This window comes from Amblyomma maculatum, chromosome 6, assembly GCF_055883805.1.
Source record: "Amblyomma maculatum isolate TAMU_Amacu chromosome 6, ASM5588380v1, whole genome shotgun sequence".
In the NCBI taxonomy this organism is placed as follows: domain Eukaryota; kingdom Metazoa; phylum Arthropoda; class Arachnida; order Ixodida; family Ixodidae; genus Amblyomma; species Amblyomma maculatum.
This window is the reverse complement of record NC_139349.1, coordinates 137,014,017-137,296,313: the sequence shown is the minus strand read 5'-3', so window position 1 is coordinate 137,296,313 and position 282,297 is coordinate 137,014,017. Positions and strand designations below refer to the sequence as shown.

At 47.3% G+C, this 282,297-nt stretch overlaps 3 protein-coding genes and 2 pseudogenes across 5 annotated transcripts; 3 read left to right on the top strand and 2 right to left on the bottom strand.

Moving 5' to 3' along the window:
* The first annotated feature begins 68,619 nt into the window (after positions 1–68,619).
* Positions 68,620–69,728, top strand: LOC146186851 (protein roadkill pseudogene; annotated as a pseudogene).
* A 26,937-nt stretch (positions 69,729–96,665) lies between these two features.
* LOC146186850 (uncharacterized) lies at positions 96,666–97,735 on the bottom strand (annotated as a pseudogene).
* A 41,695-nt stretch (positions 97,736–139,430) lies between these two features.
* Positions 139,431–171,502, bottom strand: mr (anaphase promoting complex subunit morula). 2 transcript variants are annotated; one of them, XM_084607472.1, is made up of 14 exons: positions 171,262–171,502; positions 171,010–171,195; positions 170,676–170,922; positions 170,223–170,331; positions 169,983–170,115; positions 169,704–169,793; positions 169,416–169,608; positions 167,619–167,736; positions 166,216–166,391; positions 164,572–164,666; positions 159,866–160,060; positions 158,939–159,197; positions 143,953–144,203; positions 139,431–139,671 (listed from the first exon to the last, which is right to left on the bottom strand). In XM_084607472.1, the coding sequence occupies exons 1-14, from the start codon at positions 171,322–171,324 to the stop codon at positions 139,456–139,458; spliced, it is 2,331 nt and encodes a 776-aa protein (XP_084463598.1). In that variant the 5' UTR covers positions 171,325–171,502; the 3' UTR covers positions 139,431–139,455. The 2 variants fall into 2 exon arrangements, with proteins under 2 accessions (XP_084463598.1, XP_084463600.1); XM_084607474.1 differs by having other exon boundaries at positions 164,572–164,663.
* Positions 171,503–171,697: 195 nt separating this feature from the next.
* On the top strand, positions 171,698–179,122 carry SNRPG (small nuclear ribonucleoprotein G). Its single transcript, XM_084607475.1, has 4 exons — positions 171,698–171,867; positions 172,107–172,129; positions 178,774–178,898; positions 178,964–179,122. Exons 1-4 carry the CDS (start codon positions 171,836–171,838, stop codon positions 179,015–179,017), a joined length of 234 nt encoding a protein of 77 aa, XP_084463601.1. The 5' UTR covers positions 171,698–171,835; the 3' UTR covers positions 179,018–179,122.
* Positions 179,123–181,648: 2,526 nt separating this feature from the next.
* On the top strand, positions 181,649–258,688 carry LOC146186847 (uncharacterized). Of its 2 annotated transcripts, XM_084607471.1 has the most exons (22): positions 181,649–181,848; positions 182,270–182,374; positions 182,515–182,661; positions 185,396–185,523; positions 187,724–187,833; positions 188,438–188,593; positions 193,556–193,650; positions 195,531–195,692; positions 204,484–204,637; positions 212,513–212,600; positions 215,010–215,099; positions 223,301–223,439; positions 230,297–230,378; positions 230,942–232,081; positions 232,915–233,127; positions 234,159–234,314; positions 238,406–238,508; positions 240,193–240,324; positions 240,873–240,959; positions 246,207–246,305; positions 246,917–246,972; positions 249,214–258,688. In XM_084607471.1, exons 1-21 carry the CDS (start codon positions 181,813–181,815, stop codon positions 246,945–246,947), a joined length of 3,453 nt encoding a protein of 1,150 aa, XP_084463597.1. In that variant the 5' UTR covers positions 181,649–181,812; the 3' UTR covers positions 246,948–246,972; positions 249,214–258,688. The 2 variants fall into 2 exon arrangements, with proteins under 2 accessions (XP_084463597.1, XP_084463596.1); XM_084607470.1 differs by lacking the exon at positions 246,917–246,972 and having other exon boundaries at positions 249,214–258,687.
* Positions 258,689–282,297: the final 23,609 nt, after the last annotated feature.

Genomic DNA, 282,297 nt, shown 5'->3' with positions numbered 1-282,297 from the left:
GCGACTGAGCCTCCGGCATGTATCAAACGGCACAGGATGTGCCATAATACAACATTTTGGGCGAGTTGGTTACATACATTCATTATTACAGCGCAAGGACGGCACAGAACAAGAGGAGGACACAACAGCGCTGACTGTCAAATAAATTTTATTCGAGACTAGTAGAGTTTTATACCGCCTGGCAATCAGAAACGGAAAAAAAACGAAACAAAAACAGGAAAACATGCAAGAATAGCAACAGGAATGTTCAAGGGTACAAGGATGAAGGTTGGCCGACACGTATAAGATTTCACATTCTAGATATTTGACCTCTTTCTGGGACAATGCCACTGATGATGCGCTTATGCAATCGTCCTGCAATCTTATAATCATACAAGTTTCTATAATCGCTATTGTTAATGCTTCTTGGTGTTTCCCTATGACAATGCAGTGCAGTGCAGTCCCTATGACAAGACAGGCAATGCAATTATAGAAGCTGGTATGATTATAAAATTGCAGGACGAATGCATAAGCGCCCTATTAGTGGCATTGTCCCAGAAAGAGGTCAAATATCTAGAATTTGAAATCTGATACGTGTCGGCCAAATTTCGTTCTTGTACCCTTGCACATTCCTGTTGCTATTCATGCATGTGTAATGTTTTTTGTTTTCGTTTTTTTTTTCGTTTCTGATCGCCAGGCGGTATAAAAACCCTACTGGTCTTGAATAAAATTTAGTTGACAGTCAGCGCTGTTGTGTCCTCCTCTTCTTCTGTGCCGTCCTTGCGCTGTAATAATGAAGAGGATGTGCACCTAACTATGCGGACCACATCGTCACGAGAACTTATCAGAAACTGAAATGCCGCTGCCAGATTTCACTCATTGATCGCCTGCGTTGCAAATTCGGTACGCTATGCATAGGTGCATTTATTTATTTATTCATGCATATATTTATGTTGGGCTATAAATATTTTGCATCAATATGCCATAGTTTCCCGCTCGTAGTTGCCGCATAAAGGTCTTCGTTACAAACAAATACTAACTATTTTTCCTTTCTCACACCTTAAGAGCGAATCCCGCTGAACTATCTATGACTCCTCATCAACTGTACTGTCTCAGAGAGCACATCCTCAAACTTGGTTCGTTTCGTGCAGAGGGAAAAAAGAGCATCGTAAAAATGGGGACCAAACTGCTGCCTTCATAGTTGAAAACCAGATGCTAATCTATTGCGCCACAGAGGCAACGTTTCGACTCGCTAAAGAATGTGTTCGCAAACATTTCTAGAAACTCCATTTTCCTTTGGTTGCACGTGTGATCACTCACACTCTGCTCGCGACGGTTTCTAATTTGGCTTACGTGACTGCGGCGGAACAAAAATTTTTATCTCACGGCATTCCGTAAACGTTTGCTTTTGACGATGCAGTCCACTCATAACGACAAATGAGCATCGATCTTAAAGGCTTCACATGAAACCACAATTTTATTTCGCTAGCCACCGATGACTGCGAAGCATGTAAAACATCTGTATTATACTTAACCTCTCCCAAACCATCGTAGCCCAGAAATTTACACAACCTCTTTATTGCTCATAGGAAAATCGCTGTTTTAAGGGTAAAGCATTTCACCGTCTCTCTTCAATGTCGCGGTGTTGCGTTTTGAGTGTGCGTTTAACCTCCCTGTCGCCCAAACCACAACGTCAAGCATGCAGTGCAAAAGCTCCGTTCTAAGCGAGCCTGAATGTGACAGCGTGAAGCACCAGTGCCTCGAATCCCAAAGCGACACTTCTAGGCTGCGCGTTGATTGCTTTAGCTGACGTCTTCCCAGCTATCATCCAGGATTCTGGGTGTGAAGCTTCGTCTTGCACAGCATACAAATTTCCGCAGGATCAAGAATATTGTTCAGGCTCTCTACTTTATTTCAAATATTTCAATTTTCCGACACTATAGAGGTTCTGCGGGTATCGAGGAGTAAATGCTCTGCAATACTTTTACTTCGCATCTGTCTCAGTGCGAATCGTGGAAGAGCCTGCTGAGTGGACACTGCTTGACTACGCCTTCGAATGAGAAATCTCTAGGGCGACCTGGAACTCAGCAAGGTAACATGATCGACGACATGGAACTAAGCAAGGTAACATCGTCACCATCGTCGTATGGAACCCTTGAAAAATTTCGATGTCGTCTCGGAACTCGGCATCGCTGGTGATAAATGAAAAGCTTGGTGCCAAAGCGGCTAAATACCTAGGCGCTTCGAGTATTATTGTTAGCGAATTTATTTGAACAATACTAATGTTGGGTGTCTAAGTGCAGGGTACATATAAAACCTAGAGAAACGCATTGGTAAAGTTAAAAGGGGCAGACTAGCTTTGCTCGAAGGCAAACGCATATACAATGCATCAAGTATATTCTTGCTGGGTCGTTACCAGAAGCTGGCTATGGTACAGAGCTCTGATTGGGATTGACGTCCATGCCCTGGTATATATTGCGGAACGGGGACATTCATGCGCATGTACCCCTAGCGGATCAGATAACTCGGTAGAAGAGTTCGGTTTTCATACTATGGGTAATCCTGCTGCTTGAAATCGACACGAGGTAATATCCGCCTTAGAGTAGCGACTCACTCATCTATTTTTATTGCCTGCTATAGAGCAAGATAATTACTACAACTGTGCCCAATAAAAAGGCCCGGTACTTAGTGACGTGTCTGTGAGGGGTATTTTAAAATAAAGCGAAACGCTGAGGTGAAGATATCTGCCAACAGTCACTGCGATCCACAATACTTGTAATCAGTGCGTATCTTCGGCTTCGCTTTTGACCGCTCGCATCTACCGGAGGGCTTGTTTTTTGGCTTACAGCTTCAGACTTCTGGCCCGCTCTCTGCCTACCACATCCGCGCACAACCCTCAGGGGAAGATGCCCCTTTTCCGCCGCCATGTCACGCATCGTTTTGGCCGATTGCAACCTCGTTGTTTATGGCAGCGCCAAAGTCTTCAGCACAAAGAGCAACAGCGTCGCTGAAATGGCATGCCACACACCAATCCTGTTCGCCGAGGGGATGTGCCTGAGGAATGGTGTCACGAAGTTGCCCATGTGACCGCAGGTACCGCAGAAGGAAACCCCGCTTCATGGACCACCATCTGATGCATCTCTGCCGGCAGGATGGACAGGGTTCTGCGGCATGCTTCGAATGTCAGCTTCAAAAGCCCCACGGTAGCCGCCATAACGGTGCTAGGAGTGTGGACCACGTGTGCAGTGGCCACTGCACCAACGACCACAGCCAATGCGACCATGCTTAAGGTGAGCATCTTGCGCCGACCTGCATGCGTGATAATGAGAACATGCAAGCAAATTCCGGCAAACTTGAGCAGGATAAGAACAGTGCTTGCCCCGTGGACAGAGTTGACGAGATGGCCCACGGCGAGATCGCCGCAGAAATCGAGCATGATGAAGTGGCACCCGAAGAGAACCAGGAACTGCTGGCGCAGAGCCTGGTTTCCGATCAGCACCGTCACGTTTTCGTCTGCGATGAACAAACATGCCGAAGAGGCGTCAGAGTAAAGTGTAGAAAACAGTTTTAGTCCATTGAAAAGAACTATTGACGGTGCTTGGCAAGCGTTTCCGGCGATATCTTCGAAGTTGTATAAATCCTGTATAACTGCGGCTCTGACTCATTAAACATGAATTTAAAAATATATCCTTCGATAGATATGCCATGCATAATAACACTTGTATGGGGATCATTGATCTCCACATTTTACATACAACAAACCATCAAAAAGACTGGAGATTGCAACTTCTAAATATTTCTTTGAATGCAATTAAAGACTATAAGAGCAACGAATCTCAGATAAACCGGCAAACAAACTTTTGGCTGCAGATGGGCATATGCGTTCTGGCAAAGTTGTCATGCACAGAAATATTCTGTGATATCCAGTATTCTGTACTAAAATTACTTTGTTTTTGCGTGTGCACCAGTGGAATTTGTGAGCACACAAATGAATGGAGGATGTGACGCCCGTAATGAGATGCATACACAGAGAAAAGCACAGGAGAATTACTTTCGCTGCATTTGAAATATGGAAATCATTATGTAATTATAGAGAGGATGGATTAACAATCGAAGATTGGTGGGAATCAAACCTGTGAAATTCGGAGGTCGTGGCTTCAGTTCCCACTGGCGGCATGTGGCTGTGCTTTCATCTTGATGGGCCTAAAGCCTATCGAGCTAATTTAATGCAGATACAGGAATTGAAGATACTACGAACATTATGTAAGATTTTACCCTACTATGTCCACCACGCATGTTTCTACAAGTTTCCTAACGTGCGAACAATGGAATTATGGGTAACTGAAAGGTGAGAATGTTTACTGTTATGCCATATGCTATTACTTAGCATTCCTGCGGTAAAATAGAAGTAATACTGGTATTCAGGCAAAAAGTAGTAATTCTTCATTAGGGACATAAAACGACTCCGCACTTTGTCTCCTGAAAGCACACTATTCAAGAGGTTCACAAATTTGGGAATATTGTACTTCTTTGTGATATACTTTTGATTTTGGGAGGGGACATTCAGGAAGCAAAGGAACGAATATTTCGAGCAGTTCTTTTCTGTGCGATACTTCATAGTGAAGACCACACATACATTTGTTAGAAATCCTGGATAACACATAATATCCTTATTGACAGGCTTCTTCTTTGCGAGCATCTGTATGAAAAATTTGGAGTAGGACCATCTAGAAATCCCTAACCTTTATTTTGAAGAATGAACCATGTCACAAGCACGAATAAAACCAATCGTGTAGGAACACTCAATGTGTTGGGCATTTGTACAACTTTAGAGACGATGGCAATGCGTCATGCAAATGAAGAGAAGTGTTTTGGGTTCAGTGGTCTCCCACGGCCGCAGTCAATGCGGGCTAGGACTGCCTTTTTCGGATCTGATCTTGTTTCTCGTAACTTAGTTGTGTTGAACAAAAGTAACCCGTTCCAACCTTTTTCAAAATAGAATAAACTACTCGTCAAAGCAAAGCGTCGGGTGTTCTTACTACTATAGTATAACACAACGGTAACATTCTTGAAAATCAGTACAATGAAATTTCTGTATTGTGCTGACGCTTCTTATAATCACACTGCTTCCAAATGATATTTTCAATAATGATATTTCACTCTGTTGTTTTTGTTTCCTCTGTACGTGGAGTCTCTCTCGAGGCGATCTTAGTTTGGAGTAACGCACCTCGAGGCGTACGACGAATCCTGGTGCGCCACCTCGCTTCCAGGATGACCCGCGTGTGCGGGGACCCACAAAATTTTGATCGAACGTTCATTTTTAGAGTGGTCAAATGCCTTCAAAATTCCAGGTGCTGGCTGATAAATTCTACCTTTCGAAAATTTCGTATCGCTGTTTGCGTGTCACTAAAATTATTTTGAAGTTCGTCGTGACAATCGCAAGAGCCACAGCCGCCTCCTGTGCCTCCTCTGAGGTTCATGCTTTATTTATTGTTCTTGATTTTTTAAGCGATAGGTATGATCGACTAGTGCCAGGGCGTAGGCTCTCTTGTCCCCGTATTCTGCCGCTTCGTGACATGCTGAGCACGTAACGAAGTTTTATTTTGTATCACCCGCGTCCTCCTGATGCTACTGGTTCTTCCGCCGAATGGTGAGCCAGTGGCTAATGCATTCGGCTACTGAACCGGAGAACCCGGATTGAAATTATTCCGGAGCTCTCCACTGCAGCACTTCTTTGACTTTCTTCTTCGACTCCCACTTCCATTCTTCCCTCAACAGCGCGCTTCAGGCGTCTACTGAGAATTGTGACAGATATAAGCGATTCTGTATGCAATAACATAAAAAACCATTACCACCTGTCCGTACCCCTGACCTTAGAAAGGAAGTCATCTTGGATTGCTAAGGTGGCGCACAATCATGAACGCTGCTTAATTTTAATAATAATGTTACGGGGATCTATTTAGTGTAAGTTGCGCTCCAACGGACGGCACTCGGCGCAAAGTCTTCAGGGGTCGTGCAGCATCCACTCTGTCAGCATCGTCGTCTTCAAGCAAACTTCGTCGTCCACACGTTCCGCGGTCATCGTCGTCGTCTGTGAACAAACCATTTCTCGGTCACAAGTTTCTCGGTAACACTATCCCCCTCGTAAAAAGGCAACCTCCCCGGTGCGTATTAGGCGTGCGATGTAGAGGGGGAATAGTATGGCTGGGCCACAAGCACTATTTCGAAAGTGAGTGTAGCGGACGGTGACTTTGGGTGGAGGGGCGTAATCTCATATGTTACGTCAGTCACTGGGCGTAATACACGATAACGACCGGTGTAGTGGGGTAAACGTTTTTCGCACAACCCCACGCGGCAGGATGTGAGCCAGACCAATACCAGAAACACGGGAGGATAACGAACATCACGGTGGTGAGCGTTGTTACGGCGTTTTTGTGCTTCTTAGGAGACTGAGAGCTCGTGACGAGCAATCTGCGGGGCGGCATCGGCTCGGCCGATGGTATCGCGAACATAAGTTGCGACGGGGCCAGTGGTGGGAAGGAAAGTGTCGAAAGGCAGTAAGGGGTTTATCGCAAAAGAATATAGAATGGAGAGTACCCAGCAGTGTCATGGCGCGAAGAGTTATATGCGAATGTGACAAATGGCAGTTTAATGTCTCATCCGCGGTGACTGTCGGATACATACACGGCGAGCATATCGGTGAGTGTGCGGTTAAGACGTTCCGTAAGGCCGTTCGTCTGAGGGTGATACGCCGTGGTGAACCTGTGCCGAACGGAGTAAGAACGAAGTATTTCTTCAACAACTCGGGAAAGGAAACAGCGGCCACGGTCAGTAAGTAGTTGACGGGGAGCCCCATGGTGAAGTATGACGTCGTGCAAAAGGAAGTCCGCAACGTTAGTGGCGCAGCTAGTTGGAATGGCGCGAGTGATCGCGTACCGCGTGGCATAATCAGTGGCCACATCGATCCATTTGTTTCCTGACGAGGACTCCGGGAAGAGGCCTAGGAGGTCAATGCCAACACGAGAAAATGGCTCAGTCGGGATAGCAATCGGCTGCAGGTATCCAGGAGGCAGAACAGCGGGTTTTTTCCGGCATTGACAGAGGTCGCAAGCGGCTCCATAACGTTAGACAGAGCGGTAGAGTCCAGGCCAGACGAACCGGTGGCGCTCGAGGTCGTATGTGCGTGAGAGACCAAGATGACCAGCTGTAGAGGCATCATGCATTTGTTCGAGACCTGCAGAGTGTAGGTGCTGGGGAACGCCCAGCAAGTGCACAGTGCCATCAGGTCGCATGTTGCGGCGGTACAGTGTGTTTGCATGCAGGAAGAACAGGGCGAGGGAAGAGTCACGGCTGTCTGTGCGGCGGCGGTCGATGAGAGAACTGAGGGTTGGGTCCAAGCGCTGTTCATTGGCGATGTGGGAAAAGGCGGATATAGAGAAGACACAGAGGTCCAATTCATAGTCTTTAGGGGAAGAGGGATCGACGGGATAACGGGACAGACAGTCTGCATCGTGGTGGAGAAGACCGGATTTGTGTACAAAGGAAAAGGTAAAGCGCAGTGCCCAGCGTCCGAGGCGGTCAGCAGGATCCTTGATAGAAGACAGCTAACATAAGGTGTAATGTTCGGTAATAACAGTGAAGGATCGGCCAAACAAGTAGGGTCGGAATTTTCTAATATCCCACAGGAGAGCCAAGCACTCCCGTCCCGTAATAGAATAGTTCTGTTCTGTTGAAGACAGGAGACGACTGGCGTACGCGATCACGCAGTGCTGGCCGCGTTGTCGCTGTGCAAGAATTCCACCAATCCCGTGGCCACTGGCGTCGGTACGGAGTTGCGTCGCGGCAGACAGGTTGAAATGGGCCAACACAGGAGGAATGGTGAGAACAGCGATGAAGGTGCAGAATGCGTTAGCCTGCTGTGGTCTCCAAACGAAACGAACACCTTTCTTCAGAAGATTGGTGACAGGGCGAGCAATGGCGGCGAAGTTTGGGACGAACCGGCGAAAATAAGAGCAGAGTCCTATAAAACTGCGGATATCACGGTGTGATATCCGCAGCCATTATTCATCAACTGATTCACCATTATTCACTAAATGGCCAAGCACTTTAAGCTCACGGCAACCAAAACTGCCCTTCTTTGAGTTCAGTTGGCGTCCGGCAAGGCGGAAAAGTGCCAAGATGGAAGAAAGGCGACGGAGGTGGCTTTCAAATGAGGACGAGAAGACAATCACGTCATCAAGATAACATAGACAAGTCGTCCATTTGAAGCCGCGGACTAAGGAGTCCATCATCCTTTCAAATGTGGTAGGGGCGCTACGAAGTCCAAAAGACATAACCTTAAATTGGTAAAGTCCATCAGGTGTGACGAAAGCTGTCTTCTCATGGTCTTGTTCATCAACAGATATTTGGCAGCAGCCGCTACGAAGGTCGATGGAGGAGAAGTAGCGCACTCCGTGTAAACAATCCAAGGCATCTTCTATACGCGGAAGCGGATAGTCATCCTTCTTTATAATATTGTTCATATGAGAATAGTGGACGCAAAAGCGCCAACTGTTGTCCTCCTTCCTAACGAGCATGACAGATGCCCAGGGACTGTTCGAAGGTTCGATAATATTATTGGCCAACATCTTGTCGACCTCCTGCTGGATGACTTGGCGCTCAGAAAGGGACACACGATAAGGCCTCCTATGTACAGATCTTGCATGGCCGGTGTCAATGCGGTGAGTCACAACAAAAGAACAGGCGGCAAAGTTAAAAATGTCAGCGAAGGACAATAAAAGGTTGTGAAGGTCCTCAGTATGTTAAGGCGGAGGCAATCATCGCGGAAATAGGGTCGGTAATTGTGGTTGGGAATACAGGTGCTTGAAGGACACTTGAAGAGGGGCCAGGTGTTAGCGCACTAATGGTGCAGTCTGAGAGGGGAGAAAATAGCAAGGGATATTCCCTCTGGGAGAATTTGGGGCAACAGACTGAAGTTCAGGACAGGACGGTAGTTGCTATTCTGGGTAACGTGGGCGATGAAGTGAGGTAGAACGACGTTGCTGTCGAGAAAGACCTCAGTGATGGGTCAAGCAGCATAGTCACCATCAGGTAGAGCCGGGAAAGGTGACAGAGATATGTAAACAGCAAAGTCTGGGGGCAGGCGAGCGAACTCAGTGGAGCGAAGGCGGGGTGTAGATTGAGGATGTTCGAAGCAGACAGATAGGTCCGAACGAAGAATGCTGCGGGAGCAGTCGATAAGGGCAGAGTGGGCCGTTAAAAAGTCTAGACCAAGTTTTAAGTTGCTGGGCCGTTGTGGAGGAGGGGAGCACTCCAAAACAGCTGGCTCGCTTCTTCTGTTTGTCTTTTCTTTCTGGTTAACTTTGTTGTCAGGCTTTTTTTTATGAGTACGCGTCCGGGCGCCCGTTGAACTTGAAATACGCTAGGAAAGGTTATTTGACCGGGAGTTCGGGGCTGAGACCTTGTGAGGTTTTGGTCGGACCGTGAGACAGAATAGGCATCTCGGCGCCAGACGCGAGAATTATGACTCTCGGGGAAAACAACCTGCGCCGCATCTGCCGCTCGTAGCACTTAAGGGGCCTGCAAATGTGCACGCTGCAGTGACCTTTGGCCTGTGCGACCGGAGGAGTGTGCTGGTTGCTGTTGAAGCCGCGTGGGAAACCCAGGGTCGTCTTACGGGTAGCACACGTTGTTTCAGTTTCAAAGACAGATCCGTACAAGTCAGGCGTGCCGGCGACGCGGAGACTGCGGAGAGCGAACCGCGTCGTCGTTTAACCTGTCAGCTCAGACCAATAACGGGCGAAGGTTTATGACTTCCCTGCTCAGCGCATTACCGATGGCGCGGCACCGACGCAACCGTAAGCTGTGAAAACAAAACACGAAAACGGACGGTCGCTCGAGAAGCGAGCGTGATGTTTACACACAAGCGGTCTCGTGTTTCTGGCTTCGCAAGCCGGGGATGCCGTTTCTAATGTGATGCCTTCGTAGAATTCGAGCGGAAAGGCGCGCACCGCGCCGTCGAGCTGTCAACTCTCGCGCGAACATAAATATCCCCGCGGCGCTCTCGCCCAGCCGGCCAAGACGCGGGAGAACAGGAGGGCACATCCGGTGCTTTCGGTTCTAAAGTGGACGGAAACATCGCCGCAGCACACGGCGCCCGTGTTGATGAGGTGGTAGCAATAAATTCTCTTATTTTTCCCGCTCTTCTTACGGCCAGCGGGGTCCGGACACTACCCTCGTATTTCTTGCTGCCCCGTGTGCCCTTGCACGTGTATGCATGGCTTGTGAAAGTGAAAGTGGCGTTCACGTGCCTTTGCTAATTTGTTTTGCCTCGCCCCTGATTTTGAGAATCAGTGTGTCGTCTCCACAAGAGGAAAGGGCGAAGCCCTGTGTGCCCTCTCACGTGTATGCATTGCTGGTGAAAGTGAAAGTGGCGTTCACGTGTCTCCGCTAATTTGTTTGGTCCCGCCCCTGATTTTGAGAGTATCTGTGTGTCGTCTCCACAGGGGGAAAGGGCGAAGCCCTGTGTGCCCTCTCACGTGTATGCATTGCTGGTGAAAGTGAAAGGGTGTTCATGTGTCTTTGCTAATGTGTTTTGTCTCGCCCCTGATTTTGAGAGAGTATCTGTGCGTCGTCTCCACAGGGGGAAAGGGCGAACGATTGGTGGGAGGCACGCGGGGCTCGCGAAGGACCAATCTCGGAGGTGCCGATGTTGCATTGGCTATTTAAAATGTGGCTTTGTCATTCTGATTGGCTCGAGGAGGCTCTTTTCCTCCGATTGGCCACGAAGTCAGTAACCAGGATGTTGAAAATGTTATTTAAGACGGGTGTTTGGGGAGAAGAGGGACAACGGGGAAGACGGGTAGACAGACTGACTGCCGACTTACGACTGGTGGCAGGAGGTCGCGAACTGTGTTCGCAAAAGGAAAATGTGTTTTTGACCCGTTCAATAAAGTGCCCGTAGCGCTCGAAAAGTTGTCGCGTCCGTTTTCTGCAACGTGTCCCCGGATCCACGGACCATCTGGAACACCACATCATCCATATATATATGAAAGAGACAGTTAACTGGCGCAGTCGAGCAGGACGATCCGGCGGCTTTCTGCGGAGCGGACAAGGACATCTGCGCTACGGGGCACGAGCTGAGGAGGACAACACCCTGAAGAGAGGTCCTGCAGTCAGGGTTCGGACGGCGGCGACATCCTGGTGAGCGGCCTCGCAGCTACAGCTGAACACCACAGCGACTGGGCGTTCGGTGGAAACAAGGAACATCTTCGAGAAGGCTTCCGTAGATCGAAGAAGCGAAGAGGTGGAGCTTGGAAGGAGACCACCAGATCCCAGCGGAGCAATTACCTGGCAGAAGACTGAAGTTGAGGTGCTCGGATCGATGACACCGACCGCAAAGAATCGGCGAAAGTCGAGGCCTCAGAAGCCAAGGCTTCATGACAGCGCCAACAACTGAGTGAGTTTCTCCGCTCTCCCTTCATTTGCCTCAGCATATGCGCGTGAGCCGCAGGGTCGATGTAAAGAATCTCGGAATGGCTGCATTTTGTTGGTGGGCGGAATATGACGGTGCACACGACGCTTGGTATGCGCCAATTTCAGAGACAGAGCGAGGTAAGGAAAAAGGGGAAAAGCGAAGCTGAAATCTGGATCTGCTGCGGCAGTTAGCCGTAGCCGAGGAAGAGCTCAGGCAGGAAAGGATACGGTTTGAAGAAGAGCGCTCACGGAGAGCAGCGCGTGAGCTACCGGAGCCGGTGCAGATTCAGGCGCACATTAGCGTAAATTGCCCTGATCAAACGTTGATCGAGGCAGTTGGTGAGGTTAGCAGCAGCAGGGGCATTAAGTTCGTTCGTGCAGAGAACGTTAAAATGGAATGCCAGACTCCTGCAGAAAGTGCTGTTATTTCCAGTGATCCGGAGAGCGCAGTTGAAGTTCGCGTCGAGGAGCCTCGGGGTGTTGAGAGAGACAGGCAGTCTCCTATCTCTGAGGTAGAGGTATGCTCTACGGAGGCGCCTGCAAAGGTGACCGCCATTGATCGAAATGTGCAGGCCGAGTCTTGCGATATAGCCGAATGTGCTCACGATGCTAATGACGCGAATGAGAGCAAAGACGTAAAATGCTTGGTTGGCGCGAGCGCTGAACTTGTTTTCCCAACCGGAGCGGCAGTGTGCCAAGCAGGATGTGCCGAGACCGGCACAGTAAAGACAGTGATCGCGACATCAGTAGTAACATCCGAGAAGCCAGCAGCCGAACAGCTGGATAGACGGGACGATCCTGACCCAGAAAACACGGATTCATGCGAAGATGTAAATGGGCGGAGTCCGAGGCATGCTCTGAGCGATGGCGACGGAAGTTGCGTCCCACGCTTTGAAAACAGCAAACTAAAGTTGCCGCAGCTAGCGATAAAACACGACCAGTGTTGGGACCTCGTTACGCATCTGCTCAAAGGACGGATCGCTAAGGCGGAGCCTCCGGAGAGTGAGCTCTTTGAGCCAGGCAAGATAGCCCCGGAGACAAATTTTGGCTGCATTCTTGTTCGCGCTTTCGCGGAAGCATGTGGGCCGAGTAAACAATCAGCTAGCGTTTTCTGCGATGCAGGAGAACAGCACAGCCAGAAAGTAGGGCGCGTGCGAGTATTTTGCATGCTGCGGCTCGTCTGTGCCGTGCGAGCAGTCAAGGCATTTGATCCCGGTGGCAAGCGCTGTGCGCAGAATGTCCGCAGCCTTAACCCACTCTGCCACTGCCAGTTTATGACAAGCATAAAGGCCTCCTGTGGCTCGACCACGCGCTGAGGCAGTGACTGAGAGGGGAGGAACGTTGACTATTGATAAGACTTGGAAGAGGGAGTGGACAGGCATTCCTGAGCAGCACATGTGTATTGTATGAACTTCTGCTCTTTGTGATTGATCATGCTGTGTTTATTGCTTGGTGTGGTGTTGTGTATGCCAAGCTGTGTCGTATTGTATGCTGTAAATTTATTTACCGTTTGCGAACGCACACGGAATATTTTCGTTCAGGGCGCGCACGTCTCTACACGGAGTGTTGCACTGTATTGCGTATGCGTCGCGGTGACCAGTGTCAGATATTATTGAGGTTCGGCCTTGTTTTGTTGTTGTTCTTTCATTAGAGCTGTGATGGTGAATTGTGCTGTACCACTGTAAGCGACGATGTAATGTGTCTGCCGGTACAGTGAGGCGCGGAGTTGTGTGGCGCTTCAGTGGCAAAGTTCCTAGATTTTCTAGATTTGTAAATCAGACCCCATGGTCACGTCGATGGGAGCAGCTTTGTTTACGCTTTTGCTCTGTATGCCCAAGATGTTTCCCCACGTAGCGCGGGACAAGTGTTGTGCGGACAGCAAGTGTACGCACAACATTCTTAGTGGGAAGGTGTTAAGTTGCTGGGCCGTTGTGGAGGAGGGGAGCACTCCAAAACAGCCGGCTCGCTTCTTCTGTTTGTCTTTTCTTTCTGGTTAACTTTGTTGTCAGGCTTTTTTTATGAGTACGCGTCCGGGCGCCCGTTGAACTTGAAATACGCTAGGAAAGGTTATTTGACCGGGAGTTCGGGGCTGAGACCTTGGGAGGTTTTGGTCGGACCGTGAGACAGAATAGGCATCTTGGCGCCAGACGCGAGAATTATGACTCTCGGGGAAAGCAACCTGCGCCGCATCTGCCGCTCGTACCACTTAAGGGGCCTGCAAACGTGCACACTGCAGTGACATTTGGCCTGTGCGACCGGAGGAGTGTGCTGGTTGCTGCTGCAGCCGCGTGGGAAACTCAGGGTCGTCTTACGGGTAGCACACGTTGTTTCAGTTTCAAAGACAGATCCGTACAAGTCAGGCGTGCCGGCGACGCGGAGACTGGGGAGAGCGAACCGCGTCGTCGTTTAACCTGTCAGCTCAGACCAATAACGGGCGAAGGTTTATGACTTCCCTGCTCAGAGCATTACCGATGGCACGGCACCGAAGCAACCGTAATCTGTGAAAACAAAACACGAAAACGGACGGTCGCTCGAGAAGCGAGCGTGATGTTTACACACAAGCGGTCTCGTTTTTCTAGCTGCGCAAGCCAGGGATGCCGTTTCTAATGTGATGCCTTCGTATAATTCGAGCGGAAAAGCGCGCACCGCGCCGTCGAGCTGTCAACTCTCGCGCGAACATAAATATCCCCGCGGCGCTCGCGCCCAGCCGGCCAAGACGCGGGAGAACAGGAGGGCACATTCGGTGCTTTCGGTTCTAAAGTTGACGGAAACGTCGCCGCAGCACACGGCGCCCGTGTTGATGAGGTGGTAGCAATAAATTCTCTTATTTTTCCCGCTCTTCTTGCGGCCAGCGGGGTCCGGACACTACCCTCGTATTTCTTGCTGCCCCGTGTGCCCTTGCACGTGTATGCGTGGCTGGTGAAAGTGAATGTGGCGTTCACGTGTCTTTGCTAATTTGTTTTGCCTCGCCCCCGATTTTGAGAATCAGTGTGTCGTCTCCACAGGGGGAAAGGGCGAAGCCCTGTGTGCCCTCTCACGCGTATGCATTGCTGGTGAAAGTGAAAGTGGCGTTCACGTGTCTCCGCTAATTTGTTTGGTCCCGCCCCTGATTTTGAGAGTATGTGTGCGTCGTCTCCACAGGGGGAAAGGGCGAAGCCCTGTGTGCCCTCTCACGTGTATGCATTGCTGGTGAAAGTGAAATGGTGTTCATGTGTCTTTGCTAATGTGTTTTGTCTCGCCTTTGATTTTGAGAGAGTATCTGTGCGTCGTCTCCACAGGGGGAAAGGGCGAACGATTGGTGGGAGGCACGCGGGGCTCGCGAAGGACCAACTTTGGAGGTGCCGCTGTTGCATTGGCTATTTAAAATGCGGCTTTGTCCTTCTGATTGGCTCGAGGAGGCTCTTTTCCTCCGATTGGCCACGAAGTCGGTAACCAGGATGTTGAAAATGTATAAAGTTGCCGCAGCTAGCGATGAAACACGACCAGTGTTGGGACCTCGTTACGCATCTGCTCAAAGGACGGATCGCTAAGGCGGAGCCTCCGGAGAGTGAGCTCTTTGAGCCAGGCACGATAGCCCCGGAGACATATTTTGGGTGCATTCTTGTTCGCGCTTTCGCAGAAGCATGTGGGCCGAGTAAACAATCAGCTAGCGTTTTCTGCGATGCAGGAGAACAGCACAGCCAGAAAGCAGGGCGCGTGCGAGTATTTTGCATGCTGCGGCTCGTCTGTGCCGTGCGAGCAGTCAAGGCATTTGATCCCGGTGGCAAGCGCTGTGCGCAGAATGTCCACAGCCTTAACCCACTCTGCCACTGCCAGTTTATGACAAGCATAAAGGTCTCCTGTGGCTCGACCACACGCTGAGGCAGTGACTGAGAGGGGAGGAACGTTGACTATTTGATAAGACTTGGAACAGGGAGTGGACAGGCATTGGACAGGGCTTGGACAGGGAGCAGCACATGTGTATTGTATGAACTTCTGCTCTTTGTGATTGATCATGCTGTGTTTATTGCTTGGTGTGGTGTTGTGTATGTCAAGCTGTGTCGTATTGTATGCTGTATAATTTATTTACCTTTTGCGAACGCGCACGGAATATTTTCGTTCAGGGCGCGCACGTCTCTACACGGAGTGTTGCACTGTATTGCGTATGCGTCGCGGTGACCAGTGTCAGATATTATTGAGGTTCGGCCTTGTTTTGTTGTTGTTCTTTCATTAGAGCTGTGATGGTGAATTGTGCTGTACCACTGTAAGCGACGATGTAATGTGTCTGCCGGTACAGTGAGGCGCGGAGTTTTGTGGCGCTTCAGTGGCAAAGTTCCTAGATTTTCTAGATTTGTAAATCAGACCCCATGGTCACGTCGATGGGAGCAGCTTTGTTTACGCTTTTGCTCTGTATGCCCAAGATGTTTCCCCACGTAGCGCGGGACAAGTGTTGTGCGGACAGCAAGTGTACGCACAACATTCTCAGTGGGAAGGTGTTAAGTTGCTGGGCCGTTGTGGAGGAGGGGAGCACTCCAAAACAGCCGGCTCGCTTCTTCTGTTTGTCTTTTCTTTCTGGCTAACTTTGTTGTCAGGCTTTTTTTATGAGTACGCGTCCGGGCGCCCGTTGAACTTAAAATACGCTAGGAAAGGTTATTTGACCGGGAGTTCGGGGCTGAGACCTTGGGAGGTTTTGGTCGGACCGTGAGACAGAATAGGCATCTCGGCGCCAGACGCGAGAATTATGACTCTCGGGGAAAACAACCTGCGCCGCATCTGCCGCTCGTACCACTTAAGGGGCCTGCAAACGTGCACGCTGCAGTGACCTTCGGCCTGTGCGACCGGAGGAGTGTGCTGGTTGCTGCTGCAGCCGCGTGGGAAACTCAGGGTCGTCTTACGGGTAGCACACGTTGTTTCAGTTTCAAAGACAGATCCGTACAAGTCAGGCGTGCCGGCGACGCGGAGACTGCGGAGAGCGAACCGCGTCGTCGTTTAACCTGTCAGCTCAGACCAATAACGGGCGAAGGTATATGACTTCCCTGCTCAGCGCATTACCGATGGCACGGCACCGACGCAACCGTAAGCTGTGAAAACAAAACACGAAAACGGACGGTCGCTCGAGAAGCGAGCGTGATGTTTACACACAAGCGGTCTCGTGTTTCTAGCTGCGCAAGCCAGGGATGCCGTTTCTAATGTGATGCCTTCGTAGAATTCGAGCGGAGGGGCGCGCCGCGCCGTCGAGCTGTCAACTCTCGCGCGAACATAAATATCCCCGCGGCGCTCTCGCCCAGCCGGCCAAGACGCGGGAGAACAGGAGGGTACATCCGGTGCTTTCGGTTCTAAAGTTGACGGAAACGTCGCCGCAGCACACGGCGCCCGTGTTGATGAGGTGGTAGCAATAAATTCTCTTATTTTTCCCGCTCTTCTTGCGGCCAGCGGGGTCCGGACTCTACCCTCGTATTTCTTGCTGCCCCGTGTGCCCTTGCACGTGTATGCGTGGCTGGTGAAAGTGAAAGTGGCGTTCACGTGTCTTTGCTAATTTGTTTTGCCTCGCCCCTGATTTTGAGAATCAGTGTGTCGTCTCCACAGGGGGAAAGGGCGAAGCCCTGTGTGCCCTCTCACGTGCATGCATTGCTGGTGAAAGTGAAAGTGGCGTTCACGTGTCTCCGCTAATTTGTTTGGTCCCGCCCCTGATTTTGAGAGTATCTGTGCGTCGTCTCCACAGGGGGAAAGGGCGAAGCCCTGTGTGCCCTCTCACGTGTATGCATTGCTGGTGAAAGTGAAATGGTGTTCATGTGTCTGTGCTAATGTGTTTTGTCTCGCCCCTGATTTTGAGAGAGTATCTGTGCGTCGTCTCCACAGGGGGAAAGGGCGAACGATTGGTGGGAGGCACGCGGGGCTCGCGAAGGACCAATCTCGGAGGTGCCGATGTTGCATTGGCTATTTAAAATGCGGCTTTGTCATTCTGATTGGCTCGAGGAGGCTCTTTTCCTCCGATTGGCCACGAAGTCGGTAACCAGGATGTTGAAAATGTATATTTAAGACGGGTGTTTGGGGAGAAGATTGACAACGGGGAAGACGGGTAGACAGACTGACTGCCGACTTACGACTGGTGGCAGTAGGTCGCGAACTGTGTTCGCAAAAGGAAAATGTGTTTTGACTCGTTCAATAAAGTGTCCGTAGCGCTCGAAAAGCTGTCGCGTCCGTTTTCTGCAACGTGTCCCCGGATCAATGGACCATCTGGAACACCACATCATCCATATATATATAAAGAGAAAGTTAACTCCAAGTATCACATTCTGAGGGCACTGGTTGAGGATGGTGAGCCTTCCCCATGGGCCCCAACCATCACCGTACTCCTTGACAACGCTCCGATTCCCAAAGTACCACGGCTCCGACTGCTGGGTCTCCACATTCAACAGGACACTAGAGCCACCTACACCATACACCTCTTGCAGCGCCAAATCAACCACATAACACATCTCATTCGTCGCATTTCAAGCCGCAATCATGGGCTCAAGGAAAAAGACACTTTAAGACTTGTAGATGCCCTTATCGTTAGTCGATTAGCTGACCACCTCTCCTACCATCACATCCCCAAAACCCAACTTATAAACTTAACGTCATCCACTGCTCAGCCGTTAAAGGTGCCATCCATTTACCTCGTCATACCAGTAAGATTCGGCTCCTTCAATTAGGCATTCATAACAATGTTGAGGAGATCATAGAGGCGCATCTCTCCAGCCAACAACGTCGACTCCGCACAACATCTACAGGCACCTATATCTTGTGCTCAATGGGCTACAATACCGCTGATCCCTCACCTCTTACTCATATAGTCATCCCTCCGCATCTGCGGAGCCTCCTCGAGCTCAAACCCCTCCCACAAAATATGGATCCCGAACACCACAAAGGCCAACGCGCAGCCCGTGCATCATATTTTTTCAAACAGTATTCTACACGGCAGGACATCATCTACAAGAATGCTTCACACAATCCGGACATTCCTCACATCTGCACAGCTGCATTTACGGACATTCGCCGCTCAACATTCAATGCCGTCTCCATCCACTGCACTAGCATCGCCGAGGCCGAATGCTTGGCCATTACACTCGCAATTGCACAAATCAGTCAGTTGCAGACTCAGCACACCACAATATGCACAGACTCCCAAACAGCATACAGATATCTACTGCGAGGAACCCTCCCACACTCATCTGCTAAAATATTATCTGCTCTACCTACCCCTCCCGATCCCATCACCATAACATGGGTTCCTGGGCACGAGGACATTCTCGGAAATAAGCGCGCTCATGCGTTTCCCTAGAACTAAGCTTCCGGGGGCCGTTGGATGTCCTCTCCAAACCTTCATTATACACCCCCATCGAACCTCTTGACTACAATAGAATTGGTCACTACTATCGTCGTTGCCATGCCACGTACCCGCTACCACATCACATGCTTTCTCACATCGACAGCACGTACTGGCGACAACTCCAGACACATTCGTTTTCATCTCCTCAATTCGCCCCCATGTTTCACCCCACGGACTTCCCACCATGCTGCAACACATGCAGCGCAACCCCACCCATCCTCTACCATTACTTATGGGAATGCCCACATCCCATCCGCGTTCCCCCCGTCAAACACCCCATCCCCTCCTTCGGGGAGGCTGCCCTTCTAGCCACGCAACCTGCAGATAGGTTGCGGCTGGTGAAGCGGACTAAGCTAGAAGGAACAGCCAGAGGGCTCCTGGACTAAGAGGTCCTCCTGGGAGTGTTTTAGATTTTTTTAAATAATTTTTTTTCCTCCTCCTCCTCCTCCTGAGGACGGTGAACAAAACAGGGGTGTGATGACTAGCAAGGGTGACTTGTGCAGTGCACAGGCCAGTGACCGCATCAGTACTGCCATTGGCAACAAGAACGGTGGGCGAAGCGGCGGGGGTCTGTACATTTTTGAGGCGGAGGCAAAAAGATGAGCTCATGATCGAGACTTGGGCGCCAGGAGAGAGGAGGTTGCAGGGCGAAGAAATTTGTAGTAGAGGATTTCCAGGTCGAGGTACCAATGCAGCGTCACCTCCGGGAGCTGCATTAGCTAGTTTCCCATGAAGCGGCAGGCGGAAGACGGTGAGGAACTGCAGCGAGGAAGAGGTGAACGGGAACGGCGGGCTAGTGGTGAAGGAGAGCGGCTGGACGCAGGAGGAGACGGAGTGGTCTCGGTGCGGGGCGGCTCATAACGAGGCGAGAAACGGCAGGGACCGTAGTCGGAGTAGCGGTCAATGTAAGGGAAAGGTCGAGGTGGTGAATACCAGCGGCTGCGACATTGGCGAGAGATATTTCTAATACGCGAGCGCGTGAAATAGATCGGCCGATCGTCAGCAGGGCGCCACTCATCAGGATTGCGGTATCGGTAACCTGGCATGTAGGTGTTGCGGGGCTCAGCAGAAGTTACCATAGGAGAGACGGCGAGGCTGGAACTATGGTGTTCCACGGTACGGCTACAGGGGATACCCAAGTTGGCAACCTCTTGACGGATGACGGCTTGAATAAGAGGTATAGTCGATAGTTTGCTACCCGAGAACGGCGAGTTGGATGCAGCAAGTGCGAGCGCTTCCAGTTTATGACGCACGATGCATAATGCGCCGGTGTTTGGCCTGCTTGAAGCGTCGACAAACCTGTAGAACGGAGTCAACCGTAGAACAGTCTCGACAGAGCAGAAGAATAAAGGCATCGTCGGCTATGCCTTTGAGGAAGTGCCCCACCTTATCAGCTTCTTACGTGTCTTTATCAACCATTGGGTACAGGGCCGAAACATCTTGGATGTAGATGACATAAGGCTCGGTAGATGTCTGGGCCCGAGTAGCGAGGTCGCTTTTGGCGGCGATCTGACGGCCAACAGGCTTTCCGAACAGGTCAAGGAGTTTTTCTTTGCAAACATCCCAGAAACAAATGTCTGCTTCGTGCGTTTCAAACCACTCGCGTGCCGTTCCAGTGAGGTAGAAGATGACATTGGCCAGCATCAGCATGGCGTCCCACCTGTAGTGCTGGTCAACACGCTCATAAAGCGAGAGCCAGTCCTCGACATCCACCTAATCTGTACCGCAGAATGGGCCACGGTCTCGGGGGTGGGCCACGACGACAGTTGGAGTTGCAGAGGTAGAAGGAGTTGTGTCGGTTGTCATCGTGGTGGTTCCTAGGTGACGCCACAGCGGAGATCCAGCGTCAGATCGTGTCCAACCCGCTATATCCAACAAGATGTTAAGGGGATGTATTTAGTGTAAAGTGAGCTGCAACGGGCAGAACTCGGCGCAAAGTATTCAGGGGCCGTGCAGCATCCACTCAGTCTTAGTCGTCGTTTTTGGTGTGCCCTCAAATAATGGGACATCCACGCGTTCCCAGGTCGTCGTCGTCATCGTCTGTGAGCAAACCATTTCTCGGTCACGCGTTTCCCGGTAACAATAATAATAATATTAGTAATAGTTGTAATAATAATAATAATAAGCAAAATAGTAATAACACGGCAGCAGACTTGGAGAAATTGCGAGCCCCGGACAAGCTGACAGACAGAGAGAGAAACAACTTTTATTGCCAAAAGAGTGTGATCATTTAGGCATGTCGGCCTGGCTTGGCACCCAGGGGGGAGGCGACGCTCTGGGCCCACTAGATAAATGTCAGCTGCGTCTTCTTGTCTCAGCAGATAAGAAGTTGGCCCCAGCTCTCCTTGGAGGAAGCTGGCAGTAAGGTACCAGGGGATGATCTTCCCTATATCTCCAAAGAATGTGTGCCAATGTGGCCGTTACTGCACAGTCGCAATTGGGGCATATAGGGTCGTAGTCTCCGTCCATAATCAGTGCCATCTCCGCAGCATGGTGGCCTGCGCTCCGCCAAGGCCAGAATGGGGAGGCGGTAAGCGTATTCTCGTCTTTCTGTGTAGGTTAATGGATTCGACAAACGTCAAGGGGGCCTCGGCGAAGGCCTCTGGATCCGCGGAGCCGCCCGCCTGGTTTGTTAGACCTCGGCCTAGTAGGTCGAGCCCTTCGACCCCAAAGTTCCCAGCGTGGGCGGGTACCCAGCCTAAGTGGATTTTGTGATCGGAAATGCGGCCGCGGAGTTTACGCGCGGCAGTTGAGCAGATAGGGCCTTTCGAATAATTTTGAATCGCAAGTTTAGAGTCATTAAGGACTGTGTGCGTATGCGGGTCGGCGATGGCCAACGCGATCGCAGTTTCCTCCGCCGCGGTGGGAGAGGGAGCGCTAACCGTGGCAGCAGTAACAAGTTTGAAGTGTGGCGTGGCTTTGTAACTTTGTCTTTCTACATCCACGTAAATCACCAAACGTGAGAGGAACTTACATTCTGAAAATGGAGCCGAATATCGCGCCTTGGGGAATTTAACACACGCTAGTCGTTTACATGCCCTTTTGTATTATTTCAAGGCGAGAGCCTTTACTGGCTCATACTCGCGGCCATCACCTTGTCCGTCCGGTCACGAGAAGTGTCACACCATGACGCACAGTGACTAGTACTAAAAATAATTATGGTTAATGACTAAAAAGTCACTAACTAGTACTAATGACTAAGTGATCAATTTCTAGTACTAGTTGAAAACTAACTGGCACTAATTAATTATTAGGGTAATGACACAAATAACTGACTATGACGTCACGGCCAGGTGTTACGCCATCATGATGTCACATCCAGCCATGTGTCTAATAACCGAAACTGAAACATAATGACGCCACATCCGGTCAAGATGTCACGGCTGGTAATGACACCCCCAGACAACTCACACATATGCGAAGTTGATCACGCTGGGCGTCACAGAAAATAACGCATTACAGTAGGCATCAGTGGCGTTGTTGTTGTAGTGGTTATTTATTATATGTACAAATGGAAAGAAAAGATGTTTGCCAGCCCCGGTATCTGCTATCTGATACTTGAAGCACCTGAACTGGGGCGGCGGAAATGAGATAGCGAGGAAGGGGTAGAGGAAATCAAAGAAGTGAGCGATAGGGAGAAAGAAAATGGTAGGTAAAAATAAAAAGAAATATATAGCGCACCTTCCGGCGACGCGGCACACCCGGCTCCTGCACCGACGTTACCTTCCCGTCCAGCGGCATCGAGGCGACCTGGAATCGTGCACCATCACTCTGGAGCTCTGATCACTCCTCCATCCTCATTGAGGCCACTGCCAAGGAAGCGCGCTACGCGCACTTACTCCATCATCAACTGGACCCGCTTCCGCAGCGAAGTAGAAGCCGCCGCTACGTCCGGCGCGGATTTCTTCTCCAGTCTCGTCCGTAGCGCGCTCGCAGCCACTCGCCGCGTAGAGGTTCGGGCAGGGCAACCAACCCCCGACGACAAACTATCGACCTGACACAAAAACGCGACAAAGCTGAGCGGCGAGCGCGTCAGGTGGACCGGCCATCTGACTGGGCAGTATACAACCGGCTGGACGCGGCAGCGAGGTGGCACTCCAAAACCGCTGTCCGTGGGCATCGCTCTACAAGAAGATGGAGGAGGAAAGTAGCTCGCGGTGGCTCTTTACCCCCCTGCGATGCATCACAACGCCACAAGCGAACCCGCAGCCGCTGGCCGCTCTCGCCATCTCGAGCGGCCTTACCTACGAGGAGCTAGCTGAGCGATTTGCAGACCGCTTTGCGCCGCAAAGCCCCTCGAACGCAAGCAGCCAAACCTCACCTGTGAGCCCAGGAGACAACACCAGCCCCCTACCCCTGTTGGCCCTTGTGATGATCCCTTCACAGTGGCAGAGCTCAACACCGCGCTTCAGCGCTGCCACCGTCGCTCGGCGCCAGGGCCGGATTGGGTGACTTACCAGATGGGCTGGTTCTCCTGCAGCAGATCAACCTGGTTTGGGAACGCGGGATCCTCCTGGATGACTGGCACACGGCAGTCGTCTGCCCCACCCTCAAGCCTGGATGCCCACCAACCCAGCTCACAGGATACCGTCCAGTGGCGCTAACATCTGTGGCTGGTATGCTCATGGAACACATGGCCTTATAGCGCCTTATCGAGCGGGCTGCGGCGGTGGATTTGTTTGATGAGCGGCAGACGGGCTTTCGCGGAATGCGTTGCACGGCGGATTCCATCTCCGCCATTCTCAGAGCGCTCGAGCACGCGAAGGCGGTGACGCAGGTTGCACTGCTTCTACTGCTGGACGTGTCGGGCGCGTTTGATAACGTCTGCCGCGCTCCCATTTTTGCGACGCTTGAGAAGGCTGACATGGGCGGACGCTTGCTGCAATACGTTCGGAGCTTTTTTCAGGCGCGCTCCATGCGCGTTCGGGTAGGGGGTGCTCTCTCGGCGTCTCACCCGGTCGGGGTGGGCGTGCCGCAGGGCTCTGTCTTGTCACCTTTTCTGTTCAATGTGGCGATGTCGGTGGTGCCGGGCTCCCTGCCCGCAGGCACCCGGCATCATGTGCACATTTCCATTTATGCAGATGAAATTGCTCTGTGGTGCCTGGGACCGCCGGGTGAGGCCGCGCGGGTACGCGCGTGCCTGCAGGGAGCTCTGACGGCGGTGAGTGAATGTTTTCGCGGCCTAAGTCTCTCGCTCAGCGCGGACAAGTCCGTCGCAATGGCCTCCGTTCCGAGCTCGCGCAAGCCACCACTGCCGCTCACTCTGGACGGGATCCTCCTGCCGTGGCGACGTTCTGTGTGACACCTGGGGGTAGCGCCTTTCCTTCAGAGCCGCGGCCATCAAGGCCTACCTGCAGACGAAGAGAACCACTGCCGCCGTACAGAGGCTCACTGCTCGAGACAAGGGCATCTCCCAGGAAGCTGCGTTACGGCTGTACAACTCCGCGGCTGGAGGGGCAATTCTCTACGCGCTACCGCTCGTCACGCTGCGCAAACCATGCTGGAAGAAACTGGAGGTCGAGCATCGCAAGGCACTCCACATTTCTCTCGAACTTCGTCAGAACTCTCAATGCGCAGCTACTTTGGCCAGGGCAGGCTCATGGCTATTGCAACTTCAGGCCACGCGGCGGGCGCTCCGACACATAGACCGCGTACAGCGCGTAGCGGACGGCGGCCTGCTATTACATCGGCTGCGAGATCACCACTCACGCATGGGAGCGGCGCTGCCCGAGTACGAGCAGCTCACCAATGCAACGCCACCCTACGACCTGTGCTCACCCTAGCCCGCTGCTACGGAGGTTCAGCGAGAGATCGTCCGCATCGCGGGGAAACGCACCACAGCGCTTTGTGCAGTGCAGCAGCTGACCGGAGCCGTAATCTACGAGGAACTCCAAAACCACCTCCTCGTTTACACTAACGGCTCCGTGGCCGGAGATAGTTGCTCGCTAGCAGCGGCGGCTACCATCCCCGCCCTGCAACTGCACAGACAGCGGCACCTCTCATACCTGGGTTCTTCCACCACGGCGGAGCTGCTGTGTCCTCGTCTAGGGCTGGATCTACTGCTTGAACTGACTCCGCCGCCACCCAGGAGTGCCGTGCTATGCGACTGCCGCGCCGCCCTCAGCCGCCTTCGAACCACCATCCGGGGAACTCCGCTGCTGTGTCAGATTCGCGCGGGTTTCGAGCACTTGGTGGAGCGCGGCTGCGCTATACGGGCACAGTGGATCACCGGGCACTGCGGCATTTGAGGGCAACGAACGTGCCGACGAGCTCGCTATCGCAGCACATGAACTCCCTCCCAGCGACGAGCAACTCGCTTTGGAGGACCTGCGTGCGGTAATCGATGACTACCTCCGGACACAGCACCCCGATCTGCGCATCGCGAGAGCAGCCGCTCGCTGACTCGGCTGCAACGCGCAATGATCCTCCGTGCGCGCATTGAATGTGTGTGGCCTGGGGAACGCCGGATGCGCCACGGACTTGCCACCAGTGACGTGTGTGACGGCTGTGGTGCAGTAGAAACTCTCGAACATCTTCTACTGCATTGCGCCGCGTTAGCCGAACCACGACGTGAGTTGCTGGCGGCTTACAGAGCGCAGGCGGTAATCCCGGACAGCATAGCTGTGCTCGTGTGGCCGCCTGGCAGTGCGCGCGTCCGCGAACAAAACCACGTGAGCCTGCGTGAATATATCGAAGAGGCGGGCTTGATGACCCGCCTATTTCACCTCGCCAGATAGTGTGCGCTGTGACCGTACGCTCCACGTGTGCTATTCTGGACGATAACGGTCGATCGCCCCCACGTCGGCCGTCATTGCTTTCTGAAGTTTGCACTTTCGGGCGTCTTAAACACTTACATGGACGCAGAGCTAGTGCGGAGGCCCGCCCGATTTGCCGAGTGCTCAGTGACCTAAAACATTTGCGGGTGGGCCTGAAGTAAACTACTGTATGTTGTTCTATAATGTATATATTTCTTTTTTTTTATTTTTACCTGCCCTTTCCTTTCTCCCTATCGCTCACCGCTTTGCTTTTCTTCTGCCCCTTCCTCGCTATCCCTTTATTTCCGCCACCTCAGTTCAGGTGCTTCAGATATCAGATAGCAGGTACCGGGGCTGGCAAACATCATTTCCTTTCTGTTGTATATAAATAAAACAACCACTACCTCCACCCACTATGACACAGTATACAGTGGATCGCTTCAAATCGGTTTAAAGGGAAAATGGCGCTATATCTGCCACAATTCTTCATGGACACCTGAACTGAATCCTAACCAAAAAAAAAACATTTATTTATAGGAAGGGAAAGGCGCGGTAACAGTCTCACTTGTTTTTGTGGACACCTCAACCACGCCGTGAGGGAAGGAAGGCAGGTGGAGTGAAAGTGGAAAGAGAGAAAGAGGAGCCTTAGTGGAGGGCTACGGAATAATTCGACCACCTGTGGATCTTTACCGTGCGCTGACATAGCACAGCACACAGACGCCTCTTCGTTTCGCCTCCTTCGAAGAGCAGCCGCCAAGGTCGGGTTCGAACCCGGGTACTCCGGCACAGTATTCGGGCGTTTTACCGCTGCACCACCCCTTTTTCTTCTTTATTGCCTGGTCTTGACACATTGCTTTTCACGAGAACAGGATCGACAAAAATCACTCAAATGCTATTTACATACGCTATTTACATATGACATATCAAAATTCACGCATACAGAACAAAAGTACTAACATTGTGAGCCACAAGGGAGGTTCTGCTGTAGCTTTCTGGAATGCCGAAAACCTGTCCACGCTTTGCCGAAAATAAATTCTGGCAGGCCGTGAATCTTTATCGCAATGGTAACCCGCCATTCTTGAGCACCATATACAGTGGAGGACCATGAGCATAATTAAATCAAATGGTACCCTATCCTCACTTTCTAAGCATAAGTACCGAATGCCATGCGGGTCTAGCGGAATATCTTTCATTAGCGTTCTTTGCAATACATCGCAAAACTATACTCCCTCCCAATAACGTAAAAAAACATCCTCTATGGTTTCTGCCTTCCTGCATATAAAACAGAGTGATCCCCAGGATATGAGTAATCCCTTTTTCTCCAGAAATGTTCTTTCCGGCAAGGTTCCGGTGTGCAATTTAAAAAAGAAGGTTTTTGCTCCTGGCGTCACCTGCATTCTTTTTACCCTTTTTAAATCATCGGCACCTGGGCCTCCATCGTACAAGACCCTGTATAAAGGCACAGAGAACATAGTGTCACACAATGCACGATACAATTTCTTTCGTTTTACTGTATACAAATAATCACTTGAAAACCACGCTGAAAGGAACCGAACTACGACTTCTCTATAAAAGCATTTAATCCCTGTGGAAAAATCTTCAGTTGAAACAACGTACTCCGGTAGCAGCCGCCTCAGTCTGACTTGCATACGGTGCGTAAGAAAGGGTCGGTCGTGTCTAAAAAACGAAACACGACTGACCAGCTGTCGCAAAAACAGGTGGCCCAATCCTAGCCCACCATCTTTTACTCGTCTGAATAAGTTAGTCCGGCTGCAGCGCTCTCATTGAGACGCCCAGACAAATGCAGCGAAATTCCTATGCAACTTCTGAATATTTAACCGTGAAAAGTGCCACATCTGCATAACATACCACAGCTTACTGATAAAGAACAAATTGCAAACTGTGGCCCTTGGAAAAATAGGTTGGTCCCTCTCCACTTTTCAGCTTTGTCCTTATTCTCTTTAGCCTGCCCTCTCCAATACTGTTCACTGTCACGGTAAGCCATAAGTGGAACTCGAAAGTACCTATCTGGTATCGTCGTCCAAGGCACCGTTCAAGCGTAGATGGCCACCTTTCATGCCAAAGTCCGAGGCACGACAAGGCAAAGAAAATGCGCGGGCCTGCTAATGGTTCTGTAGCCGAGTTTAAAATTGGTTCACAGGAAGGGAAAGGCGCAGTAACTGTCACACTTGCTCTGTGGACACCCGACCGCGCCGTAAGGGAAGGGAGGAAGGTGGGAGTGAAAGTGGAAAGAGTAAGCGCTACGGAGTAATTTCGACCACCTGGGGATTTTTAACGTGTGCTGACATCGCACAGCACACGGACGCCACTTCGTTTCGCCTCCATCGAAACGCAGCCGCCGTGGTCGAGTTCGAACCCGGGAACTCCGGCACAGTAGTCGGGCGTCTTACCACTGCACCACCCCGGCGGGGCCTGTAGCTGAGTTACATCCGCTGCCTCGTGTGGAGAGAAGAGAGAGAGAGCAGAACTTTTTATTTATTCCAGCGGATGAAGAGGCTCCGGCCCTCCGTCGCTTGGGATGGATGGCGGGTGCCCCGCCTCAGACGCAGTCTGGCAGACGTTGTTGGCCGGCGGCGTCCCAGGCCAGCTGGATGGCGGCTAGCTGGAGGCCAGGGTCCGAGCAGCGCAGCATGGTCTCCCAAAGTTGCGGCGTCAGACTTAAACCCCTCCCGGGAGAAAAGGGGCAGTCAAAGAGGATGTGTTCGAGGGTCCCTCTCGACTCACAGTTTGCACAGAATTCAGATCTTTCTCCTGGGAGCATATGGCTCACCAGGAGCGGGTGTGGGAATGTCCCAGTCTGAAGACGACGCCACCCGACGGCCTGCCTGCAATTTAGGGTAGGGGCTGGGGCAGCAGCCACCCGTCTACTGAGTCTATAATGCTGCAGAATTTCTGGGTAAGATTTGGCACACTCTATGCTCCCCGCTCCAAGCTCCCCCTCTCTGCCGCCGGCTCGGTGGTAGAGCCCTCGAGCCATGGCATGGGCGGATTCGTTGCCGGGAACGCCATTGTGCGCTGGAGTCCAAATAATCTGTATAGTTCGCGAGATTGGTGACTGCTGTAATATTCGAATTGCCTGGGGAGCAATCAACCCACGACTGTAATTTCGTATGGCAGTTTTGCTGTCGCAGATCACGAAGAAAATAGAAGCGAAAGAGATGAAGAGGGAGAGAAAGACGCTTGTCGCAACGGCCATCATCCACCACCGAAGCGGTGGCGGGTGCAATGGCGGCCTACAACAGGTACAACCTGCGCTGACAGGCTAGCCCCCACCGCATACAGCGATGCCCATCAGTCCTAGCCACGTAGGGCTAGGAGCAGCCACCCTCTTGCCGGCGTTCGCTTTATCGCACTTTAGTGGTCCAAAGCTCTCCGTGGAAACTTTAGTGTCTATTTTTAATAATACACATATTAATCCAACTTGTCCCTGCTCAGCCGAGGCATCCCTCACAATTCTTGCTGGCTAAGCACAGTATGCTTTGCATATTGTTGCAACAACTCAATGCCCGTGCCAGGAAGGTTTTATGAGCAGGCTGCTGTAGACAGTGATGACAAAATTAAAGATGGCTGAGATCTGCTATGCCTGATATACGTAGCGTAAAGCAGTGACTACCTCGGGATGAGAAGTAAATTTCTCCACTCTTCTGCGCCATTCGCCAGCAGCTAAACTCTCCTTGGCTTCCATGTCTAGCGAGACTAATTTCACCGGCGTTTTGAGTCGCTTAAAGCAAAGGAAATGCGCAGCATCTGTCACTCGCGGAAAGCAAGAAGCGCCGCCCGGCGGCATTGGAGCACACTCGCTCCCGCTTGGACCTCATAGCTGAAAGCAGATGGGTGACGTCACGTCCTTGACGTCACCCTAATTGAGTACCTTAACTATTTTAGTCTTTGGTGCTTTGAAATTGCGCGCCAATCGGAGTATCTGTCTCTCGCTGAGTCCCGCTATCATCCTCACGGTTCTGGGTTGTGTTGTTGTGGCTGTAGGAAGAATGAAAAGAAAATGCACGGGCCTGCTACTGGTTCTGTAGCTGAACCATCTCGTGCGGACAGGAGAGAGCATCTGATTTATTCTAATTTCTAATTGATTTATAGGAAGAAAAAGGCGCGGTAACTGTCTCACGTGTTTCGGTGGACACCTTAACCGCACCGTAAGGGAAGGGAGGAAGTTGGGGGTGAAAGTGGAAGAAGAGAAAGAGGATCCGTAGTGGAGGGCTTCGGAGTAATTTGGACCACCTGGGGATCTTTAACGTGCGCTGACATCGCACAGCACACGGACGCCTCTTCGTTTCGCCTCCATCGAAACGCAGCCGCCGAGGTCGGATTCGAACCTGGGTATTCCGGCACAGTAGTCGGCGATCTGTTTATTTATACGAAGGGAAAGGCGCCGTAGAGCAGAAAGAAAAAGAAGAGAGAGATAGAGAGAAAGACGCGCGCCGCAACAGCCGTCGCCCACCACCTAAACGGTGGCGGGTGTAATGACGGTCTACAAGAGATAAAAATCCAGGTCCAAAGGTCAGGGCCAGCCACCCTTCCAGTTTTGGTTGTTAAAACTTTATTTATAGTCCTGCAGAGCTTCTGCCGACGGGGCCTTGTATTAGCGTGGCCGACTTTGCATATATTTGTAAGGTATGTGCTGGCACGGCCTCTCGATGGAAGCGCACTACCATCGAACGGCCGTGGTGCTGGGGTAGACAATGCGGTATTGTTCAGAGTTGGGGTACGTGAGCGTCTTCAGTAAACCAGCGGAATTATGAAGAGCGTTTCATGACCCGGGGCGTGGCTAAACTCTCCTTAACATCCATGTCGAGCGCGTCTAACTTCACCGGCGTTCTATAATTAGTTTACAGGAAAGGAAAGGCGCAGCATCTCTCACTCGCGGAAGGCTAGAGGCACCACCCGGCGGCGTTGGAGCGCACAAGTTCCCGCTTTGTGCTCATAGCTGACGGCAGATGGGTGACGTCATATCCTTGACGGCACTCTAATTGAGTGACTTCACTATTTTACTCCTTGGTACTTTCAAATTGCGCGCCAATTGCAGTATATGTCACTCGCGGAATCCCGCTATCATCCTCATGGTAGACAATCGGAATTATGAAAAGCGCTTCACGGCCCGGCAGAGATAGCACCGTATGTTCGCCATTTTTGTGTGGGGAAGTACTTGGAAGGGAACCAGCCGAACCAGCTTGCTTCATCGCCCGCTGTGGAGGAGATGGCTCGGCGCATTTGTATTTGCACCAAGTGGTTAACCATTTTATGTTCTTACAGGATACGAAGGACCCATTTTTACGAACTTTGTGTCAGGCTAGATTGAACAAGTGCTACCAAATTTAGTTGTAAGTTCGGCGAGCATGCATTGCAGAATTTTCAGAATCCTTTAAGAAGTTTACATGTCATATCTTGTATTGCAAGCCCGTTTTTGTTTGAATATTTATCAATTGTGCCGAAAGAAACTTTATAAGGACTTGCGCGATTTCTTTCGATCCCACTGTACAGATCGTTGTACTGTGCAGGTCCATGGACGTCAGTCTTCAAACGAGTAACAAATATGGCTGTACCAGGGGGATGAAAAACTTTCTTTTTCAAGCTCCATACCATTACACTAGACGTTAAGACTTATTTAGAAATGAAGGGGTTATTTTGTACCTTGTGGAAATCACGGTTTCATATGCCACAAACGGGAAACTATCGAACACGTTTTCTTAAACTCTTGGGAAGCCGTTTTCTTCTGGGACATTCTACAACAAACAATACGCAGCTGGCCTCGCCTTTGAGCAGAATGTCTTTTGCAGCATACTGCCCAGGCGAAGCTTGGCTCCGACCCTCGCAGTGAAGCTTTTCGCTTCAAATATAATGGATCATGTTATCCTCAATCGCCTCGACACCGAAGTCGAGGTTTGCCATCTCCTACCACCCACAATGTTGGATTTCCGTTCCAAACTCTCAGCACAAGATGTCATGCTGAAACTGTCCCACCGCATAATACAACAATCATTGGCTATAACACCAAAGCTATTCTAGGTCTAGACTTGCCCAAGGCATTCGATAATTTAGCACATGCAACTATACTACGCAATAAACCTCTCTCCGAGAACCTTAAACTACGGGAGGAATTTTCTCACAGGTCGAGCAGCCGAACTATATTTTGGAACTCTCAAATCTGACACTATATCACTTGGCAGCCGCGGCACCCCAGGGATCCGTGCTGTCTCCTTTCCTCTTTAACTTGACCCTCTTATCACTTGACTTCACCCTCTTATCACTCCCAGACGAACTCAACCGTATAACCAATCTATCCCATACGTTATACACCGAGGACATAACGCTGTGGGTCACATCAGAAAATGACGCCGAAATAGAAGAAACCCTACAACTAGCAGTGCATACCGTTACCGAATGCGTAGAGAGGGCAGATCTATCCTGTTCCCCAACAAAATCAGAACTTGTGCTCATGCGCGGTAAACCAGGCACATGGGGTCATACCCAAATCCGGGTGCACATTAAAGGACAACTTATACCGGAGGTGTCCTTCATACGGGTTGTTGGAATTTACATCCAGAACAACGGCCGAAACACAGAGTCCCGCAATCGCCTCAAGGCTACTGTCTCTCAGACAGTGAGTCTCATACGTGGAATCGCTAACCGGTATTCGGGTATGAAAGAAACCGATCTCGTCCGCCTGGTCCAGGCATTCAACTTTAGTAGAATTACCTACACGCCACCCTACCTCAAACTTGACGTAATAGAAACACAACGTGTTGACTCCCTGATCAGATGGGTGTTCAGTTCTTCACTTGGTCTCCCCATAAGCACCTCCACGGAGTGCTTTAGTGCCATTGGAGTCCACAGCACTCTTAACGAGCTGGTAGAGGCCCACCTCACCTCTCAATACGAACGGCTAACCCACACACGACCGGACGCTTTATCCTTGATGCTCTCTTAGACGGTCACCCCGCAACAAGGCAGGACAAACTGACATTTCCAATGAGCATGCGAACTCAATTGAAAATCCTACGTCTTTCGAAGAATATACTCCCTGAATTTCATTCAGACACACGATTATAAAGAGCCAAAGCCCTACACAAGTAACACCAACAGAAACACGACGTGATCTATGACGATGCAGCCGAACACGCGGACCGTAATGCATTCATGATTGTGACTGCAAATTGTCAAGGTCAACAACTCACGGCCGGTTCGGTCATTACCAACGACCCGGAGGAAGCGGAGGAGCCTGCGATCGCCCTCGTGATAAGCTCAACCTCAGCCCTTCATATAATTAGCGACTCGACGACCACAATAAGAAATTACAGCAAAGGCAGGATATCCCCTATAGCACTCAAATTGCGATACCAGCACATTCCTCCTTTTCTGGTAATGAGGCTGCCCATAATTTCGCCCGAGGACTCGTCAGCCGGGCAACGGGACAACCCCTCATGAGGTCGGCGAGAGACCGTATGGTTTCCTATCAAGAAATTACACTACACTTCCGTCAAACATGTACCCTATACACTCCGGGAGACAAATCTCTTACAAAGGCACAGGAGGTCACCTGGTGAAAATTAGACGCATTCCTTTCCAAATCCAGTCACCTACGCTCATACATACTCTGCATTATACACCCCTGACTCTAATTTATGCCACCAGAGGGCCACCTTAAACCACATACTATGGGAATGCCCGCCAGACCCCTCTCTTGCGGGATCTGCCGCTCTGCACCTGCAAGCAGTGGGAGGCTGCTATGCTCAGCTCAGACCCGGTAATCCAACTGCGGTCCATCGAGCGTGCAACCCAGGTCACCAGAGCTCAAGCGTTCCTGGCCATCTAGCACGGAAGCTCCTCCCTGCCTGGTTTCCTCAAATAAATGTTTATCCTCCTCCTCCTCGCTTCAAAAGTAAAATCTTAACGTGACGTTCTGCACGAGTAGATTCCGTAGACGATAGCCTCGTCTCCTGACAGGAAGCTGCCACACCAGTACGCGGCCACCTGCAGTTTCGGGAGAGGAGCAGTAAGTTTTATTCCATCGCCACGAAGGCCGCAACTAGTATGCTATCTACCAGTATGCAAATACGTTTTGAAGTATTAATGTTGCCCTCACTAACTTAGACAGCCTCCCTAAAATGTACTCAGTGGATCAAATCTAGCAACAGGCAGTCTAAAGTTGACGCTACCAAAGGCCGGGGTGCTTATCGACAAAGTTTATGACCGCACATAGGAAGACAGGTCGAAGCTATCCCGACAGCCCATTTCGACAGCCGAGTGCGCCACATGATCACGTAAAATACAAGGTGTGAACCTACTGCATTAAGACACGATGCCGCAGAAAAATGGTACTCAAAAGGATTTGTTGCTTTTTGCGGTAAGGTGGCACTGTTTTTATTTGCAAGCGTATGCTGGTGGTTTTGGTTTAAACAGGTATTACGTAGCGAATTTCTTCCAAGTATCTTCATCGAACATACGCGACTCGTAGTTGTACGCATAGGATAGTATATCGCCGTGTATAATACTGAGCGTCCACTTTTCTTTAAAAACACTTACAAATATACAATTCTTCTGCGGGGTGGGATGTTCGTGGGCCTATTGTTTATTCAGAAAAAAACTTGGAATAAAGTTCTGAGCACGCCTAAGGGCGTGCATTTTCTTTTTTTATTTCATGAACTATTTTGGCTCCACAACCACTGAAGGGAGCGTTTGAATCCGATAGCTATGGCTTTGGATAGATCCTACTCGGCTGAAAATCTGAGCAATTAACAGTCATTGCTGAAGAGGCCCTCATGATTTAAGCATTCCATTGCGCCGCAGTGGCCTGGATTACACTCGTTCTTTTTCATGGCGGCATAGTACCTACATAGTGTAAGTGTTGAGTTCCTCGACGTCCCCGATAGGAGAGAGCGCAGGTCGCGGGATACGAGGCGCAGCGCCTCTTCCTCAACGTAGAAGGTCTGCCAGAGAACCAGGCAGCCGTTCACGGGACATCGACAGCGCTTTGGTGCACCGACCAGCGAAGCACGAGCGCCGACGAGTTCACCAGGGACACGCGAACATCCCGTGGGGCGCTCGAGCCTGGTTGATAGGCGCACGTGGCTGAAGTGACGCGGAAAGTTGCGGAAAGGCTGATGACACAAATAATGAATTCCTGCAGATCGAATCCGAATTTGTGTCACTGGTGGAAAGGAAGGAATGCGAAATCGTGCATTTAAGGGTGGCTGCGATGTATATTACGGCTCAAATGTTCCATCCCATTCATTGGGAGATTGCTTGCCGCCACTCAAAGCGGAGTTTCTTAGGCTATTTTACTGCGTACTGCGCTCGTTATACTGAAACACCGTCGTCTAAACCTTCCCTCATCTTTACCTTCCTTTCAATACACTTAGAACAGATTACTAGGCCTAGACGTCCACAACTTCCTCGGAGAGCTCGTGTAGGCACTGACGGGCCCAGTACATCAGACTCACACAAACCTCCTCTGTACGCCATTTCGTAGACTCTCTTGGAATCAGGATACTGGGTAATGAATTACCCCTTCCCCCATCCCTCGACACTTCCACCGATAAGTGCTCATCAAGCCACTACGGAAAAATATATACCTATCCTACCATAACCAGCGCTGCAGAGCCCGTGAAAAAGCACTACACCGATATTAGAAAGCGTGCTAAATGTCATTTTCTACCTTTCGTCCCATATTCTGTGCTGATATATCTCTTTTTAAATTAATATGATGATAGGCTGCAAGCCATTGTGCGGACACTGTATGCACTGGTTATGAAGCGAGTGCAGTATGGGTGGATTCCTCCTCATCTCCTCTAATCACATTACCTTTCCATCCCAAACACAATTCCAAAAGCTGCAGAGGAAGCTGTCATTACTCTAGCCATAAACCACACGGAGGCCCAGTAAAATTTTACATAATTCAAAACTGTTCTGTATTTTTCACGAGGTGGAGTCTATCCCAATGTTTTAAGCATACTGGGTGTAAGGCCGCAGTGAAAAGCGACTCGCACGTGGAGTCGAGCTGGCGGTCGAATCCCTCACGCGCCGAGGCCAAGGAGCGTGCGCTGTTGTTTTTTTCTCCTTCTCTCCCCTTTTCTTGGGCGCTGACTGCGCCCCGCGAGGGACGCGGGAAGCTTGGTTTGTTTCGTCCCGTTCGCCCCGAGGCGTCGCCAGGAAGCGAACGGCAAACGCACCCTTATCAACCGGAAACAACAGTGGCACGCTTCTGCGAACCACTTTACGGCCGGCTCGCCCAGCGATTTCCCGCCGTGGCGCCAAGCATGTGTGCAGGGAGACGCCGTTAATGAAGCTTTTTGCACTGCCACAAGCGCTCACTAAATGTCCTGCAGAAGGCCACAATAGGCGCGACCCTTGGCCCTCCCAGTAGGCAATCAGCCCAGCCGCCTCCCGCTGTGTCGCGAGACATTGCGGCGACTGTACACTGCTCTGGGACAGTGCCCCCCCCCCTTTCCTCAAACGGGATGGCTGGGTGGCCTAGTCTCCAGATCCCCCGCGGCGTTTCTTTCACAAAGGCGCCAGCTGCAAGGTCGCGTCGCAAACACGCTGAGGAGGGGAGGCAAAGACAGGCGCCGTGTGAGAGGGTTTGGGTACCAGCGAGTGGAGAGAGTGTGTGTTTTGAATGTTGTATTTTAATTTGGCACAATTAAGGACCTGGGTCCAAGGTTATCCCCAACCCACTGGGGTTGTAGCACGTTTTTCAATAATTTGACTGGCTGCTTTATTTTCGGGGCGGATCACCTAAGGTGACAGCCCTCGGGTCTTTGTTGATGTTTGTCATCAAAAAGCGGTCCTCGGACCATGTTGGGCTGTCAAGATTGAGTCTCCGTGCTCAGCACGTATTTACAGTCCCTAGGCTTTAACCGAAACGCTCGGTAGAAAGGTAAGGGCTTATAGAGTGACTTCTCTGTGTGAGAGTTTATTTTCTTTTAAGTTACAGTTGTTTGTGTGACTTTTGTTGCTGTAACTTACTGTTTGCCAATGTATACAATTTTTCTTCTGTAAATATAATTCTCCTCTTGACCATCATCTGATAATCGTCTACTGCTTCTTCACTACCGAATGACCATGTTTGGAGAGGCTTCAGCCCCTCCGAAGATTGGCAACGAACGAGCATAAAATTACTGGCGCAGTCAACTGGATTCGGCAACCTACGACCCCGAGCGGACATCGCCCTCATCTAGCGATTTCCAGACATCACGAGACGCTCAGATGGTAGCAGTCGTCCGGAAGGCCTAGAGGGAGCCAACCCCAGAGTACCAGCAAGGGAACAACGAACCCTGGCGCCCCGACCCTGAGGCGTCTTCTATCCCGAAGCCCCGGTCAAGGCGGCAACGGAGAAGCAACGTCAGACGCTACCGACAGACACCAGCACGAGTGAGCGGGATACCTTACGTATCATTGAGGTGGTTATGGCTCAAGTGTAGAACGGGCGTATTGTGTTGACAAGAAGCATGATGGCGAGCTCAGCTGGCAGACAGGCAGAAAATAATGTGTTACCGGAACATAGTTCAGAGGGCAATGGTCAGCCGGCTGAGGCATCACAACAGGATGCGACGGCTGGACCAGCGGAGGAAGCGGCGATTACTGAGCCGGTGGCAGGCGCGCTACAAAAAGTAACGACGCTGACCGAGACCGAGGCTATGGCAATTCGCCGCATGGAACTCGATTTTCAATTGGAAAAGCTAAAAATTGAGTCGCGAGAACGCCTCGAGTTGAAAAAGCTCGAATTGGGTGCGACAGGTGACGGGCAGACCCCCGTGATGTCGGAATCCGACGAGCAACGGAGATCGGGCTTTGACCCGGTCTCCCAGTCTGCCAAGGTCCTAAAGGGACTCAAGCTACCGTGTGACGCTGACGTACCCTTGTGATTCGATGAAGTGGAGAGGGTATTCACAACGTACGATGTACCTGAATACAGTCGCGTACACTTGATCATGTCAGCGCATACCGAGCGTGTTCGGTACCAGCTTCGCGGTCTTAGTGACGATGAGTGCAGCGACTACGAGTCAGTAAAAGCTGCTGTGTTAAACGAGCTAAACCTCACCCCTGCCGAGTACTTAGACCGGTTCGAACGCGCCATTAAACGCAGGGAGGAAACATGGGCACAGTTCGCCTCCCGCGTAAAAACCTACTTTCGCTACTATCTCCGTTCGAGGGAAGCAGACACTAAGGATGATGTGATAGCCCTCATCGTTGCTGATAGGATGAAAGCTAGCCTAAGTGCAGAGGGCTTGGAATATGTGCGCCTCCGCGAGGGAGAAAAATGGGTGAAACCGGATGAAATGTCACAGATACTGCAGACATTCGAGCAGGCAAAGGGAAAGGGAAGCGCGGTGCGACAGGCGGCTGCTCACGGCGAGAAAGGAAAAACCGAATCCCTCCCGAAAAGTATCGACAAGCGAAACGCGCAGTGTTACGTGTGCCGCGCAGTGTGCCATCGAGCCAAGGACTGCCCCCGAGCTGTTCAGAATGCGCAGAAACCAGACAGGCCCGTCCGAGCACAAAACGTAACAGTCGCCAACACGGGAACGGCCGAGACATTAGCGCCAGTTCACCTAGACAGGACGCTGATTGCCGAAATGATAGCGCCCCGATCGTCCGAAGAAGTGCATACATCGAAACTACAGCAAGTAAATATAGAATGCGCTGAAGTGCTGACAACGGCGATCATAGACACCGGTAGCAAAATTACGGTAGTCAGCGAACGTCTCGCGCCTGGAGAGTTTCAAGAGCTTTGAGAGAGAGAGAGAACAACTTTTATTTAAAATGCCTGCAGAATCGGTTAGGCTCCCTCCAAGCAGGGAGGACAAGCTTTTACTGCGACGCGGCCACTACGTCAGTCTCGTGCGTTGTGCTCCTTGAGGTCTTTTTACGTCCCTCGCTACTTCCGCGGGTTCGAGAGGGCCGCCGCCCCCTTCTTGGGGGTGCTGCCCTCCCGCTCCTCGGTTTCGCTCGGTCGCTGCCTCTCTAGAGCTGCCGAGACCTGCTGGACGGCCTTGAGTTGTGTCTCTTGATCACAGCTCCTCGTTGCAGCCTCTAGCTGCGGCGGGATCGTCGTCTTCTCGCTGGCTTCGCGCGGATTTACGCTACAGTCCCAAAGGATGTGAGCCGCGGTGGCTCTCTCCTTCGTGCACAGTCTACACATGTCGCTCGCGTGCACACTCGGACACATGTGCTTAGCTAGCACCGGGGTGAGCAGGGACCCCGTCTGTAACTGTCTGTATAACACTGCCTCCTTCCGGGTAAGCCCCGGGTGAGGTGGCGGCAATGTCTGTCTGTTCAGTCTGTACCATTTCTCTATTTCGTTGAAGGTGGTCATCTTGTCCTTGGCACTGCGCCGCGACCAAGACTCCGAGTCGGCCGTGCTTGCAGCCGCGCGGTTGGTTAGTCCTCGCGCGGCCGAGTTGGCCGTCTCGTTGTGGTTCACGTTTCCGCGTTCCGATACGTCACTGCCCATGTGGGCCGGAAACCACTTGATCACCACAGGACTTTTGCGTCCGATGTCTTCGGCCTTGCGCAGTATGCGCGCGGCCTCACTACATACCCTACCCTTGGCGTAGTTCTTCACTGCCGTTCTAGAGTCACACAACACTGTAGTGCATCTGGCGTCGGAAACGGCCAAGGCGATGGCCACCTCCTCCGCCCGGTGCGCTTCTCGAGTCCGGACGCTCATCGCGGTCTTCGTTGCCCCCGTCGATGCCCCGACAACCACCTCCGCGTATGCGTTGGTGTTCCCTCGCATTTGGAGAAACTGTAGAGGCTAAACTAGTAACCCTCGCGGTCGGTGTGCGGAGGCGACCGTCAGTTATAGCACAGCCGGAGGCTGTAAACCTCGTATCCGCACTTACCAGGAAGCTCGCGGAGGGAGTAGACTGCCTGCTTTCACGTGAGTTGGGAGCTGCTAGTGCATTCCGGTGGCAGTGACGGATTGTTTGTTCCGAATGGAGCTCATGTGACTGCCGACTCAGCTAGTGCATGCTTCACGGCGGGCGAGCAAACCTCCGATTCATCCCTAACGAGCGATGGAGCTCACGCGAGAGAGTATCAGACAGGCGAAGAGCCGAACAATGACTCGACTGTGACATCAGGCGAGAAATACGAAGCGGGCCAGGACGGGCAGTCCGCTAATGACGAGTGTTTGACGCATGATAACGAGGACACGGCCTCAAAGCAGCGCGACGAGTTCCGATCGGCCCAGCGGTCTGATGAAAGCCTTAGGAAAGCTTGAGCAGACGCTGAAACAGGCAAAGGGGGCATGTTCATCTCAGAAGAGTTGCTATATCACCGGGATTCGATCGCAGGCACTAGAGTAAAGCAGCTCGCGCTACCCCTGAGTAGACGTGCAGAAGTCCTTGCTCTGGCTCACGAATCGCTTTGGGGAAGCCATTTAGGACCAAGGAAGACGAGGGCAAGAATTAAATACAGCTTCTTCTGGCCCTGTTTAAAGGCGGATGTGGCGTTATGCTGCAAGACGTGTCACGTGTGTCAGGTCCGGTCAGACAGACAGCTTAGAGATAGGATACCTATCACGCCCCTCACCAGACCGGACCACCCTTTCCAGGCAGTGAACGTGGACATTATCGGCCCAATCGATGTACCTCAGGCCGGGGTCATCGGTATGCTCTTTGTCTGGTTGATTTGTGCACGCGGTGGCCCCAGGTAGTCTGTCTGCGTTTACTGATTGCAAGAGAAACATGCGACGCCCTACTCACCATATTTAGCCAGCCGCACTGGCATCCCGGAAGTGGTGTGTTCAGACCAGGATACTAACTTCACGGCACAGCTTACGCAAGAAATGTTAGCGAGGTTGGGGTGCGCCCCCGGTTTTCGACTCCCGAACACCCAGAGAGCAATGAGACCGTGGAAAGGTGGAACCGTGTCCTGAAAAACATGCTTTTCCACGTCATAAAAAAGGACCCGAAAAACAGGCGCAAGCTGATACCATTCGTTCTCTGGGCATATAGGGAAGTTCCCCATGACACGACGGGGGTGGCTGCTTTCCGACTTCTTTATGGCAGGAACCCCATGGGGCCGCTGGCCAAATTGCAGCATGCCTGGACAGGTGAGTAGCCGCTTTCAACCACCCTAAGAGAAGAGCCCGCAAAATATTTGACAGATACGTGAGCAGCTAGAGGTAGCCGCGGAGGTGGCGGGACTGACGGCGAGCGCACGCCAGGGGAGCTATGCTCAAGCGTACAATAGACAAGCCCGCAACAAAGTTTTATTGTGGGAGAGCAGGTTCTCGTTTTTGACACCGACCGCGGCAGCAAACTGGCCCCGAAATGGCTCGGCCCCTACGTGATAACAGCGCGCGAAAGGCAGAATTCTTACCGAGTCGATACCGGTGCGCGAGCCGCGCAGCTTCTGCAAGCCAACAGGCTTTGGCCTTATTACGCTCGGGTTAGTCACGTCGGGATAGTCCTTGACGAAGACACAGATTTCGAAGAGATCGAGTGCACGCCTCGCCTATCGTCCGCCAGGTGGTCAAAATTTCCGCAGTCCTCCACACGGCGTCTCTCATAGCCTGAGTCGCTTTGGAACGTTAAACCCCACAAACCAAACCAAACCAAACCTCGTCCGCGCACCCAGGTTTCCTTTCGGTCGAACGCAGGAAACTGGCACATTTGGGCTCCCAGCAGCGCACTGAAATCGCGAAATCGCTCAATTCGGCGGTTATTCTGATCTATTCACCGAGACCCCTGGAGCCGCGGAGGTAGGACTGCACAAAATCGAGCTTCATGACGGGTATCAGCCAAAACGCGCTTTCCCTTACCGAGTGCCTGAACTTCTTAGGGAAGAGGTAGGCCAGCATGGTAAATGAGTTGTTAGACCTGGGCCTCATATATCCGGTCGAAAGCGACTATGCTCATCCCGTGGTCTGCGTAGGGAAAAAAGGACGGTTCAGTGCGTATGTGTATCGATTACCGCGCGCTAAACGCGGCCACGCGCACTGATGCATTCCCGATGACACCCCCGCAGGAGTTAATCATGAGGGTCGGCCGCGCCAAATATATTGCATTGGTAGATTTGCGTCGAGGCTATCGGCAAGTACCGGTGGCCGCCGGAAGCCCACACTTGACGGCCTTTGGAACCCCCGAAGGGCAGTATGCTTGGCGCGTCATGCCATTTGGTTTGAAAAACGCAGCAGCAGCTTTCCAGCGAATGATGAATACGCTGCTATCGAGGCATCAGGCCTATGCTGCGGCATACCTTGATGACATTGCTATTTTTTCGGCTTCTTGGCAGGAACACCTGAAGCATTTAAAGATTGTATTTGGCTTACTCCGCGAGGCTAAGCTCAAGGTTAGCCCCGATAAATGCCAAGTCCCACAGGCACGGATAAAGTACTTGGGACATATAGTGGGCGGTGGTACTCACGCGCCGGATCCCGAAAAGCTAGCTGCTATTCAGAACCTCGTGCCACTACCACGAAAAAGCAGCTGCGGAGCCTACTGGGGCTATGTGGATACTACCGCGAGTATGTACAGAACTACGCTGAAGTCGCTGCCCCACTCACGTCGTTAACGAAGCCAGGAGTACCAAACGCGATCCCTTGGACTCGAGAAGCGCAGCGAGCTTTCGAGAAACTTAAGACTTCGCTTTGCGAAGCAACAGCGTTAAACACTCCTGATATCTGCAAGCCATATTGGCTCTTCACTGACGCGTCCGATGTGCTGGCCGGTGCTTGTTTGGCGCAAATTGGAGATTCTGGTAGAGAGGAACCGATTGCATTTGCCAGCCACCGGTTCACGCCAACTCAAACCCGCTGGTCAACAATCGAGCGTGAGGCTTTCGCCATCATCTGGTCGCTCAAAAAAAATTGATCAGTGGGTGTTTGGAGCTCAGGTTAACGTGGTTTCTGACCACAATCCCCTGTCCTATCTGACGACGAGCACGCCTCATGGGGCAAAACTGGCAAGATGGGAGCTGGCAATACAGCGCTACAATGTGGTAGTTACACACCGTAAAGGCGCCTGCCATGGTAATGCAGACGCGCTGTCTTGCATCCCCAACTCCGGGTGGGGAAAAGAGCAACAAGATGATTGAGCCATGGCCCCTCAGTGGCGTGAATGTTCCCGCCACTCGCCGTGTTTTGTGATGTGAACGGTGGCGCGTGCTACAACTGTGCGCCGCGGATGGTTGCTTTTGTGTTGAAACTCGGACTATGGTGAACTCTGCGTAGCCTACACGCGCTCTTGTAGCGCAATTTTTTTTTTTATGTCTTTACATGTGCCTCATATATAGCAAATTTTAGGGCACACTGCTGTGCGCAATGCAAGATTTGGCATGCTGTCATGAAGAAATTTCGTGTTTTCAGTGCCGTTGTTTTGTGCTGGTTTTATTTCCTGACTTCGAGTGTACGGTTTTCCTCAATGGGGACGGTATTAGGTGCGGTGTAGCCTGGCGAAATGGTCGCCTGAAGAGGTATGTGGCGGCTTGTGTTTTTTTTTTGTGTGTGTGAAGCTCATTTACCCTCTTAGGAGAGACGTGTAACACAATTGTGAAAAGCGACTCGCACGTGGAGTGGAGCTGGCGGTCGAACCCCTCACGCGCCGAGGACAAGGAGCGAGCGCTGTTGTTCTTTTTTTTTTCTCCTTTTCTCCCCTCTTCTTGGGTGCTGACTGCGCCACGCGGGGCGCGCGGGAGGCTCGGTTTGTTTCGTCCCTTCGCCCCGAGGCATCGCCAGGAAGCGAGACGCACCCTTATCAACCGGGAACAACAGCGGCACGCTTCTGCGAACCACTTTACGGCCGGCTCGCCCAGCGATCTCCCACCGTGGCGCCAACCATGGGTGCAGGGAGACGCCGTTAATGAAGCCTTTTGCACTGCCACAAGCGCTCACTAAATGTCCTGCAGAAGGCGACAATATATGCCATGCCGGCGCCGGTGGTGTACCTGCGTGCCCGCTGCTGCAGGTAACTTGACAGCTGGATTTAAAATGTTATTATATGAACAATGGGCACTTACCGTATGCGTTCGAGCGACCCGCAGTTCGAAAAATGGCGTAACGTGGAGGCTGTCGACTACGTCGGCATGTGAGAGCGATGTCAGCACATTTGAACGAGTAGGAAATTGGCCCCCGAGTGCGGAAAGTGCACGAGCTGGCACGCTTTAACAACTGCCGTGTGCACATTAAATCACGCTTAAAAAGCAACAAATTGAATAGGCATTGTATAGGATGCAATCCTAGTCCACGCGCGTTTATAAAACCTTCGACTATCACCCAATGGCGCAACGGCGAACGCACGGGTACTGCGTCTGCTGCCCGTCCCGTCTTTGGAGATTAGCTTGAGCGATTCTCGGATCAACGTAACACCGAAAATGGTCCGGCTTCAGCGGCATCATGAAATAAGACAATTACGCAGCACCTGCAGCGCCAAATGAACCGAGCTTACCGGAACAGTGCCGGCAGCGAGCGCGGCGTACGGGCGGCGCACTCCCTGGTCGTCGATAAGCCTATATTATTTCGTATCGGTGGTGGTGGTACAAACTTTATTCAGTGAAGGCCAAAGAAAATAAGATAAAATTATGTTGCCGCCGTTCCGTGGGTGGCCTTCCGGCTGCTGGTCGTTGCCTCCAGGTCACGCCTGGCGGCTACTTCCGCTGCCCAGGTCGTAAGCCGCTGTTGAATATGCGGCTCCGAGCTGGCCAAAGCAGCCTCCCACAGCTGCGGGCTGTTTATTTGCTAGGAGACGGGGGGAAAGTGCGCCGGACAAGAGTTATTAATGTGAGCATAGTCTGCTCGGGGAGAGCTGCAAAGCGTGCATTGGGGCGAGAAGGCACTGGGGTGAGTAAGGGCAAGGCGTGCAGGGGAGAGGAAAGTGTTGGCCTGCAAATGGCGCCACGTATTCTGTTCGATTTTAGATAGGGACTTGTGAGGGGGATGGAGGGTTAATCGAGAGTTACGGTAGTGGAGGGTGATGTCATGGAAGGTGAGGAGAGAGTCACGCGTGTCCATCCCGGGGTGGAGGGGGCAGCTCGGTCGCTCATCTCGCGAGCAATAGAATTTGCCGCCTCATTTCCAGGGAGCCCCGCGTGAGCGTGACGTCACACGGTTACATGAAAGGTCATGTATGGAGGCGCCACGACATGCCAAGGGCTCGAAGTGCTAGAAGTATTGCTTTCGCAATAAAATTCCCAACTACAGTAGTCGATCTCAGTTGGCGTATACCGGCAAGCCAAGGGCCGCTTTGTATGCTGCTCTAATTATGCTATTAAGTGCACCTTCGTCCCTACAACACAGATGATAGTACGACCAGGCGTACATGATTCTGCTTACCATGAGGGCTTGAATGATCCTGCGCAGGTCGACTTCTCTCATACCCCTTGAACGGTGGCTAGCTGTGTAAGAACAGTGAGCCGCTAATCGCGTTTCAAGTTCTCTATCCTCGGTTAAGCGTAACAACGGTGAATCCAGCCGTGCAACAACTGTATTAACCTAATTAGGTGCAGGAACAATGACAGAATGCAGCGGACTTCAGTTGCACTCATTTAATTGGTATGATGTTGTTGCGAATGTAGGAAGAAGGAAATGAAAATGCACGGGCCTGCTACTGGTTCTATAGCTGCCCTCCACTGCCTCGTGCAGACAGAAGAGAAAATGAGAAGAAAGAAAGAAAACAATTAGAGGGTCTCTCATGTTAAATTCCAATGGCAGATCGCGAGCGCTCGACCGGAGCACCAACGGAGCGCCTCGCTCGCGCTGAGATCCCTTCCTCCATGTTTGCCATTGGAACGCGTTCGCTCCCGGGGGAGCACTTAAGGCGCGTTCACACTACACCAAATTTCCGGCGAGCGAAGCGGATTCGGCCGCTTTTGACGCCGACGAGGGCGGAAAGCGACGCGGCGGGGGTGATCGGTCCGAGACCGATTTTTCCGCTTTCGCGGAAAATCCAAAATCCAGTATGGCGGCAAGCACTGCAGCGGAGTGGGCCGGCGCTGTTTCTGCGGAGGTGCTGCCTGATGCCATAAAGGAGGCCCCAGTCCAAGCGACATTTAAATTTCAAGGTCCTGATTTACAGCGAGGAGCTATAGGAACATATACTGGCAAAGGACTGGGAGTGAGAGGTAAGCACAATTGCTTTTATATCTTGCATCACGCCGATGCCCGCGCGAACTTTTCGGATGCCGGTACAAGTACGTTTCGCTCTGTTCTCGCGCTACTGCTAGCTTTATCCTATGCATGCGTACCTCGCGCGATCGTGTACGACGCATGTATTACGTACTTTGAAACCAACGCATTGATGACCATTTGGCTCATGCCGATGTTTGAGAATTGTTTTTTTTTTTTTCGAGTGCCAGTGCGGTATGCTTCTCGTATCCAGCCTTGGTTGTATTCACGCTGCTGCTAACTTTCTTTTGTCCCATGCAAGCGGACCTCGCGCGATCGTGTACGACACATGTGCGCTGCGAAGCGATAACACTGATCATTTCGCTCATTCCCGCTATTTGCACCTATCGCATGCATGCAGCTAGAGCGAGCATGCACTACGTACTTCTTATACTTTACTTGTGCCTTTGCGGGTTCCTGTGCCGTGAATATTCAGCTCGTACGAATATGTTGGAGCGTATATCATCACGGTAGCGGCGCTGTGTGCTCCATAACAAGCTCTAGGGCGGCCGGCGAGCGTGATGTGTTTTTAGACTTATTTCGTGTGGCGAAAGGCTAATCCCGAGTTTTTCACCTCTTACAATAGTGGCCTTCAGATTTCGTGCATTTAAAAACTAATATTGGAGTGGTCGTGCTGTGCTGGAGTGCTGTGCAGTTCAGATTAAATAATTTACAGTGGCAACGCTGAAGAGACCGATAGAACATGTGAACAGAAAATAAACAAATGCCAATTCTTGTTTACTGTGCTTGATAACCAGTCTTTTTTTTTTCCTGTAGGGGCCATCTGCCAGAAAAATATTTTAAGAACCTAAAAGACACTTTTTTTTTTTTTTCAAAATTGAAAATCAAATTAGGTCCAGTATGAGGGGTGAAGCTGGAGCTGTCAACGTTCCTACTGTGAAGGGGAAACACTCAAGCAAATGCAGCCCATAATGGAGCATGTGTCAAGAGAACCAATTTAAGTTGCATATTTTCTCATTATGCATTCATCATCATCATCATTTATTAACCCTTAAAAGTCCCGTTCGGGACATTACATAAGGGGGGGGGGGGGTACAAGGTTGTTCAGCAGTCATACATGATCATAAATATAAAAGTAATATAGAAGTATAGAAAAATATATATATAGAAAATAACAAGATAAGATAAAAACACAAAATAGAAACAGCAGGTAAAACAAGGTGAAAACAGACAAGAGTAACAAATTCAGATAAGTCATGGCAGAGTGGCAAAAATATAAAACAAATTCAAATAACAGCTATGGAAGTAAAACCGGCTGGTCAGTTTGCAGGGCTTGGTAGCTGACATAAGGTACAGGAAGATTATTTTTCATTAAGATAGTCGATTAGGAGCTGTCTGAATCTAGAAAGATTAGCCTCAATGACAATGTATTCGTGCACTCTGAGTGTGCACTCTCAGGGTGCTCATTTCATGATTGTAGTATCAAGCACAATATACAAATTTAGGTGTACTATTATAAATGTGATATAGTGTTGTGTTTGTTATATGTGGCTGAATATTTTGCAGACTGTTTAAGCGTTCATTTCACCCAGTCTCAAGAGTAAGTTTTAAAACAGTGTGCAACTTTTCATTCTTCACAGGTTGTAACTTCATTGCCCATGACCCATGCCTAGAAATCCTGTTCAAAGGATTCATGTGCGGATTGAGTTAAAATGATAAAAAATTATGTTCAATTCATGGTATTGATTATTTATTGATTGGAAATAGATCTGAAGAGAAGCCAGATGCCACCACTCAAGTCGTCGCTCCAGAGCCTCCAGTGCCAGCAATATCTGGCTTGTCCTTTTGAGTCAGATGGGCCATCCACTCCACACACAGCTACAATTGAAAGATAACCATCTGAGAAAGTAAGGTGTGCACTTGAAGTCACTGAAATTTAGTGCACGTCATCTGCCCTAATATTTGCAGCCAACTGGAAAGCAGATAAGAGGACTGCGATTCAGATGTGTAAAGATAAATCTGCAATATGACATCCAGTCGTTCATCTCTCTTGTAATGCATGCTTACTTGAACCTAACTAGTGACTGCAGTGCTTGCTTTCGAAGTGAATTTAATTTTTTCTTCACAAGCATTCCATTTTATAGATGGCCAAGGCCAAAGAAGAGCTCCTACAAATTGACGACATTGTCATGTATTTTCAAATTACTGACAGGAAATACCTAAGGCATATACTAATGACATATATCATGCCTATTTCTTTTTATTTCTTCTCTGCATACAGGACAGCAAGCACGTTTTCAGGACAATATTAACTGTGAACTACAAAGTATGCTGTAAGTACAAAGCAAAAATAAATGTTACCATTGTCTTCATTTGGCTGCCTCTGATCATTTTCTCCTGCCGCGAAACTTTACCTGGCTGCTTCTGATGAAGTATTCGCACAGCTTTTCCCTGATAGCATGTGCAAGCCTGAAAGGAGAGAACATAGAACATTAGAGAGAAAGGGCTCTCTTTCCAAATCATCAAACTGACGTAAGATGAGCCATGTTGGGTGAGAATCCAAAGACGTTTTCTACGGCACGCCTCACTCAACTCATCGGTGACTCAATACTCGTTTTGCATGTATTTGAGAGAATTGGCTGGAGTTTCCTGCAGCTGACTGGTCATCTAAACCCTCAGGACTAGAAAACTAGGAAGGGAGACTTGCAGAACAACAAATTAAGTTTAATTTGAAAATAAAAATCAAATGCAGTTTATTCATACATTAGTTTTGGCATACTCAGTATTCAGTGTATATTGTTTTGTTCTGTGACAATCCCAGGCTGAATGTTTAATTCCAATCAGACGAGTGAGACAGATACTGCCTTTCATTTGCAACCAATACCCGTATAGTGGTTGGGTTGGCTGAAGTAAAAGATCTTTAAGCTTTTGACATGATGCCTCATTTTACCTTCATAACTTTGGCTGATGAACATTCAACAGCTTGTCATATCAAATGGCGCTGAAGGTGGTGTGACACCAGTTAATCTCAGTTCTAACAAATTGACTTATTGAAGAATACAACAAATTGAATTATTGACTTCTCTTGCGTACGGTCACATGAAGATTTCCACGAGGAAGGCCTTATCTCCCACAAAGAAAGAAGGCATTCTGCTATTATCATTCTAAGGTGCGTCTTTTGAGATGCCTACCTGGCCTAGCTACATTTTTGAAAAATGTGCTTCGGCCATAATTTCCACCATCACACTCGCTCCAATTTTGGCCCATCTCCACAAACAAGAACCTACAATGAGCAAAATAAAATTCACTTGTATCTTCTGGTTAATATTAGCCTGAAGGGCGCACATTTGCATAAACATTTCACCTGCATGCATAAACATTTCGCCTCATTTATTCTTAGGCATGGGTAGCTTTGTCGTAATTTAGTTTACACGAGGATATTAAATGGCATTACCATTACATTAGACAACCGAGGACTAACCATAGAAAAAAAAAGCGCTTGACAGGAAATCAAATTTAAAGGTGTTCAGAGGATAGAAAGATTATAAGAATCAATTAACAAAGCAAATATACTTGAATACCTGTATCAAGCATCAATGACTGCCAGCATAGACTTGCTAAACGCATTCTTGTAATTTCGGTCAACACTTCCGGAGTTGGCTGGACACAATGTTGACATGTTTGCCAGACTCTATGCAGTGAGGTATCTGCCAGATTTATTGAAATTCTTTGACAACCTTAGTTTGGAGAAGAATAAGACAAATACTATTTGTTGTTCTTTACATTATAATTATTATGCTTAAATCAAGCTTGTCAGATAACCACATCCAAAATGTTCTATTTAAAATGAACAAACAGCCTATTTATTGTTGATATGGTAATGACTGGTATGGTAACAAAGACATTTTTGACAGTTTTGTATTCTGTATATGTTGCCCTTCATATTTACGGCACTGGTGTAGGACATTCTTTCCTGAATAATTTTTTTATTAACACTGTCACTAAGCATGCTGTGTAAAACGTGTGCAAGAAGTCAAGGACTTCGCACGAGGGCTTTACATTACGCTACCGCGGGACTGGGGCAACGCCAACTGTAGACAACTCAGCTCAAAAAATAAAAGAGCTCACAAGTGGGCGGACAGACCCAAAAAAAAACGACTTAAACTGCGCAAAATTGGTTTATAATATTAGCACTCCACAATTTATATACACGTTACTATAACTGCTCAGGCATGACAATCGAATACTCGACAATCTCAATAAAAATGGCACTCCAAACCAAAGTATCACGTACCAGAGTCGCTTTGGGACGCTAAAAACCCCATAAATCCAATAAAAATAAAAATTGAAACAAAAAATACAGAAACTTCACCTTACCTGATAACCTGCGCCTGGCGTTGATCTGAAAGTATCGCCTTACAAAATCGCATGTCTTTTTTCTGGATACGAGGACGAAGGAGCTCTACAAGGGCGCAGAAGCTGCTGGGTGACATATGCAGGCAGCTGCCGAGAAGAGAACAAGCCAGTGAGGTGATAGCGCTTGGCATAATAAAGTCAGTCACTACCAAGAAGGTTATATAGTACTGCTGGAGCGGAGGTCCCGCATACCCGCCTATGCGACCGGTGAAGCCTGGCGGCGCGGTTGGCGGCCATCTTGCTCAGGGCAAAAGGCGCTTGCGCGGCTAAGCGCTGCGTGGAGAGATCAGGTGGCTGAGGCTTGGAAGCGTTCGCTACCACAACGATCAAAGTATTTTTCGCATTATGGGGACACTTAAGGTTTTCTTTTTCTCGGATACTTTGCACCGCGGCACGTTTCTGGGCGGCTGCGTGCGGCAGATTCCTTGAGGGAAATCTTTGCTCACGTGCCGCCACCAACTCCGCTGCGGTCCATTCAAATCGGCAGGCTATTTTTATCATAGAGAATAAAAACCAGCCAAGGGACGAGAACGAAGGAAGACGATGTACACACGGAAGCTGGAACTAACAACTGTGCTTTATTGAAATAATACCTCGCCCTCGTCCCTTGGCTGGTTTTTATTCTCTAAGACTATGTACCAACTGACCCAGATTTCAACCCTCCTTAAATATTTTTATCAGCTGGTAGAGTACAAAATATGTTTTCTGTAAACAAGAACACTCACGATGACTCAGAACGACAAAAACAAAATAACACTTTATTTTGTTTCTCTTGATCGCAGTTGAGTTTTCTGATTTTACTCGTTGTCTGCGAGAAGCTTTAGTATTCGAATAAAAACTGAACAACATAACTGACGCAGCTGTTATCTCTGTAAGCTTCTGTCAAGAACAAAAATGATCTGAAGAATGGGCCACAGCCAGAGGAGGCATATACTAAACATAGTCATATATTTAGCGGGCTGCAAGAGATGGCGAGCTTTTTCATGCGTCTGAACCGTCTGAACAATGAAAAGACACTGATGACTACAGGTAAAAAAGCGTGGATATGCTTCCCTGGTGCTTGAATATTATCTCTCTGGTGAGCAATTGTCTCACCTTGTTTTTGCAGTTCTTTTCATTAATCATCTTTGCGATGTGATGGACCTTGATTTTCAGGTACATGTTAGCGACCTTTTTGGACAGGACGCAAATGTCATTATCGAGGGGGTCGCAGTCCAAAAGGTGAGGTTCAAGCTCGCGAAACAGCGCCTGCTCAAACACAGTTGTCACCACTTCTGCCAAGATACTTTGACATCTTATATGCAGGGTTTTGACATTTTTGCACTGACGTTGAAGAAGTCGTATGCCCTTTTCCACAATGTTACATATCTTTACGACATCCTTGGATGGCGCAACGAGACAGCCTCGGCTTTTTGCGGCTACCAAAGCCGGGCACTCGGTCGACTGTAATGCCATGCAGCACTCCTCACGTGAAGTCGCATCGCGCACTCTACGGGCCACACACCCTGCTATGTAGGGAACTACTGCTCGAGCGAACTCCGACAGGCTCATTGGGAGATCCACGCGTTCTGTATAGTCGGGATCGTCATCCCAGGCTTCAAGCACAGACGATCTCCTTTGCGTTGTAATCTCTGTCGACGATTCGGCATCTAGTGACGTTAAGCACGGTCACTAGATCTTTAGAGCAGTTACCGGCTTCAGATGAGGTGACCTCTGTCTGTATCAGAAGCCTTTTGTATGCAGCTCTGAACTGACAGGCAGTGGGGTTGGTATTATACCCACCCCTTCATCTTACGCAACCAAAAAATGTTTCCAAATGGTCCTGTGACATCTTATGTGTCAGCAAGTACCTGAGTTTGCCAGTAGCCACCAGAGTGTCGAAAATAGTTGTCACGCTTTGAATGCAAATGAGCATGTCTGAAAATCCAGTTTTCTTTAGTCCTTCGATCATCGGTCGTCCCGCAGCATCTTTGAGCCCTCTTATATAGGCCTCTGCTGTGTGACAGAATGCCTTCCAAGTGGCTGCGTTCTCTTTGCAAAGGGGGGCTTTATGTGACCGTGCTAGAGGATTCCTAGAGTTGAGAATGTCAAAAAGATGGTCAAAAATGTGAAAGAAGTTGCTGAATGTCAGGGGAAAAGGTAGCTTCAAAAACCTCAAGGCCTTTCTCTGATAACAGTTTTTGTTTCTTCAGTTCATCGATAAAATTCTTAGAATCGTCACAGCGCTCTGATAACCTTCGTTTGGACTGCTGCAGTATTTTCACTTTTTTCTTGAACTGTTGAACCTCATCAGCTGACTGCTGTGCCTTCTGCTTGTACCATTCTTTCGTCGGAGAAGATGGATCTGAGATGACTTCTGTTGCTTCTTCGTAAACTGCAGGCAGAGGTGAAGGAGTCGGTGCCCGGGACCTTCGTTTTTGCTGTCAGGAAAAAAGTACGTTCGACGACGTTACATCTTTTGCTCTGTCCATATTTACAGCCGTGTAAAGTAATTAAGGAACCAGTAATGAGACAGCTGTGAGGCTGATGTATTAACACTTTCTGAGCTAAGAACTGGAAGTAATTCAAACCATTATTCGTACTTACTGGCTGCCGCAGATAGGCTGGGAACTCCGGAAATATTGTGGGAATGCTGCCTGCTCGCAGCCTCGTTGTTTGTCCTGTTCTATCGAAACAGCTAGCTTCTAAATAAACAGAACACAGAACATCAGTTTTCTTGGGTGTCCAGCCAACTCGGCGCACTGCGCGCTCCCAGGCTGTACGCTGGGCGGCATCTTTGGGAAACCTGTGACTCACCAACAAAGGTCCACGTACAGTATAAATCCTCAGGCATATGTCTTTAACAATGCCATCTAGTGCTCCTACGGATTCGCGCTATAGATAAAGGGTATGATGCAATAGCGTTAATAGCTCCCATCTTAAGCTCCCCTCGTGGTTCCTCTTTGTAAGCAAGTTGTAAGTCGTGTTCGGCGTACTTACACATGAAAAGTTACACATGCGCCAATCGCGTCTGCTTCACGCGATTGGCGCAGCCGAATGCAACGCACGAGCCCACCATCACCTTCCAGTAGGCTAGAACAAAAGCGCATGCAAAACTCGACCTGTACTGGCGCGCAATGCTGTGCGTGCGCTATGCCGTGCGCGCGCTTTCCGCCCTGAGCAAAATGGCGTCGTCTCAGCTTCAGCGTTTGGGCGCCACTTCCACTCCAGCAGTATTATATAACCTCCTTGGTCACTACGAAGTTCACATTAACTTACTCTCTGTAATACTCCCCGTCCTAGTCATGAAGCAGCAGCAAGAGGTTGTAGCCTTGGCCCAACCGGGCGCGTTCCTGCAAAGATGGATGCACCCACCACCGCCTCCGCCGCGAACCTGATTTTTCATCTGCTTTCGCAACTCTTCCACGTTGATGCGTCTTCTCACATCGCGTGGGACCTCTTCCCTTTGGTCAATTGTATAGGGCTGATTAACATGGATCTTCTCGAGCAGTTCTCTGCCGGGTGTTGTAAGTGCGAGCCTATTGAGTTGTGAGAGCCATTGTGCTTCCCACATCTCTTCGAGGGTATTATGTACTCCTAGAGCCATGAGCTTGGCCGTTGGCGTGGAGTTCGGTAGCCCCAGGGCCGTCTTGTAGGCTTTCCTGATGAGTGTCTCCAACTTTTCAATTTCCGACCTGGAGAGGTTAAGGAATGCCGTCCCGTACATTATCCGCGAGATCACGAAAGCTTGCACCAAGCGGATGGTGTCCCTTTCCTTCATGCCATGGTGTTTATTTCGGATACGATGTATCATCCGGAGGATTTGCTCGGTGGATGTTGTAAGCTTCTTCATTGTGGTGGTGTTCTGTCGCCCCTGCGGGATATACTGCCCTAGGATCTTGATCTCCGTGGGTTTCTGTACTGGGTGGCTCTCTATATACACCGAGATGTTCTGTGCTAGGGGTGTCCTCGGGTTCTTCAGAATTAGCAACTCGGACTTTTCCGGCGCACACTGGAGGCCTCTCTCCCTGGCGTACCGGGCCACCGTGTCCGCTGCTGCTTGAAGACGCTCCTCGATCTCGGCGTCACTCCCCGAGTTGCACCATTCCGCGGAATATGCATCCCGCATATAACATCGAGAGGAGGATAGCAAGAGGGGAAGCCCTGCAGAAGAAATGGGACAAGCAGACTAACACCCTTTACGTGGACGCAGCAGGACCACACAATGGAGTCATGACTATCGTAGTCTCAACGCCTGCGGGGTCGATGGTGAACTGCGCCTCGGTGAAAACATCTAACCCCACTCACGCAGAGGAGGCAGCTATTGCATTAGCTGTAGCATCTAACCCCAACGCCGTTGTGCTCACTGATTCTCAAAACGCCTGTCGCAACTTCAATTACGGATTAATTCATAAGTCAGGGTTGTCATTGCTAACTAAGCACCCACCCAACCAACCATCAATCATCTGGTTTCCCGGTCACCTGGAACTACCAGGAGGAAACGAAGCCGCTCACAGGCATGCCCGAGCTCTTCTATACCGGGCGTCTCCCCCTGATGACCATAAAGGGTGCCGTGACCTGATAGGTTTAGCAGTGTATGCTGACAATCTCGCGCCATACAGAACAGCCAGAAAGGAGTACCCAACACCACACAAATCCCTCAATAAGTTAGAAGAGAACATCCTTAGGAGACTACAAACCAACACATACCCAACACCAGCTAAATTACACCTGTGGTACCCTACACTATACTCTCCGCAGTGCCCACACTGTGGAGAGGTAGCTAACCTCTACCATATGGTGTGGGCATGCCAATTTAATCCCTTAGTTGACCCCATTCCCAACCCCTCGGAGGAGCAGTGGGAGGCTATTCTGCTCAGCGATGATCCTGACCGTCAGCACTGGCTGGTGGGGAGGGCCAGCGCAGCAGCAGCAGCCAATGGACTACCGGACTAGGCGGCCCACCCACATGTTCTGAGAATACTGAATAAATAAAGATGTTTTCAATCAATCGCAACTCTTCCAGCATGACCATTACATAGTTGCAGAGGAGAATCAAAACGATCTCTCTGAAAGGGTCGTCATTACTTATCTGCTACAAGCGCGCAGCTGGAAAATAAACGAGAACTGCAATATAACAACGTAAGACAGTATGCAGCCACGCAACAGACGACAGAAAAGCGCGCGAACTGTCTCCGGGGCTCACGCGCGCTCTCGCTTCATTCGCGAACTGCGCCTTTCCTCCAGAAGTAATCCCACACTTGAACGCGCACCACGCTCACTATCTGTTTCGGATGAGTCATGACTCCGAACTTGCATCGTCTGTGTTGGAGCTGTCACTTCCAAAGAACAAAATTAGCGCCGCACGGCGAGACGTAGCTTCCATGTTGTCCATCGCTTTGCGAAGCACGGCGACGATGTGAAGCGGACCGGGTACAACGTCACGCTGGCTTCCGGTCAAACCTGCCGATTTCGGCAGAGCAAATATCGTCACTAAACGGAGCGATCCGGGATCGACGCGAGATCCCGATCTGCCATTGAAACAGACAACTCGCGCTTTCGTTCTGCCATTGGAATAGAATTTCCCTGGCCAGAGCAGGAAAACCTGCTCCGGATCTGCTGTTGGAGTTCAACATTAAATGTCTCTTAAGAGGAAAATGCCGAAAGCCTATACACTTCCTATCCTATAATTTTGCTCCCATCGTTAGTGTCGGCGTTCATTACAGTGCCACATATAATAATAATTGGTTTGCAGGAAAGGAAAGGCGCAGTATCTATAACACTTTCTCCGGCAAGTGTTTTTGGACAGTACGCCATCGCTCCTGTCGCGTGGCATTCCTTGGCGCGCCTTCAAGTGTGGCATTGCAGATGGCAGGGATGCGTATTGCCGTTCTCCGAAAACTGCAGCAACGGAAGTGCCGGGTGCGGCACTCGAAAATGAAACACAACTTTACGTTTTGTTCGAGCATGAAGCGCAGTACGGGAACTGAAATGAAATAATAATAAAATATTTATTGGTATAAAATTAATGTATACAGCGTAATACATCGGTGGCGTCCGTCGCGCCATCTTTGCGACGTTGAATAAGTTAAGTTTAAAAATCAGCATGGCGTAAATCCGTAAAAAGGACTTTAAAGCATGTTAAAAGGCGATTGTTGCTGAGAGCTCTCCCTGAACGCAACCTAAAGGTAACATATACTCACTGAAGACAGGAATCGATTATGGGGAAGGTAATTGAATAGTTTAACCGTTGTCATACCGTCACATCCTTGCAGCGTTCGCGGCTGGTTTTGCTGTGTGCTAAGAATTAAAAAAAATAGTGTTATACAAACTAAAGGGGAACATACCCCAGGAAATATGGTCGTAATTTATTCGAATGTTGTGAATTTAAAAAAAAAATACAAAATTGTACCTACAGTCACATTCTTGCAGCGTTCGCGGCTGGTTTTGCTGCTGCTAAGAATTTAAAAAAAAATAGTATAATGCAACCTAAAGGGGAACATACCCCAGGAAATAAGGTCGCAATTATTCGAATGTTGTGAATTTTTAAAATATTGGAAAATTGTACCTACAGGAATCGAACACATGTCTTACAATCAGGTACGCGGTGTCAATCTATTGCGCCACAGAAGCTTTCATTCGACATAGCCGCAGCGAAAAAAACACAATCACAGAAGGAAGACACGTACACAAGGACCAACGCTGCACTCACAACTGGTTTATTTCCGAGAAGAACGCGAAATATATTGCTTAGTACGCGCATGCGCGCAACAGGAATAACGAGAGAGATAGAAGAAGAAAATATATATGAAAAAACACATGTGCCAATGCCAAACGAAAACGAAGCTTGCACAGGAGAATACATTTCATCTGGCGCAGAAAAGCTCGTATTCAGACTTGTGCAAAACGATAGAAGCCACACTTATACAGTTGCCCCCCTTTTTTCTTATATAATACGACTCTAGCAGCTCACGTGCTGTTTGATTACTGCTTTTGCCTAGAATCTTTGCACTATCGAAAAGCGGCTTACAATGCATGCATGCCCTGCAGTGCTCAACCAGGTGCACATTCTCATTATTCTTTAAATTTAGGGCATGCTCCCTCAGCCGGTCATTGACACAACGCCCAGTCTGGCCGACATAGGCTTTTCCACACGAGAGCGGGATCTCGTAAACCACTCCAGAATTACAGTGCACGTATGGCCTGGCATGCTTTTTCTCGCAGCCATTTCTTCTGGTTTCAGTGCCCGAGATACGAGGGCATAAGCGGGCCAGCTTCACCGGAGCTGAGAATACCAGAGGCACTCCGAACCTGCTCGCAACTTTCTTCAGATTGTGCGACACTTTATGCAAGTAGGGGGCAACTTCCGGTCGCATGGCCCTTTTGTCCTCTCTTGGCTTCAGGTTCGTAGTGCGGGTGTTGATCTTCTTGAGGAGGGTTTCGGAAACAGCTGCCACGACCGACGAAGGGTAGCCTGACGCCACAAATCTTGCCAATTGGTTATGAAAGCTGGCCTGCATCTCATGTTCGCACGATTTCTCTAGCGCTGATTCTAGGCACAAATTCACAATACTTCTTTTTATTATCTTCGAATGGGCCGAATCATAGGGCAGGAGTTGCTTCATCACACGGGGGGCGTATGCCCAGCACAAATGGTCACCGCGAAACTTAATCCGGACATCTAAAAACTGCAGTTCATTCTTAACAGGTGTTTCATATGTGAACGTCAGTCCCTTGCCATGCTTTTTAAAAGCATCTAAAATTCTACTAACTATAGCGCTAAAGTGTAAAGGGCTCCGCTTGTCCAAAAGGATTAAAAAATCATCAACGTATCTGTACACTTTCGTGACTTCGTCCGGGTTAAAAACAGAGGCTAAAATCTGGTCAATGCTAGCTAAAAAAAATATCGCTTAAAATGGGCGCTACACATGACCCAATGCATATTCCATTAGTTTGCAAGAAGTGCTGGTTGTTAAAAGTGATAAAAGTACCTTTAAGGTAAAACTCTAAAAGGGTTAAAAAATTATCAACAGACATGCCAGCGCAATTCTGAAAAGGGACGACACCACTCTTATCAATGCACTGCTTCAGTGATGTGAACAGTTCCTGGTGTGGAATCGAATAAAACAAATCTTCTACGTCAACAGAAAATGCGAAGCCAGTGTTACAGTTAGTCTTTAAAAAATCAATCACCTCCTTAGAATTCTTGATAAGGAATGGGTCACTAACGTTCAGTTGTTTCAAAGACCTTTGTAGGAAGCGACTAACAAGTAACTGCCAGGAGCCTTTTTCACTTACAATAGTTCTAAATGGCACCTCTGGTTTGTGCGTTTTTGCACTAAAAAACACTTTCAAGGCGTTCACTTTACAATTCACAATCTGCTTTGACAGCGTATCATTTCCAACGTCTTTGAAAAACTTGGCCACTCTTTGTTTTGCCACAGTGACACGAGTTTTTATAAGGCCAAAGTTTTATAAGTTTTTATAAGGCCAAATGGGCCCTATGATTCGGCCCATTCGAAGATAATAAAAAGAAGTATTGTGAATTTGTGCCTAGAATCAGCGCTAGAGAAATCGTGCGAACATGAGATGCAGGCCAGCTTTGATAACCAATTGGCAAGATTTGTGGCGTCAGGCTACCCTTCGTCGGTCGTGGCAGCTGTTTCCGAAACCCTCCTCAAGAAGATCAACACCCGCACTACGAACCTGAAGCCAAGAGAGGACAAAAGGGCCATGCGACCGGAAGTTGCCCCCTACTTGCATAAAGTGTCGCACAATCTGAAGAAAGTTGCGAGCAGGTTCGGAGTGCCTCTGGTATTCTCAGCTCCGGTGAAGCTGGCCCGCTTATGCCCTCGTATCTCGGGCACTGAAACCAGAAGAAATGGCTGCGAGAAAAAGCATGCCAGGCCATACGTGCACTGTAATTCTGGAGTGGTTTACGAGATCCCGCTCTCGTGTGGAAAAGCCTATGTCGGCCAGACTGGGCGTTGTGTCAATGACCGGCTGAGGGAGCATGCCCTAAATTTAAAGAATAATGAGAATGTGCACCTGGTTGAGCACTGCAGGGCATGCATGCATTGTAAGCCGCTTTTCGATAGTGCAAAGATTCTAGGCAAAAGCAGTAATCAAACAGCACGTGAGCTGCTAGAGTCGTATTATATAAGAAAAAAGGGGGGCAACTGTATAAGTGTGGCTTCTATCGTTTTGCACAAGTCTGAATACGAGCTTTTCTGCGCCAGATGAAATGTATTCTCCTGTGCAAGCTTCGTTTTCGTTTGGCATTGGCACATGTGTTTTTTCATATATATTTTCTTCTTCTATCTCTCTCGTTATTCCTGTTGCGCGCATGCGCGTACTAAGCAATATATTTCGCGTTCTTCTCGGAAATAAACCAGTTGTGAGTGCAGCGTTGGTCCTTGTGTACGTGTCTTCCTTCTGTGATAGTGTTTTTTTCGCTGCGGCTATGTCGAATGTAAACTACCAACTCGCCCAAAAGCTTGTTTTACTGAGCCACAGAAGCTGTTTTTTTCTTTATTGCCGACTTGGACATTCAAATTGTACACGATTGTATGCGGTCCTAGTGGACACAGTGCTTCCTGTACCGATATACCGTTTGTCGCACTGTCCAGGCCCAGGAATGATGTACTCAAGAGAGTTAAGAAGATGCCAATATCACCACCTGTCAAATCATTTTTCTTTAAACTCCACACTAGCACATTATCAGTCAAAACATGGATGCACGCTAAAGGCCTGTTCGTCCCTTGGTCAACAAACTGTTTATTGCGCCACAGAAGCGACGGGTAATCCGCTTTTTTAAATGCGCTCTTATTCGTTTTGATTCAACTGCACTAAAATGGCGCGACGGACGAAACTGGCCTGCTCATAGGATTACTGCATGCAGTTTTAATCCAGCAAAGTAGTTTATTGCGTATGCATTTTAGTTTATGCACTTCAATATATACTCAAAAATATATATATAGCTTTATTGACTTCCTTTTTGTTGTGTTTTATTTTTTAGTGACGCCACCCGGCACTTCCGTTGCTGCAGTTTTCAGATTTATTTGATTTATTTATAGGAAGGGAAAGGCGCGGTAACTGTCTCAATTGTTTTCTGTGGACACCGCAACCGCGCCGTAAGGAAAGGGAGGAAGATGGAAGTGAAAGTGGAAAGAGAGAAAGAGGAGCCGTAGTGGAGGGCTACGGAGTAATTTCGACCACCTGGGGAACTTTAACGTGCGCTGACATCGCACAGCACACGGACGCCTCTTCGTTTCAGCAGAATGGCAATAAGCGGGAGGGACGCATCCGCCTCAGCCAATCAGAACGCCGCAAAAGAGGGACACACTTTGTCCGCTGATTGATTTATAGGAAGAGAAAGCCGCGGTAATAGTCTCACTTGTTTTCTGTGGACACCTCAACCGCACCGTAAGAGAAGGGAGGAAGGTGGGAGTGAAAGTGGAAAGAGAGAAAGAGGAGCCGTAGTGGAGGGCTTCGGAGTAATTTTGACCACCTAGGGATCTTTAACGTGCGCTGACATCGCACAGCACACGGACGCCTACAGCCACAACAACAATAGCTCATGCTGTTGTGGACAAAGTAACGTGCGCTGACATCGCACAACACACTTTGTCTACAACAGCATGAGCCATTGTTGTTGTGGCTGTAGGAAGAAGGAAAATAAAAATTGGAGGACGCTTAAGCTTCAAGAGTGGAACGCGATAGCGTTATTGCACCTCGTTCGCACCGCCCACTCATTCGCTCGGTATGCTCTTGAGCCACACAAAGACAGTTTTCATACTCAACACTTCTAAGTGCACTGTACAACTTTTTTCTAATTATTTGTTTAAACAAGTGCTTCTCATAATCTACATTATCGCACTGTGTTGTGCACACTACAACGTTTCTTGCTCCCGTGTTCCTTTAGCGTTCACACGCACTGAGTATGTCGGTCAGTCACACATCGCAGGGGACGCTTTCCCAGCAGAAGCGCTACGGCGCAGCGATCACGTAAGAGGTGTCCAGCATCAGACGCTGCACCTAGCAATCGCGCTGTGAGCGGAAAGAGGAGCGAGTGACGCACGCTGGATGTTGGAAGGGGAGAGAGCGAGAAAACTTATTAAACGCTAGGGTATTGGGGCATCCTCGCACCGGTACCCGCGCGGCCCGAAGGGGAGAAGCGGGTGAGCGAAGATAGTGATCTAAAGAAAGGAAAGACGCTTGATTCTACAACCCGTGAGGGTGCGCGGCGAAACCTCAGGGGCGAGTGGTGCGCCATATGTCGGGGAAGCGCCGCACAATGCGAGGAGGGGTTCTTCTGTGTTTGCCGCAAGATGGCTCTGCATGTGCGCAGAGCGCAGAAGAAATGTAGCGGAAACGTACTTCGCTACTCGTGTAACTGCGACTTCTGTAAGTAACATGCTCATAATTACCGATATACACCGCAGTATAACGTTCTACGGCACGTTTCTAAGGCAACACCGCATTCACTAGAAGCGCTTTTGTACCGCTTTCAAGCATCGAACTCGTGGCTGAGTGGTAGCGTCTCCGCCTCACACTCCGGAGACCCTGGTTCGATTCCCACCCAGCCCATCTTGGAAGTTGGTTTTTATTTACGAAGTGCATGCCGGGATTTATCGCTCACGGCCAACGCCGCCGACGACACCGGCTTTCCTGCGACACGAGCTCCTTAACGCTACCGCGTTAAAATGCACGGGCCTGCTACTGGCTCTGTAGCTGAGCAACCACCGCTGCCTCGCGCAGACAGAAGGGAGAAAGTAGAGGAAAAAGAAAAAGAAGAGGGAGAGAAAGACGCGCGCTGCAACTGCCGTCGTCCCCCATCTAAGCGGTGGCGGGTGCAATGACGGCCTACAACAGATAAAAATATGGTGGCTGGCTTGCCGCCGCCGCAAGCGGCGTTGGCCTACCGTCCCAAACCCGTAGCGCCAGGAGCAGCCACCCTTCACCACCTCCGGCATGAGCCATTAAAGGCTTTCGCCTAAAAAGAAGAGGAAGAGAACGCGTGTCGCCACAGCCGTCGTCCACCACCGAAGCGGTGGCGGGGTGCAATGACGGCCTTCAACGGATATGACTCCGCATGACGGCTAGCTGACGCCGCCAGCGGTGGTGACCTACCTGTCCCAGTCCCGTCGGGCCAGCAACAACCCCCCTCCCCCCCCCCCTACAGAAATTGGAATACCAAGTGGCCGCAATCGTTGCCAAGATTGGATTATTGTTATCGGCACAAAAATCATCACTAAAAAACACATCAAATTCAAAAGCCAATATTTTCTTCGTTTTCATGACACAGACCCATGCGCCGAAAGTTTCTTAACCTCTGGGAAACTATAAAGCGCCATGTCGCCTGGACCATCGTTGTTCGCACAACGTAACGCCACGCACTCACAAGAATGTTTGTTTTCAAACGACACCGGGGAAAATAAGTTTGGAACATCGAATGACGTTCATTATACAACTGGGAAAAAGAGGCTCACTGGACAGAGAGCGTCGAAGAGCGCGGCGCGCCAATATAGTGAACACACTATAGCGCCACTCCGCAACAGCTGCGTATCTGCTGGTCGACCTCGTGCAACCTTTGAACACGCGGAATCTTCAGCACAGAATGATAGAACAGGAGAAAACAAAAGGCACCAGCAGCAGATTGCGCTGATCCGTCGATCACCAAAACGCGGGATGAGGCAATGCTAGTGTGAAAACGCGCAGCCGGCCTCGTCGGCCGGCCGGATTTCTGTTATTGATGCCACCCATCCAAAAAACAGCGCGGCCAAACGGGGACGAAAGGAAGAAACCACAGGAACAAGCGCTGTTTTTTTTAGTGTACGGAACAGAGCCCGTAGTACTAGAAATGAAACTCAACAAGATAGTTAAGCGGGCGAGTTGGTGATACATCATCCAAAAACAAAACAGCGCGAACAAACGAGGACGAAAGGAAGAAACCACAGGAACAGCGCATGTTCCTGTGGTTTCCTCCTTTCACAGCGCTTGTTCCTGTGGTTTCTTCCTTTGGTCCCCGTTTGTTCGAGCTGTTTTTTGGATGATGTATCACCAAATCGCCCGCTTAACTATTCTATTGATGTCACATCCGCCTGTTCTCCAGTTTTGGTGCCCCGTCCCCGCCGCTTCCCGCAACGACGAGGACGTTGTTATTGTTTTTGTTGTTGTTGTGGCTGTAGGAAAAAAGAAAAGAAAAATTTGGAGGATGCTTAAGCTTCGCCTTTAAGAATGGAAGGCGATGGCGTTATCGCGCCCCGTTCGCACCGTCTACTCATTTGCTTGTCGCGCTTCTGAGTGACACAAAGACGTAGTTCACATGATAACACTCGTTAACTTGTCCAAAGCATGACTGTTTGGTAATTACTTGTTCTGAAACATGATTCTGGGACGTAGAAGCGCTGCCAGCCACCTTGCCGAAACGCGCGGGCCTCAAGTTGCAGTCGTAGTTCGTCGGCAACATCGTTGCCGATCCGAACCGGCGCGATGAAGATCTCAGAGGCCATGCCCTGTCTATCTTATTCCGTGCGCCACACGCATAATGGCGTTACGTGCACGCCAACCGAAGAGGAAGTACATCGGAAAAGTAATTTGCCACTCACTTAAATGCGTGTTCTGTAATTCTGTAATTTGAATGTTCGTAATTATTATTATACGCCACAATACACTTCTCTAAAGGACATTTTTGATACAACACCGCAATCAATAGGCGCGCCTTTGCCCATTTCAAACTATGTAGCTGGCGTGGCCGAGTGGTTAGCGTGCACGTCTCGCACCCCGGAGGCCCACGTTTGATTCCTCAGGTCGGCGAATTTTCCTACTCGTTTTTATTTATTAATGCTTCTGGGAATTTTCGCTCACGGCCAACGCCGGACGTCGCGGGACGGCGGCCGCCGACGACGACACCGACTTTCCTGTGACACGGGACCCTTAACGCTACCGCGTTAAAATGCACGGACCTGCTACTGGCTTTGTAGCTGAGACACCTCCGCTGCCTCGTGCAGACAGAAGCGAACATAGACAAGAAAGAAAAAAGAAGAGGGAGAGAAAGACGCGCGCAGCAACAGCCGTCGTCCACCACCGAAGCGGTGGGGGGTGCAATAATGGCCTGCAACAGAAAACATTCAGTGGCAGGCCAGCCCCAGCCGCAAGCGGCGGTGACCCACCTGTCCCAGCCCCATCAGGGGAAGGACGGAACCGCGGCGCGTTTTTAAAGCGAAAACCTTTAAGCTCTCATTGTCGTCAGCAGGTGTTTTCGGCAGAGGCTGTCGGCAGAGGGTGTCACACTTTCGAGAGCGAGAATTAAACAATTAATTAAAGAACCTTGTCTCCACTTGGGATTCAACCTCTATCCTTTGGATCCCCAGCCGAGTGTTTTACCAACTTCGCCTAGCCCCGGTATTTTTTCTTTATTGCCTGGCTTTGGCAGACGGCATAACACGACAGAAAATTCCCATCAGAACATTAAAACCCACACACAAGGCAATAAGCATGAGTGAATGTCATGATCAGGCAGCGTTAGACTGGCCTCGTCGCATGAAACCTCCCGCAGCGACAACCCTTGAGAGCCATTCGGGAGGTTCAGCAGTTTTTGAATCGTGAAAGTCTCTTCATCATTCGTCTTGTATACCGTGACGATGATAGCGGGATTCCGCGAGTGACAAATACAGCGCCTTTCTTTTCCTGTAAACGAATTATACAACGCCGGGGAACTTTGATGCGTTCAACAAAATACTTGATTTTGTTCGACAAGGGGGGCACGATGTACCGTCACGACAGGTAACGACGTTACCAGGCGATTCATGTATATACGAAGCTGACATAGCTGGTCATCCGATCCAGGCATCCGTGCAGTGCCTTTCATTTACCGCTTCCTCGAACGCCCCACCACACCGCAAACATAATCAGACCCAGGTGTCTAGGCGGTGTTAGTACAGCAGACATCAGCGACGTTTGAAATTGATTTAAAGGACAAAAACGGCGCGGTATCTGTCACAATTCTCTGCGGAGACATGCACCACACCGTAAAAGAAGGGAGGAAAATGGGAGCGAAAGAAGAGAAGGAGATGAAGGTGCCGCAGTGGAAGGGCTACATCTACCGCGCTATAATGGCTTTCACATCATCGCACTATAGTGATTCAAGCGACTTTTGTCTTAAACATAGAATTCAGAAACAATTGACACACATGACTGACGAAACCCCTTTTTCTTAACCACCGAAATTCATGCAATTTGAAAACCGTTTCAGTTTTCTTTTAAGGCCCAATGACAACACTGCGCTATCAAATTCAACACGAAGACCAGGAGTACTTGCCCATATGCCAAAAGGTTCTTTACCGCGGTGAAGAGACTTCTGAATTCCTCATTGTGATTGACGTTCTTTACCACTGTACGCCATCCAAGCTGCACGCCACTGTAGTACCCTGTAAGCTGCACCAGTCAGTTCTAGAAACAAAATCACCGGCCATATTCACATAAAGCGTGTGCTTAAAAAGCTTAAAGACCGTTTCTAGTAGCCACATATGAACCCTACTGTGAACCAATATGCTCAGGGCTGTCAGATATGCCAACCTTACAACCACCCCACAACACAAAATGTAGTAAATATGTGTTTTATGCCAACGACGGAAGTCTCGTTTACCGCTATTGCAATGTATTACATAACAATGCCTTTTGCCGACAGCAACTAGTATATCCTGAATGTGATAGACTTCGCCACACAACACCTGCTGCTGTGTTCACACCGAGCACAAAGCACGCAATTCCGCACTTGCATTCAGTATTCTCGAACCCGACCTCGGCGGCTGCGTTTCGATGGAGGAGAAACGAAGTGGCGTCCGTGTTCTGTGCGATGTCAGCGCACGTTAAAGATCCCCAGGTGGTCGAAATTACTCCGTAGCCCTCCACTACGGCTCCCCTTTCTCTTTCCACTTTCACTCCCACCTTCCTCCCTTCCCTTACGGCGCGGTTCAGGTGTCCACAGAGCAAGTGTGACAGATACTGCGTCTTTCCCTTCCTGTGAATCAACCTAAAAAAACCTAAAATTCAGTATTCTATTGCTACTGTGAGCCTGACGACTGTTTGTCGGATCACGGGCATGCTTTGGACTGAATTGAAGCGTTCCTGAGGCCACAGAATTTGACAACACTTCAATGTTCCCTGCCGTATGTCAAGCAATGGCTTTGTAGAGCAAAGCATTGCAACTCTTGTTTCGGTGCTCAAGAAAATGTGTACTGCAAGACCTTCCCTTTGTGAAAGGAAACTCATCACAACCACCTTTGGTGTCAACATTACGGACAACACGAGATTAGGATTTGCGCTCTTCGAACTACAACATGGCTACGTTTCTAAATTGCCCATAGATAAATTATGCCGTCCAGTGACCCCTAGCTTTAAGGCAAGGTTATTGGATTTCACTGAACATCATGAGAAGCCCAAGACAACTCCCTACAAGCTCAGCAATAACGAAAACATCCATGCGATGAGTGGCATCGTAATGTCAAGTATCAAGCTGACAAGTATGTTTCAGCATCAGGTGCCCATCACAGATGGCTCATCCAAGCTCCGCCCAACGTTCAAGGGCCTGTATAGGGTTGTCAGTCAAAAGACTCCCGTCACATTCACGGTTTGCTGTACCACCACCCACCCTGCCAGTGCATCTGCCAGGGACGAAAAAATTGTTCACATGAGCCAAATCAAGCCCTTTCGTACGCTATACATCGACCAAGCCCGTGTGAACGCGGAAGCAGTGCCGCTTACTGCGCCATGTGGATATGCAGAGTAAGCTTGTCGATTCAGAACTGTCCGCTACACCATCTACTGGGCCTGTACAAGACAGATGTGACCAACAACCTTCTTCAGACGCACTAGAACGGGTCGCGGACTGGGCTGACGGCATTGCCCAAGCAGACTTCGTCGTCATATTCATCCCCCGCGGTGGCTCGACGACTATGGGCAGTAATTTGAGAATCGATAATAATTTAAGAGGGGTGGGATGGTCATGATTGCAAACCTTGACCCATGTCGATCAGGTTGAGCCATTAGTTTTATCGGTAGCCATCTAGGCCTGCAGTAGCAGTTTCTATTAGTAGATTTCCTGCGTGTGCAAGCAGTGGAGGAAAAGTGATTCATTTGCTTTAGCGAGCGTTTTGGTGTGTGTTCTCACCGCCGCTTGGCGAAATATACACCTAAGTAAAATGCCTTTTCATCACCTCTCGGATTCGCTGGTATGCCTCGCATCCTCCGCACTTCACAGCAGGTAAAAATGTAGTTGAAGAACAAGGCAACGAAGTCGCGTGACGGGAACCTAAAATTTGTGAGACTGCCAGGCTTTATTTCCCCAAGGGAATAGAAGTTGATGGAAATCATCCGGGGAAGGACAGCTCGTAGTTTGTAGGACCGGAAAGCTTCTCGTCTTTCTCTCCTTCGATCATTGCATTGTTCAACTTCATTGCAAACTGGTCCCCAAGAAAAAGAGAGAGACACCCTGGCGACTGAAAGATACGAAAGGACGATATCACGTACGCGGCGGTGAAGGTTGCTGGAAGGGGCGAATGGTTGAGCGGGGCAATTTACAAAAGTGTTTTATGGCATGATAGTGTCCGTGGTACTTCGGGACGAGCTTGCCGGACATGCACGGTGGAGTCAGAGGGACCCAGAGCCATACTTGAGCACTTAGATAGAAGGTGCATGTGAGCAGAGTTACTTGTAGCCGAGGGATTCCTTCTGACACTGTTCTTCCGAAAGTTGCAAACAAGCCAGCTGGCGGTATTCTTCCTGGTTTTTGGCAGTCTGCTAATGCGAGGTATACTTTGAAAGCTGAGGACGGTAAGGGATAAATTTGTCGAATGGAGTCGAAAAATCACGACCACACAGAAGACAGAATGGTGAGAATATTTGAATACGCGGTACAGATGACGGCAGCTTGAGCAGCGCTAGTCGGCGACGGGACGTTTGGCCCAGCTGGTCAACCAGCGCAAAAGCAACGAAGATGTCAGATGGTGCAGATCGTGCTCTTTTTCTCTTTTGCGCGTTCGCTACCTCACGTGTGCGCGCGGCGAGCTTGAGCTGCCTAGGGCGGTATTTGCGTTGGGCTGTTGGACTGTGTGGCCATCTGACTGGTTTACGCCTCACGGAAACTGCATCTCCCGTGCCAATGCGCCGCTCATGAGTTGACGAAGGAACCGCGGCGGCTGAAGATCGTGTCGAAGGAGAGTGCGGCACCTGTGCCTTTACCCGTTTCTGCAGCGTCTGTCTGCAGTGTTCGGCGTTTCGAAGAAATCCTTCGGAGGTAGGCCCGTCCTGCTAGCGTCGCCGGCTTTGATCCCGTGAAAATGTGGCCCGCGTCCCCGCGTGCCGGTGGTGACTGCAGCCCCAGCAGAGTTGTTAAGAGCCGCCACGCGTCCAGTTCTGAGGCGCTCGTGCCGCTGCCGGCGTCGCCATCCGGCACCATGGATGCTCTATGCAGGCCGCTGCCGGCCGCAGATACGAACGGAGAAGGAGAGGGTCGACTCCTCTCGGAGCACGTTGCCGCTGCGCAAGGCGAGTTGCTGCCGGAGGAGTCGAGCAGCATGGCAAATCCTCGCCCGTTCAATGGGCGTCCTTTGAGCGAGGTCAACACGCCCGTCACCGAGAGCTGGTGCTACACACAGGTAAAAGTCATCAAGTTTTCTTACGCGTGGACTATCAAAAATTTCAGCATCCGCCAGGAAAAGATTGGGGAAGTGCTAAAAAGCTCGACATTTCCTGCGGGAGGCAACGATAAGCTGAAGTGGTGCCTCAAGCTAAGCCCCAAGGGACTGGACGAGGAGAGCAAGAACTACCTGTCTCTATACCTGCTGCTGGTGTCCTGCAAAAAGAGTGAAGTCCGTGCCATTTTCACGGTTTCCATCATCAATGCCAAGCGGGAAGCAACCATGACCCTGAGGAGTAAGAGGACGTACAGCTTTTTTCAAGGCAAGGATTGGGGCTTCAAGAAGTTCATTCGAAGAGACTTCTTGCTCGACAACGCCAGAGAACTCCTCCCCGACGACAATCTCACAATCTACTGTGAAGTAAGCGTCCTCACAGGCATTGCAAACATCTTGAGGAAGATCATCCCGATCGAGTTCAAGGAGCCCGAGCGTCGGCTGTCAGATGACTTTGGGCATTTATTTAAAAGCCAGAAATTCAGCGATGTCATCCTGAGTGTCAATGGCCGGGATTTCTACGCCCACAAAGCTGTCCTCGCTACTCGGTCTCCTGTATTTGCGGACATGTTCGAGCATATGGAACAAGGGCAGAATCGAGTGGAGATTACTGACATGAACCACCAGGTGTTGCGTGAAATGCTGTGGTACATTTACACGGGCCGAGCACCCAACCTCGAGCAAATGGCTGGCGATCTGCTGGCCGCTGCCAACAAGTATGACCTGCAGGGTTTGAAAGTCATGTCCGAAGAGATCCAGTGTTCAAACCGCTCCGTCAAGAACGTTGCAGGCGCGCTGATTTTGGCAGACATGGATGGTGCAGACCACCTGAAGGCACGCACTCGCGACTTCATCAACATCAGAAATGCTCAGACGTAATGGAGACTGCGGGCTAGAAGGCCATGATTGACTGCCAGCCGCACCTGGTTGCTGAGCTCTTCTGGGCACTCGTTACCCAAGAACGCACCAAAAACTAAGGCTAGATTTAGGTAACTAGTAGCGCCAGGATCAGGACGACGCTGGAACTTGTTTGTAAGCAGCTCGTAGTCTGCCGGACCGAAACGGGTTTTTCTGCTTAGATCACCACATTACTCAGCCTCTTCATTAAACCAACAATAAAAATGGTGGTGTTTCAAGCGTGGCTTCAGCCTAGTTATTGAAGCGAAATCTGTTAACTCTCCTTATGGGTTTATGACGGTTGGACATCACTGGAAGGCTTGAATTCCGTGTACGACCAAGCTTCGCAACTTATGAGTAGAAGAGATAGTGCCTTCAATACAGGCTTATCATTCAACGATAACTGATTATCTATTTATTATTTAAATTGCATTTCGGGAAAAGGAAAGCGATGTATTTGTCTCCCTTTACGGTGTGGACATGTACGTAATTAGCTTTGTTACATCGCCCTTTTATTCAGCGAGTGTAAGAATCTTGTTTTTATTTAGGTTGGTGTTCAAAGAAAGAGAAGATTTATCCTTCACGGAACGTCATTCGGACCTAGTGAGGCGAAATCCGAATTTGCACACCAAATAGTTCACGCCAAAGAGAACCTCAGGGAATAAGATTTTATTTTCGCGGAATGAGGTGCTGTTTGATAGGCATGCGTAAGGTTTTTCGCAGCACGAGGGACTTTTCCATTTTCCAGCCGAAAGTAGTTTTCCTCGTGTTAGGCTTTTACGGTATTCGATAAGACAATTGACTATGCAGTTGTTGTTGTTGGGTTGGGTTTGATGGCGCATAAGCAGCTCAGGCTATCATGCGCCAAGCACAAGCTTGTAAGTGGTGTATAATATTTATTCTACAGTTTCTTTAAAGCATTTGCTTCCTTTAAAAAGCTAAAAACACCTGATAGATCAACAAGTCCACACCTAAAATCAAATCTGGATGGAAAGGAACATGTTCATCTTTAACTCGGGTAAAATACTTTTTTCTTTGCATTTCAAATCTTCGGCATGAAAATAAAATGTGGTTTATGGTGAGTTGCTCTCCGCATTCTTCACACAGGGGTTTGTTTTCTTTTCTCAACAAAACGTTGTGTGTCATGTGTGTGGCCAATGCGCAGACGACGTAATATCACTTTCATGAAGCGTTCCTGATGATGACATGATTTCCATTCCCCTAAAACTGGCTTCACCAGCTGTAGTTTATTACTTACCTCCCAACTCCATGATGACTGCCATTCTTCCTTTAATCCGTTGTGCACTAGCATCATGCAGTCTCTGTACGGCATATGTATGTTCTTTATTTGTTTTTCATGGGCTTGGGCAGCGCAGAAGTCTGCTCTCTCGTTGCCTCGAATGCCAACATGACCCGGGACCCAACAAAATGTTGTGTTATGTCCTTGAGCAGAGGCTGTTGATATGTTGTGTATGATGTCCCCAAGTAGTGGTGTAACTGCGTTTTTGTGGTGAAGGGCTGTGAGGACACTTAAGGAGTCTGTGTAAACAATACAGTTTGTAATGGTCTCGTTCAGTATTTTTTCTCACAGCCACAGCAAGCGCGTAACAATCAGCAGTGAAAGCAATTGCACACTGAAGTAGTCTAATCGTTCTTTCCCCTTTTTCTTGTACTACTGCACTACCCTCGTATTTTGTTGTCTTGGAGCCATCCGTGTAAAATTGTGTGCAATAGTCATATTTTTTTTCTTTAGGAGCTAGCAATTCTTGCAAGATGTGCTCATGTGGTGTTTTCTGAGTTAGCGTGAAATGGCAAACAACAGGAAGGCTGTACCAGGGTGGCAGTGAATCATGTCTCGATGCAATATCAGGGAGGGCATGCAATATTCCTAGTTCTTTGCATTTATCTTCAAAACGAAGTAACAAAGGTTTGATAGCCTGGGGCCTGTTGATGAACAATACTCTGGAGGCGCACTTTGTGACAATGGGGTAGCATATATGTTTTGGTAGGGAGTGTATTTTCATGATGTATGAAAATGTAAGCATGAATCGTCTATATTCTAGGGATGGTTCGTTTTATATTAAAACCCAATCGCAGCACGAATAAAACAACGACAGGAAGAAAACACACACGACAGGACGAATACGAACTGGCCCAAACATCGGTGTTATTGCATGGTTCGTTTGTGTCTGCGTAAAGACAGGTGATTGGTGACGTCCCATAAGCACCAGTAGAAAGACGCAAACCTGATTTATGTACAGGGTCTAATCGTTTCAGATATGAAGCTCTTGCTGACTCGTATACTATGGAGCCATAATCTAGGCAAGAGCGAACGACAGAGTTGTAGATGTGCGAAAGGCAGGACTGGTCAGAGCCCCAGTGTTTGCGTGACAGGACTGTGAGTATATTGTTCTGAACTTACCACCACTAGCCCAAGCTCGCCAACAGCCCAGCGCTCATTCACTACTCGTGTCTCCACGTGGGTCCTGCCGATCTGGATCGGGACACGATTCCTCTCCTTTTAGTTATCTGAGTTCAATATCGGACTCGCACCGTCATTACTTCTCTAGAGGGGCTAAGGAAACCAGGCGAAAGAATATTTCTTAGACTGCATACTAACACTCTACTTTGCCCAGTGGTACTCAAATATTTCTTCTGCGGCCATCCAACTTCTTCATAGTCAGAGATTTTGAGCACCTGGCAACTTTGGGTGCTCAGCTGGATTTCTCTGTGCTGAGTTAAAGGATTGGATCACAGGGAGCGGACAGAGCACAGGGCCGAACGGGCTGCTGAAAGAGAAAACCGATTAGACTCTGAGCGAGATAAGGATAGCCGCTGAAAACGAGATAGATCCTTGAGTTGAGGCTTAAACTTCAGGAATGCGGTAGACATAACACGACAGACGACACTTGCACCTCATCGGTATCACCAGAAATACAGCCTGCCAGACCACAAAATCTGCTACATCTGTTCGATGAACGACGCGATAACCTGCATGCCTATTTGCAGCCTCTTAAGACTTTAGCGTGTGGCAAAGCGGATAGCCGTGGCTCTAAGATAAATGGGCGGTGGCCTTAAGCATGTGCTGTTACGATCGGGCTCCTAACCGTGGTTCACACCGCTCTTACAGAAGTCGGCTACTGGAGCCAAGCGGGTACCGGCGAGCGCTCGACGCCCATTTACGAGCCCCGCTGCTGCTCCGCGTGACATCGGCGTGCTGATGAGAAGCCTCGGCGTAGGGCGGATACACTCTTTCTCTGACTCGCAGAGAACCCTCTCTTCGCTGTACCAGAGCAGCGTCGCCGCTTCTGATTCGGTTGGCTAACCTTCAGCCGCTGGCGATTCTTTTGGCACATTACGTAGGCGCGTTTGCTCTGGTCCTAGGTGGCTGATCAACCACTGGCGGTCACTCGCTATCCGCATCCGTACGACCCGACGGTTAAAGGGTTACTGTCCAGGGAAGGACCTTGTAAGCAAAGGAGCCCAGTGTTTCGATCAGGTTCCGGAGATAGTCTGTGTAAAGTGCTACAGTGACACGCGCGCCGCAAAGCAAAGAAAATACAAATCAAAGCTCTCTCATGTTCTCCTTCGAGAAGCCAGCTTCCTTTCCTGCGCTGGCCCGTTGAGCGGAAGCTATGACGTATTTGTCGAAAACGACGTCCATTGGTCCGTCTCGCTATCTGAGGGAGAAGGATGGGTGTCTATCGCTCGCTGCGCGCTTTTCTCTCGCCACAGCCGGACTGAATCCAACGACCCGCGCTCCCTCGCCCGTTTTTTTTTTCCGCACAGGCGGAGTGCCACGTCCCATCTCCCGCCAAACGCGGAAGAGGAAGGGGAATTTGTCTTGCGGAGGTAGAAAACAGGGCAGGAGAGTGAAAAACCTTTACGAGGGAACGAAACGAGAGAAACACGACAGAATCGAGTGATTGCGGTGGCTGTAACTGCGTTATTAGATACTCTTTTCAAAAACATTTTTGGGCAGTGGCAAGATTGTTATCCTGGTACTCCCCTGATGGGGCTGGGGCATGTAGGTTACCGCCGCTTTCGGGGGGGGGGGGGGGGGGGGGGGCTAGCCTGCCACCGAATTTTTATCAGTTGTAGGCCGTCATTGCACCCGCCACCGCTTCGGTGGTGGACGATGGCTGTTGTTGCGGCGCGCGTCTTTCTTTCCTTCTTCCTTTTCTTTATTCTCTATTTTCTCTTCTGTCTGCACGAGACAGCGGAGGTGGGCCCCACCGGGGTGGTGCAGTATTAAGACGCCCGACTACTGTGCCGGAGTACCCTGGTTTGAGCCCGACCTTGGCGGCTGCGTATCGATGGAGGCGAAATAAAGAGGCCTCCGTGTGCTATGCGATGTCAGCGCACGTTAAAGATCCCCAGGTGATCGAAATTACGCCGTAGCCCTCCACCACGGCTCCTCTTTCTCTCTTTCCACTTTCACTCCCACCTTCCTCCCGTCTCTTACGGCGCGGTTGAGGCGCCCACAGAAAACAAGTGAGACAGTTACCGCGCCTTTCCCGTCCTATAAATCAATCAGCGGAGGTGGCTCAGCTACAGAGCCCGTGCATTTTCTTTTGAAGTATCGCTTCTTTTGGTATCGCTTCAAAAATTGCTGGTGATTTACTTACGGTTAAACCTGTTTAAGCATAAGTAAATCACCAGCAATTTTTGAAGCGATACCTTCAGTTCAGCTCAGTTTATTACCTTAAAGGTCCCCCATAGGAGCATTGCATAAAGGTTGGGTTCTTATACAAACAGTAAGGACCATGGTAAATAATTGCTGAAGAAAATGGTCAGATGCAAGTTGCAAAAGCGAAGACGGGCAAGTAGTAGCAGCGATATCGTGGGGAAGGCAGTTCCAGTCTGCGGCGGTTCGGAAGAATGGAGTGAAGGTGGTGGTCCGGGCGCGACGGCGCGCAACTTGAAGTGGATGGCTGGTTTCGATAAGATATGCGTGCTGCTGCTGTGATGTAGAATGCTTGATGAAGGGATGAAAAAAGAACTTATGACACACTGAAAGACTGAAAATGCGACGTCGACATACAAACCTAATTCTGCTTTTAGAAATGAAACGCTGATTTTATACGAGTTAAACCTAGTACGTAAGCAATATCATCGAACCCGACCGTGGCGGCTGCGTTTTGATGGAGGCGATACGGAGTGGCGTCCGTGTGCTGTGCGATGTCAGCGCATCGTTGTTGTTGTTGTGGCTATAGGAATAAGGAAAAGAACATGCACGGGCCCGCTACTGGCTCTGTAGCTGAGCCACCTCCGCTGCGTCGTGCAGACAGAAGAGAAAATAGAGAAGAAAAAAAAAGGAAGACGGAGAGAAAGACGCGCGCCGCAACAACAGCCGTCGTCCGCCACCGAAGCGGTGGCGGGCGCAATGACGGCCTACAACAGATAGAAATTCGGTGGCAGGCTAGCCCCCGCCGCAAGCGGCGGTAACCTACCTGTCCCAGCCTCATCAGGGGAGTACCACACACCACGTTAAAAATCCCCAGGTGATCGAAATTACTCCGTAGCCCTCCACTTCGGCTCCTCTTTCTCCCTTTCCACTTTCATTCCCACCTTTCTCCCTTCCCTTACGGCGCGGTTCAGGTGTCCACAGATCAAGTGTGAGAGATACTGCGTCTTTCCCTTCCTGTGAACCAATTATTATTACTATTATTATTAAACGATAGCTTATGGCTGTGGTAAAGCTCTGTACTGTGCTGAAAGGTTTTCCTTGGCTGTGGATATGAAGAGGATGCAATGATCCGTATAGAAGTTTGTCTTGGTTTCAGCTTGGCGCACCTGCAGTGAGGACTGCACGAGCCCTCTCTGGAAGATCAAATCTATGCACAATCCCCACTGCGTATTAAACTTGGGTCGGCACTAGTACCCGGTTTCTAACCCGACCGCTGGCGGCTGCGTTTTGATAGAGGCGAAACGACGGGGCGTCCGTGTGCTGTGCGATGTCAGTGTATTGTTGTTGTGGCTCCAGGAAGAAGGAAAAAAATGCACGGGCCTGCTACTGGCTCTGTAGCTGAGCCACCTCCGCTGCATCGTGCGGACAGATTAATTGACTGATTTATAGCAAGGGAAAGGCGCAGTAACTGTCTCACTTGTTTTTTCTGGACACCTCAACCGCGCCGTAAGGGAAGGGAGTAAGGTTGGAGTGAAAGTGGAAAGAAAGAGGAGCAGTAATGGAGGGCTTCGGAATAATTTCGACCACCTGGGGAACATGCGCTGGCAAGCATTTAGGCAAAGCTGCACATATATAAGAGCAATAAAAACCCAAGCAATGCACCCCTGAATGAGCAGTCGCACTAATAATTTCCTTTTGTCTTGCAGCCCACCCCTCCTGTACTGTAAGCAAGTCTGCTCATGTTTTCTGAACTCATTAGCATATGTAAAAACAAACAGAATGTTCTCTAAAAATTACAAAATTTGAACAAGTACTTCATGGTAATCTCCTTTCTCTAAATGTATTGCTCTAGGGTTACAGAATAAATTCATTACAGCTGCGAATAAAGCGAGTTGGGAGCATGGCGAATCTGAATGGTTTGGGAGAGAACTATTTATAATTGTCGCTTTGAGCAAAGTTAATATAGCATGGTTTAGGTCAAAGTAATATTACATCTACATGGCTGAAGCCGGTGTAAGCAACCAGCAATGTACAAGCAATCAGTAACTGCATATCTGTATGAACAAATACATACAGTGCAGGTAGCAGTAATGAAGGGAGAGTGGAAGGCAAATAACCTGAGCAATACTGAATGGCTTTCTTCTCTGTAACCTCAATACATGCTTCCAGCGAATTCTTGTAATGCAAACATAATCAAGTACGCTAAATATTTCATCGCTTAAAAGCGCCCACACCTCCTAAGCCGAGTGTTAGGCAAATGACAACTACTTCGGCATTTCAATAAGCTATGTCTGTTATTGTGCTATTACACCACAGGTCAACTCAATCTTGCCTCAACTTGAAATAGTCACATACTGTTGAAATAAAGCAGCGAAATATAGCACCAGCTATTAAAGCACTGCCAAGGACACGAAGGATATTATTTTCTGCAGACTATGGGCAAGACTCCTAAACAAGTAAGTATTGAGCTAAAAAGCCAGAAAAAGTCATATAGCACGCAATCATATAGCAAAACGCCAGAAGAGCATTTAAAGCCAATTATGAATGCAAAACAAAGGCAATGTGTCATACCTACCGAGGCAATGTTTCTTTACACACAGCATGTTTCATGGCAAGGCTCCCACAGTTGTTGACAGGTTATGCAGCACCAAAATGTTGATGATGTTGTCTGCCTCACATTTAAGCAGCACCCCTTTGATGGCAGATGATTGCTGGTGCAAAAGCAGTGCGATGATACAAGTGGAGCCGCTGGACTGCGGGCGTTATAGAGCAAAGAGCCCTAAATGCAAGGAAAGAAATTTCATTAAATCGATGCCTCTAAAACATGGTAACAGCATACCACGGCTCTTCTGTGTTTAGTTAACTTATAATTGCCACTGAAAACTGTCACAAAAATGGACTACTCGCCACTCTATGTTACACATGGAATAACATAGCTGTGCCAGGGCGATGGGTCCATGCAGTCTTGACGCTGGAGCAAAGTGTCATGGTGCGAACAAAAATAAAAGCAGGCACGGGAGCCAAACGTGCGCCACACAACCGACGCGACTAGAGGTGTGCACGGGCATAAACTTTCAGCCCGACCCAGGCCTATTTGCTACGAACCCGAGCCCGGCCTGGCACTGAAATTTCCTGAGCCCACCCGGCGCTCACACTTAAGGCTCCGGCCCTGCTCAACATGCTATAATAGACCAGCTGCAAAACCTACAAGTCGGCTTCCCTGTAAAGCAGGAAGTCTTGCACAATGGCGACCGAACCTGGTTCAGGGATAATAGTTAGGTGCAGTACATGCATCGCCTACAGTCCACGCTGCTTCGGATGCAGTTCCCCTCGCACAGGCCATTGTCAGTGAAAGGTTTTCGGGAATTCTTAACGCGGGAATAAAGGGGGGGGGGGGGGAGCACTGTCACCCTAGCTGGGAAGAAAGAAGGTTTAGAAAAGGGACAATAACTGGAGAGAGTAATAGTGGGGCGACAATGCGCACGCGAAGAATGCTGTGACGAATGGTCAAGAGGTGCGGGAATCACACTACCCGCCAGGCGATGTGCTAGCACTGTACCCAACTATTACCCCAAAACCTATGCCGCCATTGTGCAGGAATTGCTGCCGCGCAGGGAAGCTGACTTGTAGGTTTTTCAACTGGTCTATTGCAGCTGAAGCAACGATAGAGAAAGAAAAAAATAGGCGACAATCACTGGCAATTCGTTGCGCGACGACGACGCCTGTCGCTGCTGCTGGTGCACATCACACGGAGCGAAGGACCTCAGTTAGCGACAGAGACGCGTTTTAAGTCTTGCTTTGTTAGCGCCGCCTCTTCGTTTGGTAAAGGAGTACAGTTACGCTTTATCCAGTTTCTCGCACTAAACAGCAACACTGATGAAATTTCTAGAAACGCGTCGCGTCCAAAAAAAAAGGCCCCAGCGCAGCGGCGCGCTACTATACTGCGATGCAGACATGATTGCAAGCAGTGACTTTCTCCTGCAACTTTCGAAATTCAGCACTATCTAACCACACTAGCTTTTTTTTTTTTGCGTAACTACCCTACCAAGCTTTTACTAAACAGTCTTGGTGCGCTCATATATGCACGGATCAGACGAGATGAGCGTCTGCAGGTTCTTCGCTCATACCGGACTAGGGAAACAAACCTTGCATGCAAAAAATAGAAACAAAAACGAAGGTGAGCACCCCAAAGCCTTTTGCGATTGGCTGCCTCGCGAGCTGGTTCCGGCCACATGAAAAATTTTCTTAAAACCCAGAATCTGGGCGACAGCGACGAGCGGCAATGCTTTGGCGGTCCTTAGCCCACCGCGCATCATGCTGCCGCTCGACTCGTGCGGTTAGCGCTTTATCGTACCAGGGCCACATCCGCGCCTTGGAAAAGTTACATGATCTCGGAATCGCGGTACCCGGCCCAGCCCAACCGACGCAAGAAAGAAAATATGCTTTTGCCCGGACTCCACCGACTCCGCCCGAGGGAACCCGAGCGGCCGAGCCACGCGACAGCTCTACTCCGTGAATATCCGAAGTTGGCTTTTAGGGCTCCGATGCCATGCAGTTGTTTACTTTAGAAAATTAGTACTCACCAAAACAGTAACGGTTTAACTTGAATAAAGCTGAAAATGACCGAAATCAAGTCGCGGACACTTGAAAAACACTTCTGAAAAGTTAACAACGTAATAAAGATGCTAAAAGAAAGCAAATCTCCCTAGCACATGGCTTGCGCAGCCTGCAGGAACAATGAAATGTAAGACAAAGCTTGTAATTTAAAAAATGCTCAATCTAAGAGGCTAATATTTTGCTCCAATATACACAAAGGCTTTACCACTTTAATGGCAGAAAGTGAAGTGGAACTCAAGAGACTTCTGATGCGCGCACAAAAACAGAGTGAGAAGTTTGGGCTTAAACTGAACATTAAAAAGACAAAGATCATGGCGTCTTGCCCTATCAAGTCCTGGAGCATCAATGGACAAGAAGTGGAAGCTGTGACATATTTTCTCTTCTTGGGCTCCAAGATTACCTCGTAAGGAGACTGCAGCTATGAAATTAGGAGACGCCTGCTTCTGGGAAAGAGAGCAATGGTTAGCCTTGACCGCCTAGTAAAGAGCAGAGACATTAGTCTGCCAAACAAGATCCGTATAACTCGTGCTATGGTCTTTCCAGTTGTGATGTATGGATGCGAGTGTTGGACTGTGAAAAAGGCTGACCGCCGAAGAATTGACACGTTTGAATTGTGGTGCGGGCGAAGACTCTTGTGAGTTCCTTGGACCGCCAGACGATCAAATCAGTCGATATTGTCTACCATAAACCCTGACTGCTCATTGGAGGGTCAAATTCTAAAGTTAAAGCTCAGCTATTTTGGTCATCTGATGAGAAGGGAGGAGTCGCTGGAGAAAGATTTGATGTTGGGAAAGGTTGAGGGTCGCCGGAGAAGGGGTAGGCAGCGAACGCGATGGTTAGATGGCATCTTCGAGGCACTGCAGATGAAGTTATGTGATGTTAGAAAGATAGTGAGAGACCGGAAAGCGTGGCTTGACATGGTCCATAGGGTCATGAAGAGTCGGACGCGACTGAACGACTGAACTGAACTGACACAAAGGCTTTATAAAATCATAATGAAAAAATCTGAAAACTTACATAGAATATTTCTTGAAGACCGAACGTCGAGCCGAGCGGCCGATGTATGTATATGTGGATGTATGTATGTATGTATGTATGTATGTATGTATGTATGTATGGATGGATGGATGTATCTATGGATGTATGTATGTATCGATGTATGTATGTATGTATGTATGTATGTATGTATGTATGTATGTATGTATGTATGTATGTATGTATGTATGTATGTATGTATGTATGTATGTATGGATGGATGGATGGATGGATGGATGGATGGATGGATGGATGGATGGATGGATGGATGGATGGATGGATGGATGGATGGATGGATGGATGGACGGACGGACGGACGGACGGACGGATGATGTATGTATGTATGTATGTATGTATGTATGTATGTATGTATGTATGTATGTATGTATGGATGGATGGATGGATGGATGGATGGATGGATGGATGGATGGATGGATGGATGGATGGATGGATGGATGGATGGATGGATGGATGGATGGATGTACGTATGTATGTATGTATGTATGTATGTATGTATGTATGTATGTATGTATGTATGTATGTATGTATGTATGTATGTATGTATGTATGTATGTATGTATGTATGAATGTATGTATGTATGTATGTATGTATGTATGTATGTATGTATGTATGTATGTATGTATGTATGTATGTATGTATGTATGTATGTATGTATGTATGTATGTATGTATGTATGTATGTATGTATGTATGTATGTATGTATGTATGTATGTATGTATGTATGTATGTATGTATTGATGGATGGATGGATGGATGGATGGATGGATGGATGGATGGATGGATGGATGGATGGATGGATGGATGGATGGATGGATGGATGGATGGATGGATGGATGGATGGATGGATGGATGGATGGATGGATGGATGGATGGATGGATGGACGGACGGACGGACGGACGGACGGACGGACGGGTGGATGGATGGATGGACGGACGGACGGACGGACGGACGGATGTGCTTCATGCAACTCTTCAATGGTGTTATGAATGCCAAGTTGGAGTAAGCGGTCAGTAGACATGCATTGGTAAAGCCCCAGGGCTGTCTTGACCGCTTTTCTGACAAGTGTTCAACCGATTGAGCTCCTGCTTACGAAGCGGAAGGTATGGCGTGCCATAGGTAATGCGATAATGAATGCGTTGACCAGCTGCAGTGCGACTCGCTCGCTAATGCCGTATTTTCGATGGTTAACTCGTTGAAGCATTCGTATAATTTGATCGGTAGTGTTGACTAAATGATTGAGAGTAGAGGAATGGGAGCGGCCGTTAGGGAAAACGAGGCCGAGGGTCTTGATCTCCGGCTTCACTTCTATCACTTGGCCGTCCAGGATGACCTCAATTGGCGAGGTGGCACTGTAAGGGGGATGTCGCCGGCGGTCAATAATAAGAATTTCCGATTTCTCAGTGTAATGTCAAACGGATAAGGTGATCTACCCACCCCTCGACACGCAGGTCAGGGTGCGGGTGCCGCCGCCTCAGATGCAGTCTGGGAGGTCTTGAGTCCCAGCAGCCTCTTCAGCCAGTGAGAGTGAGCCCGCGGATAGACCAAAGTTTTCTGGGTGAGCCTGAGTGAGTATACGTCATTTTGCCGACCTATGCCTTCTTCCCTTCCATTACAGCGCGGGTCAGGTGTCCACAGAGCACGTGTGACTGATACAGCACCTTTCCTTTCCCCGTTAACCATGACCGTGACATTAAGCGGTTGCTAGGCAACGGCTCAAAATCACGGTGCGGCCGCGATGCGGCCACGATGAAGCAGGTACCACGGCGAAACGACGAGACTTGCGCGTAATGTAGCTTTACCTATAAAATTGGCAGTCTAATTCGAGCTGCGCTTAGATTACTCCACTGCATTAATGCATGCAGACTGGCTCATATCCTGTAGGCATAAACAAAGTACAGACTGCGATGTAACTTAGTTTTTATGCGAAGCATATTAATGTAGGTTTCGTAAAGTCCCTTGATGATTTGAAAGTAGCGACTTTCTGTGAACTATGCCGCCGCGCCGCGCACCCTCGCCGATCCTCCTCTCTCATCTCTCCCAACGGATGGTGATTGGCTCCGCGGGCGGTCTCCGAGAAAAGTGCGCGAAAAGTTCGCTATTTTTGTGTTTTCGTTTTTTGTCGGCGCCATGTTTTGGGCAGTGGCCGCTGCTACGACCGAGCTCCGTGACATTGCGCGCTTGCTCTTCGAGTTTTTCGCGCTCCTTTAGTGCAGCACTATGCCCAGTTGCTGCGCATTTCAGTGCACAAGCCGGTGTGAAAAAGGCTTTGTTCTTTTCGCGAATCCGAGCGGCAAGAAAGACACCGTTAGAAGTAAAAAGTGGCTGCACAACATTGGCCGCAAGAACTTTACGCCGACGCAGACTGCCCATCTCTGCGGGGTACAAGCGACTGTGTATAGTGAAACTGCATGCAAGCGCATCACTAATCTGGCAATCTCACTTAATTCACTGATCCTTTTCCTTCGTTATGCGTGTTATTGTTTTCACTTCATGGTTCCGCTCAACGTGATATAATAGCGACGGCTGATGCATACAATGCGCATACATTCGCATATAATATCCTCGTGTACTTCTTCCTCTTCACACCCGCTTTAATTTCTGAACCTAGGTATGTCTTTTCAACAATAGCGCGTGCAATGAGGGAGATTATTAAGCATTAATGTGCTTATGTCGAAGGAAAGCGTGTAGAGAACTCGTCCACAGAACGTGTCCGCAAAACTATATATCCGCACATCAAAAATTTCTCTTTAAGCCCTTAAAATTTGACCTTGTCCGAATCTGGCGAAAATTGGTGTCTAACCTAACTTGAATATGACGAATTCAGTAGTTACGTCCAAATTTCGGGACTTCCCGCAAAATGCAGCCCCATGAACCCTCTGAATTTGACCTCATCCGAATGTGGCCAAAGTCGATGTCTGACCTATAATTTGGGTATGGCGAATTCAGTGAAGTCGAATCCAAATTTCGGTGGTCGAGATGGCTTTGGGGTGCGGACGCTTTCCTTGGATGACGGGAAATCGGTGCGCGGATCTTAGGCTCTCGATTTCGGCTCGACATCACCTCAAGGTCGCCGACAGCGGGACCTACAAGCGTTTCATGCTTAATAGAAAAAAGTTCATATTTGTTTTCAAGCCGCCGCGAAAATTCTCAACTACAAAAACGATTAAGCCGTTGCATGTGCTCTGCGCGGTGCCAAACTCAGACTGAACCTTAATGCAAAATCTTAGGACGGCCATCAAAGCAAATGTCCCAACTTGTTCCCAGCAAACATCCCGCTACTAAAACTCCACTCGTGAGCAACTTCATAAACTGTACTTCCACGAAAATTAGTTCGAGGTGAATCTAAATTTAACTAACAATTGATATGCTGAAAAAATTCTGGAATGTTCAAATATATTGTAAATATTAAGCTTCATATACTATGCCGTGTTGAGACAGACGGTAAGGAAAAGTCAAAAGGAATGTGAGATGTATGCAGTAAGTGGTTTTGTTCGTGCCGCAAGCGCTCTTAATGGCACTTTCATTGCGCGTACGAGACGCTAACTTATGTGGCTCGTGGTAGTCACGCGTGTCGCATGTCTTACTCGTGATTTTATTCAATCACAGAGTGTGGAAAAAGCGCGAACCTAATAGCGCGCGCATGTTCCAGCCAACTGCCCGGACGGCGAGAGAGCGCTGCCCAAAAAAGCGTGCCGTGTGCAGCGCGCGCAGCCGGCGGGAGAGAATATTCGAGAAGGAAAACGCCGAAGTGGAGGAGAGTGTCGCTACTTTCAAATTATTGAGGGGCTTTAAGGTTTCGGGCCTTCGCGCGACGCCCGGCGGTGGCCACCATTGACCCTAAAGTGGGGTCACGTGACATGTCACGTGATGACGTCACAGCGGCTGCAGATGTGCCTCATATCGCGCCGTCGGTCGCCTCCCGGCAGTGGCCACCATTGACCTTGAAGTGAGATCACATGGTGTGACGTGGTGACATCACACCGGCTGCAGATGGGGCCTCATATCGCGCCGTCGGACGTCGCCCAGTGGAGGCCTCCACGCTTCGGTTCGCGCCGTCGCGCGAGACACGGCGGCGGCGCCACCATCGCTGCATCACGTGATATGTGACGTCACGCCAGGGATGAAGCGGCGCGCGCCCGCCGTCGCGTCAGTCTGTGCCCGCAACCGCGCCAGCGTCTTTGCGCCGGGCGTGTATGCCGTCAAGATGCCTACGACGATTAACCTAAAACCACGTCTCCGTTACTTAGCCCCATCCACACTAAGGCAGCTGCTTAACATGCTTCGCATCCACTGGGCTTAACCTTGATAAGCCTCCAATTTTAATTACGTGCGTTCTTTCGGCTGTCGAGCAGGACGGGCGAGTACCAGCCTGTGACAACTAAAATAATATACACAGTTCCAGCTGGCTACATCGGCTTTTGCATACATATAATCAATATAAGACACACTTCAGGTAGTGGCTTGAAGCGGGTTATTAACAGTTGTGACCCCAAGTAGTTCGCACATGAACACTGGCATTAACTGCAATTTCTTAGCGTCCACATTAAAGACGTCGCAGACGATGAGAGGAGCTTCCGTTCTTCCATGGGTAGCGTTTTCCCTTGCCGCATCCGAAGGCGGTCCCGTTCACGTCGAAGGCGTTTTCAGCGAGCGGCAACATCACTTGTGGAAAGCTCGGGCGATGAAGACGCCATTTATGCGAGGTCATAGTCTTAGTAACACAGGTGACTGGCTACGAATGGGTTATGCAAAAAAATTGTGGGGATTTAGGCATGGCTTTAATCTATTTTAGAGCGAAAACTGCGAGTAATGCAACAAATGCTTAACACCGCCTTTTCAATCCGTGGCTTTTAATACTGTCACCCTCTGGGTTTTAACAGACAAAGATGCCGAATTTGAATCCACACTTCAGCAATCGGTTGTCATTGAACGTCACGTACATACCTGCAGCAGATCTCTCATGCTCTCCTCAGAAGTCTGAGCTGCCCCTTATCAGAGGTTCATTCAACTTTCTGCGATAATCTTCCCATCTGCATTACTGCTAGCGGCCAGCCTGTACGAGAAGCATCTACATTAGTACATTGGAGCTTCTTATTCAGAGGAATCGGAAGAACATCGACACCCTAGCTAAACTCACAGCCGCTGTCTCGCAGACCATTCGTCTCATTCGGCGCATTGCTAACAAACAGAGGTGTGCAGGAGGCTTACAACGTCTGGTCTAGGCATTTGTTATCAGTCGCCTACCATATACCCTCCCTAACCTCTCAGCTGCCAGGAACGGAACCGTGTTGACTGTAATATTAGACAGCATACACGATGGTTCCATACCTCCCTCACTGGACCTCCTCTACCAATTCCTGGCATTAGGGGTCTAAACTGTAATGGCGTTCGTGAAAGATCATCTCATCTCTCAGTACGAGCGCCTCACCCCCCCCCCCCAGTACATTACAAACTCGACAAGGTAGGAATAGGCTTCGAAGTGACCGTCGCTGATAACGCCCAGCTTCCGCTTCGCATCCACATTAACCTCATCGTTACCCCACTTCCTAAAAATATGCACCCAGTGTATCATATCGCTCGCCGCAAAGACAGGGCAAAGTCCCTGCCCAAAAAAATATTTAGATCGGACAGGAGTCTATGTCAACGCAGCCAAATACACCGACCGCAATGCTTTTTCGCTCGCGACAGTAAACCACTGTGAACGGCCGTTGGTTGTGTGCTCCATCCCTGTCAGACCACCTGCAGAGGCCGAGGAAGCGGTCATAGCCTTGGCGATAGCCTCCACCTCTGCAGAAACCATCTTCAGTAATTCCAGGTCTGCAATTCATAACTTCGCCAAAGGCCGGGTGTCCCCTGCAATCCTATCCCTCCTCCATTCCACCAACCTCCAACTCCGCCAGATCCACTTGATCTGGGTCCTCGTGCACTTTCCATCCAGGGAACGAGACGGCCTACAATTACACCCGAGGATTTGTCGACCGGGCTATGGCATCACCCGTTCTGCGGACGGTAAGAGATCGCATGGTTCCGTTTCATGACATCATCATGCACTACCCCTTAGGTAGACTTATCTAACCCCCAGCCATATTTCCCTTACGAAACCCCAAGACGTTGCGTGAAGGTAACTCCGAACGAATGCTTTCCCGAACCCTGAGATATATGGTCACATATATCCTGGGGTATACTTCTCATCCTGTGTGTTGTGTGGCCAAAACGCCACTCTCTCACACATACTCTGGGCTTGCCCTCGGGACCCCTTCCTACAGGTTTTTAGATCTCGAATCAAGGCCAATGGGAGGCCGAGTTGCTCAGCTCCGACTCCGACACATAGGTCCGGGCCGTGGCAAGAGCTGCGAAGTCACCGAGAGCCCCGATCTCATGGCGACTTGATGGGGCTATAATCCCAAAATATTTTACTACTTACTGTCGACGAAAATAAAGTTTATCTTCCTCCTCGCAATACAAATAAAATATTTTACAGGAAAGGAAAGGTGAGGTATCTCACACATTTTTCTGCGCACACCTGAAGGCGTCTCCATGTTTTGTTGTGCTTTAGCTAAGGAGGCGTGTGGTGGAGCGTAAAGACGTCTTTCAGACCGGTAGTGCAGTGTAATGTCGTACGTGATCAGCCGATTTCTGACGCTGCCTAGATCTTCAATATTTGTTGCTCGTGGAGACACCTTTAAGCCCGAACCTTTCCCTCCCCAGCACTGCTGGCACTCTTCTCCCCGTCTAGTCATCAATCCGAATGTTCTCTTTGCGGGGCCCCGAGAGCTACATTCGAACAAATTATGTTTATATGCCCAGCCTTTCAACCACCGGCCGAATGGGGCCTCGCAGACAACAAGGCTTGGGAGATCACGGTCTCCAGCTCAGTACCTGCTTCACAAAGGAGTCTGGTCTACTGGGCTGAAGTGGTCGCCGTCAGACACGACCTGCCGGCCACCACCCGTGATCAGGAGCCGGCCCAGCCCGTGTAACAAGTATTTCGCGGCTCTACCAAATAGTTTTTCACCACCACCATCTTCGCCCATAGCTTTACTTGAAAAGAAGCTTGCTGAAAATTTTGAATCTATGACCGCCAGCACGAACGCGTGGGCAGCCGGAGTAGACGAGCGGACAGCGGTGCTCGAGCAGCAGATGCAGCAGCAACGGATTCAGATTCAAACAGCTCTGGAAAAGCTACTCTCCATCACAGTCTCTCAACTGATCCCACCCGCATCCCAGCCCCAAGATGACAGGACGTCGACAGGACATTAAGGTGTGGCAGTAGAACTGCAGAGGCTTTCGCTCCAAGCGTAATAATCTGCAGCTCTACATTCAATCCCTACCGGCCGATGAAACACCAACGGTTATCGCAGTGCAGGAAACAAACTCCCCAATAAAACTGCTCAATTACACCCCTCATACACTAACAAACTGTCCTCAGTACAGAGTGGCGACAGTGGCTCACCTCAACTACACAGCAACTGATCACAACATGGATGTTGCAGATATCGACTTCCATTTGATAAAGCTGCTTCCCAAAGAGCGGAAAGGAACAAATTTATTTGTTCTGAATTACTACAGCCCCCAAAAAGAAAACCTGCTTCTCTAATGGCGACCATGAAAAAAGCCCTTCAAATCAGCGCTAACCAACTGTTGATAGTTGGAGCAGTCTTTAATGCCCGCCATATCACATGGGGATACAGAATAACTGCACTAAAGGCGCCCGACTCTGGGCACCTCTCCAAAACAAGAGCATAACCCTCGTCAATGATACACATTACACACGCATCGGCAACAGTGAACAGAGTAACACTACCCTCGATCTCACACTCACGAAAAACATCACACAATACTATGGACAAACGCACAAACCTCTCTCAGTAGCGATCACTATATAATTGAGACGTCTCTCTCACTAACCTTCATTACGCCCTGTGTAAAGCGGAAACTCAAAATCACCAACTGGGATCGCTTTCGCGAACTTCGTACCGCGGCCCCAACGCAAATGGACCACCTTAAAAATTGACTGGATAACCTCAACAAGCACGTAAAAATGGCCACATCAGAAATGCCGCGCACGCAAAACTCAGAGGTGATTGACAGCCGCTTTCTCCAAATGTGGGAAGCCCACCCAAGCTTACAGAAGCGATAGCTTAAAAACAAACACACTCGCACTTTGAAGCTATGCATCTCTGCTCTCATAAGAGAAATGGAGACGCACGCGGCACAGCTCAGCCACCAGCAATGGGGTCAAGTATGCGACCCATTTGCTGGAAACCTAGGACTTAAGGACACGTGGCGGTTTCTACGATGCCATCTTCAGCTCGCGTAATTCCGTCTCCTCAACGATAGGGTCCCGCAACTATTTTCTCCTCATTAGTTGTCTCTCAGCCGGTTAAAGTGCGATTGCTATCGAGAGGTGTCTCTGAATGCAACCTAAAGGTAACATACACTCACTGAAGGCAGGAAATGATTATGGTGAAACTAATTAAATAGTGTTACCATTGTCAGAATGTCACCTTGTGGCTCTGTTCACGGCTGGTTTTGTGGCTATTAAGAATTAAAAACATCACATGGTGCAACCTAAAGCGGTACACCTCCCAGAAAAGATATTGGTAGCTTAGCTTAATGTTTTGAAAAAATTTCAGAAAAAAAAGCTGCACTTACAGGATTCGAACATATGTTTTATTCGCAAAGTACTCAGGTAAGTAGTGTTAATCCAATGCGCCACTGAGGCTTTTTTTTTCTTTAATGCACGGAAGTATTTTGAGCAATTTAACCAGGTCGCATTCCGCAACCTGTCAATACACAGTTACACCAGCATCTAGCTCTCACTTTAATCACACATCAAAATTCCGGGAGACATATACATGCATCTAGTAAATGTAACTAGGCAGGAGGTCGATCCTGCGCAGCATATACCCCCCGCACCGTAGCATATTGTTCTCTGAACAGAGACTTCGATGAACGTGGTGGCTCTGCGTGGCGATCGGTCATGCGGCTCTTCCAGGCTAAAAAGTCACACGAGCACAAAAAGGTCACATGGCGCCTCAGAAGCTTCTTTTTGTAGACAAAAACCTTATAGTATATGGCGTAATATCAATGTCCTTTTTTGAGAGTCCGTTGAAGAATGTCCCCCCCCCCCCCAAAAAAAAAAAAAAACACTGCATCACGGCAATACACAAAGCAATGATCTATAGTTTCTGGCTGCTGACACAGGCGACAGTCTACTGACCATGGCACAAAAGCCCCTTTTGCAAGAAGCCACGTTTTCACAGGTAAGGTTGATGTGTGAAGTTTAAAAAAGGAATTCTTTGCGGCTGATTGTACATGCATTCGCTGAACCCGGTTTATTACTCTATTGTCTAGAGAGGGGAGGTAAGGCTGCCAATAGATCGGTAGAGGAAATAATGTCTCTCGTTAAGAACTTTTGTCATCTATCTTCTGGATAGACTGTATAGGTATTCCGAGGAAAACCGTTCAGTGATGAAATGGAATGTTTCGGCAACTTCCTTAAAAAAAACCCACAAAGGACCCTCACTTTTAAGACCAGTGGGCGCAAAGAAATTACGCAAATGGGCACTTAATCGTCTAATAAACACATCTAGGAGGAAGGGGTGGCTTGCTTTGTTAAAAAGGAAAAACCTTGAAGCAAGTTGATGAACAAACAAGTGCTGACGACCAACTCCACAAGCCTTCAGAGAGAGAAACAAATTATCTCGACGCATAGGCTCCCATTCAGAGCGCCACACAAAAGTAGCAAAAATTCTATGCATGGACTGCACTTTGTTTCTTGCACAATGCAACACCTGCAATACATAGATAAGCTTAGAAATCAGGAAGACATTGGAAACTTGCGCTCGTGCAAATAAAGACAGCTTATTCCTACCCATCCATGTCTGGGTTTGTCTCCTAACTGATGAGGTCTGAGAATCCCAGTGAGGCCCACTATTGCGATATTGATGCAAAGGAACCCCCAAATACTGTCAGTTTTCAGAGTCCCACCTGATGCCGGCAAAAATTTAGGCTTTGTAGCCCAGTGACCTAACCAGAACCCCTTTGATTTATCTAGGTTAAGAGACGCACCCGAACTATCACAAAAACGCTGTTACATGCAAAACCTCGGTCACACTCTTTTTATTAGTACAGAAAAGGTCAATGTCATCAGCATAAGCCAAAACCTTAATTTCACATTGCTATAGTGAGAAGCCACGAACTCCTTTGCTTTTTATGATACTACGACATAGGGGCTCAAGATATAACGCGAATAACAAAGGCGATATAAGGCAGCCCTGTCGAACAGATGATTTGAGAGTGGTCGCTTTGGTTAAGTTTTAATTAGCAATCAGTCTTGTCGTGACCGCTTTATAACATAGTTCAATGCCTTTATGCAAGACATCACCAATGTTTGCACTCTCCTATACAGCAAACAAAAAATCATGAAGCACCTTATCAAAAGCTTTTGCCAGATCAATCTGAATTAGGGCCACTTGACTGACCTTATCTGAGACTGTTTCTATCACAGAACGTGCAATATGGGTATGATTTTGAATAATACGGCCTTTGATTCCAAACACTTGGTGTGGCCCTTATAAATCTAATGCCACAAGCTTCAGACGAGAAGAAAGAACCTTAGCAAATATTTTATAATCCATGTTGCACAAGGATATCGAACGGTACCCTTCAACAGTTTTCAACTGACATGCGTCTGTGGTTTTCGGGATTAGTATGGTGTGACCAGTATAAAACGTTGGAGGCAAAAAGCCTTTGTCATAAGCTGCACTAAAAACTTCTAATAAGGCAGGTGCTAAGGTAGGCATAAACCCTTTATAGAATTCGCTATTTAGACCATCTGGGCCAGGAGACTTTTGACCCTGTAGTGAACAAATGGCCGACTTGACCTCAGCTAAAGTAATGGATCCCTCAATGGTTGTCTGCTGCTTATCCACAAGACGAGGAAAATCTTCTTTTAAATGACTGAAATCAGACCCACTGTTCGAGTTATTACTACCACTAAATAGCCACGCATAATAGTTAAAAAAGGTATTCAGAATATCAGGCGTGTCTGTGTACGTATCACTTCCGCAACAAATTTCTAAAACCTGCTTATAAAGAGCAGCTTGCCTTTCATCACTAAACGCACGGCGAGATGGTTGTGTATTTATCTATTTATTTATTTATTTATTTATTTATTTATTTATTTATTTATTTATTTATTTATTTATTTATTTATTTATTTATTTATTTATTTATTTATTTATTTATTTATTCATTTACTTATTTACACATACTGCAGCCCCTGCTGGGGCTATTGCAGGAGTGGGGTTAAGAAGAATACATACAGAAATGGCAAGGTGCACAACAAACTTAACATGTTAACACAAGCAGTGGATAAGATATGTACAGACGCTGTGAAATGTAAAAGAAAATGAAGCCACAGTGAATAAACAAAGAAATTAAAAAAAAATCATGTGGCATCAATGGTTGTTAAAAATGTGCGCAATGAAAGAGATCGCGTTGTGGCAGGAAATGAGTTCCAGCGTTCAATTGTCCGGGGTAAAAAGCTGTGTTTGAAATTATCAGTACGGGTGCAGTATGGCATTATATTTAGGCTATGATGACTCCTGGTTGGTCGGGGAATATCTGGGGTGAGGTACACATTTGGTGCTACTTGATAAACTGAATTAACGATGCAATGCAATAACTTCAATGAATTCATGTGACGGCGCTCGGACAAGGGGATGAGTTTCGAAGTGGACGCGGCACAAGTAGGTGAGAAATGGTGATCGTATCGACGATATATGAATCTGCTTTTTTTTTAATGCTCTCGATGGTGTCAGTTTCACAATGTTTATGAGGATTCCAGACTGGATATGCGCATTCAAGTACCGGACGAATTCATGATGTGTACATTAGTAGCTTAGTTTCTTTTGGGGCATTAGACAATGTTGTTCTCAAATACCCAAGCGTTTTTAGTGCTTTAGAACAAACGAAATTAATGTGTTTTGACCAGGGCATGTTAGCAGTAAATATAACACCGAGATACTTGTATTGGGAAGTTCTGAGCAATGGTGAGTTGTTTAATGCATAATTAAATAGCGAAGGGGGCGTGCTGTTAGTGAAAGTTTTAGTAAACTACAGTTTTAGTGAAATTTATTTTCATTTCCCAGGTAGTACACCAGGTACAGAAACTAGCAAATGAGGCGTTTAGTTGCAAATTATCATCTTGTGTATTAATTACCTGATATAAAAAACAGTCGTCATCATATAGGCGTATTCGTGACATGGTATGGCGAGGTAAGTCATCAATGTATATAAGGAATAATAAAGGGACGAGCACCGAGCCTGAGGAACGCCGGATAATACATCTACAGAACAGGAATTAGTCGAATTGTAAGAAACGAACTGTGAGCGATGCGAAAGAAAATTAGCCATCCAGCTAACCAAGCGAGGATTTTTTTTTTAAAATGGCATTCAATTTGCATAGGAGATTACAATGTAGAACAGTGTCAAAAGCTTTAGAAAAGTCTACAAATATAACGTCTACCTGTGCTCCAATATCCAGGGTAGAAAAAAGGTCGTGTGAAAATTCAATTAGTTGTGTTACGGTGCTGAAACCTCCTCTAAAACCGTGTTAAAAGTGAGACATGTTATTGCATTCCAAAAATTTTGTTATGTGTTTGTGGATTATATCCTCCAACATTTTGCATGAGTACGACGTTAATGATATAGGTCTGTAATTAGATAAAAGCTGCTTTTTACCGGATTTGAACAATGGAAGCACCTTCGCTAGCTTCCGGGACGCTGGTACGACGCCACAGGTTAGCGACTCACAGAAGATGACGGTTAGATATCGAGCCGTCCATATGAGTATCGAACTAGAAATGAGTTGGGAATACCATCAGGCCCAGTTGATTTTTTCGTGTCCAGCTTCAGTATTGAGTTAAGCACACCCTCTTCGCTAATTGTGATATCGCCAATCGAGGAGTATCAAAAGAAGGAGTATCGTTGGTGTCAGATAGAAAAGATTGAAAATAGGCATTGAATGCATTAGCTATTTTTCCTTTAATCATTAGAGGCTTCGTTATTAACGATGAAATATGAAGACGCAGGCTGTTTTGGCAGAACTTATTGCCAGAACTTGCGGGGATTGGATTTCATAAGATCACCAAGATGGCAGTTGAAAAAGCGGTGTTACGCCAGATTAGTTAGCATTCGAAGCTCCTCCTTTGTTCTGTTAAATTTGACACAGCTTGCAGGATCACTGAGGCGTTTTGTGCGCCTCAGGCGTCGAACACGGCGTGATGTATGCAAAATATCCCGATTCATCCAAGGAGCCTTAGTGTTTTTCTTCTGTTTTGAAGGGAACAAAACACTGTACGCAGTTTTTAACGATGTTTACAAAGAATGAGACTAAAGTGTTAATGTCGCCCCTATGGCTAAGCGTGATAAACTGTTCGAAGGCATCTTCAAGGAAGTCGGTGATAGCAACGTCATCAGCTTGTATAAAGTCAGGGAATGTAGTGAAAGTGTAACGCGGAACAGGAACAAATATATCGAACAATGCAACTGCCGCCTTACGGTCAGATATGCCATCGACCACGTCAAATTCGTAACTCTTTCCACAAACATTGCATCCCGCAAAAATCAGGTCAAGAAGTGAGTCACCCCTTGTAGCTTCGTAAACTATTTGTTTGAGGTTGAAGAATAGGGAAAGGTTTATAAATTCACGGCATACGCTGCCTTCCCCAGCAGAGAAGGAAAGTGTAGGCCAATGGATGCCTGGAGCATTAAAATCACCCATCAAAATTAGATTAGACAGCTTGAAGTTCTCTTCGTTCAAATAATCATTGAGGGTGTGCAAAAATTCGACAGAAAAACCAGGAGGACGGTAAATGACACTAATGAAAAACGACTGCTTGTTAAGAAACAGTTTACGCCAAATGAATTCAACTTCGGAAGGGGCAGGCAGGACTGTGAATTTGAGAGCGAAAGAGGAGCGCAAGCCTTTGCCATGCTGCCCGTCCGCTCGCACCGCCACGTAACCAGGGGGCGTAAATTCGGAATCATGCATGCCCTCGTTCAGCCAAGTTTCCGTTATGCCCACCACATGAGGAGAGTAAGGAACAGCTTTGGACAGGAAATCAGCATATTTATTTGTTATTCTTGTAGCATTAATGTTCAAAACATAAATTTTCATGAGCATGTTTGGGCAGTCAGGGAGTAGTAGGCGGCGATGACAGTGGTGGTGGCGGTGACGAGGCGACAGACGGCGAGCCAGTGTGTCCAGGAGAGTAGCGGCGGTCCTTTTCAAGTTAATTCGAAGAAGTGTTCCCGACATAACGAACTTTGTCGATGAAAGCATGATCGAAACGCAGCTTTAAAGTACAACCGCTGTCACGAAGTTGCTGTGATGCCTCCCAAAGTTTTTTTGTTTGTTTTTTTTGTGAAGAACACGAACTTTAAAAAAGTAATCTTCAGTTACATGATAGTCAGAGTTTTTGAACTGATAAGCATTTTTTAGTAACGTTATTTTCTCAAAATAATATAAAAGATTTTTAGGATGGCAGGACGCGGACGAGCATTGCGTAGCCTACCGATCCTATGGCACCGTTCAATTTTCGGGCATTCAATCTTCAATTTCTCAGAAATCAGATTAGAAACTTTGCTCAATAAACACTCTGCACCTTCATTTGGTTCTTCAGGAAGGCCGTGAAGGATGATGTTATTTCGACGAGATCGGTTTTCGAGGTATTCATTTTTTTTAGACAGCTGCGCCACAGCATAACTTAAAGAATCAATCTCTGAACGTAGTTGGTCGCACTGTTCGACTGGTGAGGACTCAAGCGCTGTCACACGAGATTCAAGACCCTCGAACTGATCATCTACAGATTTCTGAAAAGATTTTATGTCTGCAATATCACGGGCCAACTATTTCTGACCCTCTAGTAATTAGGAAATCATTACCGCAATTCTAACATTGTCAGAAATATCAGCTGCAGGAGCACGCGTCTGAGCGCGTGTCGGCATATTACCCGGGCTCTGAGATTTATTAGACGTATGAGCAGGATTAATTTTGGGAGGACCGGGGTCGAGTTCAACGTCCCCGCTCAAAAGAAGCCGATATAAGCAATGCACCATACGCGACGACAAAGAAACAGAAACATGTGGGCAGAAGAGCAGCAATAAAAATCGATCGTCTGATCTAATACAGCGAGCACCTTTCCGGTAACATACCTGCACAAAGAAGAGCGCACAGGCAAGCATTTTGCCGGCACTGCTGCCTTCAAGCCCGCTCTTCATTAGCGAACCTCCGTGTCCGCGACCTAATCAAGGCAGCCTGCTATTTTTCTGCACTAAACTGTGGTAAGTGTGCTTTAATACTGTTGACGTCATCAAGATACGACCCTGGAGAAATTCTTTTCACCTCATATAGTTCGTCCAAGGTGTGCTTCAATTCACGAATGTGAAGGCGCCTCAAGAATGTGATCCTTGATGATGCTTCAATTGCAAGACTCTTAACATCCTGCTTAAAAAAATCCCACTTTTGAAAGACTGATAGATGCGTTCTCTGAAGCACGCAACTACAGACAGCTGAAAAATTTCATCAGGAAGACGGGAATTATTTAGCTTCTATAGCTCCCACTGCGGTTGGAGTAGACATCTAGTATGCTTTCCTATCTGAACAGATACCATGCAGTGATCGCTAAAAAATATCGGTCTCACCCAGTATCCATGCACAGTAGGTAATGTGGCAGCTGAAACGTAGATTCTGTAAAGTAGGGCATTCGAAGACGATTGGAAGTGCGTGAAATGTATACTATCGCTTTTTAGTACGCCAATGTCAGCAAGGTTATGCTCACAAACAAATTCAGTGAGAACAGGAGCACTGGGGTTATAACGTCCACGGTATACTGATCGATCCTCATTGCTACATACACAATTGAAATCTCCCAGCAATAAAATTTCCCGATCTGTGCGCAGGAGATTTGCCAACGACAAGAAAAACACTTTCCTTTCTTGCTGCTTAACAGGCACATAGACACAAACAATTCGCCACTGCTGACCCGAAATGGCGAAGTCACTACATATATCAGCCGCCCCTCATCATCAATACAATATGACAAGTCAGTCATGACTAGTGTATTGCTCAGAAGCAGCATGCACCCTCGGGGCAATCCTTTCGAATGGCTGACGATAATATTATCATGAGATAAAAACATCTCAAGATCAGTTTCAATATCCTCATCCGTAGCCAATTTAGTTTTCTGAATTGCAGCTACACTCACACGACTACTTTCAAACAGTTACTTTAACTGGCATGGCGCCGTCGATTCCGCAAGCCTCTAACGTTAAAGATAGCGATATCAAAAGCTGTGATCCCTGCCATGTTCTCCTACGTGCATTATTCAACTCCATCCGCCGAATAGGGGAGAGTCGCCGGCAAATTGGCGACCTTTTGAGCTGTAACTGCCCCTTTTTTGAAGCCAATCGTCATCTTGCCTCCTCCTATGATACTTGCTTGAATCTTCGCTGACACCAAGCTCCTCCTCCGCGGGACGCTTCAAAGACGCGATGCTGTCCATGGAGACCTCTGATGTTGCTGAGGCTTCCACCAATGATATCGGAAGCATTGCGTCACTTGCAGCTTGAAGATCAGTCGGCAGCTCCTTGCAGACGCCGATAGTTGACTCCAGACGCGGCGCACTGCACTCCAACGACTCTCAACCGTCAGAGCAGCGTGGACGCACATCCGCTGGCTTCTCGGCAACCCCCAGTGGCAGATCTCGAGATGCATCTGCAGCAGAACGCGGCTTTTTAAACAGCTCAAGATCAGATGCACCATGCTCAAACTGGGCAGAGTCCGGAGGCTTGGGGTCGGGAGGTTCACTAGGTGGCGGCTTGATGTCCTGTGGATTATTAATGGCCATTGATTCATGCGGAACCGCGGTGTTGAACTCTCCAGAAGCGTCCACAACATCCGAAATGTCCATGATGTGCTCTGACGCTCAATCATCTTCTTTAGAAAAAGAGCCCTGACGCAACCTATCGGCATAGGTCAAGACACAAGCATCCACTGTGTGACCGAAACGACGACACTGGATGCATCGATGCGTTCGGCACTGCCGCCGGACATGTCCAACTCTGCTGCACCGAAGACACAGTGGAGGCCTGCCGGGAATGATTACCAACGCCTGAATTACAAACACACTCAGGGTATGAGGAATGCTTGAAGATGAAACACTATATTTCAATGTGATAGACATTTCCCGGTTTGCTGTCTCTATGTGTTCTATAACTGGACAGCGCCACTTTTCTCGCTCCATGGTCTGGACAGTACCATACGGCTCTAAATCTTTCACAATCCGGCGATGTTCCACGTGGCGCGGGAGCCAAAGCAGCTTCAACTTAATATTTCTTGTTTCCGGGTCAAATATGCACTTCAGCTCTTTTATGCATAGTTCCGCCAAGTCCACAAGTTTCTGTTTTGAAACGCTATTCTCACAAGTAACCATCCAAACATGGCTCATTTGATATTGTCCAAAGCAGATGATATTCCGAAGGTCCATGACACGGGCGAGGGCATCCCTGAAGTCTGGCGCTCGATATGGACGGCCATTTAAGTCACTATGCAAAAATACAGTATTGAGTACTACATTACCGGACGTATAGTGCTCTAGAGCACTATACCGGACGGCAGACGAGGCAGCACAGTCTTGTAGGTGTCCATGATGTCTTCAGAAGACGCAAAACCTCGGCCAATGGCCGATGCACTGTTTCCAGCAGAGAGCATTGTGAAACGGCCGTCCCGAACAAACGCCACCAGCAGCCCCGCGTCCTGAAACGCAACTGAGGCAACGAGCACGGCAGGCTTCAAATGCGACCTTATTAACGCTGCTCAAAGGACCCTACCGTTGGGAGAACGGAATCACGCCTTCAGGAGAGAATGGAATCACGCCTTCAGCTCGATCATGCCAAGACTGTACAGTCGACAAATGTGACTTGTCTTATCCATGGCATAAACATAGACAATGACAAAATTATTCAATCTCTAAAAGAAACATACCTCACAACCACGCCAAAAACACCCTTACAACAGTACCTTGGAACCCAAAATCATGAACCAGACGAAAACATCACAAAGAGTGAAGTCAAAGCAGCCATGTTCCAACTCCGCACTACGTCTCCTCCAGGAGCCGATCAGGTCACGAACAAAACACTCAGAAACCTTGATGAAAACTCAATCCAGGCAATAATGGAACTCTTTAACAAACACTGACAAGAGGAAACGCTTCCTTCAGAGTGGACACACGCTCGGGTTACTTTTATTTCTAAACCCGGCAAACCACTCAATCTATCAAGCCTTAAACCCATCTCGCTAACTTCATGCCTTAGTAAACTTTTTGAACGCGTTGTCTTGAATCGGCTGCATACACACATGCAAACCCGCGACCTTTTTTCTCACACAATGCAGGGTTTCTACAGCCACCCATGCACCCAAGATGTGATGATACAGATATCAGAAGACATCCTCCATCCCTGACATTGCAAACGCACAAGAGCATTGCTAGCTCTAGACTTGCAAAAAGGTATTTGACAATGTCTATCTCTCCTCTATGTTGTATGCATTATCCAATCTGAATGTCGGAAACAGAACACATTCTTACATTTCAGCATTTCTCCAGGATTGCACAGCAGAAATACGATTCGGTTCTCTAAAATCCCCCACTTTTACCCTCGTTAATAGGGGCACCCCGCAGGGATTAGTCCTGTCTCTTTTTTTTATTTAACATCACACTCATCCCCATGACTAAAACGCTGTCACAGATTCCAAACCTCTCCCATTTTCTATATGCAGACCATATCATCCTGTGGACCACTACTGAGAATATCGGTAGCATGGAAGAAACTCTTCATGAGGGGGCGGACACGGTGTCAAGATGCGCAGCTTCAATAGGCCTTGCATGTTCTTCCACCATATACGAGCTCCTGATACTCCATCCAAGCCCACGGGAGCACCACCATCCAACTATGCTCATCACCATAGATGGTCAGCCAGCATCACAAGTTCACAACTTCGAATACTAGGTATTCCATGCAAGATAATGATGGCCTTAACACGGATACAATCTCCAGACTCACTAAAACAACACATCAATCATCCACCTTATCAACTGTATAGCCAACAAGCACCATGGAATGCGCGAGCCTGACCTCAGATGTTTAGTACAGGCATTTATTATAAGCCGAATTCTCTACTCGCTTCCATACTTTTATCTAGCAAAAACAGAGGCAGACAAGGTGGATGCTCTCATCAGATATTCTTATAAGGTAGCCTTCGGCTTACTTAAATGCACCCCCACCTATTGACTCTTAAGCATTGGCGTTCACAACACCTTCAGCGAACTGGTGGAAGCCCACCACATCACCCAACTAGGACGGCTCTCCCCTACCCCAACTGGTCGCCACATTATTTCCTATCTCCAATTTAGGCCGTTAGGTGCCCCTCCAGTAGAAACTTATTCAGTTCCGAAGACAGTCCGCAATCACCTCACTGCCCGCCCACTTCCAAAAAACATGCATCCCCTTCATAACCAGGTCAAACGGAAGGCGAGAGCACGTACCCTATATAGAGCGCATGCAAACGAACCTGACACGGTTTACCTGGACGCTGCAAAATATCCACATTGCTCAGCTTATGCCATATGCGCGGTATCCAGCCGCTTCGAATACATCACATCAGCCTCTATTATGCCCGAACGTCCGTCGAAGCGGAAGAATCCGCGATAGCCATCACGATCGTCTCTTCCACTGTCACCCTTCTGTCCAGAAAGATACTTCCAGACGACGAGGCGCTGCCTCTACAAGACTGGGTACATTGCTCGGGCGGGAGTGCGGCGAGCCTCAGAGAGAAACCTGCGACGCCACAACACAAACAGAACCACTGTGAACACAAGGTGTTCAAAAGGGTTGCGCCGGCGCCTGACGCTGGTGTTCATGCGGACGTTAAACATCCTATATGCGAGCCGCCACATTGTTCTCGCAACTACACATTCGAAAAAAAAAAACATGCGAGAGGCTCTTGGGAGCACCGCAGTTGGCACACTGGTCATTGGATACAATACACAAAGTACAGACAAGGGCATTCAACTATGGGCCTTCCAGCAGGACCGGGGTGCGCTCGAAAAGCACAAGCCTCACAACCCACCACAAACGGGCCAAATGAAGTGGTGCAGAGAAGGGCATAACACCGGGTCGATGCTTGGCCAGCGTCACGACGCTTTACCTGTCATTTGCCGGCTCCTTAATAAAGTTATACATACATACATACATACATACATACATACATACATACATACATACATACATACATACATACATACATACATACATACATACATACATACATACATACATACATACATACGTACATACATACGTACATACATACATACATACATACATACATACATACATACATACATACATACATACATACATACATACATACATACATACATACATACATACATACATACATACATACATACATACATACATACATACATACATACATACATACATACATACATACATACATACATACATACATACATACATACATACATACATACATACATACATACATACATACATACATACATACATACATACGTACGTACGTACGTACGTACGTACATACATACGTACGTACGTACATACATACATACATACATACATACATACATACATACATACATACATACATACATACATACATACATACATACATACATACCCCGCCGGGGTGGCGCAGTGGTTACGGCGCTCGACTACTGTTCCCAAGGACGCGGGATCGAATCCCGGCCTCGGCGGCCGCTTTTCGATGGAGGCGAAAAGCAAGGTGCCCGTGTGCTGTGCGATGTCAGTGCACGTTAAAGAACCCCAGGTGGTCGAAATTTCCGGAGTCCTCCACTACGGCGTCTCTCATAGCCTGAGTTGCTTTAGGACGTTAAACCCCACAAACCAACCAACCAACATACATACATACATACATACATACATACATACATACATACATACATACATACATACATACATACATACATACATACATACATACATACATACATACATACATACATACATACATACATACATACATACATACATACATACATACATACATACATACATACATATTTGGTAAGGCGCTGTTTCGTGGGAAGGACGCCCCAGCGCCTAAGCTAGTCAAAATCTGGCACTTCGTTTGGCACCCGACAAGCTGTCCACGCTAGCCATTTAGCGGTCTCTCGTTGCTCATCAGCTGAATGCCGGTGAATGGCAACTAGTTCACTGATGCGTATAGCTTGTAGGCCGCCTACATTAACATCCGACAGGTCAGCATCGAGAGCCGACTTTGTCTCGGCAACCTCGCGGTAAAAAGGCAGAGATCTAGCTGTCCTCCTATGGACCGAGGTAATGTTCGGGTGTAAGCACACGAGTGTCTTCAAGACAAAAGCGCGCGCTTTCACCAATTATGTGGCGCGTATCGCGACAATCTCGCGCTGTGTGGCGAATCGACTCGCGTTCCTTATATGGACTTTTGTTTGGGACGGCAGGACAGCGCTAGTCGTGCCTCATATCCTACATCTTCCAAGTAGCAGGGGAGAACTTAGCCTGCCGTGCATTCCGACAGTGGCTCGAGTACTCGCATTAAGGCTGGTGGAACGGCTATTAGCTTCCTAGACTTACCCTGGTCGCTCGCTCGTCCTGTACTGAATGAGCACGGCGCGTCGCATCTTCCAGTGCAGGACGAGCACTTCTTCACGAGCAGTTACTTCATGAGGCTCGGAACGCTGCTGTTGTATGCGGCCGCGCAGCGTGCCAGCCATACTTGGTACGCGCACTCCACGAGCAGGAGGACGAATTGGTTAACGGCTACGACTGGCAACGGATTCAGGTATCGCACAGTCTGGTACGATATACCCGGAAGCTGGAAGAGATTAGCTACACGACGGAAAAGCGCTTCAGGAAGAAGACACTGCGAGAATATGTGCACAGTTTCCCCTCTACCACCACAAATCGGACAGGTTGGTTGCAAGCTCGCAAGTGTAAACACTGGAGCCTTAATGGGAAGGACTCCCCTGGTAAAGTGGTACAAAAGGACGCTCTGTTTGCTTCCAAAAAGTCCGCTATGATATACCGCCAGCTTGGCCTAACATTGACAAGATCATACTGGCGGAGGTGAGGAGAGAGACTTGGAGTCAGAAGTATAATCAATTTCTTAATGGGAACCGAAACCATGTCAATGTCCGCCTCCACCTTGTGCAGACGCTCAAGGCTAGTAGCTGACTGAGCATAAAAAGAGGATGGAGAGCCCGACCGTGGCACGCAATGAGAATACGTGCTCTGGGAGAAAAGGTGGAGTCTAGTACTCAGAAAAAAAACGAAGTCAGGCTTCGAGTTAGAGACGTGTCCGAGTTCAGTGCCACTTGGGTCCACCTGATATACAAGGCTGAGGCTACAATTCCCAGGTCGGAGATGCCAAGGCCTCCCCTTTCTCTAGGCAGCTTCACCACAAGTATTTACCTTGTCCGGAGCTCCACTCCACAAGAAACGGAAAAGGATCCGCTCCAGGCGGAGCTTCATCACTGCCAAAAGAGGTGTTACGCCGGCAACATAGGTCAGCACCGAGAACAGGAGGGACCGCGTGATAGTGGCCCGAGCCGTGAGCAAACACAAGAGCTTCTCGTACTCTCTTGCCCTCGATTAAATTTTCTCTTGAGCAGAGGACCAATTCCTGTCTGAAAGACCTTCCGAATTAAAGTGAGGACCAAGGAGGCAGACTTCAGCCTCACGGGAAGACCATGAACAGGCTGAGGACTGGATGGTGCACAACAAAAATAGAGGCTGGCACTCTTCGCCTATTAGCCTTAGCCCCACTCGCCTTACAGTACACCTCCATGACATCCAGAACAAAGCAGATAGAAGCCTCATCCGGGACGACAATGATTCGGTCATCTGTATAGGCATAATTGGAGCTGGTGGAGAACCTGATGGCAACGGAAAACGAGCTATTCGATCACGAAAGAGCCTTTGTAGGAGGGGTTCAAATGCGAGCACGTAGAGAGCAGGAGATAGAGGGCATCCCTGGCGAACTCCACGGCTCACGTCGAAAGCTTCTGAGATGCGACCTAGCACATTAACGGTTGACACTGGCCTGGAATACAGAACTCTGATCATGCCTTGGAAACAAGAGTGTATACCAGCTTCCTCCATGACTTGGAATAAGTATGGATGACTGACATCATCAAATGCCTTTTCTGATCAAAAGAACAAAGAATACCCTGAAAATTTATGTGTTGAGCCCAAAGGAAAAGTTCCCAGAGGGCAAAACCGTGAGGTTGGACTGCAAGCCTGATAGGAACCTATGATATCTGGGAGGAAGGAAGTTAAACGAGAGGACAGGCACTTGGCTATGAGCTTGTGGCCGACGTTCAGGAGCGTGATGGGACGCCAGGCTCGCAGGTCAGTGCGTCTCGACTCATCCTTACAAAGGTAAGTGATCCGTCCTTCCCTTTGAGTATCTGAAAGACTCCCCTCACCCAGGAGCCTAATGACAAGGGCGGTAAAAGGCTTCCTGAGCTGCCCCCAGAACATGACGTAAAACTCAATAGTCAGGCCGTCCGAATCTGGGCTACGGTTTCTATGAAACGACTTGAGCGCCGCTTCTAGTTCTATCTCATCCAATGGAGCACCTGATAGATGAACTGGGTTGGAGGGGTTTCGAATAGAAAAGTAGCTGTGCTTGGAGCTGGAGCCTGATAAAGAACGAAATAAAACTGCAGTGCTGCTTTAAGAACAGTGTCCGGCGTGTTGGAGATGGAACCCGTAACTGGGTCTACCAATTCTGTGAAGGAAGACTCCGTGCGCGCTAAGCGGCATCGGAGGAGGTGCCTGCTTAACCAATGTTCCCTCTCTCACTGCTCAGCGCGCGCCATAACCCTGAGGCCATCCCAGCGATGCTGCAGCAATTTCCGGAGCCCAATACGCTGCGAGGCGAGTGGTTCCTTGACCCCCTGGCCAGCAGAAAGAGGCTTAGAAAGCAGGAGTGTGACATCAGAGACGATGGTAATCTCCTGTCGCTCCTCACGTGCCCGCCTCATTCCTGCCGCCTTGAAACAGTCACGCACGTCAGCCTTAATGCTGTCCCATCCAGCACCGTCTAAACCTGGGTTGTACTGGAGAGAATTTCTAAGAATACCGGAGACTTCTTTAACGATCTTCTGGTCCTCTAGGCGCCGCGAGTTGAGGCGCCAAGTCCCCTTCCCGCGAGGGACCAGGATCCCATCACTGAAGCGAAGGATGACACACCTGTGATCACTCAACGCGGAGGAGACCGACCACATGGAGTGCATGCCAGGAGCCAGTGTTGGAGAAACATAGAAACCCGTCTAGCTTACTCTGAAGGCGCCTCCCAATCCAAGTCATCCCTGACTGTCCTGAGCGGAGCACCCTCCGGGTATCAACCAGATCTAGCTCCTCGACCAGCTCCCTAAGTGCCCGCGCTCCCTGCCTATCCCGCTCCTTGAACGGAGTGCCACGAGAAGAGAGGCGATCTGCCCTGTTGAGGACACATTTGAAATCACCAACCAGAACTACCTTTGATGGACCTATTAACTGGGAGTCAAGGTGCCTGTAGAAGACACCCTGAGCACGACCATTATTCGGAGCGCAGACGTTAACTATGCGAATGCCGGAATTTATATCCACAGACAGGACGCGGCCCTCAGCCTCCCTGGAGTGGCGCAAAACCTAGCCGCGAAAGCTTGGCATAAGAATAATACCAACCCCACGGGAACCCGACGCGCCATAGCTCCAGTAAGACCTGGTGCCAAATGTTCTGTCGAAGCGCTTGATCTGGCCAAGACGATAGATGTAGGTCTCTTTCAAAACCAAAATATTTATGTTTAGGGCGAGCAAGCTGAACGATCTCAGCTTGCATGGGATGACGGGGCATGTCACGACAGTTAAAAATAGCTATTAATGCGAAAGCGTTACTTCGCTATGTTCATAGATTTCAGTCCGCAGACCATGTCTTCAAATCGTGTCCGTAGACCGCGTCCGCAAAATTGTGTCCGCAGCAGTTGCGGGTAATTAAGAAGCGGTAGAGGTTAATGAGTGGTGTCAATCGATAGAGGCTGACGTAATGTTGGTGCAGAAAAAAAAATTAGGCCAATAAGTTAATTAGGTAAATAATTAGAATAACTGGTTCACAAAAAGGAAAGGCGCAGTATCTGCCACACTTGTTCTGTGGACACCTGACCCCGCCGTAAGTGAAGAGGGGAAAGTGGGAGTGAAAGCGGAAAAAGAGAAACAGATGCCATAGTGGATATGATGTCAAGGATGTGACGTCATTCAATCGGAAGTAGAGCCGAAAAAAGGGGCATAGGAAGGGATAGGCTCGCAATTTTAAAGTACCAAACACTAAAAGGGGTAAAAAAGAAGTGAATTAATGTGAGGTAGATGATTTGACGCCACGCAACCGGAGAGAGCCGAAAAAGGGTGTAGGAACGGACTGGCGCGCAATTGTAAAGTACCAAAGACTAAAATGGGTAACCAAGAAGGGAAGTAAGCAACTAGAAGCAACTAGAAGCAACCAAAAGCAACCAACAGCAGCATCCGTGCTTTCGCATTACTCCAATGCATATTCTGCAGTGCTCTTTAATTTTTTCTAAGCGGTGTCATGGTGAATGGAAAGAAAGAAGCTACCTGGAAAACCAATAAACAGGAAAGAAAGCCCGCGAAAGGCGGAACGATCGGAGCAAGAAACCTGAAAATATAAAACCTTATTGAGAATCTGAAGCTGCCCCAACCGCGCGGTCGGGGGACTCCTCTTTAGTAGGAGGAACAGGACGAGGATGAACTGGAATGCTGAGAGCATTCGTAGTCAGCCACGTTACAGAAGGAGCAAGCCGACCGTGTGGACGAAGAGGATGGTGAGGCAGAGGGGGGGGGGGGGGGGGGGGGGGGGGGGCTCTGCCTTATCGGCCTCAGCAAACCAATCACATTCCTGGCCCTTACATAACAAACAGCATTCATGGGCAGTATTGAAGATACATGTATCTTCGATACTACTATCTTTAGATAAATTTTGAGTATCGGTATTAGGTATCGTTTTAGGAAAATGAAAGTATCGGAGTATCGGTATCGAAAATACATTTTTAAAGTATCGTGCATTTTGAAGATACTCGATCATAGCCTCCTTTATGCTATGACTCGATACTAAAGAAAACTAAATAATGAAACCGCTGTGAGACTTTGGGTTGACGACGCTCACTCACATGGTAGTACAGGCCACGGGACAACTCGGCTTGTAGTACCCCCTCAGTTCCTTACAAATGCCTTGGCCCCTCAGCGTCAAATACATTTCCAGACTCCCTATCTTTAAAACTGAAGGAGGCAATTGTAAGTAGGTGCTAACGAGGTGCTTTACTTCAGAGCACCGAGTGCGTACCACGAAGCTGCTAAGCCTTTAATAGACACACCGAGAGATATGAACAAGGCTGAAACGCAAGGCGAACACGCAGTAGGGATCCCGCACACTGCTGTACCCGCTCTTCCCACCATTTTCCATCCGCCTCCTTCTCTGCGGCGTTCGATTTTCGTCAAGCAGTGCTCTCAGTATGCTGTCGCACGCACTAACTTATGCACAACCCAACCCACTGGGCTCCACGTGCCGGCTCTGCTTGGCGGCAAGAACGCAAGCTTCTAAAGCCTCAGTCCACCACGATGCAGTCGGCTAACCACGTTCTTGTAGTTACGGCGTTTGACAGAAAACGAATCAATTCTTTCAAATTGCACAGGGAAGAGGCTTCCACTATACATTTTTTTCTTTCTGGAAAAAATATTACGTCCAAAATTTTATGAAATGCATGGCATGAAAGCTATGAAAGCAATTTTCCAACATATTTCGAATAACAATTTATACGTTGTGAAACAACTGTTTTGCGAAAAATAGAAAAATATTTAAGAAAACTTGTAAAAATATCTCTATGTTAAAACAAAAAAGCCTTACGTTTTAAAATATGCAAATTGATTGACACCGTATTAGCCACTTTCTGTTTAAAAAACAAAAAACTTCTATCTTTTATTTACAACCAGCCGTAGTTCTCCAGCGATGCTAGTGAACCTCGAGTTTCCTAACTACCTCCGGGATGCTTGAGTCAACGTGGCTATGGTTCACGCTTACACACTGATTAAAAGGCATCTTCATCTAATACAACGGTGTGCTCGTGTGCGTATGTAGAGAGGCTCTTCTCATTTGCGTCGCTTTTAGCACGACCACATCGCGCTTTTTCCAGGCTAAATAACGTTCAGCCATTTATTTTTTCTTGTTTTCCTTTTAGCTTTTAACAAATGCAGAGCTTCAAAAGATTACTATCGCACTAATGGCAATATAACTGCTCAGTTCTCCAAACGCATGCAGATTGAACCTTTGTATTTATATGTATAGCCAAATTCTCAAAGGTCGGTTTGCATAAAGAGCATTAGTTCAAAGAAATATTTCGCTAGACTGATTGTGGTAGCAATCGCTTAACTGTAACCACGGCTTCAATTCAATGGGAAGTTCTAACAAGGACAGCTGCCCAAACAATAACTTCGTGCTGGCGAATTCGTTAACCCCGTTTAGAAAAACTACGCCACAGGAATGCTCTTAAGGTTCCAGGAAGCACAGTAAGATTTCCTAATGCCGCTAATCGTATTACAAGCTTTATTATGTCAAGATTTCAGTGATGTATCGAAGTATCGACAATAGAGTACCGAGTATCTGTATGGAAACTTGATTTTGATCCTCTATCTTGTATTGGCATCGGAAATACAATTTTCACAGTATCGAGTATCGGTATCGAAGATACTTTTTCGAAGTATCTTGCCCATGCAGCCCTTACAAACAGGGAGCTATAGCTCAATGGGAAGAGAAGAAAGATGTTGACTCTCACCAATGTCGACTTCCTGTTCTATGTCCGAACTATCTTCCTGATTGGAAGAGGCCGCGCTAGGTTCCTCGTCCCCTTTGGAGGGGTTCCGTGCCACCGCCAAGACCACCCGCTAGGCAGCAGGCCGCCCGGTCTTTGCCTGGGAGGAGGCGCCCTCGGAGTCGGTGTCAACCTTTGCTCCGTCCTGCTTTTGCACACGCTTCCTGCGCCGCTTCGTCTTTGCCACCACCCCAAATCCCGCGTCAATAGCGGCGCTTTGGGGCAGCTCGGCAGCCGGGACTGCCACAGCTGCCCCCTGCAAGGCTGCGTCCTCAGGCTCCTTTTCAGCCAGTGCGGCGTCGGCCGCGACCGCTGGCGCTCGCACACCTCAGGTGAAGCCTGCGCAGCGGAGAGCTTCCCCGCAGCAGCGGGCGCGGCGATAACGGCCCCCTTCACCCTCGCCACTGGCAAGCTCCTCCTCTCTTCTATTCTCCTCGGCAGGTGACTCAGCGGTAGGTAGGTAGGTAGCAACTTTAATGATTAAAAAAAGAACCAGGGGGGGGGGGGGGGGGGGTAAAGGAAAGTGAGGGAGCAGGACGACGATGGGCCCTCAGGCCGCTCTAGATGGCCGGGCACTTTTGAGCTTCGGCGACCCCTCGGGCCCAGTTCACTGTCAGAAGCTGTACCTCCGGCAGCGAGCTGCGCAGAGCAGCCTCCCATCGCTCCTGATGTCTTGGCCCCTGCCACGAGGGCTTGGGTTTGTTCGGGCAGTTCAGGAAGACGTGAGTAAAGTCGGCTCTGGTGCTAGGACACAAGTGGCAGTGAGGAGAGGTTTCGCCACGGTTTATAATAGAGAGAAGGAAAGGGGTCATGACTGTGGCCGTCTGAAGTCTGCGCCAGAAAGCCTGGTTGCTTTTGGGCTTACTCAGCGCAGGTTACTCAGCGGTAACCTGCGTCAGGGTAGGGGGCCGCAGCGGCGGCTGCCCCGCTGTGGCTACCAGCTCGCTCGGAGCGGCGGCAACAGTCACCAAAGCAAACGAAAGCTTCGTGCATGCGGAAATGGCGTGATCACCTCCGCAGCGCGCAATCTGCCTCACAATCCTGATGGCCGTACTGCGCGCAACGCTTGCACTTAGGAGTTGGGCACGCTGCTGCAAGATGCCCCACGCGCCTGCACAAACGGCACAGACGCATCACTCCGCCGTACTCGCACTGCACGACCCTCTCTCCGGCTTTAAAAAGGTTAGGAACAGGCCTAGCCATCTTCATCTTAATCCTAAGATTACCACTCTCTACGTCCGATAACCCCGGAACGTTTTCCAACTGCTTCGACTGCACCTATCCGTACGCCTCAAGCTTAGAGACAAGCGAAGTGGCAGGCAAGTCCGACGGATAACCAAACACTCTCACGAACCGGGAGCGGACTCCGCGATACTCAAACCTAATCTCGACATCCTTCACGCGCACGACAGGATCAGCTAAGAAGCGGTCAACCGCCTGCTTAAAAGTGACCTCAAATAGTCCAGCACCGAAGTCCTGGACACACTTCAGCTCAGTCTTATTGAACCTCTTAGCGAGGTCCTCACACAAGTGGACATTGGTGATGCCTTTCGGCACACGAGAGAAAAACACATACGGCCGAAGCCGCGACAAGGAGGAAGGCGATACCATAGCGGCGGTGCCACCAGGCACCACGCGCACGTGCGTGCACGTCGCGCAGGTGAAACGAGCACTACCCGCCTGCCTCTACAATCTCAAAAACACAGCAACAGCTCACCGAAGCCGCGAGGGCGTCCCCAGCTCAACGGCGATAATCCAGACAGTACGAGCGATGTTAATCCGAGCTGCGCATGGACGATATCTACCGCAGAGAGCGATCCGAGAGCCGGCGCACAGGAGCTAGCCCTAACCATGACCACGTCCAGACATTGTTGCTCAGGGGAGATCGACAAGGGGCAGCAGCGACAACGATCACTACCTTGCCTTGTCGGATGGAAGAAAGTATGCACTAGGTGCGAGCCTCCTGTTGCCGTTGCCAGATAGGAAGGGACTTGGCACCCGAAGGTGCCGCGTCCCACGATCGCACATAATTCATCAACCTATCATCATTCATCCGACGCCCCCGGCAAGGCCCCGTCCCCCTCCAAAAATGGGGGGGGGAGAGTTTTTTGTTTTGGGGCGAAGGTTATACCCGGACAAGGGCACAAGGGCCGCAACGCGCCACGAAGGCGGTCACGGAGCTTACGCCCCCTTCCCTGACGAGGAGTTCAGTTCCACAGTCACACCGGCCAGGGAAGCCCCCCCCCCCCCCCCCCCACACACACACACACACACACAACACGCAGGGCGCCGCGCCAACACCTTGGCTCTCGGACAATGGTGTCATCCTGCTGTCTCTGCGCTGCCCGCGGAAGCGGTGCGGTGGCGAATTCGTGGCTGGGACCTGCCTCGCTTCCTCCGGGGGACGGGAGTGAACTCCTCGTCCTCGGATTGGTCGAGGCTGCCGCTTGTCTGCCTCTCCGATTGGTCGGTTGCGTAGGCGCCGCGCAGTGCTGCCAACCTCAAAAGCCACCTCTCCCCCAAAATGTAACTAAAAATTCCCTAGATTTCCCTAGATAGGGATAAAATTTTCTGGCGTGGAAAAAAAGATGCGTAGTTAAATCGCAAGCTCTGTTATTTCCCAGAGACCCTTTTGCCGCACGTTGTAGCAACTTTGAAAGCTGTAAATTTGAAACGATTCATTTTTCAAGAGATCTCTTTATTATACACTAGGTATGATGGTCACCAAATAATAATTTAATATTGCAACAAAACATTACATACAAACAGAAAGAAGAGGTTTTAAATCACGATACAAGATAAAGCGTAGACTGTGTCTTTACCTAATAATTTAAAGAATACATTTACTGGGGCGCTCAGACAACTGTGTGACAGAAGGACACGGTTTGGTTGAAAAAAATGCTCATAGTAAAAGGCTGAAGCGGCTGTCGGCGTGGCCTAGGAGCATTAAAAAAGCCGCGTGATAAATTCATGAAACTATTATACGCAAGTAAGAGAAATAAATGCGCAATTAAAAGCCCAAGGTGCTCGTTGATCATTCTGTCTACATTGCACTGGTGCGTTTGCATGCTATCGTAGACAGTGACCCATTTGGCAAATATAGGCCACAGCACAGGTTAAATAAAGGTTATGCAATAATCAACTGTGTCCACGAGCACGCGCACGCCGCTTTCCCTCTGTAGGGCATGCTATTTCGCACCAGATAATACAGGGGCATTATATAAATGAATCCCCCCCCCTCACACACTTTTTTTTTCTCACGTGTTGAGAGAGAGAGAGAGAGAGAAAACTTTTAATGAGCATATAATCAGTAAATATTCGCAGGAGCTGGGTGGTCGGTGCCCCTAGTCCAGGGCTCCGCTGGCAGCAGCTGACTTGCGGACTAGCTGGATAATCCAGGCTTGCTGGTCCAGGTTGTCGCTGGTCAGGGCCGCCTCCCACTGCTCGTGTGTCGGGCATGACACTATTAACGTCGGGTCAGGTTTGTCCTGGCATTCCCAAGAGATGTGAAAGAGTGTGGGGCTTGCACCGCACCAAGGACAGTAACTCGTGTATTTTGTTGGGCTTATCTTATTTAAAATTTGAAGATTAGGGAATGTGTTTGTTTGTATTTTTCTCCAGTCTATAGCGTCCGAGGAAGGAAGGTGTTTGTGTGGTTGTGAGAAAATTCTTCTTTCTAACCGTAGGTGTTCCAGCCTGTCGCCGTAGGGTCCTAGGAGAGGGGTGAGGTAGGGATGGGGATCCGCCCGGTTTGTGAGAGCTCGGGCTAGATCATTCGCTACCTCATTTCCTTCTAGGCCTTCGTGTCCAGGTGTCCATGTAATTGTGTGCGTCTGGGAGATGGAACGTAATATTGCACACGCTCTTTTGTGAGGTTTTCCGACCAGGTAGTCCCTGCAGGCTGGTTGGGAGTCCGTCACTACGTGTGATGACTTATTTTGGTTGTCTTGTGTTTTTATGGTGATGGCTATTGCCAGTGATTCCGCTTCCGCAGGATCCTTGGCATAGATCGAAGCCTGAATAATTGGCCTCTTCATGTGGTCAACTGCAGCTATTGTGAACTTGCCAGGTTCGCCGTAAGCCCCTATGTCCACGTAGACAACTTCCGCGTCTTTAGACAATTGTTTTTCCAATGATTTGACTCTGGCTTTCCTTCGACCCTTTTGTAACTCATGGTACATGTGCTTGGGTATAGGGTTCACATAGATGTTGTTTCTTGTGGATGTCGGAATTTGTGATTTGATCTCAGAAGTTCTTAGTGCTTGCCATAGCCCTAGTTTTGACAGGATTTCCCTACCCGCCTGCGTTGTTGTTAGGCGTTGTTTCTGACTCTCTAGAACCGCCTCCTTGAGCTCCTCAAAGTTGTTGTGCACTCCGAGTGCCCAAAGACGTTCCGTTGATGTTGTTGGCGGGAGGTTTAGGGCCGTTTTATAGGCTCCTCTTATGATAGTGTCAATGGCCCTTTTATCAGTGAATGTAATTTCGTGATATGGGAGCCCGCAAGTAATCCTGCTAACGACTAGGGCCTGTACAAGGCGTAGGGTGTCCTCCTCCCTCATCCCTTTCCGGTGCCAGGTCACCCTTCTAATCATTCTGGAAATTTGGTTGACTGTGGTTTTGAGTGTTTTGATTGTATAATCCACTCTCAAATTGCTTTGCAACCACAGCCCCAAAACTCTGATCTTGTCCTTCTCTTGAATTATCTGGTCTCCTAGAGAGAGCTGAATTTCTCCTGGGGACTTGTAATTTCTTCTGTGTAGCCTGATAAGTTCGGATTTTTCTGGGGAGCATTGAAGACCACTCTCCCCGGCAAATTCCTCGACTAGGTCTATAGCGGCTTGCAGAGCTTCTTCTTTTTGCGCCAAGGATCCCTGAGTAGCCCAGATGGTGATGTCGTCCGCGTATAAAGTGAAGCCAATATCAGTGCGGGTCAACAGTTTTTTTGCTAAATTTATCATTGCTATGTTAAATAGCATTGGAGAGATTATAGAACCCTGCGGTGTACCTTTGTTCGGCATGGGTACTTTTGGTGATCGGATCTCTCCAATTCCTCTGGTGGCTGTGCGATCTGAGAGGAAAGCCTTCACGTATTTGAAAATTTTCTCCCCGCAGTTGATATTGTTTAATTCTTGCAATATGGTTTGGTGGCCAATGTTGTCGAATGCTTCTTTGAGATCTAGTGCCAGAATGAAATTTTCGCCTTTTCGGGGTATGGCGTTGATGACTTCTTCCCTAATCCGGAGGAAAGCATCTTGCGTGCCGAGTCCCTTGCGGAAGCCCAGCATGCAAGAAGGAAAGATGTTGTTTTCGTCGATATAATTTTGGAGCCTTAGGTGGACTACTTTTTCATAGTTTTCCCAGGCAAGAAGTGAGGGAGATAGGACGGAGACTCTCCACAGCCGGTGGCTTTCCAGCCTTTGGTATGGTGATGATATCCGCGTGTCTCCAAGCTGATGGGACCTGTCCCTTCTCCCACAGTTCTTCATTGATGTACTTCGTTAGGTCTTGCAGATGTTCGGTGCTTAAGTTCATAATCATAGCGTAGGTGACTTTGTCTCCTCCAGGGGCAGTGTTTCTTGTTAATGTACGGGCGGCTGAGTAGACCTCCGCCAGTGTTATGGGGGAGTCAAGGGAGGGGTTTGGTTGACCCGCATATGAAGTTTGGCAAGCCGGAGTAGGGTCTCCTATGTATTTCTTGTGCATGGCGGTGATCAACTCTGCATCTGTGCCCGGGTATTTAGGGGCTATGGTGTGGAGGGTTCTTCTTGTGGCCGTTTTGGTTTTTGATGTGTCTAGCATGCTTCTTAATATTGACCATGCTTTAGCCGTGCTTAGGGTACCTTTCAGCGAATTGCAGAAATCTGCCCAGTTTTGCTTGGCGAGCTTTATAGCATACTCTTGTGCTTCAGCCGTAACCTGTGCTATCTTCATTCTAAGTTTTCTATTTAATTTTTGCATTTTCCACCGTTTTAATAGACTTTTTCGGGCTTCCCATAAATGTAGGAGATGTCTGTCTACTTCTGGGGTTTTTGTCGTTGTGTTGATAGTCTTGGTCGTTTTTGCATGAGCATCCTTCAGGCTTTGAACCCAATCTTCAATTGTTTTGATGCCGTCGTGTGGCCGTCTAATTTGTCTGAACTTATCCCAGTCTGTTATTTTAGTAGAGCCAATGTTACTTTTCATACGGGTTGTCATTAGGGATAAGCTAAGGATTTTGTGATCGCTGCCAAGTGTTTCTTCTAGGTTGGTCCAGGTGCAATGTCCTATGTTTTTGGTGAAAGCTAGGTCTGGGCAGGTGTCTCTGCTTACACTGTTTCCTATTCTAGTGGGGGACATGGTGTCCGTCATAAGACAGAGGTCCAGCTGCTCAGCCGCTTCCAACAACTTGGTTCCCTTCGGGGTGTCCTTGTGGTAGCCCCATGCCGTATGTACAGCGTTTAGGTCCCCCATAATAATAAGGGGGTTCGTTCCCGCTATGCGTGTGCATTCCAGTAAAAGTGGCTTGAAATTTTCCTGCGTGTTGCTTGGAGGACTGTAAAGGTTTAGAACAAACACACTCTGCTTTCTTATTTTTTGAGAGATGATCTCGATGAGAACTTGATTAATTTCACTGAAGGGAAGGTCGTGCGGTATGACTGTTAGTGTGGGGGCCACTAGTGTAGCTATTTTAGGTGCCGTGTCATGGGTGTATGTGAGGTATCCTTTGAGGTATGTTGTGCATCCTGTTTCTTGGAGACAGATGACGTCCGGAGGTATCGGTTGATTTTGAATAATCATCTGCAGGGAGCTGCGTTTCCTCTTGAAGGAGCGACAGTTTCACTGCCAGAGCTCTAGGTGGTTTGGTTGCGGTTAGGGGAGGCAGCCATCAACGTTACTCGCCACTGACTCGCAGTCGCTGAGATCTGTCATGCCAGCGGACCTTCGGTGGGTTTTTAGTCGAGGGTCATCGGGGATTCCCGTGCGTTTTCGCACCCCCTGAGTTATTATTTGGATTTTCGAATTGAATTCTTCTTGAACTGCCGCAAATTGAGTTTGCGTGGCAATTTGTTGGTCTTGGAGTTGTTTGGTTAGTTGTGTCATGGTCTGCTGCATTTGAATAATCATTTGTTGCATTTGAGTAAGAATGCTAGGTGCGTTTTCTTGAGTGTGAAGTCCGAGAGTTTGCGTAAGCGTTTTCTGCCGTTGCGTTTGGAGTACACTCGCCTGTTGAGGTTGAGATGCGGAGGTGTTTACAGCATTTTGTACCGGTTGTGGCTGTATCGATACTATTGATGAGGGTTGGGGGGCAGTTTGCTTCTGACCCATTTGTAGCAGTTGTTGTAGTTGTTGTTCCACCTTATTAAGGCGTTTCTGTTGTTCTGATAGTTTTATTTTCAGTTGTCTATTTTGTTCCTCGAGCCTAGTGCAATCCTGGCATGGACCATACCCGTTTAGAGCAGTGGGAGAGGCAACCTGAGCCCAGCTTACCCTTTTGCTGTCGTGCTCTAGCTTGTCTGGCGTCGCCCCTATCGCTTCTGGTGGTCCCTGCTGGTTGGGCCTGATCTGTTGTGTCTTCTGTTGGGAATAGTAGGCTGTCAAGTCCCGTCCCTTGGATCTCGATCGGGACTGGGGTCTCTGTTTCTCTGCCAGCTGCTGTTCCTCCTCCTCCGACGAAAACCAGCGGTGCTCCATCGGCTTGATCTGCTGATCTCTCCGGCTGACGTGCTGCTTGGGGGGCTTCTGTTGCTGATTGTTATTGCTTTGTTTAGCTTTGTTGTTGTAACGTCCGATATGTGCCCTGAGGCGCTGCTTGCAGGCCTTGTCTCCCGTTGGGTAGTTTCCCTGGCAGGCCACGCACTTGGCTTCACAGGTGTGGTTTTCCTCTGGTTCATGAAGGCCGCAGTTCCGACATACGTTGGCGTTGGGTGTTGGGCAGACATCCGCTCTGTGGCCTGCCTTGAGGCAGTCTTGGCAGATCTGTTGGGTTGGTCGATATGGGTAACATGCCGTCTCTCCCCCGTAATAGATGACGTAGCGGGGGAGAATGGGGCCTATGAATGTCAGCACTGCCGTGCGAGATTTCCCAACATTCGTGCTTGAACGAGTTCGACCCCTTGTGTGCGTAGTCGGATGTTTGATAGAAGCTCCTCTGATGGTGTGTTTGGATCCACTCCATGAATAACTCCTCTGATGACGTCCTCAGGCGCCGCCAGGTAGACGTTGACTTCGTAAGCCTTGTTTTCCAAGGTCAGACTCTTGATGTGCCGTATGGCGTCCGCAGTCTCGTCGTAAGGAGTGCTGACTATGATGATGTTCGATCCTGTGCGGGGTCTCACAATAAATTTGGAGAAGTCGCACAATTCCGGGTTGTTGCAGGCAGCCACGATGGCTCTTGAGAACTGGGTAGGAACGAATTTTCTGACTTCCATGCCCTTCTTGGGTCTTATTATCACCTTATAGTCAGTTTTAGGAAGGGGTGGTAATTTCCTCCTCTCCTGAGACGTTGTTTGATCCACAGCCGGCTGTACTGGCGATGCTATCGTCTTCTTCGGTTTCACGACGGTCTGCAGCAAGTGTGTCGGGGGAGCATAGATCTTTCCTGCGATCACGACTTGTTCGCCTCTTGCTAACCTTTGGCGATTCTTCTTGCATATGTTTACGTGCCAGTTGGAGTAAAGGTCATCCGGCGTCCAGGCATGACCCTCTTCCATGTCCTTAGAAGTTTGGATTTGGACGTCTAATTCCATTCCCTGGTGTTTAGCAGAGTGAGCTGGGTTAGCGGTTGTTGAACACAGACCACTAGATCCCGCTTCGCCTTGAGAAAAACTACGAATGCAGGGAATCGTAGTCTGCTGTCTTTTAGGAGGCGAATACGGACAGGACTGCTCGTAGGAACCGGGTCACCTGGACCGGCGGGGCGACAGCGATCCAATGTTTGTATCGCTTTGCTTCGTAGAGCTTGTTTGGGGACGTTAAAGACATCGTACCTGGCGAGTGAAACCGCGTGCTATAGCAGACTGCAACGCACCAATCTATGTGTGACTACTGGGACCAGAGAATGCCGCGAATACAAAGAACGGAGGAAGAATGCGACCCACGCGCGAGCTTTGCAGCCATGTATGAATGCAGCGTCTGCGCGGCGTGGCCGGGCTGGGCGCGCGTATCCAGGCAAAGCCACCTATCCAGGACTGTCTGCCCTTTCCGCCGATGAGGGGTGCGCGCATCGCGGCCCGAGTAAAGCCCGGACTTTAGGCCCGAGTAAGGCTTCTCTATTTTTTTTTATTTCTTTTTTTAGTAGAGACTGTGCCTTGCCAGTAAACCTGCCAGCGGTGATGAGCGCCCAACACGGCTTGCGTACTGGCCGTAGTAACGCCAATACATCGCATCAAGCGTGGTGAAGAACCGGCGAGCAACGAGCCCTGCTGCACAACGAGAAATAAAAATTACCCATCGAGAAAACGCAATTTCCCTAGATTATATCAAAAATCCCTTTTCCCCTAAACAATGTTTAATTTCTCTAGATCTAGGGGAAAATCCCTAAGGTTGGCAGCGCTGGCGCCGCGTGCTGCGCGGTCTCGGCCATGGTGGTGCTTGCTTAGCCCGTTCCTTTTGCCTTAATATAGTTGATAAAACCTACCAGGAAATGCACGCTGCCTAAATGTAACGTTCGCGGACTCGCGAAAAAACGTAAGCAAAGTTCAGGATATAACATTAGTTTATGATGTGCTCCGCCTGAGCATCGTTTAGACGAATATCTGAAGATCAGTTTTCTAACGAAGCGCATGGTTGCTTTCTTCAACGCTATATTTGAATAGCCTTAATACCAAATTAAATTATCAGAAGGGTTCAACACTACCGAATCGAATGTGGAGCTAAGGCTTTGGCTGTGTGCGACCGAGCGTTCTGTTGTACGCGTCAGTTACCGGCGTCCTATGCAGAACCCCTTTTATGTCCTGCGCGTGGTTGCCAGCAGACACTTTCTCGCTCCACTAACTCTCCGCGCCAGTGCGCTAATCTGCTGGAAGGCCGCTAACCTCCTCTGTGTGGCGAGCACCACTTACCTGATAAGGTACTGAGTGGCCCACGTAACACAACTGGCAAGAGCATGCGGTTGCAGTGGCGGTCGGTGCTGTATACTCGGGGACAACTTTCTGTGGCAATGGAGCCAAAGCTACGGGGGCGGAGCTTTATTAACTGTGTTACTACTCCATGTAGTTCCAAGTACCTTGCCTCGGCATGTCGACAACGCGCACGACGTAAGCTGTCAAAAACAGACGTACATTGCGAACGCGCGCAGAAATGGGCGGAGAAAAGCGGCAGACGCATCCCACCAGACGGCCATCGACATGAAAGTTGCGTATTAAACTCTCGCTGTACTGAATTGTACTGCAGTATAAGCCTGATACAATAACAAGGTTAATTGTTCCGTAATAGCCAGAGCATCACCTGCGAAATTTCTGGAGGCACTATATTCTTGCGTGGAGCGAGCTGGTGCGTTTCGGCTCCGTAGCTTCCACCACACTGCCACAGAAAGTTGTCCCCGAGTATAGCGGAGGTGAATTCGAAGCGCACATCTGTGGCGGCAACACGCCTCCCAAGGAGTTAGGTCCTTTCCAAGCCTGATTTGACATTCAACTCTGCATGCGAGCCTCGTTCCACAAAAATTCAAGAGCACTGCGGAATCTGCATTGGAGTAATGCGAAAGCACGGATCCAGTTGCTTAATTGACTTCTTGTTTGAGTGAGTGAGAAGACTTTAGTTACGTCCACGTGGACCTCGGGGTAGGGGCTCAGCCAGGGGGAGGGTCTCCTTGCCGGCTCTCCTGCGCCGTGGCCGCAGAGAAGGTATTGAAGTAAGCCTCCTCCGCCAGGCGTAGGACGATATTTTGTTCATCCGCATTTGGGCTGCGGATGTAGGACTTTCAGGTAATTTGGTTGATTGATTGATTGATTGATTGATTGATTGATTGATTGATTGATTGATTGATTGATTGATTGATTGATTGATTGATTGATTGATTCACAAAAAGGGAAAGGCGCAGTATCTGTCGCACTTGTAGCTGTGGACACCTGAACCGCGCCGTAAGGGAAGGGAGGAAGGTGGGAGAGAAAGTGGATAGAGAGAAAGAGGAACCGTAGTGGAGGGCTACGGAATAATTTGGACCACCTGGGGATCTTTAGCGTGCGCTGACATCGCACAGCACACGGACGCCTCTTCGTTTCGCCTCCATCAAAACGCAGCCGCCGAGGTCGGGATCGAACCCGGGTTCTCAAAGGGATCAGTTTCTTTAGCTCCCGGAGAATCGGGGCATTGCCAGATTAGATGATTTTGACTCAGAGGTGCGGTGCAGAGATTCCAAACCTCTGGGTCCCTTGTCAATTCATTATGCAGATTAACAAAAGGAAAGAAACGATTGGCCTGAAGTTTTCGCCAGGCCCTGCAATTTGAGGGTATTAGGGACCTATCTAGATGGTGGTGGATAGATCCTTCTGTTTAGTCTGGAAGTCTCAGAGAGCTCCTTGTAGGTGATGAGGGGGTCTTTATCTCCGGGTAGCGGGTTTCTATGGCCGCCCATTTTAGTGTTTGGTACTTCCTACGCCCTTTTTCGGCTCTACTTCCGGTTGCGTGACGTCCCATCATCTACCTCACATTACTTTACTTCTTGTTTACCCATTTTAATCTTTGGTACTTTCCAATTGCGCGCCAATCCCTTACTATGCCATTTTTTCGGCTCTAATTCTGGTTGCGCGACGTCGCATTCTTGACATCATATCCACTACGGTACCCCTTTCTCTATTTCCTTTTCACTCTTACCTTCCTCTCTTCCCTTACGCGCGGTTCAGGAGTCCACAAAGCAAGTGTGGCAGATACTGCACCTTTCCTTTCCTGTGAACCAGTTATTCTAATTAATTACCTAAGTAACTTATTGGCCTAATTATGTTTCACCAAGAATTACGCCACCCTCTATCGATTGACACCACTTATTAACCTAAGTTAAGTTAAAGTTAAGTTAAATTGGTTCACAGGAAGGGAAAGGCGCAGTAACTGTCACACTTGCTCTGTGGACACCCAAACCGCGCCGTAAGGAAAGGGAGGAAGGTGGGAATGAAAGTGGAAAGAGAGAAAGAGGAGCCGTAGTGGAGGGCTACGGAGTAATTTCGACCACCTGGGGATCTTTAACGTGCGCTGACATCGCACAGCACACGGACGACACTTCGTTTCGCCTCCATCGAAACGCAGCCGCCGCGGTCGGGTTCGAACCCGGGAACTCCGGCACAGTAGTCGGGCGTCTTACCACTGCACCACCCCGGCGGGGCTCACTAACCTTAACCAATTCTCAATTCCTCACAACTGCTTTGACCTTCCCCAATTCTCAATTCCTCACAACTGCAGCGGACACGATTTTGCGGACAGGTTCTGCGGACACGGCCTGCGGACACGATCTGCGGACACGCTCTGCGGACAGAAATTTGTGAACACAGCGAAATAATGCTTTCGCATTAAAATTACGAGACACTTTGGCGAATAAAGTGGTGAAAGGCGAAAGCCTGAATGTCGCATTCTGCTACGCATTTGTTGCGAATGTGACGGTGAATGATGGTTCGAGTAAAGAGGGTGACTACTGTTTTACATTCCTCCCTTCTTTTATGGCATGGTACATGTGTACGGTATTTCTGGGGGGTGCACGGGCCTACTACTGGCTCTGTAGCTCAGCCACCTCCGCTGCCTGATTAAACTGATTGATTTACAGGAACTATCTCACTTGTTTCCTGTGGACACCTCAACCACGCCGTAAGGGAAGGGAGGAAGGTGGGAGTGAAAGCGGAAAGAGAAAGAGGAGCCGTAGTGGAGGGCTTCGGAGTAATTTGCATAATACTATATTTTTTTAATTCTTAGCAGCAGAAAAACCAGCCGCGAACGCTGCAAGGATGTGACGGTATGACAACGGTTAAACTATTCAATTACCTTCACCATAATCGATTCCTGTCTTCAGTGAGTACATGTTACCTTTAGGTTGCGTTCAGAGAGAGCTCTCAGCAACAATCGCCTTTTACCATGCTTTAAAGTCCTTTTTACGGATTTACGCTGGTTGGTTCACAGGAAGGGAAAGGCGCAGTATCTGTCACACTTGCTCTGTGGACACCTGAACCGCGCCGTAAGGGAAGGGAGGAAGGTGGGAGTGAAAGTGGAAAGAGAGAAAGAGGAGCCATAGTGGAGGGCTACGGAGCAATTTCGACCACTTGGGGATAACGTGCGGGGTGGCAGTTCCTGGCCCTACGGGGGTGGGACGGTAGGTCCACGCCGCTAGCGGCGGGGGCTAGCCAGCTACCGAATTTTATCTGTTGTAGGCCGTCATTGCAACCGCCACTGCTTCGGTGGTGGACGACGGCTGTTGTTGCGGCGCGCGTCTTTCTCTCCCTCTTCTTTTTCCTTTCTTCTCTAGTACACCCCTGAAGTGCAAAGAATATAGACTTGCGCCCCGCCGGGGTGGTGCAGTGGTAAGACGCCCGACTACTGTGCCGGAGTTCCCGGGTTCGAACCCAACCTCGGCGGCTGCGTTTTGATGGAGGCGAAACGAAGAGGCGTCGTGTGCTTTGCGATGTCAGCGCACGTTAAAGATCCCCAGGTGGTCGAAATTACTCCGGAGCCCTCCACTACGGCTCCTTTTTCTCTCTCTCCACTTTCACTCCCACCTTCCTCCCTTCCCTTACAGCGCAGTTGCGGTGTCCACAGAAAACAAGTGAGATAGTTACTGCGCCTTTCCCTTTCTACAAATAAAATCAGTTTTTTTTTTAATATAGACTTGCCTTAGCTGCTGCCGCGCGTTTGAAAAAGTCGAGCCTGTCATCCGAATCCTCGTTAGACCGTCCTTCGAAGGTGAGGGGCTCGCGGTGCTGGTTGAAATATACCGTGGGCGGTTTCTGTTCGGCCATCTTCGGGGTGCTACGTCACGTTAATGGGATTCAACACCTCCACCAGATGTCACGTGCGCCGTTGCACAAATGAGCAGGCAGGCGTAGTAGCGCTGAAATCAACTCATTATCGGGCTGACTTGCGCCAGGAAAAGAAGTAAGCAGTTCAGCGGTGACGATACCAGCAAACGATGAATCAAGAATTCCCGTTGCACTCACAATCGCTCAATTTAAACTTCGCGAAGAAGCGTCTTGATTAGATATATAAGAAGCGAATGTGACTAGCGCTATCTCACACATTGTAGAAACAGACGCGTGTGGACACAGTCATTCAAAATCCACCTCGGTGCATCATGTGCGGCAAAGAAAATGATAAACTACATAACGGTGACGTTCTGAGTAAATAAAAAAGAACGAAAGATCATTATTTGCAGGTCACGCACAGTGACAAGGCTGCACGCCAGCGGCTGCAGCCTTGAGGAATGCCAGGAACTACTGGTTATCTCCAAGACTTTCTCGCAGATATGAAAAATTAGCAACAAGGCTCTGATACCATAACGATCCAGTGTTGTAAGCAAAACAGTGATTATCAGCAATTAAAATAACGATACTGATTCACGCTAATGAATTCTAAAAATTCTAAGGAATACAAAGAAGTCGGCAGAACTACTAGCAGGTGCACCGATAGCATACACAAGAAATCCGCGTACCACGCTTTACAGTTAGCACCTCATAATTAGCTGATATATTACGTAGTAGCGTAAGGGCCCATTTAACAGAAAAGCCAGTGTTGGCATTGCTGTTGTCTTTGTCCGTTGTAACGCGAAATTCCACAATGAATTAAATAAATAAAAGTAGTCTTAACATACAAGGATTCGGTCTACTGGCATTCTGATTGCTAGACGGGCAAGCTACCGATACAGCGTATATTGACGTGTGAAGCGGGATTCTCTCAGTTCCTCCAACGAGTTCGTCATACCGAGACCTTCGGTTCGACTTGGTTATGAGGAGGTCGAGGGCCTTTTCCGCTATTTTGCACGTGATCACCTCGAGGGTGTTCTCGTCATGCTCCTTGAGGTGGCGATAGGGGCTCGAGTACAGGATTCTGCTTGTTACAAAGGAAAGAATTTCTATTGTCAGACAGAAGTGGCACCTCTCCCCCCCCCCCTCTACACTACGCCGGGGGAGGCAGCAGGTACCGCTTTAGGTGCTGGCCGGGAGATCTTGTGTCTCGGCGGCCACTTCAGCCAGTCGAACGAGGCAGCGCTTGAACTCAGGGTCCGAACTACGCAGCATGGTCTCCCCGGAATCTTGAAAATCGATATTAAGTGCCCTCCCAGAAGAATTCGGGCATTCCCAGATTATATGGTCAAAGTACCCTTAACCCGCAGTGCACACTCATCTGTTCTTACATTCGGGAACATGGCTTACAGTCACCAGGATCGGGCGTGAGTATGTGTATGTTTGGAGTCTTCACCACACGGCTGCCCCTGTCTTGGTTGTGGCCAGTCGCATTACCTGTCTTTTAAGATGGGCGCTAATCATTTCATCAGACGTATTGTGTACCTCTAGTTGTACCAGGCGCTCCGTAGATGCTTTCATGGGTAGCCCAAGTGCTTTGTTTTTCGAATAATAACGTCCCGGTGGTTTAGATTGGTCTTCCTCATACGAAGGTACGGGGCCACGTACACTATCCTGCAGATAATAAAGGCCTGTATTAACCTAATGGTATCCTCTTCTTGCATACCATTCTTCTTGGTTATGATAACTTGCTCACACTCCGTTAGGAGCTTGATAATCGCTGCTGCGTTCACGCCCTTGTTGTTAATAAGCAGCCCCAAAACCCGTATTTGTCTCCACCTCGGGAACAGGTGTATCGTGAACCGATATGTCCAGCGGTGCAGTATCCCCCTTCCCGCTCAGGACGAGGAGCTCTAACTTCTCCAGGGAACAGCGTATAGTCCGCATTCTTCTGCATAGTTTTGGACCGTAGTGGCAGCCTCTTGGAGGACCTCCTCCATCTGTCCCAAGTTACCCTCCGTTGTCTATATGGTTATGTCATCCGCGTAAAGGGCATGACGGATTCCCCTTATGGCGTTAAGCTGTTCAGGCAAGTGCATAAGGGCAACGTTGAAGAGCAGTGAAGAAATCACCGCTCCCTGAGGCGTCTCCCTGGTGCCCATGGGCTCGGGCCTCTTGTCGTCAACCTTGATGTGCGCCTGCCTATCTTGCAAGAAAGCCTTCATGTAATTATAGGTACGCTTTTCGCAGTGACTATCCTGTAGATTTTCCAGAATCTTGGAGTGTTTCACATTATGGCCCTACTGTTGCGTTTCCACAGGGAATCGATAACCTCCTTTTCAAGCTGCAGTAACACGTCCTGGGTTGAGTGTGCCCAAAACCCAAACATTGTGTGGGGAAATATATCTTGGTCTTTGTCACGAAATCGGCGCCCATTTTCATCAAGCCGGCACGGCGCGAGGCCCGCGCGGCGTCGCGTGGAAAGCATGTAGAGAAAGCCCCCTTCCCCGCGCGGGAGAGCGCGTAGCTTTGTACGCGTTGCCGTCACCCTCTTTCCCATTGCCCGGGGAGGACGGTGATTCATCGGACTGGGATCAGCCAGAAAATTCTAGCATCTTCTATGGGACCTAGCCAATGACGACGCGCGGCTAGACGGGAGGAGAAGAAGGAGCTATAACCAGCGAAGCTATGTGTGTGTGCGCGCTAGCTTTGGCGCATGTTAACAAACAGACGCGGCGCGCCCTATTTAAAGCGACCGCGCCGCTTGTTGAGTCAGTCAGTCAGTCAGTCGGTCAGTTCGTCCGTGTTTTGCGACGTATTCGCCTGTGCTTCGGCTGGACTCCCGGGGATCACCCTCTGCTGGCAAGCCCACGGACTTTCAACGGAGCGGCGCTCGTCTCGTATGGCGGCCACATCGTGACTCTTGAGGCGTCGGACTGCAACAGTGCCCGGTGAACAATTTGGTGTTTGTTTATGTACTCTCTCGTGTTTCATCTGTTGTAAAGCCTCTACGTTATTGGATACCTGTGTAATTGCATGCTTAGCGTTTGTATTCTGTGAACCTCTCGTCTATGTATTTCAAGTGATCTGGTGTATTCCTTTGTATCGTCTCTTGCTGTGCATAAATTGTGTTTTGTTTGTTACTTCTGACTCCGATCCTTTCTCTGGTTTGAACCGGCGACCGCTGGGCACCAAACGACCACCCCCTTCTGTCACCACAAGGTAGTTGAATTCCGGCTGAGTTTGCCACGCAGGTCGAGGGCATCTCCTTTGCGACCGGAACAGCTACCCCCACTCGCTCAAAGGGTGTCTGGGAGTGTGCGCACCGTTAAGGGCGCATCGTTAATAATATCCCCCTAATTATTAACGGGTGACAGTCTTCTACGTACGTTGAAAGCCGCATTTGTACCGCCTTCTCCACCAGCTTGCTTGTGCACGACGTAAGCGAAATTGGCCTCAGATTATTGATGTTTCCTCCTTTCCAGCTTTAGGAATAAAGGTGACATCAGCCGTCTTCCACGGCCCTGGTAACTGTCCGCTTCAACACTCGTTGATACAATGCGTGAAATGCTCAAGCGCTTGCCGATTAAGATTGATAAGCAAACCCACCGTCACCCTGTCGTTCCCTGGTGCCGTGCCCCACGCGCCTCATGGCCATAAGCGCCGCCTGTATTTCCTTGACTTCGAACTTTCGAGCCAGGTCCGGATTCTCCATACCTTCATATTCCTGTACTGGCTCGTTGTCTTTCGCTGCACAGAGACTTGCTGGTGAAGGCTGCAACCAGCTGCTCGTCCGTGCCCATAAAGCTGTCTTGAGGTTACGTTGCTGATACCCACGTAATTTGGAAGGCTCTATCAAACATCGAAGAAGACTCCACGCTACCTTGGTGCTAAGTCTGCCTTTCATGGAGTCGTATTTGGCCAACCAGTTGTTTTTGGCCAAAGTCTGTGCATACTCTTTTGCTTGTAATGTTAATGATGCGATCTTGGCATTGAGCTTGTGGTTATGTTTCTGTCTTTTCCACCTACGTGTGAGACTTCTTGCCTCCCATAGATGCAGCAGGTGGTTGTCAATAGCCGGACCTTCTTCTAAGGTCTGAAGTGTACGTGTAAAGCGACCCAGAGACTCAGCACACACACCTCGTACTTTTCAATGGGCGCGTTAAACGCAGCAAAGTTTTCCACCTTGTGGAACAACGAACAGTCCGTGAGCCGAGCCTGCCCTCTCGGTTTGCGATGCTTATTGTAGTCAAGGCAGGTCTTGAGAATGCAGTGGTCGCTTCCCATGGTCTCCTGCGTGCTGTGCCATAGTTTCTCGCTCCTTTAATCAACGAGAGATCTGGACACGTATCTCTCGAGACACTGTTGCCAATCCACGTAGGATGCTGCGGGTCAGTACCAATCGGCAGTGCTAGGTCCGATATGGCGATGCTTGATCGAAGTATTTCACGCTCCTTGAAAAGAGCAGCTCACATTCGCCCCAGCAATCGCGAAAGCCATATGGTCCTCCGGCCTCCAGCTCGGACGTGGGTCGGCAGAGCAAGAGCTTGATGGCCATCGTGCGCGGTGCTCACGCCTGCTTGTATCTAAAGCCGCGCACAGGCTAGCGGCGTGTGCGCCCACTGGGAAAAATGTACGTTATATTCGGAGTTTTTGAGATCAACACCCGAGACATGCTATGTCTGCCAAGAGTCATCTTTCAGTAGAAGCTCTTTTGTAGCGAAAGCTACACTAGGCTATAGTTGGGTACAGGTCAAGAAAAAAGCAGCATCCAGCTATCAAAGGATCCCGCTCCAACCATGCTGCCGAACTATACTGTGACGTCACGGCCGACCTCCTTGCCCCTACGAGTAGCGCTTGGAACTTGGCTGCTTCGAGTGAGTCCATGCTGGCAAATAGTTCCGAAATTCTTCGTGAGTTCCATCCAGCAAAAATATATACCTTTACTCAAATCGATCGATAGTCGTTTGCTCATCAGAGTACGAAAGGTAAAACGACGAATTGTGATGGTGAATTTAAGCACTGTCGAGTTTTCACGAAACCGCTTCGTTGTTCTGCGCTTAACTGCATCAGCGGTGTCACCTCGTAGGGCTCAACAGACGGACGCGACAACCGGAGGCGGCCAATTTGGTAAAAGTCCGCGAGACCGTGAGCGCGGAAGAACGTTTTGCTGTTTTTTGTTTTTTTTTTTTTTTTTTTTTTTTTTTTCTTCCGTGTGCGCCACGATGTCACACATTTAGAGCGATGCCATTGGCTGTAGGGGGGTCCTTTGAAGGCCGCTTTTTGCTTGACCTGTATCTGACTATAGCAAAAGCGCATTTCGCGGTGTCCAACCGGAGCCACAACTGCGCATGCGCCTTTACCATGACAACTGGTTGAGCCGAGCAGCAGGAAAATGACTACGAGGTGGACGGCGAGCGTATGCAGTCAGGAAAAAATTTTTCTATATGCCGGAGCACCGTTTTCAAACTGCTTTGGCGTCACTAGGCTGCGATGATAGCGTTAATGCTATGCTGGGTGATGACTATGCGCATGCGCGTCGTATGTTCACCTGAATGATTGCTTGAGCACGTTTCGTGTGAGGCGAGGCTTTTTCCATAGTATGGGCCTAGTGCTCATTTTTGGCTGTTCGCGCTCGTCGGCAGCCAATGAAGTGCACTGAAGGCACATATTCATGGTCATAAGTTATCACATATTTAAGAAATCTGGCAGTCTCGCTTTTTTACCTTGTCTCTTTGGGAGATTTTGTGCATTCATGTGCTTTTCCTTTGGCAAGCATGACAGCTACTAACAACGGCCGCTGTACTCAGTGTACTCGCCTGAGCTGAAATGTGGAAGCTAACGAAAAGGGTTCTACTTAAGCTGAGGACAACTCAGAGAGTTATGGAACGCAAAATGGTAGGTGCAATTTTAAGAGATAGGATAGATAGATGGATTTATTGAAAGGAAAAGGCAGAGAGGTTGGCCCGAATAATTCAAATCTGGCCTGCTACTCTGCACTGGGGAAGGGGAAGGAGCGAAGACAGAAGGTCATGATGGGTGACGATGTGGGAGAAGGCATATGAAATATATATACAGACACAGCAGCTTGCTTTACAAACGTGAATCAAATCCGCTGGCGCTCAAATAACGGCAAAGAGCGCGCACTGCCTGGACGCCCTTCCCCTTGTCCTGCCAAGCGCCCAGCAGCAGTTCCTCCGACAGAGGCCTCTTGTCTAAACGCTTCAAGGAAGCAGCTAGCACATTTCTTTCGTTAGCATACTCTGGGCACACCAATAATACATGGTCCACAGTCTCTGGGATGCCACAAGCTGAACATTCCGGTGAGTCCATCTGTCCAATTAAATGTAAGTACTTGCGCGTGAAAGCCACGTTTAAACGAATTCGATGTATCAAGCATGTCTGATGACGCGGAATATCACGCGGAACAATAAATTTAAATGTTCGATCGAGCCTTCTTAGACGGATGTGTCGGGCGTCTGGTTGAGCCCAGTAAGCTGCTGTAGCAATATTCATATAACTCTTTAGAAGACACGTCGTATCCGCTCTTGAAAAAGGCACAGCTGTTTGGAAGCCATTGATGAGTGCGCTTTTCGCTTCAACATCGGCCTGCTCATTCCCATGGAGGCCGCAGTGGGCAGGAATCCATTGACACATTATCATGTGGCCTTGCAGCTGGGCAGATGTGATGAGCTCCATAATTATTAGTGCCTGGGACTGATAGGCAGTGTGGCGTAAGAAGTTTTCCAAAATTTGTAATGCAGTCTTCGAGTCTGTGAATATACACCATTTTTGAGGTAGTTTCCCACATATATAGCGAATAGATTCCCGAATGGCTACAAGTTCGGCAGCGGTTGATGTAGAGGTATGTCCCAAAAAGAAATGCATTAAGAGATAGGAAGCATGCACAGTGGGTCAGAGAAAAATACTCGAGTTAATAATACTCCAACGGAAATCAAGAAGAAATGGGCGTGGGTAGGACATATAGTGCAAAGAGAGGATAACCAATGGATGTTCGCAAAGGGTAAAAATCAGATTCCAAGGGAAGGAAAGCATAGCAGGGGGAGACAGAAACTTAGGTGGGCAGTTTCCAATAACCACGCACTCCTTCCCCCAGGCACGAATGCACAACTAATCACAGAAAGATACAAGATAAAAAAGCGAGACTGCAACATTCCTTAACAATGTGATGAGACCGCGCGCTGTGAATGTGTACCGTCAGTGCAGTAGATTAGCCGCGCATTGAGCAAGAGGCGAGCGCAAGCAGCCAAAAGTGACCACTAGCCTCGAAGTATAGTGCTCTAGAACATTATATACCCGAAGTTCAGAAGCCTCACCTCACATGAAACAAGCGCTCAGGCAGTCATTTAGGCGAATACGGGACATGTGCCGTCATCACCCAACGTAGCCTCAATTCATATGAGGCCAAACGTTTGAAAAATTAGCGGTCTAATCTATGCTACGACTAGAGTATACCATTGCAGGAATGCATGCGTGTTGAACCATGTTCTGAGTACAGATTTTGAGGAAACGTAGTTTTAATGATGCGTGTGCTCTGAGCTCTCGCGGGTAGGATAGAGAGTAACGGATGTGGTAGCTTAAGTAACAAACATAATTCGTGCTGGGTCTGTATTCCGAGTTTGCGTTGTTATCAAGTGTCACTAACTCATGACCTTGAGTAATCTAATTAATGGAAACACCAGAACCGGATGTCAATTTGGTAGCCGCCATTTTAACGCGGTAGCGTTGAGGAGCTCGTGTCGCAGAAAAGCCGGTGTCGTCGGCGGCGTTGGCCGTGAGCGATAAATACCGGCATGCACTTCATAAATAATCGCAGAAAAGCCGGTGTCGTCGGCGGCGTTGGCCGTGAGCGATAAATACCGGCATGCACTTCATAAATAAAAAGAAACTTCCAAGATGGGCTGGGTAGGAATCGAACCAGGGTCTCCGGAGTGTGAGACGGAGACGCTACCACTCAGCCACGAGTTTTTTTTTTTTCTTTATTGCATGGAAAAACTTCCGTAAAAAGGAACAACTCCACTTACTTAACCATGTCCATGTCTAACGTTACCGGGCTGCTTAATACGAGCCCGTCATATCCCCAGCCCGACAATGCACAATCATCAGATCATCAAAAGTCTGGGAGACATATTCATGCGTCTAGATACGGCATCCAGTTTGGAGGTTCTTCACGTGCAGCATATACACTTCTCACCAAAGCACACTGCTCCCGAAACACGGATTTGGACGATCTTGGTGGCTCTGCATGCCTGTCGATCATGCGGCTTTTCCAAAGGCTGAACAGACCCATCAACACAAATAGATCGTAAGGCACGACAGAGTTTTTGTCAGGAGGCAAAAATCTAATTGTATAAGGCGTAATTTCAATGTCCTTTATAAGAGTTCTTTGTAGTATGTCCCAAAAGAACATAGCATCACGGCACAGAATAAAGCAATGATCAATTGTCTCAGGCACGTTACAGAGACGACAATTTACCGACCAGGGCACAAACATCTCCTTATTGTGAAGAAATGTCTTGACAGGCAACGTCGCTGTATGTAATTTGAAAAAGAACGTTTTTGCAGCTGCCTGAATGCACATTTGCCTAACACGCTTTAGAACAGTGGTGTCCAAAAACACCAGATAAGATACAACGGTGTAGGGAACAAAGACTCAGTGAGAGCCTGGGTCATCTGCTTTCTCGAGAGGCTATACAGGTAATCTACAGAGAAACGCACAGTAAGAAAATTGAAAGTGTCAGCAACCTCCTTAAGGAATCCCCATAAACGCCCCTCACGAGCCTGCCCAGTTGGTGCGAATAAGTAAGGCAAATGTGGACTAAGACGCCTAATGAGCACAGTCATAAGAAACGGATGGTTTGCCGATTTGAAAAAGAAAAAACGGGAAACAAGTTGATGCACAAACAAGTGTACAAGGCCCACTCCACCAGACTCTAAGGGAAGAAACAAGTTGTCACGCCGCATGGGCTCCCATTGAGAGCGCCACACAAATGTTGCAAATATTCTGTGTATAACTTGTACTTTGCTCCTCGCACAATGCAGGACTTGAAGGACATACGCAAGCTTTGCAAACAAAAGTATGTTACAGACCTGTGCCCTAGCAAACACTGAAAGTTCCCTACCCATCCAAGCCTGCGTTCGTCGCCGCATAGGTACGATTTGTGAATCCCAGTAGGCTGCGCTGTTACGAACTTGGTTCAGCGGAACCCCTAGGTACTGAAGAGGACTACAGTCCCAGCATATGCCTCCAAACTGGCTTGGTCTAGTGCCCCAGTGTCCCAACCAAAAACCTTTGGATTTATCTAAATTAAGGGCCGCGCCTGATGCATCGGAGAACTGTTCAGTCAAGTGTAAAGCCTCAAGTATACTCTTTTTGTCAGAACAAACGAGGGCGATATCGTCCGCGTAAGCTAAAATCTTAACTTCACATTGAGCCAGAGAGAAACCACGGATGGCTGCACTGTTAATTATACTGAGACAGAGGGGTTCCAGATATAAGCCAAACAACAGTGGAGACAGTGGACATCCTTGACGAACAGATGATTCTAGTGGTATTGGTTTCGTTAGCACCTGATTAACAATTAGTCTTGTATACGAGTTCATATAGCACAGCCTTATGCCTTTGAGCAAAACGTCACCAATGTTTGCATTCTCCAAGACCGCGAACAAGAAATTGTGCCGAACTTTATCAAACGCCTTCGCCAGGTCAATTTGAATCAGAGCTACTTGGCCTGTCTCATCTGATACTGTCTCGATTACTGAACGTGCAATATGGATGTGTGTTTGAATACTGCGCCCTCTGATACCACACACCTGATGCGAACCTATCAAGTCCATGATAACCAGCTGCAAACGAGAACAAAGGACCTTAGCAAAAATTTTGTAATCAACATTACAGAGGGAAATTGGGCGAAATCCTTCAACAGTTTTCAACCGATTAGTATCTTTGCTTTTGGGAATTAATATTGTGTGGCCTGAATAGAAAGTGGGAGGCAGGAAACCCACATCATAAGATGCTTGGAATACTTCCATCAAAACAGGCGTTAGGCAAGGCGAAAATGTTTTATAAAATTCGCTAGTAATACCATCTGGGCCAGAATATTTCTGGTTCTGAAGGTCTGAAATGGCTGATTTAATTTCTTCCAAAGTGATGGGTCCCTCTACTACAGCACACTTCTCATCGTCTAGTCGAGGAAAGTTCTCAAGTAAGGAATTATAATCGAAACCCTGATTTGGATCTTTACAACTGCCGAACAGCTTTCGATAATAATCATAGAAAGCAGCAAGAATACTAGGAGCATCACTATATGTGCAATCACCATACTGAATTTCCAATATTTCCTTCGTAAGAGCATTCTCTCTTTCATCACTGAGGGCCCGACGTGAAGGTTGCTCGTCAAGAAACCTTCGAGTCCTAGATCTTATTAGGGCCCCCTTGTATCTTTCCGTCGCAAATTGTTGAAGCTCTGCCTTTACGTTATTAATTTCTTCAACATAGGCACCCGGGTTAACCCTCTCTAGCTCATGTAGCTCAGTTAGAGTGCGCCCAAGCTCACGAATGTGGTGTCTCTTTAGGAACGCGATTCTTGCAGAGGCTTCAATTGCTAAGTTTTTGGTTTCCTGTTTAAACATATGGCGTGACCATATGTCTTTCAAACAAGTAGGTACAGCATGCTTAAAGATTTCATCTGAGAGCAGACAGTTATTCATTTTCCACAGTTCCCACCGAGGGTGAAGTATCTGCCGACTGTACCTCCCTACCTGAAGAGACACCATACAATGGTCACTGAAGAAGATGGGCCGCACCCAGTAACCAAACACATTTGCTAACGTGTCTGCAGAAACATAAATTCTGTCAAGGCGGGCATTAGAGGAGAACTGAAAATGAGTGAAATGAATACTGTCGCCTTTTTCCTGCCCCACATCCACAAGGTTATATTCACAAGCTAAATCGTTAAGTAATGCAGCACTAGGGTCATATCTCTTACATAATGCTGATCGGTCCTCATCCCTACAAACACAATTAAAATCTCCCAACAACATAATTTTGCGATCTGTGCACAAATGATTAACTGATGAAAGAAAAAAATGCCTTCTGTCTCGCTGTTTTACAGGGGCGTAAACACAAATAATTCGCCACTGCACACCTGAGATTGTGAGGTCACAGCATGCAAGTCGTCCCTCGCCATCTATGCAATAAGGCATGGCTGTCATCTCTAGTGTTTTGGCCAGGAATATCATACACCCTCCGGACAAGCCTCTAGCGTGGCTAACAATAATGTTATATTCCGGCAAAAACGGCTCAAGAGCAGCTTCCGTCTCTTCATCGGATGACAACTTTGTTTCCTGAATTGCTGCTACAGACACACTCCATTTCTTTAGCAGATGTCTTAACTGCTGCTGTCTCCGACGATTGCGCATACCCCTGGCGTTAAGGGTAGCGACTTGATATGCTGCGACGCTAGCCATTTTTGGTACTAGTCCTTTTAAACATCATCCCCTGGAATGGGGTGGCCCGCCTGCAAATTGGCGGCCTTTCGGGCAGACATCGCCCTCCTCTTTAAAGTCACCCTTCCTGTGGCCTCTACACAGTGTGCCTTCTGGCCAGCACCATCGATACACACCTCATCATCTGCGGGACGCTTCAAAGGCACTGTGTTGTCCATGTCCTCCTCTGAGACACTCAAGGCTTCGGCCCACGAACCTGATTGGAGCACATCGCTCGCTGCCACACTGACAGCCGACAGAGAACCGGACGCACCAGAGATCGGTGCCACTTACGGCTCACTGTTACCCTCCAACGACGAATGAGAATCAATGACGAAGGAGGATAGGCGAGCATCCACTGGCAGTATCTTCTCCATTGACTCCACAGGAGGCATATCCAGACGTCCTTCAATGACAGGTGGTTCTTGGGCAGCAAGCGCAGCACTCTGAGTGGCACTCACAGGCGGGCCCGGGTCCGGCGGTTTTGGCTCTGGAGACGCTGGTTCTTGATGGCCAGTCACTGCAGCTTCTTCTGAGTTGATGTGGGGTGCAGAAGGCTTCTGGTCCCCATCAATTTGAGGTTCACGACCTAACTCACCAGTTACATCAACAACCTCTGACACATCCATGATATGCTCGGACGCCACGTCATCTTCTCGTGACCACTGGCCTTGACGCAGTCTATCGGCATAACTTAATACACAGTTATCCACAGTATGGCCAAAGCGCCGGCACTGGGTGCATCGAGGCGTTCGGCACTGACGCCGTACATGACCTACCCGGCTGCATCGAAGACACAGTGGAGGCCTCCCTGAGATAAGCGCTAATGCATGCACCCCATAAACATTAAGAGCCACGAGTTCGATGCTTGAAAGCGGTACAAAAGCGCTTCTAGTGAATGCGGTGTTGCCTTAGAAACGTGCCGTAGAACGTTATACTGCGGTGTATATCGGTAATTATGAGCATGTTACTTACAGAAGTCGCAGTTACACGAGTAGCAAAGTACGTTTCCGCTACATTTCTTCTGCGCTCTGCGCACATGCAGAGCCATCTTGCGGCAAACACAGAAGAACCCCTCCTCGCAATGTGCGGCGCTGCCCCGACACGTGGCGCGCCACTCGCCCCTGACGTTTCGCCGTGCACCCTCACGGGTTGTAGAATCAAGCGTCTTTCCTTTCTTTAGATCACTATCTTCGCTCACCCGCTTCTCCCCTTCGGGCCGCGCGGGTACCGGTGCGAGGGTGCCCCAATACCCTCGCGTTTAATAAGTTTTCTCGACGAGGTGCAATAACGCTATCGCGTTCCACTCTTGAAGGCGAAGCTTAAGCGTCTTCCAAATTTTTTGGCTCGGGCTTACCACTAATCAGATGACTCAAGGTAAGGAAAATAGCGACAGTGACGCTAGCTCGAAATACGGACCCTGGTTACATCGACGTGCCGTATAACAATGTAATAAATGCAAGATGCACTTCTGGTAGTGGCCTGAAGTGGTTTATTAACAATTGTGACCCTAAATAGCTTGAGCATGAACATGGACAACCATGGACAACCACTGTGAATTTTTGGTACCGACGTCAATTAAGGACATTACAAATGATGAAGGAAGCGTCAGGTGCCTGCGCAGTGCTTGTGTGTACACTGGTCTAGCTGTCTGTCAAGGACTCTTGCCTGCATCTTGCGAAGGCATTCTCATTGTCGCTGACTGTCGACATCCAAAGCACACGCTCCCGCTCGATGCTTCCGAAGACGTTCTTGTTCGCGTTGCTCTTTGAGGTTCAGCTCGCTTGTCGCCTTTGAAGGCGTTGTTGCCTTTGCTCCTCTTCTGTGCTCAAAGCTTGCGCCTGTCGTTTACGAAGGCGATCATGTTCTCGGCGATCGGCAGCAGCACTCGTGAAGGTTCCGCCATAGACAACGCCATTATGTGAGGCCATGGTGGGTGGAAATTTATGTGGTATCTCCAAAAGGAGAAAATGTAGTATTGTAAAATAAAACTGTGGAAACTACAGGACGGAGGCAAAAAGGCAACACATGTCGTTCAAGGGACATGTGGCACTATCTGTCGCTATTATCGCAATTCCAACAAACATGTGGTGTGCAATGGGTGGCCAGATGGCACCGCTTGTACAATAAGTTGCAGGTCACAGCATCAGGGCATACGCGCTAGAACCTGTCCCAAACTAACAATATTGTGTCTTTGCAATATCGTTGATGTAGTAAATAAAAATATTGTTCACATGCATAACCTTTCATCTGACGTTGTTTTGAAGCCACGTTATTTTGAAGAACCGTGACAGACAACAGGTGAAAATGTAGCTGTTAAATGCATTCCTGCATCAAAAATTCCCGCTATAGTCGTTAATGCACCTCTTAACATCGTTTTGCCTTGGTGGACGGAACTGTGACACAACAGGAGGTGAAAATGTAGCCCTTAAAAGCATTCCTGCATTAAAACGTTGCTCTGACATCACTCAAAATTTTATCCACGACCGTAGTACTGTGAACGGCATCAGCGGAGGCATTGCGACGAAGAACGTCGATGAACCGAGAAGTCATCGCATGGCGCGAGGCTGCCTGATGTGTGAATGAAGCAAAGAAGATTAAGGGAACATCGGATACACCTGAAGAGCATGAAGAATGTCTCGTTAAGCGGCGGCACGAAGTCTCAGATAAGTGAAGACACTGAGTCACTGCCAAACTACAAGAAGAAAACCACCCAACAGTACAGCAAGAAGTCAAAGCGACGAGGCCGTATCGGATGACTGACTATACCATTCGGCTGATGGCAGTGCTACAGCAACCAGGACCTTCGAGGCTGACTTTGTAAACAATCAGTTTGGCTATCTATGTAATGTGTGTGATACGACTGTGGCATCAGAAGGCCTTGTCACCAGTGAGTACGACCATGCACGCAACTCTGCAGTTAGCTTTTCCCGGATGGTCTCCCGAAACAGTCAGTATAGCGAGTGTTTGTGTCATGTGTAAGGCTTCTCTAGCTAAGGAGAGGGTTCTCAACTACAGCGTTAGCCACGGCTATCGATACCCGCCATTGACGCCAAGCTTACCAGCTTGCTTAATGATGTCACTGAACGGCTGATTTCTCTACGCTTTCGCTACATATATCCTGACCTTGCTGAGCTAAGCCACTAGATTTTTTTTTTCTGTAGGTACCTCTAAACACGTTCGGTATCCCACGTTTCTCGAAAGCGCGACCGACACGCTCCTTTGGAATATTGGTCAAGCATTCGCGATTCAGTTGTAGGGCATGGCCAGCATGGCTGGAGTGGCCCGTGAAAGACTTATGCAACATGCTGAGTGATTCTTTCGCTATCCCTACATTGTGCAAAGTATGCTCGGCACGCTTCCGGAAGCGCGTGCGTCGTGGTCGAGAGGATCGCGGGGTCAGCGTGGTGAGACTGAAAGTATCGAAACAGTCAGCCAATGCCACTGCTAGATAGTACCTCGTCTCGCAGGAAGTCTGATGCTGATATCGCAGAGTAATAATGAAGCCATAACTGCGAATTTAGGCTAAAATTTGTTCGGATCCGCATATAATACGAGGCGGAAATCCGACATGATAAAATCGGGGAAAAAAACCTTAAGTCGCACCCGGATATATCTAACCCGGATTATTCAAATTTTGGTTACATCGAACTCACGGAATATCTCCTTGAAAATCACATGTAAAAGTATAGGAAAGTTGTGTCGTATATCGAACTCAATTTCACCGGTCGTTCGATATATCGAACTCCGCGCCACGCATTGGACAGTGCGCCTTCCCCAAAGACGAACGCATCACCTCGGCCGTTTGCCGCGTGACGTTTTCAAGCCGCGCGCGGAAGTGATGAGAGAGCACAGTTCGGCGACGGCTGGTTTAGGGCAGCGCTGCGCCCTTTACTCAAAGGCGCGCGCATCTGCGGTGATCGCTGCCGCGTGTGTGTGAACAACTTTTATTTCCACCATGCAGAATGGAGGCCGCCAACTCCCCATCCCCGGCACGCAGGCCTAGGGGACGGGAGTCGGGACCTCCGCGATTATAGAGGCAGGCAAAGAGGTCTTGGTTCCTTGCGGCCTCTTCCGCCAGGCGGATGGCTTGCTCTTGAAGAGTTGGGTACTCGCCCTACAGAAGGGTTTCCCAGGCTTCTCTACTATTTTTGTCTTAGCTCCTGGGGAGCTAGTGCATTTCCAAATTACGTGGTTGAGGGTCCCTCTCTCCCCACATTGCTTACATTTATCGTCCTGTCTCTCATCTTTCTGGACGTGATAGGCCGAGACCGAGTGGATGTAATTCCCTGCCTGTAGACGCCGCCATGCGGTCGCTTCTTTGTTGCTCAGACGCGTAACCGGTGGTGGCACTAGCTTTCTGTTTTGTCTATAATTTTAAACTATTTCTGTGTACTGTAATAGACGTTCGTCCATATTCTGGCAATCGGGCGGCTCCACGGTTACCCAGAAGTAGAGAGCTCGGGCTAATTTGTGTGCCGCCTTGTTACCAGGAAGAGACGCGTGCGCTGGAGTCTACATTAAGCTGACTTTTCTATTCAGCTGTTTTCTGGGCAGGATTCTCATCGCTTCCGGTGCGATCCTGCCCTTTGCATGATTGTAGATGGCTGTTCTGTTGTCCGCGCGCCAGCACGTGACGTTTGCAAGCCATGTGCGTGAAGGAACAAGGGAACAAATGCAGCCGCTGTGTTCGGGATAGGGGAAAACGCTATAGAGCGAAGCGCAAGGATGTGCCCACTCTTCTGCCGAGCTTTCACTCTCCCCTTCATTTTCTCGGTCTACGTTCGCAGCAGCACGCACTACGCATGCCCGGACAAGACATCAACTCGTGGCAGACGCTTTCTCCAATGTGTTGTGAACACTCTGCTCCCGGCGGCTGACGTGCAATGGTCGTCGTGCGTAAGAGTGCTGCTGCGGACGCTAGAAAACGGCTTATCTTTTTTTTTTTTCCTTTTTTTTTGTGGGAGTCGTTCATCCTTGCCGTCGTGCTGAACGTCGTAGCGTATGCTATCGCGGCTGCAAATGTTAAGCAGCATCTTTTTTTTTTTCTTTAAAGAGTTATCCTTACTTGTGCTGCACGTGCGGCGGAGGCTGCGGACGTTAAGAAGCGGCACTTCTTTTTTTTTTTTTTTTTGCGAGTCGTCCATTCTTGCATCTATGAATCAACGAGAGCACGCGGTCAGCGCTGCGATCATGACAGACTTTTAGCGTTGTTCGCTTCAAAAGGCTTTTGCAGCTATCACGCGATTTTGTGGCAGTGCACTCCGCCTGCCCCAAGCGCGGTGTGATAAATCGAACCAGACTTGTGCAATCAAGCCATCACAGGCACTCTGACAAGTTCGCTCCCTGCCATCGCATGATCTATCAAAAGTATAGTCAACAGATAAACACGCCGTGATGTTATCGCTGCGCGAGCATCTTAGCGCGCTGCCATTAAATGAGCTGTGGATGCGACAGTTGAAACGGAGGGATGTGCCACCGAACTTTTCTTTTTTAATTCTCAGGGGCAAAAATAAGGGTTGGGTTTATAATGCAGTGGGTTGATTGCGTGACAAATGCGGTATCATGTTTCGCGATCGTAAGCGGCGTCTGAAGTCGATTTCTGTATTCGAATTATCAATATATCGAACAATTTCGCGATCCCCTTTGAGGTCGATATATCCGGGTTCGACTATTAGTATAAGCGGGTTTTTACATAAGCGTTCTAAATTTCGTGTGAGCTCCTATGCGTGCAATTATACTCAAAAGCTCAGTAAATAACAATGGCAGTTCTAACTGTACTATATCCATGGCCATAACCCCCTCTGCTGTACTCATGCACTCTGTTCTTGTCTGTGCAGCACAGACATGTTCAGTCGGAAGAGATTATATTTCAACTCTGTCAATTACTCCTTCTCACAAGGCCCATTTACCACACAATAAAACCTTGTAACAAGCAACATTTCAGTTTTCTACTCAAACAAAAAAACTTATTCTCCAGTTAAGCCAAACTACATTCCAACACATTACACAAGGAAAGTCAGGCTATCAAGCTAAGAGCCTTTTATTTCTTACAGGCTGTCTGACTTCGGCAGCCTGTAATGGCCACCGGAGTAAAGCAGTTTCTGCTTGGAAACTTGGCCATCAAGGAAATGCCGCAGTTCTAGAGCAGTCAGTTCTGCCGTCGACGGGGTCTGCATGGCAAACATCTTGAGCATGGTGTGAATCCTTTCCAACGTCAGGGTCTCCAGGTTCGTCAGCATGCCTACTATGTAGGACCAGTAGATCTGCAGGAGCCAAAATTTTCAGGAAATGGAATGAGTGCCCTAAGGTGGAAGCTTACACCTCACTGAGTCCCTTTCAACAGACCCTGGAGCAATGGACACGTGCTTTGAAATTCAAATGCCACTTTCCTTTGTCTCCACTTTACATGGACTGAGAATGTATATACATGGCACTTAGCAGAGAATCTACTGTGCACTAAAAGAAAAAAAATACCAAGGCACACATGATACGAATACGAAAATGAATAAGCTTTTATGCATCACTCTTCAAGAGATGATGGACCACAAATGAAAAGCTACAGTATAATAGCTTGAAACTCTAAGAAATTCTATTCTAACTTGCAGTAGCTGGTGCAACTTACTCAAACTTGACCACTGCAAAGGACGTGCACATAACATGCTAAAGAAAAAGCACTTATCCTTGCCGCATTAGTGTTTCTTGGCTGTCTAGTAACTGACAAACCCTAGAAGGTAGTTATAATTCTTGGAAGCAAAATATTAAAAATATAGCTGCTGAACACAGGGAGCTTTGTACCTGTACACAATTCCCCGACAATGTATTTGTTTAATGCACAATGAAAGGGCACAAAGCACAAATAAGGCAAAATGAATGCTACATTTTGTCTTCAAGATCTACTTATGTGCTGTATTTTATGCTATCCGTGGCATTCAAGCATGTTCTACCTTACTGACTGCCACAATGCTATCATTTTGTAGTACAGCTCAAGTACCTTTCTGCAGTCTAACGCGATTATGCCTAAGCTGCAGCGTTCCGACTAAGTAAGCCACTGCCATGACTCAGGGCCAGTTTACTCATGGTAGCTTTGAGTACCTTCAAATTGGGTGTTTCATGGTAATAATATTGATAGCAGCGCATGAGTAAAAGAAAAATTTTTAATCTTGCAAATTTTACTTCCAGTCGCAAAAATAACTGCTCCAAAGTTACAATGGTACAACTAAAGGGAATTTCTCAACATGTTCTACAACTTTCACCCTGAAAGGTAAAGTCAATTATTAAAAGAGCTATGTTGTTCACAAAACTGGGCACACTTAAAGATATGCTGTCTTGGTTGTGACAACTGCCTGCACCTCTGCAATATTCAATGCTTCAAAGAATGCACTGTTGCTCTCTAAAGCTTGTCACTGGGTACTTAGCTGTAATAACTTGCCTACCTATGTTGGTGTTTTAGAGTCAAGCAATGGGGTGCCATGCAGAAATTATGGCTGACTGGCTGGCCCCTCCTTGCACCCTTTCTTTTGTACAGCCACCACAACCAACTACCTCCAACTCTTGATGATTTCAAATCAAAGGGGACTGATGGTCCATTCAAATTAGCAAGAGAACTTCTGTTTAAAGCACTTTTAATAGCCACAAGGCGTAAACATCTTTCAATACACTTGACATTGATGGGAACGGAGTCGGTTCCTTTCGTTGCATCTCCTTAAGCAACTGGTTGTAGAAATCCATCAGCTACATCATTCAGCCATAGATATAGGGTATAACATTATTTACCAATGGCTCAGGAGGGTGTCGTTGAGGGCTAGTTGGTTTAACATTGCTAAAAAGAGAACTAAAAACAGGACAAAGCGAGTAATAAACAACAAAGGCGCTGACTTACACCTCAAGTTTATTCAAGAGATGCACAAATATTAAGTACCCTCGAGGCAAGCTGTCAGCTGAGTCAACGTCAGGGGCGGTGTTAAGGGCCAGATAAAAGCGACAAAATCTTAAAAGCTATAAGAAGTTTCAACAAGGAACGACGCCTGTGGGAAGAATGACATCAGAAAATGAAAACAAGATGCAGGTGAAGGATGGATAATCGGCATGTAGTTGGGTAAAAATCATGGCTAGCAGATACGCAGCCTCTTTTGATAATAGATTGGTGGATGAACTTACACGTGTTACCATGGGTTCGAATCAGGTAAGACTCATGTATTTCCCGTGTGCGCTTTCCGTAATATCTTTCCAAAATCTTCGAGACCGACCGACCGACCGACCGACCGACCGACCGACCGACCGACCGCAGTACATGCATGATTACCTTGACTGACTGACTGACGGACAGACTGACTGAGTGGAGTGAGTGAGGGAGTGCTGCGCTTCAATAGTTTCGGGTGCGCTGACATGTTCTGAGGTTAAAAAGAAACCTGCCAGTTTTTACCTAAACAGGCCTGTGATGCCCTCCAGTGTTGCAAGCTGGTTACCAGCGACCTTCTCGCCGACTGTTGGCTTTTTTCCTTCATGTATTATAACGACCACCCTCATTTCCCCTTAATTGATCGGCTCGACCAGAGTTTTTTCACGTCACCCCGATGGACTTTTTCACACGAAGCAAGGAATGCTGGTGATGGACAGCATGTGAGCACACATCACCGATTTCATCAAGAAAAAGATAAAAACAAAAACCTGCAGTCCAGTCATCATAGCCGGCGGCATGACGAATATACTTCAGTCGCTTGACATTTCTGTTAATCGAAGTTTTAAAGCGGTTATGCAATGCTTGTGGGAGTCCTGGATGTCTGGGGGAGAGCATAGCTTTACCAAAACTGTACACAGAAACGCGCAACTTTTGGCGAAGTAGCAGAATGGGTGAGCGAGGCATGGAACTCGATTTCTGCAAAAACTATTGTAGCAGGGTTTAGCAAGGCTGGGTTGGTCCCGTTTGTGAGTGATGAAGTTAGCGAAGTGGATAGCAGCGAGTCCGAAGATGATGAGAGGGACATGCCTGTGGAGCTCCCATCTGAAGTAGCTGCAATGTTTGTAAGTGACTCGGAAGACGACGACATCGATGGCTTTGCCTAAATGCCGTAATGTAAGCTGCTGTTTTGCGCATTGTTCATGCTGTTGAAATAAAATTTTTTTGAAAAGCACTGTCTTGATTGCGGAAAGCACAAGTATGTGAGCACTTCCTAACACAGGATCCATGCAGAGGCACGGCCGCAGCAAGCGTGTTATTTAGTCGCTCTTTCTCACTACCTGATCTGCAACAAGATTTTATATCGCTTGCCAAAGTGGGAGGTGCGTCTTATGCACAGGTGCGACTTATATATGTTTTTTTTTTAAATACCATTTGGAGAGGGGTGCCACTTATACAAAGGTGCGACTTATAGATCCGAAAATATGGTAATTTGATTTCTTGGAACATTTTTTAACCATTTACATAAAATGCTAGCAATAACTTTTACCTAACTGCACGCCCATCATCCATGCTTCACCTATATCTTGTTGTTTTCACTTCCTCGTGTCACTCTTCCATGCTCCTTGTTGAAACTTTTTATAGCTTTAAAGATTTTATCACTTTTATCCAGTCCTTCACACTGTCTTTGACGTTGACTCAGCTGACAGCTTGCCTCGAGACTACTTAATGCGTGTGCACCTTTTGAATAAACTTCAGTTGTAAGTCAGCACTGCGTTGTTTCTTCCTCACTTTGTCATGTGTTTGTGCAGTTCCCTTTTTACCAATGGCTACCAGGATGCCTGGCATCACAGGCAAACACCATCTCGATGAGGACACATGAACTGCCTACCACAAGGCCATGTGTGTACCTCAGTTTCGAGAGAAGATGCAGCGAGTAGGCTTCGAACACTAGCATGAGAAATCAGTTGCCTTGAGGAATTCTGGTTAGTTTTCCAACCAACATCCACAATCCCTAGAACCTGAATTCAAGCTCTGACTTCCACCTGACTAACATGGCATGAACCAATACAGCTGTGTCGTTTGTGGCTAGGTGCCACTTTCATAAACCATTACTCCTCTGTGATCAGAACGGCTGATAACCCTGCATGGAATATTTGAGGCAGTGAAGAACCTAACTCCCACATACTTTGCGACTGTCTCAAATACAACACCAAAAAATCATCTCTATGCTGCACACTGGAGAAACTTGACCCAAGCTTGCTGACAAAGGTACTGATTCTTGGACAGTGACCGCAGCGATAATCTGCGGTGAAGGCCTGTCAGGCACCCCTTCATTTCCTTAGGGTGGGGCCTGCATGACAGGCTCTGACTTTCAAGTGCGCATTTCGTCAACTGCCTTTTTTTGCCTTCTTACTCCCTTTCACCTTTATATCCCTTCACTCCCTTTCCCCCAGAGCAGGGCAGCGAACCAACTTATTTTTCCCAACCTTCCCACATTTCTTTTTCCTTTTCCTTCTCCTCCTCGCCAATGGAGGCTACAGTTTGTAAGTCATCCAGCTGCTTATAACGCTACTCACAATTCCTTGTCCAAGCTCGACGGGCAAAGCACCATTAGCAACCTCGAGTCACAAAGGGATAAACGTACCTGGAGGTCGCTCTCTTTCTGGTCCTGGGTGGAGGCCATGGCTGAGGGTACCTCTTCCTCATCCTCATCCAGCTCTAAGGGTTGGGGAGGGATACCGCTGCCACCCGCACCTTCTCCAGGGGTTCCCAGTACAAACACACCGGGCGACTCCTCCCACAGGATCCCCTGCCCTTGCCAAAAGGCCAGTTTGCGACGCACAAGCGTTGCTGATGCCTGTGTCACAGCACTCAGTTCGTCCAAGGTCCACCGAGCTGCGCACCATGCAAAACATGCATGCAAGAGCAACTTGTCACATGATTGCACAGCGAAATGCCAAACTATAACCCATTCAACATATGTGCAAGTGACATATGTGCATGTGAATGTTTTATTAGGAGCAGCGCTTAAACTTTGGCTCCACCAAAGAGAGGGGGTCTTGCAATACGAGCAAAGGTGGACGTGGAAATAGAAAGAAAGCAGCTGGCAGTCTGCTTTCCTTTTTTCTTCCTCTCTCTTTATTGGGCTGCTAGTGGCCCAAAGCCATGTAGCAGGCCATCTCCACGTACGAAAAGTGATCACAGAATGTCAGTAGGAGAAGCGTCATTTGATATACTGAATGTCCAGTACTTAAGTGACATCTAGTATGAGACTTTACTATACTTTTACACAGTATTTTGAGAAAAATAATAGGCTGTGTGTTCAATATACTTAATTTAAAATATCTGCATTTGACATATATACTCGGGTAATAAAGCCACTCACATAATAAACCCAGCCCCACTTTTACTGCTGAGAAATTTAAAAAAAAAAGCATTAGTCATTAGCAAATCAATCTGTTTGATGACATCCTCCTGGCAGTCAGTCCACAGTGCATTCCTTGGCAGCACGCCAAAATCCTGTGTTTATCCTTTGACGTTGGCTTCTGTGGTAGGAGGCAAACTTGCAATAGTGCGAACACCCTTCCCGGGAGTACCAGCGGTGACTTGCCGGGCTTGTCTGGTTGCACAAGCCTGATTTTGAGTATGTTCACTGCATCACGCCACAACTGGGGCGGGCGCCGTCCACAGCCACAAAATCATTGGAATGCGCGATAGCAGCCTTTTGAAGCGAACAATTCTAAAAGCCGTAAAAGCCTGCATCATGATAATGAATGACCATGTACTTTCGTTGATTGATGGACTGTCACACACAGAAAAAATATCTGCCAAGGTTTCTCCTCCGTGTAATGAACCCTCCTCCAATATGACATAGGCCCCTCATTCCTGCCAGGTTCACTCTGGCTCAAATTCTGCTAGTTCAAATGAAATTTCAGGACATTTCGAGCGAGTTCTCGCCAGTGGTTCTCAAACTGGAATCCATAGAATTCTAAAGCTCCATGTAGTCTTTCCGAGTCCCTGGAGCACTAAATGCATGCATGTTTCAACTATAGTTTTCCCTTAAAAAAAAAGCAGATGGAAATGACTGCTTGACAGGCTTTGTCACCCGTAAAAAGTCAAAGCTGACAGCAACGGCAGTTCGTGCGATATAGGATAAACAATCCAAGTGTTACAAAAGACAGTGCTGTGATATAGAAGAAAACATACAATTACAAGTAAAAAAAAATATGAACAGTGGACAGAAGCATTTTTTTTTTCAATACAGCTTTATCAGTGAACATTTCTCGGAGAGAAGAAAAAGCCATTTTGTTTAGGTTGCTACAGAGAAGTGTTCAAACATTTTGACAGCAGATATTTCAACAAGGGAGAACCATAGTTTGTTCTACACTTGAGTACCTCAAACATTTCAGGGTATCTTGTAGTAGTATAAGGTGTGTTTGTGTGGCACCAGCTTTACAATGCAGGACAAAACGGAGTCATTTCATGCCATATGCTTTTTAGAGAAACGAGCAAACCTGTACTTGAACAGCTTAAGGACTAAAATTCTTTTGTATTTCATTCGTATGGGACGAGTTGGGGCATCATGGGAAGAATTTGTAATGACTTGTAGCATTTTTTTCAGCAGGACAAAAAGCTTTTGCAAACTGGACGTAGTGTTACTTTCCCATACCAAATATCAATACCCTAAATATGTGAAAAAGAATGCATATATAGACCTTTTCACAATTGGCCAAAGGGCGCTGCCATATTGGAAACTGGGCTGTGCTCATCCCAGTTCTCAGCCCAGTCAAACCGGTTTCTCCAAGGGTCGTGAAAAGGTCTATAGTAGTAAAAGTCAGATTTTGTTTCTGTTGGTATAATATATTTAATACGAGAGACTATACTCATGAATTTAGAAAGCGTGGTGCAGACCTTGTTTATGTGAGCATCCCACGACATTGTGGGCGTAAAATCTATGCCGAGTGATGTGAATGAGTGGGCATATTAAATTTTTGTGGCACAGAAAAATTTTGTGCATTCCCCATTACCTTGCTCCTACAGTAAAACCTTGTCAAAACGTACCCGCTTTAACAGTAGTTTCATTTTAAAGATAGTAATGTCAAGTCCCCGACTCGGCGCCTATTCAATATAATGCATTTCGCATCCGCATAAACCGTACCAGCTTATTGCGAACGTATCGGTTAGCACGTACAATTTTCACTTTTCGTCGTACAATTCACGGCGGTAGAACCACCTCACAAAAGACTATTTGACTAGCGTTGTGACAAACCTCCATAAATGCGACCGATACGATAGCAAGCTACATAGCCAATGACAAATCGGAGCCAAGTTTACCAAATGCAGCTGCAATGATGATGATTTATTGACTCTACCCTTCGTATTACCAAGATACTTTGTTGGGCCAGTTGGTACATATTAATAATTTAAACAGCGCAAACAAGAAGACAAAGGACAAGATAAAAGGAAGCCACAGTACAAGCACTGACTCACAACTATACCTAAGTCTTTGGCCCAGTTAAAAACAAACATCACGAAAACGAAACAATCACGTGAAACAACCCCTGGGTTCACCTGCTGCACAAAAAGTCATTCAAAAAAGACATCTCTTTGCTTGAGAGAGTATGAGAAGTCTTGCTGACACAATTATTGTCCGTTGAAATAAAATATAATTCTACTATCTCTCTTGTCATCTTTTCTTTGTGGCGATACAAAATCCTAACCTGGTCAAACATAGGAGTGCACTTCTTCTCCTTCATTCTTTCACATGAATGGCAATGTGAGACCAGAAATGTTTTTTCCTTGCCACTGGAACACCGGAACAACTTGGAAAGTGGCAAGGAAAAAAAATTTCTGGTCTCAAATTGCCATTCATGTGAAACAATGAAGAAGGAGAAGTGTACTCCTATGTTTGACCAGGTTAGGATTTTGTATCGTCACAAAGAAAAGATGACGAGAGAGATAGTAGAATCATATTTTATTTTAACGGACAATAATTGTGTCAGCAAAACTTCTCCTGCTCTTTCAAGCAAAGAGATGTCTTTTTTGAGTGACTTTTTGTGCAGCAGGTGAACCCAGAGGTTGTTTGACGTGATTGTTTCATTTTCGTCATGTTTGTTTTTATCTGGGCCTTGGAGTAAAGGCTTAGGCATAGTTGTGAGTTAGCGCTTGTACTGTGGCTTCCTTTTATCTTGTCCTTTGTCTTCTTGTTCAAGCTGTTTAAATTAATAATGAATATCTACCCTTCGTATCGGGCGGGCACTGTGTTGGCGCCGCAGTCGTTAAAAAAAAAGTAAACAATACAAAGTACCGTAGACACAACACCACACTTAACACATACACACACAGAGAAAAAAATTAATAAATTACGGCTTGCGTACTGCCGTCCACCTTTCCGTGAGTCTCCTTTTGGACGCCTGCATGAAGGGAGCTCTGTTCGCTCCCCACTCGTCACCACCCGAAGGACAGTCCGGCGGGTCAAAATCGAGCGCCTGCGCAAGTGTAGCGCCCCCTGGGAGCAATGTTTTGAGGCGCACTGCAGCACTACGTGCTCCATCGTCCCGGATTTGCACCGCACAGCCGACACAATGTGCATGTAATAGCCTCGTCGTACCGGCTACGGTGGGCGAGCGTTTTAAGGGCTCCTGCTCTTGCTTCAAAGAGCAGAGCACTGCCGACGCTGTTGTCGTATCGATGGTCCTGAGGTATGTTCCGCTTGTGGCTCTGGTAGAGAGTCAGGGTGGCCTTGCCTTCCATGCTTGTGCACCACTGTAGGCGTTCGGCCTCCACAACCCGCTCCTGCACTTCGGCAGCCCACTTTCCAGCCGTTTCTGCCGCTATGGGGGTCCTTGAAAAATACAAACTTTTTTCGAGCTGGTAGATCCGGGTCGTCCGGCTTGTTCTAATGCATGTGGCGAACAAATATTCGAACACTCGGCGTACCCAGCACTCCAGTGCCATAAAAATGAGGCGACCGTAATATCCCAGCTTGCTCGCTGCCTCCCGGGCCTTGAAACTGGACCACCCCCGGTCTCCTTGTACTGCCTCGTTATGAACCTTACAGTGGCAGCCCAGTGCTACTCGCCCCACTTCACGTTGCCGCCACTCCAGCCAGTTGCGCGTGTCGCCGAAAAGCAGACCACCGCGTTTGCAAACGTGAGCCCGGGGACGTGGACAAGCTTCCACAGGTCTCGCACCATGACGAATCTGTTTCCCCATAGGCAACATCTGCGGAGTATTGCTCGGGCGCGCATAGCTGCCTTTCGCACCGATTCTTCCTGGAGGCTGCAGATTCTACCACTGGTCGAACAGAGTTTCACCCCGAGGTACTTGTATTCCGTGAGCCTCTCTTCACCAAGCCTCAGCTCTGCTTCCTCTTTGGTGTGCCCTGCAAAGCAGACGACGGCCGTCTTTTTTGCACTGAATTTAAGCCCCAGGGAGACAATTTCCGAGTTGCAAATGCTCAGCATGGCCTGCATTTCCGCTGGCGATTCTGCCATGATGACCAAGTCATCTGCGAAGGCCAGCCCACGTAGACGGCGATTTTCTTCGATTCCGCAGGTGGTGAACCGCAATCGGAAGCCAAGGCATGACTTTATTAGTGTCCGCTCCATCCTGGACACATAGAGCAGGTATAGCAGTGGTGACACAGGGCAGCCTTGGCGGAGACCCTTGGTGACGGAAAGCGGCGCAAACACTGCATCTCCGAAGTGGACGGTCACTATATTGTTCGCATATACCCGTGCGATCGTCGATAGGAGCTCTCCTGGCACATTGAAACTGGCCAAACAGCTGAGCAGGGACGCATGAGGAACATTATCGTATGCCTTCTCCACATCAAGGAGGCAGCACAACATCGACCTCCCTCTCTCTGTGCTATCTCTGCACACTGAGTTAAGATGAATATGTTATCGTCTAGTCGGCGCCCGAGGCAGAAGCCGTTCTAAAGCTCGGTGAGAACACCCCTCGTCTCCGCCCATCCAATCAGCCAGTCCCTAACCACACGAGCGAAAAGGCGGTATATCACGCTGGTCACTGTGATGGGGCGGTAGTCCTTGATATTTGGGTCCCTGCCCCGCTTCGGGACAAGCGTAACACTACCATGTTTCCAGTCGTCCGGGATCGGTGCTTCTTCTTGGATGATGTCCGTGAGGATGTTTACTAACTGTTCTTTTGCTTCATCCCCAAAGCATTTGACCATACGAGCTGGCAGACAGTCTGGACCGGTGGCCATTGCAGCGCTGATGTGCTTCAGTGCACATTCCACTGTCCGCTTAGAGACCACCCACCGTAGAGCGGTTTGGCTCTGGGTACCCTGATTCCCGGCTTCGGTAGCAGTGCGCACAATGTCTATCGGGCGAGGATCACAACTTCCGTAAACCCAAATACTGCGGTGAAGTGGTCTGTGAGGAACTCTCCAAGTTTGTCCACTGTCCGGCCAGTTGCTGGGTCTGTTAGCGGGGGAGTAGGCGGGGGAGGCCTATCCAGCGACCTGACATATTTCCAGAACTTTTCTGATGCACTCTTCTTGCCTGATGACAGTGAATGCATCATACGCAGGTTCTGCTCCGCAAGCTTGGCCTGCACTAAAGTCTGTACCTCGTGCTTCAAACATAGATACAGGCTGCGGAGCATGTTTCACTGTCGGCATATTTTAGTGCCCTTCGATGGTCCCGATTTGCCCGTCAGCGCTTTTGCCATGCGGCTTTCACTTCTGCATCCCACCAAGGGTTCTTCAGGGTGCGTGTACCCGGCCTTGTGTGTGTCATATACCCATCCATGATCGAGTATAGCGCACTCATAAAGTCCGCATATGACTTGGCTTGTTGTCTACGAGGGCATAGCTCAAACTTCTCCATCACGGTCGTGATGCTTCGACTCAGAAGACGAAACTCGGCCTTGTCCCGTTGGTGGTTGCGTGCGCCTCGCCAACCAGAACGGATTAAAGGTCCACGAAAACGGCCCCCAAGAAGCCACTGATAAACGTGTTCAGTGTGTAGAACACATCCTTTTGAGCATTAACGCAAAGTATAACTCCTTGAAACAAAGCCAGCGATTTATTATTAATTTTTAAAAACAGCGTTTTTTGAAATTCGCGGGCAGAGAGAATGTCGCTTGGCGGTGTCGCATAGAACTATTTCCTTAAACCGTGACGTCACGGGTGAGTTGACTGGCAAGGCTTGCTAGAAGCTGCCATTCGCTGCGGCCACTGCAGCCATGACATTACGGACACACTTCCGGTAGCTGCGAAAGTCGTCTGCTCGTGCGCTGCTCGAACTCTGTGCGGGCTGTTACACAGCTCGCCGCCCTTATCGGTTAGGTGGCCATTGCCCATTAAGTACAACAACCGAAGCGACGCAGGGATCGGCAGAACGAAGCTGCATTTACAAATATCTTATTTATATAACGTGGTTTCAGGAGTACTGGAGTGTTGTCCGACGAGGCGTCAACAGCACGGTCAAGCACCGCACGATGGCAGCACCTCCTCGACCGCCGTAAACACCGCCGCTGTGGCCCCTCCTCCCGCATGCCATTCGCGAACGACACGGCGGATCGTTAGCACCGATGTCCGAAATAAAGCGTGCCAAAATTTGTTGGCGTCTGGAATACTGAGCCGAATATCAAGTATGAAGCCCTCGTGAGGATCGCTGACCAGCAGAAAATTGCTGGTAAGAGCGATAGCCGTGATACAAGCTAGTTTCTGCTCAAGCCAGCTGCCGCTGGTGCATTTTGGCTAATCCGATCTGCTCGTACTAGCTCTGCAATTAATACGTCGGCAGAGTTGATCCTGTAATTATTTTACTATGGCAGGATAGGATTCACTGTAAGGCAGTTTCATAAGTAGACGATTTAGGACAGCATTGATCATGTTCCAAAGCGTCGACCGCCGCGGCTTCGAAGCGAAACAATTTAGGCCTAGCGACGAGGGACGGTCACGCACGGCGCCGCCGTTCGGCGCGCTCGCGTGCCCCACCCCCGCGGTAATTGTGTAACGTACTACCTCAGCCTGCTCGCGGCATCCCGTGCTGCAAGCGTTGCAAACTCGTGTACTTTCATAGCTAAGGCGCGCATTTTTTGACGTTCTGCTCAGCAACAAGCCGTTCAAACGATACTGCAGGCAAGACAAGGCTTCAGTACGCAGTCGCTGCGCTGTCAGCCGTACGAAGACGTCGGGCGGCACCATATTCTATACATCGATCTTTAAACGTGATACAGTGGGCAAATGAATAACTTTGTGAAGCAGACCCGCTCGTACGTTTCGCGCACTCGGGCGCCGACGAGTAGCTTCCGTCAACAGACGCCGTCATAACCTCGGTTAGACGACGCAAACCGAGGTCGTCAAGCTCGGTTTGCGATAACCGTGGTTAGTGGTGTAACCATGGTTTGGTCCGCCGTGTAACATAGGGTAACCACGGGTTCGCGTTTACTCTGTCGCTGTGCGAACTGGCGAACTCCTCAGGCGTGTGCGAGCGAGGACAGGTTGACGCGAGTTACACCAGCGAGCGAGCGCATGGCAACCGGAAGTTCGTCGAAGTGACGTATGTCTGAGCGGAGCTTTGAAATTGCTTGAAATCATTTTTTTTATGGCTCCCTTCGGCGTACGAGTTGAGAGGGAAAATGGAAGGGTCCTTTTTAATCGCCGATATCTCTGGTGTTGCAGAAGTTAGATCGAAAATTTTTGCGGGAGAATAATGGGTGGTTCAATAACTATCAGTGTTATGGCGTTGTTTACCCTTCTTGGTGACCCCTTTCAGTGGACCTTTAAGTCCAGGAGCAGACAATTGTGATCACTGTCCATACTGTGTAATCCCTCCTCGTCGATGGTGATCTTGTGGAACAAAGCGTACAGGCCAGTGGACACCAAGGCATAATCGATTGTAGTGGCACTGCCACGTGCGCACCATGTGAATTGTCCTTCACAGAGCGGGTGTAAATTGGAAATCTCAAGCTGAAGGTTCTCGGCCAGCTGCAGCAGAAGCGTTCCATTTCTGTCCGTGTCACTATCCAGCTCACTTAGGTGCCCATTGAAATTGCCTATTACTATGAGTTGTTTTCCGTTTGCCCATGTGCTGGCATCTTGGCAGATGCATTCAACAAGTTGCACGTTTGCGGCAAAGTTGGGGATAACCGATACGTAAACCACACAGACTGCAGTAGGCATACCTATCATCTCGCCTATTATCCACATGTGATTGTTGCATGCAGTATGGTCATGACGATAATACAACTAGCGCGATCTTGCGGCGAGCGCGCCAATCCAAGCCGTAAACTAACTGTGGCCTCCGAGTGCTGTGGCGCTGGAGCCGATCACGGAGTCATCCACATACTCCGTCCTCCTCCTAGTGGGCCCTATTTTGGACCAGTCCGAGCAACCAACCCACCCCTTCTTGCTCAGTGCCCCTTGCACGCCTAGGCCTTGGTTCACTTTCTTTCGCACGTGTGACAAGGTGACTTTGAGCGGTCTGCGTCACTCCATCCGTCTCCATCCGTCTGCACCATGCCGAAGCTTGGACAGAAACATCGGAGCTTAGTATAAACAACAAGGTGGAGATTGTTCGTGCCATCGAGAGAGGGGCAAAAAAATCTGTGCTGGCACGTGAGAGAGACTTGCAGCCAACTACATTCGAGCCCACTTATAACGATACCGGTTATTACAATATATCGGCTATAACAATGAACAGCCATGTCACCGTCAAATTTACTATGTATCCAATAGTAAAAAAATCCATTTACTACAATGATGGGTTGCCGCACTAACAGTTATAATGATTAAAACCAGCTACTGTGACCCAGCTTCAAAATAAAATATGCGTGATTCCGACGAAAACGCGAGCGTCCGCAATCGCGCAAAGTGAGCGCATTTCGCTCCGCATGTCACCCTTCCACCCCTCGAGACGAGTGGACTGCGCCCACGATACGAAGAGAGGAGAGCACTCAGTTTCTCTACCCTTGCCCCCCCCCCCCCCCCACCTCCGCGCTCCGTCACATGGTCGCGTCCCCGCCGCCGTCCCGACCGACTCTCTGTGTGGCGATAGTGGCGGCTGTGTGCGGGCGGGCGTCGTAGTGCTTATACGTGCGGGGTTTAAGATTAAGCCTGATTTTAAGATTAGCCTACTGATGGCAGTTCAGTTCATCTTCGGTGCATGGTCAGAACTCAATGCTTCGACGGTGCAGAATTGTTTCAGGGAAGCAGGCTTCGTTCGGGATCGCACGACTGCCGCGGCTGATGCTTGCGTAGCTCCGACCAATGAAGGGATGCCAGAACTGTGGTCTGCGCTCAGCAATGATGCATCGGGACTGGATGAGTTTCTGCATGCAGATGATGATGTGAAAACGTCCGAAATCCTCACTGACGAGACAATCGTGGAAAATGTGCGAGCGGTGGGCAACGACAGCGATGACAACACTGCAGATCAGCCTCTCCAAGTAGTGTCCTCACAGGAGGCCCTGCATATGATTTATTCCCTCCGAGACTTCGTTTTTTCAAGAGGCCTTCCACTTGAGCACGTCGAACAATTAGATGCTCTCTAGACCAATGTTAATAAGCTTTCTGTGAAGCAAGCGAAGCTCATGGACTACGGTTTTTTTGTTAAGTAGTGGACAACTTTTTTCTGCTTGATTAAAATTTTTGAACCTTATGTTGACTACATTTTTTGGCAAACCCGGTTATAACAATTATTGGTTATAACAATGACATTTTCTTGGTACTTGAGTATTGTTATAAGTGGGCTCGACTGTGCGTGGCATTTGGAATGCCAGAGAAAAGCTATTAGGCAGTGCTGCCGCGACTGCGAAGAGATGTCGCTTACGAGGATCAACATTTCTGGATGTGGAGGAGGCGCTGGTGCGATGGCTGAAAACAGCTCGGTCAAAAAACCTACCAGTTAACGGACCTCTCCTCGTTGAGAAAGCCCTGGTTTTTGCCTCGCAGCTCGACCATAACAACTTTGTGTGCAGCAATGGCTGGCTAGCCAGATTCAAAGCAAGGCACGGAATAAGCACGAAGACCATAGCTAGAGAAGGCGCCGCGGCTGACACTGAAGGCGCAGAAGATTGATGGAAAGGCCAGCTTGGACAAATTTTGGAAGACTATGCGCCTGACGACATATTTAACCTTGATGAGTCCGCACTTTTCTTCAAGCTGCTGCCGAATAGAACACTTGCGTTCAAGGGAGAACCGTGCACCGGCAGCAAGCATGCCACGGACCGCATTTCAGTTGCATTCGCATGCAATATGTCTGGAAGCGAGAAGTTGCCACTTCTCGTCATTGGCAAGTCAGCCAAGCCAAGGTGCTTTAAAGGTGCCCCACTGCCATCAGGAGTCCTTTATAGGAATAACACCAAGGCATGGATGACTGGGAAGCTTTTTGAAGAGTATGTGCGCTTCAAATCGCCATTTTGAGGCGAAAGGAAGAAATGCTGCTATTATCCTTGACAATGCATCGGCGCAGGTTGCGGTGGATGGCCTCAAGGCGCTGAAGCTGGTATTTTTGCCACCAAACACCACAGCGATTGCCCAGCCCTTGGACCAGGGCATCATTAGAGCTGTCAAGCAGCTCTAGAGGAAGAACCTGCTGCGCAGGATGCTGCTTGCACTGGACTGTGGCAAGGTGTACGCCATTGACCTGCTGAGTGCGATTCACCTGCTGGAAAACTCATGGCGGCAGGTCAAGTCTGCTACAGTGCGGAACTGTTTTAAGCACACAGGCTTTCGCGAAGTGTGCGCGGGTGACGCAGACGATGCAAGCGATATCACCGGCATCCCGGACCAAACATGTGAGAGCCTGCTGACCGAAGTACTTGAGAGGGAAGGTTCTTCAGAAGGCATTACCTTCTCTGAATTCAGGGACGTTGACAACGAAGTGGAAACTTCGCCAGACATGTCAGATGAAGCCATCGTTGCCTCAGTGATGGCGGAAGTGGCTCCAACTGACAGTGACGACGACACAGAAAGTGTGGAAGACCTGGGCCCAATAGTGGCAGAAGCTGCGCGCGCTGTGAGCATCATGCGGCTGTTCGCCCAAAAAAGGGGACTGGCCGAGAAGCTGGCTCGCGGCCTGAATGAGTTTGAAGCTGCTCTTGTCGCTGCTAGAGCACCGCGGCATCAGATTAAGATTACCGACTTTGCAGTGCAAAATAAAGGCTGCATTTTTTTTTTCGACCTACTGCCCGTTTCCGCTTGCTTTTTTGGCAGGTAAGTGGGTAATTTTACACTACTCCTGTAAAGTCGTAGTACCATTTAGTACATACTTTTTCCGAGTTCCGGCCAACTACGGCTTAACAAGGTTTTACTGTAGTATGAAATATTATTGCCTTTCTTTTTTCTTTGTTTACTGTCAAAGAATTTAGGGACAACCATTCCACCACAGCAGTCAATACAGTCGAACCCGGATATATCGAACTCGAAGGGGATCGCGAAATAGTTCGATACATCGATAATTCGATATACAGAAATTGGCTTGTGACGGCACTTACGATGCGAAAAAACGATACCGTGTTTGCCGCGTAATCAACCCACTCGAATAATAAACCTACCCTCCACTTTTTCACCCAAGAATTTGAAAAAAAAAAAGAAATGCGCAAAGGCCAGCTCGCTCACATGCAAGCGATCTCAGCGACGAGCGGCAGCGACAGAGCGAAAAATTTCAAACTTATCTCGCTGCTCCAGCCACCGCGGTAGCTCAAAACAAGGTTTCTGTGTCGCCGCTGCAGAAATCGCCAACGTTTTCGCTTGCATGTCGATGACGTGCGTCACTCCGTTTCGGTCGTCTCATCCACAGCTCATTTCTTGGCAGCGTGCCAAGATGCTGCGCAGCGATAACGTCAAGGCGCGTTTATCTTTTGATAGCTCCTACGGTGGCGGGGAGCGAACTTGGCAGAGTGCCCGTGATGGCTTGATTGCACAGGCCACGCCGCGCTTGGGGCGGGCGTCATGATCGCAGCAGCTGACCGCGTGCTTTCGCTGATTTATACATGCAGGATAAACGACTCCCGCAAAAAAAAAAAAAAAAAAAAAAAAAAACGCCGCTTAACGCCCGAACAGCACAACGATAAGAAAGGATGACTCTAAAAAAAAACAACAAAGAGACAGCTGCCGCTTCTTAACGCGTCAGCCGCCCACGCGCAAAAGGTTCGTAACACACGCTGGAGAAATCGTCCACGTCTGTCTGAAAGCGTACTGAGCTGGCTTGGCGCATGTGTAGATGGTGCTGAAGGAAAGAGATAGCTCGGGAAAAGAATGGGCACACCCACGCACATGGCTTGCAAACGTCATGTGTTGGCGCGAGGGAAACGATAACTGCAGATGCGCGCGCCTTTGGGAAATGGGCGCGGCGCTGCCCAGACCAGCCGTCGCCGAACTGTTCCTTCTCATTCCTTCCGCGCATGGCTTGAAAACGTCACGCGGCAAACGGCCAAGGGTGATGAGATCGTCTTTGGGGAAGGCACACTTTCCAGTGCGTGGTGCGGAGTTCGATATATCGAACGACCGGTGAAATTAAGTTCGATATATGACGCAGCTTTCCTATACTTTTACATGGGATTTTCAAGGGGATATTTCGTGAGTTCGATATAACCAAAATTCGATATATCCGGGTTCGATATAACCGGGATCGACTGTACTATGTTCGCAGAATCCGTTAGTTGATTAATAGCAGTGGAGAAGCAGAATAAGCTGGTGTCATCAGCATAATTAATAAATTTTTACTGATATTCTTTTTTTTACGCATTCTTGTTTGGCATTAGATTTTGGACAGCCAAGAGGTGCAGGTTTCGTCAGCATATTTTGAAAACTGTTAGGTGGAGAATATTTAAAAGCCCCAGGATTGCCGAGGTTCAGATCAGACAATCAATTTCAACAAAGGGGAGCAACCTGCTATGTCTACATCAACAACCATAACTTTCCCCTGTTTCTGCTCAAAAGCAAATGCAGGTCAAGGAAAGGCACACAGAGTTATTGGTCATACCTTTCCATCACAACAAATGTGAAGGCTAAACGTTAAATTGAACCATTTCCTGCTCCAGTTATTTAAATAAATCGCCTGTGTATGATCAGTGAGCTGCGGTATCAGCCCAAGTTAATTTCTAACATATGAAGGGAAATTTGTTAGGTATGTTTAGTGTTTACAAGTGGTATGAGAATATGTACTACAGTCGAACCCGGTTATATCGAACCCGGATATATCGGATTTTGGTTATATCGAACTCACGAAATATCCCCTTGAAAATCCCATGTAAATGTATAGAAAATCCGCGTCTTATATCGAACTCAATTTCACCAATCGTTCGATATATCGAACTCCGCACCACGCACTGGAAAGTGTGCCTTCCCCGAAGACGATCGCATCACCCTTGGCCGTTTGCCGCGTGACGTTTTCAAGCCACGCGCGGAAGGAATGAGAGGGGACAGTTTGGCGACGGCTGGTCTGGGCAGCGCAGCGCCCATTCCCCAAAGGCGCGCGCATCTGCAGTTGTTGTTTCCCGCGCGGCAACACATGCCGTTTGCAAGCCATGTGCGTGGGTGTGCCCATTCTTTTGCCGAGCTATTTCTCTCCTTCAGCAAGCGCAACGCATGCGCCAAGCCAGCTCAGCCCGTTTTCAGACAGACGTCGGATGCCTTCTCCAGCATGTGTTGCGAACCCTCTGCGTGCGGCGGCCGACGCAGATGTGGCTATGACGCCTGCTGGATGTTAAGCAGCAGCAGCTATCTCTGTTCTTTTTTTTTTCTTTCTTTCTTTTTTTTTTCGAGAGTCATCCTTTCTTATCGTTGTGCTGTACGCGCTTCGTAGCGTAAGATATGGCGGCTGCGGACGTTAAGAAGCGGCCGGGTTTTTTTGTTTTTTTTTGCGGGGATGTTTATTTTATTTCTTATCGTTTATCCTTGCATGTATGCATCAGCGAAAGCACGCGGTCAGCTGCTGCGATCATGACGCCCGCCCCAAGCGCGGTGTGATAAATCGAACCAGGCTTGTGCAATCAAGCCATCACGGGCACTCTGCCAAGTTCTGCCAAGTTCACTCCCCGCCACCGCAGGAGCTATCAAAAGATAAACGCGCCCTGATGTTATCGCTGCGCAGGATCTTGGCACGCTGCCAATGAGCTGTGGATGAGACGACCGAAACGGACTGACGTGCGCCATCGACATGCAAGCGACAATGCTCGCGATTTCTGCCGCCGCAGCGACACAGAAACCTTGTTTTGAGCTGCCGCGGTGGCTCGAGCGGCGAGACTAACAAGTTTCAAAATTTTCGCTCTGTCGCTGCCGCTCGTCGCTGAGATCGCTCAGTCGTTTGCATGTGGGCGAGCTGGCCTTTACGCATTCTTTTTTTTTTCAAATTCTCGGGTGCAAAAGTGGGGGGTGGGTTCATTATGCAAGTGGGTTGATTACGCAACAAATACGGTATCGGTTTTTCGCATCGTAAGTGCCGTCACAAGCCGATTTCTGTATATCGAATTATCGATATATCGAACTATTTCGCGATCCCCTTCGGGTTCGATATATCCGGGTTTGACTGTACTGTGTATAAACTGCAGCCAATCAAATCGCAATCAAATATGAAGTAGCACCTGAAACGCAAAGCCTCTAGTAGAGAGCAGTTTATGCACATGGAAGACCAGACAGCTGCCCCGCTCACCTTTCTCCTGGAAGTGGTAGATGAGGGTGGCATGCATGGGTGACACAGTTAGCTGGAGTGTGCGGGTGCCCGTGTCCACCTCGAGGGTTACCTGGCCCAGGTTGGGACGCCACTGCAAGGTACGGTTGCCCTTGATGGCCTCAAAGGCACGCGTGTAGCGGTCGAGCGATGCCTGCACGGGTGGGGGTAGGGCGAGCTTCTCGTCCTTGAAGGGGGGCCAGAACTGGGCCGATATCACTATGGCTGACACATCTACTTCCTGCAGGAGCAGCAGAGAAACAAAAGTGGGCCCCTGTTAATGCACAAAACATCTAACGACTTTGGTGTGCTATGGTGTGAGAAATGTTCTATGAAACAATGCCAACATCACTTATACTTGCCACGCCACTCAACAGCTTGGTCAACCATTTCATAAGTGGGCAGAGAACACCAATTACAAAAATATATTGTGAGTAATACAAACAGTTCCACAGGTACAGCCTTTGTCAACAGTGTAGAGCCCAGGGAGTCTGCTTCTGAGCCGTTTAGTGGCACTGATTTAGCATTAGTGGGGGTACTTCTTATTGCAGAGGGTAGAACAAAAAAAATCTTCTAGCCATCAAGGGATTCGAAACACGAAGTGGCTCAGAAGCAGACCTGCTGGACTCTACCCTTTTGACAAAAATTGCACGTAGTAAAGGAAATGTAGCGAAATGCATAAAAGTGAGCTGATAGGATTCGCACACAGTAGAGCAAACAACTTCACCACAGCAAGATGGTAATCATATAGCTTGGTGCAACTCTATTTCAGCCAAAACAAAAGGCTATTTTCAGCAACACTGCTGGCTCAATAACATCTGGTTTAAAAGAACCTCGATGAAGCATGCTGCATTAAACTCATGTGCGAAGCCTTTGCTGGACATGCCAGAGTGCCAAAGGAGAACCGACCCCTGCAGTGTATCCTGGGGTCTCGCCAGATGCCAGGTGGGTGTTGAGGCGGCGAGAGTCAGCCAGGTCCCTCAGCATCACCTCGCAGGCATGCAGCTGGGACTCGCCAAAACGCAGCTTCAAGCACTCCAGGTACCGCACCTCACGCTCCGTGTCAGCAAAGCTGCCAGACAGCAGCCGGTTGGCAAGCAATACCTGGACAATGCAGCGTGTCAAAAAGACAGGAAAAATGTGTTCCTGAGTGTCATCTTGCTCAACAAAGGATAAATTGAACACTACATTTTTTACCTGCTGCCAATATCGTATCCTGAAATCAAACTCTCAAACTTTTTCATGCCAAGGTCATCTGTCCTTTCAGAGGCAACAGGTGATAAATGCGCGTGGCAGTCAAGCACTGCAAAACCGCACTAGCTGCGCCCACCAATTCTTGCCATTGCTGCCTCATGCTTCATGCTGCACAGTGCTTTCAATGCTCGGCCATTTCTTCACTTCCTTATTTTTCGTTGCCCTTTTATTCTCTTTTTAAATGGATTGTGCCACCTTTTTACTATGTTTGTAGCCAGGTTTACATTTTTATTCCCCTACGCGCTGCATGCTTCCCCTTACGGCTCTAAGGTCTACGTAAATGTGGTTTCTCCTCAATGCTGCTGAGCCTGGTGGTAAAGCTATTGAAAAAAAAATAATAATAAAGTACACGGTGTTATTATATATATTTTTTCTTCTTTAGAAAAAAGAAAAAGATTTGCCTAGCGATCCTGGGTGGTACGCGTGCGGAGATTTCATTTTTCGTGGGAAGTAGTTGGCATGGCCAGATGCACTTTACTAAAGCCCATATTTACTATAAGGGGGAGGGTTGTACAGTCATCTATGGAAGGTGAACTGGGCCCTTCAGTTTCACCTAACCATATCTGAGTTTTTGCTATATTTGAGTTTACTAAAGCGGGGCTCTACAGCACTAGGAATGCTACAGTGGAGTGCTTTAGATTTATTTCCACCCCCTGTAGCCTCTCAAACGCATGCTTACATCACAATACAGAGGTGGTCTTTCGTTTTGCTCGCACATCATTACAAGTAAGCAATTCTTTTTTTTTTTTTAAGCAAGCTTGCCATAAGGCATATTATAGAAACTCATGTAAATTATTTTCCGCGAGAAACCGGACCAGTCTCCCGCTCTTTTCGTTGTTGGTGAGCCATTTAGAAAAATCCTCTTCCAATCAATAAAATCAAGCTGCTTTTTTTGGTCGATGTCTCCATGGGGCTACATTGGCTGCACAGAAAACTGCAGCAGTGGGCATATGCCGAATCTAAATGTGAATTACACTGATATGTGACCCCTCATTGAGTCACACAGAATTTACAAGCCTCAGAACAAATGTACTGTACTTGGTTCTTAATTGAGTGATTACTACTAGTTTGGCAATAAGGCAGTGTGGAAGAGCTTACCCAGAGAATAGCAGGCAATTCATAAAAATGCTTTTGGGCAAGAAAAGTTGAAGCAAAAACCGTACAGTGCTACTGCCATTATAGTTTTGTGCATTTATGCCTTTGGTGACACTACTCTGTTATGTGGCAGGTAACTAATTGCATGGGTACATTAGTTTGCCAAAACAGCCCAGAAAAAATTAATAGAAATGGAATGAAAAGTTTTTATTTCATGTCATGCCTAACTGATATTATTAGGCATGGTATACTTGCATACTTGTGGTTGTCATGGTATATGTGCATACTTGTGGTTGTCACTAGTGCAATTTCTTAGAAACCTCTCCTGTTTCATTCCTGCTATGGAAGGCATGGTTGTACTTTTAACAGAATAGCTTGTTCCAGACTTATGAATAGGGGTATGCAAATATTCAAAATTTCAAATACCAAGCAAATATGTTTGTTAAGACGAAAGCCTTTTGTGGCTCATACTGTCGTGGACAAAGTGTGTCCTGCTTTTGCGGCGGCTGTCGCGTGGCGTTCCTTCGCGCATTCTAGTGTGGGATTGCAGATGGCAGGAACGGTAGACAAGATGAGATTTCTGGAGGAAAGTCGCGGTACCTGTCATACTTTCTCCAACAAGTGTTCGTTTGGATGGTACGCCATCACTCCTGTTGCGTGGCATTCCTTGGCGCATTCAAGTGTGGGATTGCAGATGGCAGAAACGCTAGACAAGATGAGACTTCTCAGGCTTTCGCCTTTCACTACTTTAGTCGCTAAAGTCCCTAGTAATTTTTATCGATTAATATTTGTATTTGAAAAACTGATATTCGAAATTTCTGAGCATTCGAAAACCGCCAAAAACATTAAAGATTTTCGAATTCACCACAGTTTCACTGCACTGCGCGCTTAACCGCAGTGCTCAATGGCATAGACTGTGCAGTGAAGCATCCTCAAAACTCGAAGGGGCCGTTTTGTGGTCCATCCCTTTTGTGAGGAGGGCCTTTTCGGCAGTGTGTGTGCAAAGCGAGGCCCTTGACTAAAAAAAATGTCGTTTTTCCCTTCGATTTCTTCTCAAATGCAAACAACCATCGTACCGGTATTCATCAGATAAATTTACTGTGACGAAGACGGTTTTCGGCAGTTTTTCTGGCCCATTTCAAGCTTTCGATTAATTCTCAATTTTCTTCTGTTCTTTTTAGGGCTGAATTGACAAGAGTTCACTGCATTCAACAGCGATGTGACAGTCCACCCGGTTTCATGCAGGCCCTTCCTGTATAAAAACCAGTACACGGCATCCTTGTATAAAATTTATACTGGATTGTACAGCAGGGTATGTAGTTCTGTGCAATTCTCGCTGAATATTATTTGCAATACCAAATTATTTCTGAAATAAACAAGATGAACAATGTTTGCTATTTTAATTTTTTTCCTCAACAGATGTTCGAAGATATTTTTCTCCCACATTCATACTCGGCTTGTATTCAGAAATATACAAGTTTCCCCAAACTGTCCACAGCAGCAGCCACCATGGCTGCCTACACAACGCTGCGGTGATCCGATAGAGTTAGGCTGCCATTTTGTTGAAAATACCCATACGGCTCATAGCCTTTGTTAAGCCACGAGCCATCACAATGCTGGCATTCTCATTTTCTACCCAAGTGCACTTCTGACACAAGGATTACAGTACGTATGGTCGTTGCATAAATACAGCACCCCCAGGTGATCGAAATTTCCGGAGCCCTCCATTACAGCGTCTCTCTCATAGCCTGAAGTAGCCTCAATCGCTTTGGGACATTAAACACCATACACCAAACCAAACTATGCTATGCATACTTATGATAAGGAGTGCACGAAATATGAATTACGTACTCAACGGCCACGCACTCACTACTGGGTTTTTCTATCATATGTAGATGTTTGTATGCAAAAAAACACATGTAAAGAAATGTTCCAATGCTTTATTTCTACTTGCCAAGAGGGCTTCTGACATGTGGACGTGATGCATTAGATCAACGCTCCAGCAAAAGGTCAGTTCATCAAAATACTTAAAAATGATTATGTGATGCAGGTGAGTGCAAAATATTCTCTGTGTCACAAATTTAATTCACTAAAGGTTTGTTACACTGAGCTTCGACAGCACTACTTTCACTCAATGTCTCAGAAAGCATCACAATCTAATGTCCATACACTGGACTCTCGCTCGAATTCATTCAATTCAATATTCGAGTTCATTCAAACTGATGCTTTGGCCCTCGAGACATCACATATTCAGGCTTTTGATTCAAAACCGCCTTTAAAAAAAATTACTAAGCTCTGCCTTAAGGTCATGAATCAAGAGCATATGCTACCATCCAATACATAAAGCACTGCTTTAACCAAGCAGTATGAATGTGCCTACGTGCCCTGGAGTAGTGTGCTTGACTCGGCATCCAACAGCACCGGAAGGTTGGTTTTTCTTCCACCTTCCTACATCAAATGACCAATCCGAGTTGGCAGCTCCTCCAAACTTTCTTCTAGTATGTGCTCTCGTTAAGTCACACAAACCATCGAAGGGTCAATGCTTAGCCATGTCAGCTACCAAGCTGCCACCTGCCAGCGCCATGTCCATGATTCTTTGTTCACAATGTCGACACCAATGCCGCATTTCCAGCGCAACATCCCCTTTAGCACTGCCGCGTTAAAAATATTTGCTCGTTTTATCTGCTTTACTGAGAACAGCTTCTGGAGCAATGCGTTTTAGACATGGCACTCATTTTTAACACTCTGCTAAAAGAAATTTTTAATAATCCCAGTAATTCGCACCTAATTTCTTTACCTATAAGTTTTGAAGTTTACACAATAACAACAGTATTCATTCGAGCATATTTTTAATCAGCAATATTTTAACAAAAGCATGTGCAAGTCTACTCCATAACTGCCAAGGAAATTTGTAAAACTTCCTGAAGAAAAAGTGGTGAGAACATTGCACATTCATTTGGTGTACAGGGTTAACTTAAAACCTCAAAGCAACATTGCCTAGGAGGAACGTCGTAGCAGAGGCCTCCGGATAATTTTGACTAACTGGGGTTCTTTAACATGCACTAATATCATATAGTGCAAGGGTGCTTTTCGTTTAACTTCCATCAAAACAAGGCCGCTATAACCAGGATAGAACCCATGTCCTCTGGACCAGCAGTCTATCCCATTAACAACTCATCCACTGGCGGAGGTGCTTAACGTACATTAATCTAAGTCGCAACGTCAGTACATAATTTATTAGCTACAAAAATATTTAGCACACTCACCTGGTATTCTGATGCAAAAAGCTTTTTGCTTCCGTAGATGTTTACCAACATACTGACTATGTCCGATGACCGTGCTCCTTTGGACACCTGGACTGCTGTGAAGGCAGCAAAACAACACACACGACACACCTCTCATGAGATGATGTCCCAGCAATAGCACTGGAAAGTAGGGCAGTTCAAAATAATGTTGTGATGACACCGCCAAACACCTTGTGCTGACTGCAACCAAGTTCAATCAATTAGACAATCTGAGGTAACCAATTCCTGTGCTGTGTGTAAACTTTTTTTGCTAATTGTTTAAGTGAGCATAAAGGGCACAGTGTAGTAAATGTATGCACGCATGAAAAGCGTTTATTCAAACACACAAAGGACCAAGGAAAAAAAGGAAATAAAAGGCGACAACCAACACGGAAATGACACCGAGGGAAGGAAACGACATGAGAAGCATATAGCCCTTGAATGTGCTTCTGTTACTCTGGTATTGTTGATTTACGTCTCGGTCTTTGCAATGAACAACCTTTAAAAGAAATGAAGTGTGCCTTCAGATGTACTCAACCTGCATACATATTCTATCTTTCATTATAACTTCCTCCAAACCTTACTTACTGAACTTTGGTTGGTTTCATCATATGCAACGCAGCTAACCAGTGAGCTTGGAGGTGGCATTCCCAAATCTGGAGCCAACTTTCTGCATTGGAATGACTACAACTAAAACATATCTAAACACAACCAAACAGTTGCCAAGGAAGGCCATGCTGGTTTTTTTTAATTTTTTTTTATCACTGTTGTTAAATATTTACTTTAATTTAACACTTGAATCACAGCCACTTCTGCGAATCCTTGAAAGATCCTTTCCCTAGACAGGGATGGCCTTGTATGAATACATTCCAAAAGTAGACAAAAAGTTTTAACGCATGCATGTTATTACAGTCGATACTGGACATAATGAAATTGGATACATCAAATTATTCCTTATACTGAAATGTCTGATTATCTCCATGGAAATCCTGTGCAAAAGTGCACCAGTGTTTTCACTATACTCCCATTACACACATCTGATATAGTATTGAATTGCGCACCGTGCTCCTGCAAGGAGTGCTTCTCCTAATGGCACTTCCCCAAGATTATTTAACATGCATAGGGCAGGGTTGGCTGCATCCTTGGGCACGTGCTGGCAACACTAACGATGTAAAACTGCGTCACACAGGGAATGTCAAATAGACTTGAAAGGGACCTTCAGTCTAGCATGCTTGTTTTCAACGCGACACTGCTGTCATGTGGGGAAGCCAGCTTAGCTGACCAAAGGCTTGCCGCGGCTCTCACGTGGCCTGCTTCGGCGTTGAAGGAGTCACAGGAATCAACTGTACCCAATCTTAATTGAAACACTACTATTACCTTTGTGGTGTACCAGTAACCAATTAGAACTCCTATGATCAGTGTGGCTTTTCGCAAAGCCCCATCCGCTGCACTTGTGATGTGCGGATCGAGACGTGAGCGCGACATGAAACTGAAATTGCTTTTTCCACATCAACCTATGCCATAGTTTACTTTCCTAACCTATGCCACTGCGAGATTAAAGATGTCATTTGATCACCATACAGCACGGCTCTGTCTGTGTTCTGTTTATGCTGAGTTCTTACGCACCCTGTTCATTCCCGACTGGAGCTGGCTGCCAGTTCTGCCAGTCTTCATCATCGTCATCACTCAGGCAACTGTCTTCAACAGCGATAGGTGTGAACTTCACCAGTTCCCCCTCGAGCTCCGCACAGTTGTCGTCCGTCAGGTTGGAAACTATGGACCTTACTGTGTCCTCCCGTGTCCTGCACAGTGGAGATACGAGCAGTGTCAGCAGGGCTGTTTCTCACAGTTGACAAAGACACACTGGACAAAAGATTTCATCTCACAGAAAGACATGACAGTGTCAACTGGTGCTTAATAGGACAATGCTTTGAAAATATATGCACAGGACAAATGAGCATAAAAAGTGAAAAATGACAGTAATCCACAATAGCTACGCAACCGTTAGCACATCTTCTGGTTCATATTAAAAAGAAGAGTTTATATATATATATATATATATAAAGCCATCATAGAACTGCTCACACAGTTATCACCAAGTTTCACTATTTCATATGCTTCAGTAAATGCACTGCCCTTGCTGTGGTGAATCAGTGGTTAGGGTGCTCGACTACCAATCCCAAAAACATAGGCTTGATTCCAGCTGCGGCAGCCACTCTTCAATACAGGCAAAAAGAAAGGCACCTGCATACTTCAAGGCATCAGTGCATGTTAAAGAACCTCAGGTTGTTGAAACTGCAGGAACCCTCCTCTAGTGTCCCTCAAAGCATGAGTCACTTTGGGACATCAAACCCTACAAAACAAATCAACCAAACCAAACAAATAATCTCTGTGGCTAACTTATCTTTCTGCTTGTTAGCAAGTTAACAAGCGAGCTTACTGAGGCATCATAATTTAAAAGTCTGCAATCATGTGTGTCACCTTCATCCTTGAGTGCTGCACTGTTTTTAGACAATGCATTCACTAAATAGCCAAATCATCTACACTACTACATGGGAACCGCAATAAATGATCAAATCACCTTTCTAGAAAATGAGATTGGTCACAATAATGGTAATTTTTGCAGCAGTCAATACTTTTATTCAGCTACATAACTACAGCTCATTTCAGACGTTATTTATCATAGTAGGCTATGAAGCCTCTTAACTGTACTCAGTGTACCAAGAAAAGCAGCTGAAGAAGAATGACCATCCAGAATTGGTTTAATGCAAATTATGACTCCTTGTATAACAAATTTAAAAGTGTTGAACGACAAACATACCTAAGCAAGGTTTCAATGCAAAGCAGTCCTTTTTTTTTTTCGAGCATGAAGTATTAAACTTTTATTTCAAGACAAACGCATTAATGACATGCAACACGCAGACAACACTAAGCCATTTTATTATAAAATAAAAACACTATACTTTCTCTCATTAATGAAGCATGCAAAACATAAACAGAATAAAACTAAAGCCGTCAAGGCAACCCACCGTAAATATTTGCAAACTGGCTCGCAGACAAGCTGCAAAATGTATCCAGTTGGGTCCAGGACACGCAAAGCCTTGATTGCTGATATGTATGCGGTCAAGATCTGGGTCGTTTCCACGCCTAAAACAGTGCGATTTGCAAAACGTAACATGGAAACAAGCAGAGCAGACGTCGTGCATCTACAAGTGTGCAGAGTTGTTGCCCAAGCACTTATATAAAGGTGCAAAATGAAAGTTGTGGCGGTATTCTCTACTAACTTGTGACACCTGCTAAAAGTCTTAGCAGATGAAAGGGGCAGTGAGGAAAAATTTAAGTTCGCCTGTATCTACAGACTATGGCATTCTAACAATGAACCAACCACCAAAAATGAAGCTTATATAGGCAATGTCACCAGCTGATTTCGCAAGTAAAATGAAGGAATTCACACTGAACATTTATCATAGATTCCCAAGGCTACACTACACCATCACTGATTTCAATACCCTGAACATTAGTCCTCCTCGGTATGGATGTCAAGAGTTTAAATTGAGGGGCAGGAAAATTTTTCAGTTTAATCTTCTACACCATAAATTTTTTGTTGCCACACAAATGTTACCACACCCAAAAAGAGCCACCCTCGTCCTCACAAAATGAGGGTGAGAGAAGGCCAAATACTGCAAGGTGAGGGTGAAGAAGGAGAGGCAAAATTGAGAACACATGTCAATCTCTGTGCTTCACCAATCAGAAAATTTTGTGACGTTCGTGACACACCAGGTTTTTATGTACATGTGCACTCTAATGCTGTCACATTTAAAGGATGCATAAATGTTTTAAATTTAAGCGATCGCACAAAGCAAGTGAGGTAAAACGATTGAGCTATACGGACAAAGAGTTCAAGAGGTGGGCAGCAACTGGTCAAACACATCTGTGCCCTTGCCTTTAGACTATGTACATGTCCGTATTTAATTGTTTTAATTAAGTCATTCCTACACCATGTTTTCTAAACGGCGTGCCCAATACATCAAACTTAATGAAAGGCCAGTGCAGACACGAATATTATGACATGCCCTAGCCCTCAATCCATGTAATCACACCTTCTTTGCCCTCCCTCACCCTAGCAAATTTTTCTTTGAAAATCTCCCCTCACCTCACCACGTGAATTACTACTCATGAGATGGGAGTAAGAACGTCCTCATGAGAACTCTTCCTCATGAGGGTGCCCATGTATGGCTAAAGCTGATATTCTCAAGGTCATGACTAGGACATGTGAGGGCGGCAACAGTAACTAAAAATTACAACCACAAACCACAGATCCATATAATTCAAGAAAGCAAAACAGGAAATTAATTCTCCAGCAATTCATTCAGCTCAAATTTTCATCTTGCAGCTCTGCAAAAATAAGGAAAAGAAGAATGCCAGGAAGGTGCAACGCTATGTAAAGCTGCTGCTCCAAAACCCAGCAGGAGAAAAGCAATTAAACTTGCACACATTTGGGCACTTCACATCTTTATGCCGATATCTTTACAGTGCTAGCTGGACCATAAATCACTAGCATTTGAAACATTTTAAACTCATATTTCTGCCATGTTCATGGCACATCCCTTCCTTACTCACAACCTGTAAATATGCTACTAGTTGCTGGCTTTAAAAGCCCATTGCCAACCCTTCTACGTTCCTTGTGAAAAAAGACAGTCTGTTAAAATGTTGGAAATAAATTCCTGTCGGGTCAACTGTAAGCTCTGTGCTACAAGCTTTTACAATCACCAAACACTAGCACCAAAAGCTCCTTAGAGCAAAAAAAAAAAAATAAATAAGAGTACCTGGGTGCAAGAGGCGTTTCTCCATGGAGCTCTTTAACGAGTGTATGACTTTCGATTTCAGATTTGTTCTTTCCAGGCAATCCTTGAGGTCTTCCAACGCTGCTTGTGATTCGGGAAACTCGATGATTATGTTAAAAAGTTGGTCCACACGTGCCATGACGTAGGTGTCATACAGAAAATGCCGCAAATGATCCTAATGTAAGAAAAAAAATAAAACTGTCACATGTCAGCACTGCAACGCCACAGAATGCTTCACAGACCATAAAGGAGAGAGAGAAAAAAGCATACCTCCAAAGATTTTAGAGCTCCCTCTGTCTCAGCCCCAGTGTCATACTTGTACAGTAGACGAAACCATTCCATGACAGTTGTAGTCAGCCACTAAGACAAGATTTGAACCGGCAATAAAAGTGGCCTGCCATCTTATTTCAAAAGTGAGAAATTGCTAGCAAGAAAGATTTAAAAAAAAATGACAAGCTTTGTTCACGAATTTCAATGATTAAGTATAATGAAAGTGCACTCTCATCAGCCATGAAATGTACAGGTATCTAGAATTGCTTACTGTAGTACCTTTTCCAGGCTGTCCAAGAATCTGCTCTCAAAGTTCCCCCTGCATGTGTTCTGTATATGTTGTTCAATGTACTTGTACGCAACTGTAGAAACAGCATCTCGGACAACGGCATCCAGTAGGCGAAGATCATGTCTAGAATAAAGATATGTCGGCCATCATATTACATTAAACAAGAAGGGGCAGAGATGAACACACATATTTTGTCTCAATGTGAAAACAAGGCTACCCAGTGAACTCACAGTCTCTTGTTAATGCCATCAAAATCTTCAAGAAGGTGGGGACATTCACAGCTGTCAGCATCAAGCTCACAACCAGGGCACTCAAATGAATCACTTCCATCATCATCTCCTGTAAACCAAGACGGCACTGATGTTTCAGAAGTGCATCATGAAGGCAGACATTTGTTAGAAAATGAAGGGAAGATATTTTCAACTTCAAATTGTGTGCCGGACAAGTTTCCTAAAATTTAAAAGCTTCAATGCCTCTGCAACTGCATGCACATTATGCCAAAAACACAACGACCCAATTTCGTTGACACCGCTCATTCCTCCATTTCTTATCAGATACTGGTCTAAAACGGAAAGCGTGCATCAGCAGCCAGCGTTTTCACATCAATAATTTTATTGCATATTCATATAAACTCGTAATAACCATGTCCAGCTATGTCAAGAATCTGCACGACTCATTTTTACCTGCTACACGATGAAACGCTCGAAATGCCGCCGAGTAGAACTTCAGCAAGACCTTATTGAACTCTGGGGGGACCGATAGCTTGAGGGATGCCTGGAGACTGTCATAAACTAAGTCCACAAGTGATATTCGTGGCACTGCCGCGTCGCCGGCGCCAAGCGTCTCTTGTGTGGAGATGATGAAGCGGGCACTTGAAAGACGCTTTTCTATCGCTATGTGAAGTCCTGCCACTGCTTTTGTGAAGGCAACCTACAGAGAAAGAATAGTTATGCTCGTTAAACTAAAAAGAAAGCTCTGAAACTCTACTTCTGCGTGCAATGTAACGTTTAAACTGACCCGGGCGTCTTTCAGGCTCGGCTCAGCCAAAGATGTGAAGCAAGACCAGAAATCCGGCACGATTTCTCGCCGCAGTTGCTTCTCATATTCGTGAGCGAACCACGGGGTCAAAATAGAAGTTATTTCACTTTGCTGCAGCATTCTCATGACAGCGTGCCATTCATGGTCGCTTATGGTCTCGGTGGCCTGCGGAAAGCGCATTATAAGCATCCCAATAAGGGAATATAATCAAATGATATATCTGTAACCTACCCTGTGACGCATGATGCGCTGTTCAATGAATGACCAAACCTCTGCGAAATCTGGACCAGCCATTGCATTCGAGCTACAGGTGCTAAAATTAAGCTATTGGTGGACGATCTCAGCTGCAGTCATCACATGTAACCGCAGGTACTGTGCGACTGCACCACAGGGAAACAAAATCACACGCATTCGCTTGTTTTAGATGCCGCCGCCATATGATCGCCGCCACAGGATTCGAATGACTTACTTTACTTTAGCCAGGTCAACGTCTATATAAAGTAAGTAGAATCCTAAATTTAAAAAATTAAGAGGGTGTTATAAAATTTTATATTACATTTACAGGCTTCCAGTAGAGAACGTTACGAACTAGGCGAAGCCCATAACGGGGAAAAAAGAAAAAAAACTTTTCCACGAAGAAACCAGAGAAACTGCCATTTTATGCTGGTCACCTTGAGCTGCTTGAGCTAAGCGCCATCAGCGTTGGATTTGCGTTTCGGTGCAGCGTGGTTTTTACGTGTATATCGGCGTTGTTTGAACTGCTTAACAGTTTCTTGTAATTTAGTCTTCATCGAATTATCGCAGTATGAGTAAAGCACATCCCCCTGAGCTAAAGAAGTAAGTCATGTTGCTTTGTTACAACTGCGCGCAGGCGTATGAAAGTTGCGAAATGCCGGTGTCAGGCGCGTTATCCATTAGGTTGAAGTTAAATGAATCTTTGTACTAGAGATTTGAAATATAAAGCACGCAGTTACTTCGGTCGTCGAACTTTTTCTGCGTAGCTTTAGTATTTGTTTCATAATGAATGAACTTTAGGAAGGAGTTATTTAACTAACTTTCTTTGTTGTTCATTTCAGGTACATGGACAAGAAGCTGTCATGTAAGTTTATTTGCTGTTGCATTATTGTAGGGCAGTGTGATTTCTGTGCTGTTCAAATAGCGAGCCGCACCAAAAGAAGCACGGTACTGCGCTGTCCGATACTTGTAGCTTTGGTTTAATTGTACAGTGGCAGAATGGCAGGAAAATAGAAGCGTGAAACGAAGATTTAATGTTGGCATGGGGAGCACTAAGATGCTGTAGAGAACAAAAGACTCAACACGTTTATTGAGCGAACTTGTGCGCACAGTACAACGGCGGCAGCGGTGTGTGTTACAGCAGTCGGCGAATGGAAAACCATACGAGTGACAAGACCCCACGCTTTTTATGTCTCGGTCGCGCGTCCGTCCCATGCAACGCCAACTGCTGGCCTCGAGTTCGGCGCGTTTCATCGGCACGAGCTAACACTGTATAGAAATGAAAATAATCGTGGCATTACCCCCTCCCGTAAAGCCCATCGCCTCGATGGTTAACAAAAAGGAAATCTAGTATTGGCAAAATTAAATGCGTCAATGAAAGTAAAGTCAAAACATTGCATGTGATTATCTGTAATAGTACGCATGACGGCCCATCCACTTTGTGCAGGTGATGTCGAAGTAGTTGGTTATGGCTGAAAGACGAGCTGGCGTTTAAAAAGAGCCCTAGCGGTGAACTACTCTGTATGGTCCAAAACAGCATCATAACAGCTTCTCGCTAAGGCCTCTCCGTCGGATTGGTGTCCATACCTGACACAATCTTGGGGTTGATAGTTGGAGTCATGGCATTGAAGGCTATAGCATCGTTTGTTACGCTGCTAGTGCATGATTCGAGTTAACAGGAGCTGGCAAGCTTCTTCACCGCATTGCAGGAGTGTAGCTACATTGGTGCTGAGGTCATCTTCTAGTGTTGAGCATCATTGCACCATTGCATTTGTACTGCTGTTGTACAAATTGTTTTGTATAATTTGTACAAATTGTTTGTACAATGCAACATGAGAGAGGGCGAAAGAAAGAGAGAGAGGGGGCCTACGGCGAATGAGGGTACGGCGTCAGAGAAATCCGAGCTCTGGTTGGACCTGCACTGTTATCTGCTCAATGGTTATCTGCACTGCATAAAGGCAGGCCCCAACATGAGAACATGCCTCTCCTGTTCCTGCCATACAGGTGCAATGGGCTGCGAGCACAACCCCACTTTTTTTGCAAAGCATCCACACCTGTAGAGGCTGGTCTCGCAACCTTTGCAAGTGGTTCACCTGCAACAGAAATGTGGCAAGGTACATATTAACGTTGGGTTCCTAACGTTGGGTTCATTTCTGCACGGGCGCACGTTGCTATCGATCTTATCACGCTACCGAACTGGCCAACAGTGGCGAGCTTGATTAGTTAGGAAAGCACACAAAAATCGCGAGACGCGACAGGCGAGATTTAATTTGTTGGTCAGCAAATCTCAAGCGAGCGATATCAGCCTTTTAACGCGTGACCGTTTCTTTTTCGCACGATAACTTGGTAGGTTTGCAAATTGAACAACATATGCACGTAAAAAAGAATGAGAAGTGGTATCGCCTCACATTGTTGAGGTACTGTACATGTGTGAAGAAACTATTTCCTAACTTGACAGGTTGTAAACATTCTTTTTTCTCAGTCACTTCAGGACTGAGTAAACGTTACTCTTCTCCCTCTCGACCGCTCTCAAAAAAAAAAGAGAAGTCTTGCTGCTTACCTCTTCAAGAAGAACCACCTTGTCATCTTGGAGCTGTTTTGCTGACAAGCTCTTTACCCAACCGCTGGTAAAATAATTATGTGCTTCGGTCGACTTAAAAGCCTTCATTTGTTCAAGTGTCGAAACGTTTGCAGAAAAAACAAGGTATTTGACGATGTCACCGTGTGAAATCTCCGGAAACAAGTCAACATTGCTTCCCGTGTCCATTCCCAGTCGCAGCTTGAAAGGGTCGATGTTGCAAAGGCATCCTTTTTCCACGTACCGTACGCGCTCAGACCCTGTAAGTTCTGAGTGGTAGTTAGCATTTAAAGGTTGCTTGCTGAGAAGCAGCGGCATTCAACCCGAAAGTCACCAGAGTTAGCAAAACGCACGAGGGAATGCGCGCGCGGCTCGCCTACTGCATTTTCGACTCGGCACTGTTGACAACTGACAGCACCAGCATGGCCGCCGCAGCGCACGCCGCCGAGCATGACGTCACGTGAAAGCCATGTATTGCATGCGAGCGTTACATAATGGAGCATGTCGCAACCCTTCTGTTCCACGTAATATAGAGCATGTCCCCGATAGGGAGCCCAAGCTCAAGTTTCGCCGTGCGACGGCAGCGCCGCATTCTTGGCGTGGTGGCGAAATGTGAAACGATGGGGCTTCGCCGGAGCAGACGCTCCGCTAGCTTCCTGTACACGCGCGGCGATCGCGTTGCGCCTGGAGGTTACTTGGCGATACAAAAACGCTTCCGCTGATGCGAAACGGATGTACTAAGTAGCATTGTGTCATGGGAAGGCACAATAGTAGGCGAAGCACCGAAAGACGAGACTCAAGTGTGAAACTTTGCAGATTCCTTTGGAAGCGTGTCCGCAAGACCTGTTTTCCAACCGCATGACAGCGTTCTGAGAAGTCTCGCGTTTTTTGTGGAAACGAAAAGAGCCAATTTCCCCTTTCTTCGTAAACTCAGAAATGTTGACAGTTGACAAAGATGGCTTGGAGAGGCATCAAAAAAATACAGTGGTTTAACACCATGCATAAAAAGTGAAGAGGATGGAAGATTATCCTGCTCTTGGCTCCCCACGTGTCTAGTGTTGCTGATTTTCTAGGCTCTCTCCCCGCTTTGTGAGTGCTCTGAAAGCAACCAAATGAACAGATGCGACGTCCGCGATTGAGACTGATGTGTGAATGTGCCCTAAGTGTCCACAGCTGTCTTTTCATTTTTAGATTGACCAAGAAAATATCTAGGAACGAGGCCTTTTTTTTTTTTTTTTTTTTTTTTTTTTTTTTTTTTCGGGGGTGGGGCGACGTTGGAAAACATGCCATGCTGGACGCTTTTACAGATTTTCGCAAATTCGCCAATAATTGAAATGGACATGGGCAGGACATGTAGTGCGAAGAGAGGATAACCGATGGTCGCTGAGGGTAACAAACTGGATTCCAAGGGAAGGAAAGCGTAGCAGGGGGCGGCAGAAAGTTAGGTGGGCGGATGAGATTAAGAAGTTCGCAGGGGTCAAGTGGATGCAGCTAGCACAGAACCGGGTTAAGTGGAGAAATATGGGAGAGGCCTTCGCCCTGCAGTGGGTATAATCAGGCTGATGATGATGATGAACCAATTATTTTTATTAATATTAATAACAGAGATATGTTGGAAGTGCAGTACAAAAGTGATCGTAGCAATGGTTCGACTGACACTACTCGCACGGAGCACCCCATTTGCGTCACAGAGTTCGTGAGGGCAAACCAAATATGATCTTAAATGAAGCACAACCATTTAATAAGAACCTAAATAAAACAATATGTAGTACAAGCTTGGATTTCCCCTGCCTTCCGAGCCAGCGAGCCGGTTATGTCACGTGCAACGGAGCACGCTTGTGCTTATGAGATTGCTAGCGTTCTTGTCTTAAAAGAAACATCTCCTTCGGACTACATACTTATTCTTCTACTGCAAGATTTCCTTTAGTAACGGCGTAATAATAATAAGAACAAATCCGTATATAGATCGCATGCTACAGGCCAAAATGATGGTCAACGAGCGGGCCACTTTATTTCACAGTACTGATGATACTTTAGCAGTTTTTAAACATATTATATACGACAATATATTTACATAGCGTACTTACCTCAAAATGCACTTCCTACGTTTTTGCTAACGTGGGACACATTCACAATCAATATTTACTCCTCCCCGTCTGTTATCTGCTCTACAGTGCAAACGTGAATAAAAAGTTACCCGTCTATAATTAAGTATCCTAAAAATACGCATTAGGTTGCCCAATCAAGACGGAATGCAGGCGGCATGTCGCGGTGCGCCTGCGGGGGCGCGTCAAGGCGCGTGCTCGTGCGAGAGAAAGCGCACCGCGCACGCCGTGAAGGCAGCGAGCTGAGCCGGCGGTGTCCAGTGTGTTCCCGCGCGACAAAGCAGCGCGAGACGTCTGCACGTGCGCGGAAGCGAGCGAGCGAAAGGAGAAAACTTGCACGGGATGCCTATGTGGGGCCGCCGCGTTTATCCCCAGTTTGTATTTTTCTGTCAGAGATGGCGCTCCCTGTCAGGAGCAGCAGCGCCGCTCGACGGTGCTTTGGAAGCCTATAGTCTTGTTGAGCCGTTTATCTGCTGATGGTATGCTGTCGTTCGACAATGGCTGGCATGGCTGTAATGTAATACCACCTGTGTCAGTTCCGCAGCAAACACTAGGCCTCTGTCACTGACAAGGATCTCTAGGGTGCAATGGCGAAACGTGGTGTTTTGAAAGAAGAAACTTACTATGTCAATGCAGTGGTGGTGGTCAGAGCAGTTGTTTTGCTGTAATGGCTGAAGTAGTCTGCTACAACCAGAATTCATTTGTTCTTGGAAGCAGACTTGCTGAACGAGCTTAATAGTCCATTTCAGCCTGCTGGAAAGGCCTTGTCGGTGTCTGTATTTGGCTCAAGAGTGCAGCAGGTGTCGACTTTGGAGTCTTTCGATGCTGACAAGCCCAGCAACTTCCGACTTAGCAAGCAGCATCCGTCATTAAGTGTGGTCGGTAGTATTTCTCGTGTATTTGGTTTAAGTTTAGAGTTACACCAAGATGTCTAGAGGCAGGCTCGTCATGGGATGCAAGATATCTACATGAAGGGAGGGTGGCTGGTTGATTGCAGTGGACGGAAAGATTATGGAGCTTCATGACTGTGGTTCTAGGGACGCATAGAATCAAGAATAGCTGCAGCATACGACATTGCTTGTTGCCGTGGCGGTAGTGGCAGCTCCAAATTCAGTGCCTTATGTACTTCTCGGATGACATCACTCAGGGAAGCAACTTTAGGAAAAGTCCTTGTGGTTCTTCCTGCAAAGCGGTTTGGACGGTGTCTCGCAGGGAGCTCGTTTCAGTGGCGCAGCATTGTCGCAACTGAGGAAAAGGATGTTAGGGATGCTGCTCCTGTTCGGTACTCATTTGTCGAATTTTCTCCACAGTAGCAGCTTCACTGGTGAATTCAGCCACAGTATTTGATGGGTTACATATGAGCACACCGAGGAGTTCTTGTTGAATGCTGTGTACAACAGACTCACCTTTTTTTCCTTCATCCATACCTGGGTCTGCTTGGCGGAAGAGGCACTTCAACCTCCTCAGTGAAAGTGAGCACAGATTCATTGAGATAATGTACGCTATTCTGCAGAATGAAGTTTTGCTCTTTCTTTGTGCACAATGCTGGTCAGGTGGCCAAAAACAGCAGCTTGAGTTCAATCCATGTAGGCAAAGAAGCTTCATCGTTCTTGTACTGGGTTCGTGCAGCATCCTCCAGCATGAAAAAAACATGCCGCAGCTTGGTTGGTTTGTCCAAGGGGTTGAGCGGTGCAAACCTTTTAGACTGGCCTGTTCATTCTTCTGTGCCCTTGCAAGTCTACCACAGAATGAGGGTCCAACTCGCGTGTCTGCTGCAGAATGTATTGGGCCACCATCACACCTTGTTCCATTGTGCTTATACTGGTTGTCAGAGGTCATCGCCATGCCAGGATAAAGCCCGAAGTTCGGGCAGAGGCCTTGCAGTCAATGATATTGTCGTGGCACAGTAGGCACGTCGGGCCGGCTGTTGAGGGATACCTTCGAGGCTTCAAGGGCTTTCAGAAAGTCCCCTGCATTTGTCGCAACCCTGCACCTCCACCGGTTACCACAGGGAGCAGTAAGGTGCTGTAGAGAACACAAGACGCTACATGTTTATTGAGCAAACTTGTGCTCACAGTACAACTGTGGCAGAGGTGCATGTTACGAACTGAATGCCATACGGCTCCACACTTTTTTATGTTTCATGCAACCGCACATTCTTCGCATGCAGGGCCACATGATGGCCACCAGTTTTGCGCTTTGGTTGGTTGGTTGGTTTGTGGGGTTTAACGTCCCAAAGCGACTAAGGCTATGAGAGACGCCGTAGTGGAGGACTCCGGAAATTTCGACCACCTGGGGTTCTTTAACGTGCGCTGACATCGCACAGCACACGGACGCCACTCCGTTTCGCCTCCATCGAAACGCAACCGCCGAGGTCGGGTTCGAACCCGGGTACTCCGGCACAGTAGTCGGGCGTCTTACCACTGCACCACCCCGGCGGGGTAGTTTTGCGCGTTCCATCAGCACGTGCCAGTACTACTATGCAGAAATGACGGAAATGGCGGTTCCAAAACATTACAATAAGCATGGCAGTATAGAGCAATCTTGGCAGTCTGGAACAGGCTACTTTGCTGAATAAGTTGGCTCAAGTCTCCTGTAGCTATCATAGTTAATGAAGATGAGGAAACCTCTTGCTCTCTCTACATAAGTAGCTGACTTACGACAGTTAAAAAAAAAACAATTTTAATGAAACACATGAACCAACCAATAACACTACTGCTGTGCAGAAACCAGTGGGTAACTAGGGTCTCATAATGTCTGCAGTCAAAAGGTTTTTTTAATCATCTTAGAGCTGTGTCTGGCAAATTTCTTGATTTCTGCTTGCAGTGAGGCTCAATGGCAGTCGTGTCATCACTGGAATCCTTCGAGGTTTCGACCCATTCATGAACCTAGTCCTTGACGAGACAGTTGAAGAAACCAAGGGAGGGGAGAAGCACAACATTGGCATGGTGGTAAGTTCACTCGATGCACCAAGTTGTGGCTTTGATTGTGACCACTTTTTGCATTTCATTTGCAGGTTGTCAGGGGAAACAGCATTGTCCTGCTTGAAAGTCAAGACAGGATAGCTTGACGTCATGCGTCTGGAATGCAACTTTCTTCAGCCATGCAGTCCCATCGTATTCATTTCATTCACATGCGTTTCATCTAAATCTCAATAAATGTGTAAGGAAACTTGTTTGTTGCTTCTTTTTTTTAATACACCTGTAACGAGCTATGTTGCAAGGTGAGCTCGTTTGATAGGGCTAGGTTGAGGCTTGCAGGTAGGCGCTGGCTCGAACGACTGGTGCTTGCTTCTCATGCCGGCGCGCTGGTGCCAGGTGTTCTTCTTTACAATCACCCCCCACCCCCAGGAGAAGGAGCCATCCTGGCGACTTAAGCGAACAACAACACGTCTGGGTCGTAGTGCAGTTTAAGCTGAGAAACATGGACGGTCTCACGCCCACTTCGTCGAAGGTCTGGCGAAGGCGTGACAGGCTCAACAATGTAATTGACGAGTGAGGTGCGCTCAAGGACGCGGTAGGGTCCTTGGTATCTCGGCAGTTGCTTGGAAGAGAGGCCAGGTGACGCACAAGGCACACGTAGCCAAACACGAGCTTGCGGAAGAAAGCTATCGGCAGCGTTAGCCGAGTCAAAACGATTTTTCTGTCTGCTCTGGTCGGAAGGTGAGTGAACGGGTGAGCTTCCTGCACTCCTCGGCGTATCTCGAGGCTTCAGACACAGTGGTGGCTTCAGAAGAATCGGGCCGGTAAGGAAGTATGGTGTCAAGTGGCGAAGATGGCTCACATCCATATAATAAAAATGGCGAGAATCCGGTAGTGGTCTGCGTAGCAGTGTTATCTGCGTACGTGACGATCGAAGGGCAGCAATGTGTCCCAGTTGGAATGGTCGGCAGCTATGTACATCATATGTTGCCTAGGGTTCGGTTGAATGTTTTAGTCGGACCATTAGTCTGCTGGTGGTAGGCCGTAGTAGTGCGATGGGTGATATTACATTGCTGCAGGAGGGAGGAAACCACTTCAGATAAGAATACACGACCACGGTCGCTCAACAGTTCCCGTGGCCCTCCGTGATGAAGGATGAAGTGGTGTAAGATGAAGGTGGCAACATCGCGTTCCGTAGCAGCAGGTAGAGCGCGGCGGTTTCGGCATAACGGGTGAGATGATCTACTGCTACAATGACCCAGCGGTTTCCGGTTGCAATTTAGGGAAGCGGGCCGTGGAGGTCAATGCCTACTCGGTCGAAAGTACGTGGTCGAAAGGCCTTGATGGGCAAGTAAGAGGCTGCATGGGGCCGGTGGAATGGCACCTCCCCGCCCCCACCTCCACCAAGATTGTAACGAGCTTTATTGCAAGGCGAGCGCCCGTTTGCTAGGGCTAGCTGTCTAGGCTTGCAGGTAGGCGCTGGCTCGAACGACTGGTGCGCGCGTCTCGTGCCAGCGCGCTGGCGTCTTCTTCTTTACACACCAGATATTGTTGAAATGAAAGTGCGGTAGCGTATGCAGGTGGCCAAAAAGTTTTTAGAACACAAACATGAAAAACCAGAATTTTTTTTTTCTCTGCATAGTGTCTGCAAAGCACTGAGGAATGAATCGTGCAGGTCTTGCAAGAAAGTGCTGACCACCCCATTCAGGCAGTGGCTGTATGCTCAAATGATCGACAAAAACATTTTTCTATCATGCTCTAAAACTTGTGGACACCTGTGCAAGGCGGACAAAATGCTTTCATGCATAGTTTTTGTCTGCATCATTTGCACTGTTTTCATTCCTCACGAGCATCCACCAAGGAGTAGGACTATCAGAAACTTTTGTATTTTGAGAAAAATTCATCTGTGCGAGATTTGAACCTGGAATCACCTCCTGGCAGTTGCGCTAACAAATGAGCTGGCCAGAATGGCTAGCTGAATTGTAGTAGGGTGAGGAAATTATAGTGATGATGCACTAGAAAGGAGTGCATTATTCTCGGGTGCTTTGCGACTATCTAGGCCTGGTACATTCTCTCATAGATGAGCATGAGTTTTAATTGGCCCTCACTGATATATAGCTAAGAAAAGCGTGAGCATGTATACTAGCTATTAAAAGGGTCTACGCTTTTGTAACCCCTCTGCTACAGGTTATTTTGCACTTTTTGAGAGACGTTGGTTTGACGCGCAGGGTCGTCCACTCTTAGGGCGGATATGCGAGCACGTGGTCTCTCTCTCCGAAGCGCCTTTGCGTCCTACATGGCTGCACGTCGAAGTGGTACAGGCACAATGGACCTCGAAGAGGTGCTTCGCATGCCACTCTACTTCGCTTTGATGCGCGGCCGGACCGGACGCAGTGGATCCACGAAGAGAGCGGCCACACGCTCGCGTGTTCACCCTAAGAGTGGACGACCTTGGACATGCACTTTGAGGTGTGTTATTTGAATTTGTGTGTAGTGCCGCTCACAATCTGAATTGAATCTGGATAATCTGGAGGAGCAATTTTTGAATATCGCGCCTTTATTCGAATTCACTATTCACGCCGTGTCACCATCAGTAGCTGCGTCAAGAAATAGTTCGTTACCTAACTGTTTGTCAGGTATGGCTCGAAACTTGATTATCTCTTTCTATGACGCTCTAACAGAAAGTTAAGAAATGAGTGACGTGTTCGCAACAACAGCGCTTCCTGGACAGCGGAGGCTGTCGCAAATGGGATGGCGTAGTATTACCAGTATTACAGCGCGCTGGTTCCATGTAGTGCAAGTAGTGCGGCGTATATTTCGCGCATTCGGAAATGGCTGCGAGTTGACTCTTCACCTTTTCGCAACAATGCCCCTCATATTCGGCTTCTGTTAAGTCTTCTTTTGTCTGTTGTTTAGAAACTTTGCGTGTCCAACATCGCGAAACATGGATAGATTTCTCTTAGAATGCAAACGAAACTTGGTAAGCTATTGTTTTTTTGTTTTAAATTTCATGTGCCGCCCCTGGTCAGCTGTAATGTGCCATATGAAGTCCGGTCAGCGACGGCTTGTGTGCAAGCGGTCTGCCAGTATACGTCGTGCTTGTTTAAACATTTTCTTCATTTAGATGGCTTATTGCCGATTTTACTTGAGTTAGAACCGTACTACGATCGCGTCTATCGAATCTGCACGGTTTATTTTCCGGCTGCTCGTCGCTGTGCGATGTCCCAGTTTGATTTGCTGGATGCTGCCCACGACCTCATCTCTATTCACTTTCGAAAGCTTCCTATCGCTAGTGAGCGGAAGTTCTCCTTGAACGCGTCGAACCGACGTGCCGACGTCGTGTAATACTAAAATCACGTTTCTGGGACCGTGAATGACAGCTGTGTTTGTATCGTATTCAGGAAAAGCTCGACTCATTCACTAAAGTCCATGTTGTCCTGGGCAACGAATCCTGCGACTTGGACTCGGCCGTGTCTGCCATTGTCACTGCGTATCTGCTACACGAGGTGAGAGTTTCTTCACTCTTATTTGTGAATGGCTAACTTGATTAGTGTGCTCTCGAACGTGCTTCACTTGGTCATCGCGGCACGGTTAGCGTGCGACGACTACCAGTTTATGCGCGTAAACGAACCTGTTTTACTTTCAGCTTCAGCCGGTCACAAGCTTACTCGTCGTTCCTGTACTTAATGTCGCAAGAAAAGACGTCAGGCTGCGGACGGAGGTCACGTATTTCTTCGAACAAGTGGAGATTCCTCTCGACTCGCTGGTCTGCCGGGACGAAATCGACCTGAAGGTAAATACCGCCCGTCACGCCCACCGCAAGGTGGTGTCGCCGGCGGATGCCGTCCGCTTTCATCTGTTCCGATTGCGCTATTTCCACATCATAAAGCGATAGCTGCGTAGATTTCGCTTGGTTGGCGCTCTGCCAGGAGATACAAAAACCATGTTGATCCAGTCTGCAGCCGGTCCTACTGAAGCGCTTTATGGCTGCTGTCTGGTGCTCCTCGGAGGAAACTACTGCAGTGTCTTAACGTGCGCTTCACTACAAGGCAGCATATGGATGTGTGGAAATGCGCAGTATTCTGGACTATTGTGTGTCACAGCTGGTGGTGTGACATACTTCTGCCGGAAAGAATGTGGAAACATGAGTAATGAACTGGAAGGGATGAACTCATTGCTTTCATGCCCTGTCAAGCTGCCACAAGCAGCTGTCTGCCCACATGACCTGCTGTATCGCCTCTAGCAAATAAGGCAAATTGAATTTGAACCAATGCAAGGGAAACTGAGTTCATATAATGTCTCTTCATTCTTTGCGGTTCCTTTGACAGTTATTTTTCCAGTTATAGACACTCTTTTCCATTCATTCATAAGCCATAGAATGCGAATTTTTGATTTCTGTTGCATAGTAATTGGGATCGGTTCTTGTGAGTGCCTAGTTATCACTACCCACACAACACACAGGTGTCCCAGGGACATCCCAGTGGTTTTGCTTATGGGAGATTGGGGACTCCTGGAAAGTGCCAAAGAAATCCCAAAAAAGCATACCAAGTGAACAAGAGACTTCAGGACGTCTCAAACAATATCGCTCTGGGACATGCGGCCTGGTGTTTGCCATTCTTCTGTAACATGTTTGTAGTGTTTTGGGAGCTTATTAGGACATTGTTTACGGGCTTTGCTCGGCATGCACTACTAAATTTTCAATTGTTATTCTAGGGTCTGCCTTTTGCAGGGTCTTTGTAGGAAGCATGCAAGTATAATGTCCTCCAAAAATGGTTTCTGTTTCAAGCTCTCTCATAAAAAATCATTCTGAGCTCGTGTTGGTGTTATGAGCAAAATCAACATGCCATCTTTAATTTGTGCTGGGACCAGGCAGGGCTTGTGTGTGCAGAATATTAGTTGAATCTCGATGAAAAAGTGGCTACAGGGCTGGAGTTCACCGTTCTCAACATTATTTGCAGTCATTTTTCTCATGTTGAACACATTCAAATTATTGGCTGATTTAATGCGTGTAGGGCTGACAAAAAATTTCATATCAATGTATTCGATGAATTTTAGTGTGGCAAAACAATTTAAGGTCTTTCAACAGTGCTGCTACCTGTAATTCATCATTCTGTATGCCTAGTCCTGGGGTGTTGTTTTAGACACACAAGGAATGTTACATACTATGTATAACATACATATCAGAAGCACACTCTACATTCCCCTTTCCACTCCACAAACACACACACACACTTTCACTGGTTACAAAGCATAGAGCGGATGCTGTCTTGATATTAACATGTGTACTTCTATGTATACTCCTCCACAAAGGCATCCATCCTGTATGTGCAGGTACTGGACGACAGACCAGCAAACTTATATGAAGTATTCTTGTGAACAGTCATTTTATTTACACTACAATCAATCAGTGTTACATGTAATGCTCTGTTAATTGAGCCCCTTCATTTCTTTGCTGACAATAAAGTGATTAGTTAGACCTCTTCTATGTTCTTCAGAGAAATTGGGCACCATGATAGTTGGGTACCGCGCTTAACTGCCGCAGCATATGCCTGTTTTATGAACTTACGATTCATATTGGACCTTAGCCCTCATATCGTGTTAGGCTGCATGTAATGCAGCATATTGCATGTCTTTATTTTCTAAAGGAGCCAATTTCTGTGTCTGCTAAAGCAATTATGAGCTTACATTTACTGTTTATATGCTTCACAAGACCACAGTGGACAATCAGTCGCAGTACCCCTACATAGACTATCTTGGGGAAGCGCGATCAAAATTTTAGTTAGCAATTGTAGGGACAGTGTCAATTATTTTTAGTTACAGCAGTCAACAGTATTTGTTTCTGGCATTAATAGCGAAATCGTGGGGGTGACTCGTTCACTCGCTTTCATGCGACATGGTACATGGTCCCAGACAACTGTTCTGGAATGTATTTAGCATGGTCCTAAAGGGGAAGTAAACGTAACATCCCACGGAGATCCTCCTTTGGAGGTTAGGACATATCCCAGTAGGGAGCTCGCAGGGACATCCTGCGTACTACCCTGTTAAGATATGGGAGGTGGGGATTTAAACGAGACGTCCCTGGGCGTTCGCATGTTGTCTGGGTAATTGCCTGCAGTCCTCGAGAAAATGCCTTGGTCTGTTCAGTACCGATTTTAAAATGTGCCTCCAGGTGCTTTCAAGGGTTCAATCGTGCATCCGAAGTAAACTGGTGATATGGATTGTAACTGCCATGTGCTTGGAATTTATTAGAATGCTTGCCAAGCAATCTTTTTGTCCTTGTTGTTCTGGAGATGGGGTTGTGTGAATGCTTCTTGTGCTTGAACACACATTGCCCTTACAGTCAAATTGACATTTTCTTCAGCTTTTGGTACTCTACACTCTGTAGCACTGGAGCCATGATTGTTTGCATATTTTATTGTTTTTCCTTGCAATATTTGGGATTCTGAGATCAAACTTGGGCAGTAATAATGAACTAATAAATGAGCAAAACAAAGCAGTCATTAACACCATTTCCTCTTTTTACCCAGAGACTTCACTCCCAGTCAAAGTTGTCCTTGACCTTGGTGGACCACAACCTTTTGCCCAAAGAAGATGCGGATCTTCAAGGTGCGGTGCAAGAGATAATCGACCACCACAGACTGGAAACATCTCACAGGTTCGTACTGGATGGATGGATGAATGGAATATAGGAGCGTCCCCTTTGAAACGGGGTGGTAGCAGTAGCTATCATGCTCATTTTTCTCCCTATATCTTAATTATTGTTTTAGATTGGTTAACTATACCATCATTCTATGTATTAAATTTTTGTTTCTACATTACTAACATTATGTCACTTCTCTGCTTTTAAGTCACCAATCTTCCAGTGGTTTTTGCTAGCTTCCACAGCCGGTTTATTCACCCGGCCAGTGATATCACTAAACCCCCGGTTAGTTTGCTGACGTACGGCAGGAAAGCTGTGAATGAGTCCTTTGGTCCTTTTGTGTACATTGGTTTGGGTTAGAAAATGAGCCAAAAATATCAATGTGGGCAAAGATGGCAGAGAAGGTCAGCTCAGAAAGCATGTAAAAGAATTAATAAATGGTGACTGGCATTGGACATTGGTAAGCACAGGATGCTGCAAGTAAAAAAACAAAAACAAAAGAGAGAGATTTTTTTTATGCTGCTCAGGCCGGAATATATTTCTAAAGGAGTGGCTTTTTATTGTGTTGCTGCGTCACTCTAGACTGTGTTTGCAGGTCGGTGTTGAAGGAGCTTAGGTACCAAATCTTTATTTATTTATTTATTTATTGATACTGTCCTGATCCTGTACACAGATTCCTGTACACAGGTCACCCCATGTTATTCATCTACAGCTGTTGTCATTTATAGTAATTTATAATTGAATTTCTTTTGTCATGCTGGTTTCAATTTCAACAGGCAAGCTATGGCTGTGGGGTCAAACATCACTGTAGTACATGTGGCATACAAAACCACTGCAGTTTTTTCTCCCACTTCTGTAACATGGACTTTGTGCTTTGCACGGTGTTACTCATGCACAACTTTGAAACTGTTGTATCCAGACGCCAGGCCAAGGAACAGGAAGCTTTATTACGAGGTGCATGCCCGCAGCCTCAAATCAACAACCCCCGTACATGGAGAATGCGCGCTGTCTTATACCTGCGTGAGCTGCCGGTGCATGCGCAGACAGACATGGCGAACGCGATAAGCCATGACAATACATAGCGGGCGTCCTTCTCGCGATACAACACGACGCTACAACAGAAACGATCATTGCCACTTGCCTAATTACTCTGAAAGTGTTTTAATTTGCGAGGCCCAGTAAATGTAGTTGCATGTCGTAAAACTATTGCACATTATGATGAAGATTGCTTGATATTTCAATGAAATTTCGGTTGGGGCTAGTTGGTGCATTATTCCGAAGGTAAATTGAAGTGCAAGCGAAAGAAGGTACCTGCTTGGTATTTGTGCTACTTTCCCTCTCACCAAAGCTTCAGTTGGGGAAATCTGCATTTTTGACGCCTTCGTTAGGGAAGTTGTAGGTCTAAACATCATTTGTGTGCAATTTGTGCTTGTGTTAAGTAATATCATTTCAGTAAATTATTTTTGGAACAAAGAAGTTAATGGGGTTGGGACACAGTACAAGGGCAACATGCGTGTTCATTTTTGGATGCCGGGTGTTGCAAAGAGCAGCCTACTGTTACCTGACGTTTCTTTCCATGTGCCATTCGATTAACACAAAGATCAATATAATGTGGCTCAGAAACTCAACCATTGACAGTATAGTAACAAGGTTAAGCTGAATCTTTGTATGTAAAGGGCTTTTAATTAGCAAATGTTTTGTAATGTCTACAATCATTGAGCATTAATATGGCATAATTGTTTTAGTATGAAAATGGGAAGCATTGAACTGAGTACAAACATTCTTGGAATACGTGTTTCATTGTGTTTGTGGTGGTTTTAAGGCATGTATAGGGTGATGCATGCTATACGTAATATAAATTTGATTTTTGGGAACTCAGTTGTAAGCACACAAGAAATTCATTAAGAACAAAAAATTATTTGCTGATCAGTTTGTTGATGAATTAAATTGCCAACATTCTGGAATATCTTGTGACACTTCAGTTCAACTGAATTTATACTGAGTATGTTTCCACCGGTTCATAATCTTAGGTGGGCTTAAGGAACAGCATGGGTTTGGAATGACATGCTTTTCTTTTTTAGTGGAACATGAAAGAATAAGGCTTTTCTGCTTTGCATGAAGTCATATTTTCGCTCCACACTGCAGTTTCCTTGTCCTCCAAGTTGTGTTTCTGCTTGCCAAAGGTGTGTACGAGTTCTCTCACCCTGGCTTTCAGATGTGACAAGACGGTGGAAATGGTGGGGTCGTGCTGCACCCTGGTGGCCGAGAAACTGCTGCACTCAAAGCCGGAGCTTGCTAGCCCTCAGGTTGCTCTCCTGCTTTACGGTGAGGGGGATCCGCATGCTTTATTCATCAATCATTTCACTGTTTTCATAATGTGTCTAGTGCATTCCTCTAAGTAACGCCCAAGCCAGGGCTGCTTGCACTGCACGTGAAAAAAACTAGCTGTGCATTACTGCAACCCAAAGCAAACATTCTTGTGGATATGTGATCACAGTGCACACCAAGGAAACCTAGGGGGTTGAAATTCATGAAAGTGATAAATGGCATTTGGGAATTCATGGGGTTCAACTTGGACAGAGAAATTTGTTTACAGAGAGTCCGAAAATGTCCCAACTCATTCGCATGAAAATGGAGCGTTTCACTTTCATGTCTTCTTCTTTGGAAAAAGTAAAAACTTGATGTTTTCAAATTTTCTTTGGTGCTTTTGAAATCAGAGTTTAGTCTATGCGAATTGTTTTGTTACCAGTATCTGCCTGAAAGCAAGAGGTTCAATCGAATCCATGGCCTAAGACTGCGCAGATAAAATGCTATCTCTTACGGACTGTAATGCTAGCTTTGGTGGCCATAAGTCTTTCAAGGAGCGTCTGCCATGTCCAAAAAGCAGCTGGTTTGAGTGTGCAGTTTTGGTTGGTGATCGTACTTGCAGGCACGATCCTTTTGGATACGGTGTGCCTCTCGGAGTCTGCACGGAAGACAACGGCCAAAGACCTGGAAATGGTGTCCAGGCTGCAGGCCTTGCTTCCTGAACTGAACAAGGAGGAAGTGTTCAAGCCACTGTGTAGGGCAAAGTCCAACGTGGACGGTGAGTTGCTGAATGTGCAAAATAGGAATGATGTGAGATAGGGGTTGGGACCTCACCTAAACGAAAATGGCAATGGTGGGGAGAAGGAAAGTGGGGACTGTAGTGACTCATCGGTTTTCTTACCCTCATGGCCTGAGGCACTAAAAAGTGGTTACATCACTGGGGGAGAATACAAGAATACAAGGTGCTTGTGTACAAGCTTGTTAGACTTCCAATTATTGTCATTTTTCATGGAAATGTACTTTTGAGGACGAAAGTCTCCTGAACTCGGGCAACAACAGACACATGTAGCTCTTTTTCTGCTGCTAACTAAGGAACAGGTTTGTGGAAGTGGAAATTGGACTTGCCTTTTCAGAAATAATGCAAGCTAAATCAGGCGTTCCTTAGCACACATCGTTTCTGTGTACCTCATCATCCATTGCACGTCCTGCAGACTTTAGTCCATGGTAGCACAGTGAAACGAAGCAGGTCTTTAGAAATTAAAGCTAAGGAGAATATGACTGTGCATGTGAATTGTCACTGTGTCACCAGCATCATTATTTATTTATGCTGATCTAACGTCATTAGACTGAACGATAAGAGTGTGTAACATTTAAAAAATACTAAATAAGAAGAATGTGACTGTGTACGAAGAGCTGTCTATGGGCTCCCAAAGCATTGCTGGACGGCACTGTGGCTCCTAATGGGCAGCGCCATCTGTGAGTGTGAAAAGCAAACACTGGGACGCCGCGGGCTCAGCTCGCTGCCTTCGCGGTGTGCGCCGCTCGCTTTCTCTCGCACGAGCACGCGCCCCGACGCGCCCCCGCAGGCATGCCGCCAGCATTCCTTCTTGATTATTGGATGATTGGAGAACCTGCCGCGTATTTTCATGGAGGAAACTTAACTACTATAGGCGAGAAACTTTTTATTCACGTTTGCACTGTAGAGCAGAAGACAGACGGCGATGAGTAAATATTGATTGTGAATGCGTTTCTCATGTTAGCGAAAACGTAGGAAGTGCATCTCGAAGTAAGTCCACTATATAATTATATTGTCGTATACAATATGTTTAAAAATTGCGAAAGTATTATCAGTACTGTGAAATAAAGCGGCTCACTCGTTGACCATCGTTTTGGCCAGTAGCATGGGAACTATATACAGTTTTGTTTTTATTACTACATTACTAAAGCAAATCTTGCAGTAGAATAATAAGTATAGTCCGAAGGAGGTGTTTCTTGAAAGTCACAAACACTTGAGGTCCCAAAAGCACATGAGTGCTTCGTGCGCTGCACGTGACATCATAACCGGCTCGCTGGCTCGGAAGGCAGGTGAAATCCAACCTCGTAATACATTCGCGTTTTATTTCGGTTCTTATTAAATGGCTGTGCTTCATTTATGATATTTGGTTTGCACTGATGTTTCATGAGTGCACACAGGTTTCCTGTGACTCGAATGGAGTGCTCCGTGCGAGTAGTGTCAGTCGAGCCATAGCTAGGATCGATTTTGTATTGCACTTCCGACACATTTTCGTTATTAGTACAGTAGAACCCCTTTATAGTAAAGTCACTGGGACCAGCAAAAACCTTTACTATATCAGGGTCTTTATTATAAGTTGTTGGCGATGACATGGTCTTGAAGATGCTGTCAGGTAATTAAATGCCTACTGACTGAACATGTCTTGTTGCTTAATGAAAAAAAAAAAATCATCTCTTCAAGCATTTTTTTTTTTTTTTTTTCAGTTATAAAAATTTTTTTCATCTGATAGAAGTACCTCTTAAGCATGAGGACACCGTGGCTACAAATACAACCAAGTTTGATTTCATGTGAAAACCAAAGCCTTACATCAACATGGTGTTACTTTTTGCCTTTTTAAAAGGCAATAAATGATAAATGCGCATGGCAGTCAAGTGCTGCAAGACCGCACATGCTACACCTCCCCTTCTTGCCACCACTGCCTCACGCTTTGTGCTGCACAGTGCTGTGAATGTACTCGCGTTTCTTCCCCTTTCCTATTTCTTGCTGCACTTTTACCCTCCCTTACTTTCTGAACGGACCGCGTCATTTACTTTCCATGTTTGTAGACAGCTTTACTTTCTTTTTTTCCATACGTGCTGTGTGCTTTCGCTCACGGCTCCGAGGCCTTCGTAAAGTAGGCTTCTCCTGAATGCTGCTAAGCCTGGTGATAAAGTCACTCAAAAGAACACTCGATGTTATTTTTCTGTTTTCAAATACAAAAACATCTTTTCCTCTCAATTCTAGGGAGTGTGCAGGCGGCGATGTCATATCGTGGGAGTCGTCGCCGCGGCCAGGTGCACTTTACTATAACCGATTTTTACTAAAAATGTCTTTACTATAAAGGGGGAAAATGTACAGTTGCCTATGGAAGATGAACTGGGACTTCAGTTTTACTTTACTATATCCGAGTTTTGACTATATCCGAGTTTACTATAGCGGGGTTAATAATAATTGGTTCACTTATTGGCCAATTTGCAGAAATCTGTAAAAACGTCTTGAGCTTGGGTTTCTTATATATTGACAAGATTGAATTCAATACTTTATTTTACCAGATAATCTGGGGTGGTTTCTAGGCTAAAAGCTGCAAATCATAGCTTGACATAGCCCAGAAAACCCTGAAAGACCTTGAAGTAAATATGTGAGTGAAAAAAGAATAGTGTAATAACTTCTGTGCATTTGTGATAACTTCTGTGATACAAACATAGCGGTATATTGAAGCGTCAATGCTTCATGAATGCATATATGACTAAAAAGTCTGAGGAGGAGTAACAGGAGGAAAGGCAGGCAGGTTAACCTACAGAGTCTGAAATTGCTGTTATGCAATCACAGTTGATTCCAAATTAATGTGCAACTTTCGGATGTTGAAACCCTCATGTCACGCCGGCCCGTTCTGTGAAGACAGATGAAAAACTTGCATTTGTCACCATGGTACCATAAAAGAGCTTTGGGGCTTGGAAAGTCGGCAGTCATATAGACGTGAGCGCCCTTTCCCCAAAGGCGCACACATCTGTGGTGATCAGGGTGGTGATGACAGTGATCGCTTGCCGCATGAAAGCACGTGACGTTTGCAAGCCATGTGCATGAAGGAATGAGAGGGAACCATTTTGGCAATAGCCGGTACGAAGCAGATGCAGCCAATGCAGCCGTGTTGTTCTAGAGAGGGGAAACAATGCAAGAGAAATGCAGGGGTGTGCCCATTCTTCTGCCAAGCTTTCACTCTCTTTCCCAGTTTTCGTTCGCAGCAGCATGCACTACGCATGCGCCGACAAGCCAGTTCAGCCCGTGGCAAGAACATCGGATGCTTTCTGCAGTGTGTCTTGTGAACCCTCTGCGCACGGCGGGTGACCTGCAATGCGCGTCTTGTGTCGTCCTGCTGCACGTGTGTCGTAGCGTAAGCTATGGCGGCTGCGGACGTTAAGAAGCTGCAGTTTTTTATTGTTGTTTTTTTGCGAGGATTGTTCATCTTGGTTGTCATGCCAAACATGTGGCCTAGCGTAAGCTATGGCGGCTGCAGACGTTAAAAAGCGGCAGATATCTTTTTTTGTTTTTTTTTGCGAGTTGACCATCCTTGTCGACTATCCTTGTCGTCGTGCTGAACGTGAGGCGTAGCATAATCTATGGCGGCTGCGGATGATAAGAAGCGGCAGGTTATTTTTTTTTTAGAGAGTCGTTCATCCTTGCATCTATGAATCAACGAAAGCATGTGGTCAACTGTGATCATCACGCCGGCGTTTAGCACTGTTCCCTTCAAATGGCATTTGCAGCTATCACGCTTTCCAATGATTTTGTGGCAGTGTACCCTGCCCGCCCCAAGCGCAGCATGATAAATCGAACCAGGCTTGTGCAATCAAGCCATCACGGGCACTCTGCCAAGTTTACTCCCCACCACCGCAGGGGCTAATACCAAAAGTATAGTCAAAAGATAAACACGCTGTGACGTTATCGCTGCACAGCATTTTGGCACGCTGCCAGTAAATGAGCTGGGGATGCGACGGCTAAAACGAAGGAACACGGCACCGACTAACACTTTTTTATTTTTTTTTTTTTTTTCAAATTCTCGGCAGCAAAAGTGGAGGGTGGGCTCATTATGCGAGTGGGTTGATTACACGGCAAATACGGTACTCTCATTTTTCACGATAGCAAGCGGCGTCTCAAGCCAATTTGTGTATCGATATATCGAATTATTTCACGATCCCCTTTGAGTTTGATATATACGGGTTCGACTGTATATCCGCAGACGAGCATTCAAAAAATAAAGAAGAAGAAACCCAAAACTATTGGTAACAACTTTCAGGCAACTGATTACTATTTTGTACACGTTCCCTCTCAATGAAGGATCAGTTGCGAATCAATGGTTGTCCTGTGTATCTTCTGTTCATCTGCATCTTTTGTGCTGGTGATTTAACCAAGCAAGTAGAATAAATGACTTTGAAAAAGGATGAAAAAAAAAAAAAAATGGGGGAATTACCTGTTAAGCATTTTTGTTTCCTTTGAACTGTGGCAGGCGTTTCTTTCAACCCATCGCAGAAGGCTTTGCAATTGCAGTGTCAGAAGAGTAGCTAAGAAGATAGCCTCTCACTGTATATAGTGAGAGGCTACCGTGTGACCATTGGCACACTGTCACCAACAAGGTTGTACAAGAGTTCAGTGCATGTGTTCGGCACTTACCGCTTTTGTCGAGGGTCTTTTCACTGGGGTTTTTATTTGTCATTATAATCAGTCAATGAAAATTTGATGGTTAAGGTTAGTCAGCTTGGCTGGGTTCGATGATTCAGCACCTTTTCAGTGCCGTTTGGTGCATGTGAAACAGTGAATACTACATTGTAGCGGCATACTACCACTCAGTCTAAATACCTTTAAAATTTCCTGAAATTGATTGGTTGGATTTTTACTGCAGCTGCTTTTGTAGCATTTGGTTACTGGCTTCCTATAGGTTGTCTTTAGTGTGTCCACGCATGATTTTCGCAGGCCTGTGTTTGGATGAGCTCCTTCGCAAGGACCTCAAGGTTGTTTGCTCTTCAGCAAAGCGCATAGCAATATCTTCTGTGCCTGGAGAAATAAAGGTGCGTGCTGCTTGCGCTCTACAGTTTTACTATACATGTCATCCATCATTCGGTATAATAGTAATTAAACTTTCACCAGTGTAACGACGGACTGCTTTCAAATGGCGTTCTGCCTTGCATTGCATTGTTGCATGTTAAATAAGTATCCACTTTATTAATCATGGCATAGTATTATGGTATTACTTAGAGTACTAATTTTGTGAGCTTTGCATCCTAGTGTATTGTGTCTTCACTCGTGACACGATGATGACTCGTCAGCTAGATGGTGATTGTATCATCATCTTCTCATCATCTACACAGTGGCTTTGAACTATAATTGTGATCTGCAAGGTAAAAGTTATATGTATAAATTGATTCTTGTAATTGTGTGTCATTAGGTGGATAACTACAGACATGTTTCAGTTCCGTTCATTTGGCACTGTTCTTGTAGAGGTGGAGGTTTTGCGAGAAAAACAAGATTAATACAACCAAAAGTGGAGTGTGTGGTTGATGTATTAGTATTGCAATAGTTGTGTTTGCTTAGTATAGAGTTAACTATCTATCATTAGTGGGGAAGTTAAATATGCTGGTTAGCTCATGTTGAGTACCATGATTGCTGAGTAGTTGTGAAATTTGGCTGCTAAGTTGGAGGTTGCAAAATCGAATCCCAGCCTTGGTGGTCACATTTTAGTCAGAAAAAAATGAAACAAGTACAACTGGCGCACGCGGCAAAATTAGGCGGCCGAAATTTGTCCGGAGCAGTCCGCTGGTAGTAGCTCCTCCTCCTGTGACTTCCTCATTCATCCCCCCCATCAAAACACAATTTAGATGTCCTCTAGTTGTGAGGCATAGCCGCCACTCTACCTCTGCATAGTCACCACTCCACCTCATGGTTTTCAAAGGACCGATGTACCGGTTGTTCCAAACAAACATAACCAGAGTTTTATATCAAACTGAGTGTTCCAGGCAGGTGAATACCTATTTAGGGCCATTGGGTCAGCCTGGTGCGCAGTTTTTCATTCCACACCGTTAGTTGATCAGTTAAAAACCAACAAGCTAACTGTATAAATACTGGCTTCAGGAACAAAAGTTTCAACTTAAAAGTTGTAGATCACCTTGGAAAACAGCTGGATAATAAGTTTGCAAGAAGGTACCATTTGCGTATGTACTATTTTTTCTCTTGGCCCTGAAAGAAATTACATGAAGTTCGAAATCTCTGTTGCGCTAATTGGGCACCCTGAGAGACACCGAGAGAACTTGGGAATGTTGCCTTTGACTGGTTTGCATTTGCACTGCGTGTGGGATATGAAAGCAGTAGATTTGATCACTCCGGTAGCTTCACTGTCAAGTAGGTTGTATTGAATTTCTCGAGCTTTCTTCTTTAGGCTGATAAAGAGAGCTGCAGAAACACAACTTTAAACAACACTGTTTCTACCCTCCAACTTTTTAAATATCGTAGTTACATTTAGCTGGGACATCTGGTATATACTTGGATACAGAGTTCGCCTTTTCTTTTGCTGGCACTAAAAAATGGGTCTTCTTTATGCATTGCATGTGATGCAACAGCACTGACAAATGCTTTTGCATCCTTAGCAGACGGTGTTTATTTCATTGTTGTAAATGCCTGCAGCGCCTGTGTAGTTACCGGCTACAGTGTCTCGAGTAGATCTTGATCTTTGCGCAAATGAAAACATTCATGCTTCAGCTTTTTTTATTTTTTTTCCACTCTTTGGCCGACCACTGTGAAGGTATGAAGCAAATAGGAGGTTCATTGTGTACAAATACAGCATGTGGCGCTCATATTCTTGTGTGCTTCATCCCTCTGCCTTCATTTCCTGCACGTTTATTCATGGTATACATAGCTCACGTTGTTTTTATCCCATCTTTGTTATCTGGCGTAGAGCATCTGTCAGGAGAACACGATGGAGGCAGAGCTGGGCAAGTTCTGCGAGACACACGGCTACAGTGCCCTCATCATTCTCACAATTGCCGTGGAGGAGAAGAGCAACTCGGTCCAGAGGCAGCTGGCAGTCTTTTCTTCGGACATTATGCTCAAGCAGCAGGTAACCCACGCTGTTTGAAAGCTCCGTGCCGCACTTTATTTCTGTTTTATGTCCTGCCTGCTGGCTTTCACTTGCTAATGAAAGCTTTGGGTGCAAACCTTCAGCTGGGAGAGGTTTCTTCATGTGTTTTCTTTCTTAAGGAAAGGGGATTGGGCTAAGGGCTTCCGTAGTCCAGGCAAATTTATATGCACTACAGAAGACCTTCCTACAACATTCTGTATGCTGTGGTATGTCTGCATACTTAATGTGCATTATTTGGTTAAAACCTCATTGATACCCTGCCGGTTCATACGATTTCCTTTTTCTTGCGCTCAAAATCGCAGCCAGTAAAACATTTCCAATGGAGCTAAACTCTTTATCTCCAGGTTAATGAGTGCCTGGATAACATAATTTCTAAGTCACTAAATTGTGGTCATATAATAGGTTCTGCGATCAACTGGGCATGGGTTAACGAGCACTTGTGACATGAAAAGCGATCAGTGGCGCTCATCCAACACAGTTGCTTTCCTGCAGTGCCTAGGTGCAAACGAGCAAAGTATGCAATTGTGATGGCTTTCCCACATGTCCTTGTGTAAAGGGGCGAAGCACCCAGAAATGCCAAAGGAAGTGATCTCGGCTCGTCATTGCCTTGTACGAACCGAATTATGCATTAAATCTTCGCAACTGGGTTTTTGTTTTCGCTGAAGACAGAAACGATAGACTGATTTCTGCGAAAGCTAAAAAAGATCAATGTATGCTTTATGTCTATACAGTAAAACCTCGTTAAACTGTAGTTGGCTAGAACTTGGAAAAAATATGTAATAAACGGTACTATGGCTTAACAGGAGTATCGTAAAATCACCCACTTACAGTCGAACCTCGATATAATGAAGTCCTACTTGCAGCCGAAAATTTTGTTAAATTGTGATTTTCGTTACTTCGAGGTTGCTATGTTTTAGCTGCCCAAATGAAGTAACAGGTTCGTGGAACACTGCTGGGAACATGTAAATTACAAATTCAGGAAATAAGCAAGAAATTTTAGCAATAATAGTGCTAACAAGGGCGCTGAAAGTTTTGTATATCAGGAGCACATAATGAGTGATACGAAATGGATGCGAACGCATAATTTTTCACGTGCACAAAGAGCAAGCGCAGTGCCTAGTACTCAAAGCCGCCGCCAGATGCCGCCAGTGGTGTCATCATCATCATCATTCAATGTTTGCAAACGAAAACGAGTCTCTAGATCAGCTGATCAAGGGCCTTTAACGCTGTCGTATTATAGTGAATTAGATTTAGTCGCGTGTCCGCATCGCCCACGCTAGTGCAGGTGCGGCAAACTTTGCTCGGGCTTCACATACGCATACCATATTTACTTGCATAAGAGCCCACCTCCAACTTTTGCTGCTGAGAACTTGAAAAAAAAAAAAAAAAAATGCTAATTGGTAGGTGTTCCCTCCGTTTTTGCGCCGTCGCAGTCCAGTGTATTTCTTTGGAAGCGTGCCAAGGTGCTGCGCAGCGAGAACATCACTGTGTATCTTTAGGTGTTAGCTCTAGTGGTAGGGTGAAGGGGAGGGAGGGGGGGTACGAACTTGGCAGAGTGCCAGCGGTCTTGAGAGGAGTGTCTGCGGTGGCTTGCTCAGCTGGTCCCGTTGCGCAAGCCACGGTCGGACTATGTGCCTCCAGACCGGCCGTGCGCAAGCCTGGTTTTCAAGTATGTTTGCTTTATCACAGATCAATTGGGGTGGGCACAAAATCACTGGAACGTGTGATAGCAGCAAACGCCTTTTGAAAAAAACAATGCTAAGAGCCGGCGTCATGATATTGCGGCTGACCGCATGCTTTCTTTGATGATTGGTGGCTGGAATGGACGACTCGTAAAAAAGAATAGAAAGAGTCTCAACTTCTCTGCGTACTGAACCCTCCCCCCAAACTCAAGTCATTTTTCTTGCAAAAAAAAAAAATGGGTATATTATTTCTGGTTAGTGCTTTGTCGTTCTGACTGCCCAGTTACGTCATGGCATGACGCCTCCTAAAACTTCCGCACAGTGGGTTTTGTATGCACACGACGGTTGGCTCAGCGGTTACGCCTATGTCATCATCATTTTGTTTCGTTCGCAAATTGTAGACTGCTGGCAAAATTGACCAGGGCTGAAGTTTTACTTCTCATCCGTTTGTCAAGGTGGCTACTGATGCATGCATGCATGCGATGCATGAGGACTTTTTTAAATTGAAAGTGCGGCATAAAATTGCTTCATTAAATCTCAATAAAATAGTAAAACCTTGTTACAAGAGACAGTCAAGGGACCCGAAAAATATGTCTCTTGTAAGCAAGGTCTCTTGTAACCAAAAATTCTAAAATCACTGTGTTGATCAGTTTAATGCACATCAGTATATACAGTCGAACCCGGATATATCGAATTTAGGTTATATCGAACTCGCGGAATATCCCCTTGAAATTCCCATGCAAAAGTATAGGAAAGCCACGTCATATATCGAACTCAATTTCATCGGTCGTTCGATATATCGAACTCCGCACCACGCACTGGAAAGTGTGCCTTTCCCAATGACGATCATCACCCTTGGCCGTTTGCCACGTGACGTTTTTAAGCCACGCGCGGAAGTAATGAGAGGGGACAGTTCGACTAGGGCAGCGCCGCACCCATTCCCTAAAGGTGCACGCATTTGCGGTTGTCGTTTCCCACGCGCCAGCATGTGACGTTTGCAAGCCATGTGTGTGAATGAACCAGAGAGAACCGGTGGGAACGAGGGGGGAAAAACGCGACAGAGCGAAGCGCAAGGGTGTGCCCATTCTTTTGCTGAGCTATCTCTCTCCTTCCTCTTTCCCGGCCTTTGTTTGCAGTAGCACGCGCTACGCATGCGCCAAGCCAGCTCAGCCCGTTTTCAGACAGAACGTCGGACGCTTTCTCCAGCGTGCGTTGCGAACCCTCTGCGTGGCTGACGTGGCTATGGCACCTGCGGAAGTCAAGAAGCGGCAGATCTTTTTTTTTTTTCTTTGCGAGAGTTGTCTATTTTTATCGTTGTGCTGTATGCGCGGTGTAGCGTAAGATATGGTGTTACGAAGCGACATTTTTTTTTTGCGGGAGTCATTTATCTTTGCATGTATGAATCAACGAAAGCACGCGGTCAGCTGCGATCATGACACTGGCTTTTAGCATTTTTCGCTTCAAACAGCATTTGCAGCAACTGTATCACGCTTTCCAATGATTTTGTGGCAGTGGACTACGCCGGCCCCAGGCGCGGCGTGATAAATCGAACCAGACTTGTGCAATCAAGCCATCACAGGCAGTCTGCCAAGTTCGTTCCCCGCCGCCGCAGGAGCTATCAAAAGATACACTTTATTGCTGCGCAGCATCTTGGCCCGCTGCCAAGAAATGAGCTGTGGATGAGACGACCGAAACGGAGTGCGATATGCAAGCGAATACGCTGGCGATTTCTGCCGTGGCGACACAGCAACCTTGTTTTGAGCTGCCGCGGTGGCTCGAACGGCAGAGGGACGCAGTTCCAACAAGTTGGAAATTTTTTGCTCTGTCGCTGCCGCTCGTCGCTGAGATCGCTTAATCGCTTGCATGTGAGCGAGCTGGCCTTAACGCTTTATTTTTTTTTTCCCACATTCTCGCTTGCTAAAGTGGAGGGTGGGTTCATTATGCGAGTGAGTTGATTATGCGAGAAATACGGTATCGTTTTTTCACATCGTAAGTACCATCCCAAGCCGATTTCTGTATATCGAATTATCAATATATCAAACTATTTCGCGATCCCCTTCGAGTTCGATATATCCGGGTTCGACTGTAAATGCATTCACATGCATTAACAGGAAATTGTGCAGGAAAGCTTAAAGAAGTTATTCATACTAGTATGTATTTTTGTCAGTGCAGAGTGTATTCCTTCCCAAATTCTTGAGGTAAAGCACTTCACTTTGCAAGCCTTCCTGTTGCTCTAATACCTTTGAGGCACTCTTACATGCTAGTCAACCTCAGATGCTTACAGGCTCGCCACCCTCAGATGATTCACAAAGAGAAAGACATCAGGATTCTAAGCTTTCACCTTGTGATCAAATTTTAACAGTGAGGAGTTAAAAATGCTGGATGTCATTCATGCATCTTTGCTTCGTCGGTAACAGTAACGCGATACCGTTTTGACTTTCGAATCATGGGGAAGCACTCTGTTCCTGACATACACAACAAAAAGGACACTGATATGGAACAGAATTTAGCTAAGGGAATCTGAAGTGCATCATGTATGAGTTGGTACGCTTCAGCTGCATTGCATGAGTGCACCTGGGTTGTGTCTTTTCTAAAGAGTGAAGAATTTACTCCACGGACCTGAAAAAGTTGTCCTTAGTAACAGAGTGTCTGTTGTGACAATGTCTCTTGTATGCAATGTTGTTAACATGGCAGACATAGGAAAACCAACCAAACTATTTTCAAATGTCTCTTATAACCGAGTGTCTCTTGTAACAGTGTCTCTTGTAACGAGATTTAACGTACATGGTTTTGAATGGGGCAGAGATCGGAAAATTTAAAAATAAATGGTTGCATCGCAAATTTTGTTACATTAAGGTTCCTTACATCGAGGTTCAACTGTACCTGCCAAAAAGGAAAAGCAGAAATCGGTAGTAGGTTGAAAAAGGGGGAAAAAGTGCAGCCTTTATTTTGTACTGCAAAAGTCTGTAATCTGGTCTGACGTGGCCATGCTCTACTAGCAACAATAGCAGCCTCAAACTCATTCAGTGCGAGAGCTGGCTTCTCGGCCAGTCTCCTTTTCTCTGCGAACAGCCACATGACGCTTATAGCGCGTGCAGCTTCTGCCTTTGTTGGGCCCAGATATTCCACACTTTCTGTGTCATCATCGTCGTCGCCACTGTCAGCCACAACTGAGGCAATGATGGCTTTGTCGGACATGTTTGACGAAGTGTCCACTTTGCTATCGATGCTCCTGAAATCAGAGAAGCACCTTCCCTCCAAGGACTTTGGTGAGCAGGCTCTCACAAGCTTGGTCTAGGGTGCCGGTGATGTCACCTGCGTCGTCTGCGTCGCTCGCTCACACATCACGGAAACCTGCGCACTTGAAACAGTTCTGCGTGGTTGCATACCCGACCTGCTGCCATGCATGTTCCAACATGTGAATCGCACCCTACAGGTCTATTGGGTACACTTTGTCGCATTCCAGTGCAAGCAGCATGCTGCACAGCAGATTCTTTCTGTAGAGCTGCTTAGCAGCTCTAATGATGCCTTGGTCCAAGGGCTATGCGATCGTTGCTGTGCTTGGTGGCAAAAACAACAGCTTCAGAGCCTTGAGGTCATTCACCGCGACGTGCATCTTCAGTCATTGAAGCATGCATACTCTTCAAAGAGCTTGCCAGTCATCCATTCCTTGGTGTTGTGTTGTTCCTATAAAGGACTCCTGATGGCAGTCGGGTGCCTTTGAAGCACGTTGCCTTGGTTGACTTGACAATGACGAGAAGCGGCAGTTTCTCACTTCCTGACATATATGGAAATGCGACCGAAATGCAGTCCTTTGCATGCTTGCCACTGGTGCACAGCCCTTCCTTGAACGCAAGCAGCAGCTTGAAAATAAGTGCAGTCTCATCCAATGTAAATATGTCATCAGGTACATAGTTTTTCAAAATTTGTCCCAGCTGGCCATTCCTCCAATCTTCTGCGCACCTTCAACGTCAGTTGCGGCATCTTCTCCAGCTATGGTCTTCATGCTGATGCCGTGCCTCGATTTGAATCTGTCTAACCAGCCATTGTTGCACACAAAGTTGGCACGTTTGAGCTGCGAGGCAAAAACCAGGAATTTTTGTTTGCTAACTGGTAAGTTTTTGACGGAGCAGTTTTCAGCCATCACACCAGCGCCTCCTCCACATCCGGAAATGTTGAGCCTCATACCCTACACCTCTTCGCAATCACGGCAGCACTGCTGAGCAGCTTTTCCCTGTTATTCCAAATGCCACTATTCTCTCACACGTGCCAACACAGATTTCTTTACTCCCCTCTCGATGGCACTGACAGCCTCCAACTTGTCATAATGCCGAGCACCTGGTGCTTATCTGTCCAAGCTTCGTCATGATGTGGACGGAGAACTTGCGATGCACTCCGCTCAAGGCCACCTCACTGCACGTGCGAAAGGAATCGAACCAGAGCTACCAAGGCCTGACTTATTGAGGTGCATGGGGTGGTCGCTCGAACTGGCCCAAAATAGGGCCCGCTAGGGGGTTAGGTGGGTGCGACTCCATGCTTAACTCCGGTAGCGCGCGTCGCTTGGACGCCACAGTTAGTTTACAGCCACATGGATTGGTGCGTCTGCCTGAAGATGGTGCTAGTTGTATTATCACCATCGCAGCTGCATTCGATTAACTTTGGCTCCGATTAGTCATTCGCCACATAGCTTGCCGTCATATCAGTCACATTTATGGAGGTTGGTCATATCGCTAGTCAAACAGTCTTTTGTGAGGCGGTACTACCGGCGTAAATTGTGCGACGAAAAGTGAAAATGGTACGTGCTAACCGATGCCTCTGTGGTACGCTGGTACGTTTTGTGCAGGCATTCTTCTGCAGGCATTGTGCAGGCAGACTACTTCTAAACTGAGACTAGTTTCTGGGTGGTGTCATTAATATATTTTTTTTTCTTCAACAAAACTTGCTTGCTACAGGAGTGTCTAGTATCAAATTGTAGAGGAGGAATTCCTCTTCACAGTTATATTAGTGAAAACATATTTATTGAATAAGTGATGAAAAAAAGAACTAAAAAATCTTTAGTTAAAAAAACACTATAAAACAAAAACATTTCAAAATATAAGTTTTTTACAACAGGGACCAATGCAACATTGCAGCAAATTCTAGCTTTCTGTGTACAGTATTTGCTGAGTTAGGAAAGAAAACAGTATTCGAGGTCGACCCCTGGCTGTTCTCTAGCGGAAAACACGACTCCCTGTGCTGCCAGCGGAAAGTAATACTACCCAAAAGACATTGTCACCCTGCAGATAACAGTTCTGAGCTTCAGAACAGTGATCTCTTCCAATCAGCGCGCAGAAAAAGCGTAAATTTTTGGGGAGCTAACGCGAAACTTATCTAGGCATGGCTGTCGACATTCCGGGTCGGTTTGACGTAGCTTCGCTCTCAGTGCTAAATGTTAAGAGCTGAATTCGTCTGCTGAGTCATCACTGCTGCTGTTCGCATCCAAAAATGAGGTTTTCGATTCATCAACTTCCGCAGAAACTGATCGCGCAGCAGGAGCGCGCAACGTCGACGCCATGATGCAAACGAGGAGTGCCGATCACCTGACTCCGGAGACCATCTGGACGGGCGCGGCACTGCGGAAAAATTAAAGCAAAAGCAAAGCTGAATGAAGGGTTCCTCTATTTCCCATTGGATGACGCCACTTTCAAGGAGCGCTTCGAAAGTGGGAAAATTCGAATTGAGAAACCATCAATACGTAGCGGGCTATCGATGGGAATAGGTGCGGACAGAAAAGCAGGTACATTTTAACGAGATTTCACTGTAAATGCTAATCTACACTTTTATGCAAGGAAAATCTCTCAGTTCTAAATGCCCTTGTACCTCATTCAGAAGTCAGGCAATTCGGATCTTGCGTTTTTCCGGATAATAAGTTTTTTCTCATATTATAAAAAACAACATATCAACGAGGTTTTACTGTATTTGATTTTGTCGGAGCTACAGCAAGGATAGAACCTGCTACGACAAGGGTGAGTTCGGAACTGATACGTTTATTCTTGCCACTCGTGCAGCATGCACTAGCATTGACTTCATTGGCTTCGATGGGTGTCATGCTGATCACTGTGCAAAGGGTACAGAACATGTCTTGAATGCGAAGTGAAGCCATCACATAGCGCTGAGCTGTCGGGGTGCAAACCGAGGACAGATCAGAGGATAGCTGCTACGTGACCTTCAGTTGTAGGTTGGCTCAGTTACCGTGTGTCTGGCAAGTGGTCTCGAGAATGCACGGCCATGGTGAAGTCAGGCATGGGCAGCAAGGCAGGCGGTTGACCATGAAATACCAGCGTGCGCACAGTTTTACGACAGAAGGGCTACAATGTCACCGCGACAGCTTGCTCTCATGGCGATTTGCTGGTGTGGAACAGCTTTGCCTATTGCATCATTTTGACAGAAACGAGTTTTTCTGTGCCATGCTATGCCAAGAGCAATAAATTGGCAGAAATTGGGCCAAGATTCATGAAAGGGCAGGCGAGCCCTATTTTCTTCCTCAGCATGTTATGGCTTCCTTGTGCCCAGAGAGTTTTATGAGAATATCAGAAATTTTAAATGATAATGCATAGCATTTGCAATTAATCTTCATTCGTACCACACCCAAACTGTTTTAACTACTCATCATCTTGTCGAAACATTTGAAAATCCAGAAATTTTGAAACAATCCTCACTCGCACTTCTGCGCACTGAATAGTGCATGCATGTTACTGTTAAGACTTCCATAAAAAACAATGCCAATCTGTTAACAACCATAGACAGCTGTGCGCTGCACATTCATGGGTCAAACCATGATGTGCTGTATCATGCTCAACGTTGTGTTATACAAGTGGCGATGAATGTGCTGGAAAACAAAAAGCACGTTCATGAAAACGGCCCTTGATAAGATAACGAGACAGGCAAAGCTTTTATGGGCACTCTGTAAATGTTTAGAAAGTGGTTCAAGCCTAAACAATTTCAAAAGGAATTTTAGTTTTAGTCAAACTGTAAATATTGCAAATTTTTTTGTGTGGGATCAAGGTAACGGGGTTCTGCACTGAAAATTCCCTTGTCCTTTTCGGCAGCTGACCTCGACGCTACTGGCAGTGGGAGAACCCTCCCTCGATCTTCAGGTGTCTCACATGTCAACCGACCACCTCATCACATTTGTTCAGGGCAATGCACAGGCCTCGAGAAAAGTTGTTCTCCCTGTCGTCAGAAAGTTTCTGAGCACCCTAGGTGAGCAGAAACTTGAACTTCTCCTCTCTGGAACATGAAAACATCTTGACATTGACAGTATTGCTTGCAACATTATATGTTGGTCAAACAAATCAGCTTTTCCGTGAATGTCAACTTTAGGTTAGTCAATGCTAAAGTTTACTGTGATGTAAACATGAAATGTGAGAGTTACTTATGAAAATAAGTGGCATGAATTCTTTGGTGTGGCCCGGAGTCATGTGCATATTTCTTTGCACATACATGCGTGCTCTCATTAAACATGTTGGTAGGCACAGATAGTGTCCATCTGTAGTGTCTGTGGTTTGTTCTGCACTATTGTAATGACAATGGTTTCTGGGTTAAGCTTAGGCAAATGCTCATCACCAAGAGTCATACTGCTGGAGTTATATCAGGCTTATCTGATTCATACTTTATTTCATAGTCTGCTGCTCCACAGCCTTTGATCCTACCATACACAGCGACGTGCTATGCGCCCTAGTCTGGTGACTTCTGACACTACATTGTCCATCACATACACAAGGGAGATCACAAAAAGACGTCCACGCCTTTGATGCGCACACTACGAACTAGCTGTTTATTTTTGGTATGAATAAAGAGAAGGAAACATTCCATGACAAGGAAAAGGAAGGGAACATAAGAAGAGGAAGAAAACTTTGAGAAAACATTTGGAGGAAAAATATTGAAGGAACAATAAAATGAAAACAATAATTAAACAATTGAAACAGGCACCTATCTTCTTCTCCTGTTGTCCAGACAAAGCATTAGCACTTCCTTTCTGCTGAGCGCTACTGACGGCGCACTCACTCACTCCTTCTCCAAACCCGAAATCATTTTAAAGGCACGCATAATTTTCGCAGGATATCGCGTGGCAGGATAAAGTTCCCTGGGGCCGACAATGCTTCACACGCATTCCTGTGCTCCCGTACCCTCTCAATGAGGCAGTGGCCAGTCTGTCCCACATACGCTTTCCCACACGCCAGAGGAATGTTGTACACCATTCTTTCTCAGCAGTTGACAAAGCGCTTCTTATGCAGCGCACCGCAGCCTTCCTTGGGCTCACTTTTCTTTTTCTTTTAGAGGTTATTTTTATGGTTTAGGGTTGTTGTTTTCTTGGGATTCACCCTGGACATCATACATCATTAATGCTCTATACAGGCATAGTATGTTAGTTTCATTCATTTTTTTTTAACCCATTCAACTTCTATTATATGTCCAGTGTATTGCATCTTCATGCAATGTATTTAACTACTCAAGGAAGTAAAATTAACTGAAAAGCTGCCCTGTATTGAAAGCACAGTTTCACCCAGCAGAACATCATACAGTAAAATCTTGGTTATACGAATCTGGTTGATACGAATTTCGGGATTATACAAATTCGCAAAATTCCCTGGCTGGAGTGCATTGTGTACATTGCGCAAAATTTCGGATGTTCTGAACTTACTCTCGCGCCACTACGGATGATACGAACACGCAAACTGCAACCATAACTTTGAGCCCGCACGTTGTTGACTCCGAGGTCGCCTGCCGCTCTATATGTACTCGTCACGGGCAGTTTGCAATGACTCGTGGTCCGCACCTCGCTGACGTCGCGATTGTCGAGCTCACGCCACGAAAAGGTTTTAGTGGCCCGTAGCCCACAAACCGCAGATGTCGCAACCTAAGCAGTTCGCGGCGGCATACGCGGCGGGCGCGCACGGACCACACATTGCTGGCTCTGTGATTGCGATCCACAAGCAGTTTATGGCGCCACGCAGCCTGCATGTCGCCATCTCCTTTCGTTCTGTATGAGCCGCAAGAAGTAGACCGAGGCGGGCAGACGGCATATCGCCGGCATCGCGATCGTTTTTCATGCCGCGAAGTTTGCAGCGGCGCGCGGCCGTGAGTACTAGTTAGCTGCACATGGGGCAAGCGCGCACGGTCCGCACATCGTAGACTTCGCGATTGCTAGTCGCGCTGTATGCATCGCGAGCAGTGTGCGGCTCCGCGCAACTGGCTTTGCCATCTATCGTGCTGTACGCGCTGCGAGAAGACCACGGAGGCATGCGGCCTGCACGTCGCCGATGTCGCGATCGCCTGACGCATTGTGTGCACCGCGAGTGGCGAGCTGTGACCACGCGACCGTAATAAACCTTCTCGGACGTAAACAAATCTTCGTGATTGCCTTTCCTATGCTTCTGCACACTTATTTTCTTTCGTTTTGATGATACAAACGTTCGGATGTTACGAATTTTTTTGCGACCCTGTGAGATTCGTATCACCGAGGTTCTATTACCTAAATATTGTATATTGCACAGTTACTCCAGTAATATGCGTTGTGGGGCTAGTTGGTTCATACTCAGATAGGTTTTATGCGCACAAAAAGACAAGGGAGACCTGTCCTGGCTCCGTCCTGTCTCCCTTGTCTTTTTGTGTCTTTTTGGGCGCATAAAACCTATCTGTGCACAGTTACAGACTGCTGCTTGCAGGTGGTGTTATTCAATTCTTCCTTCCTTCCTTTTTTTTGTGATGTATCAAAAGAGAGGGCAAGGATTTCTTCCTCTGTTCTGCAGTGCCATCCACAAGGCGTCCGACACTGTTATCGTCGGGGCCATTCTTCAATCAACAACCACCGCGTCGTTCGCTTGCTTCGTTCTGTGTTGTGCCGCTAGGAAGGCAGACCTTACCAAAAAGTGTGGCCCCAGCTGTAATTATCGCAAGCAGACGTATACTGGGGCAATATATCTCGCCAGCATGGCACCTGGCTAGGTTTAGAGCACGGTCTGGTCCATTGAACATGGCCGTAGCTGTGTCACTTATTGTGGCTTGGCAAGTGCATAAACGTTTAGCGGCTGTCCGCTGAAAAACTCGAACATGGACCTGTTGATACCTGTGGCGAAGCTTGTTCTCCACAAATTTTCGGCTAGCTTTTTGGAAGCTTCAAAGTGCTCAGTAATGCTGGCAAGTTGAATAGCATGATAATGAAGAAAGCGAGAGCGAAGATGCTGGCTTTTAGAACATTGATAGTTACTAATACTCATCTTTAAAGGAGATATGAAGATTTGTTAAGTTAATGCCTTTTTTACCACTGCAGTGAAAGCATGTGCTTCACATATTTCTGAACATGTGAAGGAAAATAAAGCTAAAGTCAACCTCTCACATGTCATGTTTTCATTTTTATAGTATAGAGCTCTTTTAAGCTTTAGAATTTCGTTTTCCTTATACCTGATGATAAATGTTATTTTTGTAATTGAAAGCTATGTTTGATACCATTGCTTTTGTTTTGTGGGGAAGAAAATTAAATAATAATTTGGCTCCCAGCATCTTATATTTCTGCATTTACTTATCTTGATGTCACGCAAGACAATATTGAAATTAACTGAAAGTTCTAATTATCAAATAGCTTCAAAATAAAACTGGTATATACCATTTGCATCACAGTAATATAATCCAGTCGATACATGTACGACCATTGTCTGCATATATAATGAAATCAAATTGAGAAAAACACTTTTCCCTTGTGCACACTACCGGGAATGCTGAAGAATTGCTCCAAAATTGTAAAGGCTTGCGCCACCCTTTTTGCAGTGCGACACAGTAGCAGTGGTGCCTCTTTACAAACGGCTCCATTGTTGTTTGAGGATGCTCTGCTGCACAGAGCATAGGCAAGGCATGGTCAGCACGCAAGTTCTTCATCCATAAAGAAGCATGTGGATGCAAGCAAAGCAAATATTTGTAGGCATAAAACAGCTTGACATCATCCCAAAATAAAATTAAAACCCCGCCGGGGTAGCGCAGAGGGTAGAGCGCTCGACTACTGTGCCCAAGAATATGGGATCGAATCTCGGCCTCGGCGGCCGCTTTTCGGTGGAAGCGCAAAGCAAGGCGCCCGTGTGCTGTGCGATGTCAGTGCACGTTGAAGAATCCCAGGTGGTCGAGATTTTCCGGAGCCCTCCACTACAGAGTCTCTCATAGCCATAGTCACTTTGGCACGCGAAACCACATAAAACAAAATAAAATTAAAAGACCAGTGAAGCACCACACACCATCCAAAATGGCGTGTCTGGTCTATGTTGTTAACAGCCACGGGACATCGTGAAGTAGTTAGTGAAAATGAAATTGAAACTATGTGACTGGGCTTTATTTTGGAGATAGGGAACTTGCGATCATCGTTATGTTTGCCATGGTGCGCAGGCATCACTGTTTCATTCAATTTGGGTTCAGGGAGGTCTGTTTCGGTGATGGCTAGTTGTGCGAGTTGTACCTTGATGCGACCTCCCCATCCAAACTAAGGTGTGAGATCACCCATGTTCAAATTAACGGTTGTCCAACACAAAATTTAGGCAGGCTTACCTTCGCATCGGCTGGGACCGTGCTCCTAATTCGAATTATCCAAAGTTCTAAATTAACTGGGGTCGTCATATGCATACATATATATCTAGCATACATAAACCTAACTTTCTTCTTGAAAATATAGTGAATGATCAGAGTTATAAAATTTAACATTGTAACACAGTCAAGTACAAAACAATCTCATAGCTTTTTCAGAGCATGTGCTGTGACTAGCAGTGATTTCATTGTTTCAGGCGAATTTTGCATATTCCAAATAACTTGCTTTTTTATGCCACATAGAAAGTGCACTAAACAGTATCTTGTGAAACTGTGAGGGTCTAGCATAACGGCAGTCATTTTCGTGCAGTCGGTTTTTTTTCCACGAGTAGAAACGTCACCCCCTATTTTCTTTTTTTTTTTTTGCAACTTCGAGCTAATGTGCAGGTGTTTCCATGTAAGATCAAACAAAGCACAGTCGGTCGACCTTTCATATTTATTTCAAAATTTTATATATTGTTGCCTGATGACTGGAAAGAAGAAATCTGCAATTGATTTCGCTGCCAAAATTTTTTTCAATGCACAGGGAATTAATAATGACGAGGTGGAGAGCCGCATTCATCTTCTTTAATGTTTTGGCCAACTTTGGTTATAAATTACCCAAAATATAATAAAATTATGTACCTGGACTATATAATGGGCATGTTTTCATTTGTATTCAGTTAATTTTCGCTTTTGTGTGTAGTGTAGAAAAGATTTTATAAAATTTCTCAAACTTGGCCCAGGAAAGGAAATTTTCCCTACTCTGCAGGCCTTTTTCTCGAAAATGGTTTATGGCAGAGCAGCAATAATTCCACGCTATGTTCTCAGTATACTTATCTATCAAACGGCTAAAGCTTATATTTATATCATGTTTCAATGCAGAGATACGATCCAGCTAATTTCAAGACAACAGTGAACAATGAAAATTTCTGAGGACAGTTAATTTTTTTTTTAAACTTTGTCCACCTGTTCTCCTCTACTTCAGCTTTAAAAATCATTAAAAACATATTGCGTAATTTTGTTGCACTAGTAATTACGGCCTCTTCAGTAAGGCCCTCGTGCAAGGCACAGCACGCAAAGCAGGACTGAAGATTCTATGACATTTGTGAATCGCCCACGATTTTTTAATTTTGGAATAATATTGTATCGGGGATACAATATTACTAAAGCGGATTAAAGATATATACGTTCAGAGACGGACAAGGAGCCAGGCAGTGAGTGCCCAGCTTTCGATACACTTCTTTCTCTTCACCTTCCACGCACGAGCGCCTCTTTGTCCTCATCGTTTTCCATCCGTAACATTATTGTATCTGATAATTTTTTGTCTCGACATTGCAAATTAGCTGTGAGAGAGACTGTAGTGAATGATTCGGAATCAGTTTTGTATACGTGGAGTTCCTAATGCACTGTGGCATGGGGCAGCACACAGATGTTTTTTGCAATTCACCTTCAGGATAACGTGGATTACACAAAAAGGCAATAAAGTTCAATGAGCAAGCAACATATACCAAATAACTTTAGTGAAATGTAAAAATTATGAAGGGCATAGATGACTGCCTCATTAAAACACAGTGTTTCTGGGCTGCAATCGTTTATTCGAGCGATTCGACAGCGCACATTGCCTTCATTCCTGTACACAGTTTCTTTCATGCAGTCCCAGCTATGGGTGCCGGCATTAAGTGTCAACAGCAATCGAACGCTCGGCAAAAGACGTAGCTCAGGCCGTCTGGCTGCCATCAGATCTGAGATAGATGCGCGCATCCGATTACCGATAGTTTGGCTTTTGTTTTTGATTTTGGCGTTTGACATCTTGCTTTGCCTCTGGATTGCTATGTTCATGCTTTCCACCGATTGGATCTGGTGCAGCGCAGTTCCTCGTGGCAGCAGCTGTCGACCATGCAGCTGTAGCGGGCGTTCAAAGCTCCCTGATAGTGCTCTGATCTTGCTTATCCTTCACTCCCATGTTATCAGCATCTGGTTATAGTGCGAATAATTGGCAGATTTAATAGCAAAGCTCCAGTGCACATGCGTTGCACAGATTATATAAATATGAGCTTTAGCCATTTGACAGATAGGTATGTTGAGAACATAGTACGGAATTATTGCTGCTCTCCCATAAACCTTTTTTGAGAAAAAGGCCTGCAAAATAGGTAAAATTTTGTTTCCTGGGCTGAGTTGGAGAAATTTATAAAAACATCTAAACTACCTTGAAAAGTGAAAATTAACTGAATACAAATAAAAACATGCATATATATAGTCGAACAACGTTCAGCTGCCTAAATTTATTATATTTTGTGTAATTCATAACCAAAGTTGTCAACTACTGTGTTTAAAGATGCAGGATCGAATCCCGGCCACGGCAGCCGCTGTGCGATGTCAGTGCACATTAAAGATCCGCAGGTGGTCAAAATTTCCAAAGCCCTCCACTATGGCATATCTGAAAACCTGAGCTGCTTTGGGACATTAAACCCCATAAACTAAACTAACCAAAGTTGGCCAAAACACCAAAGAAAATAAGCGCGGCACTCCACCTCTTCGTCATTATTAATTCCATGTGCCTTGAAAAACATTTTTGCAGCAAAACCAATTTCAGATCTCTTCATTCCAGTCATCAGGCAACAATATATAAAATTTTGAAATAAATATAAAGGGTCGACCAACCATGCTTTGTTAGATCTTACGTGGAAACAACCGTGCATTTTCGAATACTTTCGAAACAGAAGTATTTTCTACGACTTGTCTTGTATTTGCCTAAAAAGTTACATTTCGATGTCACTATTTCCATCAATTATAACGCTTTGTATGAAATTTTGCATAATTTTGTAAAAAATTAGCTGTTAGTATTTTGTAGTGGAACACAAACAAATTGTCTTCTTTAAAGGCTAACTTCAGGAGTTTTTTAACATAATTGATAATCAAATTGCTACCTTTAGAATCCCCTCTCCCAGGAGCAAAAAGCAGAATTTGAATTACCGAGAAGTACTTCTAAGGAACAAAAAGCAGAAAACTGAAACTGGGTTCCGACCAAACAATGACAACTCGACAGATCATTCCAAATAAATACTATCATGAAACCTATTGTATGTATGTTATTTAGCAAAATTTATGGCTGTCAATGACAGTTTGAGTCATCAATAATTTCCTGTACATTAATGATTCTGTTCAGAAGCTAACTAATCTGGAAGGGGCCTTCAATGTGGTGAGTATAACTAGCTCAGGGACCCAGTCTCATAGCATTTTACCGCAGAGAAGCTAAGCACCAGCCACGGAGAAGGCTTGTTCCTATTGTATCACTTGTAGTTACCCACTCACACTAGGGTTCAAACCCCACACCTTCCACGTGTCATGAATGCCGGGATGACAAGGTCACTACTACAGTCACGGAATAAGATGGAAGCAAAGCACTGCGATGCACTTTATCCATTTTCGTCATTTTTCTTCATTATTGGCACATAAACAAAAGAGCATGTTTTTTCTTTTTCTTGGTGTTGCTTTGATACAGTGTGTGGTTGTTTTTCCTCTATACAGATGATAACGTTTTGCCCAAGATGAATGACCATTGCCCCCAGACAAACGGATCTCTTGCTGTCAACAATCAGTCCTATGCTCCCACGGCGTAAGTGCAAGTCACGCTTGTGACTGCTTGTAAACTGTAGCTGCTTGTCGTTTGTGATGCTAAGGTGCCTTTGATTTGTAGTGTGCAATAACTCGTCCATAAATACCAGTCCCACAGAAATATTATGTCAAGACAGGTTAATACAATAAAACCCCTCCACGGTAAAATTGCTTGACCCGGAACTAATCTTTGTTGTATCAGTTCGTGGTGATAGCATGGCCCTAAAAATGCTGCCTTCCATGCCACTTTACTGTGGCAGGGTTTTGCTATATTAACTAGTCCTTACACTACTTTCCTGTGGGACTGCTTTCAAAAAATGCTCAGAAACCCCTTCCATCTCTTCTGTTATCTCTTTTTGTGATCGCAAGTTATGTTTTTGATTTTGTTTGCATCTGAATACAATGTGAGTTTGATCCTATTGCAAAAATGAACGGTTTTTGTGAACACTGCAACACATATCGTGTTCTCAGTGTCATGTATGAGGCAATATTGAGAAAAGGGCGCAGCACACTGAAGCGCGACAAAACCGCACACGCCGTGCCACCACACCGCCACTTCCTGCCATTGTTGCCTCATGCTCTGTGCTGCCTAGAGCCGCAAATGTTTGCCCCTTTTCTTCCTTTCCCTCCTTCCTGCTCCACATTTGCTGTCTCTTACTTTCTCAATGGAGTGTGCTGCCCCTTGTTTTCATGTTTGGAGCAAGCTTTATTTCTACTTTTTTTTTTTTTTTCACAGCTGTAAGGCCCTCGCCAAGCTGTTTTTTTCTCGTAGCTCATAAACCTGGTGGTTAAGCAATCTAAAAGAAAGAAGTGCCATATTAGCATTATTTTCTTGCCTCCAGAAAAAGAATTGGCCTTGCGGTCCTCAAGTTGCAACCTTGCCATGATGTTATTTCATGGGGGGCAGTATGTCACCGTGGCCAGATGCACTTTAATATAACCATTTCTTTGTTAAATATGTCTTTATATTATAAACCCAAAAATTGTACAGTTGTCTACGAAAGGCATGTTTAATGTAGCGGTGTTTAATAAAGTTGCAGCCACTGCAGTCAAGTAACTTTGCTTTTGCTTTTCTTCTCCATGCCATTTTCGAAGCAATTCTCTTCCTGTATGAGGTATGTGTTCTCTGTTTTAGGAAAGCAACTTTGCCTGAGGTGAGATGCAAGGTGCCCATGTACTGTTCGCTGTCAGTGCACATTAGATTTTCCCCAGATAATTGAAAGTATCTGGAGGCCTCCATTGCAGCATCCCTCATAGCCTGAGTTGGGACATTAAACCTCATAAGCAAAGTCAAACAAACCAGCCTCTTTAAGGAGCCACCCCTGTAATGAATGCTGCCAGTCTTACAACCGAGCGAGCTGAAATCAGTTGACTAAAATAATGGTTGTGCTGTTGGCCAGTCATGAAAAATACGAAGACGATGAAGAGGTACACTAGCGAGGTAGGGAAGAATGCAGTCTTGCTGTTTTTGTGTTTTTTTGCTGTAATTTTTTGCATTGAAGTTCACGCTGCAATCATTCTGGCAGCAACCGGGCATTTTCTTTCTTTTTTTTTCCCCTCTTCTGGAACAGCTTCGCACTCAAAACATTCGTTCAGTTGGGTGCCTAGCAGTTCTACAAAGCAAAAGAGGAAAATGTATTGATGCATATTTGATGAGCGAACTCACCGAGGCAGTTCACTCACAGAACTGGCAGAACACAATGTAGCAGCGGATGCACACCATTTGGCGCCTAGGGTGCTCACCAGTTGCCGACAGTGCACAGACTGATGGTGAACTACAGATCTTTGGCACTATGGAGAGAGCGCACTACCTATACTCTGATTCACTGTATCGTCTGTGCGGACTGAAAGATTAGCATAATCAAGAGGGAGCATGAACAGACTTTAACTTGAATTTTACTTTCTCTTATGGCACATTTGACTGTGACTCTTCGAAATGGCTGTCATAGCTGCCGGGTTTACACACTACATTTGTTTTCTTGAAGTGTCAAAACATAGTTGGGGGTCTTTGAAACATGCCATGGCACACACTTTTTGCCCGCTGGTTTTGTAGCTGTGGCTGTTGTCAGAGAATGAGGCTACTGAAGTAGTAATTTGCTTTTTTTGTTTCGTTCTTCCCATTTTCAGTGCTTCTGTACAAATGAAAACGAAGTAAGCATGTCGTGGTGTCAACTTATGTTTGAAGATATTGCATTATTTTCTTCTGTGAAATAAATGCATTACGAAGCATATCGAAATGTTTCATGAAACATGGTGTAATGTTCCAGCATTTGCCCAGTCATGGGACTGGATGTTAACAAGTCTCCTCGGCAAATGTGCACGTTCAAATGGTGTGTTGCAATAGTAGTGTTTATCAGGTACGTGCACTGAACAGAATTGTTTTAGCAGCGTATGTTTTGCAACATTTCAGTGCCAGCAGTCCTGAGGATACTGCATTGCGGGACCCTCCCTTCTCACCTTCAGACTCGTCAAACAGCATGTCGGAAACTGCAAAAGATGGGTAATGGTGATGCATCTGTCTGCAGTCTTTTATTTGCTGCTTCTACAACTTTAGATGCGCCTACACAGTGCACTTCCGTGCAGATGAGCTCGGTTAAGATGAACTCAATAAGGACAAATACTCTGGATAAGATGAGGGCATTTCAAGTTGAGGACTTTTGGTTGGTGTACTATAGACTTTATGTAAAAGAACATAATCCACACAAGACAAACTGTTTCTTGTGTCCATCAGTAAAGATGAAACATAGCCTCCAAGAAAGTTTCTTCTCGCCTATTGATCACACCTACAAGGTAGCTTCCCTGCGCTTTGAACGAAGGTGCAGGGAAGTGTTCTTGCAGGTGCAATGGGCAGAACTTGTCAAAGCATTTGGCATCCCGCAAGGGCACCTTGTGTAAACTAGGTGTTGGTGCTTGGTGCCACCACGGACCCTGAGCCCCCATACCGAAGCTGTAATCCGTACCGTGGCGATAGGTTGAGAGGTGAAGGGAAGAAACCTTGAACGGTGGCGGTCGAGGCCGTGGTCAAGCCTCGGCCGATGGGCTCCTCGCCTGTCCACCAGGCGAGGGGCTCCGGGACCTTCCTCTGCGTATAAGGGTGAACCAGAGGCGACATATATTAGGACCCCTTAAAACAATCCATACTGCATGGAAAAACTACCTTTAAAAAAACCTGATCGACCCCCGAAAAGGAGTCGCACCGAAGTGACGCAAAAAATCAGTACACCAACTGAGAACTTTCCAAAGTTTCTTGTCTTGCACTCTGTAACCGAATCTCAACCAGTAAATGAACTGTCAGTCTTTCTGATTGCCAACTCTCTGAAGGCCATCATTGGGGCAAACTACAAAGCGAAAAAACTAGGATCTGGTGACCTGCTAATAGAGGTATCAGACAAAAGTCAATCTGACAACCTTCTCATAACAAAAACGTTTGCTCACCTTGACGTTCAGGTATCACCCCACCGCAGTCTTAACAGCTGCCAGGGAGTTGTCTCTGAGCGAGACCTCCTAAACGAAACAGAATCAGATCTTCTTGAGGGCCTACAGAACCAAGGTGTAACAGCAGTACGAAGAATAACAATCAGGCGAAAAAACGAAGAAATAAAAACGAAACATATTGTTCTCACCTTCAACCAGAGCACACTTCCTGAATTTGTCAATGTGGAATTTATCCGATGCAAAGTTAGCCCGTACATACCAAGCCCCCGCAGGTGCTTCAAGTGTCAGCGGTACGGGCATGGTAGCCAGACATGTCGAGGACGCCTTACCTGTGCAAAATGCAGTGCGCATGACCATGCAACCGATAAATGCAGTGCAACTGACTACAAATGTGTGAACTGTGAGGGCACCCACCCTGCATACTCACGGTCCTGTGCAGCCTTTCAGGCTGAAAAAGAAGTAATCAATATACAGATAACTGAGAAGATAACACACGGAGAGGCCCGAAAAAAGCACAGAATGCTTTCCTCAGCTCCCTATGCTAACGCAGCCCGCAGAGGGGCCAGGCCGCGTCTAGTAACGGTGGGCACGCAGTGCAATGCTGCTGACGTGCTCCCACCACGGCTCCTCACTAAGCAGCCACCGGCTGCACCAATCTTTGTAATCCCGGAGGTCACTTTCCCCCAGACGTCCGGGACACCGAAGACATCTGAGAGGGACTTTGTTCCTCTTGAAAAACCTCCTGCCTCCATGCCTTCACCAGAGGCGATGGAGGTGAGCACGGACTCCGCAGCGTCAGCGGCGCCTAGGGAGTCCGCAAATGAGAGGCGGGGCCTGCTGGACCGTCTCAAATCAAAAAAACATACACCAGTTAAGCCCCCTGATAAGGGCGGCGAGTCCTAACCCTACTCTATATTCCTTCCACACCTACCAAAATGGCTACCGAGAGTATCATTTATTGGAACTGTCGAGGACTCCTAAAAAATCTGGATGACGTATATGAAATCCTCGCCGAACACCAACCAAACATAGTTTGTCTGCAAGAAACACATCTGAAACCAACAGACACAAGTTTTCTCAAGCAGTATCATATTTTCAGGAAAGATAGGCAAGGCAGTACTCACCCCTCCGGTGGCGTTGCCATTATAACACAAAAGTCAATCGCTTGTCGAAACATCTCGATTAACACAGACTTAGAGGCAGTGGCAATACAAGCCTTAATATTCGGTAAAATAACAACGGTATGTTCGCTGTATATTCCGCCAGATCATAGGCTATGCAACAAAAATTTTGAAAAGCTGATTGACCAACTCCCAGAACCATGGCTGCTGGTCGGAGACTTTAATGCCCACCACCCATTATGGGGATGTACAAGAACGGACTTCCGAGGTGCACTAATTGAAAAGTTCTTGTTGTCCTCAGGATCATGTTTACTCAACTCAAAACAGCCAACATACTACAGCTCAGCTCATAATACGTACACAGCCATTGACTTAGCCATTGGCTCTCCGATGCTCTTGGCAGCTACAGAGTGGGTTGTTATTGACAATCTATATGGAAGCGACCATTTTCCCATCTCTGTGAAGTACACAGGCAATAAAAATGTAAATGCATCTAGTCCCAGGAAATTTAAAGAATATGTGGCCAACTGGGAGATGTTCAGGGAGCACTCAGCTCTGCCCTGTTCATCAGTTACTGGCTTAGGCGTTGACGAATCTCAACTCTTGATCACGCTGCACATTATAGATGCTGCAGAAAAACACATTCCACAAACATCAAGTAAGCCACGAAACAAACGAAGGCCGTGGTGGAATGCAGAATGTAAAACTGCCCGTGAAACACAAAACAAGGCATGGTCGAAGTTACGCCGATACCCCACGGCTGAAAACCTAATAGAATTTAAGCGCGCAAAGGCAAATGGCAAACGTGTTCGACGCATCTCCAAGCGAGAAAGCTGGTCATCATTCCTTTCTTCTGTGAACTCTTATTCTGATTCTCACAAAGTATACAACAGAATAAGAGCACTCAAAGGATATAGCACAATCCCAACGCCCCTTGTCAGCACCAGTGGTGACTCTCTTGAACACCAAGCAGACACACTAGGGCAACACTTCGAATATGTATTCAGCTCAGCGCACTATACAGATTCTTTTTGCGGCACAAGGAAACTGAGGAGAGGAAGCCTATATGTGATAAAAGACCGTGCACAGGAGGGTACAATAGCCCTTTCACCATGCAGGAGCTGAAGATGGCACTTGGCACATGCGGGAACACAGCACCAGGTCCTGACAGGGTCACATATGGAATGCTCAAACACCTGCATACGGGCACGCTTGAAACCCTACTTTGCCTGTATAATAAAATATGGGCCACAGGACGTTTTCCTAAAGCATGGAAGGAAGCGATCATTATCCCGATATTAAAACCCGGAAAAGATCCCACTCTTGCTGCCAGTTATCGGCCTATTGCTCTAACCAGCTGCTTATGAAAGCTTTTTGAAAAAATGGTAAATCGCCGCCTCCTACATTTCCTTGAATACAATGGTCTTCTTCATCCAAACCAAGCTGGTTTTAGAGCTGGGCGGTCAACTGCTGATCAGCTCATTGCATTCGAGTCTTATGCAAGGGATGCTTTTGTACATAAACAGCATTGTTTATCTGTCTTTTTCGATCTCGAAAAAGCATATGATACCACTTGGCGCTATGGTATCATCCGCGACCTCTTCTTTCTTGGCATCACAGGGAACATGTTGAATACAATTCGAAGTTACTTGTCTGAGCGGGCCTTCAAAGTTCGTGTTGGCAATGCATACTCAAAGCAGTACATACAGGAAAATGGTGTCCCTCAAGGTGGTGTTCTCAGCTGCACACTTTTCATAGTCAAAATGAACTCTTTAAAAAGTGTGTTGCCAAAAACCATTTCTTGCTCTCTATATGTTGATGACATCCAGATAAGCTTCAAATCTTGCAACTTGGCCATCTGTGAAAGACAGATTCAGCTAGGTGTTAAAAAACTGTCCAGGTGGGCTGATGACAATGGGTTTAAATTTAACTCTGAAAAAAGTGTTTGTGTACTTTTCTCTAAGCAGCGTGGCGTCAGACCTGACCCTAACATTACACTGAATGGTCAGAGCCTTGCCTTTAAAAAGGAACATAAATTTCTTGGCGTAGTTGTTGACGAAAAACTCTCCTTCATTGCCCACATAAAACAGTTGCGACTGAAGTGTCTCAAAGCAATGAATCTGCTAAAAATTCTCTCTCACCGGTCATGGGGTACAGATCGCGACTGCCTTCTGAGCCTTCTGAATAGTGTAGTTCTATCACGCATAGACTATGGCTCGATGGTCTATGGGTCAGCATCATCCTCTGCACTAAAATTACTCGACCCCGTGCACCACCTCGGCCTTCGCCTCGCTACGGGCGCTTTTCGAACTAGCCCAATTGCTAGCCTTTATGTCGAGGCGAACCGATGGTCACTGCAACGAAGGAGAGAATTTTATTGTGTAACTTATGCTACGAAGGTACTATGCCAACTGAACCATCCATGTCGCCGCCTCCTGCTCGACAAAACTAGCACAGCACTCTTCTCAAGAAAACCATCTCTAACACCGCCATATCCAGTCAGAGTTGCCACGCATGTTGAACAACTGGACATTCCGATTAACAGCCTTCATACAACTTCACCAAAAGACTTAATTGCCCCTTGGGAAATGCATGCTGTTAATTGTGACCTGTCGTTTCTTGCAGTGGGGAAGCACGCATCCTCTATTGCCATACAGCGGCACTTCATGTTACTTCAGGCGAAGTACACTTGTGATGAATATTACACCGATGCTTCGAAGTCTGCTCAAGTGTCCTGTGCAGCACATGGACCACACTTTTCACTTTCAAAAACACTGAACAGACATACAAGTATATTTACCGCTGAATGCCATGGAATCCTGCTAGCTGTGAGACACATTATAGAAAAGAAAATACAGACATCGATCATCTACACAGACTCCCTCAGTGTTTTAATGTCCCTATCCTTTCGAAAGTGGCACAATAAGAACCCAGTCCTGAATTCCCTTTATAACTCCCTTATGTCTGCCCATAAACTAGAACTTAATATTACACTGTGGTGGGTGCCAGGCCACCGCTGTATTCCAGGAAACGAGGCAGCAGATAGGCTTGCTGCATCAGCTGCCCTTCGAAACACTACAGACACTGACTACATATCATATCAGGATCTCAAGCCTCACATCAAAAACACGATCAGACAACAATGGCAAGAGGAGTGGGACATGGCAACGGAGAATAAACTACACACAATAAAACCAAGAATAGGCAGATACACTACAGAAAAACAAAACAGATTCAAAGAAGTAGCTCTGTGCAGGATGAGAATAGGTCACACATACACAACACATTCATATCTTTTAACGAACTCTCCTGCACCACGTTGTTCGAGATGTGGTTGCCGGCTCACAGTACTCCATATTTTAATAGAATGTCAAAGACTGGAACAGCATAGGAGACGTCACTTCCCTGAATTATACACGAAACAAATACCGCCACATCCATCCATCTTTCTTGGCGACCATCCAATGTTTCCTTTAGAAATACTTTTTAAATATTTATTAAAAGTAGGCTTTTTATACGGAGTCATTTATCAACATGGGCGTCAGCCCATTTCTTTTAATTAAATGTCTTTCTTTTAAAGAAATTGTTGCTGAGGCAACTTATTCTTTTAACACATACATTTCACCCTTTCAGTTTTACTCAGACCACTAAACACCTTAACTCAATGTTTTTAGGCCCTATACACCACTGCTTTTAGACTACACACTCCGGAAAAACTTTTAGGCCCTATACACCATCGTATTTAAGTACTTCATTAAACACCTCACCTCGGACATTTTATTAAATTCAGTTGTGACTTCACCTTGTGTTTTGGCGCTCTTTGGCCAAAGATGCCCTTGCGCCATAAAAAATCAGTCCATCATCATCAAAGCATTTGGCATACTTACCCTGGCAGTGGTTACGGCACTCGACTGCTATTCCCAAGGAAGCGGGGTGAAATCCCGGCCTCTTTTCTATGGAGGCAAAAAGCAAAGCGCACGTGTGCTGTGTGCTGTCAGTGCATGTTAAAGAACCCCAGGTGATGGAAATTTCCGGAGTCCTCCACTATGGCGTCTCTTATAGCCAGAGTTGCTTTGAGACATTAAACCCCACAAACCAAACCAAAACCATTTGGTAGTTGATTTTCATGCTTCTCAAAAGATCTGAAATTTCTGATCACGGCATCAAGCATCATGTTCGCTCACAGCGTAGAAGTTACTTGACTTCTCGCTTACCAAATTAGATGAACGCTGACTTTTATTCTGAAGCGACATTATAGAATGGATTTTTTACAGTGCAGCTTGCTGACACAACCAGGTATCAGTGCCATTATCAGGTCATGTGAGGCGGACAGAAGTGTGCAAGGGGCACCTGTTTGTATACATAATAGCCATGTTGCACAAGGGGTATACGATGAGAGAGAGGGAAATACGATCATAAGCCTTCAGGGGTTGTACTGCGTTAGTAGCCAGCTCGGCATCTTTGCTGCACTTGCTGCTTTTGAGAATGTGAAAAAACGAAAGAGTACAATATTTGTCGTGCGGAGGGAAAAGTGCGATGACAAAAAAAAAATAATTTCCAAGTAGGGTGACATTACCTTTTTCATACCCTTACCTTTCACCTCACTTCATATGTAACGGTTTCTTTACAGTTATTTAATCACTGCAAGGTAATTTTCTTTTGTGACAGATATTTTGACATGTCTAGCATACTCACATATTTGTGGGAACTGCTGATGAGAGGAACAAATTTTTATGGTTCCTCCTAATTCATTAGGGAGTCTACTGTACTGTATTGCAAGCAACGAGAATTTGGAACAGCTCGATCACATAATATCATTAGTAACACTAGCGTTTTCTATGATTGGATAAACCAACCACTAAAATTCTGCCAGGCTTAACTGTATGCACATAAACTGCACTGTTAGGATGGTAATCTTAAGTTTGGCAGAAGTTAAAGCTGAAGTTCATGTTAAACCTTGGTTGTGTTATCTAACCAGTAGTGTATGCTGGGCCATTTGTGTCTTCTTAAGTCAGCCGGAGTGCTATCCACATTATGATGCTAGGCTGCTGATCACAATACTATGGGTTCACATTTTGGTTGCTGTCGTTGTGCTCATTGAAAGTGCAATGTATTCAGTACAATTTTAGTGCACATTCAAGGAACTCACATGGTCGACTTTAATCCAAAGCCTACTGGTAAGGCAACAGTCATAGGCTACCTGCAGCATTGGTATGTTGAAACCGACATACCAGCCGTAAACCTGCCTTTTACGCAAGTACTAATTTGTGCACATGCAACACCTTAGTAACACACAATGAAACCAGTCTGGACAGTTTTGATCCTCATCGCTCCATTAGGAAACTCATGGGAAGTAGCCATAAGAGCATTGCCACTGCTGTATGTTTGTGCGCATTTAAACACAAGTGAGAGACTGGAAAGCGGGGCGTGATATGGTCCATAGGGTCACGAAGGGTCAGACATGACAACTGAACTGAACTGAATGTTGATGAATGCTTTATGAAGAGCTGAGTTGGACAAAAAGCTCTAACTATGTCTATTGCCCTACAAAGTAGTGTCAATTAAGCAGTGGAGCAAACAGCAAGATGCACCAAGGTATGCCTTGTGGGTCACTCCGACCAATGGACTTCGCCTCTCACTGCACTCCACTCATGGCTGCGCTGACATGGCTGCTCTGGCTTCCATGCATATTGTAGTTGCTGCTGTTGCTTTCTGCTCCGAGCTTTTCTTTACGGCCTACTTCACAAACCAATCGTATATTAGCTGAAGGAATACGGTGATGGCGAATTGCCAAAACTGCTGCGCCCTATGCAGGATGTTGGCTGCCCTGCAGAATTGGTTGATCTGCTCACCATGACGAAAAGTTCTGCCGCAGACAAATGCAGTGTTTTGCCAATTTTGGAAAATGGGGAAATGCAGGCAGGTGTGGATGATTTACTACATTATCAAAAGGCGCAGATCATTACCAGTTACCCTGTGGTCAGCATTTGAATCCAAATAGTCCAGCAGTTCGCACAAAAGAGATTTTCACAACTCTGACAGATAAATGCAGAACACCCTGTATATGTTCTTTTTGAGAGTGATCCTGTGAGCATGTTTCGCTATGTGAGCTCCATATTGTGCATTTTCTAATGGTCTCTTGCAGTGGCACAGAGAAGCTGAATGATGGCAGCCTCAGTGTGGCCAGTGATGCTGATGCTCCAAGTCATGCGGCATTCCTGTACCGAGCCCAGACTGTGGATTTCCCCGACAGCCCGCACCTGAGGTCCGCGCAGCGGAAAACTGTGAGCACTGCTGGAATTTATTTGTTCTCTCTCATTTTAGTCACCTCATCTGAAGGTAAGGAAACCGGTCATGACCCTGGGCTGGTAGGCCATACTTTTGAGAGGCAGCAGAAGCTGTGGAGTTCTTCTTTGTTGGGCACATGGATAAGATCATCCCCACACTTGGGGTCAGTTGATGTGACTGCCATTGCCTTATCAGACTTGAAAGAGATCTTTCACATTATTTCATTAAATTTTCTTCGAACTGACATTTCATTAATACATGCTGTGGCTGATATCAATGCCTTTTAATCGTAAGGTTTAAATCTGTGCAGAAATATGTGGACAGTGAAAAAGCTATCACTGGAGGCAATGATACTAGCGTAGCATTGGAAATGGCAGGACTGATGCTGAACCAGCATCGCTCTTTTGACTGCTGCATTTCTTTGATGTGCTTATACTTTTGCGCTGCTTTGAATTCTACAACGAGCAACCAGCTAGCATGCACCAATTGTCTAACTGACAGCTTTCGTTAATTAGCAGTAATGCGGTTTGGTCTTGTAGACAATTATGCAGTAGGCTCCCTTTCAAAGAGTAGAGACAAAAAATTTTGGTTGCAGTTTTCTTCTTCTTAATGATGCGTAAGACATTCCTGTATATGGAGATCACCATGTGTTTTTGGCCTGTGACAGCTAAATAATGTATAATTGAATTTTTTTTCCTCACCATTGCGGTTTCGCTTTCAGCTGCCGAGCGATGGGTGTGACATCACAGTCAAGCCTAGGTCACGCGCAGGACTGAAAGCAGCGATATAATTACTGACTTTTCACTTATGATTCCTGTTCATGAGGCAGGGTGGCTTTAGCTTTGTAGTGAATTAAAACAACAGAGGAACGATCACATCACTGTTTTTCTCATGCCCCACATGACACAGACTTGACTCTGACGTCACAGCTATTGCTCGGCTGTTGAAACCGAAACAGGTGACAAAAGAAATTTGATTTTAAATTATTTAGTGGTCGTAGGCGTATATCACGTGGTGATTCATGTGCAGTAATGTCTGACACATTACTCCAATTGATAAAACACGTAACTCGAAAATTAGCTGTCTACGCTCCTTTAAGATGAACTCTGTTATGAAGAAGTCTCAGAAAAGACCATTTGGCTCATTTTCCATGAGATATTAAGTGAACTGCTTTGTGTGTAAGTCTGTGTTTAGGATGAACGTTCGCAACAACTCTGCACATCAGCACTCGCGAGGTATCTGTCGTGAACGTTGTTCGCGAAAGAACGGTCGTCTGCCTGCTGCATTTCTTTGATGTGCTTATACTTTTGCGCTACTTTGAATTCTACAACGAGCAACCAGCTAGCATGCACCAATTGTCTAACTGACAGCTTTCGTTAATTAGCAGTAATGCGGTTTGGTCTTGTAGACAATTATGCAGTAGGCTCCCTTTAAAAGAGTAGAGACAAAAAATTTTGGTTGCAGTTTTCTTCTTCTTAATGATGCGTAAGACATTCCTGTATATGGAGATCACCATGTGTTTTTGGCCTGTGACAGCTAAATAATGTATAATTGAATTTTTTTTCCTCACCAGTTGCGGTTTCGCTTTCAGCAGCAGAGCGATGGGTGTGACATCACAGTCAAGCCTAGGTCACGCGCAGGACTGAAAGCAGCGATATAATTACTGACTTTTCACTTATGATTCCTGTTCATGAGGCAGGGTGGCTTTAGCTTTGTAGTGAATTAAAACAACAGAGGAACGATCACATCACTGTTTTTCTCATGCCCCACATGACACAGACTTGACTCTGACGTCACAGCTATTGCTCGGCTGTTGAAACCGAAACAGGTGACAAAAGAAATTTGATTTTGAATTATTTAGTGGTCGTAGGCGTATATCACGTGGTGATTCATGTGCAGTAATGTCTGACACATTACTGCAATTGATAAAACACGGAACTCGAAAATTAGCTGTCTACACTCCTTTAAGATGAACTCGGTTATGAAGAAGTCTCAGAAAAGACCATTTGGCTCATTTTCCATGAGATATTAAGTGTGTGTAAGTCTGCGTTTAGGATGAACGTTCGCAACAACTCTGCACATTAGCACTCGCGAGGTATCTGTCGTGAACGTTGTTCGCGAAAGAACTGTTGTCTGCACGGGGAACACTTGACCTACCACCCACGCTCTTTCGGACACTCGGGCGGTCTAATTTATGACCTCCTGGCCCCTTCGAAAAGGACGCCGCTCAACCCCCTGGGTTGCGCCAGGTGCTTGCCGTTCCTGGAAGGCGCCCCTCACTGATTTATTTATAGGAAGGGAAAGGCGCGGTAACTGTCTCACTTGTTTTTCGGTGGACACCGCAATCGCGCCGTAAGGGAAGGGGGTAAGGTGGGAGTGAAAGTGGAAAGGGAGTAAAGAGGGGCTTCGGGGCGAGGACGGGGAGAGCGGGGACAATGAAGGAGACGGGAGTGGGACACAGTGGCGAGCAGTCGCTAAACGAACTTGGTGAGAAACGAACGCGTTTGAATGTGCTCCCTTTTCTATTACCAGTAAATTCAGTTGTTGTTTGTTCAATCGTTTGCTTTTCTTCCTGACGACAAAGTATTAACGAACGATTAGACATATCAGACAGTATCCTTGCAGCTTTGTTGAGGAAGGAGAAAAACTATATATAAAATGTTTCTGCAGGGCAGGAAAGCACACCTCTACTGGATAACCTCTGCACACTTTCGCACCAGAGTGCGCGGAGCCTTCTTGCATAATCACGTATTCTTGACGGGTAGCTATATTGGCAATGCGGAAAAGGCAGGGCACTTTTACGCCTATCTGAGCTCAGTGCAATAACCTGTCTTGGTCAGATGTCAGCTTTTTGTGCCCATCACACGAATTCTGTTTAATCCAGCAAGAGATGTTGTCGGGCTAGTTGGCTTGAATCTTGTAATGCTAGGAAAGGTTATCCTCCAAAAGGACAGAAAGACGGGAGACACAACAGGAGGATGCCCTCATCCTGTCGTGTCTTCAGTGTTCGTGTCGTCCTTTTTGCACATAACATTTTATGGCATTACAGGTGTTTACTCCAGCAGGTGAAATGGTGCGGAGTGCACCAGCCCTTTAACTTGAGGCTTGAAATTCTGGCACAGAATTTTCAACCGACGTGGCACCACAACACGTGCTAGTGCAAATGGCTAGATATCGGTGTCCTGTGCACATTGCCTGTGATGGAGGAAAGACGAGTGGTACAACCCCGTATGAAGTTTACATCTACAATGTGGATGGCTTGAGAGAGAGAGAGAGAGTTACCAAACTGGAAAGCCCTAATGTTTTTGCAGTGAGAGGGGTAAAAATTGAAAAAGAAGAGAATTTGTTAATGCAGAACAGAGAGAATGATGATTATAAAGGAAAACTACACCAGTGTTGTTTTCAAACAGGATAACTAGAGCTCAAGTAAAACCAATTGCTGGGCTAGTTGGTTAGTTGATATTTGTTAGCGCTGTGGAATCTTTCCTTTAACTTGAGCTCGTTTCATGCTCTTAATCTTCAGCTTACTTCATATTCATAGTGCAATAATTGCTCTATTTGCAGTTACCCTCTTGCTGTGCTGAAACGCCATTTTATTGACTCATTCATCTTTCATCTTTTTGCATATATTTGGTCGTATTATTTTGTACACTCACACATCATGTTATAAGGCAGTTTCGTTAAGGTGAATTTCTGAGAAGGCGAGCAAAAAGGGAGTCTTAATGTATACTAGTTGTCTTGTTATACTTGTAAACACACTCCATGGCTCCATTTATGTGCGGTGTCAGAAAATTCAAAAGGCATGGTGTAATACAGTCTAACCCGGTTATATCGAACCCGGATATATCGAATTTTGGTTATATCGAACTCACGGAATATCCCCTTGAAAATCCCATGTAAAAGTATAGGAAAGCCGCGTCATATATCGAACTCAATTTCACCGGTCGTTCGATATATCGAACTCCGCACCACGCACTGGAAAGGGTGCCTTCCCCAAAGACGATCGCATCATCCTTGGCCGGTTGCCGCGTCACGTTTTCAAGCCACGTGCGGAAGGAATGAGAGGGGACAGTTCTGGACAGTGCCGCGCCCATTCCCCGAAGGCGTGCGCATCTGCAGTTATTGTTTCCCGCGCGCCAGCACATGACGTTTGCAAGCCATGTGCGTGGGTGTGCCCATTCTTTTGCCGAGCTATCTCTCTCCTTCAGCACGCGCTACGCGTGCGCCAAGCCAGCTCAGCCCATTTTCAGACAGACTTCGGACGCTTTTTCCAGCGTGTGTTGCGAACCCTCTGCGCGCGGCGGCTGACGTGGCTATGGCGCCTGCGGACGTTAAGAGGCGGCAGCTCTCTCTGTTTTTCTTTTTTTTTTCTTCTTTTTTTTTTGCGAGAGTCATCCTTTCTTATCGTTTTGCTGTACGCGCGACGTAGCGTAAGATATGGTGGCTGCGGACGTTAAGAAGCGGCAGGCTTCTTTTTTTTTTTTTTTTTTTTGTGGGAGTCGTTTATTTTTGCATGTATGAATCAACGAAAGTACGCGGTCAGCTGCTGCGATCATGACGCCCGCCCCAAGTGCGGCGTGACCCCGCCGGGGTGGCGCAGTGGTTACGGCGCTCGACTACTGTTCCCAAGGACGCGGGATCGAATCCCGGCCTCGGCGGCAGCTTTTCGGTGGAGGCGAAAAGCAAGGCGCCCGTGTGCTGTGCGATGTCAGTGCACGTTAAAGAACCCCAGGTGGTCGAAATTTCCGGAGTCCTCCACTACGGCGTCTCTCATAGCCTGAGTCGCTTTGGGACGTTAAACCCCACAAACCAACCAACCAAGTGCGGCGTGATAAATCGAACCAGGCTTGTGCAATCAAGCCATCACGGGCACTCTGCCAAGTTCGCTCCCAGCCACCGGAGGAGCTATAAAAAGATAAACGCGCCCTGACGTTATCGCTGCACAGCATCTTGGCACGCTGCCAAGAAATGAGCTGTGGATGCGACGACCGAGACGGAGTGGCGCGCGCCATCCACATGCAAGCGAAAACGCTCGCGATTTCTGCCGCAGCGACACAGAAACCTTGTATTGAGCTGTCGCGGTGGCTCGAGCGGCAAGAGGGACGCAGCTCCAAGAAGTTTGAAATTTTTCACTCTGTCACTGCCGCTCGTCGCTGAGATCGCTCAATCGCTTAGATGTGAGCGAGCTGGTCTTAACGCATTTTTTTTTTTTTTTCAAATTCTCGGGTGCAAAAGTGGAGGGTGGGTTCATTATGCGAGTGGGTTGATTACGCGACACATGCGGTATCGTTTTTTGGCATCGTAAGTGCTGTCACAAGCCGATTTTAGTATATTGAATTATCAATATATCGAACTATTTCGAGATCCCCTTCGAGTTCGATATATCCGGGTTCAACTGTATATTGTCACGACTCAAGCCACGACTCAAGACAGGGAGCCGTGAAGGTACACGGTACCGTGAAGGTAAGACCCGAGAGTCAGGTTTTCTTCTAGCTGCGATGACAGTGTCCAGCACCAGCGCGCCTCTCGAGCCAACCAACGCTTTGTCGTCGTCGGCACCAAGCACGGCAGTCGCGCGGCGCTAGGCACGTGGCATTATTCCCCCCCCCTCGTGAAAGAAAAGCATCATCCCGATGACAAGGTGAGAGGAGAGAAAAAAGAAATTAGGTGTGAGGTGAACTGTACAATAACTCAGTCTCACTTGCAGGAAGCGCTCAGTCACGCGAAAAGTACGGCTTTAAGCGCACCACATGCACAATTTTAGGCCGCTGACGCCGAACACTGACGGTCACAGTTCCATCTGGAATGATTTCATCATAACTAACGCTGTTTAAGTGGCGCAGAACTTTATAGGGTCCAAAATACCTGTGGAACAGTTTCTCGCACAAGCCTTTGTGGTGCACGGAGGTCCACACCCACACTTGGTCCCCTGGTTCGTAGTGGACTTCCCTGTGCCGAAGGTTGTAGTGTCGAGCGACGGTAGCATGCTGCTCCTTGATGTGCAAGCGGGCCAGCTGACGGGCTTGCTCGGCCTGTTCTGCGAAATGGGCGGCATTGAGTTCGACCGCTTCATCCCCACACGGGAGCATCGCATCCAACATCGTGCGGGCCTCCCTGCCATATACGAGACGGAACGGCGTAAATTTCGTGGTTTTCTGCGGCGCTGTATTGTAGGCGAAGGTGACATACGGCAGGATCTCGTCCCACATTTTATGTTCAACGTCGATGTACATTGAGATCATGTCCGCCAAAGTTTTGTTGAGTCGTTCGGTTAGGCCATTTGTCTGAGGGTGATACGCTGTTGTTGTGCGATGCTCGGTATGGCTGATAGTTAAGGTGTCCCGCAGTAGCCATGCTGTAAACACCTTTGCTCAGTCAGTAATGATGGTCAATGGTGCACCGTGTCTGAGCACAACGTTGTTCATAAAGAATCTAGCAACTTCGCCGGCAGTACCTCGGGCAAGGGCCTTCGTTTCAGCGTAGCGTGTTAAGTAGTCTGTGGCGACTACGATCCACTTGTCTTCGTTCAAGGATAAAGGAAATGGGCCTAAAAGGTCCATGCCCACTTGCTCAAAGGGTGTGAGGGGTGGTTCAATAGATTGTAACATACCGGATGGCTTGAGCGCGGGTTTTTTTTGCCGCTGGCATTGACGACAAGTCTGTATGTAATGTCTAACGCTCGGAGAAAGATGTGGCCAGTAATAGTTCTGCCGGACTCTGTTTAGGGTGCGTGTAAAGCCAAGATGACCTGATGTTGGTTCGTCGTGGCAGGCCAGGAGGATTGCGTGCCTTAGATCAGCCGGTATGACTAGCAGGTATGTTTTTCTTGAATAATTTCCCCTCTCGACTGCAGGGCTCCACGTGTGCTGAAGATGAAACGGATGATGAAGTACTGTCCAGAGGAGACCACATGTCAGTCTCTGAAGCTAGGAGAGGTATTTACCATTTATTTGTTGTTCATTGTTCAACATAGTTGCAGAGTTAACAATTACACCCGACATAGGGCTGTGTCTGTACCCATGTCTTGTAAACTTATGCCATTTTATCTGAGCATTTAGCCTGAAATGCAGATTCTTTTATCACTATGCTGTACATTTCTGTTGCGACCAAGTTCCAAACTCTTTATGGCCTTATATATATTTTTTGTATTGGCAGTACTATGTATGAACGAGTAAATAGAGCAGTCTTCTGCTGATAGTATAGCACAGTACAATTTCTTTCTGGCCCAAACTGCTTCTTTATTCATGTCTTGTCAATACCAAATGTATCAAAAACACATTAGAAATGTTCTTAATTCTATCCCCACCCTTTCCACACAATGTTTCGATCACCCTTAAAGTTCAAACTACTGATATTTGAATGCTGTGCTCTCAGTGAAGTATTTAAAAGATGCAATAGAGGCCTGCAACTTTCTTTTGAAGCAGTTACAGATGACAGCACGATAGCTGTTAGCCGTGTCTTTGTGATGGAAGTAATTTGCTGGCTTGCAATGACACAGCAACGTCCTGGTCTTCACCACTGGCTCAAGTCAGCGCCATAGAGTTGAGCCAGCCATTGAGCCTGGCCTCCGAGCTTCAAGACTACTATGAGGACAGCCTTCTGAGTGGGAGACTGTCCATCCCTGCATGTGACAAGGTACCATTCTCCATCCCCAGCGTCATTTCCTCCAGCCCAGAGTTTGAGACTGAGAATGAAGAGGTTGAGCCTGCTTCGGACCCCAGTTTTATGGTGTCATTGCAGAACGGTGGCTGCAATGCCTTTGTCAAACATTCTACGCCTAATGTCAGCCAAAGTTCATTCGGACACGGAGATGTCGAGGAGTGCTCGGATGATGTGGCGCGCATCAACCTGCATAACTTCCCTCCCCCCTTCGATCGTGGTGACTCTTTTCTTTTCGAGGAGAAGGCCTCTGGTGAAATACCCGATGAGGAACTGCTCACAAAGATTAGAGGCTGCTTTGACGAGGAGAAAATCAAGGATGGCTACGTCTTAAGCGGACGCCTTCAGGATCTGCTGACCCCCAAGGAAGTGGACGAAATCGCAAACAACTACGTCTCATACTCCAGCTTTATTGATGACAACATTCTTGAGGCAGTTGTAGGACTGGCCGGGCGAAGCCACAGCCTGAAAAATGGTGGCAGCCAGAGTCGAGAGAAGAAGGTAATCGTGCCAAACCTTGAGCCATTCATGGATGAGTCGAGCGACATTGTGGTGGTCGCTTACGAAGAGGATAGCACCAGCCCTCAGCCATGTGAGAGTGTGGACAAGGCTGAGAGCCCCGTCCAGCAGAGCGTGGCTCAGGGTGGAGCAGGTGACTGCCACAGCACACCTGAACCACAGAGATTACACTCTCTGAAGCGGATAGACGTTGAGGAGTCTGTGCTGAAAAAACTGGAAAATCTCACAGGTGTGGACGCGACGCACAGTTTCTCAGCCGAGTCGTCTCGTAGTTTGTCCTCTCTACCAGTTGACCTCTCCTGTGAACAGCATGTAAGCAAAGTGAATGCTGCCCATTCAGACCCAGAGCTACCAGTGACCATCTGTTCGGAGCAGTTTACGGACATTGACGATGCCACCACGCCTCCCTCTGAAGTAGTCTCTGAAGAGAAGCATGAAAGTGTCTCCAGTACCCGAGCAGGTTTGTGATGCACCGCTTTGCGTAGAGCCTCACTAACCCAATTTCTCATTTGTGCAGCTACTAACACCATTTTTTCTTCTTCTGCCCTTTAGGAGCTTTTGTGCCACTGTGAGGTTTGTGAAGTCCAGTCGCCATGTATATGACTTCTGCTTATGTGCACTGGGTACTGTGTGCTGCTGCAGGGAGCACATGCTTAAAGAGGCTTTTGCAGTCGCAGGCTTTTTAATTTGTCTCGTTTATTTGAAACGTCTGCTCTTTGTCTGAAGGATGCTGGCAACTTATTTTCTACACACGTGTGTTGTGTTGCGGAACCTTCAGATCTTCATTTTTCACCAAGAATGGGAACTTTCATGTTTAAGTGGGGATGTGAGGCTTGCATTTTTGTTTTTTCAACTAATTATTTAGAAATTAACGATTTATTTCAATCTTTCTTCTTGCCTGAAATATACAGTTGTTTTATAGTAAGTAAGAACCTGAATTAGTGGAAATGTTGTGATAAGGAAATATCAGTTCATGGCTGCGTGAGAAAAAAAGAAGCCTGGCAAACAGACTGAACGTGGCTTGGAGCAGAATGACCCCCCTCCGCACTACATGGCTTCTGCTCTGGGAGTGGTCTAAAAGAACGTCCCAGGGGCTAGCTTCATATAAAACTATAGGAGTGCCGAGACCATTTGTGACAGAGTGGTGTTCTTCACCAACGTGGGCCTGTCTTACTGTGTGTTCATTGCTGCTCTGACTTCAGTCTCTCGTGTTTATTCTGGCACGTGTAATCATGATCATGACTAGTGAGGGCGCTTTCCTACAAGTCCGTCTTCCTCATCCTTTGTTACCAGAGAGGCCTTCGAGTCTGAGCGGTACTGGCCGCCACAGGCGCAAGATCAGAGTCAACCCGGACATCCTCCGGGCCCAGATTGGCCTCGATGATGACCAGAAGAGCATCTCGTCCATGAGCAACAAGAGTGACGGAGATGTCTTCTCACCTGCGGACGACCTGGCGACGCCAGATATCGAGACACCTGATGAACTGGGTGACTCTGTACTGGGAAGTGAGTGGGCCTTCATTGCAACAGCTTTGTCGCTGAAGCTAATCCAAGCGTTTTGTGCCATGAGGTTAGGTTATTTTTAAGTTTGGAATTGCAAGAGAAAATTGAGGGGATTAACCTTTGAAGGAATGCAGAAAAAAAGTAGGCACCCTTAGAGGCACACCATGGAAATATTTATATGCCAGGTCGCGTGAGACTATACTGGTGTTATAGTAAATAGATAGTTAGGCTAGCACAAGCGTCACAGAACTGTAGCCTTTGCAAGGGAATGCTATAAGTACCTCGAAATGAAAGCATCGTTAGTAACCCCACACAGCTCCTGCAGTCAACTGCTCAGTTATTCTGGCTCAGTTGTTTCTTGGAATAGTTCTGATTTGTTCCGTACGAATATGACGGCCTAATGCATGCCTAGTAACGAGTGCAAAGGTCTGCTCGTTACCTGCCAGGGTGGCACAGTGGTTAGGGCGCTTGACTATTGTGCCCAAGGATGCGGGATCGAATCTCGGCCTCAGCAGCCGTTTCTTGGTGGAGGTGAAAAGCTAGGTGCCTGTGGGGTGTACGATGCCAGTGCACATTAAAGAACCGCAGGTAGTTGAAATTTACAGAGCCCTCCACTACGGCATCTCTCATAGCCTCAGTCACTTCGGTATGTTAAACCCCAGAACCAAACCAAACATTGTACTCATTAAAGTGAAGTTACTTTTAATAATGCGCTTAAATTATAATCCTCAAGAAGGGCTACTCAACATTCTTGCTCTTGGCATGTTAGTGCAACATCTGCATTCACATACCTATTCTGTTAAGCTGTTTGGTACTAAAATATTTTGAGCAAACGCACACAGATTAATGGTCCATCTAAGCTATGTAGTTACTTCAGATTATTCATCATTCTTTTAAAGCATAGATTTTCGCTGAGTTTGTCTAGTTTAGTCTGTACAAAAAAAAAAAAAAAGAGTTGGCGCATGTTGTATAATTGTTAGTGCCTAAAGGTGGCCCACATTTACTGATTCACGGTTTCTCTGCATCTTGGACAGGAGATGACTCTACCCTGAGTGACTCAATTCCTGAGATGTCTGCTCGAGAAGAGTACGCAGAGGAGAGAAGCTGGAAGACCTGCAATGTGGGTGGGGTTGAGCACAAGATTGACATGAGGGTCATTGACCCTTACAAGAAGGTGCTTTCACATGGAGGTATGTGCACTGTTATCAGATACAAACCTCTTGTGTCTAATTTTCTAATATATAATGTCACGCATCAATGATGGCAGGCAGGCAAGTCCAGAGGCTTGCAGACTTGCATCAGGTGCTGTATGCTGTTTATTAGGTGATTTCATGCCCTCCAACAGAAAGCAAATAGGGAGGGGCATGTGCAATAGTTAGGTAAAAAATGGTGGTCACTTTTGGCTGGGCCCAGTTTAAACGTGATAACTTTCGAAATAAGGTGCCAAAACCACCCAGACAACCTTGAACATTGCAAGAACACATTCGCATAGGTGCAGATAATTTTTTACGTAGCTGCATGACAAAATGATAAGGCTGTGTGCTGCCTCCAATGAAAGATGAGCATGAAGTTACCCTTGTAATACAGGTGCCTCAGGTGAGGAATATGCTTTATCAGGTGAAATACTCCACAAGGCCTGATTGTTTATGCTCAAAATTTTGTACTACTTCCATTATGCTGTGAACAGTTTTAATAATTTTATATTTATCTTTGTAATTTTCGCTCTAGTTCACTGTCCAGAAATTTTGTATTGCATTGCATTTTGCTAAAATTTTTGATATTTTTGGTATGGTATGATTGATGTAATCCAACTCCTGTCCGTGATGCTTCGCCCATTAGGGGTATGGAAAATAAAGAATTCTGTAAAACAGAGGCATGGGAAAGAATAAAGTTTAAAGCCAGTATGAGATGCCATTAAGAGCCATGAAGAAACAAAACACTGTAATGCCTACTCATTCATGCATATAGTAGTAGTAGTAGTAGTAATGCACTTTATTCAGGACAAATTAAGTGTCCAACAGGTCGGCTGCCTGTTGTACCTAGGCTAGTTGGTCCTTCGGTGAAGAAGATTCCAACCAGGCACGCCAGGATACAGGTAGGGGGTAGGGATAGCGTGAGGATTGTATGGCGGCAGGACAGAGGAAAAAACTGTTCAAGATTCGCGTAGATGGAGGGGCAGTTAGGGCACGAGGGGTCAGCGCGCATGTGACAAATGGAGTGGGGCGCTGGGGTAATGAGGGCATTTGATTGAATTTTACGGAGGACTCTGGTTTGGGGGAGAGGGCTGGGTGGGGCGCAGTAAGACGGGCAAAACCTTCCATTAGCTGCGAATAGTGCTCTTTCAGGGTGTGTTCTAGAGCGTATGCCTCGTCACTTGTCGGTAGGCTGACCCAGGGGATCACCGGAGCCCTTTTATGAAAATCGCGGGCGATCTGATTACACAGCTTATTTCCGGCGATTCCTCAATGACCAGGGATCCACTTTAGAATGACAGTGGCTGGGCGTAAGGCGAAGAGGGCCTCATCGAGACTGTCTCGTAGGTCAACAGGTATTGTGCAGTTGTGGATGAATGGAAGAGTATTTTGCGAGTCCGTGTATATAATGTTGTTTGTGGAGGGCATTTGCACAAACGTCTAAGCGGCGTGTACGATGGGCGTGATTTCAAGTGTGGTTGAGCTGGGAGGGCTGCTAAAAGGTCCACACGTGTGGCATATGGGGTCAGGAAGATGCGAGGAATGGATGAAATATGCGCTGGGGCCAGTATCTGAAAGGCGTGAGGCATCTGTGTACGCCACCGTATAAGTGGTGAGAGGAGGGTTCTAGTGGGTAGCTTGGGCCTGTTGACGACCGTCATGGAGCCCCGGCTGCATGTGCCGAGGGATGGGCGCAATGCGGATGTTAGAAGGGAGTGCATGACCGGGTATGTATATGGAAGCTGATTTCCTGTTGTGCCCTAAAGCTGCCAAAACAGTGTTAGTGCATATCATTGCTGGGGATGTGCATTGACCTTCCTGTTTGAATGATAAGCTGGCCTCAAGTCAACCAAATTTGGCTCAGGCATAGTGGAGAGCTGCCTGGATTGTGACTAAACTATTTGGGACAATGAAAGCCACTCCTAGTTGCAAAGAACTGATATGCTCATGCATAACACAAGTATAGAACTTTGACTGATTGACTGGTTACTGCCTGGTGCGAGGCAGAGCATTAAAACTGGGGAATAACTTGTAGCGTAAATATAACTGTGTAATTATCCAAACACAATATGTGTTTTCCTGTTTTATTAATGTAGTTCACCTTATGTACGTTTACTTGTTCCCGGAAAGAAATTGGAATGTTTGTCATTTAGGCCAGTCATGTGCTCAGATGTGGTGTTTGTAATTTTTTTTTTCATTTGTGTGAGTACTTCCATTTTACCACATTGGACTGTACTGTGTATCTCATGCCACGATGGACTTCATGGCAGGGGTGAATGGAAAAGGGATTGGTGAAAGGACAAAAGTGAATGTTCATTTACTGGCACAGTCGTGTAGTATACAAACCCGAATATGACGAACTCGGATAGAGCGAATTATGTTTTATATCGAACACTCGAATTTCCGCTAGCATTATGCATATAAAATGTATTTTTTTATAACGAACTACACATCGGATATAGCGAACTCAGCGCGCGCGATCGGTCGCCAAACGCCCGCCAACGGGCGGGCCTTTGTGCCGGCTCCGAGTTCTCTCCGGGCAGCCCACGCTGCCGGGCCGCAATACTTCTAGCGCATGCCGTTGTCAGATGGGAGGGGGATTGGCGACTGCTCCGTTCCCCAAGGTCTCACACGGCGCATACGTCATCACGCGCCCGCTAGGGTGCTTCTGCTGCTTCTGCGCCGATGCCACGCTTCCGTAAAACGCAGGAGGGGCTCTCTACAGCAGCTTCCACGAGGGACCCTCCTGTACGCATGCGCGGCCGTCGCCCGGAATAGCGTGAGTAGCCTTTAAAATCCGCGCCATCGGCCAGCCTCTCTTTGCAGCGCTCCTATTCGGCAGCTGCCTACCATGTGATCAAAGACGTTCGAGCAGCTCCGGACCTATTGCGCTTCGAGAAAGAAGCAACACCGGCCAGAACTGGTTTCAAGTTTGGGCGAAGGGAAGGCAGCCTCCGAACAACGAACGCGTCAGTGGCGAACTTTCCCGCATCCTCGGAGCTTTCTTTGTTCGCGTTTTCAAGTCGTGCTGCTGCTATCCTCACGATTCCGGACGTGCCTACGTTGCTGCTGGCTTGCGGTTTTGCAGCCCCTCGATCAGGGGATCATCCGCGCTTTCAAGCTGGGCTACAGGAAACACGTCGTTGAGCGGCTGTTGGTGAAATTGCGGGTTAACGACGAGCTCAAGATTAATTTGCTGGCCGCAATAGAAATGATTAACCGTGCCTGGCAAGACGTGACGCAATCCACAATCCGCAACTGCTTCCACCATGCTGGACTATGTCGAGAGGATGCAGAAGCTGCTAGTGAAGCGCGCACTGTGCAAGATGACAGCGATGTTGCCACGCTGTGGGAAGAACTCGCTGATGTTCCGAACGCTGTGCCCGAAGAAGTTGCCCTGGAGGATTTTCTCACTGTTGACGACAACGTAGTCGTGACAGCGAGCCCGTTGGACTCGGAAATTGTTGCCGACATGCTGGCATCTGGTGCGAACGAGGAGACCGAGGAGCCGCCGCCGGAGGACGATCGCCCTCGCCCGACGTTGCACGAAGCCCTCACTGCTACCGATCTGCTGCGCCGATACTGCTCCGGAATACAGGGAAGCGAACTGGAGTTTGTGGAAATGATGTCGCGTGTGGAAAGTGTGATTCTCGCTGATGGAGTTAAATGCAGTGTTCAGGCGAAGATCACTGCCTACTGCAAATAAGTGAGCATTTATCCGCAATAAATTTCTTTTGTAGATTCATGGTGAGTGGCACGGTTTTTCTTTAGTTAGTGCGTTTTCGCTGCGCTGTCTGGACATCGTGTATAACGAATTTGGTACTGAAGTTCGTTATAAACGGGTTTGGTTATAGCGAAATACTTTATATAGCGAACAAATTGCGTTGAATTACGCAGTTCATTATAACCGGGTTTGACTGTATAGCGAGGCCTCCACTTGCAGTTGTTTCTTTTTCTTAGTTTTACCATTGTGCGATTGCCTGTCTTTTTTTCTGTTGTTGTCTCTGGCCTGTGATCGAAATTAAACATCCTGGAGTGAAACTTGAATGAGTGAAACACGATTCCCTCCTTCCGTCTGTCCTTGGCAGGCTACTTTGGAGAGGATCGCCAGGCCATCATTGTATTCAGTGCATGCCATCTGCCCGACCGCTGCAGAAGAGATTACGACTACGTCATGGATAATCTGTTCCTGTGAGTCTTCACTGATACCTTTGGTGTCAGTGACTAGTGTGCAGATGATTGCATTCCTGGGACTGCTATGTAAAGAACGGTAAAGTGGGTTTAATTAGATTCCTGTATAGCAGTATAAATGTCTGTGGGAGATTTTCTTATTACTTTTATGTGGCTCTATTTGTACATTTATGTTTCAGGTTACCTTGTGGATCCCATTGAATCTATACGAAAAGTAGCAGTGTATCCCATAGGCAAAAACAGGACAAGTGCAGAAATACTGGGTGTATGTTACCAGATAATCATTGCTGTATGTCATGGCTTATATAGGAGGCGCACATTTTAGTAAGGGGGCTGCTTCTGCTATCATGATGCATTCAACAATTCCATTGCTGTCGTCTTCTTTTTGACTCTAGTGGCTTAGAATTGATCCTCTTCAACATTCACTGCGTGCTGCCTAGGAAAGAACAAAACTGATGTTTAGGGATATATGCAACTGCAAATGCATGCTAACAATTATGTATTGCTGACTTAGGCAGCAAAGGGGTGACCTAGTAATTTATCACTGAGCATTTGGACTCTCAGCTTGACAGCGGTGTGTACAGTGTGTGGTATACCATGAGAATGAAGCCAGTTAATCTTTCGTCAGCTAACTATTACTTTCACTAGACCAGTTTTAGAGTATGCTAACACATTTTGGTTTCCTCACTCAGTGACTAATGTAATGAAACTAGAAAAGTCACGGCATAAATCATTGCAATTTATTCATGACAAATTTAGGTGCATTGATTCTCCGACCAACCTTGCTGTTATATCGGGTTTAGCTAGGCTACCATCCAGACTGCATCAAGCACGATTCAATTTATTTCAGTTCTTTCACAGCTACTGCAACATAAGCCTACTTATTATTATTATTATTATTTACGCATGCAGTCGTACGTCATTAATGTCGACACTTCGATTTTGGAATAGGGGTGTACGAATATTTGAAATTTCGAAAAACTGATATTCAGAATTTTCGAATAGTCGAAAATTGCTAAATACACTGGAAATGTTCGAATTCACCTCAGTTTGAATGCATTGAAAAGGTTCCCCTTCATAACATGGCCCCTTCTCTTATTCTTATTTTCTGCTCATGATCAGATAATGGAATCTCCTTGATGTTTAAATCATTACTGCAGACTCGGCTCACACCTCCTTTACATATCCAAGCGCTTCGCAACACTTCAGTGGGTTGTTTATCCTGAAGTGAATTTATTTTTATTCTTGTTTCCGTTTGCTGTTACATTGATGGCTTTGTCATTGTGATACTACACCCAACTCCTAAATATGTAATGCTTGTTATTAGTTTTTTTTACTATGTATTTTAGCCTACTTGTTCTTTTGCATTCATCTTTGTTTGACCTTTTAATGTGCAGTCCGTGGGTGCACTATTTGAACTTGCCTTTTCTTTTTCTAATTTTGCTTGGCAATATTGAAAATAAGTGAATATAAGCATTCTGCACCTAGTGAGAGAGTGCGAGTCCTTTCTCTGTTCCTGTACATGATGTAAATTTGCAGAGTTAAACCAGTGTGCCATATTATTTCGGCGCTTGCATTTGTGTGCTCAGCTGCCATCACTACACAATTCACCTGTACAGTTCTGCTATCCTGAAACGTTAAATATGATTGCTCACCCATTTCTCCATCCTTTGCTTCATTTCAGATACGTTCTGTCAACATTGGACCAACTAGTGGCTGACAGCTACGTCTTAATTTACCTCCATGGTGCCACTGAACGTAGCAAGATGCCCAGCTTTGGATGGCTCAAGCGATGTTACCAGATGATAGACAGAAGGTGAACAGTCGTGCTCTTCTTTTCTCTTCCGAAGCTCTGTTGTATTGGGAGGAGTACATTTATTGTGCATGGAGAAGTCTGGGCAGAACATCATAAACAAGGAAGCCGTGTAAGTGTATAACTGTGTTTGTGTTCGTACGCGTTGGAATCGGAACTCGAACTTCCTTTTCCGGCCATTGCACTGCTCTTTGGTCCGCAGTTTGGTTACAGTTGCTTGTATTTGTACGGTAACAATGGTAGTGACATTATAGTGCTTAAAAAATTATTTGTTTCAGGATCCTCCATTTGGGATGGGGAGCGAAAGGTTTGCTTCTTTGGTTTTGTGGCATACTCGGAGGGGGAAGGGCAAGTAGAGGATCCTGCAGTCCACCTGTGGCTTTAGCATGTCTAATACTGTACTAACGAGCAAGGCAAAATTTTTAAAGTTATAGAAGATTAGATTTATGTCTTCTTTAGTACAGACATGGTGGGACCTTGTAAATTATTAATGGGGAATCACGATTCGCCAGGGGACATTCTGGTCATGAGGTGTGCTTTGTTTGCTGCAGGTTACGAAAGAACCTCAAGGGGCTTTATCTGGTGCATCCCACATTTTGGCTGAAGACCATCGTCATCATGACAAGGCCTTTCATCAGGTTAGCCGGGGAAGCCCTTTCCTTGTGCAACACTTTTCACAGCCAGACGCACATATCAGTAGTCATCATTTATCGTGTAAGGCTGCATTATAAGTCAACTCATATTAAATACAGTAAAACCCCGTTAATACGTAGTTGGCGGGGACACGGCAAAAGTATGTACTATCCGGCAGTACACCTTAACCGATTACAACAAAATTGCCATTACTCCCCCTCCAAAAGTGAAGAAAAAAACCAGGCACTGCAAATTTCCCGTGAATACACATACGTGCACTTTATTCCCGTCCTGCCGACCAGAAGTCCGACCAGAAGTCGGTCATTTTCAGTTGCCGCCGTGGCAGTTGTGCGGCGACAACAGCCGTCTCAAGATCAGCGAAACCGCGCGCAAGCTTCTCCATAAGGCCCATCTTCTCAGCGAACGCTCTCATAACAGTTAATGTCTGAGCAGCTTCCGTCTCGGTAGGGTCTGAATCTGCTCTTTCCAAGTCATCGCCACTGTCATCCTCGATATCCTCATCACTTTGGGGAGGGGCATAGTGCCGCCCGTTCACACACACACTCACACAACAACCGCTTTGCAAAGCACCACAGCGGAATACAAACTATGCGATCACCGGTTCCATAAAGGAAAATCAATACAAACGATTCGATCACCGGTTGCGCACCACATTCACAAAGCAAAAAAAAGAAGATAGACTATGTCGCAACTGCACGCCTGCACGCGTAGCGCGAAGTCACATGGGCGGGTTGGGGTGACTGTGATAGTTACTGCGATAAGGCTGCCAACGATATCAAAGCGGCCAACAATTCCCGAGCTGCCTATTGACATGGACATCACCGCGGCAAACAGCGGTCGTTGGAACGCGGTCAAAATAACCGTGTACTTTCTCTAGAATACTTTCTAGTACACTATAATTGTATAACTGGCAGTCCGAACGTCCATAACACTTTTTGGAAAGGTGAAAACGTTTTGCGTCACAGCACAGCGTTGGCCGAACTGCAACGAAAAGTGCGTATTAACATGTAGGCACTTCACAAGCCACTACGCTTTAAGCGGTCAACCAATACATAGGTTTCAATAGTGGCTCAGCCAAGGAACCTTCACAACTACGCTTTAACTGCAACTACTTGGTAAGCGGGTACATATTAACGAGGTTTCACTGTATAAGCTAATCCCTTAACTTGCAGCCCTTGGTTTAAGGAAAAAAATTAGGGGTGTGTGAATATCGAATATGAATCGAATACGAATATCAGAAAAAAGAGCCTTCGAATATATAATCAAATCGAATATCTATAGCAGACTGTGTTCATCTTGTTTATTTCAGAACTCTCATGGTATTTGCAAATATAATATTAAACTATAATTGACAGAAGTGTATACCCTAGTGAAGAACCCAGAATAGAGTTTATACAGGATTCCATGTGCCAGTGTTTTTTTTTTGTACAGGAAGGACCTGCATGAAACCGGGTGGAGCTGCTAAATCACTGCTAATACAGTAATTGATCATTAATTGAGCTTCAAGGGACCAGAAAAAAACGTCCGAATTAGCTGAAAGCTCAAATTATCTAATGGGCCTAGAGCTTCCCTTTTGTGAAGAGGGCCTCTCTGAAAGTGAACGAAAAAGAAAGCACTTGACGAAACCAGGGAAAAAAAGGGGGGTCGTTCTTATGTTGGTTTCGTCTCAAATGCTGATATCCATTTTAAAAATGCAAATATCCATTCACCAGGTAAAATTACTGTGATGCAAATGTTTTTTGGTAGCGCACTGATCACAAAACGGCCCCATCGCATTTTGAGGATGCATCACTGCACAGCCCATGCGGTAAGGCATTTCGGTGAAGCGCGCAATGCGGGGGAGGTTGCGGTGAATCCGGAAATTTTTAATGTATTCAGTAATTTTCGTATATCCAGAACCTTCAAATATCAGTTTTTCGAAAGCAAATCGAATAACAAACATATTCGATTCGTATTCAAAATCTCGAATATTCACGCACTCCTAAAAGAATGCGACTCCAAGTATAGATCTGCATTTACCCCTCCCTAAAACACACACACACACACACACACACACACACACGCACGCACGCACGCACACACACACACACACACACACACACACTTATCTGTGTAGAAAACATGAAAGACAGCATGGTCTCAAGCATCTAGGCTTGAGAAAAGCCTCAAACACCACCGTAAATAAACCAAGGCTACTGACTTGGCAGCTTAAATATTTTGTGAATCCAGCCTGTGAGCGCAATATAAGACAGCACTCTAGGCAACAGAGGCAATGTGCACCATGAACCAGCCGAAGCGGGTGCCTGTGTCTCTTTTTAGATAAAAATGAAGATTGTAGGGTTTTTATGTGGTTAAATCGAATTGTAAACTGAAAGCTGTTTAGCTTGGTTTAGTTGTTTTGAGCCAGTACCTTTCTTTATGCAGTGCATACATTCTCATAAAACCTGATTGCTTAAAAATGTTGGAAATTACAGGTGTGCGAATATCGAAATTTTCGAATATGAATCGAATACGAATATGGGAAAAAAAGGCCTTCGAATATTGAATATCTGATAATTGAAAAAGAAATGAATACTAAAAAACATCAACCACTGTTAGACCTGTTTGTTGTTGGCTTACTATACTTGCAAGCAAAATTAAACAAGAATTGCATAGCAGTGTATACAATAAAACCTGGATATACCGACCCCGGATAATTCCAATTATGGTTTATATCAAACTCACTGAATATCCCCGTGAAAATCCCATGTAAAAGTATAGGAAAACTGCGTCATATATTGAACTCAGTTTCACCGGTCGTTCGATATATCGAACTCCACACCACGCACGAAAGGCGCGCCTTCCCTAAAGATGATCGCATCACCCTCGGCCGTTTGCCGCGTGACGTTTTTAAGCCACGCACGGAAGGAATGAGAGGGAACAGTTCGGCGACGGCTGGTCTAAGGCAGCGCCACGGCCTTTCCCCAAAGACGCACATATTTGCGGTGATCGTTGGCAACGCACCAGCATGTGACACTTGCAAGCCATATGCATGAAGGAACGAGAGGGAACTAGTTTGGCAACGGCTGGTACGGAGCAGACGCAGCCAATGCAGCAAATGAGCTGTGAATGCGACTACCGAAACGGAGGGACGCACCACCGACTAAAGACTGTTTCATGTTGCAAGCGAAAACGCTCGTGTTTTCTTTCGTGGGGACGCTGTTCCAACATGTTGGATATTTTTTGTTCTGTCGCTGCCGCTCGTCGCTCAGTTCGCTCAATCGCTTGCATGTGAACCGGGCTTAATGCTTTCTTTTTTTTAATTCTTGGGGGCAAAAGTGGAGAGTGGGTTCATTATGCGAGTGGGTTGATTATGCAACCAATATGGTATCATTTTGCATGATCGGAAGTGGCATCTCGAGCCGATTTCTGTGTATGGAATTTTTGATATATTGAACTATTTCGTGATCCCCTTCGAGTTCGATACTCCAGTATAAATTTTGCAGAGGATTTTCTACACCTGCTTTCTTTTGTACAGGAAGGATGTGTATGAAAACGCATGGAGCTGTCATATCGTTGCTGAATACGGTAAACTCTCAATAGTTCTGGCCCCCCCCCAAGAGACCAGAAAAAATGTCTAAATTAACTGAAAGCTCGAATCATCGAATGGGCCTGAAGAAGCTGCCGAAAACCGTTTGTATCACAGTAATTTTATCTGATGAACGCATGTATGATAGATGTCTGCATTTGATATGAAACTGAAGTAAGAGCGAAGTAAGTGCTTCACTTTGTGCTCACTGTCGGGAAAGCCCTCTGCACAAAAAAGGTCTTCAGTCTTCACAAAAAGGCCCCGTCACGTTTTGAGGAGGCTTCACTGCGCAGCCCATAGGTTGAAGCATTGTGGTGAAGCGTGCAATGTGAAGAAGCTGCGGTGAACCCGAAAATGTTCGGTGTATTTGGAAATTTTCTAATGTTCAGAAATTTCTAATTAGATTTTCAAATATGAATAAAAATCAAATAAACATTTAATTTGTATTTGAAATTTCGAATATTCGCTCACCTCTGTTGGAAACCTATCGGTGCAATCTATGCAGCATTGATGAATTTACGTGGTTCAAGTTCCCATCAAAGGATGGGGACACCATGCTGCACGTTGGTTCAAAGCACACTGTTGTTATGCTAGGCTCACAAGGACAAATCATGGTCAGGCTTCAGAAAGTGCCCAGCTTTTGCATCTTTGCTTGTGAAGGAGAGCCTTTACTTTAAAATAGATAGATGTGCTTCCCACTTCCATACACCTCTTTATTGTCTGCTAGCTGTCCGAGCGCAGCCAACACAAAATTGTCCTGAGGAGTCTGAATGTCTGCACGGGCAGCAGGTAAAAGCCCAGCCAAAGAAAAACTAATGCGTTCTAGTAACAACTGCAAGTAGCTGGTGCGATCCAAGAATACACAGATGTCTGGCAATCTGCGGGCAGACCATGGGTGGTCAGAGGTGGATAATTGAAGTGGCTCAACATGCAAAATACAAAAAGTTCAGCGGTGTTCTAGGCAGAGTCCACTTTCATGCCCTGCACATGCGATGCTGGCAGATGCTTTGCTGCTCCACTCTGTCAGCTCTCAGAGATGTGGCCGCGCGCGCGTACACAGTGCAGAAACTACCTTTCTCCTCCTCTCCTTGCCGGTGCGCGCATCGACTAGGATGCCGCTACCCTCCTCCTCTTCTCTGTAGTGAGCTTAGCGGTGGAACACCTGTGGAACGGCGCAGCTGGTTGCCATGATAATACTGCATGCGCAGTAATGGCCTCTGCCCGGCTCTGTGAAAAAGTTTTCTACTAGCCTAGTGTAGCTTTCACTACAAAATGACTGTGGCAGTGACGATAGCAGGACAAGCGCAGGGCAACAGTGTGCCCTTCAATTTATCAAATATTTTGTTTATAGGAGTTCGATACACGTTCAGCAGTGCTAGGGGATTGTCAAGGGGAGTGTTCAGTTTATCAGGAAGTGTCTGCAGCTGTACCTCCAAGTAAAAGCTTTGAAAAGGAAAAAAGAAAGGAAAGGTAGTGCATGTCAGGGAATCCTTCAGAATACAGCTACAGAAAGAAGAATTCACAAGAAATACGCAATCAGTGTGAGGTACGAAATAAAACAAAGGCACAAAACCTGTAAACACAAGATGTAAAAAAAGGGAAGAAAGCTTGTAAAAATTCTCGTGTGTACTATATGCTGCCCCAATTCTTTGGACATTTCCAGCTCAAAGTTCAGCAGGAAGCTTCAGTTTGTGTACAACCTGGAGGAACTGTCTTGCTTGGTGCCGCTAGATCATGTGATCATCCCCGACAAAGTGAAGCAGTGAGTAAAGCTTGGGCCTGAAATGGCCAGTTCATGCTCGCAGCATTTGTATATTTTAATTGCATGGCGTCTCGCTCGTAGCATTGCCATATACTAAGCCCTTTTAATCATTGCACGCTTGTATTATATGAACTTGTGCACTCAGCTAGCGCTTCTTGCTTTGTGGTAAAATCCGCAGCGCTTTCATTCATGTCATTGCGATGCTTCGTTCCGGCAAGTAGCACAGTTACTCTTTTTTATGGCCACCGAATGAAGCCACTATTCCTGGAAGTTCAGTGGTTTCAAAAACCCAGCTCGGGAGAACACTGCAGTGCATGTCCACCATTTACTTTCTTACCGAATCATGCAGTGCAGCTCTGCTCATTTGCTGCAAAGAAATTTTAATTATAATCCATGACAGATTCTGTTCACTGTGACACCTGACACCAAACATAGGCAAGTGGCTGTAAAAGAGTGCTTCACAGTAAACATGAACAGAATCGGGACATGCTTAGTGCTACCGCATTGATGTGCAGCTCTTTGCTTAAGTAGTGCCATTTGCTTGACAAGTGCTAACTTGTGTTCTCTTTCTTTTTGCTGTGACTAACTGCATCATCCCTAACACCCGAAAGATTTGATGCTGAGCGCATCCTTGAAGGATAGGAGAGCTTCACTTCTCTTCATTGAGGTAATGCTCTTTACTACTACTGGCCACTACTTAGTAAGCTTCCTTGTTACGTGTTATACCTGAATGCCATTTCAGTGTCTTTTCGTTTTTTTGTTTTGTTTGTGGTGCTGATTTTGTTCTGCATTACCAATCAGTCATTCAGACCAGTTTAAAACTCATATTTTGAACCAGTTGTTTGCGCTCCCCCAAGATGTGCGAAGCAGCGAGTTGCACATGATCTGGATAACGAGCTTCATTTATCAAAATGCTCTACATTATACAAACGTAGGGAAAATTTTTTAAGCCATGCAGTTGGGCTTTATAAGCATTCGCAGCAAAGTCTTCTAATTTTCTGTGGGACTTGAAAGAGCACCTATTTCACATTGATGCGATTTACAAGGCTGATGATATGTGACATGCCATGAAAAATAAGCTTTAAGCAGACCCCTTTAGTGTGTATACAGTAAAATCTCATCAGTTCAGCCTCAAGGGACCAGAGGAAATGTTTGAAAGCTCGAATTATTCAATGCGCCTGAAAAAAATCTGCCAAAAACTGTATTCATCACTGTAATGTTATCTAACGAACGCCTGCATCATGGTTGTCTGCAGTTGAGGGGAAACCCAAGTGAGAACGACATTTTTTCCAGCTTCAGCAAGGGCTTTGCTTTCCGCACACTGTCGGGAATGCTGAAGCAGTGCTCCAAAATTGTGAAAGCTTCCGCTACCATTTTCGCAGCACAACACAGTAACACAAAATGACCCTGTCGCATTTTGGGGATGCTCCCCCATATAGTCCATTGTAGCATTGCAATGAAATTGCATGCGACCAGCACACAGTTTCAGTATACAAGAAGCAGCATGTGAATGCATGTGAGGGGTATGTGCGTATGCATTAAGACAGTGTGACATTATTGAAAAAAGAAAACTAAGAGCAACGACTCGCCAAACAGTATTCGAAACGGCGCAATTGGTCGAGCCCGATCGCAGTGGTGGGAATGTGTCAAGTTAGGAAAGCGAAATCGGAACTATGCGACTGAGTTTTGTTTTGGAAATGGTGAACTTCCAGTCATAGTCGTGCCTGCCATAGCATGCACTAACGAGTACAGCAGTTTTCATGCAATTCAGGTTCCGCGAGATCTATTTCAGGGATCACTGGCTGCGGGGTTCGTACCTCGATGTGCGATCCCCCGTCCGAATTAACTGGAGTGAGCCCGCCCATGTGTGAATTAACGAATGTCCAACACCGTAGACTTACACGGGTATCGACCAGGACCGTGCTTTTAGTTTGAATTATCCGAACTTCTGAATTAACGCAGGTCCAGTTGAGATTTTACTGTACCAGATGCACAGGTAAATGTAACCAAGCTTTTCAATAAGACTCAGAGTTCTAGTCCCAGTGAAAACAACTGATGCAAGCACTGTGGCCTAGTGTACAATATTTCTGTTCCTTCTCCGAAGACTAGCTACCTAGATTTTTTTTTTTATTATTGACTTCAGTGCAGAAGTTGGATTGTCTTATCGAACAGCAAACTGAAGTGTTTGCACAAAGGTACTGTTTACGCAACTTATTTACTGCCCTTACAAGAAAGTTACCATGTGATGAGCAGCTGGCACACTGTTCATGGAAGGATGCCTTAGGAAGAGCACTTCAGAGAAATGGGGATTTTGTTTTGTGAGACACGTCTTGACACACTGAAGCAGCATCACTGTGAACATGGGAGCATTTTAACTGTGCGAGTTATTTTTAAGAAGCTAGTTAAAAATCTGCTGCTATACATACACGGTAGGCTGGTGCAAACATTTAATTCGGCTGTTTTCCGAGATGGTTTACAGCTTCTGAATTACTCTTTGCTGGAAGTCAGTATATGAAAAGTTAGAAATCTTATTTAGTAATTAACCTTGGAGCTTGAAAAAAATACTGTCGTCTAGGCTGGGACATGCAGCATTTAACAGCACACTGTTGGTTTCATTAGACTGGTACACTCCGTTTTTTTTTTTTTTTTAACTTTGTTACCTTTGGCCGAGACATCCGGTTTTGGCAGAGAGGCCCATTGTTTTTCTATCACTTGACCTTTTTAGTATTTCATTTTAAAGAATGATAGAACCTGCAGTTTAACATTTAAACTAAATTCAAATGAACATATCTTAGAGGCTGTGCCTGAAATTATTGGGAGCAATGAGAAGCAAGCTATTTATATTCAGATGATTACAATTACAGAGTGGACTGTGCTTGGCACTGAATGCAAACTGAAATGTTTTCAGGCTGGAATTTGAGAACATGATCAGAGAGAAGAAGCGAAAGCTGGGCAACCGAAAGGTCCTGCCCGGACCAAACGTGGTTGCAGATGATGTATCCTGATTATTCTGCAGTGTGCTGCTCGTCACCCCTATTGCGGCTGTCGTTTCGGAAACTGTCACTGATGACCAGCTTTTAGCCTTTCAGTAGGCAAGCTCCAGGTATTTATATCGTCGTGTGTACACAGCTGGAGCAAGGCATGGCTTTTTATTTTTTTTGAACTTTTGGAATAGAGAAGGTGTGCCTGAGTTATGACTCGGTTATGCCATGGCTTAGGCATGATTGTATTTATACGTTGTATGTGGAAACGAATTTTACTTTCGACGAGTGTTTTGTTTGGACTTGCCGTCGACGCGTGTGGATATATATACCTTTTTTTATTATTTGTACAGGAAGTCACCTTGCAAAAGTTGTGTGAGCCTTCGCAGATCAGACTTTTATCCCCCCCCCCCTTTTTTTTTGCATAAAAAACTGTGCAGTCATTGACTCTTGTTCAAGTAGGTCACAGGGGTAGAGATCTGCAGGTGTAAAAAAAGGAGGCTGGAGAGTTTGTTTTTCCTTTGTAGAAATGTTTATAATGCGATGCTTTTATTGAACATATCATTGCTGTTTATGTGTGCATTTTGAAACAGCACTGTAAGAAAAAGTTTTTGCAAAGTGCATCTTGTGACACTGGTTGGTACACGATTTTTTAAATAATTATTCACAGAGCAGCAGACGGAGGCAAGGAAGGAAAATAATGCACACAGAGGTGCGCACAAGTATTCAAAATTTTTCAGATGCTGAATGTACTGTCTTTCAATTAAGTTCGCTGAATGAATTAAATAGTGAGGGTTCAAAATTGCTTGAAAGGAATCGAGCATGTTCTCTAATTTTTTAATACCTTTAGAATAAATTACCACAAAGTTCAAATAAGTCACAGCATAGGTTTCTTGTGTACCTGTTTTAAAAATGGGCTTCAATTCTGAACCATCAGGTGTTGCGATCGGTCTGTGCAAGATAGCAGGTTAAGCTTTGAGACATGGTACATTTTAGTCCCTGTGATCATAATGCTCATACGTCGAAATTTCCGGAGTCCTCCACTACGGCGTCTCTCATAGCCTGAGTGGCTTTGGGATGTTAAACCCCCAAAACCAACCAAAACCAACCATAATGCTCATACATGAACACCGAGTGTGGGCAGCATGGCAGGGATTGAGCAGATTCAGCAAACCCAGCTTCGATGTATGATCTCACAGGCCTGTGCTCATACATTGTTCTTGTTCCCTGTTGTCTACTGGGAAGTGATGCTGGATTTGCAGTCATCGTGAACAGCGGACGATAATTTTCTTATGCATAACCTTGTTCATCGCAGAGTTAAGGTAGTACTGACTTCATGTTGCCAGCTACTTAGTAGAGATATTGTTGCTTTTTTTTATTTGGTTTGTAGGAATTAACGTTCCAAACTGACTCTTGCTTCTTTTGACATGCATAGCTATAATGCTAAAACTAATGGCTCTGTGCCACAGCGCCACAAGTGGTTTGTTCTGTCGCACAGTCAGTGGTTCTGTACAAACGTTAGCATAGGTAACAAATATTCATTAAAACATTCAGCACATAATTGATTCTCTTTACTCATTATTCGTTTCATATTCGGTTCAGTTTCAAAGAAGTACTATTTGTGCCCTTCTTCACACGAGTGCTGACTTCCAACTTATTTTGGCATGATCAATTCTTATATACCATGCAGACAATGGTTCTTATTGATATTGTAGCCCAATGTGATTGTTTATTCTCAGGTACATTGAATGGCTAGGGGGTTGTGGCCCCAAACATGTAAATTTTGCAATGAGCAGTCTTCATTCTCGTCCTTGTTCTCTATTTTAAGGGTATTGCCCAGAATCAAAAAGACTTTTTTGCTAAAATTTTGTAGCAGGAAACCTTTCCCTTCCATCAGACCTGTGTGGCTGACTCCAAAAATAGCTTTACTTAGCCGATCAACTACTATCGACCGCATAAAATAGCTATTACAATGACACGAAGAAAGAAACATGCCTCATTACTCTGAATCTCAGATGAAATTTTCTTCTTGGGGGTTTTAAAGCTTTCAGATGTGTTTATGATTCTGTTGTTTTTTATGCTAGAAAAAAGTATTTCGAGCTTGTCTTATTGAAGGTTTTCATCATTTGTTTAAGTTGCTTTGGTCTTATAACTTTGACTTGTGAGCAATTGAAGGAAGGTTCACTGCAGCTCCTCGTCCTGATTAACTTTTTGTGTGGTCATGCTTGTTATACTTATGAAGGGAGATCTAAGAAGCCACATTTTTTCCTTCAACTATACTGTATGCCCTGAACTTATTAAGAGGACTGCCTACAATATCAGCATTGCAGTGAACTCATGCTCACATCATTTACTGTATATCATCAGACTGAATATTACCGTGAAGTAAGGTACCTTGTTTTAAATCGGATTTCAGTTGTTGAATTCATTTGAAAGTTTCATATAGATTGATGAGAAGTGAGTGGTATAGAAACAAAAGTAGCAGTAATCAAATGAAAAAACGTAATACGTAATACAGTCGAACCTCGCTATAAGAACACTGATATAGTCAATTATCGGATAAAACGAACTAAAATCAGTTTCATTGATCTATGGTTTATTTCTATGGGAGTCGTTTTTGTATAATGAAAGAAAATTTTCAAAATTTGACGCTAGATAGGTTATAACGAAGCAGTTTTTTGCATTAAAATGACAACAAATGCGTAAAGGAGCCGGAAAAAGCATCAAGAAACGCAATTTTTCAATCAGTCTAATTGCTCGCTGCAGAAGTGTTTTAAATCGCACGCGCGTTCGCGTGCCGCGTCATTTACCGCCAATGGCTTATGGCCTCCGAGGGCACACCCCCGCATGCAGTGATTTCGGAAGTTATGAACGGCCATGGCCGAACTCGAGTGGCGCTGCTGAAGTGTGGTTAAATCGCCCGTGCGTTCACACACCGCGTCATCTAGCGACAGCGACAAAAATAGCGCCAACGGCCCATGGCCTCCGAGATCACACCTCCGCACACGGTGATCTCTGAGGTCATGAATGGCCATTCACGGCCGGGCTTTAGCGTCGTCGCTGCCGCCACTGCTCCTTGAGTCCGGCCATGCAACGGCTGATAGGCATGTGTCCGGCATGTCATCACCATTGCCTCGTCATGGTGAGAGTCCCTGCCGTGCCTCTGCCACTGCAGCCAACCCATGCGCCCGACCCGTGCTCGTGCGCTACACTCCCCGAGTCGGTTGGCTCCGTCCAACACCATCTGAACTAAAGACCTTTGCGCTCTTCCGTGACGTCATCGCACTACGACGTACGCGGAAGCGGCATGCTGCTGCGCGCTTATTCTTGTTTCACTAGAGTCGTGGTTGTTGCTGCATGCGAAAACATTCTTTGAGGTTTTAAGCTCCGTTGTTCAATACGTAACTTTTCATTCAGCTCCAATATCGCAAGTAAACGTCTGAATATTCATGCAGCGGATTTTCTGAAGAAGATTAAAGTTTCAGGAAACAGCACATAATCTAAACGAGTTTATGAAAAGCCAAAAGCACTGCTTTTATTGTGCCAGTGTTAGTATAATGCTACGGATATAAACATAGCTTCAGAAAGTCAGCTCTATAAACACTGGAACATTTTTAGTCTCTGTACTCATTTCGCAAACAAATGGCGAAAGTTTCGCTCTGATGTCATAGCACTCAAAACATGTAGCTCCAAGTTCAGCAGAGGACTTTGTTTTTGGTCTCTAGAATGGATTTTAACTCAATACGTAAACTGTATCGAGTATGAAAGTATTATTAAAATATGCAAGTGTCTAGGAAAGATTTGACGAATGTAACAGAAAATAAAAATCAAAATTATCCATGCTTCAAAGTGTTAATTTTACACTTTTGAGTGATCTTGGATTGCACAGGCCGATCGCTTCTTGCCTTGCAATAGTTTTTTAGCAGAATGTTGGTTTGCTGGAAAGAAGGGATAATTTTTCCGACAAGAAGGTCAAAGCATCCTGTCGCACCTCGCCTTATGAACAAGTCATTTGTTACTTTAACTGATTTTCTGATAGCTGGAGCATCATCAACACCGAGATTTAGAAACAGTATGCACTCGGGATAGGAAATAACTTTCCAAAATTCTGAAACCTGGATGCGTGGATGAGTGGAAGACCGCTTAACAGAGCCTGAACACTGTCAATTCTGTTGCTGTGTTCATCCTGTCGGTGTGTCTCAATGGACTGGTTGATGGCTTCTTGTATTGCAGCTGCTTCAAGACACGCCTTCTTGTGATCTTGGGTCTCTCGAGAGGTACTTGTAGCTGGACCAGAAAGATACGCTGGGCAGTTTGGGAGTATGCTTGGTACTGCATCAGGTGGAAGTCGTACCAGTTTCAGCTTAACTTCAATCTCTTTTCCTGTCTTCACATCCGTGTAACTTGTTTTGTCGAGCATGTCCGCAGGCTTAAAGTGACGCTCGCAGACCTAGAATGTGAAATGAGACATTAGGACGATGCAGTACCTGAAGCTAAAAAAAAAAAAAAAAAAACCCTGCAGCTCTAAGTTTTAAGGTTCTAATGATAGCAATTTTGTTTAAAGTCTGCGCGCACTAACTATCAGTAATGCTGTGTCTTTAAGCCGCATTCACGGAGTATGAAATAAGGTTCGCACTATAGCTATGCAAACTTTCTTTTTAAGGTAAGTATCGTGTACACATAATCTCAGAGTATCTAGGTAATATGTAGCGTTAATGATGCAAAGAAGCTGTCGACAACAACTAGTAAAGAGGAATATTGGCCTTACCACTAATTCCTTTCCTGGTGTGAAATCCCCGCTATGGATGTCTTTTATCCACTGAGCCTTTCTCACTAAGTCCGATGGGAAGGGGAAGACTCTCACTGTATCCCCACCATTATAGTTTCCACGGCACCGTGGTACACACCAATGTCCAGGCATTCTCAAAAAGTGCACACTTGATGCAAACACTGTAGCATCAGCGCAGACCTGTCACCGCCACTCATACAGTGCTTATTTCTAAAACAACAAAACTTTTGCGACACACGTTGCACGAAGGCAGAATCTCGCACTGCAGTTGAAGCATGAACTGTGAAGAAGTCGAACAAGCAACTGGTGTTTACTGCACTGCGGATGCATTTGGCAATCGAGCAATGCGTCAGAAATTACTTAATTGGGAGAAATCTCATGCACAAAGCAGGTCCAACGTTTCAAAATGTGCGTTTAGCCCAAACGTAACCCCTTTTACAAAAAAATATTTACTTTAGCAGTCAGACAGCAATAAAGGCGTTGACGCGCGTCTACCAAACTTCGATACTTCGGCTTGCTCGAATTCGCGCATGCTCAGCTGTGCCACAGTCGCGACAACCGGTTCTGACTTGTTTCGGCAGGATCGGGACACCTCTCGAACCCCTCGCACCCGCCTCCCGTATATGTTCTGAGACGGGAGACGACAAAAGAGCTCCATCGTAGAGTGATGACATAGGCGCGAGGAAGAGGAGGATATGGAGAGGCCTTAGTCTAGGTGATGTTACTTTGTCGCGCAAATTGTGCGCGGGGTTAACGTCTCTTCTTAGTGCATTTGGCAATCGAGCAATGCGTCAGAAATTACTTAATTGGGAGAAATCTCATGCACAAAGCAGGTCCAACGTTTCAAAATGTGCGTTTAGCACAAACGTAACCCCTTTTACAAAAAAATATTTACTTTAGCAGTCAGACAGCAATAAAGGCGTTGACGCGCGTCTACCAAACTTCGATACTTCGGCTTGCTCGAATTCGCGCATGCTCAGCTGTGCCACAGTTGCGACAACCGGTTCTGACTTGTTTCGGCAGGATCGGGACACCTCTCGAACCCCTCGCACCCGCCTCCCGTATATGTTCTGAGACGGGAGACGACAAAAGAGCTCCATCGTAGAGTGATGACATAGGCGCGAGGAAGAGGAGGATATGGAGAGGCCTTAGTCTAGGTGATGTTACTTTGTCACGCAAATTGTGCGCGGGGTTAACGTCTCTTCTTAGTATTCATTTTTGCCCTCCAATGTGGAACGAAAGGCGAGATTTCATGCTTATACCAAGCTTTTAATTAATAAAAATTGTACATTTTCGCACCTTTGTGCTGTTCATATAAGTGCGCATTTTGTTTCATTTTGTTTGAAAACTTATTTACAGAAATATGGATGCGCACTTTTATAACGAATATCGGATATAATGAACAAATTTTCGCGCCCCGTGCTACTTCATTATAACCAGGTTCGAATGTATTGCCGAGGCTCTCTTTTTGCATACCGCTTCACACAATCTAAGGACATCAAGTGGATGTGCTTATAAGACCCGTTTATGCCTTTCCAAAAGTAACAGATTAACAGTTTATTGTAGTACGAAGCACGAAAGCCAGCTTACCCAGTGGTCTGTTTTATTCTGACGTTATGCACCAGACAAATAGGTCAATACTTAAACAGGGGTCTAAGAAGCACTTACAACCTCCCGCAAGCCACTTCAGTTCATCTGTTTTCAGTTCATCTGTCTGTGGAGCAGCAGTTACAAGCTCATTTTGACAAAAGTGTGAAGCGCAAAAAGGACGGATGTGAGAGAGGCACAGGCCAAAGCGCTAACTTGCAACTAAATTTTATTTGTTGCATGGAATACAGAAGAAAGCGCACCAAAAAAATAGGAATACGAAGAGACGCATCACTCCACTCTTTTAGCGCGCTTTCTTCTGTATATATGCTTCCGTGCTCCAAATAAAATTCAGTTGCAAGTTAGCACTTTGTCCTGTGTCTCTCTCAGCCCTGTCCTTTTTGTGCTTAGGCTTTGCCAAAATGAGCAAGCTCTACCAACTAGTCCAAAAAACAGCTTGCTGAGTTACAGCTACTTTTGAGCCATGACTACGTTCCACTTCCCATCAATTGCGTGCCACTTTTCGAAGAGTCATTATTGAAACAAACAGTTGATGTGCTCTGTCAAAAATTGACCAATGCAGAAACCAGCAAGATCTGCTTGCTGTCGCTGCTGCTTGCAGGTTATATTGCTTTTCCTTGGGCCACGCAGGAGGCATGGTGCGACCTTGCATCATGCATAAGTGACTACACATTCTTGCCATACAAAAGTGTTCTGCCGCTAATTATGATGTCATATGCGGTGTTGTGTGCAATGTGACATGGCTTTATGGACGACACTGCTCTACTGCTGAGATACACTTGGAACAGGTCTTGGTAACAGGAGCAATAGGGGTACCCTAATTCAAGGGTTAATAAGACTAAAACGTCACACAAACAGGAAAAACCTGCATCCAGATTTTTATCATTAGGAAGTTTGGAAGAGAGAATATGTCCTACGTAGTTGGCAGGTGTGTGACTATGTGATTTCCATTTGAATGTCCATCTCTGTGGTAAGCAGATATAATCTCTGCACCGCATGAGTTGAAAGTTGACGCTCCTGTGCATGTTTTTTACTTCCCCACCTCTGTCTGCTTCTCTGTAAATACATTTTGGAAGTTCTCATTGTTCAGAAAGCATATTGTGAGGTTTGTCTCATTGCCTTGTCATCGCAGTTTTTGTAAGTGTCGATAATTAAGTCTTGATCAGCCTAGGTGGAACTGGTTATTGTGGAATTTGTTCAGTTCAGGCTGGAGTTGTCCCTGGCTTGCAGATATTAGCGTTGTTACACTGTGTTAAGCTCAGCTGGTGCAGGTGCTGGTGTTGTGTTTGCAGACAAGTGTTGCTGTTATGAGAGCTATTTGTTTCCAGTTACAATGTTGCAAAGTTTATAGAATAGTTGACTGTTAGACCCAAAGCCATTTGCACCCAGTATTTTTGAGGCACCGGCACACCATGCAGCACATGCAGCTGCTTCTTTTGCCTGTTGCTGTCTACAAGTTCCTCTGCTCCCTCTGACCGGAATGGCAGCAAGTGTATTACAGGCCCACAAGTACTGCACCTGTAGTTACATGCCGTTTGTATTGTAGCCGACTTCCTATTTTCCGTTCACAGTAGCGCGGTTGAGATAGTCAAGGTACAGACATATATTTTGTATGCATTGTTGCACGTAATGAGGGCAGCTGTTGAAGATAGCACCACCATTTGTTTACTTGCATCCACAAGCATTCTTGTGGTGAGGAATGTGTTCAAAATGTGCATACCCTGTTCAAATGTTGTGATTTCAAAGCTTGGAAATCCAGTGGGAATTTCTGACAGTTTTTTCAGTAGAGCTAAGTTCTTGGCTATTCTTTGAAGCTGCTAGCCTGAATCATAATTGAAACTGGAAATTGTCTCGGGTGTTACTGTGCTCTCTTTAAACACGTAACTGGATCTCCGGTTATATGGGCAAGCAGCTACTATGTACTTACCTTCAGCACAATGTAGTGCATGGTGTATCATGTTGCAGGCAATGAGCAAAGTGCGCATGCATGACTGTCCACAATATGTCTGAAGATACAAAGCTTTGCCCATACCTTTTAACGTCAATGACGAAAAAAAGTGAGGAGTGCTCAGTAGCGGTGGAATACAGCGCTCTGCACTGCTCTATTTGAAATAAATATGGTCTCAGTACTTAAGCCAGCAAAGATGTGATCAAACTTCAGACTAGTTGTTTGGAGACTGTCTCCTGTACCCAGAAAGTGTAACTACCTGGTAACAATAAAAAACTTATTGAGTGCTTATGGATTTGGTTTGTCAATTGAGTGTATTCAAAAATGCAAAATGGTGTGTTAAATATGCTGCTTGGGAAAAAAGTATAGAAAGTTTTACTGGCAGTGAAAGTTTTGCTTGTCACCCAAACATATTGAGAGCTCTTACTGAAAATGTAAGTTAAAAATTGCCCCTCACATTATAATTGAATCATGCATAGCTCTTGTGATGGCTGGATAAAATAGCTTCAGGACTGTAAATTGTTAGCATTTTTTTAGATGTTCTGGATATGGACATATTTCATTTTGGAAGCATCATTAACTATATTGTTCTATGTTTCAACCTTTTGGTAATGTGCCGAGCAATGCTTGCGAGAAAATTGCCAGATCTCTGCATCATGCGGAAAAGTTGGAGTTTGTGTTGATTTAACTGGCTGTTCCGAGCATTTGTCGTCTTCTTAGCTCATGCTAAGACGTGCTTAAAAGTTCCGTACCGCGTGCTAAATTTTCTTACGTCTTTTTCCTGTCACCGCAACATGTCACTAGACTGCAGCATCTTTGAGTGCTCCTCAAAAGGACAGTGCAGCTTTGACCATACTTACTAGGCAACGTAGGTGAGAAACAGCTTTCAACAGGACTAAACCCGAGCCTCTATCAGCTGTGCCATGTCCAGTATTTGGGACAAATGTTCTATTGCCAAGCCTTGCAAGGCTATAGGGTACTCTAATGCTCTGAATGAAGCTTTGATGAAATTTTTTAACTTCTAAAGTGCCACACAAGAGAGGCGTATGTAGTTTGAAAAACGTTGGTATAAAGCAGGGACTAGTTGCACCGTCCACACACATTAGCTTTAGGTCCGTTTTATTTCACTGCTCCTGCACCAGAAGGAATGCAGCACTTTTGAATTTCTTTTGCCAGAGCACGCCCATTGCATTTACAAGTTTGTTTTGCAAAAGTATGCTAGCTAGGAAGCATGAGGTATTGGCTAGCTTGCGTGCAGGTTAAGGTGATTCCTCTAGACACCATGCTGAAGTTCAGTGGAGTTAAATGGTGCCCATGCTTATGACTGTGAAGATCTTACCATACTCTTAATAAAGGAGTTTCAGTTTTTTTTTAAAGGAGGGTGGTGGTGTAAATTTTGTTGGCCATTAAGAATGAGGCATTCACATTCAATTGTAGACTTGTGTTCAAGTAAAGACCAGTGGCGAGCATTGCAGCAGATATTTGTTAATTGTCGGTATGTAATACATGCAATCACTTTTCTCTGTCAGTGTTTCAGAATGAACGGCAAGGTGTCGAACCAGAATTCTTTTGTGTTCAATTCGGACTCTAGTTCACGCCTTTTGGGTTCGGTTCCAGAAACTCATGCAGTTCAATCTGGTTTGACCCTGCCCAACCGGGTTCAAGCGAAGTCAGGCAAAAAAATTGGGGTGCTTTTTTTGCTCCACTTATTAAATGCTGAGCTCTTTTCAAAACTGAGAAATTCATATAATAATCTATTGTTGTTGTCAAATGTGACGCGGTACAGTTGATTGCACGGACCACAGTAAAATGCTTATATTAAATGACCACAATTGTGATTGTTTCCATTTGTACATAACCAACTAAAGTCACGTGCCAAAACAAAGCAATGCTTCCTGCTATACTTTTCAGGTGTTTGAAATTTAACATCAACATTATTCTTTTCATTTTAGCTTGATCTGATAGTGTTGCATTATGGGGCCGTTTCTTATAAATACCTGAATTATGCAAGACAGGTATTACACGAATAATTAGTACTATAGTTTTGGATGTTGGGTGACGAAAACAATGCAGTCCTTACAAGGATGACTAGCAAATTCAAACAAAATAAAAATGACTACCAAGACCTGGCACCTGCCACCATGCATTACTCATGTGTTTCTGTTGCTAAGGCCCTTTCATTGTGGTTTATTAATTTTCCCTGAAATTAAAATAAATATGCACTTGAGCACTTTGACAAGCTAATCGGGTTTTTAAGTTAAGCCTGTGTCCAGTACTGCACTGTTCACAGCCGGTACAGCAGGAGTTAGGCCATATACCACAGGGTGCATGCGTGTATACACTGCGGCGTGGTTTCGATAAAATTTTCTGATAAAAGTAAGGTGGGCAGCTAAGCTGCGCGAGGAGCGAGGGACGTCACACAGAGAACAGCTGGGAGAGCCGCGTCGGAGCTGCCGCCGATTCCTCCGCTGCGCAGGTGACTCGGGTGCCGCCGCCGCTCCAGCGGCGCATGCGCCAGGAGGGAGTGACGTCACATGGTGCACAGCTAGCGCGCCGTTATAGTGCCTAGAATATATAGCGCCGTGGTCACCGCCGACTCCGCGGAGCGGTGACTCAGGTGCCGCCGCGTTCGTCGCAGATGTTGCTTCCGCAATTCTCGGGATGGCAATTGGTGAAACCACAGCCAATTTTTAAGGCGAAACCCTTTAATGGCTCATGCTGTCGTGGACAGTGTGTCCCGCTTTTGCGGCGTTCTGATTGGCCGAGGCGGGATGCGTTCTTGCCATGTGCAATGCCACACTTGAACGCGCTCCAAGGAATGCCATGCGACAGGAGCGATGGTGTATCGTCCAGCTAAAACTTGCCAGAGAAAGAAACCAATTATGTTTCACTGCAACGAACGCCGACAAGAGGCTAAAGATGAAAGGCAAATTATAGGATAGGAAGGATAGGTTTTCGCCATTCTAAGACCCTCTAATTTTTTTCCCTCTGATTAACGCGATAGCTTTGAAGGCCCCGTTCACCGAAAATTCGGCGCCGCTGACGTGAGCGAAAAATCAACCATGGCGCTGCCAGGCAGTACCTGGTAAAGCCCCTCGATAATTTGAAAATAGCGACACTCTCCTCCACTCAGGCGTCTTCCTCCTCGAATATCGCCCGCCGGCTCCGCGCGCTGCACACTGCACGCTGTTTGGGGCAGCGCTCGTTCGCCGCTGGCACACGCGCGCTGTTTGCGCTTTTTCCACACTCTGTTATTGAAAGTTCCTGGCCCTACGGGGCTGGGACGGTAGGTCAACGCCGCTTGTGGCGGGGGGCTAGCCAGCCACCGAATTTTTATCTGTTGTAGGCCGTCATTGCACCCGCCACCGCTTAGGTGGTGGACGACGGCTGTTGCGGCGCGCGTCTTTCTCTTCCTCTTCTTTTAGAGCGCAGCTCTGGCGCCCGTTCCTGGGTTTCGCGTCGGCGTCGGCCTTGTAACCAGCTCCACTCCCCTTTCATCCCCCCAGTTCGAGCCGGCGCTTCGGCAACCGGAGCCTCGCCGGAAGAGGAGGGGGGGGGGGTACACGCAGAGGCGAACGATGGTGGCAGGAGTGCGCGCAGCAACCGGAGAACACGAGGAAAAGAAGGGGGGGGGGGGGGGGTCGCCGGAGGCAGCGCTATAGCAGCGACTGACTGATGCCGCTGCCGCCGCTAGCGAGTCAAGACAACGTGACTGCGTAGAACACCTGCGCCATGCAGAAAGAGGGAGGGGGTTACCCCCTATTTCTGCGTGGCGGCAAGGGTGCTCCAGTTGCCGAAACGCCGGCTCGCTATCAGCAGATCACGGTGCGTGCATCCCATTCTCGCCAGCGGCGTCAGTCGCTGCTGTCTGTTCGTCGCGTTCTTATGGGCTCACGCTGCTTCTCGCAACCTACCGATAACGCAATTGCTCTCAGGGAACCGAGGCAATGAGGCTGCTCACCAACACGCTCGAGGTTTTGTCGGCCGAGCGGTGAGACCTAATGCCGAGGAACTTGAAATGGAAGGATTGCTCACACGCAGCGACCTTACCAACACTTCAAACTCTCTAGGAGAGTATACCCACCACTACACTAATCACTAACAAGACAACAAGAAATAGTTACGAGGAAACTACAAACGAACTCCTTCCCCAACCCTGCGGTTTACTCACACATATTTCCGGACAGCATAAGCTCATAATGCACTAAGTGCGGAGAGAAAGCCGTCCTTAATCATATCCTGGGGGATATTGCTCAGAGGACCCACCTCCCAAGGCTCTCATAGAAGCTCCCTCACTCGAATCCTGGGAGGAAGTTGTTGTGGCTGTAGGAAGAAGGAAAAAAAATGCGCGGGCCTGCTACTGGCTCTGTAGTAGAGCCACCTCCGCTGCCTCGTGCAGACAGAAGAGAAAAGGAAGAGAGAAAGAGGCGCGCCGCAACAACAGCCGCCGTCCACCACCGAAACGGTGGCGGATGCAATGACTGCCTACAACAGATAAAAATTCTGTGGCAGGCTAGCCCCCGCCGCAAGCGGCGGTGACTAACCTGTCCCAGCCCCATCCTGGGAGGAAGTGCTGCGTAGATAAAAATTCTGTGGCAGGCTAGCCCCCGCCGCAAGCGGCGGTGACTAACCTGTCCCAGCCCCATCCTGGGAGGAAGTGCTGCGTAACGCGAGCCTATAATCGCGCTGAAGAAGTCGCCGCAAGCCACCAGCTAACGGCCACTTGGCTCTTCCACTAAGACTACTCCCGACAATAGTTTCCTCTCTCTCTCTCTTTTTATTTCTCCGATCACAAAGCTTCTTTCATGACAGTCAAGAACTGTTAGTGGAGTGTTTCTTGAAGAAATACGTGTGTGATAAATAAAAAAAAAAGTTGTATTGCTCGAAATATTTGCCTCAATCTATCGAAAATGTGAAACAGCTGATGAGCTGCGCTCAAATTTCGCATTAGGAAGCAACGCAATTTTTTCTTTCTTCTCTACTTTCTTTTTCTGTCCGCACGAGGCAGCGGAGGTGGCTCAGCTACAGAGCCAGTAGCAGGCCCGTAAATTTTTTCCCAGTGGTAAGACGCCCGACTACTGTGCCGGAGTACCCGGGCTCGAACCCGACCTCGGCGGCTGCGTTTCGATGGAGGCGAAACGAAGAGGCGTCCGTGTGCTGTGCGATGTTGGCGCACGCTGTTGTTGTGGCTGTAGGAAGAGGGAAAAGAAAATGCACGGGCCTGCTACTGGCTCTGTAGCTGAGCCAACTCTCTCTGCCTCGTGCAGACAGAAGAGAAAATAGAGAAGAAAGAAAAGAAAGAGGGAAAGAAAGACGCGCGCCGCAACAACAGCCATCGTCCACCACCGAAGCGGTGGCGCGTGCAATGACGGCCTACAACAGATAAAACTTCGGTGGCAGGCTAGCCCCCGCCGCAAGCGGCGGTGACCTACCTGTCCCAGCCCCATCAGGGAAGATATGGGGCTGGGACAGGTAGGAAAGATCCGCAGGTGGTCGAAATTACTTCGTAGCCCTCCACTATGGTTCCTCTTTCTCTCTTTCCACTTTCACTCCCACCTTCCTTCCCTTACGACGCGGTTGAGGTGTCCAAAGAAAACAAGTGAGGCAGTTACCGCGCCTTTGGAAACGCTAGGTGGCGTCGACTCCGGAATTTACCGTCTTTTTGCCAGACCATCAACCCTGGGACCTCCATCGCCCAACTCACGCCATTCGGCAAGTACCTGGGATCATTCTGACTCCTCATATGCTGAATTTGATAGCTTTTTGGCAAAGAACCGACCATATATAGGTTCCGATGATGCCCGAGGCTCGCTAAGCCTTGCCACGGTTCTCGATTGTGTTACCATGGCAACGGCACCGCCGCCGCCCCACGTGCCGTCGATGAATTTCCTGGAGAAACACGTGCACACGCTGCCGAAGCACGCGCCAGTGCCTCAGACGCCAGAGAAGAACGCGCTCATACCTCTGAAGATTTCGATGCGTCTGACTGGATTACCCCAAAGAGGAAAGGCAAACAAAAGATTCCGGCGACGCATTTCTCAACGCTGAAAACTGTCGTAATAAGGGCACCAAGTACACTCAATATCTCCCAGGTTAAACCCTACGAAATTCTTCAAGAAATTTCCTCAGCAGCAGACTTGGCGCCACATGAGCGACAGGCTCTGACTCTACAAATCAAATACCACCAGAATGTCATCCTTCTGAAGACCACCAACGAATTGACCGCCCGAAGGGTAGCAGCACTTTCCTCGTTATCCATCCGAGCCAAAACTCATAACATCCAATCTTACATGACGGCCCCGGTGGCATCGTGCCGGGGCGTAATTCATGGAATCGAGAAAGGTCTTTCAGAAGCCGAACTTTTAGAAAGCCTTGAATCGTGGCATGCGACGATCCTGTCCGCTCGTATGATGGGACAGACCGAGTCTGTATTAATAACTTTTGAAGGCACCCATGTACCTCGACAAATTCTGTTCCGCCGCGTCTTGTACAGATGCAAGCCTGAAAGACCAAATGCTTTGAAGTGCAGCAGGTGCCGTGAATATGGTCATCGGCTGCTGAACTGCCCTCACCCTCCGACATATCAACGCCGCCCCACCTGCTCAGCCCAGCTCAGCCAACAAGATGAACCACATCGTTGCTCCGCCTATTGCTTCCACTGCGGTGGAACCCACCCAACTTTTGACCTCGCCTGCCCTGTACAGAAACAAGACCAAAAGAGCCACAAGGCTGCATATGACCGAAGGAAAAGTCTCAGGGAACAGCTGGAACCTTCTGTCCAAGAACAGAAAAAGCCATCTAATTCCCAGCGTCCCACTACAAAGCGACTATTGACTACGCGACAAAAAATGTCTAGTCACTCTGGCAAGAAGAATACGCCACCCCATCATCCACCGACTCGCGAGGACTTCCCCCCCTGTCACATGCAAATCAAGAGATGGCACCACCCCCTCGGACCAATGTCTGGCATCAAGAAGTTCAAGAACTGGCAGCTGCCCCACGTTCGCTTCTCAAGCCAGCTACGCTCCCACCCCCGGGTAAGCCGAGCCCGCCACTTCCCATTTCCCCTCCCAAACCTTTCTCTTATACATCTTCCGATTCCACACCAGTTATCACATCTGAGAACTATATGCGCCACATAAAAGATCGAAATGACCCTATTATCTGGTACCTTGCAGAAGAAATTTCCGCCATTCGCCAAGCATTCGAACTCATGCATACCCTCCTTAGCAATCTCCTGCAGGATGACGAACGCATGGATTTCCTAAATCATTCTCGTAAACGGCCCCGTCCATCTGCATCCCCTGAAGCAACTGCTGCATTCTCTTCTGTCCGTCCCGAGAAGCGCGCTAACGTAGCTTAAGAATGGTAGGGAACAATCACATACACATTGTACAGTAGAATAGCAGAAACCTGCGTACCAATCGAACACTCTTTATCCAATGGCTCCTGACTTTACCCTCGCAGCCCCACGTCATTCTCATTCAAGAATCGCGTGCTCTTAAAGGTATTCCGGGCTACCGTGCCCTGCATGCAGCGCATGACAGCGACTGTGCCCCATTAGTGAGCACTTATATTCGTCGGGACATCCGATTTGAGGCCATTGAAGTCCCCAGTCGTCTTGAACGTCACCTTATTGCATTTACACTGTATTCTGATCACTTATCTCGCCCTTTATTTATCCATTCTAAATTTTTATAACCCTCCTACAGAGTACACGCTTTTCAAACCGCTAATGCACTTTACTTCAAGATTGTTTCGAGACTCCGACTTCTTGATAGGTGGGGATTTTAATGCCCCGCACGTTATCTGGGGTTACCCACACACCTTCCGACCTGGCCGTATACTCAACGACGCATTAAACGGAGCTCAATTAACTGTTTATAACACCCCAAGCTCCATTACCCGGGAAGGTTACAGGAACCAACAATCCACCATGCCAGACCTCACAGTGGGCCGCGGACTGCGAGAGGTCACCTGGCAAGTTACAGATGAAAAATTGCTCAGCGACCATTACATTATTAACATCACTGTCCCTAGCCGTACCCGTCCGCGTAAACGTAAAATTTCGCACACAAACTGGAATACCTTTCGCACTATACGCGACACCTCTCATACTACTGGCAGTCTTCAGAGCTGGACAAAAGCACTCAAAATGCTCAGAAACAAGCTACGCAAGAGAGTTCCACTTCATCCCCGTCAGATAATCCGGACCCTTACCTTGTACGCATCTGGAAGAGGCGGAAACGCCTCTTGCGCACTCTTCGCACTCAGCCCAACAATGCTCGCCTCTCCGACCGAGTCACCGAATTGACGCGACAGGTTAAAGAACACTGCGTTACACTTGACACCAATCAATGGAACAAAATTTGTAACACCATTAACGGCACACTAAATCAAAAAAGGACCTGGCATTTACTCAGAGAACTACTCGGGCCTCAACCGGCGCCTGTTCCCACTCTCGAGAAGCACTATTCTCAACTAGGCGCGGATGCCTTAACAGCCCAACTCCGCGATCTCTACATTCCTCCTCCCCTACCCAGCCTTTATACTCCGTACACTGGTGCTTCCAATGTAGAACTCGATCAGCCGTTTACCCTCTGGGATCTCGACTGGGCGCTAGAACAGCTAAAGCGGAAGTCAGTCCCAGGTGAAGACCAGATTACATACTCACTCATTCGAAATCTCTCTGACAAGGACAAAGAACATTTTCTGAGCATTATAAACTTACATTGGGAAGAAAGCACACTCCCAGCATCTTGGAAACAATCACTTATAACCCTAGCTACTTCCAAAGCCAGGCAAAAAACCTGCGCTTCAAAACCTCCGCCCAGTTTCTTTAACATCATGCCTGAGAAAGACCATGGAGCGGATGGTGCTCAATCGGCTCGAGACTCATCTTGAATCCATAAATTTCTTTCCCCCTCAACAAATTGGCTTCCGAAAAGGTGTGTCTACTCAGGACCTATTTTTTCTCCTCATGCACGAATTTGACCCTCCGCCCACTTCCCAGATCCAAGCCATAGTGGCCCTTTATGTGCGAAAAGCCTCTGATAACCTTGCCCACGATCCTCTATTAAACATCCTTGCCTCTACTGGCTGTGGTCCAAAGATGTATGGCTACCTCACAGCATTTCTCCGCGACCGTACGGCCAAGTTCCGTCTCCCCGATTCGATATCTGATCCTTTCCCCCTCACACGTGGTACTCCTCAGGGCGCTATTCTGTCACCCACCCTTTTTAACCTTGCAATGGCTCCCCTATCTCGTACTTTAGCGTCTATCCCAAACCTAAAACACACATTCTATGCAGACGACCTTACTCTTTGGTGCACTTCTGGGTCTCCTGGAGCAGTAGAGGAGACCCTACAGCAAGGTATCGATGCAGTCGTTAGTTACCTTGATAAAGTAGGGCTATCCCGCACCTGAAAAATCCGAATTGCTGCTGATTGCAAAAACTCGCTATCAACGCCAACATAACCAGCTGATCAATCTCACAATGGCAGGTCACCCCATCCCTCGTGTATCATCCTGCCGGATCCTCGGACTTCATATCCATGAGTCAACCAATCAGGCCAATGTATCTACAACCGTTAAAGTTTGCAATCAGCTTACGCATCTGGTTCGCCGCATAGTCAATAAGCACGCCGGGCTACGAGAGGGTCAAGTCAGGCAGCTTGTCCACGCATTAGCACTTAGCAAAATTTTATATACGATTCCTTACCTTACACTAACTTGTCGCCAAAGACATCAGATTGAGGTTGCGCTTCACATATTGTACAAGGCCGCCCTTAACGTCCCTGTACATACGTCCACGGAGCGCCTATACTCTACGGGGCTGTTCTTGCCCCTGGGAGACCTCATACAACAACATCGCGACCGGCAAATGGCACGTCTTTCTAGCACCAAACAAGGACATTGGATACTACAGCAGGTTGCACTCAAACCTATAGACCTCCCTATAATTACCCTTCCTTCTTCGACCCCGCCGGGGTGGCGCAGTGGTTACGGCACTCGACTACTGTTCCCAAGGACGCGGGATCGAATCCCGGCCTCGGCGGCCGCTTTTCGATGGAGGCGAAAAGCAAGGTGCCCGTGTGCTGTGCGATGTCAGTGCACGTTAAAGAACCCCAGGTGGTCGAAATTTCCGGAGTCCTCCGCTACGGCGTCTCTCATAGCCTGAGTCGCTTTGGGACGTTAAACCGCACAAACCAAACCAAACCTTCCTTCTTCGCTCCCGGATAACCTCAGAATAATCCCCATTCCAAAAAACGTTGCACCCGACACTAACACAGGCAGACGTTCCGCTCGCGTTTCCAACCATGTTCACCCGACAGATTCCACGATCATCTACACAGATGCATCACGAACTAACGTCGGAGCGGCTGCTTACTCAATTCAGAGCTGTAGCGATGTAGTGACGCATACCCTCGGTCCATACATAGATCCTCCTCCTACAGCGACTCTCGAGACCCTGCCAATAGTTACCAGTATTCAAAACCTCGCACAAGCACCCCCTAACCCTTCAGGATATACCATATACACTGATTCAATACAAGCTATACGCGCCATTCACACGGGTCGCATTCCTGAAGAACTACACGATGATCTACACAGAGCTCTTACCAAACTACGTCCCCACACTGTAACACTGAGGTGGATTCCTGGTCACGCTGGAATCCCAGGCAATGAGGTAGTGCATCGCCTCGCCCGCGAACTTCAACACCGGGCGCCTGGGATTCCCTGGCCTTATCCACCAACGTGGGACACTACTCTTCACTACAAAAAAGAAATCAACGTTCACTACGACAACATTAGAGAAACACTCCGTACACTTCCTCTTCCTGATAAATCTCTCACTACCACGCAAATCCGCATTCTTAGACGCATACAACTAAATACACTGCTTACTCCTGCCCGATCTTTTCTATACAGAACCATACATTCCCCTGCATGCCCAAATTGCCCAGAACACTATGCAAACTTGGAGCATTGCATCTTTTCATGCCCTGTCGCCCTCCAATCTCCTCACTTTCCACACCCTCCTCCCCCAACGTGACGGGCTTGGTTAGCCTCAAACCAGCTGCAAGATCAGTTGGCCTTGGTGACCCTGGCCCAGGACATTCTTAACGCTTAATGCAATGCGTTAAATAAAGTTGTTTCCTCCTCCTCCTCCTACCGCGCCTTTCCCTTCCTGTAAATCAGCCAGTTTTTTTCCTACAGCCACAACAATTCTTATCGAATAAAAACATGAGTAAAGCATGCGACACGATTGACTGTACCAGGAGCCACATAAATTGGCATCTCGTACGCGCAATGAAAGTGCAAATTACGAGCGCTTGCGGCATGAACAAAAACCACTTGCTGCATACACCTCACATATTCCTTTTGACTTTTCAATACTGTGTGTCTCAACACAGCATAATAAGCATAACATTTACTATATATTTGAACATTCATACCGATGCTCAGTTAAATGTAGATTCACCTCTAATTTAGCGGAGGTAAAGTTTATGAAGTTGTTAACGACTGGAGTTTCAGAAATGCGGTGGTTGCTAGCAACAGGCTGGAACATTTGCTTTGACGGCCGTCCTAAAATTTTTCAATAAGGCTCAGTCTGAGTTTGGCACCGCGCAGTGCACATGCAGCAGCTTAATTGTTTTCGTAGTTAATGTTCACGGCTGCATGAAAATGAATATCAACTATTTTCGTTCAAGCATGAAACGCCTTTAGCTCCCGCAGTCGGCCGCCTTGAAGTGACGTCGAGCCGAAATCGAGAGCCAAGATCAGGGCACCGATTTCCCGTCATCCCCACAGGGCTCAGTTCTTTCCCCTTTCTTCTTCAACCTATAGCGTTAAAGAACCTCCCACCATTACTGACAACTGTGAAAGGGGTGAAACATACACTATATGCTGATGATGTCACGTTATGGATATGCACAGGCAACGATGGGGAAATAGAAGATCTTCAACAGGCAGTCGACATTGTTCAAGAATATGCGGAATGGGCAGGGCTGAAATGCTCACCAAGCAAATCGGAACTTCTGGTAATAGGAGGAACAAAAAAAAAAACGCAATATCAACGCTGAAGACATTTTGGTGGAATTAAATGGCACACCGATAACCAGAGTGGACAAACTCTGGGTCTTGGGACTGATAATACAAGAAAATGGAAAGAACACAGAAATAATAAATCGACTTAAGTCAACAATTAACATAACAACCAGGTTGATAAGGCGAATAACCAACAAAAGACGCGGGGTCAAAGAGAAAGATTTGTGACGAATTGTTCAGGCTTTTGTGATAAGCAGATTAGTGTACACCATCCCCTACCTTAAGCTAGGGGTTGCAGAAAAGAACAAAATTGAAACGATCATAAGGCAGGCATATAAAGCAGCACTGGGGCTACCCCACTGCACCCCTACGGAAAGACTTCTTAAACTGGGGGTCTACAATAACACCATGGAACTATGCGAGGCACATATAACACAGCTAAAGATGCTCACCACCACATCCACGGGATGGAAGATCCTGGGCAAATTAGGACTACAAGATAGAATGCCGGAAAGAAATGCACAAGTAAAACTGCCGACCGAAGTAAAGAACGCACTCATTATTAAACCGCTACCAAAATACATGCACCTTGTTTTTCATGAAAACAGGAGAAAAGCAAGAGCAAAGGCCCTTGAGGCCAAGTTAGAAGGCTCTAAATACACTGTTTATGTAGACGCGGCGGAATACAAAGGAGGCAACTCTCTTGCTATCGTGGGCGTGAAAGACTCGGGCAAAGCATTAATGGCAGGTTCAATAAAAACAAACTACTCAGGGACAGCGGAGGAGGCGGCTATCGCCATGGCGATGGTCAGCACCAAAGCTGTTACCATAATTAGCGACTCCAAATCTGCTATAAACAAATTTGCGAGGGGCATGATCTCCAAAGAGACAAAGCGAATTTTAAGATATAAAGACTGGAACCAAAAAGAGGTGGAATTAATATGGGTGCCGGCACACTCAGGGAACAAAGGAAACGAGTTGGCTCACAGTATAGCTCGAGGTTATGTCAGCCGAGCAGTGAGCCAGGGTGATTCCCCCAATTTCTCGAGAGATGCACTAATCTCATTTCATGACTACACTAATCACTTTAAACATAGAAAGGCGGATATATCCTCCACCAGACAAGAAACTAGACAAAAGGCAATAAGTAATCTGGCGTCGGCTACAGACGCGCACCTTCTTCAGCCCTTCTAAATTAGCGCACGTGTACCCAGCACAATACAATCCAAATTGTAAACACTGCGGCGAAATAGCAAGATATGATCACATATTATGGAGCTGCAAAAAAGCGCCGCCACCAGCCGACCTACTACCAGTCCCTTCTTTTGAGCGGTGGGAGGCTATACTGGCCAGCTCATACCCGTTAACGCAAGTTCGGGCTACTGAGTGGGCTCAAAAGGTCGCCAAGAGCAACGGTCTTGAGGCCATCTAAGTGTAGCGCCCACAAATTGCTCATTGCTGACAATAAATGTTTTCCAATCAAAAACCCGTCATCCGAAGGAAGTGTCGTCAGCACCTTAAAATTTGGCCCTCTCGACGACGAAAATGGACCTTGTCCGAATTTCATCCAAATTGGCGTCAACCATAATTTTAGTTATATATTTTTTTTTGCTTTTGCTTTGACTGTATAACGAAACGTGACCTAAAACACTTCCAACTCTTTTAGTGACAAAATGCGGAAAAAGTACAGGCCTTATGTTGATAACTGCGACAGCGTGCGCACGTACGAAATACTCCTATATTAACCCAAGACAAAAGAGCCTTATTTTCTTTGCACACACTAGACATCTTGGGTGCACGGCTGACTACTGCTCTACGCTACGAAAATGGACATGACGCCCTTTAACTATAGCCAAATGTTTAAGGAGGCCCACCTAAAATTGGAAGTCACGATTGACTTAGCCGTATTCAGTTTAGGTTATAGACACCAATTTCTGTCAGATTTGGACCATGGTCAAGTTTTGAGGATTCAGAGGGCTAAATTTCGGGGTTGGCCCTCCTAAATTTGAAGGTTACCGCTGAATTGCCCATACTCAAATAGGTCGGACGCCAATTTTGGTCAAATTCGGTCGAGATCAAATTTGGGGAGTCCAGAGGGCTAAATTTTGGAAATGGCCCACCTAGGTTTGGAGGTTACCGCTCAATTCGCCACACGCAAATTGGGTTGGACACCAATTTTGGTCAAATTTGGACGAGGTCGAACATCGGGGGTCCAGAGGGCTAAATTTTGGCAATGGCCCACCTAGGTTTGGCGGTCGGCATTGAATTCGTCATACGCTAATTAGGTTGGACGCCAATTCTAGCCACGTTCGAATGAGGTCAAATTTAGTGCTGCGGGCTACATTATGAGGGAAGCCCACTGAAATTTGGACATGACCACTGAATTCCCCATATTCAAATTAGGTTGGACACCAATTTTTGCCAGATTAGGGTGAGGTGAAATTTCCAGGGTCTAAAGAGACAAAATTATGATGTGCGGATATACACTCTCTGTGGACATGTTCTGCGGACGAGTCCTTTACACGCTCCTCAACATAAGCCTATTAATGAGTAAATAATCTCATTGCATGCGTTATTGAGAAGCTAGACCTAGGTTCAGAAATTAAAACGGCTATTGTATGCATCAAGAGTCGCTATTATAGCACGTTGAGCGGAACCATGAAGTGAAAACAATAACGCGCTTAACGGCGCAAAATGATCAGTGAATTAGGTGAGATTGACAGCTTTGTTACAGTGCTCTAAATATTCTAGAGCACTGTAGCTTTGTGGTGCGCTTGCAAACAGTTTCAAGTCGCTTGGAAGAAATGCACAGTACGCCGCAGAGGTGGCCAGGCTTCGTCGGGATGAAGTTTTTGCTGCCGATGTTGAACCACTTTTGTCTTCGAATGGTGTTCTTCCTTCCGCTCGGAATTGCGAAAAGAACGAAGTCTTTTTCACTCTGGCTTGTGCACTGAAATACGCAGCAACTCGTCATAGCGCTGCACTAAAAGAGCGCGAATAGCGCGAAGTGCAAGCGCGGAATGCTAGGGAGCTCGGTCCTAGAACGGCGGCTGCCTAAAAAATGGCGCCGACTAAAAAGGAAAGCACAAAAACAGCTAACTTTTCGCGGCGACGGCCCGCGGAGCCAATCACCGTTGAGAAAAGCGCCGATGAGAGAGGTGAGAGAGGCACACCTGCGAGGGTGTGCGCGCGGCGGCAGCAGAGAAAGTCGTTACTTTCATATCATCAAGGGACTTTAGTACCTGGCAGCTGACATGGACTCGCACTGAGTTCACTATAGTTGCCTACGTTACGATTGCCAGGAGCTGCCAACACTGGCATCTCTTTTCACATAAAAGGGTAATATACCTGCCTGGACCTTTGCATTCACATTACCTCTTGGGCAAGGTACATTCATGCGGCTTTGTTTATAGGAAACGAAAGGCACAGTATCTGTCACACACATCGCCGTGAACACCTGAACCGTGTCGTAAAGGAAGGAATGTGTTACGGTTCAGAAGTGTTGAACTGGTTGAACCCCTCTAATTTTTTCGTGGAGTCGGCTGCACTAGCTGATTGGCCGATCATGGCGCAGCTGTGACAAACGACGAGCACGCGCAGCGGCGTCAGCGTGTTCGCGCCTATAGGGCACCTTATCTCGGCATCCCTGCACAATGATTGCCTCGTGCACAATGCGACGTGACCGATCTTCCCTTCCAGACTTCTCTTCGAGCCTGTCATCACTGTTCCCGGGCCAGAATATTCCCGGAAGAGGAGGTGCCGATGACGTCTCTGGTCGGCATTTTACTCCTTTAACAAGGCGGCCGAAGTTCCTTCAGTGCTTATATTATAAACCTGTTAAGTTCTCTATAATCTTTGGTCCGTCTCTGCTTCCGCGACCACCGCCATATAGGAAGCTTGCATGAAGCGATGCATGCTGGGCAGTCCGCCATAATGTTGTCGTTGGCAGCAGACGACGCAGCCCGTCCCTGCCCACATCCTCGTATATATGGTCGCGTAGTGCGCGCAGACGATGCTGGCGCGATCGAACAGGCCGACTGCGAGTTCATGATTCCAAAAATACGTCTGCGCGGGTGCGAGAAGGCAAATGATTCCTCTAGCGACGCCGGCGCGAATGGCTCGCACGGGTCAACACACGCGAGATCGACGCCAATCCGGCAAGTATCAAACTACTCGCCAGAACTGAAATCATGAATGTCGACGATGTGAACGGGCGGCCAGGTCCAGACGCATAGTGCACTCATTGTGCACTAGAGCCGGCCAGTGCTCAAAATCTCGGTTTCGGACTGCAAACTGCGTCAGGCGCGAGCGCCTGAATTAAGGTCATGACAGAACGTGCTTAGGTGCACCACGCAGCTCCGCTCTGCGAACGCGCGGCCGGTTCGGACGGGCATGAAGCACATCGCGGCTCCGTCGATTTTCGCTCAAATCACCGCCTCTTCGGACCCCCACGAAAGTATACGCTCGTGATCAGGACTGGAACGTGTTTCGGTGCCGACAGTATTTTTAGGCAAGTGGGCCAATTCTACGCCATTTGCGAGGCACGATCCTCCCAACCTCGCTTCTGAGCCTAACAACAGTGGCTCCGGCGGACGCCCGGCTGCGCACCGGCGCGACGACCATGACGGATTCTCAACCCGAAACACAGAGCTCAGACCCATGGTGTTATACGTACCATGTGGACTATCATACCTAGCATGCTATAGCAGCTAGGTATGTATGGTTTGACTTGTATACAAGCGGCACGCCGGAGCTGCTGCCGCTGTTGCTCGCCGAGCTACGGGCGGCAATGCCCTAATGGCCTCTACCGCACCGACACGGCCTCCGCGGTCGCCATTGACGCTCGGCGCGGCTAACCTGCGCTGTGCTTAGCGGGAGCCCTGGGAAGCGGCTGGTGTCCCGTAGACCATTTCCTCTACCGAAACCGACAGCTACGGACTTCATTGCCGTGAAGCCAAGAACCCGGAGTATCGCTCACGACCATCTTTCGGGAAGGCAAAGGCGTACGGGTGTTCGTCGCTCACCTCGGAATGGCCGTGGCTCGCACCATCACTTGTTCCAGTGAGCGACCAAAGCATCATTCTCCTCTATACCGCTCACCCGTAGATTGCGGACAAAGTCATCGGCAACTTTGACAACTCACTAAGTGCTGTGCCTCTCGTCGGGCACCTCCGTTCGGACGGACATATGACACCTAGCTGTTACGGGGTCGGCACCATCCGAAGCACCGACACTGAAGCTATGCTCTCTGAAGCCTCTACTGGCGCGGCGGTGAGAGATCCTGCATATTCGGAAATCGGGCGCTTCTAACAAAGCGCGACTCACCTTCGCCGGCAAAGTGAAGTCAAGGTACGTGCACTGCCTACGATGCCTTGCTAATTCTAGTCCAAGCTTACAAGACTGCATTCCTGTAGACAGTGTGGTGCTATCGGACATTGTCAGGGTGCTTGCCCAGGCCTTAAAACTGAAATGTACTTTGCTGCTCTGTCGCTCAGCTGGTCGACGATGTGCGTGCACTGCGTGTGTACGCCACAGTGTTCATTATGCAGCGATCCTCACGTCACCAGAGACCGTACCATTCACTGTGAACCCCTACCCCCGCCCCAGACCCCACCACTATAAGGCCAAAAAAAAGAAGGGAAATAAAAAGAAACGTGGTAGGAAGTGAACCAACAACATCACACTCAACTTGCGTCAATCCCTGGACCCGCAACCAGGCGCAGGGGCCAAGGAGCAGGCTGAACGCGGGCCAAAACCCACCCCCAAGGGGACGCACAGTGAAACAAAGCTCACTTATGCACCCATTCAAAGACGAGTGGGTGCAACCAATAAGCCATATAGCCAAGGAGATCAGCAGTAGTAGGGAGCTAGTGTAGCACGTATCACAGATGAGTGGTACGGGCAGGGGATAGAGCCTCCTTTCACCACCCGATCCTCACTCAAAACGCCAGAGCAGCTTGAATCCGAGGCTCTACGCTAACCTAACCTGTAAATCGGCATTTACCGAACGTCTAAAGAAATCGCTGCAACTTCTCACTCTCATGCGGCTGACGAAATGGAGACTGTCCCCTCGCAGCAGGTGGCTCCACAACCAGACAAGGGCACAGCTGAAACGAGATTGAGTGCCACCATGGAAGTCCAGATCACGGCACGCTTTAGCGCTGTATAGGCATAAATTAGAGCTGCTTTTCAAAGCGCAGTATCAGGATCCCGAGCCTCTTAGCAGCTTAGATCCCAAAACCACTCATCAAGGCTCGCAAGTCGGGTTTTGTTAATTGCCTTCCAATCAACAGTGCGAACAGCAAAATTGCTAGTATTCAAACCCCTCTAAAGATGAGGACTTGAAAATAAAGGAAGTCCCACACAACGTAGCGGTCCGTGGGGTAGGCCCCATCGCTTCCCCTCTTTTCCAGGATGGTATGTAAAACCTAAGTGAGCACAGTGGCGGGCGACACTACTTCGGCCTCAACCACAATTCTTCGGTAGAACTGTAGGGGGGGAGGGGGGGTTCCATACACACTACACGAGCCGCCCTCGGACTCCACTTAAGGTGGGTTCAGACGGGAGGACCGGAGCGCGGATGGTCCGCGCGCGTCATCGCTACCCGCGCCCCACGTTACGCCCACGTCACTGCTCTGAGCGACGGCGAGAGAGCGGCGTGGCCGTCCGGGCGGAGCGGACTGAATATGCCAAGCGCATTTTTCAGTCCGCACGGACCAAGATAGTTTTTGCTCTTTTTGCTTTATCGCTGCTACCTCCGCGTTGCTACGCCCGCGCTTTTCGTCTTTTATTCAGTTCGAGCGGGGTATTGTTTGTTGTGCATGCACTGCGTCGTTCGCTCTGTGTTCGCAGCAGTGCATCGTTTTTTGTGTATTTGTGCTTGTGGGTGTGCCAGAGTTGTAGCTTTACTCGATTTCTAGTGCTGATTATGGGTGAAGTAGAGAAAAAAGCGCTCAGTTATGAAGCGACAGCCACGTTTATAGCGCTCGTAGAGAGCTACCCACCGATATGGAATATTGAAGGTGCTTGCAATAAAGAACGCTTGCAATAAATGAACGCTTTTTCGCTTCTTCGTCGTCCTCGCGCACTTCACATAGAACAGCCAGAGCAGCGAGACGACGGTTTCGCTCGGCGTCCATGTTGAAACTCTCGGTAGAAAGGTTTTCGGCAGCGCGCACGAACAGCGGGGGAGGAGGGTACACGCGGATGGTCCGCTGGCTTCGTGTGAATGCTCGACGGCCGGATGGACACGGTGACGCGTGGTCACGTGGTAGCAGGTCCGTGCTGATGCGCGCGCACCGTCCGCGCTCCGGTCCTTTCGTCTGAACCCACTTTTACCGATCGGATTCTTCCGAATTCACGACTGTTTCACAAGCTGCAACTTATGCTGAAGAATGCCGCCAGCTTGCCCGGCCCTTCACTTCTCACGCCCAGCAACAGCAGAAAACCACCCGAGATCAATCTGCACTTCTTCCTACTTACCGTAAAAACTCTTTGGTTTGGCTATGGGTACCTTCCTCCAGTCCCAGCCTTTCATCCAAACTTCTCAGCAAGTATCAGGGCCCCTACCGTATTCTCAAGCAAACATCCCCCGTCAACTACCTCTTCGAACCTTTTACGCCATCCACTGACCACCGTCGCCGCAACCGTGAAATAGTACACAGTAACCGCTTGAAACCTTACTACAATCCTGCCATCGTCACATCGCCATAAGCCGCCAGGATGGCGCGTTTTCGCCCGGGGGAAGTTGTAAAACAGGTATTCGGCTCTGATATGTTCAGCGCCTGATGCTGAAGAGAACGACGACAGCCATGTTCAACGCCTGACGGTCAGGAAAGACACAACGACGAAGCTCGCTCCGACGCTCGTGCGTGTACTGACACAAGTTCTGCGACTGATCGCCGAACGTTCCCTCCACTGTTCACGGCGTAGCGCCCTGTTCAAGGTCTTCTATTACAGCAGGAGTAAAATTGCTTGCAGTAATCCGCTGATCATGCCAGTTGTGTCCGTCGCGCCATCTTTAGTACGTTGCATAAGATGGATGGGCGGTGGCGCGTTAAGCCAAATTGCCGCTTACTGTTGACCACCAAAATGCTGCGTTTACTGGCTTTAGAGTTCTTTTATCAAACACCAAATACAAAACAACAACTAAACGTTTGTCCACGATGCGAACATATTGTTCACATATGTAGGGGGCGTTCGAGCTCGAGATGGGATAACGCAAATTGTGTTTCTCTGGAAGGCAAAGCTCAATAACGGAACTATGATTGCTCCCTCTGAGGAAGACCTTAGCTTCGGTTGACAATGCTTCCGGGACGTTTCGGCTTCGACAATGGACACTGTCGTGCTACGAAGTAGCCTTAGTAGCGAAGCAGGCGCCGCGGAATGGGTGCAGCATTACAGGGCAGAGAGCGCCACATTGACAAATTTGACGGTTTATCAGCGGGACGCGCGGACCTGACTCTGCGTGAAGAAAACTTTTACGGCTGCCCCGGTTGATTTGGCCTGTAGCCCGGTGTATTCTTACGTTATGGTGACCCTCCTTCCGCTTAGGAAACAGAACCCCTCACTATACGTACTCAATATATACAGCTCATCCACTTCTTAATCTAACATACACTAACATATTTAGCAGAGCCCTCAAGGTGGCAGGAAAGGAGCTCTTCATAGTTGGGGACTTTAATGAACCCAGTCCTATCCGGGAATACTGTAAAAAGGAGAAACGCGGACGGAAGCTGACGGAACTTTTCTCCACTTTGGGCCTAACCCTCCGCACGGACCCTGCTCATCCCAACAGAGTAGGTAACTTCGTAACACGGCACATATAACCCAGATCTTAACCTTCACCAAAAATGTAAGATATGCGGATTTCCGCAACACTGAGGAAACCCTCGGTAGCGGTCACTGCATCCTCCGTACAACACTCCGCACATAACCTCTCATATAGGTATGCTTACTCCATAAGCTACACTTCCAGACTGGACTCACTTTCGCTCGAAGTACACTAACCCTGAGCCTATAGCCCAACAGAGTTATGAGTCGATGTCACCAATTCCTGGTCCTGCTTCTCAGCTCTGAGGGAAGGCCGGCAGTAGACAACTACCGCATACACCCCTGGGAGGCCCGGTACAGCCTTATCCGCCGATGGCGCCGGCAGAAGCGGAACTGCGACCTCAAAAGTCGTATCGCAGCATACCTAGAAGGCAGCTGAGTATGCGGCCCAACTCGCCAGCTCAAACTGGGAGGACCACTGTTACTGCAGCTTGACGAATTGGAGCATATGGCGCCTCTTCCGCGAATTGATCGATCCGGCTCAAATACGCAATGACACCGAGAAACACTCCGAAGATTCACGCGATGGGGACACTACCAAATTGGCTACATCAGTTAGAGATAAGTATATCTATAGCACCCACGACTGTCGCTGGTTAGCATACTCATATGCAGGCCCTGAGAAGGAAGATCTGGACAGACTGTTCAAGCTCCATGGCCTAAAAGCGGCCCTGGCAAAAATAAAGTGCGGTGGAGCACCCAGATGGGATAGAGTGATTGTATATAAGCTCATTGCTAACCTCTCGGAACCGGCATACCTGTGCCTTCTTTAATACTTCAACACCATATGGGGTGAGGGCGCACCGCTCCCCATGGTCTGTAAAACTGCTCTAGTAACTTTCATTCCCAAAACCGGAAAAGCCATCAATATTGAGAATCTCCGACCTATTTCACTGACGTCTTGTGTGGCTAAGTTGATGAAAACTATGGTTATAGACAGACTCCATACCTAGAATCTAAACACACCTTTGCGGATATCATGTACAGATTTTGCTCACACCGATCCGCGCAGGATGTCCTGTTCAGCTACACAGGGAGGTATTGGACCCGGTAGAACACTCCACTGACGACAATGTGGTCCTAGCCTTGGACTTGAAGGGGACACTTGACAATGTGAACCATGACGACATCCTCACATATCTGTCAGACTAATTGTGATCACAACACGCTTAGGTACATTGAACAATTTGTCACTGATCGGCAAATTTATATACGTATCCAAGACCAGAAGCATGAGTACCCCTTGTGTACTCTCTTCTTTCCTTTTTAATCTCGCCGTCGCTCACCTCCCTATTTGTTAATAATGTACCAGCCATTGGGCATGTCCTGCATGCGGACGACTTCACGGTTCGGGCAACACATCGATCGTTGGTAGATCGAGGCCAACCTGCAACAAGCGGGGACTACAGAGGACGGATACGCTCTCCGCTGGGGCCTGGAATGCTCCCCGACCAAACTAGAATTCGCGCATCTTTTGGCCCTACCCAAGGTGTACTGCCAAAATTGACTTTGCCCTTGCTAATGGCCCCATCCGTGAACATGATAAGGTAAGAGTGTTGGGGCTATCCACCGCCACCGAAAGATAGATACAACTCTGCAGAAGCTCTGCAGAAGATTGGAGACCGGGTGGGCTGCATGGTCCGCCGGTTATCTAACAAATGGGGGCGGGGAGCGATTCAAAGACGCTCATAGGCTTGCTAATGCGTTCGAAACCAACCGGGTATACTCTATTCGGCGCCCTATCTCGATTTGCGCAAATGTGATGACAACGCCTTAGGGGTCGTCCTTCGAAAAATCTATAACCGCGCCCTCAACCTCCCCATGACTTTCAGTCAAACGGTCATGACCTCAGGATGACCAACAGCTTTGCGGAGCTACGCGAGACGCACTTATCTAACAAATACTTGAGGTTGAACAAATCGTCAGCGGTCAAAAGCCTCCTAGACCACCTGCACATCGCCTACAAAAGCAAAAGCAGAGGAAGTGAGCAAGGTTTCTGAGGACTGGCGCCACGCGCTACAGGTCCATCTGCCACAAAACATGACGAAGGAGACTCGCGAAGGCCGTCCAACCTAGCGCGACGGCTCTTAACGACCGCTATGATTCTTGCTACGGAGTCTTCTATACGGATGCTGCTAGCCTGTTAGGTCTAAGCATCCATCAAAATAAGTGCGGGGACACTTTCCGTGCCCCAAACATTACACATGGGAAGGAGGTCGCCGCTGCAGAACCAGACTCCCAGAGAGCCTGCCGGAATCTAGAACAAGCACGCATATCTCTCGACGCCCTGGCAGAAGTTTGTAGATGCGAGTACCGGGATCGCCCGGACACCCGTATCCTCATCTGGACTGGCGGGTCTGGAGGGAACGGAGGCTGCAGACGCCTTAGCGCGCTCAACCACTGGACATCGCGCCGACACTCGCCGCTTGAGGTATCTCAACCCAACCCAGACCAACGTTAATTAACGTTGACCCAGACAGACATTGTTCGATTCTATCAAACACAGCATAGCCGCTTTCATCGCCCTGCGAAAGGGCTAACCAAAAGCGAGAAGCGTTGGTTTTTTTTTTTGCTCATATACCGCCTGGCAGTGCTGCAATATTTTAACCCGGCTTTTAACGGAGAGGAGGAAAAACTTTATTATGCGAAGAATTCAAGACACGCAGGCCTCCAGGGTCTCCACACGACCCCACTCGCGATCTAAACGTTCATGTGATGTTGATCCATGACGTATGCGGCCCGGCTGACGACGATCTTCTGCCTGGCCTAAAGTAACTGGACTTTAGCCTGGCCGGTTCCGCTGACCGCAGTGAAGTTTCGCAGTTCTCCCAGGTTCGGAGAGGCACCGGCCTGGCGGGGGGGGGGGGGGGAGACGTCGGGCAGGATAAAAGAATGTGTGTAAGGGTGGCCTTGGGGTGGGAACACAAAGTGCATATGGAGGATACCGGCTTAAATTTGGAAAGTAGAGCTGGTGACGGCAGCGTTCGTGTCTGCAGACGACGCCAGATTGACTGTTCTCTGGTAGTGAGGGATGGGTGTGGTAACGGATAGATGAGGCGCTCAGCGCGGGAGTTTTGCAGTGAACTCAGAAAACGAGTGCATACTCTCCTTCGAGAAATCCCCCATGAGGGGAGTGCCCGCATTGCGTCGTTCTCGGACATGTACCACATGGTGTGGGCATTCCCCTCTATCCCCCTCACCTATCCGAGAAGGCTGGGATGCTGCCCTGCTCTACCAGAGAGATACAATTCTTCACATTCCTTAACCACCCCCCCCCTTCACTAGCCTCAAGTTCTACCAGTTAGCTAGAGCCCGAGTTACCGCGGAAGTGAAAGGTGTTTGCTGACTAGGGACCCCTCCTAGAATTTCTAAGGCGCTGTCCCTTAACGGCAGCCCCCCCTATCCTTTAAATAGCCGCAAATAAATGTTTTCTACCACCACCACGCCTACAATATTCATAACCTAACCTGGATTAACGGCACAGCGTATAACCGAGCATAACAAAGCTTTCGCTCGCATAACCGGAGCTTAGTCGAGGTAAGCTGCGGTCATCTTTATGGGGTCGCTTAGGGTAACAAACTGGATTCCAAGGGAAGTAAAGCGTAGCAGGGGGCGGCAGAAAGTTAGGTGGGCGGATGAGATTAAGAAGTTCGCAGGGGTCAAGTGGATGCAGCTAGCACAGAACCGGGTAAGTGGAGAAATATGGGAGAGGCCTTCGCCATGCAGTGGGTATAGTCAAGCTGATGATGATGATGATGATCTTTATGACGCCAAAACTATGC

Bases quoted from the DNA above. Each gene is read 5' to 3' on its own strand.
- mr (XM_084607472.1), bottom strand. From the start codon at position 171,324: ATGGCTGGTCCAGATTTCGCAGAGGTTTGGTCATTCATTGAACAGCGC. The intron at 170,116-170,222 runs GTGAGTTCACTG...TCTTTATTCTAG, and splicing joins GATGGCATTAACAAGAGACT to ACATGATCTTCGCCTACTGG. The intron at 159,198-159,865 runs GTCGGTTCTCCT...CTGCTCCTGCAG, and splicing joins CCCCAGGATACACTGCAGGG to GAAGTAGATGTGTCAGCCAT.
- SNRPG (XM_084607475.1), top strand. From the start codon at position 171,836: ATGAGTAAAGCACATCCCCCTGAGCTAAAGAA. The intron at 171,868-172,106 runs GTAAGTCATGTT...TGTTCATTTCAG, and splicing joins CATCCCCCTGAGCTAAAGAA to GTACATGGACAAGAAGCTGT. The intron at 172,130-178,773 runs GTAAGTTTATTT...TTCTGCTTGCAG, and splicing joins CATGGACAAGAAGCTGTCAT to TGAGGCTCAATGGCAGTCGT.
- LOC146186847 (XM_084607470.1), top strand. From the start codon at position 181,813: ATGGATAGATTTCTCTTAGAATGCAAACGAAACTTG. The intron at 182,375-182,514 runs GTGAGAGTTTCT...TTTTACTTTCAG, and splicing joins CTGCGTATCTGCTACACGAG to CTTCAGCCGGTCACAAGCTT. The intron at 204,638-212,512 runs GTGAGCAGAAAC...TCCTCTATACAG, and splicing joins AAAGTTTCTGAGCACCCTAG to ATGATAACGTTTTGCCCAAG.